We start from the raw sequence: 288,358 nt of genomic DNA, 5'->3' as shown, positions 1-288,358 counted from the left end.
CAAATTTTTATTTACCAATTTGGTTTTCTTTTCCTTTTTCTTTTTTTTAAAAATTGTGTTGGTTTAACAACACTGATTTCTAAGCTGGACTGGCTCTCACAGTCTGGCTTTTAGTTAGTCCTTCTAGAAGCTGATGAACTGGGGTTCGGGGTGTAGCTCAGTGGTGGAACCCTGGCCTAGCACCCACCAGCCCTGGCCTCAGCCTACAGCCCTGCAAAATGAAAGTAACCAAACCAAACAAAACAAAAACCCAGGCAGATAAGAAATAAAGGGCTGATGAACTGCTGTCCATATGTAGCTGGATGGTCCCCTTTTAGAAGAGCCCTGTTTTCTGTGTTTGTATTAAAAATAGTTTACTCTGTAAAGTTTGTAAGTCACTGGTTTTTCTTTACCTTTTTCTTCTAAATATTTTCTCTTTCTTCAGAATTCCACATCATCCTGTCCCCACCTTGCCAAAAGAACCTGATCAAAATAAATTATTGTCTCCTCCCCACCTCCTTTTTCTTATTAAAAAAAAAAAAAAACAAACTTTCCTACAGAGTCAATAATAATTTTACTTATAGCAAACTACTAATCTTATATAGTCAGAACCATTGTCCTGATATCATTGTGGTTTTTCTACATTTGGGACCCCTTACTACATGGCTTTAGGTAAAGCAGTCTTGCTATCAGAGGTGCATTTGATATAAATCAATGCAGCCCCCCTTGTGGAGGGGAAGCCCTGCTGCCTCTTGGTTTTCCATGACAGCAAAGGGGTTGGAGGCTTCTGCATCCTTGAGCTCTGTGGAGGTCTGTGGTGGGTTTCACCAATATCCAGCTGAAAGTTCTCTGGTTTTTATGAGACCCGCTAGTGGAGTATATGTTACGATGGGGTTCACCTTGTATGTGAGTTGCGTCTTTTCACCCAAACTTGTCTGCCTGAGTGTTTACTTCAGTCTGATTGATAATGTTGAATTCAGATCAGCTAACGAGCAGTGTACTTTCATTGATTATCTGACTGGAATCAACTGTGGCGGGCTTCCTCTCCTGCAGAAGTTGACCTGGCCCTATTGAGTTAGTTGTTCGTGTATCTGGCAGAACATCTTCTGGCTGACTGGTCAGGTGTTAGGAGGAAATGAAGAGAACTTGCTCGTTCAAGTTGATCATTGGATTCCAAGATCTGTGGGTTTTAAAGTGATCCTTAACTGTAAGATTAGTGCATTTAAAATAAATCTTCACTGATTTCTTATTAGCAACAACAAAAAATAAATGGTAACCCCTAGTGGGGGATAAACAAGCAATGTTTTTGTTAGTTAGGTATTTGGGTAGAAACAATTTTTTCTTTTCCCTTTTTTTTTTAAAATCTGTTTTAGAAAAATAAATACCCTAGCCAGAAAATGATGTTTTGAACCCAGGATCTCACACATACTAGATAAGTGTTATGTCAGTAAGTTACACCGCAGCTCCAAAAAATAATATAATATAATATAATGTAATATAATATATTATAATATAATATATGCTGATGGATTGACAGCTTCCCATCTTCTCCCCTTGCACACAGAGAAAATTTTCACAGAACACACACACTGTCACATGCATGAGAGAGAATTTTGATCTCCTGCACTGTTGCCCTGTTAAATCTTCCATATCAGGAAGCTGGCCTGAAGAAAAAGCCGATCCCCAAGGCCTTTTTAAATGCTCTTGCAACATAGAATCCTAGGATTTTTAGAGAACGGTTAGAGACCTTCAAGACCATCCAGCCCAAACTCCCTGTTTTACACAAGGAAAATCTGAGGGAGCATAGAACCCACAGAAATAAGTGAGTTTGTGACTAGTCTGGGGTTAGGACCGTTGGGTCTGATGAGATCTGACGCCCAGCACAGTAGAGACTGGGTGTTGAGATTCTGGGTAGGGTGAACAAAGCAAGCAGAGAAGAAAGATGATGTTATTTTCTGACTAGGACTTTCTTCTAAAACAGACTTATCAAGACTAAATATCTGTCCCTCTTGTCTCTGTGCCACCCAGCAGGCTTGATCAGTCTAACTCTTTCTCATTTCTGCTATTGAGTCCCCAAAGGAGACACACTGTAGTGACCTCTTATCTGTAGAAGCTTGGGATTCAAACAGCCCCCTTCTCTTCCTGGACCAACACAGCCAACATGGATGATAGCCACACAGGACAAATCAGATGATGGCTAAGAAAGTACCTGGTACCCACATTAGATGTCCAATAAATGTCCATTCACTTACCACCTATAAGGACAGATTTCAATCGACAGATTTATACAGCCGTTAATTCAAGGCAAAATGAATCAGGTACTAAGTAGAGGTCAATGCAAGTACGGGGGTGCTGGAAGGAAGGAACGATGCTCAATTCTGAAGGCAGCACAGGGGCGGGGCGTCTGTGAGCTCGGCTTTGTCAGATGAGTGGGATTTTGATAGAAAGGTAATGAATAAAGGCATGCCTGGCTGTTGCGACACCACAATAAGGGCATGGAGTGGTGGGTGCACGGTACATACTGGAAATGTTGGGGAGCCTATTGCGCTTGCAGCATTGGGTGCAGGAACCGGTGGGGAAGAAAAGCAGGCCACCAGGCTCCCCGGGTGTCAGATCAGAGAGGACGTACAAGGCTGAGCAGAGGACTTGGTGCTGACTTCTGAGGACTTCAGAGAACCGTGGGAGGTGTTAGACAAGAGATGACTCTGGTGACAATACTAAAGAGTGGTGTGGAAGAGTAAGGAAGTGGGCACGGGGGCTCAGATTAGCCCTGGACATTGAGAAAGACCTCCTGCTTTGTGGGCGTGTGGCTTCAAGGGGAACCTGGAGGGTTGTGACAATGCTCAGTGACACTCAAGTAGGGTGACACAATTCGCGTGGCCAGGAGTGGTCTGAGGAGCCACGTGGCTTTTGGTTAGGCTTTGCCACAGAACTCTGGGTACTGGTCAGTGCTCTCCAAAGTGCAGCCAAGTTCTTGGGCAGTCTGCTGTCGTGTGATCACCAAGTGTCCCTCCTGGGATGGAGAAGGCTCACCGCTTGGGGGAAATGAATGAGCTCCAAATATCCAATGTCTTATCCAGAGTAATGTGTCCCACGCGTCTGGCCCCCTGGGTCACTTATGAACCTTGTGAACTGCTTCCTCAGGTGAAATGGTTCCTCCTTCCCCACCACGGCAAATGCTTTTGTCGGGCCAGCTGGCTCTGCCACGCGTCCACACACTGCCTTGCCTGGGTGGGATAGACATAGGCCTCTTAGGGTCCTTTTTAATCTTGCTTTGACTTGCTTTGACTAGTGAATCAAACTCGATCTCAATGGACTTGATTGTCCTCTATTGACTCCCCATTTCTGTTCAGTCAGGATATGACAGTAGGGAGTTCTCTTTTTGTGGACCTCAGAGTGGAAAGTAGACCCCCTTCTTCTATCTTATACCATCCTGCAGCTTTCTTCTCTTTATACGTAGTGAGTGTGCATGCTCTGCGCCTGCCTGTCTTCCCTTCCTGTCCCTAGGACTCATATCATTGTCCCTAACCTTCTCCCTCTCTCAATCCTCTTGGCTTCAACTGCCCTTCCCTTTGAAATTTTTCTCACACGTGCATCTTGGGTCTTGCTGAGCTATCCCCTCGTCAGAACTTCCATGTCAGAGTAGGGTATGACAAACCAGACAAGGAAAATCCCTTCGATGGGGGCAGATGAGACTCGCTCCTCAGATGACGTAGGCAGGGTCAGCGGACTGGTAGGCTGTGTGTACCTGTGTGCAGGTGGGTGTGCTGTTAATGTATACGTAGACTCAGAGCGCGTGTGTGAGGGGAACACGTGATCTTCGGGATCCAGTTTTACTGCCAACTCTGCAACTGGTTTCTTATGTCACTTTGGGCAATATTAGAGTTGAGGAATTAAATGGAATATTTTTGTTAGCAAATAGTACATGAAATCTCTGTTTTTAAAATACTATTTCTATGTATCTACTTGACTCTCTATCCATCCATCCATTCATCTGTTCATCCACCAATTCTTGCATCCAAATAGAAAGTGTCCGGCATGATGTTCTCCTGAGGGCAATGATGGTTATTTCTAGATGGAAGGGCTGGGTGTAATTTTTAAAAATTTTCTTCTTTATCTTCTTCTGCACTGCTTGAATTCCTAATAGAAAATCAGAATACCTGGAATAGGATGAATGTTGGCTCAGATCACAACAGCTTATGTGACCCTTAGCTTTTAATTCTCTCTCCCTCTCCGTCTTTCTTTTAATCTCTCTTTAGCATATAAAAGAGGAGATTTTAAAAGTCTGGGCTCCCTGACCTATGATTCTTTATTTCTTTATTTATATTAAAATCACTTTATTAATTTTGCTTTTAAAGATGGTTTATGCTTTTAAAAATAACAATGATTTTAATGCATTTCTAGACACATAACGAATAGAAGGGTGGATGGTTGGATGGTTGCCCATATACAGTTATGGGCACTCACGATATTGTCACTCACATCAAATGGGACCATCCTTGACCTGCTATTTTTAAACAAAATTGCTACCCTTAATTTTACTTAAATTGAAAGAAGAAAAAGGATTAAAGGAATCACTAGCTTCGAATAAACACTTCTTTAGAACAGGACTTACCATTTCTTAAAATATCCCCTTACTGTTAGGAAGAGATTAGGAAATACTTTAACAGGTCGTAAACATTTTTTTTTTTACCCTAAATAATTTGCTGTTAGGCAGAATTGATTTATTCCCTATGAAAGTTGAGAACTTTATTTTCCCACTTCCTTCTCCCTCATTTTTTTTTTAATTTTTATAACCCTTACATTATTTTATTATTGACATTTAGTTATATTGTTTTTATTTATATATCATTTTATATCATGTTTGTTTTTTATGTAGCCATAATGAATCACTATTATCTAGTATTCCTTCTTCTTGCCATGTTCTCTTACCAAAGCTTCTCTGTTCTTAAGTTCTTTATTTGAATTTATCGTTTAATTGGCTAGATTTCATTGTAAACACTCTTTCTTTTCTAAAATAGCTCATTGGTACGGTTTCATTGAGTTCTTTTATCTATGTTGCTTTTACATTTCAATAGCAATACTATTCTTGGGTCACACTGTATATCAGAAGAGCAATGTAGTCATTTCTTCTCTGCATTTCTAGCATTTAACCTTATTATGGAAAAGGCTATAGCAGGATTATTTCCCATTGTTAGTGATTTACATTTCTGACTGAATATCTGGAAAGTTTTTTTTTTTTTTTATTTTTTTAAATCCCCGATGTTACATTTTGAAGTTGTGAGCTTTACAATTTAATCTTTCTAGGACCTGGGGTGCCCTTTTCAATAGGTAGATTCAATGCTACAGGGCTTACTAGTATTCACTGTAGGACTTTAGCAAGTTACTTAACTTCTTCATAGCTCAGATTCTTTTTCTGTAAAATGTAAATAATTATTCCACATACCTCATAGAGACGTTGGAATATTTTGAGTTAATATATGTGTAGAACAGTGGCACATAAACACTACTAACAAGATTGCTATCTTTTTAGGGAAAGTTTCTTGCGTTAGTTCTTTTAATACTTTTTTTCACTTTGGTGAGTTTACTGCTCTAAAGAGAACTACTACTATTATTATTATCATTGATCGTCGTATCCTTCATGTCTATTGGCTTCTATTTGATTTACTTTAATATATTTGTCTTTTTCAAATGCATATATTTTGTTTCAATTTGTTAATCTGTGACATTCTTTTAAACTGTGCTTATTCTCTCCCTGGGCATTTTTATTTGTGAATTTTTTAATGATGTTTTGGCATTTGTTTCTTTAGATCTGCCTTTTTTCCCCCATCCTGTCGTCTTATCATCTTATGAACTCATGCTTTCATTAGATTATTTTAGTTAAGTGCATATGTGAAGAATTTTTCTTTTGTTTCTTGGGTTTTATTTTCTAGACTGGTTATTTTTGTGTCTTCTGCTTGCTGGGTGTGTATATCATACATATTTGCATTGGCATTTTCAATTTCTTTTTCTTTTTTTCTTTCTTTTTTTTTTTTTTTTTTTTTTGTACCAGGGATTGAACTCAGAGGCACTCAGCCACTGAGTCACATTCCCAGTCCTATTTTGTATTTTATTTAGAGACAGGGTCTCACTGAGTTGCTTACCACCCGACTTTTGATGAGGCTGGCTTTGACCTCTCTATCCTCCTGCCTCAGCCTCCCGAGTCACTGGGATTACAGGCGTGCGCCATCGTGCCCGGCTATATTTATTTTTATCGTGTTAGTGAGTTAGTGATGTCTTGACTGCCATCTCATAGTAGCATCTGCTTTTTCCTTAAAAAAGAGCAGTTAAAGAGCTGCTTGATTTTTATTTTTTATTTATTTATGTTTAATTATATGAATAGGCTAAGAGCAAGTGGCAGGATAGGACTCACCTGAAATGAGACAATCTTTATTGAATAGTTTGGGCTCTATTCTGCCTTCAGAGGTTTTGTTATTCGTTCATTGTCAGCGTTTACACCTCCTGGTTTCAGGGGAGGGGAGAGTGCCTCTCCTTGTGTGTGTGTGTGTGTGTGTGTGTGTGTGTGTGTGTGTGTGTGTTACTGGAGAATGACCTCTGGGGTCTTCTGCATGATAGGCAAGCACTCTACCACTAAGCTACACCCCCAACCCTTTTTATTTTACTTTGAAACAGGGTCTTTTTAATTTGCTGAGGCTGGCCTTGAACTTGCCATCCTCCTGCCTCAGCCTCCCAAGTAGCAGGATTATAGGCCTTAGCCATGGAGTCCAGCTGTGTATCTTCTTTTGATGACACATAACCTGTGGCTGGAGAACCACAGCCCATTTGGGACATAGCTCTGGGGTTTCCACTTCTGGGTTTCCATTCTAGAGCCAGCCTACTTGAACACTTCCTCTGTTCTCTCAAAACATCTGTTCACAGCTGTTTCTACTACTTCCTGGAGAAGAAAAAAAACACCAGGATGTCCTCACAATTTGCTTTTTGTTGGGTTTGGAATGTTCAGTGAGAATTCCCAAGATTGGCTTGACTCATGACCAGAGTTTGAGGAGTCAGGGAGCACTTGGGAACCTTGCCATTCTGCCACCCAGCGCCACCACAGAATTAATTCTTTTCTCTTGCCACTGTTTGAGCACTAGAGTTCTGACTGTGACCCTTTCCTAGGAGTGAACTTGTTATTTCCTTCCATATTAGGGAAGGACTCTCCATGAGGCAATGCTGTTCTTTCTTCTTGACTCTAGATCTTTCTCTGGGCCTCCTTCACCTCCATCTGTCTCACTTCAATCTCTCGGGAATATTGAGGGGCCAGTAGTATACATTTTTTAAAATTTCGTGAAATTATATTTAGTTACAAAATCAATGCATACTCTTTGTAACCAGTTAAATAATGCAATGATATATAAATATGAAATGCATATTCCACCCCCTTTCAAGTGTCCCATTTCCATTATCTGTGAGATAACACCTTGGTTGTGGGAGGGAATTTTGTTTTTTAAAGGAATGCTTTAGAATCAAGGTGTAGTATAAATCTGTTGTAAAATGTTCACACACAAATTTGGTCCTTTTGCACAATCGGTTAATTTGGTGGACTCTTGCACATGTGGGCTTTGGAGATGAGAATATAGGGAAAATGTAAGCTCTCTGCAAATGGAGTTTTGGGTTCTGCCACTATTCCTCCGGCCACCTTGGGGAGACAGCAACTCTGAGCACACAGCAGCACTCTGTACATTTTTGGTGAATAAATAAGCCAATGAATGAATAACAGGTTTCTGATATTTTTGTTTTGAAAGGCATTTATGCTGCACAAGGGCAATAGGTAAGGCCTGGGAAGTCTGAGTAGCTCTAGGTTAGTTGAGTTAATGTGTGTAGTGCAGCCGTATCATCCTGGTTGTGGTAAGGGTGGGCTCATGTACCAAGACAGGGATGGGAGAAAGCACAGGAGCATGATGGGATGCAGATAGAGATCTGCACCTGGGTATCCCCGGCAGGCACAAGGATTCGTTCCCTCTGGCCCAGCCTTTAGGTTCACTGGGTTCCTACACCAATACAAAAGGTCAGGATAACAGCAGTGACCCTGGATAGGTTGGTTCATTTGGAAGACAAGATTTTCATCATCCAAACTTCCTAAGGTTATTTTACAGGGACAGTGAGGGTGGGTGTGAGATTGTGCATGGCTTTGTACCCAACGTGGCTCCACCACCAGAAAAATAACTCACCGAGACTGACAGAGTAGTAGTTGGTGAATTTAAGGTCACGAAGTCAAAATGGACTCCTCTTGATATATTTTTTGCTGAAACATTATTTTATTTTAAATTTCTCGGTCCAGAAGGACAATAATATCTGAAGTATTCTGTTGCTGTTAATCAGATTCCCTGTTTCTTCTGCAGGAATGAACCCACATCAGTAATGAGTGACGCCAATCTTAGTTGGGTGAACTTTGATATGATTTGGTATGGAAAGTGCTATACGAATGTGCCTTTTATGTCTCTTAACCTTATGATTTAAAACACTTAGGTTGTCATTTTATTTTCTTATGCGTGGTTTCCAATCACCTTGCCCTGTTAGGATGCTGTGAGTTTTGTTCTCTCTCTTTTTGAGATTGAACCCAGGGCCTTGGGCATGCAAGGCAGGCACTCTACCAACTGAGCTATATCCCCAGCCCTGTTCTCTTTTTAAAATTATAAAGGCATTATGTTTGTTTGGGGGAAAAAATTTATTCTGCGTAGAGAAACAGGTGCAGAAGGGGACACGTGTGCTCTGGAATTCATAAGGTGCACACGCGTGTGGACCCACTTGAAGAAAGAGATCGTACCCCATGGGTTATAGGAACTAATTTGGAATAATTATTATTTATATCTTGAAACTCCATGGCTTAATCTTAAAAAATAAAAGCTGATTTTGTTTTAATTTGGGTTCAGGGTTTGGCTGATTATTTTTGTTTTCCGGATCACATGCAATCTGTGCCCCAATTATGCTATATTAAGTTTACATAAAATTTATTTTAATATCTCATTTCTAATAAAAAATCCTCTCAACGAATCAGACCAATATCTTTCCATATTTATTCTTAGCTCAGTGGTAAAGTTATATAAGAATTTAATCCAAATTTGCCTCTTAAAATGTAGACATAATCTGTTAATACAGAGGAATACATATTACCGATGTGCTAACCTGATAATTCTGTGGCCAACATTTAAAAATTGTTATGCTGTTTGAGAAATATTTGAAATAAATGAAATAACATAAAGCTTTTGTGTTTAAAATTCATTATTATGTAACATAGGCTTATTTTGAACTGTAACATTTCAAGTACATGTTTCATTCTCTTTATTAATTCCCAGATATATCTGACCTTATAATATGTATTATGCATGGAAAAAATTAATATGTATTCTTTTAAAATAAACTATAATTCTGAATATTAAATAATTCTTATTTCTCTTCTTTCAAATTATTAAGAATTTATCCTACATAGATTTTTTTTTTACCTAGACTGATAAAATTTTGTGATACTCAAATTTTTCTGGGAAAATAATCTTCAATTAAAAGAGGTATTCTTTATCTTATAAAGGAGGACAATGTTCAAGTAGTTATTTGGTTTACATTAAATATCATCTTATTTAGTTACGATTGTTAGAATTTTATTATTTTGTCAATAGAGTCTATCTGAAAAACGTGTACTTTAGCTTGTTTTGTGGTTTTTAATGTGCTTTTATTTTTCTAAGGGCCCCCAAAGTAATTTAAAGGCAGTTACTGTTGTTAATAAAATACTGGTATCAAAAACTGAAATATGAAATGGGAATAATAGTTAAAACTAAGGTTTCCACCATGATCCACTACTGACACCAAACAGGATTCTGTAATGAGTCAGTCTAATGTCAAGATTTCACAGGCCCCCTGGATCTGGGATGTGAACCAGATCATACTACAGGGGGAATTTCAGCTTCCTGGTTGTGAATATAGTCTTGTGATCTTCCTTCTGCCTCTTAAATTCAATTTTAAAAATTGCTTAAAGTTGAGAACTTTTCTAATGAAAACTTTGTAGTTATGATGATATGATTGTGTATTTTCCATCTATTACAAGTCAAGTTACAACTGTTCTTCAGTAACCATAGCAGGCTGATAATTCTGTAAGTGTTAAAGCAGAGGGGAAACTTGGACTTCCTGGATTTAGGCCATCTGTTTTAAGGTGACATTGCAAAAAGTTTCCAAGATTTGCAGGATATGGTGGCATATATCTGTAATTGCAGCTACTTGGGAGGCTGAGGCAGGAGGATAGCAAATTGGAGGCCAGCCTGCACAACTTAGTGAGACTCTGTCTCAAACTAAATAAAAAGAATGAACTACATTCTTAGTTGAGCACCTCTGCGTTCTATCCCCAATACTTGGGGGAAAAGAAAAGATAACTCCAAGATTTGCCGTTAGGAGCTGCTATGTGTGTAAGACCCTCAGGTAGGGAAAGTGATGCTTGGCCTGGTTTTCTGTGGTCAGAATATGCAGAAGGTCTTGTTATAGGAATACATTTCTAGCTTAGAGACAATTACCTGGGATTTCTGTGGACTGGAAAAATAAATAGCTATGTGAGTAGCAACCCGAAATTCCCTGTCCCTTCTCATCCATTTCTGTCTTAGGTGGTCAATAGAATGGAAGTAAATTTTTTTTTTTTTTTTTTTTTTGTGAATGGCAGAAATTGTACTGGGCCCAGGATTCACCTCAGTTACTAATGGGCTTTGTTGTCTCAGGCAGCTTGCTAAACATCTTTTTCTCTGTTTTGTCTTTTGTAAAATATGGACTATAATAATAATTGCCTATCTATATTTTAATCATTGTTCTGAGGTCTAATAACAGAGTATCCTGGAGGACTTAAAGCACTACATAAACATAAGGTATTTATTATCATAAGTAATAATCACAGACTTTTCTTCAGAAACGAGTGCCATAGTCCCTTTATTCAAAAGTATGTAAAAATAGATATGTGTTCTTTGGAGACTGTGTGTGCTTGAAAATGCACAAAAAACATTAGAAGGTCTTAATGAGTTGTCTTTGGTATCACAAATACAGCTGATCTAATAACCAAGGCATCTAAATGAGGATGATTGGCAACACTGAGAAAAGGATTCTAATGCTGGAACAGCCTAGAAGGACATACGTAGAAAAGACCCTCCGTGTTAGTCAGCTTTCTGTCACTATAACAAAATACCTGAGATAATTAACTTAAAGGTTTACTTAACTTGCAGTTCTGGCGGTTCCAGTCCAATATTGTGTGGACCCATTGCTTTCGGCCTCTGGTGGGCACACTAGATGGCCTTGGTAGTGCAAACTGCTACTCTCATGTCTGGAAAGCAATATAGAAAGAGGAAGAGGCCAGAGTCCCACAGTCACCTTCAAGGTTATAATCCCAGTGATCTAAGGACCTCCTATAATGTTCAGTTCCCAAAGATCCACAGCACCTCACAATAGTGCCACCCTGGGGACCAAACCTTTAGGCACATGGACCTTTAGGAGATACTCAACATCCAAATCATGGCACCCTCCCAGGTCATTGACCTCTGCCTCTGGTAGCGATTCCAGAAACAGTCAAGTACCTAGTCTATTTAAAATATCTCCATGAAGGGAGCCCGTAAGAAAGGGCTAGTATTTATTCACTTCAATCCACTTAGGGAAGTTCTTCCTGATGGCTGACTGCATCCATTATTTCTCCAATTCAAGCACATCCTGTGAACCAGGTTCTTTGAAGATATGAGGGACAATTCAGCTGCATCCTGACGGAGGATGACCCTGGGCACGTCACACCCGAAGCAGCCCAAACTGGTGTTCTCTGAGCTGCAGTCATGGCCAAGGGCAAGGCTGCCATTTTGTGCACGATCACTGTGTGATTATAGCTATGGGTCATCAGGAGGAATATTTCCCCCCAATAAATGATCATCCCACTTCTGGCTATGTGGTTCGTTGGAGTTTCGTAAGACACTTTCACAAACATAAGACACTTTTGGTTCTCACAACAAGTTCAGTGATGGAGATCTTCACTTTGAATATATGGGACAGGATACTTATGAAGTTTAAATGAAATCACTGCATCATCAGCAAGGATCAGGTGACGGGCCTCGAACATAGGAATTATGCCTCTAAGTGCAGAGTACTAGGCAAGGGTCTCAGGAGAAGTTTCCCATATTCCCAGTGATTCCCCAACCAAATCCATATAGCCAATGCTCTCTGTGAAAGGGAAATGAAGTCAAACTGGAGTCACCAGAACCTTCCAAGTTGAGGCCAAGCAAGCAATACTCATTCTTGCCTGTGCTTCTTCTAGGGAATTACACACGTTCATTTTACCATAAAATAACATGCCTTCCAAACATCACCTCTGGAGTAAACAGTCCTGTGTGATGTGGGGTAAGATATTCAGCTTCTCCAGGCCTGACTTCCTATATCTACAAAATGGCAGCTAGAGCGGTCCCCCCTTCCAATGGCTATTGTGGAATGAACACATAGGAAATGCTTAGGTCAGATAGGAGAGAGTATGTCAAAAACATGGCATATATCATGTTGGCTATTCTTGTGCTGACGTTATTCAAAATGTCCCAGGTGGAAGAGAAGAGGAAGGACGATGGGTCTGGTGGCTGGTGTGCTCCTGTGTGCGTGTGTGTGTGCACCATGAAGCCCTGAGAAGCAGGAAGGAAAACAGAAAAGTCTCCAAGAAGAGAAAAGAGATGCCAGAGATCACTTAAGAACTCTCAAGCACTTAACTCATAGGAATGCCCTTCCAGCTCTGATTTAGCACTCATGTGTTTGTTTGTTTGTTTGTTTTGATAGCAGGGATTGAACTCAGAGATACTTAACCACTGAGCCACATCACCAGCCCTTTTTTAAAAATATATAGTTTTTAGTTGTAGATGAACATAATGCCTTTATTTCATTTATTTATTTATTTTTACTTGGTACTGAAAATCAAACCCAGTGCCTCACACATGCTGGGCAAGCCCTCTACTCCTGAGCCACAACCCCAGCCCCAACCCCAGCCCCAGCCTTTTTTTATATATTATTTAGATACAGGGTCTTGTTGAGTTGCTTAGGGCCTCACTAAGTTGCTGAGGCTGGCTCTGAACTCATGATCCTCCTGCCTCAGCCTCCTGAACCACTAAAATTACAGGCGTGAGTCACCGCGCCCGGCTCATGTCCTTTTATTTTCCCCTATATTTTTTTCTTTATCCGACACTCACTATCATGCTAGATACTGGTGTAAGTGCCTTACCAGAAGCAATTGATTTGATCTTCACAAAAGGTAAGGGAAGGTCCTATCAATATCCCCACTTTCCAGTTGAGGAACTGAGTCACAACAAGATACACATAAATGCATACACACATAATTTAAAAAGCATAAAAATGATTGTATTATGTATTCAGATAGTACCACATACTTCCTCCATGACTTTCACATGCATTTCTTTTATAACTGAGTCTAAATTTTGATTATCTCATTTCCCAGCCCATGTCAGATTGGAAGCTGTGGGGCAGGAGTTAGGGTTGACAATGATGCTGACAAGATGGAAAGCTGGTTTCGAGACAGTAGATAAATGCAGTCATGAGAAGAGAGCACGGGGGTGTGAGCCTTATGCAGTGGAAATAAACCCTGGGCAGTGCACCCTGGGGGCAGCACTCCTGTGCGGGCTGCGGCTGATGGGTGGGTCATGGGAAGATGAAGTGATGTTCCTTGGAGGAGGAATTACTGCATTTTATTTTATTTATTTATTATTGTTTTTATTTTTATATTTATTATTATATATTTTTGGTACCAGGGATTAAAACCAGGGGTGCTTTACCACTGAACTACATCCTCATGCTTTTTTTGTATTTTAGAGACAGGGCCTCACTGAGTTGCTTAGGGCCTCTTTAAGTTGCTGAGGCTGACTTTGAACTCACAATCCTCCTGTCTCAGCCTCCCGAGCCACCGGGATTACAGGCATGCACCACGGTGCCCAGTGAATTGATGCATTTTAAAAAGTAAAATTAACACTTTTAAAAAATTTTATTTTGTAATGAGAGAGATCAAACCCAGGGCCTTGGACATGCTGACAAGCACTCTACCACAGTGCTATATCCCTAGCCCCCATAACAACATTTTCTTGATTTAAAAAGCAATGCGCTTCTTTGGAGAAAAATTGGAAAATACACTTAATCAAAGAGAATAAAAAATACTCATAATCCTATCACTCAGAAATAGCATGTAGTGCTTTTGTGTATAGATTTGTTTGTCTTATAAAAACAGGTTCACATACACATTTTTCACAATTTGTCAACAGTCTTTCACAGCAATATCTACAACTGGTTGGTTTTTTTTGTTTTTTTTTTTTTTTTTTTTTTTTTTTTTTTGGAGGGGTTTGGTGTAGTTTTTGTTTTTGTTGTTTTGTTTTGTGCTGGGGATTGAACCCAGGGCCTTGCATATGCTAAACATATACTCTACCACTGAGATACACCCACACCACATAATTTGAATGACTGAGAGCTCCAGTTTATAGCACACATCACACATATTTAACCATTCCTTATTGCTCGAAAAATTTCAACTTAAAATCAGAAGGGGTTTTGGCTATCAGGTAATGCAGTAATGAAGACATTTGTAGCTAAATCTTCGTGACTATCCCTAATTATTTCTTAGACCACATTATAGCCAAATTGTTCTTCAGAAAAGTTGTTCCAAATAGTGAAGCTCTTCGGAAGACGTATCAAAAGCAGCCAAAAGAAGGGGGAGAGTTAAAAGAAGGGGGGAAAGGGAAACTGCTTCAGTTAAGTGGGTCTGCTTCAGTTAACTGAAAAAGTCCTTCGATTGAGGGATATCTCTTTTCTCAATGAAGTCAGGTGTACGATGTCTTGCTTGTTCTTTTTTATTTTTTTAAGAGAGGTACATCTAATTTTATTTATTTATTTTTTAGTTGTAGATGGTACATCTAATTTTATTTATTTATTTTTTAGAGTAGATGTGTAGATGTGTAAAATGCCTTTATTTTATTTAGTTATGTGGTGCTGAGGATCAAACCCAGTGCCTCACACATGCTGGGCAAACACTCTACCACTGAGCCACAACCCCAGGCCTCTAGCTGGTTCTTGAAGGCCTTAATGAACATGTTTTGTGAGCCTGTGCCAAGCTCAGTGAATAGGAATTACAAGGGTAGCGGACTGAACTGAAGTACCTGGATCCGTACTCTATCTCTGCTACAAGCTGAGACATTGGGAAAATCATGACTCCTCTGAGTCTCATTTTCCTCATCAGTAAAATGGGAATGAGTTTAGAATTTCAGAATTGAAATAATGTATATGCATCTTCCTTTGAAAATAGTGGAAACATTTACCTACGTAAGCTAGGATGACTGTATTTCTGTACATATTTAAACTGCAGATCCTGTACCACTGATAAAGAAAGAAGATCCCCAAGTTGGGAAGGAAGTGAGGGTTCTGATCCCAGATTTGCTACTAACTAGTCTTAACAGGTTAAGCAAGTTGCTTTCCTTCTCTGGAATTAGTTTCCCCGTTTGTGAAACCTGTTTGCACCCGGTGACTCCCATCATCAAGATTTTGCTGTAATCAGTAGTGACTCTGAGATAGACTGAGAACAGGAATTATTCATCCCACGAAGAAAACAAGATCCTGGAAGGTTAAGTCTACCTACGATGGTCTAGTTTGTGTTTTCATCTGCTTCTTTCTGCAAGGCTAGTAGCAATGGATAAAACGAGGGTCGTGTCTCCTGATGGTTGCTAGAAAGAAAAATCTAGAAGATGACTTTCCCAGCCCTTTTCCCTAAAGGTGTCCTTTCTCAATGTCCTTCTCCCTTTTCACTGCTTGGATTGCTCTGTTATTGTTTTGCTAGGTTGATTCAGATATAAAGAGATTTGTTTTTTTTAATTTGGTGTCACAGAGACACAGCATAAAACTATGAGTTCCTTACCACATCATGAGACTTTTGAAACCAAGGATATCTTATGCATCAACATATTCCCAGAATCTGACATAATGTTTGGCACATAATTGATGATTAATGATTGTTGTTATTAAAAGAAGAGAGGTGAGCAGACAGGAGTCCAGACAGAATGGCATGTATCTGACTTCCAGTCAATTGTTGGTTTCAGACAACTAGCTCACCCTAGGAGTCTTAGGAACTACCAGAAGTCCCAAGGGTCAAGTCATGAGGAAGAAGCTTGATGGAACCCGAAGATATGGATTCAAATCTGGGTTCTGACACTGCCTACCTGAGTGCTCTGAATCTCAGTTTCCTCGAATGCAAAATGAAGATGATAATGCTTGCTTCTTTTTCCTGTACATTACCTGTCCCATGTAATAGTATATATTTATATATAACAAGATATGTAATATGACATATAATATGTTAACTTATATAAAATAGTATATATTTATCTAAAGTAGCTGATATATATGTATATTTATATATATATAAAATAGTAATATGTAGTAGACGTTCATTCCAGATGAGTTTTGCTTCAGGAAAGAACATATTCTAAGCTACTACAGGGGGAGACCATGAGCAGCAAAGGAGATCTTTGGACAGTTTTGTTCTCAGGATTTTGTTCTCGGGCATATTTAAACTAAGGTCACCAACAAGTGTGTTTGTTTCTCTTGCTGCGTTCATCAGTGGGACGTGTCCGTGGACACAGAGTTTGCGCCCGCTCTTCAGACTCTCGTCTATAAAACATACCTGGGGAACATTTAAGGGCCTCTGGGGGAACGCGGCATTTTTCCTCCTGTGGACACACTTATGGCACCTTAGAGATGGCCACCTGGCAGACAAGGAGTACTTTTTCTTGGAAATTCATTAGGGCGATTCAGAGTTCTAAGAGTCTGAAATCTGGTCTTTCCTAAAACTCAGTGTATGTGCATACTGACTGCCTATTTGATACAGAGTATGTCAGATCATGAATCCGGCCCGTTTTCTTCCTGATACCTAAAGGAACACCAAAAAAAACCCTGAAAAACAAAAAACAAAACAAAACAAAACCCTTTGATATTTTTAATTGATAGATAATCAGGGAATGCAACTTATTTTAATATTTTCTTTAAAAAAAAAAAAAAAAAGATAGTCACTACCAACAACTACAAAGTGCCAGAAAAGTAAGTCTATTTTAAATATATGTAGGTGGGATCCCAAATATTCTGTCATCCTGTGCTTTCGAATTACTCATCCCATAGTGGTAATCTCATTACCCCATAGGCAAAATTTACCCATCCTTCCAGATCCAATTCAAAAGGCTTTATGAAGCCCTCCCTTCTCCCGATTCCAAATTGGCCCATGAATTGTTGCTTAGGGGCTAGTTCTGTGGCAGCGCAGTGGCATTCATTTGTTCAGTAAGTGGATGAAATATACATGTGAATTTACTGTATGAAACTCACATTCGACAGTTACAGTTGTGTTATTTTGTTCTATTTCAATCCTCCAGAACTGGTGGGTCCCAGATCGGGGTAAGCCTCCTTCCTTAGAGCCTAGCAGGGTTATAGGTCTCCCCAGCAACCAAACAGCTCTGGTCAGGAGCAATCCACAGCGGCCTGCAGCCACTACTTGCTGTGGTCACCAACAGACTCCTCTGAAGGATCTGATTTGGGGTAGTTGTTAAAAATAATAGTTAATTTTTTTAAAGCTCCTCTCATATACCCTCTACCCATTATATATTATTTCAAATGTTTACAACCACCAAGGAATTTTTTTTACCATTTTAGAAATGGGAAACTAAGGGTGTAAAAGGTAAGGTTATTCCCCAAAGGGCACCCAGCTGGCATATCATGGTATGTGAACTCTAAGTTAAATGTGTGACTTGGTCCAGTCCTGCGTAGGCTCATAGAAGTTAACAAAGAGTGATTACTATTATTCTCATTGTTATTACTTTCCAAAGTGATGAGTGCAATCTTCTAGAGAATTCCAAACTCCATGTTCTTTCCATTATGTCAGAGTCTTCCTATCTTCTTTCCTTTGGCTCCTTTCTAGCTGGAAATAATGTCAGAAAAATATGGTCACTCCCTTAGTATCAAATGACATCATGCACAGGAAAATATTTTGAAAGTGGTAAAGCATTCATGAAATTTTAATGTATCTGATAATAATTATGTTATTTCTAAAATCATATTAGAATTAATATTATTAATAATAAATATGGTGATCATTGGATAATTAAAATGACTATTTTAATTTTATTTTATTTGTATTACTATTGGTCTATCTTTGTAATGGAAATCCTGCTGGGTAGGAATCTTGTCTTATTTTTTACCTCCACAGAACAGGTACTCACATGATGTTTAATAAATATATTGTGCATAATACAATTGCATTTACTTCCTTAGGAGGTAGAAAAATCCTGCTTTGGTCTGGGCTGACTCAGGCTGGATGGATCAGTGGCAATATACATAGTCTCATAGGATGGAACTCATTTGTTCATATTGAGCATAGAATTTATGCCGGGTACTGCTCCAGACACAGGGAAAACAGCCATGAACAAGAGAGGCAAAATCTAGCAAAGGAGGCTAGATCATGTGAAACAATACAGGTAGCATTGGAGAATGAAGGAAACAAAAATGGCTCACAGGAAAGAGTTAAGAAGTAGGACAGACTCCGTGGTGACCTTAGGCTTCAGATTTCAGCACTTTCTTACTGTATACTGGACGGTGTGGATTCTACGTTGCATTTGTCTTGCTCTGGAGAGCATTGATTAATTCACACACAGGTTAGGTTGATCCTTTGGCGGCTTGTTTAAAGTTTTTGACAGAGGGTCAAGAGAGGCTTCTCTGAGCAGGTAGCAGTTGCTCTGAGACTAGATGAAGAGGAGGAGTTGCCATATACTGATCTGGGAGAATGGTGTTCCCGAAAAGATTAAGGCCACAAAGCAGAGTGTGATTGGACAGAAGGCCAGTGTCGAAAAACATTCAAGAGTCACATTGTTTAGGTCCTTTTTAGCCCCGTTAGGAATTTGAGTTTTAATTTCAATATCAATAAGAAGCCATTAGAAGTTTTCAAGGAAAAGAATGATGTGCTTTGACTTATACTTAAAAAGATCTCTGGCTGCTGGTGGATGAGTTGAAGAGATGCAAAAACGTAACCAGGAGACCAGTTAAAGGTTATACCTATTTGATTTTTATTTTTCCCCCATTAGTCTAGAGATTATTTGCATTCTTAATTTATCATAACTTCCCCAAAATTAACAAGATGCTATTTTACTACTATTGTAAGAATTTAACAGTACGATGTTTTCATATATTCTGCTTCTGCATATATTATAAACCATACTTTTGCATAAAAACTTTTCAGAAAATCCACACCTATATGATGCTCTTCACTCCCAGAGGGCTTCCATTAACATTTTTTTAGTGCAAGCCTGGTTGAAATAGATTATCTCAGCTCTGAAAAAAAGTAGATTTTTGCTGGCGGTACAGTTCTTCATTGGCAAGTTTTTCTTTTTTCCTTTTTGCACTTTAATGATGCTATTCCATTGTCTTCTGACTTTCATTGTTTCTGATGAAAAGTCATTGGTTTTTTATTATTTTTTCATATGTGTGCTTACTTTTTTTTTTTTTTTTTTGTGGTACTGGGCTTTGAACCCAGAGGTAGTCTATCACTGAGCTAATACCCCCAGTCCTTTTTACTTTTTATTTTGAGACAGGTCTTGCTAAGTTACTGGTGTTAGCCTCAAACTTGAGAGCCTCCTGCCTTAGTCTCCCAGGCTGATGGGATTATAGGCATGTGCCCCCACACCTGGCCTGTTTATTTTAAGAATTTTTCTATTCATTTTCTATTTTTGTATTCATCTTTGGATTTCAGCCATGTGACTATAATATGCATAGGTGTGATTTTTCACTTGTGGTTTTGCTTCTTGAGGTTTGTTGAATTTCTTAGATATGTATATTGATATCTCTTATTTTATGCTGAGGGGAAATGGTCATTAGCTCTTAAAATATTTTTCTGACTCAATCTGTTTTCTCTCCTGCAACTTCATTTATGACTATATTAGACCATTTTTTTTTTATTGTGCCCCAGTTCCCTGGCATCTGTTTATTATTTTAGTCATTTACATTCTCTACTTCAAGTTATTCATTTCTTCTTATACATATCCACCATTAAGTCCATTCAATTAATTTTTAACTTTACATAGCAAAATTTTACTTATAAAAATTTTAGGGCTTTTTATAGTTTTTATTTCTGTAATGAGATTATTCATCCTTTCACCTACTATGTCTAGTTTTTGCTTTCAATTTTTGACATGTTTTGAAGTCCTTGTAGACTAATTCCAACATTGTATTATCTCTGGGTCTGTTTCCTTTGACTGTTTTTTCTCCTTTCTCATGGGTCATATTTTTCTACCTCTGCACAGCCAGTGATTTTTTTTTTTTATTGTATACTGAACAGTGTGGATTGCACATTGTTGCAAGATGGCATTTTTCTTGCTCTAAAGAATATTGAGTTTTGTTCTGGCAGGTGGTTAATTTACTCACAGATGAGCTTGATCCTTTTGAGGCTTGTTTTTAGAGTCGTTTTTTTCTTGGTTGTTGTTGTTGTTTGTTTTGACGGCACCAGGTATTGAACCCAGGGATGCTTAACCATTGAGCCCCCTCCCCAGTCGGTCTTAATATTTTATTTAGAGACAGAATCTCACTGAGTTGCTTAGGGCCTAGCTAAGTTGCTAAGGCTGTCTGAATTTGCAATCCTCCTGCCTCAGCCTCTCCAGCTGCTGGAATTACAGGCATGCAACACCATGCTCTGTTTTTAAAGTTTTTGAGGGAGGAAATACTGAAACTCTTATTCAGAGCTAGAAGAGCCTTACTTCTAAGATCAATGCCCAGTATGTACACAAAGATCTCTCTATTCTAGCTTCTCACATCTCCAGTGTTTCCTAGCCCTGTGCAATCTCTGGAATTCCTGTTTGGTTTAAAATTTCTCAGTAATTCTCTGCCATGGCTCACAGTATTACCCTGTACATCCTGTTGGGTCACAAGTTAGTGTTCAGCTAAGAATTCAAGATCTTTTTAATTATTTTCCTATGGTGCTGGGACTGTAACCCAGGACCTTACACATGCTGGGTTAAGTGCTCACCATTGAGCTATGTCCCCAGCTCAAAGAGAATTTTATGCATATTTCTGGAGTGCTATCTCTCTCTCTCTCTCTCTCTCTCTCTCTCTCTCTCTCTCTCTCTCTCTCTCACCCATTGCACAATTCCAGTCTCCTCATCAACCCTAAACTCCCTTCTCTACCTCATGTCTCAGTGAGGTCATTGTCCTCTGCTTGAGTTCTCCCTCCTGCACCACAGTCCAGCAGATCTTCAAGGTGGCTGTCAACTGACATCATGTGTTTTCCTTTTCTCAGGGATCACACTTCTTCTGACAATTGCCTAAAGTGTGAAAACTTCTGCATCAGTTTTGTATTTGTTTCCAGCTGGAAGACTAGTTTGGTGTTACTTCATCCTGACTGATAGTAGAAGTCTTTAGTGTAACTGAATGATTTATTTCCAGTTGTTCATCCCCCTCCATCTTAGTTGGCCATGGCTTTATCCTTGAGAAAAGGGATGTTTCTGAAAAGGCATGTGAAGCTATATATATTTAGTTTATAGACCAAGATTATGGCCAAGATAATGTGCATAATTCAAAGTGTTGTTTATAAATTCTGAGTTAATGCTTTTCTTGTAAGTATGGTTTGTGCTTTTGTAAATTTGTATGAGAGAGAAGAAGAGTGAGAGAAAATAAGTACGAGAAGGCAGAAAAAGGATCAAGCAAGTATAAATGTAGGAACAATACACTGGAAGGATCAGAACCTTTATTTCTTAAAATAATATTCAGCATAAAAGTCATTTAAAATTTCAACATTTTAAGAAATACCTCTAGTAATTTTAGTTCAACTTTTTAATTATTATTGTATTCAAGCATTGTTTCAAATGCTTCACTTTTTAATTTAATTTTGTTTTATTTTGCAGTGCTGGAAATTGAACCCAGGGTCTTACATTCATGAGCTCTACCACTGAGTTACATTCCCTGCCCCAACCTTTATTCTACTATTTTTTCTGGGTTGTTTTTGGTTTTTGGTTTTCTTTGCTTTTGCTTTTATTTTGTTGTGTTTTCTTTTGAAGTCCTGGGCATGGAATCCAGAGGTCTGCACATGCTAAACATGCTAAGCAAGAGTTCTGCCACTGAGCTACCCCCCAGGCCTCCCCCAGGTGCTTCATGGATTTCAACTTATTTAATCTTTACCTTTGTGGTCAGTGCCTGTTTTCTCCCCATTTCACAGACTATTAGACTGAGATGTAGATAGTATAACTTGCCCAAGATTGAGGATTAATAGGTACGAGCTGGGATTTGATCCCAGGTGATCTGAATCACAAAATCTTCATTTTTAATGTCTACACTGCCTTCATATTAGAAAATGATTTTGACACTGTCTCCTGTACCACTCCCTTGTACCAAATTAAAAAAATAATCCACGACAAATTTTAGTGGATTATAAAACTATAAAAACCTGGTGAGAGATGCATGACAATTGAAAAGATAGATATTCTGTTGATCACAGTTTTCACATTGGACTCTTTTCTTTTAGCATCTTCCACTTCATCAACTTCAGTTACCACTATTCTCTTGATGGTTGAGTGACATCCAGGTATGGGAAAAAGTTGATGAAAAAGTCAGAGATTTTCAGGGTCTTTCTTCTTCTTAATGCAGGCTGCTTGGCAATTGGGATAATCCATCACTTTTGAGATATCAGAAGTTGTTGGGGAAAAATATCACTTTCCAAGGTAATTTGCACCAGGAGACTTTCGGCCTCATTCTACTTTTGCCTTGGGGGCAGTGAAACTGGAAGGCAGTGACCAGAAACACTGGGTCACTGTGATTTTTGTTTCCCCGTATTTTCCCGAAAGTTGAGTTCCCTGGGATGGATTCTTTCTGCGATGGTTGAGATTTCAGGAAGGAAAGCAGATTGCAGTCTATTATTACAGCAAGATCATTTCTCTTTGGCCACCAAACAGTTGTTCTCTGAGTCATGAACTCCTCGATTCAGGCGCTGTCAAACCAAACTGCCTTTGAAATTCAGAGCGGAGAGTCTATGCATGTGCCAAAACCAAGCTCCTGAGTCGCCCAGCACATAGCAGTGAATAGGGTCTCAAGCAATGTCAGGACCCACCCCTTGCAGGAATGTGCACCTTCAAAGGACCTGCTCTGCAGGGACCATCCCAGGTCACAAAACCTCATGTTCTTGCAGACAGGGGGTGCCATTGTCCACTCCCTTCTCTGTTGGCAATGTTCGTGGTTTGTGAGTCATCTCCCCGAGTATTTTTAACATGGATTGAGCCATGTATTACGGAGATGGTGTTCATTTGTCAAGTCTAAGGAATCTGCATTGAACACTATAGTTCATAAAACAAAACAGGTGGAGTTTGTATTTGGAAAGATAACATCTTATTTACTGGGAAGACCTGGGTTTAAACAGATCTGCGTGGGTCCATTTTAGAACAAGAAAGTTAATCTTTTTTTCTCTTGTCAATCACATTTCTGCAATTATGGTATATAATTGTTATTTTTCTTTTCTTTTCGGAAGGAGTCTCCTGTTGAAGAAAGAATCTAAACAGATGCATAAGTTCCAGGGAACTTTTCTTTAAGACTAATAACTCCAAGAGATTTGATTTTTATTTACTTATGTTCATTTTTTTCCCACATGAAAAATATGTATCTTCTTCAGAAATCCTGGGTTAGAATTTTTTTTTTTTCATTTTTCCTGGTGCTGGTTGAAGAAGAATCTCAAACTCTGATGCTGTTTTTTTTTTTGTTTTTTGTTTTTTTTTTTTTTTTTGGTTTATTTTGTGAAGAATTTCAGGTTCTACTCAACACCTTATGCCTCCTATAAAACCAAGAAAAATTCTTTACACTGTATATATTAGAGATATCTTCCAATAGACATTCCACCAAAGAAATTGGGCCATCTTGCATGATACATTTTTGGTTAAATATTTTGGAGCTAGTATTTTGAGAGTCACCCACACTACTAGTAATCAACTCTAAAAATGTCCCACTGAAGGGTCAGTTAAGTATTGGCTCTCTTTCTCCCTTTTAGTTCTTTCAAAAACAAAGCTGCACTCCCCACACACACCCCAGCAAACTGTTTGCAAAGTTCCATGTGATAAAATGCTGGGCTTGAAATCATGAAAAATCACCATGAGTCTCTGGAGAATTCCAGGACTAGAAGCCAGTCAGAAGTTTCAGGATCAGGACTCGAGGGTCTAGAGGGCAGATGAACTGCAGTGGTATTGCCTTTAAGGTTAAAAATAGAGGACCACAGTTTCATTGCCTTTGATCATGACGCAGCCCACATGAACGTCAGTAGGGCTCAAACGTGCATCCAATGCAGCTAAAGGGTAAATAAATTACACTGAAATGACTCAGAAGGCAGATTAGAAGCAAAGATGGGCAGAGTAAGAGGGGACTTTGCTTTTGAGAATAGCCCCACTTAGAACTCAAGGAGAGAACCTCATTAGAAAATGTGAAGAACCACAGGACCCAGACAAACTTCATGTATAAGCTTTCTCAACAGATGGGAAAAAACATATGTATGATGATTTAAGGAGGCTGCTCTCTATATTTTGGACATTCCTGGGCACTTACCATACATTCAGACCATTGCACTTATTCTTTTAAACCGGACTAAGTACTAAGAATGCCCATTTTAAAAGATAGGTTAGATGTTGGTAGAAAGACCTCCGTTCTTTCCCAAATCCTATAGTAACCACCTGTTTCTTGGAAAGCCTCCTGCAACGACAGTGAACTACTACTGACGCTCATCTTTGTCACAGTAATTCGACTGTGTTTGCCTTTTAACCTTGCTACATTTTCTTGTGGCAGGACATGGCCCAGTTGTCCACTGACTTTCATGACGGCATCTCTGGAAGGTTTTGAAGTCCACTGGTTAAAAGGGAGAATTGCTTTTGTGTTTGATCAGAATGCTGAGTCACACCTTGAAGCAACCACATTGCAAACAAAGTGAAAGGGTTTTATAAACCTTGGCTTTGAAGTCAACAAAACTTGGGCCTGGCCCTTGCTGCATAGAGAACATATCTCTCAATGTCTCTAAGCTGCACTTACCTTTGCTTTAAATAGCTACATCTATTGAGCACTTACTATGCACCAATTACTAGGCTCACAACAATACCATGGAGTAAGCATTATCATCCCCATTTTACAGATAAAGAAACTGAGGCTCAGAAAGTCTGTGAAACCCATTCAAGATTGTACAGCTAGAAAATTAAAGCTGTTCGAATCCTCATTAGTGTCATTTCCAAGTCTGAGCTCTTAACTCTGAAATAGGGTTAATAATGGCATCATCATCGACACTGTGGGATCAAAAGAGAGAATGTTTGTAAAGGCACTAAAGTCATACACACATGTAAGGTATTATAACTGTTAGAATGAAATCTTTTTAGAAAAGGGAAAAGTAAGAAATAGTTACCTATCATGGTCATGGGAAAGTACATTCAAATGCCTATAACCCAGAGGTAACAGGTTCTAGGTTAACCAATTTAGAATATCTTGAATGCATTATTTTTCTTGAGAGTGCCCCTTCAAAATATTCAATATGATCTGTTACATAAATAAGGCAGGATAGATGGTCATTCCATTTTACATTTATACCAGTCTTTAGAAAGCTGGCAACCCAGAAGATGAAGAGAAGCTATTCTGGTCCATTTGTTACCTCTGAGTCAAGATGCATTTAAGTTAAATGTTTAAGTTAAAAAGATCTTTGCACAGAAGTTCAACCCTGACACCCCAGATACCATAATATAGGTTACCAATAAGCAAGAAAGTATCATTTGTTTACTTGTCCACAAAAGAGGATCCCTCTCTGAGACTGAGACACACCTTTTCATAAACCTTTGCCACAATAAACACACCTGATACCAAGTTATTTTTATGTTCAAATGAAAGTTTGAACGGACCCCCACAAACAGTTCAGTTTAGAAACAGTGATCAAAATGCTTTGTAGATTTATAGTTAGAAACAACCCGAACAAACAGAGAAAACAACAACAAGGACTTTCAGATTTATCTCAGGGCCACATGCCCTTTCTCAGAAAAGAGTAAAATCCAGTGTTTGGACCACAAGGCCAAGTCTGCTCGCCCCTTCCGCTCGGTCGGTGGGTTCCGCGGGTGAAGCCAGCCCTCCGCCTCTGCGGTGGCTCCCGGCTTGTCTCCTGCAGACAGAAGTCTTGACGGGTGGTGTGTAAAGTACAGGGAAGGCTGAGGTCTCTCCCTGCCTCCTCCCATTGGCATCAGAGTTCACAAGACGCCCCACCCCAGCCATCGCAGGAAGGCCACGTCCCCACGAGCCACCGCATGGAGGCTCCTTGGTCATTGTGCCTCTTAGCAGAGCCACACATCTGACTTGCCTCTGTTCAGTTCCCACTGTGCTGATACCGTTGATGAAACTCATCAGTTATTTCAGGGTTGTCTGGACAGAAATGCAAATAAATAACAGCTAGATCCGAGTAAAGGAGTGCCTTGACTCTTGTCTCCATGTGAACATGTAAAACTCATCCCTAGTTTTCAGCTATATATACCCTTTTGGGAACCTGGGTCTGAAAACTTTGAATTCATGCTTGTATCTCTTACAAAGAAATACTTTCCAAATTCTTCAATTTCATGGTGACAATAATGCCCTAATTAGAAATGGGGATATGAATCTATTTAAAATTTAATATCAACCCACCCCCAAGATCAGGAGTCTGTTGATTAAAAAAAAAAAACAAAAAAAAAACCTTTGAGTTATAAACTTGCATCACGTTTGGTACATATTTAATAATTTGTTTTTATTGAAAGGAATGACATCTTCTAATATTGGGACTGCCTCATAAAATCCCCTGAATGGTCCTCATACTTGTAGATTATCTTAACTGATCTCCATCTGCTTAGCTGCAAAGACTTCTCTCCTGAAAAACCAAAGCTGCCTCCTGCTAAAGGTTTTGCTGAATCACAGAACCAGTTATGTATCTGACATTCCAGCCTCTCCCTTTTTGTCCAAAAATAGGAAGGGGTTTGCACTCTGACCATTTTGAAGTGGTTCTGTTCCATTGCATGGGCTCTGTCCTTGGAGAGGGTATTACAGGGATGGATTATCCTGAGGAGGGAGAGACCGGCTGAGGGAACCGAACATGCTGCACATCATTTGGGGGATAAGAAGTTTTCCTATTGACATTCCTATTGATCCCTGTTGATTTCTCAGAGCCCCATAGCCCCCAAATTCTCCAGGAATATTTTACTACCTGAAGTTAAAGAGTCACTTTCACTGTATCAGGAAGAGGATTGAGAATCATTTTTAGGATAAGTAGAAGAGGTATAAATAAGAGAGGTGGTAAACAATGCAGGCTGATTTTATAAAGAACAGAACAGCAACTAATTGATAATATTTGAAATTATTTTTGAAAAGTGATATTGTGGGTTTACTAGTCCAGTCTTCTTTTCCCTAGATTTTACTAGATTATGCACTTAGAGAAGAAAAGAACATGAACAAGGCATTGAAGAAATTAATCCCCTTAGGAAATTTATTTTTTATTTTTCAGTGGGAAGTTGAACCCCAACTGAACCCCAACCACTGGTCTAAGAAAAGGCCATTTTCAAAAGGCAATCAGGAATTTTAACTGTGGCATGGAGTCGCCAGTTCTACAATGCTAATGATCAAAATCTTTTGTGCCTTGATTTTTTTCCCCCCTTTTGGTTAGCACAGCCTGATTCCTGGTTTGCAGGACATTCGTGATACCAAAGAGTGTATTTTCCAGTAGTCATGTTGTGGGCCTCGATAATACCAACAACAACAGGGAAGAAAAATAACATTGCTCCAGTAACGTTTTAAATCCAATCGAGTAATAAAATTCAAGCGGGTGTATGTTTTTTAGATTGTACAGCTAATACTTTATTTTCCAGATCTTAATCTGGAGGAAGAGAAAGTTAATTTATTTGAAATGACTAAAAATGAAGGATTCCACGCAAGTCTTTCTTTATCAGGACAGCAATAGTAACTGTTAGAGGAATAAGCTGCCAGGTGTTAAAATTTGATTCAATTGTATTTTTAACTCTTTCTAGTCTATTAGCCATTTGGGAGAATGATGACACTTTAGTTTTTTGGTGGCTTTTTTTTTTTTCCTATCTCTCAACTTTTTTTTAAAGGTAAAATATACATGTATATTGCTTTGTGAAATGATCATTACATTTTTTTAAAGTTCAGCAAAATTTAATTGAACTACTCATGTTTAACAAATTAAACTATTCCTTCTTCCAGTTTTCTTCTCTAAAAAGAATTACCTTTAAGTAGCAATTTGGCAATTTATTTAACAAAACACAAAGATCTTTTTAATTCTTACTTTTTATTTTTGTAAAATGGGGGTAAAATGCTTTCATTTGTTCATGAAAACTGGGATAAGAAGGAGGTACTAATTCACATTTTCCTGTACAAGTGCCTAATTAAGATCTGTGATGGGCTTTCGAAAGACGAAAAGAAAAGCCCTGCTTTTAAGTTTTTAAAAATGTGTACATATATCTGGATCATGACTATTGAAAATGACACAAGATTTCTGGAAGACCTCAGGTACATCAGTGAGGTTACATGGAGAAAACTGTACAAATTATAATTTAAAATACAGTTGCAAAAAAATGCAATTTCAAAAATTACAGTCCCCCCAAGTCTTGTTCAGTCTAGTTACCTGTCTAGACATGTAAATTGAACTGAAGGGTTGAAGCAATTATTCAGATAATTCAAAGGAAAAGAAATCTCCTCGGTGGGAAAAAAAAAAAAGGAACAAGAACAAGAAGAAGATTTGGGGAGGCTGAGCTATCTGGATTGTTTGTCTTCACTGATCAATTCACTAGATAATTGCACTTCATCCTGAGAGTCTGAAGAGGGTCACAAGATTTAAGTCGGAGAAATTTCATGAACATTTTTTTTTCTTTTTTTTCTCTTCCTCTTTTCTTTTTTTTTTTTTCTGTGCACCCAACTTCAGTGAAATGTGTATACTTCGAAGGAAAAGAAAATAAGAGTCTTGAAAAATCCTCTTTTAAGAATATATAAAGTTATTTTTGTAAGGATAAACAAAGATTACTTTAGTAATGGTACCCCTCTCTCCAAAAAAGTTTCAGAATACTAACCTTCTAGGTACCTTTCTTTTTCAGATGAGATGATCAGACTTAACAGAAGAGAAAAGAAACCTCGTTAAGCTGTCTATAAACTGCATGTGATAGCTCTTAGTTCAGATGACATGGTATTTGCATATTCTTGTGAATTACACAATTTAAATAAAAATTATTTAAACTGAAATTATTACCTGTACATCTGGCGCATGCTATGGTAGTTATTGATAGGTGCTAAAATATTAGTCAAGCTTTAAAATTCTAAAGGTTCAGAGAGTCAGAAGTAGTTACATCGATCCAGCCAGCTCAAGATAATCGGTCTTTTGAAAATATTTTGAAAATCCATTATGAATATATTTTTTAAAAATTTTAAAATATTCATATAAAACTGAACTGGATTACAAATTTCAAGGTAAAAATCAGGTAGATTAATAGTCCAGGAAATATATTAGATATTTAAATTAAAATTAAAAATCCATTCATGCCAGAAATTAGTACTGCCAAGACCTGTCAGATGTCCTTTGAGAAAATTAGAAGCATAATATTTGGACCAAGAATGGTTAAATGAGTATAAAAAAGAAGCTTAATATTTGTCTCATTTCTTCTTCAAATATAGACTTGTGGAATGCATTCCACAGAGTCATGTTAATTTTAAAAGTGCTTTAAAGATAAGTTCGGGCACACACAAAATTTAAAGGGCAGTTCTTTTACAAACAAAAATATAAAAATAGCATTTTTCAAATATCAGATATGAAATGACCATTATCTGTTTACAAAAAGTTTAAACTTCCTGAAATTAGATTGACAAAATAGAAATAGAAAACAAAACCAAAAATCAAATTTTCTCCAAATTTAACTTTTCAGAATATTTATTACGATTTTATAAATTTGAAAACTTTTTCAAGATGGTATATTTAAATGTTTTAAGCTCTTAACCTAAGGCTTTTTAAATTCCGTGACAATATCATGGCAAAAAAATCACTAAATATAAGAGTAATGGTATTGTTAAAAAAAATTATTGAACAATTAAATGCCCCAGAATTATTAATTATTTTTAAACTTTTAAGTATTTTCAAAATAAAAATAAAAATAGATAATTATAGAGTAACTGAAAAATTAAACTTTGATTATTAACAAATACATTTAGGCAATTGTTAATAGTTCACAAAAAAGCAGATAAGTCTAAATGTTTTTAAAGAATCATATGTAATACATTATCAGCATACAATACATTTTATCACATTTATGAGGACCTTCTTTTAAAAGAAACAACCAAATTTTATAGAGTATTCTATCTCTGCAAATTACCTTGCTTAAATTTTTATCAGCTATAAATATTTTGTTGAAGGAAAATTGATCCCTATAGAAATTCACTGTTAACTCAGTCCCTTTATCTGAGACTATAATTCATAAAAAATGTTAAGAAGACCAAATCAGACAATTTTGACTTAACAGTTAACAGGGGATATTGTTAAAAACAGATATGATTATTTATTTTCTCTCACAAGAAATTATTGGCAATTTCTCAGTTTTAATATGAAATATTTCTAATCCACAAGCATTTTTACTTAGGAATAAAATGGTAAACATTTAAAACTCTTCCTATACTTTAAAAAATAGTTTAAATTCTTGATATTTGCTCAAATACGAGAATTTGAATTATTAAAAAGATAAACATATTACATTAGTTAAAAGTTTTATTTTCATGAAAATCAGAGAGTTGCTATGATGGTATGGATTGCTTAAGATCTTCTTTTCTGTTTAAAACCTGTTTTAAATTTTGAATTTTTTAAATTCTGCATTGTATCTATTTGTAAAACAATAGGAAAGTATGCATTCTGAATAAAAATACTATTTAAAAGCATTTCCTAAAAACTAAAAGCAATCTTATCTAAATATAAAAATAAAAATTATTTTAGTTAGGCTGTTTCTAGATTTGTAAAGTAGAATAACAAAATTTTACTTTCAATTCCAACCATTTAAGTAATTTTGTATTTTATTGCTCAGTTTTTTTTTTCACTCTTTAGTTGGAAATACAAACCTTCCGATTATTTCAATTTGTTTTAAAATTCTAACATAGAGTATAGATTCTAGAGTATGTCACATACTCATTTGTTAGTTTTTAAAAATGCATAAAATAATGCATTTTTTGTTTTACATACAAATATATGAACTAGTAGCAAGAAACAAAGACTATATGGCATATTAAACTTTTGTTGTGCTTTTTTTTTTTTTTTTAAAGTGGCTAAAACAATGATTTTATGAAAAGGAATGATTTTATTTGATCTGAAATCCATAGTATCTTAAGTTGTGTTTTGGAAGGAAAATGACAATTTTTTTTTTTTTACCAATTTTCTATTTTACCAACTCTTAGACTTAATAAAGTAGTTGCAGCCAGTTACAATTTTCATGCAAATTTTAACTCAAAAGATAGTATATAATCATATCTTTGTAGACTAAATATTTGCGTTCACACAGAAATAAATGTTATACATCCTATGGAGTTAAAAAAAAAAAAGGAGGACTATTACACAGAAAAATAGAAACTATTATCGAAAGAATCAATGCAAAGGGAGTTTTAATATAGCTTTAGAACCTTCAAACTCATAGCTAAATACTGTACTTATTTTACTTAGTTAACTTACAATTTTGAAAGTTAAAGAGGGACTGTATGGTTTTAGAAGGTGATAAAGGTTATATGACTCAGCTCTAACTACCTAATGTTTACAAATATCCAATTTTCAGGCACCACCCAGGCAGCATAACCCTATGCATTTTTAAAATTTTCATCCAGACGTCTTGTTATTGTGAAAGCAAAATAATTCATTTTAGTCATAATATAAAGCTTTTTTGACATGATTGGTTATCTAAATACTGAAATGTTCACCCTTGATTTTTTAAAAAAAATATTTGACTTAATTACTTAATTACAATGAACTATATTTAAGGAAAAAATAGTTTTATGAGTTAGAATAAAGTGACATTATTTGACAAAAAATTTACAGTGATATCTTATTAAATAGGAACAATAGATGAGAACTAAAATGGCATTTTGCTGATTAATTATTCTTTACCATTATGCATTCACTAGATATTAAAAGACACATTTTTTAAAAATAGTAATGTTAGATCAGTTAGCATATAATTTTTAGTTAACTTTTTAAAACTTCATAATATTAAGAAATCTGTATTTTGGTATCTTAAAGTAGTTGCCAATATTGATGAGAACCTAACAATTAAATTGGGTTGATTTCTCAAGTATATTTTCAGGTATCTTAAATAATATTCTTTTCTTTAGATTTTTGACTGAAGAATTCTGATATAATGCTAATCTTCAAAATCTTGATGATGATAAATAAATCTTTAAAAACTTTTGACTTTGCCTAATGTTTTAAAATTATTTTTTCTGTGTTAAAATAATATTACTAGAATTCAAATGCACTGACAAAATTTTCTTTTCACTACTTTTAATGCAAATAATAATTTAAAACTCTTCATAATGGTTCATAAGTTTTGGTATTTATGAAATTATTATTTTTTACAGAATACCTTTAAGAAGCATAAAGTTATAGCTTAAAATGTTTCACAACATGCCAAATAAAATAAATATTACAAAGTAATGTTTTTTTTTAATTACTAGAGAAATTGGAACTTCTCTCAATGAAACTTTCTTTCCTCTTACAAGCAAAAATTTTTCTTCATTTTCTTCCTTTCTTTCTTTCTTTTTCTTTCTTTCTTTTTATTTATTTTGCTGTTGTTGTTGGCTTCTTGTGTCTTGTTTTTACAGCAATATTCCATTTTACTGAAGAACTTTCTATTTGTAACCTACCCCAAATAAAAGATTTATTTTAAGCATTTTCAATGAGATCATTATTGTTTCCTGCTTGGAAACTATCAACTATATCTCTTTTGCTGTTCAAACATTACGAGAAAAAACAAACAAACAAAAAACCCTTTGATCTTGATTACTTCCCACTGTCATTTATTGACTATAATTTTAAAAAAGCATTTTTAATTTTCAAGATTTGTCAGGCATCAGATGAGCACATAAATGCAACTTACAGGTAGAAAATAAATCACCTACTCCAAAAGATGCTGAGCAAATATAAATGTTATAGATGGACAGTGAGACCACTACAGCCCCTACCAATTTTTCAGACTATTTAAAAGCATTGTGTCCTAATACCGATTTGACTGGATTAGAGCTAGTCTGCAGAGTTGTGTTAACTTTCTAAATCTTTTTTAAAACCTGCATCTGGGTGGCAGGCAAAATCAGAAATGAATGAATGAATGGAAACATACCCTCATATACTTTAGATTTGATATGTTTATTCTATTCATGGCTCTAACTAAACTGTGATATTGCATTATATCATTGGTACAGTTATCCTCTTTTTTTAAACCTCTCTTTAAAAATGCAGAGATATTAAAACGTCATGCTGTATCCTATAAGTATGTATAATTTTATTTGCCAATTATACATTAATTTAAAAACAATTTTTTTAAAAGCTCAGAGGTTCATTTAATTTTCAAACAAGCATTGTTGACTTTTGCAACATTGTCTGACTGCTTAATCAAAAGTGTTATTGGCTACATAATATGAATGTCACTCATTCTGACTGATAATCTATACCATTAATCTCATAATCATGTCTTACCCAGTTTCTGGGTCTATGTTTGTAATTGATACACAATCCCATCCCTACTTTTTCCATGTTGATGGATTTAAAAGTTTACTTACCCCCGGGTCTACCTTTGAAAAAAACATCTTTCTTCCTCTCCGTGTGTACAACCTGGAAAGGTGTATTTAACTGCCAATTTGGACAAAACCTCTTTGGAACAGCTGGATCCCTTTGTGTTGAACAGATTAGACAGATTTCTTAACAAGATATAATAACTTTTATAATTTACAATTTCTCAAGTGATCAGCATCAAATGACTCTAATGGGATCCTGTAAGGACTTGGTATTCAAGTTGTGGCCACTCGAGGTATTCATATTCGTGACAGGCGTAAGACTCGTTCGTTATCTCTGAATGTACCTTCAGAAAGCTATTATATTTTTTATCCTTGGTATTTTTTGAATTTTCTCTGCTTCTAAGCCTTAAATATATTGAGTGATTCTAGCCAGCATAGGTGATGGTGGTTCTAATTTAAAATTATCTGACGGCAGGTATATCCATTCATATAGCTGATTGACCTTCCTCAGGTATAGCGTTGTTATTATTATTGTTTTCAGACAACAGTTGGGAGATATCTGATTCCATGTCAGGAGACTTGACTTTGCTTCTGGGTCTGGCAATATCTCTTAGAGTAAACGTCTATGCTAATCTTTCTGGAAAATGGAGCTAATACTTTATGTGCTCCAGAGGATTTGTTGTAGTATCAGATGAGGTGATACATGGGTGAACGTATTGGGAAGGAAAATCCCAATACATAGGAGAGCGAATTGGATGAGGAGGCATAAGTTCTGGATCTTGAGGTTGTTGGTTGTATGGCTTTGGACAAATCACTTCCTTTCTTCCTTATCCACAAAATATAAAAGTTGGACTAGATAGAATGCTTATTCCTTCCTAGTACCTTTGACGACGTGTTTTGGGATGATGATGGCTGTTAGAGCAGGTATCTGTCTTTGGCAAGGCAGCAAGGTGCTGAGCTATACTCACATTGGGGATTTGTAGGGTGCCCTTTTATTTTTTCTGTGCTCAGATAATGCCCTGCATTTCAGTTTGGTTCTTATGCCTCTGACCTCTTAAGGGATATTGCCCTAGAAATTATTCCAAAACATGACAATCCCCAGTGCTTCCAGATAACTGGGAGCCACTTTAATTGTAGTGCTCAACAGTGAGGTATCTTGCCATAGATAATCCTAAGGGGAAGGCTAGATATTCAGCCACCTCGATTTCTGTGTTTCTATGAAGTTTATCTCCCTTTAAGAACCTACCTGGAGACAGGCGCAGTGGTGCATGCTTGTAACCCAAGCAACTCGGGAGACTGAGGCAGGAGGATCCCAAGTTTGAGGCCAGCCTAAGCAACTTTAGCAGATTCTGTGTCAAAATAAAAAGTTTGCCACTTAGCAAGACCCTGTCTCAAAATAAAAAAATAAGAAAGACTGGGGATGTAGCTTGGTGGTAAACATCCTGAGTTCAATCCCCAGTACCAAAAATAAATAAATAACCTAACTGGATGGCTTTTTCATGAAAGGATAAGGTGATTGAGCTGTTACTGCCTTAATTAATATGTCACCTGTATTGAAACACTTACCTGAAAATGGAATCTTAATAGTCTCATTAGATTTCTCTCTCTCTCTCTCTCTGTCTCTCTCTGTCTCTCTCTCTTTTTCTTTTTAAGTGGTACCGGGGATTGAACCCAGGACCTCATACATGCTAGACAAGTGCTCAGCCCTGAACTACATCCTCCACATCCCCAGCTCTTTTTATTTTTTATTTTGAGACAGGGTCTAGCTAAATTGCCCCAGGTGGTCTTTAACTTGTGATCCTCCTGACTTAGGCTCACAAGTACCTGGGATCACACAGATGCCTGGTTAGATTTCTTTCCTTAAAAAAAAAAAAAAAAAAAAAAAGGTAATTCTGTCTTTCAAAAGTTGGAATTGTTTTTTGCTTGGATATGTGACTTTGATTTACAAAGGAGATTAGAGTTTGGTGCTATCAGAAAACTAATGATGAATGGCATGGCCAGAAAAAAATATCTATCCATGGGGTTTCTTAAGCAAATATAGATTGGGTAGAAAGTAAGGAATTTCAAGTACCTCCTTATAAGTATTTAATAAGTTCCAGGTTAGTGAAAGTCTAGACATTTTCCCTCAAAATTCCTAAAGACATCCTCTAATTTGTCCAGAGCTCAGTTGATCCTAACAGGCTCCCATGGGGATCCTTTTGACCCATCTGGTAAAGGAGACTGTCAGAGTTAAAGCTGGGAGATGCTAAGGTCTCATATCAGGAGGCAAATGAACAGGGTTAAAGTGGGGAGGCTGTTCGCTCCCCGACTCTCTCTTCCTTTCCTTTCTTCCATTGTAAGAACTGTTCTCTGTTCAAAGTTCAGCTGTGTTGTGCGCTTCCGAGAGCAAATAACCACCCTGTTGGTCTTTGATGGAGGATTGGCATTAAGGACCAGATCCTTTGTTTCCGAATTGTTGTTTGGACTCTGTCCAGGGCAGCTCCCTTTCCTATGACCAGCGCTCTGCTTGTTTCCACATCCCTCCTCTCAGGACAGCACCAGGGCTGGAGAGGACTCTGGGAGGCAGTGGGGGATTGGTTACTGGTCACTAGTGGGGGTCCGGGAACCAGGGGGTCTCCTTGCCAGATTTGTTTCCTTCTTCTGAAAAGTTGTCAGAAAGCACAGTCCTTCAGCTTTTGTTTTCTGCAGTTATCCTCTGTCCTGACCCTGGTCTACCATTTGGCAGTCCTTTTTTGGGGGCCGTTGTCATCTGTTCAGGAAGATAAGAGTTCAGCAGTCAGTGTGGCCTTGGCAAGTCATTTACCTCTGCTGTCTTCATCTGTAGACTCAATGAACTGAGTTAGCTGACCATTGAGGGCCCTTCCAACCTTAAGACCAATGTTTCTAGTGCCAGGTGGGTACAGGTAATCAATATTCAATAACCGAGAAAGTGATGCTCCTGACATCCTGTTTCTGGGGTGGTAGGACATCTGTAAAGGATAACATAGTACAGAACTGTTTATACTCTCAATTTCATTTTTAAAGGCATGTTTTAAGATTCCATTTCCTGTGAGGCATTTAAAGTTTTCTAGAGTGCGTGAGTGTTTACTTGCGGGGTGTTTCCCATACCATCCCATTGAGTGTTGGCAGGAAGGCAGGAGAAGGCACGATCACCCTCCAGGATGCATGCACAGCCTGTCTGTCCATGTGCTCTTAGGCTGGGTGGCTCTGTTGCCAATGCCATTGATCAGGAGTGAATTTCCTAGTTTTTAGATCACTGTAGATCCTTTATATTTCTTCTTTACTCCTTACTTGTTGGTTTTCTTGCTTTAAGGCTTTATTCAGGACAGTGGTAAGGGTTAACAATTAAGTTATTTATTGATTTTTCTGGAAAGTCCTTGGTGACCAAACGAAAATATTGAGGACTGTCTTCGGATTCTAGTTGCTAGCTGCCTTTGCTGTTTCGTTGCTGTCGGTGGTGTTGGGATTTTTGTTTTTGTTTTGCTGGTTTTGGGCATTTTTGTTTTGTTTTGTTTTGTTTTATACTGGGGATTTAACCCAGAGATGTTTTGCCACCGAGCTACATCCTCTAGACCTTTTTACTTTTTATTTTGAGATAGGATCTTGCTAAATTGCTGAGGCTGGCTTTGAATTTTCGATCCTCCTACCTCAGCCTCCCGAGCTGCTGGGATTATAGGTGTGCACCACCGAACCTGGTGCTTTTGCTGTCTTTTGTTCCTATTTTGAGGGCAATTCCCTTTGAATCTGCATACTGTTTTTTAGATAAATTATTGTATGTAGAAATGTGAGTATATCTACACAGACATTTTTGTCCATGCACATCTGGGCATGTTGAGCATGTCTTTTGGAGTGAGGTTTGTCGGAAGCAGTAGATACATGTGAGCTGATGGACATCCTTGCTCAATTCTGATACTATCAGTAAATATTTCCTACTTGATCCTGTTATTATAGTTCCCTTATTTAAAAGGAAAAAAAAGCATCATATGGTATGCTTTGGTTATAATGGAAAAAGGAGGTATCTCTTTATTTTCCCCCATACACCCTCAACACTCCAAAGACTTTGACTGGCTCCCCCCATGTGCATCAGTATCTGAGAGACTCATACACAGGAAGTCCTAGCATTTCTTAAAAGGAAAAACAACAACAACAGATTGCAGATGGAATTGAAGAGGAAAAGAATCTTAGATTATCTCTTTCTCTATTATTCCATCTATTTCCTACAAAAGGACAAGTAAGACCTTTTCCTCTGGTCTCTATGACTGAGCATGATTTAAAATGTGTGTCAGGTCACTCTCTAGCCCTCCACGGCTCAAAATCCAAATAATCCTGCTATTTTACCAGAACAAACTACCAAAATCCCACTTTTTTTTGGAACTAAGTAAGTATTTTAAAAAGAAGTGATTTTTTTTCTCTCACCCTCAATGAATATGACTCTGTAGTGTATTACCACCTTCACATCATGTGTGGTTTGGGTTGTATGGACCTGTACTGAACTATTAGGCAAAACAACCCCATTTTAAACTATGTAATCCACTTACATTTTGTGATCCCCTTTTATTGCTCTTTTTGCTCCCCAAACATAGTGAATACTCAGGGAAAACATCTGTTTAAAATCCAAGAGCATCTATTATCCAGTTAATAATATTTAATTTAAAGGGACATCCCAGGACTGGAGATGTGGCTCAGTGGTAAAGCACTTGCCTGTCATGTGTGAGACTCTGGATTCCATCCCCAGCACAGCAAATAAACAAATAAATGACAAAATGACATTCCCAACAGGTTTAAGGATAAGAACAGACATATATGGCGGTCCAGTAGGAAATTGGCCCATAGCAGATTGGAGATGGGAATGATTGCTTAGCAGAATTGACTGGAATCAGTCGCTCTAGGGGTGACTTCTATTTAAGAACACATGTGAACTATCACTGAGGCAGAATAGAGACTTAAGAATGATATCAAACAAATTAAATTTCAAGTGGAAAAATTAGACTGTGGCTTGGGTATTAGAAAATTGTTAACCTTGTAAATGTGGTGATGGTATTGTGGTTACGCAGGAAAATGTCCTTATTTTTTAGCTGTGTAAAGTGAAGTATTTAGGAGAAAGATGTCATGATATCTGTAATTTCTTCTAGAGTACTTCAGCAAAGAAAAACAGGAATGAAGTAAATATGACATGATATTAATAATTATTAAATAGCAACATGGTGCCTATTATATTCTATGTGCTTTTCTTTGTTTGAAAATTTCTGTAATAAATAGAAAAAAACAAAAACCCTTGAGACCCAAGATTTTAATGTTAAAAATACCTCACATATTAATAAAATCTTATTGAATGTATATGTTGCGAGGGGAGCTTGAATTTAAAAATTTTCTTGACTTATATGCAGAGCCTTAGTCCTTAGGGCATGGTCAGTAATACATAAATCAGTACGAAAGTAAAACCCCCCCCCCCAAAAAAAACTATTCATTTTATTTTTTAAGAATGCATTTTAAAATTATAGAATCGAATCTGCAAGAAAAGTACAGTAGACGTTTAAAAAATGAAAACATAAAAAAAGTGTTTGAGGACCTCAGATTTGCAGGTAAAATCTTGAGAGGGAAATTAAGAACAGTTGGTATCATGGTACAAACTAACTGAAAGTCTAAAGGTAATGACAGAAATTATGAAAACTATACTGAAACGATGTGATTTGAATCATCTTTGGAATTACCACTAATTCTGAAGATTAACGTGCTTCTTTAAAATGTTTATTTTGTCTTTTGAATAGTTATTGCTACAGGGCTGTGTTCCACCTAAGTAATGTCATAATTTGTGATATGTTAATATAGTACTTGTTTATTGCAAAATATGTGTTCATTACCACAAGGACATACCTCCAGTAGTGGAGGGGTTATTTCTGGGAAATATTACCACATGAGAGCCCAGCTTCAGTGGTGTTTATGTTAGACCCTTTCATTCCTTGCTGTATTCAGGTGCATGTCCAAATCTACTATATTAAAAATATTGGGGCTGGGGTGTAGCTCAGTGGAAGAGTATGTGCTTAGTATGCACACATTCTGAGTTCTGATACCCAGCATTGTGGGGGGAAAAACCCACTTAATAAATGTAAAATGGTCTTATTTTGAAGCAGCAGTCCTCTGATGAGAAATAGGTTTCACCAAATCAAAATCACCATTTGAAAAAAGCTTTAAACCTATTCTCTACACAGAACATGATTTTAATATATCTGAGGACTTTGGCGAGCTTGCTTTTCCAGAACTGTTGATCAATTGGTGGCAAAACTGAGGGTAGGAGGGATAAGGGGGGTTAGAAGCAAGAATAGCAGAGGAATCCAGAGACCCTCAGTCCTTGAATTGACATTTTAGCAAGTAAAAAAGGGGCATAGTTCAAGAAATTCCTGGACTAAGTACAAAAGTGGGATATTTTAGTCTTAAAATTTAAGCATGCCTCTGAAGTTACCACTACATTAATAAATGGGTTTTGTTGTTGTTGATTTGTTGTTGTTGTTGTTGTTTTAGTTTTGTTTTTTTCGTACTAGGGATTGAACCCAGGGGCACTTACCCACTGAGCTACATCCCCAGGCCTTTTTTTATATTTTATTAGATACAGGGTCTTGCTGAGTTGCTTAGGGTCTTACTATGTTGCTGAAGCTGGGTTTGAACTGGCAATTCTCCTGCCTCAGCCTCCCAGGTTGCTGGGATTACAGGTATGAGCTACCGAGTCTGGCTAAATGTTTTTTTTTTTTTTTTTTTTTTTTTTTTTTTTTTTTTTTTTAAAGAGAGGTGTATTACTACTGGGTTCCATTTCTAGTTTATTTTATTTTTTTATTTTTTTGCTAATTCACGGTATCAGTATCTTTATGTGCAAATTGAGACACCTCTACTAAGTAATAATTCTGGACATTTCCCAAAAATTTTTACTGTTATAAGTGCTTTACATTAAATTTATTTATTCTTCACAGAAACTTAGTAGATATTGCTATTATACATAATTTTTTACTGTTATAAGTGCTTTAGATTAAATTTATTTATTCTTCACAGCAACTTAGTAGATATTGCTATTATACATAATTTATCAATTAGGATACCAGACAGTCTGAAGTAATCAGAAATTTTAGAGGTGGGCAGGCCCATGAAAATCATTTAATCTGGGTGTCAGTGCATCACAGTGATTAAGGGTACAAACTCTTAATATTTTTGAATTTGAATGTGATATTTCAAACTTGAATCCTTTGGTAAATAGGAACCTGCCTCGGACAAACGACTTCGCCTCTGTTTGCCTTAGTTTCCTCATCTGCACAATGGGGATGATAAAAGAATCTGCATTGCAAGGTCGTTAAGATTAAATGTGCAGTAAAAGTTCCAGCAAATAAGAATGAAGATGAGAGTAGTAACTAGATAAGTAGTCATGGTTGTTTTTCTTAAAAGAATGTGTGCAAAGGAATTAAATGATCTGCAGCAGGTGCTGGGGGTAATGATGGCCTTGATGGAAAGAATGAAATTTTCATTTTTAATGAAACAGAATGGCTTTGTGGAGAAAGAAATGAATTAGATTGCAGGAGCAGAGCAAAGAGGGGACCCTTAGTCCAGAAAAATATATGCCAAATTATATTCAGCAAAATGTTTATAGAAACACAGTGTCCTTGAACTGCATTGGCACCTGTATTCCTCAGTTGTCTTTAAAGTTATGAACTTTAAATAATAACATGTAAGAGAAAAAGTAAAATGTAAATGCCATCATGGGTGCAAGCCATGAGGAGTAATTAGCAAAACAGATCCATGGCTCTCTCTCTGTGCCCTTGAGGGCTCACTGGTGGAGCAATGGGTAGACCTGGGCTCTGTGGCATTAGTCAGAATGCACATTTTCCGTGAAGGCTGTGCCAAATCATCAGTGTTTGGGAGGGGGTGGGAAGACAGACCTAGAGAGACAGAAGTAACACATAGAAATGAAGTCCAAATGTGGGTGCTGATGTGGAAATACTCTAGTTTTTTTGGAACATCATGGACGCATATAGAATGTTGGAGCTAAATGGGACCTTGGAGGTTGTCCGGTACAACCCCCTCATTTCACATTGTGCATTTCTATGAGGATAGAGTTGGGTGAAATTGGCCAGGATTGCAATACAGTGAAAGCAGGAAGTTTGTGGTGTGTTTAAAGAGGATTTTGAGTAAGGATGAAGGGAGAGTGGAGACTCCTTCAGTTTGAATGACGCTTGGGGAGGGAAGTGGAGAAGAGAAGGCAGTGAATTTCCTTAAATCAATTTAGAAAGAGATGGAGAGGGGAGGGAGGAAAAAAGAATCTAATTTTATGCTATGCAGTCTTAGATTGGATATGTAGCTTATGCTTAAAAGTTGATGATAAGGAAACCCCTCATTATTTCTAGGAACTCGGTTTCCTTAAATGGAAAGGAAGTTGGGGGAGAATTTGGCAGCATTGACAATTCCAACACATGAAGAATCCATTTGCAGCTGGTGTTGAACCTGGTAAGCAGTTTATGTTAATCTGTTACTGTTTAGGATGGATCAGTCTTGGCTTTTTAAATAATCACATTTAACTAAGTTTATGCTTAGTACTTTCTTTTAAATAACGGAGTGTCTCAATAGCAACTAATGAGTCAGATTAATTTGGCATGGAATTCTGAGCAGGGGAAGGGGCAGGAATCCTCTTTCAGAACACTAAAAATGCTTTGCTGAATTTCCTTTACAATTCCCCCAGCCAGGGTTGGGGTGGAGGGAATCTTTCTGAAGGATTTAAAGGCTCCCCACTGTGCTTGCTCCCCGGTTACAATAGCATTGGGTTCCTGAATGACTACCAGCGTGGAAGTCTGCATCCCTTGTTTGTCCGTTTACATGGAGGCAAAGAAGCCAACTGCACTGAGGATGAAGCAAGATGAAGTTTTCAGGGTTCTGTACCCACGTGGATCATTTTTTACAAAAAGCATTTACCTACCGTGTCTATGAGTATTTCAGAAAGAGGGTTTTATTTTAGTTTGGCATTTTTTTTTTTTAATTAAAAAAAATTGCACTTACTTCTCTCCATATTATTTCCATATTAATGTCTGCTGGGGACATTGGAAGCTCCCCATGTTGTACCCCTCAAGTTTGCGTAAGAGCACAGCCCACCTCCATTCCTGGAAGAAAGGCTTTGGGGAAATGCATAGAGTTGAAAAATAAATGCCATCTTAGTTTAAGTCTTTCTCTCCTTTTCTTCTTCTGATTCTGCCTCTCCTGTCTGCTGGTTGTGCTGGGTGATGGAATCATATTAGAGAAACTGAGGGACAGTGTGGTCATGGGCTTATCTTCAGTCTCTCGGGAGCACGTGACAAGGCCAGAAGAGAATCAGACTCAAGCTTTTGGTTTGGGTGGAAACCTGGTGGGTCATACTGCTTCTGCCTGTGGTTGGGCCTGTGAGCTGCTCACTCTCCTACCCCTAAAAGAAATCTCCCTTTGCACCTCTAAAATTGTTTGCATCATCAAAGTCACATCCTTGGGAGAAAAAGACTTAGATAATTACAGGTGACATAAAGTGACATAAAAGAAAGGAATTTTTTAGAGTTTGTGCATATGGCTTGACAAGTTCTAAGTTGTTCTACGGCATAAAAGTTGGTTCTGAGCAGGACCTCTTCCCTGATTTGAGGAGTGTGTCTGTGGTTTGTGTTCTTTCTTGTGATCCTGACACCTGTGCACACCAACTTTATTCATTCATTCGTAGGAGAACCCCAAATGGGCTGCCTTGGTAAAGAAGGTAAACAAGAAATTGCTAGAGTCTGGTGAATCCAAGCCCACAAGTCCCAAGTTGGAAGTGAAAATTGGTTATGTTTGGAGTGTAGAAAGATAATCTTAGCCAGACGGTATGTACACATCAAAACACAAAAACAAAATCAGAATATGTCCTCAAGTGTTGGGAAGAAGATTAGGCAAATCCTGTCTTTTAAAAAATAGTGAAGTGCAGTACAGTAGAATCATACAGAAAGAAGAACTAGAAGACAGGTCTAGGAAAAGGAATTTGGGGAACAAAACAGTATAAAACTCATCCCCCTTCTCTAGAATTTGAAACCGTAGGTCCTTATAGGAAATCAAGCGAACATGTAAGGATTCTGAAAGTTTCATAAGTAGAAAATTTTTCCTTGGAGAGAAGGCAGGTGAGTTAATGAATACAAATCTGCATTAAAAACAGAGAAAATTATGCGTAGAAAGAAGGAGAGGGAGAAGCAGGATAATTGTAAATTGTAAATTGTACTCTGTCCTAGAATATTTAGTATTTCCATCTCAGATTATGTAGTGTTTTATATATGTCTTTTGGGGAAAATTGATTTGAAGTTAGAAAGGCCTTTTGAAAGGTAGAGATTTTAGGGTTTGGATTTTTTTCTTTCATGTGTTTATTTGAAGTTTAATATATACAAGTTATGTATTAGAGAGGCATTATTACATATCAGGAAACATCTTACAACCAATAAGGATAGTTAATAACTTCAATGTAGTGAGAGAATATTAAAACTATATTGACTCATATAAGGCTCCCAAATATATCAATAGCAGAATAAAGTACAGAACAATTAAGGATATAAGAAAACACTAACTTATAATATTTCTGTGATAACATTTAAAAACAGATTTTTAAATTGGCAGAATTAATTTAACTTAATCATCTTTAAGCCTTGATATCTAAAATTAAGACTTAAAATTTTCAAATTTCCATCATCCTATTATGATTTTTTTTTCATACAAATGATCATAATCATTTTTTTTCCTATAGGAGAATATCAAAAGTTTCATCTCCTCAAGAACCTTGGAGATTTCTTTTCTTTCTCTCTCTCTCTTTTTTGAAGATATTTTTTTAAAAGTTGAAACCTCCCTTCTTTAGGTGAGTAAACGTTTTCTATTATTTTTCATCAGCTGAAAAGAGGGCCTTACAGTTAGAAAAAGGTAGTCACGTACTTAAACTTTGTTTATCCTGATATAAAACATTGTGAAAATGACAGAAAGCAGGACTTTTAAGTTAAAAAAAAGAAATTAGATAGGAATTCTTCATCTATAAAGATCAATTTGTTGATTATAAAAAGAGAGAGAGACCCCATTTGTTGCACTTTTTCATAGGCTGACATAATAGGATTAGCATGATTCATCTTTTTTTTAAAGTATTTAAGACATAAAATTAAAACGAAAGTTATATTTCTGGTGCAAAGTTTAAAAATTTTTTAGCAAAATCAGAAAAAAAGGATTCTTTAGACACCTAAAATATTCCTAAACATAAATGTAAACTAATGTGATAATTAAAAATAGACTATTTTGATAAATTTCAAAGTCTGGTCAATGCTTTAAAAGCAGGCCAGTGAATTAAAGCTAATTTAGGATTTGGGCAGTAATAGAGAAATGTAAACTTTGGTATTTACATATATGCTGGGAAATTATTGTTTTGTAGAACCAGAATGTAAATATAAACAATTGATGAATCAGGCAGCAACCTACTCTTTGTGTGTGACCTCTTTTCAGTGTTTGGTAGTAATGTTATACTGGTAACGTATGAAAAGGCAGATTAATTTTTTGAGCAATTTTATTATTAGCAACTCGTTCTATTTTGGTAATAATTCTATTAGTGCAGTTTACTTGCATGAATAGTATAAATTACATATGTGAAAGTCAGATGTTTTAAAGCAGATAAACTAAACATATAATTTAAATGCCTAAGCAAACATTTTAGGATGCTTTGATGTCTTATATGAAATTTAAAAAATAAAATAAGTACTTATAGAAATTTTACATAGGATCTGTTATAAATAGGAGAATATCTTCATTCTAGCTTTGTCACCAATGCAACATTTAGAAAAAGAAATAGACTGTAATGTTTGTCTTCTCTTAGCATGTACATATTTTCAAGAGTACACATACTTTCTCTTAGTTTTAAATATATTAATTCAGTTACATATGCATATTAAAAAAATCTTAGTATAGAGTTTAGGTTGTAAAAAAATACACATTAAAAATTCATGTGGTAAAAAGAATATTAAAATTTGGGAGAAAAATACTAATTTTTTGATATGAATTTGAAGAATGCATTTCTAAAATATATTTGTTTTCTTATAAAGATATTTATAGTAATATGTAAGTATAGAGGTAAAGACTTACTTAAATTACTTAATTAGGATAAACTAAACTTTCCAAGTTATTTTTAAAAGGATGATTTTGGTAATCTGAAAAATTATAAAGTTATTTCTAATATAATCTTTACATAAAGTTCTTTTATGTATCATTTTTTAAATCTAATATTTTGACGGTTAAGATAAAAGAAAAACATGACTAACCTTCTAATGGTAAACAGAATCTCTTAGCACTGAGAAAAGAATTGTAAGCATATTATAAATATATGAGATCAGTTTCATTTCTGCCACGATCTTGATCCTTTCTTATGAATCATATATTTTAACATCAGAAGATTAATATATAAAATATGCATAAAATTTCTATGTTCTGACAGCTATGAAAAATAGAAGGGGAAAATGCAACTTTGCCTACAGATACTAACTAAATTGTTAAATGAAAGTTAGAAAAATGCAGAAGCTAAATAATGTAATGAATTACAATTCCAAATAGGTATATATTATTTTTTATGTCTTGTAGCATTTGTCTTAATTGTTTATGAAACTACATATTGTATATGAGTGAAAAAACAAATGATGGAGAAGTATTTTATTATCATAGTTTACTGGAACAAAAATTTACTAATAAGCTAGCCGGAATATTAAGGGACAGGATTAAAATAGAATTTTGCAGAATTTCATTGAAGATATACTTTTCCTGATAAGGCTTTAGTGTTTTGCGTGCGTATAAGGATTTCTGAGTACTGTAATTTGAAGTTCATGATATATTTTGAATGCCCTTTCAAATGACAAAATGTTTTTGTGTAAAAATAAAACTTTGTGTACATTTTGTTTTACATTTGGGTGTGGGAAAAATAGCAGATGCTTTGAGAGAGTTCTAGTTGTCATTTTAGTGCATGCATCAAATACCAAACAATTTTTTTTTTCTTAGTCAGTTACACGTCTGGACATGTTACAATTTGTGTATGTACATCTCAGGCATATTTAACTTACATTGATGATACAGGATCTCTAAAAATTATTGGTATCTTTACTGAAATTATGGGCAAAATATTTAAAAGAAATGAATTTTAAAACTCATTTTTTAATTAATATGAGAAAGACTGAAAGAGTTCATGAATAAAATAGGGGATTTTGCTCTTTCTTGAAAGAGTCGACTTTATTTTTTTTTAATTTCATAAAACTGTTTCTTTCCTTGTTGTTTGTTGACATTTTAAAGTAAGAAAGAAGTAAAACAGGATAATATGCTATTTCTGATTATCTTTCTATCCAGAGAGAGAAAGGGAAAGTAAACATGTTGTTGGCTCAACAGTTTTCCCCTAAAATTTTAAATTTTAAATTGAAAAGATATATTGCCCATAATTATTTTTTTAATTAGAACTTAATTGGAATTGCATGAATTTTTCTGGGTCGATGTATTTGAAGCAATTTGTCTTTTAAAACTGAGAGATGTAGAATATTGTGGACAGTTGTAGGATAGTCTTTCTCTCGTTGGTTCTCAGAAGTTAGAAAACATTTTAAATTAATAGTGTTGAGTACAAGAATCTCTGTGCTTTAATAATTTTTTTAAATGCCAGGAAAGTATAAAGGCGAGGGGGAAGATGAAATGAACCTGTGTCCCCCTTAAATGGTAAAGATTTGACACTGTGAGGAGTTCTCTGGAGATTAACAAACAGTACTCTGTCGGGGATCATTTTCTGGGCAGCTGAGGTTATTTGTGTGATAAGGGTAGGGGGCGAGAGGGCATAATTGCAACTGTTGGACAAAACTGCTGAAGTTAGTTTCGGACGGAGAGGGTGAAAGCAGGTGCAACAGTTAGGTCCGGGGAGGAGGAGGGGCGCCAGGCTCGCCAGCCGCGGCGCCACGACAGGGTTAACGGCGGCGCGCCCGGTGCACTCTGGGAGTTGTAGGCCGCGCGCGGCATTGTGGGAGTTGTCGTAAAAAGCCTGCTTTCTCGCCGTCATGGCCGCTTCCTAGGCGCGGAGCACGCGGTTTCTGCATTTTGGGGGGCTTTGGGGGCTCTCTGTCACGTCAGAGGCCACCAACATATCCCCAGGTTGCCGAGGGCCTGCTAACTGTGTTCCTGGGAGGTGGGAGAACGGCATGAGGGGTTAACGTTGGGATCTGCAGTGGTTTCCCGGCCGAGAGGCCTCTGGCTACTACGGGCTCGGTGAGGGGAGGGTCCAGCCTGCCAGATCCTGGCCGTCTGGCCGTTTACCTCTGAAATATTGGGGTGGCCAGCACCTAGGAGTTTAGCAATGTGCTTTTTGGTGTTGTAGTTTGTGTCCTGCACCTTTCTCTTTCCGTATAGCGTTTGACTCTGTTTGTGTAGTTCTTGATGCCCACGACCCTCTGGGGTTAAGTTGGGATCCTTTTCTTTGGGTTTAGTGGGACTCGTGCAAGAACTGCAGTCTTACAAGGTATGTACAGCAGTGTCCTGGGTGTTGATTGTCTGGGTTGTAAGGAATTGCATGAATTTGAGCAGTTTCATGAATCTCTGAATGTGTGGCTAGCTTTCCGTAGCGTATGGTAGACTTTTACCCTTGTTTGCTAATGCTGAGAGGCAGTGCCAGGCAGTTCCTACTTGTGAAATGCTTTTCTGTTAACTTGGGTGTGTTCTTAAATCTTTGGGAGCTTCAAATGAGGGTTTTGCAGTTGTGGAAAAATGTGTGTCCAAAATTAATTTTCAAAAACTGTCAGGATCACAAGTACCTTTGATTCTAGGGAGCAAACCCCTTTGGCTTTCCTGGTACTGTGAAGTGGTTGGGGGTTCTTTTATGGAAATCAGGTTTGCTTTCAGGTGGGTTACCTTACTCTTGGCTCACAGGGTCCCTCTGCATGTTGGGACTCAGCTCTTTGGATTCAGGTACTCTTTCAACACTTGAGACAAAATGGAGCACTGTGTTTTGACATGTAACTACATGTATCAGAATCTCAGGATAATATCAGATTGCTGTGCACATTAGTGCCTGTTTTACCTGTCCATGCAAACTTGGATCTCACTGTGTATATCACTGTGTACTAGTAGTTCCATAAATTATGCCTTGTTTCCATAGTCGGGTGTTGACTACATACCTTGAGGCCTTATTGGTCACAAAAAGCCATTTCTCAGACAATATTATTTTAAAAGTTTTTTCCCACAAGGAGAACTGGGGTCAAGGGTTTTTTCACTGAAGTTCAATGAAGTAAGGGTTTTGAAATAAGATACAACAAAGATTTTGGAACTCAGCTATCAATTTTTAGTTTTAGGGGCAGCCACATGACTTTTTCTAGAAAAAGTTAAAAACCTGTTGCATTTTTTGTTGGTATGTTAGAGCACATAAAAACTCATTATGTTAGACCACTTTCATGCATTATTTAAAAAACAACCTTTAATGTGTGTGATGAGTGGGATTTTCATAACTCCCTTCTTTGGGTTTGCTTACTATTTCACAACTTCAGAATGTAGTTATGGTAGAGAAAGGAACAAAGCTGGCTAGGTTTGTATGTGATTCTGTTGAAAATGATGTCAGCTTCAGATCGGTAGATCAAGAAGGTATTTCCTTCCCTCTGACCTAACCCCAGGGTGTCTTAGAATATTAACTCACTCATCTGGGGCATGGGGTCTATGTTCCCAGCTACTTGGGAGGTGGAGGCAGTAGGATGAAAAGTTCAAGGCCAGCCTTAGCTTCCTGAGCTCCTATCTCAAAATAAAAAATGAAAAGGACTGGGGATGTACCTCAGTGGTAAAGCACTCCTGGTTCACTTCCCAAATAAATACGCACATACATAAGTAAATATGTATTAAGTTGAAAAAAGATTGAGAAATTTATTTTTAAATGGTTCATACGGTTTTTACTTGTGATATTGATATTCATCAATTCTGGTGAATTAGTTTTGTATCTTAGAAAGTCTGAAGGTCTAGAGTTTAGATTTGTAGAACCATTGAAAACTAACCACAACCGAAGTGTTAATTTGCTTCAGATGAAGTTGCAAACATTTTTATTGCCAAGTTATCTCTGACTTGAGTAGAACAAATGATTCATTAGAAGGTGTCTGAAGGTGCTTTGTGAATGAAAGAGTGTTTACTAGGTTAGGTTTAGAGATAGACTCATCTGTGCGTTTATACAGAACCCTTTTAGATGTTCCTATAAATACCTACCTCTCCATGAAATAGTGAGGTTTTACTGTATTTGGTACTCAGCTTTCTACTCGTATCACTCCCATTCTGCTACTGGTGTAAAATGTCTTGTAATATAAAAGACAACAGGAGGTGTTTTGAAAGAAAGCATGGTAAGATCCAGTTATGTTTTCTGGAGAAAATGATTCTTCAGATTGATAGATATTGTCAAAAGCTGTCTTCTTTTTGAAACTTAGATTTTACATGGTTTCACCAAAACTACTTTCAATAAGACATAACACCACGTTATGGGGCACAACTTAAGAACAGACCGATCACCACTGAGAAGTCCAAATTTGAGAGTCTTCATTAAGCCGGCCAGCTGTCTCACACAATGCCCCAAAAAAATGGCTATTGGGAGAAAAGCCCCGACCCCAGGGTTGTAGGGGTTCTTATACCAAAAGTTACATTAATCATAAGTGTCTGTTGCTATGATTAGAAATTACACATTAACATCATGAGATCATTGACAGAGGGGGAAGTGGGTCAGAATGACCCTTACCTAGGTACAAACTGAAGAATGGTTACTAACATCCACACAATCACTGTTCACATGGTACATTGTTTAGGAGCAATAGGAATCAAAAGAGAGCAATTCTTTACTACATAGGAGTTGCCATTGTATATTATTAAACATATCACGCCAAGTAACTGATGATGGGCACAGAGGCAGGGTGTTCCCATGGGAGAAGCTTATTTCCTACTTAACATGTAACAGTCTCAGAGCAAAATGGAGTCTGTTTAGTCATTTCCCTTAGAGTCTGGCCTATAACATTCTCATGGAGTCAGATCTGTCAGCCCATCACAACCAAAGAATAATTTTCTTGACCAAGGTGTTAAAATGAAAGCTTTTCGTTGTAGTGCTCATTTAAAAATGAAATGCATACTTCCAAATTATAGAATTTGATAGATGACAAAAAAAAAATCCCAAGTTTTCATTTTAGACTGTAACTCTTATGGAGACACAAGGAAGGGATTTGGGTGGGATTATCTGTCTGGGGCTTTTACTCGGATCCTTTCTAATCTCATTTTCCTGTATATAACTATTTCCATTGCTGAGAGTAAGCAATTCTTACTGGTGCATTTCTGCATCTGTGAACATTTGTGAGTAGTTAAGATTGCATAAGAAGACTACAAGTCACCCATTTAGAACTTGATCTTTATTTTTCATTTTTATTATTTAAGAGGAAGATGTTTATTATAGTTCGTGGACTTGTGTGTGGTCTTCTGAACCCATTTTGTTTGGTTTTAGATTGTAATTCTTTTACATGTGGAATGTATCTTTATCTTCCCCACTTCAAGAGGTTACTAAGTTCACAGGGAGAAACTGGGAGAAATGGATAAGGTATTTTAAAAATTTTCTATGCCTGTCAATGATTAATTTATTTCTTGATTCTTCCTACATGCATTTCCAGGACAGAACACATTATCTTTGCCCTGCTAGGTCCAATATTTTAAAGTCACAATATTTAGCACATGATTTTTATGGGCAGGACAGAGCAAATTAACAGTAATTTCAAAATGCATAATATAGATTAAAAGATACTCGTTGATTCCCAATGAGTGAAATCATCACACGCTTACGTCCTGCCACTTCATTCTGTGTTGTAAAGCTTTATCCTCTGCCTTCCATGTTTTTCTTTTCATTCACTTTCTCCCTCAGTATACCTGTGTGGTTCCAGAATTTAAATGACATTTTTATTTATTTTGGAAAAAAATTTTTTCAAATCATTTGCTTTAACTTTTAAAACCCTGAGGCCAGTGACTTTCTTAAACCTCACCACAGAGTGCCAGAATTTGGCCTGCAAAAACCCCCAGGATGCAACTATTCTGTTAGATTTGAACCTGTAGTAGATTATAATGAGAATTTTTAAACATTGTGAAGAGGCTTATTCCCAGAAAAGAACCTATATATTTTGTGTTCATTTTTCGATGTATATAGGGCTACATAGTTTTTTCATTCTAACCAAACATTTTAAAAAGGAAACCAAAACTAAATTAAAATGAAGCTGACTCCCATTTTATTATTCTATTTGAGGAAGAAGTATTCTAAAATTAAATTTGCAGTGCTGGGGATTGAACCCAGGACCTTGTGCCTGCAAAATGACAGTAAATAATGTGGCAGATCGTGTTTTCCAAATATGGCAACAGTACATTCTTCTAGCTCAGTATGTTATTCCGCATTGTGACATTGTCACTCTTTCATCAAAAATGTAGTCATGGGCTCAGTGGTAGAGTGTTTGCTTAGCATGCTTGAGGCCCTGGATTTATCAATCCACAGTGTTCTCTCTCTCTCTCTCTCTCTCTCACACACACACACACACACACACACACACACACATCTTTCTTCCTTAATTCTGGGTGGGTCTTTAGACTGTTTCAAAGTGATAATGTGCCAGTTCTATTTCTTAGTTACCTGGTCTGACAACATCTGCTTCCTGCCTCTTGGAAGCCACCCACTATGTAAGAAATGCTGGTGACCTGAAATCACTATTGTGAGTAACCCAAACTCTTGTGAAGAAGCCCTGAAAGATGACAGTGGAGAGATAAAGGAACACCTAGGAAGCAAACATAAGAAGTCATTTGGGAAGTGAATCCTCCAGCCCCAGCTTCCCTAGTTATCGCTGTGTAAGTCACACAAGCCACCCAGTGTCTCCCTTCCCAATATCTGATCCATAAAAAATAAAACGGTTTCTTGTAAGCTTCTAAGGTTTTGGTGCTTTGTTATGCAGCTATAGAGAAATACAACAAATGCTGGGGCAGTATTAATTTTATGATAGATAACAGTATGGGGATATATATTTGCATGTCTAAATTTGACAAGTAATTATTATTTGCAAAAGACAAAAAATGCCTAGATTATCAAACAAAAAACAAGAGCCTGGGGCTGTAGCTCAGTTGCAGAGCACTTCCCTAGCATGTGTGAGACACTGGGTTCCATCCTTAGCACTGCATTCAAAAAAATAAGTAAATAGGGGCTGGGCTTGTAACTCAGTAGTAGAGCACTTGCCTAGCATGTGTGAGGTTTGATTCTCAGCACCACATATAAATAAACAAAGGTCCATCAACTAAAATATATATATATATATGTATTTTTTTTAATTTTATTGTAAACAAATGGGATACATGTTGTTTCTCTGTTTGTACATGGCATAAAGGCATACCATTTGTGTAATCATAAGTTTACATAGGGTAATGCTGTTTGATTCATTCTGTTATTTTCCCTTCCCCCCACCCCTCCCACCCCTCTTTTCCCTCTATACAGTCCTTCCTTCCTCCATTCTTGCCCCCCTCCCTAATAAAATATATTTTTTAAAAAATATAATATATATATGAGAGAGAGAGAGAGAGAGCATGCCCCTAATAGAAAAACTTACTAAGGTTATCAACAGGCAGTTTTGGGGTTAAATCCAGCAAGCTAACAATATTAAAAGGTACTCAAACTCACTAGTAATCAGAGGGAATTTAAACTAAAACAATAAGAAATCTCTTCACATGAAGTATTGTAAAAAAATTAGAAAGATAGCTGATGTCAAGTATTGGGGATGGGGGGAATAGAAACCATCATGCACTACTGATGAGAGTGGAAAGTGATGGAGCCATTCTGTAGAGCAGCCTGGCAGAGTTAAATTAAATGGATGTAGACATTAAATTGTTTCTGGGTATATGGCCCACCAAAATCTTAAGTCTAAAGGAGAAAAAACAAACAAAAGGCAAGATATTCACAATTTCGGTGCTGGGAATTGCACAGGTAGTATCTGATAGGTGTAGATGTAGTACCATGCATCAGATAAAAGGAAAGACTACAAATATCCACAAATCATTTTAAAAGATGAGTTTAGTAAAAATGATAATGGAACCTATAGCAATATGATTTGTATAAATTTGAAATGTACACAAAAGTGTTTTGCAATAAAAAATGTTCAAGCAGATGTGTCAGACACATTGAAGTGGTTACTTAGGGGACAGAAAATGAGTGAAGAATGAGGTAAAAGATAAAATTATGGCAGTAGTGATGGGTTTAGAGTGAGTCAGCGCAGAAAATCGATCAAATTTTCTATGTTGCAGGTCCAACAGTGCTCTCTACAAGAAGAAAAGGTCATAATTCTTAAGTAATCTAAGACTAACTACTTAAAAAATCTTCCACACTTGAGAAAAAGTTTTAAATGAGATCAGTACTCATGAGAATGTGTTCAAGAAGGCAATCTCATATTCTGTTGGTTATGTAAATTGGTATGACCTTTATAGAAGACAGTATTTCAAGTTCCTTAAAAGTGTTTATATCCTAGTGACAAGCAACTGTAAATTGAAATTAAGCAAAAACCACTTAAATAGCACCAGCAAATAAAATACTTAGGGATACATATAAGAAATTATGTGAGACCTATACACTGAAGAAATTATGTGAGACCTGAATACCTGGTGGAAGAAGTTAAAGAACACCTAAATAGAGAGAAATATACCATGTTTATGGATTGGAGGATTCTACATTATTAAGATTTCAATTTCAAATTGATCTACAGACTCAAAGCAATCCCAATCAAAATGCCACAAGGCTTTTTTTTTTATTATTATTATTTTAAATGCAAAGATTCAAAAGTGGAAAGACAAGAAGGATTTATTAACTGGTTTTAAGACTTTAAACTGAAGTGGTCAAGACAGTTCACAGATGCCCAAATCAAAGGGACATAACAAGATGGAGATGCACACATATCATCCAAGGATTTTCAACAAAATTGCCAAGGTAAGTCAGTAGGAAAGAGAGAATCTTTTCAACAAATAGTGCTGGAACAGTTGGAGAGCCATATGTAAAGAGATGAGCCTTATCCCTTGCCTCATACTATATTCAAAGATGAACTTGAAGTAGCCAAAAACTTAAACATAAGAACTAAAACTGGGGGACTGCAGCATGATGGAGCCTACGGAAACTGAAACCCAGATTTGTGAGGTACTGGAAACCTTCAGGGGTACTATAAGTCTACAGGGTAGAAACTGTACTGCCTCAGATCCCCAAAGCTAGATGGGAAGACACACAAACAAAATGGAAAAAAAAAAAAAAAAGGGAATAAAGCACTCCAAACAAACCAGGATGTTCCAATTATAGACTCCATTGACAAAACACTAGAAGAAATGTCAGAGAAGGAGTTCAAAATTAGTAAAACTGCTTCACGACTTTAAGGAGAATATAAAGAGTGAAATCAGAGCTATGTTTCAGGAGAAGGAAGATAGCTTAAAGAAAGAGATAAAGATCCTGAGAAGAAATCTAGAAAAAACCTTTGAAATGAAGGAATCAATAAACCAAAATAAAGATTTAATGGAAAGTAGCACCAACAGAGGAGACCACTTGGAAGACAGAACTTCAGGCAATGAAGACAAAATATGTAATTTTGAAAATAAAGGTGACCACCCAGAGATGATAAATTGCATATGTTCCCTCACCCAGACAAAATGCCTGAACTGCAGCTGCTGAAGCCAAGTGAGTGGAGCTACTGTGACTACTTCTGGCCTGCTAAGAAAGACCCTCAAGGCAATAGCACCGTGGCGGGTTCCAACTGCTGCTCCAAAAGCAACTGAAGGGCAAACACATGCAGAAAGAAATGTCTGAATTCGTCCAAGAGGGGATAAGGATTGAAGAAGAATATGCAAAGAACTTGGCTAAGCTCTCTTAGAACTCGTTGGCTGCACAGGAGGAAGGCTCCCTGGGAGAAGCATGGGCTCAGGTGAAGAAGAGCCTGGCAGATGAAGCAGAAGTTCATCTCAAGTTCTCCGCCAAGCTTCACAGCGAGGTAGAGAAGCCCCTAATGAACTTTCGTGAGAACTTCAAGAAAGACATGAAAAAGTGTGACCACCATATCGCTGACCTCCGCAAGCAACCCGCCAGCCGCTATACATCGGTGGAGAAGGCCCGGAAAGCCCTCACAGAGCGGCAGAGAGACCTGGAGATGAAGACCCAGCAGCTGGAGATCGAGCTGAGCAACAAGACGGAGGAGGACATCAAGAAGGCCCAGAGGAAGTCCACACAGGCTGGTGATGACCTCATGCGCTGTGTGGACCTCTACAGCCAGGCCTAGTCCAAGTGGTATGAAGAGATGGTGACTGCCATTTTGGAGCTGGAGCGACTGGAAGTGGAGAGGGTGGAGATGATCCAGCAACATTCGTGCCAGTACACACAGCTGCGGCACGAGACAGACGTGTTCAACCAAAGCACAGTTGAGCCTGTGGACCAACTGCTTCAAAAAGTGAACCTGGCCAAAGACAGAGCTGTGGGTCAGAGAGCACAAAACGGGCAACATTTGTCCTGTGGACTTGGAGATCTAGACACGCCCGTGTGGCCAGGAGAGGGGCTGGGTGTCCAATGGAGAGAAGATAGTGTCTCCTGCTGGGTGAAGCTGCCCTCCCACCTGCTGTCCTGTCCACTGAGGAAAGAGGAGAGAGCTGGCGATTCCAGAAGGGTGATCTGGATGGCCCAGCTTGGGGATCCCAAATATTCCCAGGCCAAGAAGACAGACTTGCAACCCTGCCCTGTCTCCAAGACTGAAGCCCCCAAACCCCATGCCATGCTTGTCCTGAGAACAAACTGAGGCTGGAACTTTGTGGTCCCTGCTGAGTTCCATAGGGGTGGCCATCATACACTTGTGCCCTTGAATGGCCCAAGGCCCATCCTCCAAATGTTTCCTTTATCTCCTTAGGGGCTTTGGAAGATCAGAGGAGGGCCGCCTCTTCCTCCAAACCAATGTCAGGATCAGAATCATGGATAGAAGGTGCCATCAGCTCAGCCTGCACCTAGAATCCTTTACAGCCCTCTCTCTATTTTTCTTATTGTATTCTGGGAGCCCAATCTAGCTTTTCTTGGCCACTTTTCATCCCCATGAGTCTTGAGAGGGCCTCTTTTCTGTCTTCCCAGACCAACCCTGCCTAGAGAGGTCAGTATGGAACTACCTCATTTGGCAAATTAGCCCCAAGTCGAAGCATTGAATCCTGGTTCCTATCAGACCAGGCATCATCTCTGAAGTCTCTGGAAATCCCATCCATCCATTCCTCAGCTGCTTTCTCAAGGCAGTCCCCACCCTGCCACCCCTGCCCAGTCTCACTAGAGGGAGCTTTCCAAAGTTCTCAGCCAGCAAGACCTTCAGCTTTGTGCATGTCCAAAGGCTTTGAGGGATGGATACCACCTCACCTCAGAAACCAGATGGGGTCTGTCTGCCATGGTATCCTGTCCATCACTGGGCTACCCTGACCACCACTCTCCCAGGCTGCCCACCATGGGCTTAATGGGGCTGGGTCAGTCCCACATGGGAGACAGGTTAAGGCAAGTCCCTTTGTCATTTCCCATATGGCTCCATCTACTTACGTATGATGGTGTTTGGACTGATGTCCTTTGTATGGGCATTGCAGACATGGCCATAGGAGTCCATGGCTATCCAGGCATGTTCAGCCACCTGGGCCTCCAGCTCCTCTGAACTTTCCAGAGCCCTATGCCAAGCCCTCACTTGGTGCCAGCACCTCCTTTCCCTCTGTCCATCTTCCCTGGAGAAGCCTGGACCACGTGTGATTTGGGAAGCTTTTCAACACTGCCACTGGGTTCAGCCCATCACTTCCTTTCTCTACCACAGCAAACATGAGAATCAGCCTGAGGGGACTGGGAGAAAAAATTGACATAGTGAGCAAGGAACAGATTCTAGCCAGAAACCCACGCTCTGAGGGTCCATCTTTCTTCATCTTTCCATCAGTGACTTTGGATTGACCCTTACACCTCCCATGGGGGCAGAATCTATGAGCACAATTCACTGATCTTTCCCTCAGTTTTACATGCTAATAGTGGATAACATTAATCTTGAATCTCTCCTCATCTCTCATTAAATTGGAATTGCTTTCTCATAGTTTATATTAGAAAGATGTCCAATATACTAAAGCACACACAAAAAAAAAAAGAACTAAAACTGTAAGAAAAAAAATCCTTGAAAACAGGAGAAAAATCTTTGTGATCATAGGTGATGCAAACATTCTTTGGATAAGACAAAAAGTGGAACCATTAAAAAAATAAATAAATTGGACTTCATCAAAAGTAAAAACTTACTTTTGAAGTAACACTTTTAAGGAAATGAAAAAGCAACCCATACTGGGAAAAATTTTGCAAGATATCTGATGGAGGATTCCGCTCCACAGTCTAAATGAATAAGCAAAAGCTTTGTTATATAAATGAGCCAAAGATCACCTTTCTCCCCGATAAGGTCCCAAATCTTCCTATATATGATTTGAACAGATATTTCAAATAAGCACTTGAAAATATGTTTAATATTTTTAAAGATAATGCTAATTAATTAGCAATAATTAAAACCATATTGAGATACCATTGTATATCAACTAGACAAAAAAGACAATACCAAAGGGCGTCAATGTGGAGCAACTGGAACAAAATGGAAAGGACTCTGTGTAAAACAATTTGGCAGTTTCTCATAAAATTAAGCACTTCTATGACATTATTTTGTTCTTCAGTGTTTTATCTCCATAGGAAATAAAAGCTTTTGTTCACACAAAGCCTGATGTCAGAAGTTGGAAAGTACGCAATATTGATCAATTGAACAATGGATAATCAAATGGAATACTACTCAGTAATAAAAAAAAAAAAAGGAACAGACTACCAATATTCACAACCACCAGTTAATCTCAAGAACATTGTCCTGTCAGACAATGATTTTCCATGGGGTTCCATTTATATGCATTTATAGAAAGCAGCATCAGTGGTTCTGATGGGTGGAGACAGGAAGGCAATAAGAAACTCTTGGAGTTGATGAACTGTTGCATGTCTTAACGGTGGTGGCTACACAAGTGCACACACACGTATCAAAAGTCAATGAACAGGGGCTGGGGTTGTGGCTCAGTGTTAGAGCACTTGCCTAGCATGTGTGAGGCCCTGGGTTTGAGTCTCAGTACCACATATAAATAAATCAATAAAATAAAGGTCCAACAACAACTAAAAAATACATTAAAAAAAAAAAAGTCAATGAACAGTGGGTGTTGTAGCTCAGGAGCATCTGCAAGGCCTGGGCTTCAATCCACAATGCTGGCAGTTGGGAGGTGGGAATCATTGACAAAGCAAGGTGAGGTAGCATGTGATTATAGGCCTGGCTGCCCAGGAGGCTGAGGCAAGGGGGTCACTGGGGCACACGAGTTCAAAGAAAGAGTTATTAAAATAATTGGATATATTTTTTGAATATCGATTGATTTTTTTTTAAATAGAGAAATTTTGTTAGTGTTAGTCCTTGAATATTTTAGTCCATGTTTTCTATAAACTTGGAAACCTGTAATGAAAATTATAATTCTGTCCAGTTGTTTTTTTAATAAATCTATAATTAATAAGATTTCAACAAACGGTCTTCTTTTCTGTTAAGCTCAGTTTATTAAAAATCTTGAATGAATAAGAAATATTCTTAGTTTATGGAAAGCAAGTCTTTTTAACATTCTGATTTAAATATTCAAAATATTCATGGAGCTGGGGATGTAGCTAAGTGGTAGAGCTCATGTCTAGCATGTGCAAGGCCCTGAGTTTGATCCCCAGCAACACGCACAGACACAAATAGGAAAAAAAGGGCCTGGGGATATAGCTCAGTTGGTAGAGTGCCTGCCTCGCAAGCACAAGGCCTTGGGTTCGATCCCCAGTACCACAAAAAAAAAAAAAAAAAAAAAAAAACCCTCACAAAATGAACGAGCAACTTATTTATTAGGAGATTGTGAAAATATTAAAATTGGGCTTTTTGGTCTTTCTGCAAATCAGATCAAAAGGAGATTCATGTTAAGGAATCTACCAAAAGAGCATTCATTCATGTCCTCATTAAACACATATCAACATATGATAAAATACAGAAAAACTAAAAGCATTTCCTTTGAAATCTGGGACAGTATAAAGATGCCTCCTGCCACCACTTCTGTGTAGTAGAGTGCTAGAAAATCTAGCCAGAGCAATTGGACAAGAGAAGGAAATAAAAGGGATAAAAATAAGAAAGGAAAAAGTCAAATTATCACTGTTTGCAGATGATATGATTCTATTCCTAGAAGATCCAAAAAGCTTCACCAAAAGACTGCTAGAGCTAAGAAACAAATTTGGCAAAGTAACAGGTTACAAAATCAACATACAAAAATCAATAGCTTTCCTATTCACCAACAATGAATCTGCTGAGAAAGAAATCAGGAAAACAATTCCATTCAATTAAAAAAAAAAAAAAACCCTTAGGAATACATCTATCCAAGGAGGTGAAAGACCTCTACCATGACAACTATAAAACAATGAAGAAAGTGAAGAAGACCTCAGAAGATGGAAAGATCTCCCATGTTCATGAATAAGCCGAATTGATTTTGTTAAAATGGCCATGCCACCATAGCAATATACAGATTAAATGCAATCCCCATCAAAGTACCAATGACATTCTTCACAGAACTAGAAAAAAGCAGTCCTAAAATTCATTTGGAAGAATACAAGACCCAGAATAGCCAAAGCAATTTTAAGTCAAAAAAGCAATGCTGGAGGGTTGGGGTTGTAGCTCGGTGGTAGAGTACTTGCCTAGCACGTGTGAGGCACTAGCTTTATCCTCAGCACCACATAAAAATAACTAAAGGTATTGTGTCCATCTACAACCATATATATATTTTAAAAATAGCAAAGTTGGAGGCATCAAAATACCTGACTTCAAATTATACTATAGACTATTATTTTAGTCAGCATTTTTGGTGCTGTGACTAAAAGACCCAACAAGAACAATTTTATAGGAGGAAAAGTTTATTTGGGGCCCACGGTTTCAGAGGTCTGAGTCCATAGACAGTTGGCTCCATTCCTCAGGGCTTGAGGTGAGGCAGAACATTGTGGTGGAAGAGTGGCAGAGGGTAATGGCTTACATGATGATCAGAAAGCAGAGACAGAGGCTCCACTTGCCAGATACAAAATACATACCCCGAAGGTGTGCCTCCAATGCCCCACCTCCTTCAGCCACACCCTACCCACCTTCCATTACTACATCAGGGGATTAATTCACTGATTGGGTCAGGGCTCTCATAACCCAATCATTTCGCCTCTGAATGTTCTTTCATCATCTTACTCATGAGCTTTTGGGGGACACCTAACATCTAAACCATAACAGCTACAGTAACAAAAACTACTTGGTACCATCATAAAAACAGGCACCTAGACCAGTGGTACAGAATAGAAGACACGGTGATACAGTCATCTGTGTCCACACAGATACAGTCATCTGATCCTTGATAAAGGTACCGAAAGCATAGGTTGGAGAAAAGACATTCTCTTATAAATGATGCTAGGACAAGTGGTTACCAATATGTAGAAGAATGAAACTAGACCCTTATCTCTCACCTGCTCAAAAATCAATTCAAAAGGGATCAAAGACCTTGGAATTACACCAGAAACTATGCAACTTCTAGAAAATATAGGATCAATACTCCAGCCTATAGGCGAAGGCAGTGATTTTCTCAACAGGAACCCTAGAGCTCAGGAAATCTCAAGAGTTAGTAAATAGGACAGCATCAAATTAAAAAGCTTCTGCACAGCAATGGAAACATTTAGGAATGTGAAGAGGAACCCCACAGAATGGTAGAAAATCTTTACTAGTTACTCTTCTATCAGGATTAATATCTAGAATAAGCAAAGAGTTCAAAAAACTTCAAAAAATCAAATAACCCAATTAATAAATGGGCAAATGGGTTAAACAGACACTTCTCAAAAGAAAAAAATACAAATGGCCAACAAATACTTGAAAAAATATTCAACATCATTAGCAATTAGGGAAATGCAAATCAAAACTACAGAGATTTCATCTCTCGCTGGTCAGAATGGCAAATGCAAATAATAAATAATAAGGATAGTAATAAATAATAACAATACAATAATAAATGCTGGGAGGATGTGGAGAAAAAGGAACACTTTTGCACTACTGGTGGGGGGTTGTAAATTAGTACAACCACTGTAGAAATCAGCACAGAGTTCCTCAAAAGCCTTGACTTGGAACCACCATATGACGGACCTAGCCATCCCATTCTTTGGTATTTATCCTGAAGAATTAAAATCGTCTTAGTACAATGATACATGCATACCCATGTTTATAGCAGCACAATTTATAATAGCCAAGGGAAACTGTAGTTAATTTTTAATGGGATAATGGTATTCTAGTTTTGTTTTTTTAAAAAAGAGCCCTTATACTTACTGAAATATTTACCCATAAAATGATATGTTTTCTGGGATTTACTTCAAAATAATTCAGGAAAAGCAAAGTGGATACATGAAACAAAACTGGACATGAGCTGTAATTATGCAAGTTCATTATACGTGGAAGTTCATTATATTATTCTACCTTTTATAGGGTTAAAATCATCCATAATAAAAAGATATTTTTCAATGCAGTAACATTATGTGAATACTCTTATAATAACCTTTTACAAATCATTAGGAAAGCCAGGCTTGGTGGCATACACCTGTAATCTCAGTGATTTGGGAGGCTGAGGCAGGATTGTAAATTCAAGGCCAGCCTGAGCAACTTAGTGAGACCATGTCTCAAAATTAAAAAAATAAAATAAAATAAAAGGGCTGCAGGTGTGGCTTAGTGCCAAAACATCCTGTGTTTGATTCCCAGTACAAAGAAGAAAAAATAAATCATTAGAAAAAGAAAAATATTCCAGCAAGCAAAACACATGAATAGGCAAAGTAGAAAAGAAAAATAAGTGGAGTTGGACGCTGTGGGGCACACGTGTAAGACCAGATGCTTGGGTGGGAAAAGGAGGTGGGAGGACCACGGGAGCCCAGGGGTTCCAGATGAGGCTGGCAACATGGACAGAAAAGACCCTATCTAAAAAAAAAATCCGATTTCTACTGCTGGAAGCATAAATATACCAGAACTGAAACCCCTAAGTGCCAGGCACAGTGGCCACACCTGTAATCTCAGCAGCTCAGGACGCCGAGGCAGGAGGATTGCCAAGTTCAAAGCCAGCCTCAGCAAAAGCGAGGTGCTAAGCAACTCAGTGAGACCCTGTCTCTAAATAAAATACAAAATAGGGCTGGGATATGGCTCAGTGGTCAAGTGACCCTGAGTTCAATTCCTGGTACCAAAAAAAATAAATAAATAAAGTAGGCATTATTTGCATCTGCATTTTACATTTCAGCCAACTAAATACCAGAATGTCCAAGGTCACACAACTGAGGGCTTGTTCTTTTTCTCAAATTACTGAAAAGATGCTCTTGATATATTTTGCATAATAAACACATACTTTTGTATATAAATATATACATACATATATAATTATATACACATACTTATGTATGTGTATATATGTATACTTATATCATGAGCTATCTAGAGTTATTTTCTCACTTGAGTGATCCCAGATGATTGACATAAAACCAGCCCTGCTAACACGGAGGTGGTGCTTTTAAGGACTGTAGAGAGGGACCTCATAGCTTGAGGGTAAGCAGGGGAGGAGGGGCCACAGTTACAGCATGGTCCACTTCCTTATGAGACACACACATATACACACATCGTCCATTTTCTGTTATCTCTGTTACAAATAACCGCAAATATAAGACTTGAACAATACATACTATCTTATAGTTCTATAGGTTAGAACTCCAACCTGGGTTTCACTGAGCTACAAATCAAGGTGTCAGGGCTGGGTTCCTTTCTGGAGTTTCCGGAGAAGTTCATTTCCTTGCTTTTTCCAACTTCTCAGGGATGCCTCCATTCCTTGGCTCATGGCCCCTTCCTTCATCTTCAAAGCCAGCAATATTACCATGTCTGTGATCATTCTGGCCACATCTCCCTTTCTGACCCAAACTGGGAAAAGGTATCCAATTTAAGGATCTATATGATTAAGTTAGGCTCGCTTGTATTATCTCCCCATCTCAAGGTCTTTAACTGAATCCTGTTATTACAATATGTTTCCTTACAAGGTAGCATTCACAAGCTCTAGATGTTAGGACATGATACCTTTGGGGATCATTATTCTGCCTAACATATACATGTGCAAATACTGATATGTAATGAACTTTTAAATTTATACAAGAATTTTTATCAATGTGTTTGAAATAAAATAAAGGAACATAAACAATAAGACAGTATATCCCCAAAACAGAAGCATAATCATTTTAGAAGGAATAAAGTTTTTTTCAAGTATATGTTGTTTATACATCTCCCATGAGACATTGCCATTGACATTGAAGAAAAAAGAAATGGAGAACCACTATCACCTTAGTCCATTATGTGTTCCTGTCACAAAACACGTGAGGCTTGATGCCTGGGAAAAGAGGTTATTTTGGCTCACGGTTCTGGAAGCTGGACCTGATGCCCACATTCGATGGGGATTTCACACCTCATGATGTAGCAGATGGCATCCCAGTTTCAGGAGCATGGGTGGAAAAGATCATGAGGTGAGAGAGGTAGCAAGAGAGGAGGCCGGGGCTGGGGCCGTGGCTCAGTGGTGGAGCACTTGCCTGGCATGTGTGAGGCCCTGGGTTCGATTCTCAGCACCACATATAAATAAATAAATAAAATAAAGGTCCACTGACAAGCAAAAAAATTATTAAAAAAACAAAACAAAACCTACTCCCTTGAGACAGGTGATTGATGGATCTCCTTGAAGGGTGGGGCCCCATCACCTCCACTATGTTAGGTAGCTAGGCAGCCATGAGCGGCGGGAGGCCAATGAAGGGTGGTAACTTACAGAAGGGATATCAGGCATATATATCAAAGAGAGCGCATGGGTCGCTGGAATGGAAGTCACAGGGAACTTTATCAAAGCAGACACACAACTGGAAAATGGGAGCTGGTATGCCAAGCCTCCCCCAGCCACAGTTAATAACAAACCCTTAAGGGAACTATTATTTCAAGACCATGGTGTACCCAGCCCTGGGCTCAGGCCGTCACTGAAACCATGCCACACTCACCCCTTGTAACCAGGTCATCGGGAACCTCAGAGAAAATTTGGTAAGGGCTACACAAAGGGTAATAAATGACCTAAGAGAAAATGAGAAACTCAGGCAAGAACAAAGGAACCCAAATCACTTAAAAACCCAGACTCTAAGAGCTACGTTGTTCTCCCCAGAAGCAGTACGCTGGGGTCCAGTACTGAACCTCTCTACTCTCACTTTTGCTAATAAACTCTTGTCTGTACTCTGTGCAACTTGTTTAAAATCCCTCCTAAGACCCGGTCACTGGGAACCCCTGCAGTCACTTTGGCTCCTTGGCAGGTCTCCTCTATGACAACTAGGCTCCACCCTTTAAAGGTTCCACCACTTCTCAACACCATTCAATAACCAAGAACCTGTGGGGGACAAACAGTTATCCAAACCATAGCAATAACCATAGTCAACAACTGAATAACAGTCAACATGAATAATTCTTAGATACAGGATGTTGAGTTTAAAAAGCAAGTACTAAAAGACTTACCCAAGGATGCACTAGATCCATGAATGAGTTCTTAGGGTTCTTATAACAAATCGCTACATGCTAGGTGACTTTAAAGAATAGAAATTTATTCTCTCATAGTTCTGGAGGCTGGGAGTTCAAAATCAAGGTGCAGGCAGGACCTTGTTCTCTCTGAAACTCCGAAGAATCCTTCTGTGTGTCTTCCTAGCTTCTGGTAGTTGTCAGCAATCCTTAGCATTCTTGGCTTGCAGCTGTATTACTATAATCTCTGTCTCCACTGTTAGAGGCCAGCCCTTTCCCTTCTCCCTCTCTCTGTCACTCCAAATGACTCTCTCTTTACAAGGACAGAACTACTAGATTAGGGTTCACCTTCATCCAGGATGACCTCATCTTAACTTGATTACATTTGCAAAGACCCTATTTTCAAACAGGCTTTATCTCACAGGCAGGGGATTAGGACTTCAACATATTTTTTGGGGGAAACACATTGTAACCCATAATGGTGGTACTTTTCAGGAAGGAGCCTCTAAGATTGAGATTTGCTTGTAGGGGATTTGTTATAGAGGACTCTGGGGAACATCTATCAGAAGAGGGAGAGGGAAGCAGAATTAAGCTGAAGGAGACATTGAACAGCTTAGTATTTACGATGGAGGATTCTAGCAATCCCACAGGGAGCTCTGAAGCTGGTAAGGTCTTTCAGAGACATGTGGAATTGAAGTAAGTGGTCCAGGCTTTTGTATCCTTGTGTCAGCTAGTGAATGGGTGCAGGCTCCCCCTGAGGGGAAGACAAAACCACTCCCCTTGGTCAACTGCTGTGGTCAATAGAGGGGCACAGCTCTGAACCCTCAACAACCAGCACGCTTGGAAAATAAAGGAAGTAATGTCTTGGTCCTGAGTTGCATTCCCCAGTATCTACTACATTATGTTCCTCCTCCTCCTCCTCCCCCCTTCTCTTCCTCCTCCTCCTCCTTTTCCTCCTCCCTTTCCTCCTTCTCCTCCTCCCCCTCCCCTTTTTAATCCCCCCCCCTTCTTCTTTTGTACTGGGGACTAAACCTAGGCCCTTGCACACTGAGCTACATCCTCAGCCCTCTTGTAAAGCTTTATTTTGGAAAAAAAAAGAAATTCTGTTGTGCTATTGCACAGTAGGGTGACCATAGATAACTAGAATGTGCTGTATGTTTCAAAAAGCTAGAAGAAAGGATTTTGAAAATTTCATCATAAAAATGATAAATTGTTGAGGATGCATATGTATAGGCTACCTATAGCTATATATTCAACATGTGGATATAATGTGCAATTTAACATATAGGTGGATAGAGTATCTATGTGTGTAGATGTGTGCAACCAAATGATACATACAAATTAAGAAAGTGGTTGCCTTGGGGCTGGGGTTGTGGCTCAGTCATAGAACGCTTGCCTAGCATGTGTGAGGCACTGGTTTCCATTCTCAGCACTGCTTATAAATAAATGAGTAAAATAAAGGTCTATCAACATCTTAAAAATTTTTTTAAAAAGTGACTGCCTTAAGATGGGGAGACATTTTCACTGGGCAGTTAGTGGAGATTTCTGGGGCAATGACTTTATCTATCTGTCTGAGAGTTTCATTGTGTTGACTTTTTAATTATACATTTGATTATCTTTGCATTCTTTTTTTGGGGGGGGGTACTGGGTATTGAACTCAGGGGTACTTGACCACTGAGCCCCATCCCCAGCCCTATTTTGCATTTTTATTTAGAGACAAGTTCTCACTGAGTTGCTTAGCACCTTACCATGGCTGAGGTTAGTTTTGAACTCTCCATCCTCCTGTCTCAGCCTCCTGACTTACTAGGATTATAGGCGTGCATCACCACGTAGTTTAATATTGTGTTTTATATCATAATAAAGCCTCTTCAAATACAAAAATTAAAAACATAAAACAAAAACAAAGACAGGGTCTCACTAAGTTGTGGAGGCTGCCCTTGAACTTGTGATCCTCCTGCCTCAGCTTCTTGAATAGTTGGGATTAAATCCTTTTTTCTCAGAAATAAGCAAAACTAGCCAGGTGTGGTAGTGCACACCTGTAATCCCAGGGCTCAGGAGACTGAGGCAGGAAGATTGATTGCAAGTTTAAAGCCAGCCTCATTAACTTAGCAAGATCCTGTTTCAAATAAAAAGGGCTGGGGATGTGGCTCAGTGGTTAAGCACCCCTGGGTTCAATCCATGGTACAAAACAAAACAAACAAACAAACAATCAAAAAACAAACCCAAGAAAAACAAACAAAAAACACACAAAAGGAAACAATCTATTATTTCTAATGTCTATTTGTGATAAAAGTACATTTGGTGTAGGTTGTTATGTTGGGTGGTGAGTTTACAGTTTTTCATTACATTTTGCCTTATAACTAAAATGTATTTCATGAAATATTTGATATGCATCAAATATATTTACAAAGATAATAAAGGCAAGGTAGGAAGGAACTAGGCACAAGTAAAAGACAGCAAAGTAGTAGGACCGGGAGTGTTGTCCAGTGGTAGAGAGCTTGCCCAGCATGTGTGAGGCCCTGGATTTGATCCCCAGCACTGCCTAAATAAATAAAATAGGTAGAATTTTTAGGAAAAAAACATGGGTAAGGATAGCAAATTCTGAATCCATTGCTAAAATAAGCTCTCAGATGAAGAAAGACTCCTGAAATTCCCCTTTATTATTTACTTTATCTTTGTTTCCATAACCATCCTAAAGTTTTCATTTTTGTTTGGCAGTCTGATGTTGCTAAAGTATCACAGTTTACACCCCCTTCCACCTATTTTTAAACTGGTTTGTTTAACTATAGTGTTATTCCTTTTTTTTTTTTTTTTTTAAGAAAAGTGTTCTGGTAAGTTTGCTGGAATGATCATTAGATCTTCTGATGCTATACAGAAAACCAGTTAATGTGTCAAGATTCATATTTCAAGATTTGATATGTCAGGATATGTCAACTGATATGACAAGATTTCACTGTGGTATCTTTTTTTAGGGGAGGGGTTACCAGGAGTTGAACTAAGGGGCACTGGACCACTGAACGGCATCCCCAGTCCTATTTTTTAGAGATAGGGTCTCACTGAGTTGCTTAGTGCCTCACTTTTGCAGAGGCTGGCTTTGAACTTGTGATCCTCCTGCCTCAGCCTCCTGAGCCACAGATTACAGGCATGTGGCACTATGTGTGGCTCACTGTGGTATTTTTAATGATATATTTTTGAGTGGAGAAAAAAGTTGTGGATCATGATTGCAGTTTTTGCTTTAAAAAGGGATGTGTGTACATATGTTGTATATATCATATGGATTTATACCTACACAGGAAAGGAAATGGAAGAATACAATCCAAATTGCCAGACATGATGAGTAGGACTAGGAAATGAGATGGCATACTTTTCCATTTTATGTGGTTTTTCTGAGTCTTTGAAACTAAAAACTAAGGAAAATATTAAACTTGTCTTTTCAAATTCATTTTTCCCCAAAATTACTGATTTCAGTTTAATTTGAGAAATATATTTACAGAAAACTCCAAGAAATGTGAACCTAAGTTTTATTATTAAAAAAGGTGGTAGAATAGAAAGATGCTGGTATTTTTTTGCATGAGATGGCTCCACGCTAGAACCAGGCCTGCTGCCCTAAAGAGATCCTTATAAAGAAAGCTTAACTTAAGGAGCTGGTGTTCTAGTTGGAAAAATGGGGTTGTTCTTGCGACACCTGAATGGAATAATGTATGTGAGATCACTCCGAAAGTCATAATGCAACACTGAAGCACGATACATCCTAAGGTTGCTTTCGTATGCTAATATTTGTTAAAGAAGCTAAGTATTAACGTTTTTGAAAACTTGTAATTTCTAATGCTAAAGTTTCTGTTTCTTTTAAATTGATTCGTTCATCACAAACTTTTAATTTTTTTTCAACCCAGGTTTGGACGACTGAATTTAAAGGCGAGTTAAACTCAATATTTTGAACTACGTTTAATCGAAGATGAGGTAGAAGACAGAACTGTTAAAATATGTAAATTTCATTATACTGCCACACGAAGAATTCAACATGTCCCAAAGGATTAACCAAGATGGCATTCTTAAAAATTCGTAGCTTCTATGAAATTCCCTAATTACAGAATTTTCTTTCATTATATTGAACTATTCCTAATTTCATCTTGAAAATCTGGTCTGAAACTCAATTTACAGAAATACTGAAAATGAATTTCAAATTAAATGGGAATATCTGTCTACTAATATGATACAATATGGTTGTTTCACATTTTTCCATATTAAAGACTATTTTGAACTCTAAATCTTTTAAATAAATAATACTGAAATCCACTATGGTTGGGTCTGAGTATGTTATTTGTATAATGACTGAATATTTCTAGAGGTGATTCTATTCTCCCTTAGTCTTTTTCTTTTCTTTTCTTTTTTTTTTTTTTTTTTAATGTTGCCTTCTCTTAACTACTTCTGGAGACATGATTTCACAGCCACATGTCTTTGGTTCAAATCCCAGTTCTGCCACTTAATCTCTTATATTTCCGTAGGAAAGTTATTTAAGTGCTTTGAGTCCCTGTTCATTCACCTGTGAAATAGGGATCAGACTAGTACCCACCTCATTGAATACAATGTCTATCTGCCAATCACTGTTATATGCTTATGTAATATTTTCACTATTTCACAGATGCAGAAGTTGAATGTTTAGTAATTAAAATCTACACAGGATTATATAGCTAGGAAGAGGTGGAATCAGGATCTGATATATTCGACACTAAAGCCCAGAATTTAAAAATATTGCTTTCTCTTTGGAGAGTTAATAATGGTTCCTTAGGTTTGGTTAATTCTTGTCTGCATGTTTAATTTTAGGACAGAATACTTCTGAAAAGTAGTGGGCTATCATTATAGGGTCTTATATACATTAAAATTTTCAGTGACTCAAAATTGACTCAGAAACAAAGGATTGTTGTTCATTTCCCAAAGTGTATGAACTCCTGAACTCCAAAGGACTTCTCTGGCACATACTGCTTCACTTTGTAGAAGTCATTATTTTTTTCTTTTAGTAGATAAAACAATTAGTATTCTGAAAAGGAGTCTGAGGTGATCAGAATAAATGTGAACATTTTAAAGAAACATTATTCCTGTTAATTGCATGGGCAGTGTCTAGACTTGATTGAGAAAGAATGGATATCAAAAGAGATTGTTTCAATATTCAATATTCATTTTTGATAAAATAATATACTTAAAATGAATTTTAGAATCAATGGAAAGTCTTTCCACAATACACTCACTTCTTTCCTCTCCCCTTTCCCCCCCTACCCTTCCCTCTCCTCCTTTCCTCTTCAATTCTCTTTGCAGTACTGGGGATTAAATCCAGGGGAGCTCTACCACCAAGCTACCTTCCCAGTCTTTTTTATTTTGAGGCAGGGTCTTGCTAAATTGCCTAGGCTGAACTCATGATCATCCAACTTCCTGGGTTGATGGAGTTACAGGCATACCCTACCATGTCTGGCTGTTCTTATTTAAAAAAAAGTCCTACATCAACAATGTTTGTCTGCCAAGACAGGTTCAGAAAGACCAGTTAGGAGGCTACTGCCATATTCCAGGATAGGAATGCTTGTGATTTGGATTAGCAGTCAATGGCAGAGATAAGAAGTGATCATTCAAGGTATATTTTGAAGGTAGAGTGAATAAGATTTGCTGAAGAATTGAATATGGAAATCTAACAAGAAAATCAAGGTTGACCCCTAGATTTGGGAGTCTTTGAATGCAGATAATGACCTGCATTCAAATACATCTTTGAAAGGTGGTACCATTAAACAGAGATAGAAAGAACAGAACAGGCGAGTGTGTGTGTGTGTGTGTGTGTGTGTGCGCGCGCGCGCATGTGTGCATGCACATGTGCTTCAGTGATAAACATATTTTGAACATGTTAAGATGTTTGTTTACTATTTTAAAAATAAATTCTCTCTCTCTCTCTCACACACACACACACACACACACACACACACACACACATATATATATATATATTTTTTTTTTTTTTTCAGTGCTGGGGATCAAACCCAGATCCTCACACATGCTAGGTAAGTGCTCTACTACTAAGCTCTACCCGCATCACTGAGATGTTTATCTTACATCTGAGTAGAGATGCCAAGTAGGCATCTGGACCTCTAAGCAGACGAGTGTGGATAGAGACATTTGGAAGTCTTCAGTCATCTTACAACTGATATTGAGACCCCCAAGTAGGAGAATTGTCCAGAGAAGTAAAGAGAGCTGGAGTCTGAGCACAAGGGCACTGAATCATTTAGAGGCTAGATGAGGAAGGGCCAGCAAAGGACTCTGGGAAGGAGCAGCTAGTGAGGAAAAATGGGTCACCCACTGCTGAATGGTAGAATAGGAGAAGAACTAAATGATCATTGGCTCCCTATTGTATGCCCAGTACCTAACTCAGCGACTGGCACATGATTAAAGTACAATTAATACACGCTGAATGAATCCTTACTTCTACTTCTTTCTTCTTTACTTCTACTTTCTTTCTCAGACATTTGTTGGATTCCTTTAAGGTTTCAGGCACTGTTCTAGGTCCTATCGATTCATAGCACACAGCCTCTGAAACACAGATTCTGTGTGGACCACATACATGCATACATGAGACAAAACTATGTATTACTAGTTTGTAAAGCCTCTTTTTCCTTTCTTCTATCTTATCCTGGGGAAAATGGGACTGAATATCTTAAGGTACTGAGCTTAAGTATAGCTGGAATACATAAATTGGAGCTCTACTGCAGGCAAAGATCCGGAAGAGAGAGAAGCTGAGAGAGAGCGTGGTGGGACTTTAAAATGAAGAAGTAACCTCAACCAAAGGTATCAAACTCAAAAAATATATGTCAGTTTTATTCACATAACTGAATTCTAGTAGACAACCAACAGCTTGTGAAGAACACGTCAGCTTTATTATTGTACCTAATGAATCTGGTAAGTGTGGAGAAAGAGTCGGGGGAGTGGACAGGGAAGGATATGGCTCAGAGTTAATATTATAAAACTATCAAGTTAGCCTCAGGATAAATTGAATTGTTACCCTTAGAATTACTACCATTGAGTTCCTGCTTGCCAAAAACAAAACAACAACAAAAAATAAATTTGCATCAGCAGTCCTTACTGGTTAAGAATAAATTTTAGGTACCTTATGTGAGTCCAAATTCATGCCATAAAAGGGTACAGAAAGTCTTGAAGAGAGGAAGGGAGAATTATGGGTAAAGCACTTACACAACAGTCTTACACAATTTCTGAAACTCTGAGGTTTTTCTCTCTGGAACTTGGCTGAGGTAGGTCCACGTCTCTACTTGGACTGCACACTTTTGTGATCCTGTTAACTTACATTGTTTAACCTATGCTAGAAGAAAGGCATGAATGACTCTGGGCCGGCGGCAGCCAATAAATCTGTTTCCTGCTAATTCCTTGGGTGTCTAGATTCATCTGTCCTAGTCATTCCCCGAAACCCCATTCCCTGACCTGGCCCGGTGGCGGTACACCTGTAATCCCAGCGACTTGTGAGGCTGAGGCAGGAGGATCGCAAGTTCAAAGACAACTTCAGCAATTTAGCGAGGCCCTAAGCAACTTAGAGAGGACCTGTCTCAAAATTAAAAATAAAAAGGGTTGGGGATGTGGCGACCCTATACTAAAAAAAGAAAGAAAGAAACTGCACTCCCTCACCCCACAAAAACGGAAGTGGGGGGGTAAAGAAAATTCTCTCGCCTTGCAAGTACAAGGCCCTGGGTTCGATCCCCAGAACCGCGGGGGGGGGGGGGGGGGAAGAAAGAAAGAAAATTCTCTATAAGACCCAGTTAGAAGGTAGATTTCCTTTCCAAAATTAATTGCTCTGCAAGCTGTATTCCTACGGTCATTTTTTCATTTATCTTACGGCTCTTCAGTCGTTGTGAATTAGAGTTACTTGACTGCAGCAAGTCAAACTCAAGTCATTGAACTCAAGTCGTTGGGAACTGCCAGTTGTTTAATACACAGAGAGGGTGGGAGGCCAAGCATTTAGAAGAACCAGAAGACGTGAGTATAACCAGAGCTAATGGTGCGGTGGGGAAAGGCACAGAAACAGGCGCCGCAAGTCTTTATCCGGAAAGATTATGGAAACAGTGACCACACACTAACAAAGATACAGAAGTGTTTAATACACAGGTGAAAATAAAACCATGGCTCCCCGCCCACTTCCTACTACAAACTTCCCATTCGCTGGTCGCTTCTGTGATCCGAAGTTCATCTTCAAGCCAGAGCTAAAACAGGCTGGATCTGACTGGCCAATCAGAGCTCCAGGACCATCGCAGCCAATGAGAGACCAGGGCGCTTTGGTGGGGTGAGACACGCGGCTTGGGAGCCGAATCCTGTACGTCTTGATGAGGCGTTTGGGCGGGACTGATATTTGATTGCCAGGTGAACGATCCACAGTCTTAGAACGGCAACGCCGCACGGTACGTGTAGGCGGGGGTATGGGCGGGGCAACAAACCTGTAATTAGCCAATAGGTGACTCACTACTAGCAGAAGGAAAGGTAAGTCACCAATGGCAGCACGAATATGGCGCCGTGGGCGGGGTTTAGGCTCAAAGGGTTCTACGAACGGCGCGTGAGTGTCGTCCTTAGAGGCACTGCAGGCACCTCCTTCTGACTTCATTCATTCATTTTTTTTTTTTTTAATTCCATTCACGGAGGTAGAGAGGCCTGCTCGAAAGCCATGGAGAGCGCTCTCCCCGCTGCCTGCTTCCTGTATTGGGTGGGCGTAGGCACCGTGGCCTACCTGTCCCTGCGCATCTCGTACTCGCTCTATACCGCCCTTCGGGTCTGGGGTGTGGGGAACGAGGCGGGGGTCGGCCCGGCGCTCGGTGAATGGGCAGGTGAGTCGGATGCAGCGCCGCGCCCTCCCTCCTGCCCCGGCTCGCGGCTCGGCGGGGCCCGCACTGGCCGGGACCGGTGCTCGGCCTTCCCCTCCCCAGCTTCCTCGCCCTCCTCCGGCCCCTGGGTCCCGCGCACCCGCCCTACCTGCCTTAGCCATCTTGTGGCTTGCTCGGACTTCGTGTAGACTTTAAAAATACTCAGTACGTTGCAGGCTGAACTCAGGGAATCCGAAGTGCTGCTCGGTGGGTGCAGAAATCTGCCGTAACGCTGGGCTGGTGTCTTTGAAGCCGTTCCGGGTGCGTGGCGGCCGACGCTCGGCTTCCTACCCGCCTTGATCCGCTCCTGCTGAGGGTTTGAAAAGAAGTTTTTGAAAACAGACCCTGTGCTTGGGTTGAAAAGCATTCAGGTGGCTTGTGAGGGGTGAGGATGGGGCAGGGGGTGTAGGAACCCTGAATTTCAGCAGTCTTTCGGATCTGTGGAACCTTGCTTCCAGTTACTTGAGATTTCGTGTAATTTACGAAGCCCCCTTCCAAAAAGAAAAAGAAAAAAGAAATCCTGGCTACACTTTTCAGGCGCCCCAATGAGTAGCAGAAACTTAATTGCGTTCACAAAACAATCGCTCTTCGTGTTGCAATCAGAAATACTGCAGAAGGTCGTTTGTGGGGAAAAGCACCCCCACGAAGTGAGCTACACCCTCTTTAACAGCAGTTGGAACAAATGGAGGACAAAGGTCAGATTGGAGATTCGGGAAAATTTCTTGATGTTTTGTCCTCGCTATCTCCCACCACCCCTTTTCCCGCCCTCCTTTTTTTTTTTTTTTTCTTTGTTTTCCCTCTGTTTTGGCTTTCTAAAAACAACAAAAAACCCAAGCGTTTGCTTATGACATTTGTGGTTATTCTTTGATGTGATTATTTGTTTTGATGTTTTACAACAGTATTCACTTCTAATTTGATTGAACTTTGATGTGGTTAGGGATTGCTTGCAGACTGAGCTTAAATAAGATACACGAATAATGTTACTCCATGTTATTTACTTTGTTCATTCAAAAACATTTAAATAATTTATTGGGAAAGACATAGTAAATTAACCTTTTGGGACAACAGGGTAAACATTAGGAGAAAACATACTCAAGTAGAAATGGTTGTGTGAGATCTTTCCCTGATGTAAGCAGCTGTTGACATTGTAATCTTTTGATAGTCTAAAATAAGATTCTCAACTGTATTGTAATCAAATTATAATTTCACAATTGACTCACCCAATTTCTTAGTTGTCAGTTTGGAAAAACTTGTTTGTGGACTTTGTCAGCAGTTACACAAGACACTAGTGTAATGGGAAATCAATTATCAAGATAAAAATTTGTAATTTGCAATCAAAGACTAGTGTTAATAACTTTTAAACTATTTAAAATTGACCATAGTAATAACTCAAATGGTAGGTCCAAGTCATATATATGTAATACCTTAGTAAAAGTCAAGTAATGAAACATTGTCATTTTGTTGAAAACATTTGACTCCAGGGGAAGGATAGTTGATAAATTAGGAAAGGGTTTATATAGGATTTAGAACTAGAACATGGGGCAGCAGAGAAAATCATGGTATCATTATCAAAATGAAATGTTTGAGTTCAGTTTATCCCAGATTATTGGAGAATCTTAAATTTTAAGTTTTTAAACAGAAGACATGATCAAATCGGGCATTTACAGCATTATTTATATGTGACCTGGATCTACAAATAAAATAAAACCAAAAAAACCCTACTTCTTAGTCTCTTCAAACTTGGGGAATCTTTCAAAAACAAAGGAAATTAAGGTCAGCAGTATTTTAAACAGGTTCTTTGTATCAGTTGGAGGGATGAACTGAAATGATTTAAAAAACTAGCAGAGGTGACACTTGAGTAATTAGCATCTAATTACCTAAAAATAGGTAATTTGTCTAACCAAAATTATGATTTTACAATTTTTATATGTAAATAGTACTAATAAGTTGTTTCCTTTACAAAACTGAGAGTTTGTTTATTCCTGTGCAATCTATGCATAAATACTGGTGGGAGATAGTATTAGGGAGGCATTGCTTAATTGTTCTACTGATACTCATTTAGTATTTTCCTCTCTATAACTGATTGAATATTTCAGATATTCAATAGTAATGTGTGTTGAATTGATAGTATATTTTTATTCTTGTTATTCTTAAGTCTCTTCATGTGAGTAAATTTGATTTTTCCTCAGATTTTAGGATCTGAGGGTCAGGAACTATGGGTTCTCAATTTTTCTTGTTTCCCATAGTAGCTGGCACATTGTTTAGATATGATCTCTTCTAAACTTAAACTTGGAAAACCCCTGAATTATGAGTATGCTTTGCAATCAGTGAAAATATTCCAAGCACAGATTCTTTTTTTTTTTTAATTTTTTTTTTATTTGTTAATGAACACAATACCTTTATTTTATTTATTTTTATGTGGTGCTGAGGATTGAGCCCAGTGCCTCACATGTGCAAGGCAAGCGCTCTACCACTGACCTACAACTCCCGTCCAAGGCCAAGATTCTTTAGTTAACTTTTTAAGATCATACACTCTTTACTCTTCAGCCCCCACTCCCCTCCCTCAGCTCCTCATCAAGAGTTCAGTCGTCATCTCTTTCCTAGTTCTCTTCAGTCATGTTCCAAGTGAATCACCTTGCTCCCACTGGGCTTCTAGTAGGTAGGTTTAGCCAATTTAGGACTCTTGCCTGGCCTTGTTGTACAGGTACTGTATTTCTTGGGAGAACAAAGAGAGCCCATGAGAGTGGAGCTTCAGTAGTTTGAAGGTCAGTGTAACAAGTAAACAAAAGATTGCCAATGAAGGTGGTCAGTTTGTACTAAGTAAAGGAGAGAACTGTCATTACTGTAGAGCAGCAAAGAATGTAATCTGTAGAATTTGATCTGAGCATAGATAAAACTTGGCATTTTGTACAGTTTCTATCACTGGAGTTCATTTAAAATGAATACTGTTGAAATAGAGATGATAGACGCTAAGGCAAGGTAAACATACTTCCAAAGTCAAGATATTTGATAACTAAACATGAGATAGCACTCTGAATGCCTGCTTTTAGTTTTGAATGGAGAGGGTATTGCTCCAGGTAGCAAAGAAAAAAGGATCCACTCATTTATTAGTGAGTTAGATTTTTTTAAAAATAGCTTTATTGAGATACTATTCATGTACTATACATTTTAACCATCTAAAGTGTACAATTCAAGGTTTTATGTTCACAGGGTTGTACAACCAAATCCAGTTTCAGAACATTTTCATCCTCCTATGTATTATGCTCGTTAACTCTCACTGACTAACCCTTACCCACTCTAACCCTAGGCAGCCACCAGTCCACTTTGTTTATGATTTGCGTTTTCTGGACATTACATACGAATGGAATAATTCAATATGCATTTTTTTGTGTGACTTGCTTTTTTCATTTTGCATAATATTTTAAAGGTGCATCCATGTTAGAGCATGGAATCATTTTTATTGCTCAGTAATATTCTGTTCTGTGGAATGAGGTTAGATTTCACATAGGACCTTCACCTCTGCATTTTGCCCTCTGTATATCTACATTAGCAAATCCTCAAGGTGTTGCAACTTTGGATGCTGTTGGAACTCATCTGGATCTATAATATTCCAAGGGGGCTTCTAATTCAGTGGCTACTGAGCACTTATAAAGGGCATGTTGTGCTGGGATTCTCTGAAAAGCCATTCACAACTGCTTAATTGAGCTCCAAGCAACGAAGGATTGCCAAGATCACTAGTATGATCACACATTCTGTTTGCACATTGGATATGTACATAGGATTTCCCTTAAATGGTTGAAGACTGCTGAAGAAATCAGAATTTATTGTCAGGGCCTTTCTTTGGGAAATGTATCACATAATTTGAAGAACTAGATATGAAATGTTAATTTTTAAAATTGGCAAACCCAGAGGAATATTAATAACCATCATTTGTTGAATACTTGAAGTGTGCCAGGCACTTGACAGAGAGGTATTGTCTTGATTCTCTCTTCAAGCTTTACTCTATTTCCCCATTGGATAAGTAGGAAATGAATGCTTCTTTAAATCATTTCCCTGGTCTATGGTTTCATAGCTGGAGAATTGCAGATAGGAGTTTTTAGTTATCCATTCTGCAAGATCCCCATGCTGTGTTGGTAGTAATTGGCCTACAGACTGGATGAGTACTTTGTAGTAGATTTATTTCCTAAGAACTTTATTACAAACTTATTGATTAAAGGCATATTTTAAAATTTGCAAATGCTTGTTATTTCTGGAAGTGTTGTAAAATAGTTGGTTCATTTTAGAATCATGTAGCTGGTGATTTTCTTCAGATTTGTAATCATGAATCTTGTGGTGTGAGAAATCACTGAGGGGCTTAGTAAAGCAAATAGTCATCAGAATGACTGGACTTTGAATGTTGTTTTCTGTTTATGATGCCAGTGTTCTCCAGTGAATTCAGTGATTCCCTGGAGGTCCAGCTTGGTAAATATAGCATGCTCCCTGTTGACATTCAGAAAGTCCTAGTATCAGGGAGTAGATATCTGTTCTTAATGGTGAGCTGATGTTGATCCTAGTACCTATTATAGGGACCATGCTTTTCAAAAGATCAGGGCAGGTGAAATCATAAAAGTTCTTGAGTACTTGTTCATTCTGCATTTCAGCTCTCAAAAGGGAAGGGAGTCTGTGTGCCTAAATAGGTCAAGTTCTCCAGATTGGAGTTAGCAGGTCAACCTTAAAGTGCTCGTGCCAGAGGCTATGAAAGAGGAGTGGACCAGCTGGCAAGCAGACCTCAAGCACACTTGGATGCTCTTTGGAGGAAAAAGTTGAGGGACATTTCCCTGAATTAGGTTCAGTCCTGTACTGTGTGATTTAGAATCTCTTCTCCCCTCACTCTCACAGGCCCCTGCCCTGCCTTTTCTGTTTTCCTTCCTTTTTGTACAATACTAACTTTTCTATTTAGAAATCAAAACTTGAACCTTGGAGACCCAAAGCTAGACTTGAATGTCAGTTCTTGCATTATTAGCAGGTTTTATAGGATTGTTGTAAAGGGTAAATGAAAACACTTATTCTGTGTAAATAATGTGACTGTGCCTGGCACAAATTGTGTAATATTAATATTATTTGCCTTGGTAGCCTCATGAGCTGATTGCTAGGATGAAGCTTTATAAGAAAAAGGAAGGTGACTGGTCTTCAGAAAATTGAGATTACTGTTGCCACTGCATCTGAGAGTGTTGGGTTTCAGAACTGATTTTTGTTTTGAATGATTGAGTTTAATTTATTTATTTCAGTTTCAGAAAACAAATTGTCCAGATTTTAGATAATGAAATTTATAAGTTCAGAATACATGGTAAATGGATTTGAATAGATCAACTGTGATATCATTAGATGCTATTTATAGATAAGGGTAAATTAAAAGATTTTTAAAAAATAGTGGATCTTTTATTTCATTTCTATCCTTGTGATCCTTAGCAAAAAATCAAAATACATGCAGTTCATGCAGTTCATATGCATTGAGATTAAGGATGAGGAAGCAGGGCAAGCAAACCTTCACTGGGTTTTGGGGAAACTGATATTGCACTTTTCATTTACCCATCTCTCAACTAAAAATACTGTGGAGTAGGAAGGTCTGAAGAAATGACAAACAGTAATCAGATACACACGTTGTGGAAAGAAGATGCACTTGGTTTTGCGAGAGTCTATAAAGGGAGGACTTAGAGCTGCCCTTGGGAAACAGTTACTAAGCTGATACCTAAAGGGAACATTCTTTTTTTTGCGGGGGTGGGGGGTGGGGTATTGAACTCAGGGACACTTGACCACTGAGCCACATCCCCAGCACTCTTGTTTTTTATTTAGAGACAGGGTCTCACTGAGTTGCTTAGTACCTCACTTTTGCTGAGTCTGGCTTTGAACTTGAGATCCTCTGGCCTCAGCCTCCCAAGCTGTTGGGATTACAGGTGTGTGCCACCGCACCCTGCAAAGGGAACGTCAGGAAATAGTATGGCCCTCGTGAAAGATGCCTGAGTGGAGTCTGGAAAGGGGGGCATGATGTGATGCTCCATGGGACTGGAGAGGAAGCAAGGAGTCAACAAGCAGGGCCCTTTCTTCTCCATCCTAAGAATAAAGGGAAGCTGTAGAGGGATTTAAGCCAAAGAATAACGTTGTTGAGTTTGTAATTGTGAATAGAATTTTACCATTTCTCAAAGGGAAGAATCGAATCACCGTGGAATGGGAAGTTCTTTTGCCAGGGAATGAGTGATGGGGTTGTTGAATGCTGGAACTGAGTTACAGCTTTCCCAAGGTAACTAAGCCTGCCTCAAATCCCTGTCAGAGGAATGTTTTGTTTGATTTGTTGATTTTTGTCTAGCAAGGCAAGGCATTTGCCCTAACTCTGTCAATTCCAGGGAGACTGTCTACTTTCTAAAAGTTTACTTTACCACCTTCAGGTGAAACTATTTCGTTTTAAATAACCTCGTCAGGGCTGGAACTGTAGCTCAGCGGTAGAGTGCTTGCCTTTACTTGTGAGGCACTGGGTTTGATTCTCAGCACCACATAAAAATAAATAAATAAAATCAAGTTATGTCCATCTACAACTAAAAATTTTTTTTTAAGAATTTAAAGCATTAAAAAAGATAAATAACCTAGTTATAGGAGGAAGGGAGGCAAGGCTAGACTGTTTAAGAATTTGAACTGTTAGTATTTCACAAGGGTTTTCCGTTAGCAATTGGTATAGCTGACAACATGAGCTTTGGGAGTGGGTAGGCCCAGGCAAGCTTTGCTGCTCACTAAGCTCTTTGGCCTTGGGCAAAGATGGTTAACCTCTGAGCTTAACTTCCTTCATCTTTTAAATGGCAGTGATATTTTTCAGGATTATTGGGATTTTTATGAAATGAGATGCAGATGAGGTTCTAATGTAGTCCTTTGCACATTTTTATGGATACCAACATGTTTAAGAACATCTTTTATTTGTACAGCGTACTCTTATTTGACAAAAAGGAATTGTTGCAACCAAGCAATGATTGTAGTTCATTCAACTTACTATGGAAAAGCTAAAGTTAGGAACAGATCAATTAGGGGATAATTAATGTGCCTACAGAAGAATTATTTGGTGACAAGATTTACTATCAGTTCATTTATATGTGACTCCCCCTTAGTAAATCTTAGATAGGGTAGACTTAGAATAATTTGGTTAGGTCCAGTTTTCAGTTACATTTGAGAAAACCTTTTAGTCGTGTTTGAGTCTTTTCCATGTGTAGTCTGTTAGGAAATCCCCTTGAGTCCACTTTCAGAATAACCAGAGTCCAGTCATTTCTAAGCCATCAAGAGCTCTTGCCCTAATAACAACAATAGCCTCCTGTCTCTCTGCATCCACCTTTGCTCCCCTATGGATGATTCTCATACAGTAGCCAGAGTGATCTTTATAAAAACTCTGGTTAGATCATGTGATCCTCTGCCCAGATCTCTCCAGTGGCTTCTCATCCTGCTTGGATTAAAAACTGAAATCCATCCTGTGATATTAAGCAAGGCTTTAAACCTTTACCTCCTTTTACCTCTGACTTCATCTCCACCCCCTTTGATGCTCTTACTCCTGCCCTTCTAGCCACACTGACCTCTGACCTCTCATTGTTTGTTTCTTTTTTTTTTTTTTTTGGTACCAGGGATTGGACCCAGAGGCGCTTAACCTCTGAGCCACATCCCTAGCCCCTTTTTACATTTTATTTAGAGACAGAGTCTTGCTGAGTTGCTTAGGGCCTCACTAGGTTGCTGAGGCTGGCTTTGAACTTGGCAGTCCTCCTACCTCAGCCTCCCGAGCCTCTGGGATTACAGTTGTGTGCCACCACATCCGTCTTCATTGTTTTTTGAACAGACTTGGTATTGCCATCTTGTGTCTTTTGCCCCCCATTCTGCAGATAGCCACACAGCTGACTCCTACCTCATTCAAGTCTTAGCTCAAATATTACCTTACCAAATGGAACCTACCCTTTTACCTTTAAAGTGACAGTCCTCCCACACCATCACCCTGATCTCTTATCCTGCTCTACTTTTCCTTTTTGTCAGCACCTGTCCTGATCTCCCGTCCTATATATTTTGCTCATTTATGATGTTTCTCGTTTTGAGAAGTAAGCACCTGAAGGCAAGGGTTGTCTGTTTTGTTCATTTTTGAATCTCATGCACATAGGACAGTGCCTGCACACAGTTTGACACATATTTGTTGAATAAATGAAAATATCAAATTATTCAGTACTTTTTTTTTTTTTTTTTGTATCGGGGACTGAACTCAGGTGCACTCAACCACTGAGCCACATCCCCAGTCCTATTTTGTATTTTATTCAGGGACAGGGTCTCACTGAGTTACTTAGCACCTTGCTTTTGCTGAGGCTGGCTTTGAACTCCTGATCCTCCTGCCTCAATCTCCTGCCCCTCTGGGAGTTACTCAGTATTTTTGAGATTAAGAGCTAACGTATTTTTGTGGGTTATCTTCTCTTTCTACATTCCCTTAAGTTATTAAATAGTGACAGATCTAAGAATGTTGGTATTTTTAAAATGAAATTATTTAGTCTGAAAACAAAATACAGACTATAACCTCAGGTAAAAGTTGTCCTAGTATAGACTCTGGAGCTGAACTACCTGCTTTTGAATCCTGACTTTGACAGTTACATGCTCTGTCACCTTCACTTCTGTGTGTCTCAGTTTCCTCATCTGTAAAATCAGGATAATATTAGGTTGACAGTGCTGATTTAATGGGTGTAAAATACTTAGAACAACATCCGATATAATAAATGCTGTAGAAATGTTGGCTGATATTGTTATATGTTATCACTTTTGTCTGCAGATGATTCTTATATTTGTCTATGTCTTCTCTTTTTTAGATTTTTTTCTTGAATTTTTAATGACTTGCTGTGTTTTCCCCTTTGGATAGTGATGAAAGACTTAATCCTAGCATATTTAAAGTTCAACCTCTGTCCAACTTGTTGGAGACTTTCTTATTTTTGCTAATTATATCACCACTTTGCTAATCACCCAGGTCTTTATCAGAGATGTCTAATTCAGGCACCTGAGGCAGGTAAAGGAAATGAGAGAAGTGGCCAGAGGAAGTGCATGTGGGGACATGTCTGGCTGATCAGGGGTGGGCTACTCTGTGCAACCACTACTCAGTGTGCCCCTCAGCACTGTTGGCAGAGGCCTTGACGGTTTCCCACAAGAAACCCAGATCTAGATTTCCATGTGGAGAGTTTCTTAATTTCTTAATTTTTTAAGGTTCATGCAGACTTCTCACATTTTTTATGTGTGTCAAACATATTATGTCAGAGGGCCAAATTCAGCAAGTGGCCAGTTTGCTTCTTGAATTCCTAGAATCATGCTTTCTTTCCGACATCTGGACAGGAAATTACCAAGTCATGCTGAATCCACCGTCGCAGACTCTTGGATCTACGCGCCCTAATACAGCGCCTACTTACCAATCTTGTATGCCCTCTGTATAACTTTAATCTTGCAAAAATATCTCCAGTAGATTGATTACCTGTTAAACTTTACACCAGCAACTTTGGAAGTTTCATGATGTCTTTGCAAACATCAAGCTCCTTGGTGCATTTTGAACCTGCTCTTGTGTCGTCTTCTGTTGAATTCTCTGTGTGTATTCTTCCTTGGGTGAGTAGCTATGACCCAGACTCTCCCACCACCTCCTGAAAAGGAAACCGTAGTAGGTTTCCCTGGCTATTGGAGTCCATTATACTACCTGAAGTGCCTTTCTCCTATTCTACTTTCTTCCTCACTGTTTCATTCTCTGAGATTTTATCTTTATAGAGTGCAGAGTATGAATCTTTTCCTTGGGGACTACCAGATAGAAGTCGTTATGCACTTTTGGAGCTCTGATAGTGACTGTTCTTTTTGTGTTTTTTCTTATTGTTTCTTTTTTTTTTTTTCCCTCCTCTCATTTGTCACCTTGGTTGTGAGGTACATGGTACATGAGAGCACACATTTGTTTTAAACTGTAAGTCCCTTGATAATGTAGTACTGGCATGTTTTCATTGTAAGTGGGTGTTTTTCTTTGTTATTTTGAAAAATAATTTATACACCTATTTTCTTTTCTTTTTTCTTTTTTCCCCTGTGGTACTGGGCCTTGAACCCAGGGGCATTGTACGACTGACCTACATTACTAGCACTTTTTATTTTGAGACAGGATCTCACTCAGTTGCCTCAGTTTCCCAAGTAGCTGGGATGACAAGGGTGTTCTACTGAGCCCAGCTTCCCCTTTGTTTTAAATTTCCCACCTGAAAAGAGACTGAAACAAAACTAAGACTGAGTAGTCAAAGATTGGTTACAGAGTTATGGTAGCAGGCTATGATAATAGTTTTGAAAGTGTGAAATGCAGTAAGATCAAAAATTTTTCTTGAGTGACGTTGAGGTAACAAACTAACCTTTCTTCATCTGTGGTTTTAGGAAACTGTTATAGAGAACTGAATACTCTGCTGACTTAACAAAACTTAAATATTAATACATTTTGGTTATATATTATTTGTCTCTAGATCTTCTTTACAAAATTGTTGCAAATAGATTTTTTAGTAAGAAAAATTTTCCAATTAAAATTCCTATAAAACCTTGCTAAATGGGAAGGCTGAGATAAATTAGTGAAAAATTCAGTTCTAAGTAATGTAGGTCAAAATGTAGCTTTTTATTTTGAAGACCTGATGAAATAAACCCAAACCTTCAGACTTTTAAAAATTATTGGAGACATATAGGCACATTCCCTGGAGAATCTTTTGATTGTAACATGAAATGGTGAGTATATAGAGCCAATAAATGCATAACAGTTAAACATAGAACACTGAATATATAGTTTATTGGCTTCATGGAAAGAAACGAATGATACAGTTAGTTTGACAGTCTTTACAGAAGTGCAGTCAGCCATGTTGGGAGCAACTTGAGAGAATGGAAGAGTCGTCAGGAGGCAGGAGAGAACAATGATAGAATAATTGAACTGGAAGAATTATTAACAACATCATTAGTTGAACTACAAGGAAAACATGAGCAGAAAGAAGTGACAGCTTGCTCACAGTCATGCTTTTTAGACAATGACCTGCCCGGTAAGACACTTTAGTGGTGAAGGGCAGGAAATGGTGGCTACATCTATGGTAGATTGAACATTGGGAGTAATGAGCAGCGGGCTCAGGCAGCAGGGTAGTGAAGAGAGTAGTCAGGGAGGAAGTAGAGGTGATTTATGGTACCTGTTGAACTTTCTCAGTCTGAGATGCTCCAAAATCCAAAAGTCTTTGAACCTATGGTACATGGTACTCAAAAGGTTCAGATTTTGGAGCATTTCAGATTTCAGGTTTGAGGTTTAAGGATGCTCAGCTGGTAAAGCCTATGCAAATATTCTGAAATCTAAAAAAACTCCAAAATCTGAAACCCTTCTGATCTGAAGTATTTGGGATGCCCAACCTGTACCAATGAGAATGCTGGCCAAACTATACTTCATCACAATACCTGCAACTGGTATGAGGAAATATACGGCCAGTGGTGTATAAGAGCCTGAAACTGTAAAGAAATGCGTACATCTGAAGTCCTGAGGCCACCATTATGCCACAAGCTCTTGGTACACCCTATCTAGACATTAGGAAAGGGGAACTTGTTTATTTTATGAAGCAATCTGAGCTAAGTTGTTTGCTCCAATATCTCTTACCCACAATCTCAATCCAAATCACTGATGACGTTGACACTGGTTTGCCAAAGAAATATATTGTTTTAGTGTATGCTTCTCAAGTTGGTCAGGAAAGAGTTCAGTATCTTTTAGAAATTTAAATAACCAGTTTTAAAGTTCCACTAATATTTCTACTATGTATAAAACTCATTCTCCAGATTGATTTTTCTCTAATAACTGACATTAACTGCACACAGTCAAGCTAGCTTCCAGTAGAAATATTACCAGACTTGTTTAATGACAGCCGAAACTCCAGTCCTGTCACATAAACAGTGCTAATGCCATAAACAACCTTCCCTAATCTTGCACTTTCAGCCGATATATTGCTTATCTGTTGTTCCAATTCCTATCATTGCTGTCATGTGAAAGGAGGTGATAATGTGTAGATAATGTGAAGAAAAAACAAAACAATACCACATCAGGCTGGACAACATTCACACATTCTGAATTAAAGGAGGCTGAATCTATGAAATGTTGACATCTTAAATGATGACATCTTAATTTACAAAGTCCTTTCCAAGTGTCTTTAAAGGATGTCCACAGCAACCCTGTGAGGCAACTTGAGGTGGTTTTGTTATTTCCATGTAATATACCAGGATGGGGGCAGATACGGTGGTGGGTTGAAGGGTTACACAGCTAGTAAATGGCAGAAGAAATCGAATCTAGGTTTTCTGACTTCAGGCTCCATGTTATTTGCAATTTGCTGCCAGAGTTCATGAGTAAGGGTGATTTTAAGGCAATTTGGAATACCTGCACAAGAGCTCACAAGTTACAGTGTTCTCAAATGTTGCTTGAATGTGAAAGTCTGTTTATGTCATGGCAATAGCCAAAGTCATGCTGTTGGTAAAGAGTCAGTCAGGTGTACCTGTTAAAAATAGATTGTAGGACTTCACTACAGACCTACTGAAACAAAATCTCCAAGAAAAGAATGTGGGAAAATGTATTTTTAACAAGATAATTCTTAAGATACCGTGCAATTTGGGAAACACTGTACTGTGGTCAAGCTAACTCTAGAAGAAGGAGGGAGATTATCCATGCAGACTTTTTAGCCAAATATCTGTTTTTTAAAAAAAAATATTTTTAGTTGTCGATGGACACAATACCTTTATTTATTTATTTATTTATTTTTTATGTGGTGCTGAGGCTTGAACCCAGTGCCTCACACATTCGAGGAAAGTGCTCCACCACTGGGCTACAACCCCAGCCCCTAAATATCTATTCTTGATACCAGGTTGGGTTAATAATATTGTTAAAACTTATAGTGATTTCTGTACTTACCATTTTCTCATAATTATTATAGTTAAATAGGGATATAATTTTAGACTAATTCTGCATTCACGTGTTTGAAATAGATTTAAAAAGAAAAACCTGGAACTTCAGTATGTTTCTATGCAATGAGAGCCACAGGCAGCACATCCAGTATTTCCTGGTTTTTATCAGTTGAGGGCCTAGGACTCAATAAAACTGGTTTTGGGTAAATGCAAAATGACAAAAGTTTTTGTCTATTTGCTCTTTTGGGGTGCCAGGGATTGAACCCAGGGGCGCTTAACCTGAGCCATATCCCCAGCCCTATTTTTTGTTTTGAGGCAGGGTCTCACCAAGTTGCTTAGGGCTTCCCTAAGTTGCTTTGAACTTGAAATTCTCTTGCCTCTGCCTCCTTAGCTGCTGGGATTTCAGGCATGTGCCACTGTGCCTGGCTAGAAGTGTTATTTGCTTTTGGTTTAAGTAGGTTCATAGAAGCATAGCCGAAGGCTTTGGAAACTTAACCATAAAGAGTTGTGATTTTTTTTTTTGGGGGGGGTGTGCTATTTCTTAGTTTATTTTTATTACATTGAGAGAAAAGAAAGTTTTAAGTCTGTTTTCTTTCCTTATCAGTGCAGTTTCAAAAATTATCTTTATTGTGATTATCATAATGATTTTTTGATAACAATTCTTTTGGTAATGATCCTTAAGGAGACAATAGACTGGAGAGAATAATTAGTTCTTTTTTTCTTTTTTTTGAGTCGTACAAATGGTGAGTTAAGAAGGAAAATGGGCTTAAATTCAGCCAAAAGAAATTTAGACTTTAGTTGGCCATCTGGATGACTTTTGTAGTGATTAAGCAGAGGAATTGGGTCATTCATTCAGCACATAAATATCCATTGTGTGCTGATTATGTGCCAGACCCAATGAATATAATGTGAGCAAGAAATCCAGGGCCTCCATTGGTCTAGCAGAGAACACAGAATTATTACATAAGAAACTCCAAGAAATGTAAAAGGAGCCAGTTCTGTGGCTGCTAACCTACTTGAGGAGCTTCCAGATTTTTTGGAAGATGGGGGTGGGATGGGGTGAGGTGGGGGGGATTAACATTTAATCCGAGGTATTGAAGAAGAGAGGAGTAGAAAGAAGGAGATGATGTTCACAGAGGTAATAAGATGATGTTTATTAAAAAATGTAACATGGATCACATCTTTTCTAAGTATCTGAATTAACTCATTTAACCAATAAGGTAGGTCCTGCTAATATTCCTGTTTTACTGAAAGAAAATGAAAATATCAACAGGTTGAACAATTCGCCCAAAGCCACATGGCTCCTAAGTGGAGAAACATTTGAGATTTAAACAAATCTGTTTCTTGAATGTCCTTTCTTAGCCACTAAACTAAACTGCATCGACAAATTAGACATGGGCAGGTGAAGAGGGTTGGGCACAGGGGAGTATTTTAGACAGAAAGAACACCTTGGGTGAAAACTCTGAAACAGGAGAAACTGGACACTGCTGGATCTGAAAGTTCTAGGACAGAGGCAAGAGATAAGATAAGGGAAATACAGACAGGACCTTATAGGACCTGGAGGTCATACGAGGGGTTTGTTTGTCCTAAGGACAGTGAAGTCTTGGATAGACTTTAAACTGCAGAATATTGTGATCAAATTTTTATTTTGGATGATTTAGTTTGGTATTTTGGAGAACCCATGTGGAGGGAGCATCCTTGGGGGTGAGGAAATCACCAGGAAACTGGTGGAGGTAAACCAGGTATGGTGGGGGTCCGGGGGTGGCTTAGGTAAAGAGAACCAGGGCAAGGACTGAAAGAGGGAACCAGCTGAGAGGTAGGAGGCGGAGGTCATGGGCTCTTATAAATTTTTGGTTTTGGGGATAAGAAAGACAGCAAAGTCAGAAGGACTGTGAAGTGTTGGGGCTCTAAGCACTGACAAAATACAAAGGAAAGGAGCAGGCTTTGGGAAGAAAATAATGAGGTTGATTTCTGGCAGTTTCTGTGTGGATATCATGCAATTTTATAATGGACGAGCACCAAACTGAGCCAAGTGTGTTAAGTTCCATACCTCAGTCCTTTGGTTCAACCATCATTTATAATTGACCTAAATTATATGCTGTAGTTTATAGTCTTTTTAGTGAAGTTTGGCGCCTCAACATGTAATATTTTAGGAAAGAGCATTATTTTTAAACACTTTGGGTGTATCCCATGTAGCACTCTGTGCTATTATTTGGTAAATCAATTTACTGTTTCTTTTTAGACAGGAAATATAGTGCAATGTGCACTAGATTATCACAAGACTGGAGTCCTTGTCCCACTTATTAAAGCTGTGGAATCTTTGATCAACCATTCTATTCTTTTCATCTGTCAGATTTGTCTAAAAATCCTCACCTTGTCTGTCTTAAGAGAAATCTTTGGAAGCAGTGTAGAAAGTACAAAACATCATGCACATACAAGGTTTTGGCCTTTCCCCCACTTCCATTTTTAATTAGAAACCTAGAAATAGAATTACCCCATGATATGATCAAATTGTGTGAGGTTCAGATTGCTTCAAATTTATTTTGGGATCATCTGCAACTTTGTTGTGATCAACACCTGATTCTCGCTTTTTTTTTTCTTTTTCTTTTAATGAACACAATACCTTTATTTTATTTATTTTTATGTGCTGCTAAGGATTGAACCCAGTGCTTCACACGTGCTAGGTAAGTACTCCACCACTGAGCCACAACCCCAGGCCACTGATTCTCTTTTTGACGTGATTATCTAATACATATCAATTTTAGAATATAACTAAAACAGATTTTTTCTTATAACTGGCAACAGATTTTTCCCTACAACTGTGTTTCTGAACCAGAAGTTAAACTAATTTAACCACAGTGTTAAAGAAGTATCTTAAACTTCAACTTACAAATTAAAAATTAATTTTTAAATTAATAAATTTTAATTTTAATTTTATTTTCTTATGGTACTGGGGATTGAACCTTAGAACCTCATACATACTAGGCAAGCACTGTACCACTGAGCTATACTCAAGCCCTCAACTTTATTTTTAGCATATGTAAAAGGTATGGTAATGGGTTAAGTATATAGTTAAATTATTGCTAGTGCAGTGTCATTTTAACTATGATATAATTGGAAGATTTTCATAGCTTGACACAACTGTCCCATTATTATATTAGAAGCATTAGAAGAGATGATTATAAGTTCCCGTCATTTCTCACTCAATACCCCACTGTTCCCATGGCAGGCTAAATGAGCGTTCATGTTCTCTAAAGGTTTTTATTCTCATCTTTACTTAAGGTAGATTCTTACAAATTATGACATGGTGACATAATAGGACCTTTCTGGTACCTAAAGCAAAAGTATCTTGTTTGACCTGAGGAAGTATCTTCCAGTATGTACTTTGTAGGGTTTTTTTTTTTAATATAGCAAATATTAGGACTCTATAGTAACATTTTTATCCCCTAATGACATTTGCTTCAAAATAGATTCTTTGAAAATTGTGAATTGGGCCGGGGCTGTGGCTCAGTGGTAGAGCACTTGCCTAGCATGCGTGAGGCACTGGGTTGGATTCTCAGCACCACATAGAAATAAATGAAAAAAATAAAGGTCTATCAACATCTTAAAAAAAATCGTGAATTACTTATTTTATTTTACAAATTATATGTTAATATTTCTGCAGATGGAAACATTTGCTTTTCTCCTTTTGTGCTCCTTTTTTAGTTTGGGTTTTCCCAGAAACATGATGAGATAGGAATTAAAGTGCTCACAGTTCATTTGGAAGAGGATCCCAAGAAGCACCTGCAGGGAGTGACGCATAGAGGGGGATTTGGCCAGCAAAGGGGGCACTGTCAAGCGTTGTGATCAGCTCATAGCAGAACTCTGGAACTAGCGAAGACCCACATTTCAGATTGACCTCACTGGAGGGGCCAGGAAGCTTGAGTGTACACCAGTGGCCACTAGTCACTAGCAGGGCTGTTGGTAGGGGGGAGCATTCATTAGCATGTCTAGTCTGCCTGCACTTGGGAGTTGCTGGCTTTAGCCAACTAAGAAAATCTTTTAGGCAAAGAGATGCCTTTGCAATGTGCTCCTAATGGTATGGTCAGGGGAGCTGGGCAGGACATCACCAGCTTAACTCTAATAACCAATACCTACATTTGGTGTCTTTTTTTTTTTTTTTTTTTTTTTTTTTTTTAATAAAGCAGCAAAATTGGGCTGGGTTGTGGCTCAGTGGTAGAGCACTTAGCATGTGTGAGGCACTGGGTTCCATCTTTAGCACCACATAAAAATTAAATAAAGACATTGTGTCCATCTACAACTAAAACTATTAAAATAAAGCAACAAAATAGACTTGAGGAAAGGGTAGAGAAGGAGTTCATTCCTGGAGATAATAAAAGAAATACAGTACATTTGAGGCATATGCGATGTAAGTTATATTCTTTTGTTGTGAGTGGAAGTTTTGCCACCTCTGAGGATGGTTGATAACTTGGTTGGTTCAGTATTTTAACATTTTCTGTAAATACAGATTACTGCTAACTAAATACTGAATGGACTTCATAGGTATGTGTTTATGTTAAAGTATGGAATAATCTCTTTTATGTAATATAATTCTGATCTGAGTGGAAGATGATTTCTACTTGGTCAGTACAGGATGAGTGCAAGACTTGGGGAAGTAATGGCAGATACAGTTGGGATGCTTGTTAACAGAATCTCAAATTTGTACGGGTTATGGATACTGGATAACTGTGTACTTCAGGGAAGATTGGCTCCTTTATCCCAGGGCCCCAAATCTTCTTCATCTGTGATCCCTTTGTTCACGCTCATCTTAGTGACCCCTTTCCCTTTGGTCATGGTTGATTTAGGGATGGGCATATTAAGGTTTTGGTCAATGAGATGTGAGAGGGGACCTTGGAAGAGAGGGCTTTTGAATCTAAAAGGGAAGAAGAGGAAGGATGGTGTTATGTGAGGATGTGATGCCAGCAGACATCCTGGGGACCAAAGGGAACACACTTGGGGAAGAACTAATACTGCAGATTGCAGAGCGGAAAGGTGGAAAACACCTGGGACCATGGTGCCAACACTGAGCTGCTGAGTTCGCCCACTCTGGAGGTGCCTTACACTTCCTGTTACTTTGAGATGACAAAGTCTGTTTTCTTAAAATTATTTCTGTTGCATCTTAAGATTTAGTAGAAGAGGAGGAAACTTTTCTTGTTTTGAGTGAAATTTATAACTGATTTAAAGTTATTTTAGATTTGGTTGAACTTTGTTGTTCATTTGAAAACTGGATGAAGACTTTGGCACAGAATATGAATGCAAGCCTCACTAAATAATGAAATCTCATTCCTCATTATGCTGGTTGTTGAATTCTTGTCCACCTCAGACTATTAAATTATTGTCGTGCCTCAATTTATAAAGTTTAGAAAGCTAAAGAATATAGGTGTGTGGGAATAGTCTTAGTGCTATTATTCTTTGAGGACTATTACCAAACAAATCTAGAATCTTGTTTTTAACTTAAAGTAAGTTTCTTAGGATGGTCTACTGTAAGTTACTTTAAATATCTAATGTTTAGCAAATACTTGATAGTCTGGGGACCCGTGACCCAAGATTGGTTCCAACTATTAGAAAAAGATCAGGACTAGAAGTGACCACATGAACCACATGACCACATGGGTATGTGGATGTATGGGTAGGTTACTGACCTTCATGTATATTTGTCTAATTATGTTCAAAAGCCATCCGTGGTCCTCGGGGTATACTCTCATCCCACTGTTTACTCCTGTTCATGTATTAAGTGTAACAGTTATAGACCCCATTTTTAAATATTCCGAGTTTGGAAAATCATCAATTATATGGTTAAAGATTCAGAGGTACTTAAATTTATTTATTTAAAAAAATTGAAATGGTGAAGAAATGTGCCATTTGAGTCATGGAAAAGCTAGAGCAAAGATACATGGAACTCTGAGACCTGGCCTCCACTTTGTATCCCTGATGGGTATATGGCTTTACGGATGTTGAATTTCAAAAGCAAGGAGAGCTGGAGTATGCATATAAATGTTGCTTTAAATAGAAAATAAAGTTTATCTTGAGCAGCAGTAATATAAAGCCTAAGTGTAAAATGATTGTAGGGCAATAAGAAGTTCATCCTCTCAGTCTCTGAAGACTCTGGTCACACACTGTGGCTGAGGGTTCAAGGAAACCTAGCTTCTGTGCATAGGCGTATCCCTTCTGATAAGAGATTCAGTCACTTATTCAAACTTTGCCTTAGGAATGCCTGCCTTATTGTTATAGATGAAATATTGATAGATGAAATATTCTTTGGAGTTAAAGACAACCGGTCCTGTGTTTAAGATACAATATTATCGCTGACTAGTGTAGGAATCTAATTCTTTTGATGACAGGCTCAAGACAAGTATGAGAATAGGTAGCTGTTATTACCAGTTTTAATCCTGAAGTTCTTGTGCTTTTTTTTTCTTTAAATTTTGTTACATTTATTATTATCACTTCTGTTCCTTATTTGATACTGGTGTCTCACATCAGGGATATGACATCAGGGACGTTACATCAAGTATTCTTGAGTTCTCTTCATATTGCTATAATTATTTTATTTAGTCCATTCAACAGGTATTTGACCACCTGGTATGTTAGATTCTTTATAGTGTTTTAGGGTAGAGCAGTGAACAAGATGGACAAAGTCTTTGCTCTCATGGATCTTGCATTTCATGGGAAAAGACAGACAATAAGCAAACAAATATTTGGTGAGTCCAGTGACGTGTACTAAGAACAGAAGCAAAGCAAGGTAAGTGATAGAGAATAACAGAGGAGGATGGATATATCTCTGCTGTTTTACATAGGGTGGTTAGGGCAGGTTTTCTTATTACAGGGACATTTGAGCTGAGATCTGAAAGAAATCTCTTTTGTCTTCTCCAATCACACTGACCTCTTTGTTATTCCTTGTGTGTCAGGAGAACAGAGGAACTTTGTGCTAACTTTTCTCTTTGCCTTTTTAGACTACAACTATTCTTAGTAGTTAAGTAAATGAAGGAAAGGTTTGAGAGCAATCAGTTGTGTTATCAGGTAAATGGAAGCCTTTCTTCTAGAACTGCAGAGGATGGATCTGGCTGAATTATGCAGAATATCTAAGCTGGGATTTTTGGGTTTCTTTGGTGAATCACTTTTAAAACAAAATGAATAATTTGTGTGACCTTAGCATGTCCAAGGCTCTGCACCTGTCCTCGGCACTTAAAAAATACACACATACACATGCACTGCTTAGATGGCCTTTTTGAAGACTTACTACCACTGAAAGTTATTTTGCTCTACTCTATAAAAGTTACTTTATAAAAATTGAATTGAACTATCTGTAACAAAAAAAAAAAAAAAACTAAATTATCTTAGATCAGGCTACTATAACAGAATACCTCAGACTGGATGGCTATAACAACAAATTTATTTCTCACAGTTCTGAAGGCTGGGAAGTCCAAGATCAAGGCTCCTGATATCTGGTGAAGCTTTCCTGGTGTGCAGTTGGCTGTCTTCTCATTGTGTCCTCACATGTTTTCACCTCTTCTAATAAGGGCACTACTCCTATTCATGAGGGCTCCTGCCTAACTTCCTTCCCAAAACTTCACACTTAAATACCATCGCATTGAAAGTTTAGGCTTCAACATAGCAAATTCAGGGAGATGCATTCAGTTCATAATGTAAATTGTAATATTTTGTCAACTGACATAATAAAACATGATAACCTGGGTCAGATCCATGGAGAATTGTCCTATCACATCATTACTTTTAATACAAACAAAAGCTCTTAGAAAGCTTACTACCGGTAAGTTGAAACCTAATGGCAATTTTATTCTAAAGCAACTTAAAATATAACAAAAGGCTATTGTTTATAAGCTTCTTTGAAAACTACATTTATTGACATTATTTAGAAGTGTGGTATTTATGTGTCTCTTTACTAGTGATTTTTTTTTACTTATTGAAAATATTTTACACTGTGTTCTTAGGATTGATTGGGTTTGTAAAGAAGAGGCAGCTCTGAATGAATTCTTGAATAGTGTCCTTTATTGGCATAACTCTAAAATGATTATTTTAAACAATAAAACTAAACCTTATTTTTGCTGAGTATATCATTTATGCCATTGCTGTAGACCTGGGTGGTTGAGCACCACATTCTTCTAGAGATTCCTTAGCAGGACAGAGGTACTGGTGTACTATTGTTGAAAAAAGGGATTTTTCTATTCGCATGTACTTTTTTATTTTACTTATTTTTTGTGGTACCAGGGATGGAACCCAGGACCTTGCATATATCAAGCAAGTGCTCTACCACTGAGCTACGCTGCCAGCTTTATTTGCATGTACTCTTATAGGTCACTCTGTGCCTGAAGTGGGTCATTTCCATCATTGGATTTTATCTTTCTTTGCCTTCCACCTCATCTTTTATTTATACTTTGTAAATAGTGCTGTTTGGAGCATAATTGTCTTAACCAATTAATGATTGTCTTTATTAATGACTTTCAAGGAGAGCAGAGATAAATGTAATTCCTAAACATGACTGAAGTGTCTTTCCCAGTAGCAGCCTTAACCTTCTTTTTCACCCATACTTTTTCTAGAACCGCAGAGCAGAACAAATTAGATTTCATCAAATTTTCTTTTTAGCTAACTGTGCCCTCCAGTGGAGAAAACAAAGGGCGGTGAAGTAGCTCAGGTAATAAGCAGCAGACAGGACAGGCTGTAAGCACAGCCACGTAAGATCCAAGCTGCATAACTGTTTTCTACGTAAAAGAAAGAGGGTCTTTTTACCCCTCATAAACAAGGATATTATGCATAAATTCTCCTCTGAGTTTGTTGATGATTCAAAGGTGGATTTATTAGCATTGCTTTGACTCAATGCCTTTGATGCAGTGTTTGTGACCTTTTGTCCTCTCCCTTGTGACATATTCAATTTATGAAGCATTTGGCAACTCTAATAGAAGTTGAAAGTGGGGAGATATTGAAATTGCCCTCTATGCCTAACTCACATGATAACTTTATAATTGTTAAAATTTTTGGAAGAGACCAAAGAAAACCCCAAGTTAATTCAGCACATGAACAAGAAACATTTTGCCACTACTCTGTATATATTAAGCATTCAGGAAGTAGGGAATTAACTACCACTCCCCACTTTATTAAATAGAAAGGGCTGCTGTTTTGTGCTGTGGGGTGGCCTACACATTGTCTCTTGGGTGAACACTGGGCTTCTTCGTGTTAATGGTGACCTGCAGATGGGCCACGTGCAGCTCTGACTGGAGACTGGAGCCTTTGTTGGGGGACACCGAGTTCTACAGTGGAATGCTGTGCATGTGAGTTAGCAGGCACAGCCTGTTTCCGCCCCTTTGTGGGGAAAACTGACTCACTCAGTGGAGGCTGAAAGTGTTCGAGGAGGATTGTATGATGTCATAGATTTCAGTTACATAAAAATTCTTTACCTAAGTTTTTATTTTAAATAATAAGTTTCTGTGTTTTAAAATCTGGTTCATTCTGAACTGTAGTAACTGACTCTAGAGGGTGCTGACGAGCACCAAAGACTTGCTAAAAATTTTTAATAAAGATGATTTTTATTCAAGTGAATTTTCCTTTGGCTTTTATGCAGTATATGGAAATAAACATTATAAATTTATATATATATAATATATGTAAAAATACATATATATGTAAATAAAATATATATAGTATATGGAAATAAACATATTTTGCTCTTTTAAGAGGACCCAGGGGAAACATACTTAGTTTTGTTTTTTGTTTGTTTTTAAATCTAGTAAGTAGTTTTGCCCACTGTACTTTGAAATTCTTTAAAAATTCCATTGAATTTGTGGAATTCCTGCAAACTAACCTGAGTTTTGCTTTTGAAAACTTAATATTTCAAAAGAAAAGAACCTATTTTATGGGTATAATATATAAACTTTAGTACCTAATCAGTTTGTCATCTTTTAAATTTAAATTTGCAGAAATATCTTCTTTAGAAAAAGCCATTCAGGAACTTTACTCTTAAATTAGGTTTTATAAAATTAACATTTATCTACTGGAGTCCCAGTAACATAATGTTTCATATATTTTAGCAGATAGAATACTCCAAAACTATAGTGTAATATATTAATTTGAAGAAAATATTCAGACTTTTAAATTGGGAAGGCTTTTAGAAAATTGCTTCCTTAAATACCAAAGGTGATAATATTGAAGATGTACATTACGAAAAAGGTCTTTGGAGGTTGTGGGAGCAAGCTCTCCTGTCAAGGGAGGTGGGTTATCTATGTTATAGTGAGAAAAGTTTGCTAAACAAAATGAACTGTCCTTAATTGAAATGTTAGTCATTTCAAAGAATGAATTTTAACGTAAGCTTGCATTCTATCAGCCTATGAAAAAATGATATATTTCCATAGAATATCTGTTTATTTCTTCTGAAATATCACACTGTTTTCATTACTGCAGGCAGAGAGCCATTTTAGACTTTTCAGTAATTTGATATGAAAACTGTGTTTTATTCATTTAAGCAGTGCTGTCCAATAGAACTTTCTGTGATGATGGAAACATTCTGTGCCTGTGTTTTACAGGTTGGTCATCAACTATTGCCACTTGAAGTGTGACTGGTGTGACTGAGGAACTGAATGCTTAGTTTTATTCTATTTGAATTTAACATCAAACTAATAGCCACATGTGTCTAGTGGATACTGTGTTGAACAGTATAGATTTAAGTCCCTCTGCTTGTTAGTAGATGTTTCAAGGACAGGATGACAACTCCAATGGTCCTTATACATATTCCTCAAGTTCTTTGACTTGTATAATCCTGCCTGTGTAATAGAACATGCGAACACTTCATTTCCAAATAATCACATTTATGTGGAAAACAGAGGAATCATGTCTTACAAACTAAGTTGGTAAGTCTGTTTAGGTCTAGAAGCCTGGAACTTTTTAAAAACCCACAAATTTAATTGTGTTTGCCCTTTGGATGTGTTTCAAAACCTGATGGTTTTCTTTTGTGCTTCTGAGTTAAAATATAGATAGTCAGGATCAGACAAGTGACTGCAAAATGAATGTCTAATGAAAGCAAAACAAAAGTAACAAGAAATCAGAGCTTACATGTACCTGCATGGGAATTTGATTTAAACAGTACATTCAATTTTCCTGGCAAGTTGCAATTCTGTCTTCTCCTTGGATGATCAGTCCCATTTTACTGATGAGGGAACCATGCTTTAATCAAGGTTTTAAGGCTTTTATTCCACAAACATTTGCTAATCACTTAAAATTACATGTAAGTTTGTGTTAGGAATGAAAGAATGGTTCCTTGCCTAGTGGAGCTAACTATCTAGTAGAGACAATTAAGCAAGAAAACAAGAACTTAGACTTTGGAATACTCAGTCGTGTGCTGTATGTATGCATAGGATGTAGTGGAAAAACACCTGGCATGGCTGTGAGACCTGAGAGAGGGAGGAGTTCCCCAGGTGAAGGCAGGGCAAGGACACTCCAGAAGAGAAACAAAGGTGTGAAAGTGTTAATGTTCTAGATCAGAGAATAAATTTAGTATGTAGAAGATATCTGAACATTCAGTTGCACCAAATTTACTAGTGGTCTTATATCATCTTGACCTTGTTTTTCTTTTAGCTCAGTCTGAAGAAAGGCCAAGCTAAAAATAACTCCTGGTACAGTGATAAAACATCCAAGTAACAATTTCAAGGAGAAAGGTAAAACCAGATTTAGTTAGTTAGTTGGCAAACACTAGCTCACAATATTGGTGTGTAATTAGATATCATCCTATTTATTAAAGCAGATCAGTAGAGGCCTATCCTTGTTCCCCTCATGAGAATATAAACTCCATGAGGTCTTTAATCCACTGGTGTTTTCCTAGAGCCCAGAACTGTACCTGGCATACATTAAGAGCTCTATTTGATAAATGAGGGATTCAGTCCTAGGTTATTATCCTAAAAGTCACTGTGAAAGATTAAAAGTTATTAAAAATGTACTTTTTAAATTCAAGAATTCAGACATTTCCATTATTCAGATTGACCTTTCCCCAGCATCTCAGTTGCCTATTGCGATATAACAAGTGATCCTGAAACACAGTGCTTAAAAGAGCAACCAGCCACAGTATTGTTCATGACTTTGTGGATCAGGAATTTGCACAGATATCAGTGGAGATAACTTTACTCTATCCTGTGTAGAATTGGCTAGGGTAGCTCCACTGGAGCTATCAGATTGAAGATTGCTTCATATCCAAGTCTGGGACCTGGACGCATTAATTGGTGCGCCTCCATTCTTCTCCATGTGACCTCATTCACTAGATTAGACTGAGCTTCCTTACCTGGCACTGAGTTTGTTTCAGGAAGGTGAAAACAAAAGTTGTGAGGTATTTTAAGGCTCTGATTCTGGAAGCTATATTTTCTCCCTCCCTCCACCCCACTGTGTGTTTGTGTTATATTCTGATGGTCAGAGCAGATCACAAGACCAACCCAGATTTAAGTGGAAGGGAAAAGATCCCACCTTTTGACAGGAGAAGGACAAATTGCAGAGCACGGTGGTAGAAGATAGAAGGTAGGGGCTGGGGATATAGCTCAGTTGGTAGAGTGCTTGCCTCACAAGTACAAGGCCCTGGGTTCAATCCCCAGCACTTAAAAAAAAAAAAAGAAGAAGAAGAAGAAGAAAGAAGGTAGTATAGTAGCCATCTTTGAAAATGGTCTACTATAGTCTGCCCTCTGAGCATAAGAGTTCCCATCTCCACATGCAAAATATACTTAATGCTTCCCTATAAGTCTTATCTGATTATGGCATCAACTTGGAGTCCACTATCTTCTGTGTGTGCGTGTGTGTGTGTGTGTGGTACTAGGGATTGAACCTAGGTCTTCATGCATTTTAAGAAAACAGTCTACCACTGAGCTACATTCCAGACTTTTTTAAAATTTTGAGGCAGGGTCTTACTAAGTTTCCCAAGCTGACTTTGAACTTGTGATCCTCCTGCCTCTTAGCCTCCTGAGTCACTGGGATTACAGGCATGTATGGAGTCCAGAATCTTATCATTTAACTCAAGTACAGATACACTTGAGATTTATAAGGCACAGCTGCCCTGATACTGCTTCTTAGGATCTAGAGACTTGTGAACTACAAGTTGCCTACTCCTACCTCTCCATTCTCCCCATCCAGCATACAGTGATAAGACAGGGACAAGAAAACTGCAATAGACATTCCCACTCAAAAAAATCCCAGGAGGAACAGTCCTCACTGGTCCATAGCAGTTTTGAATTCCATTGGGTATGTATCACTAGTTCTCCTACTCCATATATCAAGAATGTACTTTGATTAGTGCCCAGTTCTGCTCCTTGGGAATTCTCTTTTTATATTGTTTTCAGAAACTCTTAGCTCTATCTTTTGGGCTCTTGGTTTTCTCCTTTTCTTTTTCACAGGAATGATTTCTGTTTGCAGCTGAGTAGCCTTTTTAACCTGCTTCCTACCTTTAAAGTTAAGTACCCACAAAGACTTTCCTATTTTTAAAAATTACTTTGAATTTATTTAAAATTATTTAATCCAAGCTAGTGGTTCTTTTCTTTTTATTTATTTACTTTTTTTTTTTTTTTTTTTGCAAAATGAAACCTTTATTAAAGCAGTTTCAATTATATAAGTATATATTCAAGAAATTCTTTAAATTTTAATAGTTTATTTCTTATACTCAATAAAGTTCTAAAATTTTCTACATTAAATAGTGACACATATCAAGTTTCAGAGATTTATTCATCAGTGTAATAAACTCTAATAAATCAATATGATTTCATGCATTTAAAGGAGAAGTATTTCCTGGTTAAGTGGAAAATTGTGCGGATGACTTTTTAAAGATCTTCATTCTAAGCAGCTTTATAGTGAAACAGTTCACTTAGAAGTCTGGACCTTCTTTCTTCAGTTTGCTGTAATCCACATTTACTGAGTAGAACTTGTATTGATCATTGGGACCCAGTTTGTTCCAGGGTTCTGGGTTATTCTTCCTGTCCCAGCTGACATCTGGATTGAACAATGCCAGACGCATCACATACAGTGCTGCTCCAGTACCTCCTGCTCCAATAAATACGAAGAGGGGAATTAAGCTTGGATGCTTCTTGGCCTGACCGATGATGTGGCAGAGTATGTTTGCAACTGAGGGCTCCGACCCTAAAAGCGATAAAAACAGCTCTGTGGGACCCAAGACCAAGCAGCTTCTGCACCCAACCTGTGCGGACGCTCAAAGTCACCCAGAACCTCCTCTAGTGGTTCTTTTAGTACTACATTTTCTTTAAAACTTTTGAGTTTTCTATAAATTTTATTGGGGATTAATTCCATGTCCCTAAAGCCACATCCATTTTTTTTTTCCCAGTATAGAACTCTCTTTGCTTTGGTTCTGTTAGACTATTGAAAGGCAGATCTTTAAGATTCTTAGAAGTTCCTTTGTATAGTTGAGAAGGTTCTACTAGGCAATACATTAAATCCTTTCACTGTTTCAGCAAAAGACCAATGAACAAACTCTTACTTAGATATTTACTCAGAGGCAATTTCCTATCTTGAGAATCTTTTTGCCAGTTGGAGAGACTGTCTCAGCCCTCTGTACTTCCTCTGAATTCTTCTATGAAGTTAAGTCAGTCCTTCATTAATTTCTCTCTAATTTTATGCGTTAAAAGAAACCAGTTGGCACTTTAGATCTTCTACTTGGAGATGTCTTTAGTCAATTCCACAAGTTAGGCAAATATTCTCTTATGTAATTATTAAATTAGGTAGTAGTAGGTAAATATTATTGCAATAAAAGTCTTTCTAAACATTCTGCCCTTATATACCATATGACTTGTCCTCTCTCCTGCTCTAATAGCAGTGTTCTCTTCTGGCCTTTACAGACATAGTACTTGCCACTTTCCAGCTTCTGCTGGGCACCAGGTCCCAAAATCCAATTCTGCATGTTTTAGGTGGTAGTTTTCAACACCTCACTGTTAGATATTGGTTTCTGTCTCAATTCTCTGTTGCTGAGAAATAAGCCACTCCAAAATGTAGTTGCTTAAAATAACAGTCATTTCATTATATTTCTGTATGTCAAAAATTTGGGCTAGGCTCAAGAATGTCTTACCTCTGTACCTGCAGGATCAGCTAAGATGACTTTCTGGGGCAGGAGGATTCAAGATATGACCTTACTTGTCTGGAGTCTGTGGTTGCTCATGGAAGTTTGACAAGGACCAGAGTATCTAAGATGACCTTCCTCATGAGTGTCAAATCTCTTCCACCTGTCTCCCTCTCATTCAGTAGGCTTGGCTGGAATTCCTTACATGACTGCAAGCCCTCCTAAGACCTAGACCAGAAGACTAAAAAGCAAGTTGGTCAAAGCAGGTCACATATTCAAGGGAAAGAGAGTAGATTCTATCTTCTGGTGGGAGGAGTGGCAAATTCACATTCCAAAAGGCATGTAGAATGAGATGGGTTGTTATGGTCATCTTAGGAATAATCTTTTCCACTAAATAAGTATACGTTTAGGAAATTTACTGTAGGCAAGAAGTTAATAAATGGGGGCTCTCGTGTATATCAGGCTTACAGATATGGTTTATTTGACTTGTACAGATTTTTTGGTTTTTGTTTTTTTAAAACAATGTTTTCAACATTAAATAATGGGAAGATTACATCTATAAGGTTGTTTATGAGTCCTTTTTTGAAATTTAGTAAGCTATTGTTGTATTGGGCCTGCATTAGTATATTAGCTGGAAATTTCTTTTATTCACTTTCATTACCTGTCTTCTACAGATATTTAAGTTTGTATTCTTTGTTGCTGTAGATGATTAGTTTATGCTTTAACTTTTTAAGTGGATATAGTGATGAGTAAGACAGCTTACGTTCAAGTAGGAAAAGATGGACAGTAATCAACTCGATTAATAACAATCAGGTGGCGATGGAATAAAGCAAGAATCTGAGATTTTTTAAGACAGGGTGGTCAGGGAGGCCTCTGGGAAGACATGACATTGAATGATGAGAAGCAGTGAGTCACGTGAAGCTCTAGGATAAAAAGTGTTGAGGTGAAGGGAAAAGCAAATTAAAAAGACCCACAGATGGAACATGACTAGGTGTGTTTTAGGAAAGGCAAGACTTTCAACTGGAATATGAATAGGTAAAGAAGGTGAGGGGGTTACTATAGTAGAAGATAAAAGGTGGGCCTGGTTAAGTTGTGAAAGATCCTGTAGAAAATGGAAAGAATTTTGGATTTTATCCTGAATAATGGGAAGTCAAGAGGGTAGTGATGGGATGTTATCTACTTTATACCAAGATAACTGTCTGCTGTGTTATGAATAGACTAGTGCCCAAGCATGGGCACAGGATGGGTGTTATGGAGCCTTGCAGTCATCAAGGGGAGATATGAATGATGGTGCTTTGAATTAGGCAGAGCGCTTTATGGGGTGACAAGTAGTCATATAAGGTATGTGTTTGGGAGCTAGAGTAGACCAGTCTTGTTGGATGGATTAAATATGGGATAGAGAGGAATCAAAGCCATCTTGGATGCTTTTGGCAAGAGCAACTAAATAGGTTTTCCCATAGGGAGTTTAGATAGAGGAACAAGGTTAATATGGGAAGTAAGAATTTTATCTTGATCATTAAATTTGTGAAACCCACTACAAAAATAAGATTGATGATATAAAAACTTCTAACAAGGAAATTGTTTTTATCTTATGACTTTTGATATTTCCCCATTAATATTGCCATTTTGATTGAGGCACTAGCTGCAGTGGTGGAAGTATGTGGATGTATGTTGGAGGATATGTTTATATTGTAATGTATAGCTGTCTACTGTGAAATGAGTAGCCCAAGTGAATGTTGTCAGAACTTAGGAGGGGTCTGTTGAACTGTTGTGACAACTTTGTTGGACCCTGAAATGGTCTGTTTCTTTTTTTCTATTTATTCAAGTGGGTATGGCCATAAAGGATCAAGTGTAATTTATTATTCATGTTTTTATTGTTTCAGAGAGTTAATTTATTTTTACTGTTAAAAATGGTGATGTGTGGGCATGGTCCCAGATACTTGGGAGACTGAGCCCAAGGTTTACTTGAGCACATGAGTTCAAGACCATCCTGGGCAACATAGCAAGTCCCTGTCTTGAATAGCAATCACAGTGTTCAATGATAGCATTCCACAGGTTTGTAACTCTTTGAGTTGCAAATCACCAGTTAGCTCAGGCCAGAATTGTAACTACAAGATTGAGTAAGGTGAATAGATTTGATGAGTTAAAAAGCTGCTTGTGAAGGACAGTTAATTCACATTTACATTTTATTTTATTTTTTTTAAGTATTGTATTTTTTAAAAAATATTTTTCAGTTGATGCACCTTTATTTATTTTTATGTGGTGCTGAGCATCCAATCCAGTGCCTCACACATGTTAGGCAAGTGCTCTACCACTGAGCCACAACCCCAGCCACATTTGCATTTTAGCTGGCAGTTTTTTATTGTAAGTTTGGGTGCAAAATGAGATAGGGGTTTTTTTTTTTGGTCCTATCTCCAGAGTTATTTTGGAGATAGCATTTGACTAGATCTGCCATTCAAGTCAGCATGGCTTAGAAAGAACTTATAATTTTATTTTTAAATTCCTATTTTAGGATATTATCTCATTGGTGATAATACCACTCCATTTTATTATAAGGTTTTTGGGAGGCAGTAATCTTTTATAAAAGGTAAATTAATGGTTTATTGCTATTACCATTTACTTTACCTTTTTTAAGAAAATGAAATATTTTTTAAGAAAATGAAACATATTGAATTCAATATATGTTACATAGGTAACATAACTGTTTTAAAACCAGGTAAAATATCTTCTCTTGCTAACAAAATGTTCAGGTTTTCCTTCTTTGTGAACCCTTGAGTTGAAATGCACTGGTGAGGGAGGGTGTTTGTATTCTAGTGGTGCAGCTGAACCAGACAGGTCTGCAGCACAGTGGTTTATTTTTAGACCTGGGTTGCCATTTTTATCCTGCAAAAATATTCATCAGTATCTTGCTGACAGACCGTCAGTTTTATAAATGTATCACATAGACCAGATTTTGTTCTTTGTCTCATTTTCCCTCCAACACCTCTTTTTCCTTTGATTTGTTTGAACAACTGTTTGGTGGAAAAGAATTTTTTTTTTTTTTTTTTTTTATTTCAATTCATGCATTAGATTCTTCAATTCACAGATTTGCAGCACCACACAGTTCATTCATCTCTGTGCAGCTGCTTACGGCATCTCTGGCTTATTGTCTAATATGGGAAGCTGCTGTAGATCACTGAGCTGAAGGCTGGGAAAGGAGAATACATACCTGGGAGGCACTCTTCATGGGTCCATTTGGATTCTGACTGCCTTCTCTTAATGTGTTGTTTTATGCGTGTATATGTATTTGTGTTCATTTATTTGTCTCATACAACAAGGGATTGACCTTATTTTACGGAAAATAGCTGCCTAAAGGGCCTAGGGGTTACCATATATGGCAGAAAGCCTACTGGCTTGGGTTGAAAATAAATCCATTGTTACAGTTAGTCAGCTTTTCATCACTGTGACCAAAATACCTGACAGAAACAACTTTGGGAGGAAAAGTTTATTTTGGGCTCATGGTTTCGGAGGTCTCAATCCATAGATGGCTAACTCCATTGCTCTGGGCCTAAGATGAGGCAGCAAATCATGGGGGAAGGGTGTGGTGGAGGAGCACTGCTCCACTCTTCACAGCCAGGAAGCAGAGAGAGAAGAGGGGGGCACAGGGTGAGTGCCCTTATAGGGTGTGCTCCCAGTGACCCACCTCCTCAGCCACGCCCACTTGCCTATATTTACCACTGTCAGTTCATTTAAATAGGATGGACTAACTAGGTTACAGTGTTCATAATCTAATCATTTCACCCCAGAACAGGCGCCTTTTGGGACACCTCATATCTAAACTGTATAGTGTTAGCTCTGAATACATAGAACATAGTTTACCACGTAATTGGTTAGGAAACTGTTTTATCCTACTTGGGCTGCTGTATAACAAAATACTATAGATTGGGTGGCTTATTAATACAGAATTTTATTTCTCACAGTTCTGAAGACCGTAAAATCCAGGACCAAGGTGCTGGCAGATTCTGTATGTGGCAATGACCTGTCTCCTTGTTTACAGGTGGTACCTTGCTCACATGGGGGAAGAGGCAAATGAGCCCCCTCTGGTCTCTGAAAGAGTACTAATTCCATTCATGAAAGCTCTGTCCTCACAAATTGAATACTTACCAAAGACCCCACCTCCTCGTACCATCCCCTTGTGGGTGAGAATTTTAACATGCATTTTTGATTCCAGGTGCTTGTGACATCCTGCAATCAAGAAAAAGAAAGGGCACATACTTTTAAATATGATAAATGAATTTTTTAACAATGTGTATTCATGTCTCATTTTTATGAAAGCTCAGAATTTCCAAAGCAGGATTGATGTTTACTTGTCTATTTGTGTAGCAAATATTAACAGAGTAACTGCTTAAGGGCCTAATAACATTAATTGCTTTGGTGGATATTGTGGCTTGGGAAATAGGATTTTTGATGTGTAGAGGTAATTGTTATTTTACAGAGAAGAGACTTACTTATGGATATTTCACATACATGGCAGGTTAGCGTTCCAGGTCAGGGTGTAGGCACTGGAGCCAGAACATTGCATTTACCACTTGTGTTAGTCGATTCCTCGCAGTGTTGTGTACGATGGCAAGTTGTTTAGCTTTTCTGAGTTCCAGCTTCTTCATCTATAAAATTGGTATGTACCTCTGAAGTTATCATAAGGGTTAAGAAGATGACATTCACTTAGCAATGTACTAAAAACTCCAAGCATCATGCTTAGAACATAGTAAGCACATGATAAATTCTAGTTAATTTATAATAACTAGTATTTATGGCAGGGATAATAACAAACATTCTGTGAGTATACTGCTTGGTCCCTACCATAGAAATGTTTTTAGTTGTAAGTACAGAACACCTGACTATGGGGCTTGAACAGATGAGGATTTATTTATTCAATAAAGAAGTCTGGGGTAGGCCAGGATGAATATTATCATCCAGCAATTTTAATTGATAATGTGCCAGGTGCTTTTTTAGGCACAAGTGATTCATCCATTAATAAAATATAACTATGCCTATCCTCATGAGCCTTATATTCTAACTAAAAAAAAAAGAAAGGGGAAGAAGCAACAACATAAAAACGTAAGTCATTACTGTTAGAAGGTGGGCCTCCTGGAAAGCTTTGTGCAGGAGGGCCCATTGAAGTTAGGCTGTAAGGAAATGAGAGTTTAAGTACACGAAGGCCAGGCAAGAGAAAACCCAATGGAGGATAGGATGTAAGAAAGAATAGAAGAGCCATTTCCAAATGGGCTTTTGTCGACTGTGCCACATTAGTCATCTAGTAGTCAGGAGCCATGAATAAAATATTTTTGTAAGGTTTCTAAATTTAAAAATGTCTGCATGTTGTTATTTTCACTTTATATAATAAACAATTAAAAACTGAACAATGATTCTAATAAATGGTGCTTATTTATCAAACCTTGTTGATAGCATAGCAGCCGACACACACGTGGTATTTACTGTCAGGAGTGGTTCTAAGGATCTGATATCTGTACCTAATCTTTAAGTACTACCACCATTCCTATATTACGGGTGAGTGGTTAGGCAGTTAAATACATTGGGCCACTGTTGTCCTGAGGCCAATAAGAAGCAACTGGAGAGAGGGCATCCCACCCATTCCGTGTTCCAGAGGGACTAGGAGAGTGAAAGTGACGCTAAAAGAGTGTACTAGGTAGACTCTCTAAAGCCTGAGCAAAAGCAAGAAAGGAGACTTGGAGGGCATGAGTCGGGCCTGAGATGGCTCATATCAGCACAGTTGCCCCTGATTGCCATAACTGATTGAGTTTTGCTGTTAGATGTGACTGGGTCCACAGTTCTGCTATATTTCAGCGATTGTTTCCTAAGCTGATCAGCAAGCATGTTCCTACTCAACAGGTACAATTAGAATCCACTCGTGCAGGTCTTGTTGTGTGTTTCTTTACTTGGTCATCTCATGAGTGAGGAATTTCCCATTTCCAACACTGGCCCTCAGATGGACCGTATTCCCCAGTTGAAGCATGTTCACGTGGTGTCTGGGTAGCTCCTATAGAACAAGTGTTATGACACATCCTGTCTAGTAAAATTTCTGTCTGGGTTCTTGTGCACATTCTGTCCCAAATTAGAAACTGCCAGTCTGTCAGAGTACAGGTGGTGTCTACCTCCTAAAACCTAGTGTAGGAAAATACAAATCTATAAAAATAGCTGAAGTGTGTGTGGGGATATTTGCATTCCAAAAAGATTCATAAGGCTTCCATTAAGTTAATGGAGGAAGTTGGCTTTGCATACTGATTCAAAGAACAGATTTTATTTACACAGTATATAAATGTGAGACTGTAGTTGTTACATAAAGGGTAAACTTACTTAAATGTGCGTTATATTAAGGATCAGTTATGAAAAATGTCATACTCGTTCTCAGTGAAGGGGGCAATTGTATAGTCAGATACACGATAGAAAGGCCTGAGACCTGTTATAATAGACCAAGAGGCCTGCCGAAGCTGAGTGGGCCTCGTTGCCTTGTTAGACTGAGTAGCCCTTGTCAGGAGTAAGTGGAGTCCATCAGAAAACATTTAATGCAAAATATCACAGCATTTCTATTCTCAGTAGAAGATATTCTTATATATGGTAGCAGGTAACTCGCTGAAAGTGGCTTTGTTATACTTCCATAAAACCTGAGTTTAGAAGGCTCCAGGGAAGACCTAATTTACAGGAATTTTATACAAACTTTGAATCTACTGGAATCTTTAGCATGCTAGAGGAATAAATCATGAGTATAAGGCATTTTGTTGATAAAAATTCCCCTCATAGAACAAACTGCTACTTTTTAATGCTGAGTTTTACAACTCTGTTTCTCCAAGGACTTGGTGTTATGGTAAAGCAGCAGAAAACCCACAATAACTTGCCCTCTCTCGATCCTTTCATCCATTTTGCTCTTTGATCAGTCCTTTTTCTTGTCCTTTGCCCAGTATACCTCTTGGTCTCAGATTGAGAGAGAGGGACTGTGGCCCCCGTTTCTCCACAGGGCAGGGTTGTTCCTTTTTCTTTTGTTTCATTTCTGGAAAGCTTGAGTTGAAGTGCTTTTTCTATTCCAGGCTTTCAATGCTAATTGAACTAAACAAACACCTCATTGTGGCAGTGTCCCCCAGGGCTCGAGGAGTGAAATTCTGTTTAAGTCAGAATTTACAGAATATGGGCTGGAGATATAGCTCAGTTGGTAGAGTGCTTGCCTCACAAGCACAAGGCCCTGGGTTCAATCCCCAGCACCGCAAAAAAAAAAAAAAAAAAAAAAAAGAATTTACAGGATGTAATTTTTTTTGAACTTCAAATTTGAAGACGTTTACATTTTTAAATTTAAAAACATTATACAAGAAGTACATTTGCTTATTATACAAAAATTAGAAAATACAGCTAAGTAAAAAGAAGAAAATAAAAATTACTTAACATTGTTCTACCTAGAGGTACCTCCCACTAAATTTTTAGTTTTTGTGTGACCTTTTAGACTCTAGGTTTTTCCCAACAAAATGCACATGTATACAAAAAATACAGAACACTCTTTACTGTACTTGTCGGTCCTACTACTGCCTTTGAGAATTGAGGTAGATTATTGGTAAACTTCTTTTGGCTCATCATTAGGTAATTGTTATTAGAAATTCCAAAGTTCTGTAAAAATAAATATTGTCTAAGCAAAAATAGTCAATTTCACTTCACACAATTATGCTCCAATTTGTTTTCACTTAGCAATTTATTACAGACAGTTTTTATTGCTAATATGTGGTCTATGAGGCTTTAATTTTTTGAAAAATTTTTTTTAGTTGTAGGTGGACACAGTGCCCTCATTTTTAAAAAATTTTTTATATGGTGCTGAGGATCGAACCCAGGGCCATGTGCTAGGTGAACACTCTACCACTGAGCCACAACCCCAACCCTAGGCTATATATATTTCTTTTTTTTTTTTTTAATTTTTTTTAGTTGCTAATGGACATTTATTTATTTATATGTGGTACTGAGAACGAACCCAGTGCCTCATGCATGCTAGGCAAGCACTCTAGTGCTAAGCCACAACTAAGCCGGCTGGGCTATAATTTTCGATAGCTGCATTTGTGTTCCATTGTATTGATAGTCTGTGCTATGTAATATATAATATAGATTGCCATATATTATTGACATAGATATGGATATATTACAGATTAGCATTTATGTAGTAATTATATACTATGTATGTATATGTGTGCATATAGCTATATATTCACACAATATATGTTCTACAACTACCTATTATTTAATTCTATATTTGTATATATGTGTGTGTGTATAATACATGCACACTATATGCATTTTACAACTAGATGTTTTAATTTAGTTGTTCCTTATTGTTGAATGGTTTCAGTTTTTGCTGTTGTAAGCAATGCTGCCATATACCAGCATCTTTAAAGGTCATGTTCATTCTGAATAACTGAAAAGGAAAGGCAATAAGGTATTAAGTTAGTAAGGGCCAGCAGATGGCATTGAAAGGCATGGCATTTAATGAATTATTTCAGGTGCCCTTGCATCTTAAGGATTAACGGCCAAACAAGAAAAACAAGGACAACTATACATCTAATAGAATCTAATACTGGATTTATAAGTTTTAGCAGCGTCTAATCCTGGGAAGAATTGAAGGTGTTTTCAAAACATTAAATAGCAGATAGTTTTAGTTGCTTCAGGACACCTGCAAGGGAGGTGAGTAGGTTGGGGACCAATACAACTATAACTATGTATCAGAGAACTTGTTCTTTCTTTGAGCTCTAGTCAGATAGTGAAACTTCGTTAAATAATTTACATTTGAAATTTTTACTAGAGACTATTAAGTTTCTACAATGCCTTTGTAGAATAGAGAGATGTGAGCAAATAAACGATATCATTGAGAAGTATACAGGATTGCTTTTTGGGGTTTTTTGTTTATTTTGTGGTGTTGGCGATTAAACCCAGGGCCTCGCGCATGCTAAGCAAGTGCTGTACCACAGAGTTATGCCCTCAGCCCAAGGTTACATTTTAGATCAGCCTTTTTCAGAGGTTCTGTTGATAAGAGGTAGTTTCTTCAAGGGAGAAAAAGTATGCTTCCTTTGATTCCGTAGTGCTCCTCCATAGAGGTTCTTGCCACCCACCTCTGCATCAGGGAGATAGTTTATCTAGGAAGTTGAATAAGACAAACTTCAAATCACGAGCAGAGAATTATTTTACTGGTCTTCAGCATTTCAACCAAAGACTCCCAGGAGAAACAGAAGAAACTAGTCTCGAGCTTTCTACCTTTCTTATTAGAGGTCCATGGGAAAGAAGTTGAAAATAAATAAAAGTGGTTTTTTGGTTCAGTTACTTATGTTCTTTCTGTTTTGGATTTTAGAAGGTGAGATAGCTGTAGGTTTATTATCATTTTAAATCAGCTCTGACTCCACTGATACTGTTTGTAAAACATGGATGTATGGGGTTTTTTTTTTTTGTTTGTTTAGAAATTAAAAATGAGAGAGAAGTCATTGCTGTGACTTATATTCATCACGGTTATGTATTCCTAAGGTCTTGGTTGTTCCTTTCATCTGTGACTACATTTTGGGAAAATGCTGAAACTGAGGCTCAGAAATGTTAATTATTGGTCTAGATCCATTTGGCTAGTGGGAGCCAGAACTAGAAACATGGGTTTCCTGACTGCTAGTCAGCCCACCACTATTTTCTGTAGAATATAGTGTCTGTAACTGAGAAAAAGGGTGTTGAATTACATTAAGCTCCCTTAAAAAGATTCAGTTGGAAGTGAATTTGAGTGTTCATTCTGAAAAGTGTGATAGTTGTTAGGTTGCTTAGCATGATTTCATTGGCAGTCTTGATTTTCCTAAAAAGTAGGAAGAGGATCCAGCCAGATGTTCTATAGCAAGAAGGAACTCTGTTGAGCATCCAGGGTTTTGCCTCTTCAGGGATGCAGGGGAAGAATTAGGTGAGAATCGATGAACATTTTTCCTTTCCTTCCTCAAATTTGTTGTTGATCCTACCATAATTTATTTTGATTTCCAAGATCTGTATGTATACTGAATAATTACCAAATGATCTCTTGGGGTTGCTGTTTTGAAGTTCTTTTTCTTTAATTTTTAGATGTAGATGGACACAATACTTTTATTTGTTTTTATGTGGTGCTGAGGATCGAACCCAGTGCCTCACACATGCTAGGCAAGTGTTCGACCACTGAGCTACAACAGAGCCCCTGTTTTAAAGTCCTTGACCAGGCCTAAGACATGACACAGGACAAGATGATTCCTCCTAGATGTAAAGTACCTAGGAGTGTGGGAAGACCTCTTTGGTCATAGCATCAAAATACATGCCTTCCGGGCAGTATTTAATCCTCAGAGAAGTGAGGAAGTCTTTCCTAGGAAGACTGACTCAAACAGGACTTCATTGTAATGTGTCCCTGAGAAGTCTAGTGTCTTAGGAGAAATAGCTTGTTAGCAGGGAGGTACGGAGTGAATAGAATCCCTTGTCTCTTTGTTTTTGGATAGCTTACCCACTTACCTGAGGAATATTGTTAAATTTTAAACTGGATGAATTAGGTTAAAACAAGTTAAAAAAAAAAAATCTGCACTAGACCCTCCCTATATTCTTATCTACCTTGGTGTTTATAAATTTGGGTCATTGCAAAGAAATTAATTATAGGAATTTTTGGGTAAAGTTCAGTACAACTCATTTTCAGGCCAGAGTTATATATTTTAAGGGCAGTCATGTAGAGAGCACTATTTTTCTACTGATATGTCTGCCTACTGTTTATAAGTTAAGGAACTGTTTAGTTATCACTTTACTAGTTAAATATGTACAATCATGAGATATAATCATGAGATAGCCAAATAAAGTTGGATTCTGCATTATCAGATTAATGAGTAAGAGACTGGAGTATTTGTATGCACAGTACATTTTTTGCTAAATGTGACTGTTATTGGTAGTTCTGAGTTTATAAGGCAGTTTTCTATTGTGTAGTAGATTCATGTTCTGGTGATTGATTAGATTTAGGATGACGTGACTATTGGCAAGTCATTTAACCTCTCAAGATTGTTTCTTCATCTGAAAAATTAGATACTATAATAAGACCTTGTTATTTACAACCCTCATAGAGTTGTCTGGGCAGCTACTGATTGTACTTCATAGAGTGTGGGCAGTTAAAAAAGATAGTGTCTGTAAAGCGTCCGCTGTTGTGTTTGGCACATGTTAGGTACTCAGTTTATACATACGTAAATGGGCCCATCTACCCCTGGGAGCAATCCAGACTTAGGGTCCACCATATGCAGAAGAGTAAATTGGATGATATGTTGATTGAAGTTTTACTTCCAATTTACAGGTCCAAGCAGCAAGAGAAATAGCAATTGCCTTTTGTACTATGGTCCATAGTAAAAAGCTAATCTTTAGTAACTATTTAAAATGGGTTTAAAAAATTTTTTTGAGGTAAAATTTTCATCACATAAAATTAACTATCCAATATTTTAAGTTGGATAATTCCATGGGTTGTCTTTTTTTTTTTTTTTTTTTTTTTGCAGTGCTGGGGATTGAACCCAGGGCCTTGAGCATGCAAGGCAAGCACTCTACCAACTGAGCTATATCCCCAGCCCAGGATAATTCCATTGGATTTGGTATATTAACAATGTTATACAATCGTCACCTCTGTCTAGTTCTGATACATTTCCATCATCCCAAAGGAAACACCATCTTCCTTAAAGCTGTTCACCCCACATCCTCTCTCCCTTAGACTATGGAAATCTCTGTCTGCCTTCTTCTCTATGAATTTACCTCTTCCAGATGTTTAATGTAGATAGAATCTTAATGTCTATAACTCACCTTTTGTGTCTGGCTTGTTTTACTTAGCATGATGTTCAGATGAGAGACTAATCACATTATAGCATGTATCAATACTTTATTCCTTTTTAATGGCCGAATAATATTTCATTATATGGATATACCACATTTTGTTTATTTGTTCTTCAGTCTATAGATATCTGAGTTGTTCCCACCTTTTGACTTTTGTCAGGGGAGTTGCTTTGAACATGCATGTACCAGTTTCTGTTTGATACCTGTTTTCAGTTCTTTTGGGTATATCTAGTCGTGGAATTACTGAATGATATGGTGTTTACCTTTTTCTGAGGAAGTGCCAAATTGCATTCATCAGCAGCTATTTTATTTTACATCTGTCTTTACCATCACTTGTTATTTTCCATTTTTGAAAATGATGGCCACCTGGTTTGTCACTGCAGTTTTGATTTGCATTTCTATGTTTGTAATGATATTGAGCATGTTTTCATGTGTTTGTTGACTTTTGTGTATCATCTTTGGACAAATGTCTATTCAAGTCCTTTGCTCAGTTTTGAACTTTAAACCCAGTGAATTGAGTTAGTTGTTGAGTTGTAGAAGTTCTTTATGTATTCTGGGTACTAGACCTTTAGATACATGATTTGCAAATATTTTTTCCATTCTTTGGATTGTCTTTTCACTCTCTTGGTAGTGTCCTTTGATGCTCAATTTTATTTATATATTTATTTTAATTTTTTTTTAAGTCGTAGATGAACACAATATCTTTCTTTATTCATCAGATTTTTCATGTGATGCTGAATATCGAACCCAGTACCCCACATGTGCAAGGCAAGCACTCTACCACTGAGCTGTAGCCCCAGCCCTCAAAAATTTATTTTATTTTATTTTATTTACTTATTTTTTTTTTGTGGTCCTGGGGATTAAACCCAGGGCCTTGTACATGCTAGGCAAGTGCTCTACCATTGAGTTACTCCCCCACCCTTAAAATTTTAGTTTAGATAAAGTCCAAGTTTTCCATTTTTTCTTTTGTTGCTTGTGTTTTTAGTGTGATATCAAACCTTAGTAGTTTTTTATTTTCCTTTTTATATCCCTTCTACTTCCTACTTCTACTTTAATTGTTAACATTTGTTGAGAATTACTGTGTTCAGTTCCCTTGGTAAATATATTATATGCATTGTCTTGTTTAATATTCTCAGTCCTGTGGGATGGGTGCATTAATGTTATTTGTCAAATCTTTACAATGACTCTTTGGGACAGATAGTTTTACATTCACTCTACAACTAAAGAAACTGAGATAATAGAGAGTAACTAACCTCTAAGAGGTCAATGAGATGGTATTGGAACCATCTTCAGCCTCACTGGTTTGATTTTAGCATCTATGTTCTTACCACTTATACTGTGTTTGTACTAAAATAGCAAACGCCTAATAAGCCTTTCCACTTTGGTGTCTCTATGGCTCTGTGACTCAAAGGTGGTAACTCCTTTGTTGCCACTTAGAATTCCTGCTCTCACGAGGCCTCTTCCAGTTTACCCTCACATTTCGGGTTCTCTCGGAGAAAGCTACTAAGCGGTTTGGCTCTACTTAATCACGCTGAGGCATGAGGATTGATAGCCTTTTAATTCTTGCACAAGGGTTTGCATTTTTAAAGAGGATGTGGCATTAACTGAAATGAATCATTATTTGGAAAAGTCTTCAGTTAACCAAGTAAAGTGAAAAAATCAGACAGCAGATATTTTTGGGTTGTGGTGCCAGAAGGAACCACGTGACTTTGCCTGGACGTCAGCCCAGGGGATTTGCTGCCCCAAGTGGATCCTGCTTTTCACAGTTTCTTCCTTCTTGTCCTGAACTCACAGATGCTTTGGATGTTTATTTGTTTGGGTTTGTTTTTTATTTGTTAGTTTAAGTGGCAAGTGGTAACTGTCTGTAGTGTCTGGTTGGGTTAAGAGAAGAGTGAAAGATAGCAGAGGGCTGCTCAGCAGGAGCCTCAAGGACTGAATGGGAGGAAGGGGACTCTGTTGGGCTAGGACTTTCGCAAACTGCGCCTTTTCTTTCTATAATAATCCATGATGCTTGGAAAAAAGATGTATATTTCTCTAAATCATGGGATTGTAGGAAATGCCCACATATCTGGGTTTATGTACAGACTTACATTTTTCTGTAAAATTAGTTTTTATTAAAATATGATTAGAAGAATAAGTTATAGTTGACCTTTCTAATTTTGCATCACTTTCACTGTTTCTCTTGAATACAAATGTAGGAAGTTGCTGCTGTTTTATTAACTTGCACCCTGCATGCTTCTCTTCTTTGTTCTCTGTTAAATATGAGCTGGCATGTGTTAGACTACGTTAGCATTTGCTCTTGGGGACTTCAGTGGTTTCTAAATTCAGCACTGCTAAGCCTGTAGACTGTTTGCTTGAATCAATTGAGACTGCTATTTTTAGCAACAAAAGGGAATTGAAATAGCAATTTTCTTTCCATGTAATAGATCCCCAAGAGGAATACTGATGCAAGCTCTCTGTCATTTTCTATCCCCCTCCATCCAAGCACTCAGAGGAAAGGCAGCTGTCATGGTTTGTGCAGTATTAATCTTTAATCAATCCATTGTTTTCTGCATTCAGGTGTTTGGGGTTGGGGGTGGGAGGGTGGGGAAAGATCACGAGAAGGAACCTGCTTGGAATAACTGAACTCTCCTGCATGGGCTTTGCAGTCAGAATTTGGTGGTTAGTGGCAGGGAATAGACAGAGGAGCTAAAAATAGTGTGTTTGCTTCCAGTGTTCCTCTAGTCTATTTTTGATGTTTGATTTTGATAAGGTTGATTGGGTTCTTACTAAAAATATCTGTTCCTAGCAAGTTGAGGACAAAAAGAGTAGAATATTTTTAACCTACACAAACTAAAGTATTTTTGTTGACTGTATAAAATCTGGAAGTGGAACCCTGGTCAGTTGCCAGTATTTTATGTAATCTGTAACAAGCTAGACACTTCTGGATGCCAAGTTGGGATAGTCTTTATACTTGTCAGTTTTCATCTTCTCAAAGGCTTGCAAATTTGGTCCTGGTGTTATATTTATCTATAAAGACATAAGCCTTTTAAAAGTCTCCTCCCCCACCCCCGCAACCCCATTTTCTCTTCATTTCTACCCATGGCTATCCTATTTATTCCCCAAGCCCACAGGCCCATAGCTTTTTTCTGTACCTGTTGAAAGCTACCTTAAATTTTCCACTTACTCTATAACAGAATGGGATCTGAGGATATCCAGTGTTAATTGAAGATGCAACTCATAGTGCTAAGAATAGTGAACTGTCACCCCTTTGGTGATTTAGCATCCTTCACTAAGCCAAAGTGGTTAATCTCCCCTTTGCCTAATTATATTTTGAACTAGTGCACTTCATACCCACCCTGGCATGTTGTATCCCTCTAGCATTGAACATCAGCTCATTTCAAGGACAACCACAGAATCCATTGAAAGTGTACTTCTGTAGACCCATCATGAACAAGTTAAACTTCTACTAAATTTCTTGAAAACCTCATTTTAGATTGATTCTCACTTGATGTTGAGAGGGGCTGAGGAGTGAATGCGATTGTGTACCCTTTCTACATAAGGAGTGGGTGAAGCAGTGGGTAGTGTTACGAGAGGCTAGTTTTCCATTCATAATCTTCTTGGAATCATTCACTCATCCATGTATCCACAAAACCTCATTAATCTTCTGCTCTTGCTAGGCAATGTCTTAGCAGTTAGACTGTGGTGAATCAGACAAACTCTGCCCTTATGGAAACTTGTGTGATAATTGCCATGAAGGAAAGTACAGTGTATGATGGACACAGAGAACTATGGGGTCCTAATTAATCTAGCAGTCAAAGAAGGGGTAATGGGAGAGGAGAGATGTTCAAGTGAAAAATATCAAGAATGGAAGGGAAACACTAGTAGAAGTGTGTCTCAGCCTGTATATGCTACTATAACAAAATACCCTGAGATGATGGTGTGCAAGAAATAGTTTATTGAAATGGGAAGGCTAGTGGTGGCCAGCTTGATGCACTCCACACCCTGCACTAAGGAGGGAGGGTTTGGTAGCTTAAGCTACACAACCATTGTTGTTAGTTTGCTTTGTTCCTTTATGTGACCAGCATTCCAAGGAACAGCTGCCTTTGCTGTACCTGCAGAAAAGAACACTTCTCACAGATAATACTTGTTTGCTCAGTTCCCTGTGTACATTGAGGGAGCCAGTGCTCCTTCAGGTAATACTTATCTGGACATTTGGGTCCAGACTTACTTTTGTTGTCCCCTAGACTTGGCTAGAGTCTTGGAATAAAAAGGGGCATCTCAGTGACATTGTGTTCGATCTCTCCTCCTTTTTCAAGGATCACGCAATTGAGTAATTTATAAAGACTGGCAAGTCCAAATTCAAGGTGCCAACAGATTCACTTATCATGTGAGGGCTACTCTCTGCTTCCAAGCTGGTGACTTGTTGATGCATTGCTGGAATGTAGTGTCCTCTCATGGCAGATGACAAAATAGCAAGAAGACCAAATGAATGCTGCATGCTGTGTTAATTGAGTGCCTTAGTTAACCCCACACATGGAGGAGGAGCTGGAAGCCTTATCACCTCTTCAAGGTCCCACCTCTTCTTGCTATTGCATTGGCCACTGAGTTTCAACACCTACAATTTGGAAAGGAGATGTTCAAAGCATAACGGTACATATTGGGAGTAGAGGGAACAACATTTGCAAAGAGAGAGCATGTTACCTTGGAAACATTTCAGCATGACTGTGGGGCAGAAGTGGAAGGGGAAAGTGGTGGCAGGTAAGGTTAGTTCCTAGAAGACCTTGTCAAGGGTGAGGGCAGTGGGAAGCTACTGACAGGCTTTAGGCAGGGACATGCTGCTCACATTTGCACGTGGAGTGATCTCTTTGGCTACGGCGTGGAGAATGAATTGCAGAGGAGTAAGGATGGGGCCAAGCAAATGTCTTAGAAGGCGGTTGCAATAGTTCTTATGGGAGATGAATGGTGGGACCTCCAGGTGACGCCATTGGGAAGGAGTGATGGCTTTGTTTCAGGTTTTGTGTAACTGACAATAGGAAAACACCGTCATTTCTTGGCAAGGGAAGGAGATTATAAAAGCGGTTTTTGAGAAAGATAATTCTTAGCTTGTATGTAACGTGGAGTGAGTGGGAGGGGACTGAGACCTTCACTGCATAAGTCCTTGTGTGTAGGTGTGATAGCTTAGAACAGGGGGTGGTTGTGAGAATTAACTAGATAATGTCCATAAGCAAATTTTCTTCTAACGTGAATATTAAATATTTTGTTTTCATAATTGACTGATGTTACTCTTGTGTTTCTGAGCCTACTATAGTGATTTTAATAGAAGTTTATTTTTCAACCACTTTAAAGATTTGAACTTTCATATATGCTTGATTCTCTATTATAATCAATCATATAAAAGAAATGATTTATTTTAGTCAGATATTTCTTTGCTGTGACTAAAAGATCTGACCAGAACAATTGTAGAGGAGGAAAAGTTTATTTGAAGGCTCACAGTTTCAGAGGTCTTAGTCCATAGGAGACCGGCTCCATTCTTCGGGGTTCAAGGTGGGCTAAACATCACGGTGGAAGAGTGTGGCAGAGGGAAACAGCTTACACTGGGATCAGGAAGCAGAGAGAGACTCCGCTCTCCAGATACAAAATATATACCCCCAAACCACACCCCAATTCCAGTCTCCTCCAGCTACACCCCACTGTTAATCCCTATCAGGGGATTAAATAACTGATTAAGACTCTTAAAATTCAGTCACTTCTCCTGAACCTTCTTGCATTATCTCACATGTGAGCTTCTGGGGACATCTTACATCCAAACCATAAGATGATTGGTTTGAAAATGTCATGGTAGTTCAGTGGTACGATCAGGTAGCTTAATTCCTCTGAGTCTTCTACCCTCAAAGGTACTTCATGGGTCAAGAGGCTGCCGGAGTTTTGGCCATCACTTTTGAATTGACTACATGAAGGGCGAAAGGGCCTTCTCTGCTGCGTCAGCTTTCTTCAAGCTGTCTTTTTCAAAGTCCTCCACATCTGTGCTTACATCTTTTCCCCAGAATCTAATCACATAGCCACACCTAGCTGCTTTGGAGGTTGGGAAATAGAGATTCCAGGAAATAAAGATTCCAGGTTACAGTATGCTGGGCTAAAAGTCAGTGTTCTCTTGCAAAGAAGGAGGAAATATAGTTATTAAGGAAAGCATGTAGCAGGCTCTGGCCCATACGTGCATTTAACACATGAAGAATGGGCCCCACATAGGGAAGATTTTGCACATTACATCTTATTTCATTATAGCTGTGAGTGCTTAGTTCTTTCATTTTAAGAAACAACAAAAAACTAATTTGAATGACTTCTAAGCTAGTCTTTTTTTCATTTGATTTTCATTGAAAATTAGTATATTAGGGTGGGAATGCTTAGGTCAGTGTTTCCCAGAAATAAACTAAGAGATGATCACACGTTGATGAGTACTTTTAAATATATGTATTTTAAATATCTATAAATATATAGACTAATACATACATGATACTGATATATATAGTCTCTATAAATATAATATATAAAATATATGTGCAGTATATGTTACACTGATAGTCTGTTTCTATTCATTGAAGCTGACAGCATTTATAGGAATGAATTAAGTAAGCAGTAATTAAATAATGTAAAAAACATTTTATTTGAGAAAGAATGATCAGTTTTAAGAAAATATTAAATGACGTTGGGAAATACTCATCTAAGTAATATTACCTTGACTTTGGGGAAATTGGAGTAGACAAAGATCTTTTGGCTTAGTTTACACTATCTTTCTATTCATAGTGATGAGAAAGGACTTTCTTTTTTAAAAAGGCAATATATGACATGATAAAATGTACATGACAATGTAAAAAAATGCAAATAGTAAAAGGAATTTAAAAAGTAATCTCTTTCTTTTCTTTCTCTGATCTCCCAAAAGCAACCAGCAGTCTTGATTTAAGATGGTGTGCTGGATTAGCATGACGTAGTCACTCCCCTGACAATGTAGTATCATCTTCATAGTTAGAATCACACTATTATTTTATTTTTAAAAAATTGAATGTGATTGAGGGATTTTCTGTCCAACTACAATGGCTATCTCTGCAACTACTGATCAAAAATATGTAGCCTTAAAGAATATATCTTAGCAAAAGTGGGCTAGTCTTTGTTGTCCTACCTCACCTCACCTCCCCATCTTAAATAAATTTAATTTTTTCCACATTAATTGAGTAAAACTTTGTTTTTGTGGTTGATTGAGGTTTGATAGATGACTTGGTTATGTTTGTACATTGCTGCGGATACTTTACCTGCCATGTGGCTTGGAGAACTAAAGGGTCTGCCATTGCTTTTGGCGAAATGATAGCTCCATCCCCTCTTGCCTGGTCATTGTGTAGAACGCTGTGGCACTGTAGCTATGACTATGAGAGACTCTGGGTTTCCTGTTTTATTTCTTTATGCCCTTAAATAATTTTTGTACTTCTCTGTTTTCTCAGGAAAAAAATTTCTTTGAGGCAGTGTGATACGCAACTATGTAGTATTGGATTTGGTTTTGAAAAGTATTAAAAGTGGAAGAATGGTATTTTTAATCTACTAAAAACATCAGAGAGCAAACTATAATATTTGTACAACTTAAAGTCATATTGTTTTTACTAAGTATTTAAAGGCCTAACAATGAAATGGGTGATTCTTTAGGATCTTTAATACCCAGAGTGGATCTTACATGTCTTTGAATTCTCTGTAGTTATGCACAGAATGGTTTCTAAAGAAAGGCTAGTTTCATTTTTTCCCCCCTGGTGCTGGGAATCAAACCCAGGCCCTTGTGCATGTTAGGCAAGCCCCTTACCACTGAGCCATGCCCTCAGCCCAGTTTGATTTAAATTTAGTAATCATTAGTAGCTGATGATTGGAAAAAGCATTTTTGCAGGGAGCAGAAAGCGAAATCTTTCTAGGAAGTGTGTTCAGTACCTCATCCTGAATTAAAGTTAGTTTACTTAAGTGTAATGTGCTTAAGAGGAATGTTGGGTGCTTCCATTTTTTTAAAATTCTTTTTTAGTTATCAATGGACCTTTATTTTATTTATTTATATGTGGTGCTGAGAATTGAACTCAGTGCCTCACGTGTGCTAGGCAAGTGGTAGGGTGCTTGCCTGGCATGTGTGAGGCACTTGGGTTCAATCCTTAGCACCACATAAAAGTGAATAAATAAAATAAAGGTGTTACAAAACAAAAAATAAATAAAATGGTCAAGTAATAGTACTTCTGGCTTTTCATCTCTTGGATCTCCTCCCCCAAAACTAGAAGAATGGGAAACAGTTCCATTTTGATGCAACATGGGAACTTCTGTCATCCCTAATCCCCAGTCCAGGCAAATGAAGGTAGAAGAGTGGTAACTCACTTCACAGAGCAGTCACCTGAGAGCTCATAGAGCGACCACAACTGGGAAACAAGCAAGTCATCCCTTGGACCCCAGAAGAACACATGAATTGAACGTATACTTCAGTACTTCAGAAGACAGTGGGGCTGGGCTCCCAGCCAGATGTGCTTGAGACTTGGGGAAACTGGGCAGAAGAATGCAGTGATCAGGTGCAGAATAAAAAGTTCACAAACTAATGACTGCCCAGCCAGAAGACTGGAAGATGGGAATGCTTCTTAAGAGACACTGAGGATTCCCAGAGAAAACTGATACTGATTTGTGGCTTCCCCAGTGAAAAAGCTGGTTCGACTACTGATTGTCCTGTAGTGAAGGCCACAGTATAATTGCCGCATCTGTGCACTTTTACCAACACTTTAATGCTTCCAAGATGAGACAGAGCAAAACAATCAAGAAGGAACTTAGAGGAGACAAAATATAAGGAGTAGAAGAAAATGTAAATATGTAAACAAACTATGATTAATGTCCTCAGAGAAAAGAAGAAAGGATGCCAAGAGAGGCTGGGGAAGTACAAGCAAGCAATCAGAAAAGGGAAGAGTTCTTTAAGATTAAAAACTGAAAATGTAAACTTAAAAAGCCAGTAGAGAATCTGGAAGATAAAGTTGGAGAAATTTACAGGAAAGTAGAAAATAACTTTTAAGATAATGGAGGCGGTCCTCGCGAGGCTTCCTGCACTACGGGGCTGCGGCAGCCTTTTCCTCCTGAGTACCGAACCTCACGGTGCACAGTATCCCCGGCGGGTGATGGGCACAGAGTTTGCCTCGCCACTTGCTGCCACCATCACTGCCTGCCCCTCTGTCTGGACCCTTCCCTGCCTAGGGCTGGGAACGATGCATCCAGCGGCAGTAGTTACCCAGCATTCTGTGGGCCTGGCAAGCCTTCCTGCCTCAGAAGGCGCCACGAGAGCTGCTGATCAGTTTGACATACATTCCTCCCAACAAAGCAGACACAGCCACACTGTCAGCCTCAAACCAATGGTTCCTCAGAGGCAAGACCCATTAAATGAAACACACTTGCAGCCACCAAGTGGCAGAAGCATAGAGATAAAAGATGAACTAAAGAAAAAGAAAAATCTCAACCAATCTGGAAAAAAGCAGCAAGTCTTCAGGTGTTCCAGTGATGCCTGACACCATGAGCAGGACTTCATGCTCCTCTTTACAGTAAGAGGTGTTGCATTTTATATGGGGACTTTGTGCACTGGCGACTAAGACAGTGACCTCAACAATATTAGCTTTGCACAAACCATAGCAAACAATGTTGGATGACTACATAATCAGTTGTAACATTCTGGCAGCTAAATTGCTACAAAAGTTTCCTCTTGCAGAAGCTTAGAATATAAAACTTTTGATAATTTACTCAGACCAGTAGAACTTCTGATTATTCATGCATTCATGTATCCAGTCCTCTTCCCTCAGCTGTTTCTCAAGATGATGTTCAGCAGTGGCTTCTTAGAAATCCTTTCAAGCTTGTTCCTGACGACAGTTGTTTAATGTACACCATTGTCAAGGATCGGGTTGCATGTTGTGCTCAGTCCATTAGACACTGCCCTTTCAGTTTTTCATTCCTGATTTTGTTAAACTTGCCCTTCCTTTCATCCCCTGCCCCATTCCTGCATTCATTCCCTCTCACCCCAGCACATCTACTCAGAGCTGCTGTGTCAGAAGATAAAGCAGGTGTATTACTATATAATGAATTTTGTAGACATGTTTATGAAATGGTGAAAACAGCTAAGGGAGATATGTTTGTAATAGTCTTTATTATCAGGAGCTGTGTCCCAGGAAAAAGGGGGGACAAACAGCCACAGTTGTGAAAGGATAACATTGTTTAGAAAGCCAAATTTACTGTTCGTGTGAGCAGTTACCTGGAATATTAATCTCTATGCTGGGGAACATCTCCTGATTCCACTTACTTATCTCCTTGTGGACAGTTTACTGGTGCCATGTTGAAGAGAAAGACAGAAGAGATAACATGAAGTCAAAATATAAAATATTTTTACTTCTATATAATCTAAAGACTACATTGTGCATGTTTTGTAGCACTGTCTCCTCATGATAAACACTGAAATAGCATGTTAAACAGTTGCCTATACTTTTAACGTAATCAGTTGAGGAAAACTGGTGCCCGCCCCCCCCACTGTATGATTGCACCTTTGGTAAATTGCTAATTTTATACTTGTAATTCTATTCTACACAAAATAGGTTTCACTATTCTATATTAAAACCGTTGATCAGAAAATGAAAAAAGATTAGTGGAGAAACTCTTAAGTTCAAATTCAGATTATTAGGGATTCTAATAAGAGAAAAATATGGGGAAGATATATCAAGGTAAATATAGAAAATTCTCAGAATTAAAAGTCACAAATTTCAAGACCCATTAGTGCCTAGCACCCATGAATGGAAAAACATCCACTGCAAGGTATTATATCAGGGAGTCTTAAAGAGTAAATAAGAATACTAAAAACCCCAGTGACAGAAAAGCAGGTTACTTACCAATGGTCTGAAATATGATGGTGAAACACTTTAAACAATATTTGTCCTTGAAGATAATGGAGAGTTGTCTAAGATGCTTTGTTAAAAATGATTTTCTGCTTAGAATTCTTCACCTAGTCAAACTATAATTTTGAGGTTTGAATATAGAGTTTTTAAAAAAATATGCAAAAGAAACTTGTCTCACACCATCAAATAAGGAGACATGATGACTAAATGTAATATAATTATCCTGGATGGGATCCTAGAACAGAAAAAAGACATTCAGTAAGGACTAAGGAAATCTGAATAAAATATGGACTTTAGTTAGTCGTTCCAGTATTGGTTCATGCATTGTGACAAACATACCATAGTAATGTAGGATGTTAGTACTGTCTCTTTTTTTGAAGTCTGAAACTATTCTAAAATAAAGTTTATTAAAAGAATGTTTGCAAACACATCTCCATGTATTTATTCTTGGGAAGCTACTGGCAGATATGCTCTCTCATACTGAGAGAATAGAACAAGATCTAGAAAAAAGGGCTTCCACACAGGAGAGAGGCCAAGGGAATTCCCAAGACCATGCTCGCAGACAACAGCTGTACCGTACGGCAGAGGAACCCTTCCAAGTTGGAGCAGGGTAACAGGCCCTGGGAAGGTGATCTCCAAGAAGGAAACAAGTAATCAAAGGAATGGGCCTGCTAATGTGGACAGTTGTGTTGAGGTCAGAGCATGGGGTGTTTATAAAGGAAAGTATGCAGATGAGGAGCCATGCAGTTCTGTTTTAGGAAAGACAGAAGGTTGACTAGAAAATGAAATGTAAGTATTTTGTACCGTTTGGATCAGTATTGAGAAATACATTTATTGAACCATAATAATTGTTGTATAACAAAAAATTTGACTAGACTTTATCCTTGATCTGAGGAGGAGAGTCCAAATTCTTTGGATAAACTTCTTATAGGAGTGCCTTTGTTATTCAGGGTGACTGTGACAGTTTATGCTAATGAGATGACTCATGGTGGAACCCTAGATAGCTTCAAGAGTTGGCCTGGACATGCCAGAAAGTTATGTGATTAGAACTTGAGATTTTGAGCCACTTGATATTATCAGTCCAGCCTCCTGACCTCTGGGAAGGGCCAGAGGAAATCCAGAGATTGACTTCCATCATTGACCAGTGATCCAATCAGTCATGCCTTTATAACGGAGCCTGATAAAAACTCTGGACACTGAAGCTGGGAGGAGCTTCCTGGTTGGTAAAGACATTCATGTGCTGGGAAGGCAGCGTCCCTCTCCTGATTCTATGCCCTGGGGAGAGGACACAGAAGCTCTGCATTTGGGACCTTCTCAGACCTTCTCAGATCCTATGTGTCTCTTCATTTGGTTGGTCCTGATTTGTATCCTCTATAACTGGAAGTTATTGTGAGTTCTGTAAATTATTCCAGTAGATTATCAAATCCCAGGGGCTGGTGGAAACCCCCAAATTTTTAGCCAGTTTGTAGTCAGAAATGTGGGTAGCCTGGGGACCTCTGAACTTGATGTCTGACATCAGAAGGGCAGTCTTGTTGGGTACCATGCCCTTACTTAAGGGATCTGTGCTAAATCTTGATGGAGAATGTCAGAATTACTTTGCAATAATATAAACACCATTGACAGAACGTTCTTGTATAACTTTATCAGAAGGATGGGGAAAACAAAAGGGGTGTGTAGAAGTTTTTCTCAATTGTAATAAGCCAATAGGGAGACCCTGTCTCAAAAAATAAAAAGGGCTGTGAATGTGCTCAGTGATTAAGGGCCCCTGGGATCAGCCCCTGGTACAAAAAAAGAAGAAAGAAAAAATATCTCCATATTTGTAACAACTAAGTAAGTAACTCATGAAGTGAGTACCACTATAAATCCCCAAACCTGGAGAATTTGGAAAAGGAAGACTCGATATCCATTAGGCAAATTTTGGAATCTCCAGACCTGGCAGATTCTAGCTGCCTATGACTGTCCTTGGTTATAAAGTGTGCTGTGCTGAGATCAGCTGGGGTTGGCAACTTCCAAAACAGACGCACACAGCAGAGTTATTCATATTCTTTTGAAATGTATTCCAGCCAATAATTTTAGTTGTAGAATACCAAATGACTTTACTGTCATTTAATTCTTAGTCATGTTCTTGTTGAGAGATTTTATTTTATTGTGGTGCTGAGGTTGTTACCAGATTTTAAACCTGTAATCTAAGAAATCTGATGTTGCTACTAGTTCATTGCTATAACTGCAGATGTGGCTTGCTTACTTCACAGTTACAGGCTTAAACAGAATAATCTACATACAAAAGGCTTTGTAAATAAGATAGGTCAGTGACTGATAGGTGTTTAGTGTAGAAGAGTGTAAGATATTGAATTTGTAAAGTGAAGACCTTTGAGATACCAGGTTCTCAGGCAAGCAGTCTTGTGTTTTACAATTTTAAAGATTAAAACTGCTGAGCATCATTCATATAGTCAGCAAATGTCTGAGTACCATGTTGAGCATATCATGTAGAAAGGAGCCTAGAATCTGATTGAAGAATAAAGACATGTAGATGCAAGGAATTATAATTCAAAATAAGGAGTAGTGAAGTGTCATAAGGTTGTGTAAAGTGCTTGTAGGAATTTAGAAAAGGAAGTGATTACTTTTGCTCAGAATGATCTGGAACAGTGGAATTGGTGGAGCTTGAATTTGACTTTGAAAGAAGAGGGCAGGAGGGAGGTTCTGGGAAGTTGGAAAGATCAGGGAAGTTTATCAAAGAGAAAGAAAAGGAGAGAACTGAACACTGTTAGCATGCGTTTGTCCTTTACTTGTGTAACATTACTGCTTCAGTAACAGGAATACAGTACAAAGTTTAGATCCTCATACTTCCAGAAATATTCAGGAGATGAAAAGTTAAAGGAAAGCACAATTATGTATTGATAAGGGGTTGGAGGAACTTTTCATGTGGTGCTCTATTTCATTTAGCTAGGTTCTATGACAAATGTTTAAATCTGTGTCTTAATAATGCTTCTTACAAACAAAACTGTAATGGTAAAAATATGAGTTACCTGTGGAAAATGCCAAGGAAACAATTTATTTTAAAAACTGATAAAGGTGGGGCTGGGTTGTAGCTCAGTGGTAGAGTGCTTGCTTAGCATGTGTGAGGTACTGGGTTCAATTCTCAGCACTGCATATAAATAAATTTAAAAAGGTTCATTGGCAACTAAAATATATATATTACATATATATGTAAAAAGTGAAAATATTCAAATACTTACCTTGTGTTCCTGTACAAACTATCCATCCATTGGGGTAACTCTTTAATGAGGAATAAGTTCTCTGGAAATATTCTACTTAATAGATGAAGATAAATGAGTGAATGCAAATGCTATCATTTTGCAACCCCTAATAAAATAATGGGTCTCAGCAGAGATCATCAATTACCACGAATATAACAAAAAGAAAGATAACCAGACCTGTGCCTTCTGATGTCAATATGCAGTATTGCTTATGAAGTATTCTTAGGGAAAAAAATTCAAACCTGAACTTGATCATGTATCTCTATATCCAACTACTAAAGGATAGAGGAACATGTTAAATCATATCAGGGAAATGCAGTCAGCAAGTGCCATGCTGAGAAAGCATAAGCTTGTGCTCAGTATGTTCAACAAATAGAGAGAGAAAATGAGAGAGTGTGTCTCTAAGAGTGAATGAGAGAGAGAGGTGGATGGATAGAACCTATAAATTTATAGAGATTTAACAGACATATTAACCAGTATGGAATATGGAATTTATTGAATCCTTATTAAAACAAATTATTGTTTTTTTTAAACATTTGGGGAAATTTATATTGATTAGATACTTGATTCAAGCAATTATTACAGTTTTAGTAGTATAATAATGATTTTGTTATTTTTAATAGCAGATACATAACTGAAATCAAGGGATGAAGTCATATGATGTTTGAGATTCATTTCAGAATAATCCTAGGTGGGGGAAACATGGAATATAGATGAAACAAGATTAACCTCAAGTTGATCATAGGTAAAGCTGGACCATGGGTATGTGGAGGTTTGTTTATACTGCTCCGGATATTTATTTACTTTTTTATTCCAAAAAGTTTTTTTTTTTTTTAATGCTAGAAATATGATGACTAAGAAGTTGATGAAAGTGTATGAGATTATGAAAGATATAGCCAGGAAGAATATGAATGTTTCCCATATTTCTGAATAGTAAAATTGGAAGCCATCTTATGTAATTTGAAAGAAGTAGCTTTAGGACAAGTATAAGAAAATCCTACAAGTTGTACCATAAGTTGTTTTCCATAATCTAATTGATTTAGAAAAGCTCATTTAGAGAAGTTTGGGGATATCCTTAATCTTTTGAAGCAGATGCTCATGCTTTGAACTCTTTGGGTGGAGGGAGGTTACTGGGAATTGAACACAGGAGCACTTTCCACTGAGCTAATGTCTAATCTCCAGTCCTTTTTATTTTTTTCAATTTTGAGACAGGGAGACTTTTGCTAAGTTACTAAAGCTGGTGTTGAACTTGCTGTCCTCTTGGCTCAGCCTCCTGAGTCAGTTGCTGGGATGACAGGCATTTGCCACCATGCCTGGTCTGTGCTCTGAACTTGAGAGAAACATGATTCCAGTATTTCAGGGTTAAGATACATGGTGTAGCTTGACCCGTCTTTTGTGTGTGTGTGTGTGTGTGTGTGTGTGTTCGTGGGAACCAGTGCCTAGAACCCAAGACCTCATACATACCAGGCAAATGCTCTACCACTGAGCCAAATCCCCAGTCCCACATTATAATTTTCAAATGTTTCTGCTACAAAAAACTTTAAAGGTTGTAATAGAAATATACTTTCACATAGAAGAATTCAATTTCTTGGTACTACCTTTAAAAATTAGTTTATTAAGATATGAATATAAATAATTGTGTACTTAGGAGCACATAGAGCTCAATGAATGCATACACACAGAAGTAATGCTGTCTTAATCAAGATGTAGAATATTTCCTACATCCCAGGAGTTTATACCCCTGCCCTGTAATCACCCCACAACCCCGAGGTAAGCAATATTCTGACTCCTGACACCAACAATTAGTTTTGCCTTTTCTTGAACTTAATAAATGGAAATACTTCATATTTTTGTGTCATACTTCTTTTACTCCATTATGTCTCAGGTTTGTCCATACATCAGTAGTTTGTTCTCTTATATTGCTGTTTAGTATTCATGGTATAATTATTCCTCGACTTTCCTCTGCATTACACTTGAGCATGCTTACCTACTCTGCATAAGTGAAGCTACTATGAACATTCTTTTGGTAGCTATATGTGTCTGTATCTTTTGAAATTGTTGGGATCATAGGGTAGGCATGGCTTTAGTTCTAGATATATTGCCAAATAGTTTTTCTGAAATAGTACCACTAGCATTATGTGAGAATTTTAGTTGCTGTACATCTTTACTTTATCCCTGATACTTTAGTGTTGCAGTGCATTTAATTTCAATGGTTGTGATGGGTATTCAACCTTAAATTTGAACCACTGGTGTTGCTATTTTGTTTTATCGGTGCTGGGATTGAACACAGGGCCTTGTGCAAGCTCAGCATTCACTCTACCACTGAGCACCTTCAGCCCCAGGTGTTGCTTTTTCACATCAAAACATTACACAGGCTGGGGATATAGCTCAGTTGGTAGTGTTTTCCTCGCAAGCACAAGACCCTGGGTTCAATCCCCAGTACCGCAAAAAAAAAAAAAAAAAAAAAAAAAAAAAAAAAAAAAAAAAGATGATGAAATATTTATTGGGCTGGGGAGATAGCTCAGCTGGTAGAGTACTTGCCTCACAAGCACAAGGCCCTGAGTTCGATCCCCAGCACCGCAAAAAAGAAAAAAGAAAAAAAAAAAAAATTACACAGGTTTTCTTGTGTGTGATTATTGGGTTTTAAATATGACCAGTCCCTCATTGTTGTTCTTAAACTAAAGTATTGTTTTTTTCCTTTCTCAGTTGTCACAGGTAGTACTGATGGAATTGGAAAATCATATGCAGAAGAGGTAGGTGATTTTCAAGACTTTTTTTTTTATTATTAAAAAATGAACAAATGTAGAATACTTTCATAATAGTTTCGATTTTTGAAAATAACGAATATCATACTGCGTAGTACAATAGGTTTTGTTTTTATCTTGTCAGAAATGCCATGGTTTTGTACATAAACAAAGAAAATTAAAGCAAATATCTGAGCAAAATAAGAATAAAACTTTCCATGATGTTTAATTGTAAGAAATTTAGTGTAGTTTTATTTTGTATCATTTAAGTGTGTAAAGGTCTCAGTTTTTAAAGTCAGTTATTTTCAACTGACTTTAGAAGTCAAATTTTTACAAGAAGGACTGTGGTTAACAGAAAGATATTGACAGACTCAGGCAGAGCATTGAAGTCCTGTGTACTGCAGGGAACGGCTAAGGAAGAAGAGGTGTTGAAGACCCATTTGTGAAGCAGAAACCTCAGCAATGCTCTTGAGGCAAGTGTCCTTGCCCTCCAGTCCCACAGAGGTCCCTGCAGCCACTGTTGTTACCCAGTTCTGGTGAAGATCCTGTTAAAGGCATTGAATCCCTCCCATCATTCCCCAGCTTTTAAAAATCATCTTTTTTCCCCCCATTTTTATATTGAAGAATGTCAAAACTGTAGAATTGTTTCAAGAAGAATACAGTGAACACCCATATACCCTTTACCTGGATTCACCAATGTTGGTGTTTGTCACTGTTAACTTACTTTATTGTTACTATTTTCATTATTATTGTTATTTGACTGGACCATTTGTAAGTACGTATAGATATCATAATAGTTTACCCCAAAATATTTTGGGATTAGTCTTGTAAGAACTAAGCACTCACCCTTCTAGCTCCATTACGATGCTCACACAGAATTTCACTTGACACAGTACTGTTATCCATGGGTAAGTTTTCCATTGTCCAAGTACTGTCCTTTATAGCTTTTTTCTTCTAATTGAAGATTAAGGATTGTATTTAGTGCCATATCTCTTAGTCTCCATTAATCTAGAAAAGTTCCTTAGCCTTTTTACTTTTTCTTTTATAACGTGTACACTTGATTTGCCTTTTTTTTTTTTTTTTTTTTTTTTGCCATGCCTGAGATGAAACCCAGGGCCTTGCACATGCTAGGCAGGCTCTCTACCACTGAGCTATATCCCAACCCTTTTTATTTATTTTGAGACAGGGTCTCCCGACATTGCTGATGCTATTGAACTTGCTATTCTCCTGATTTTACCTCCCAGGTAGCTGGGATTACAAGTGTGTCGGCAGGAGAAACAGTTCTAGCAGGATTGTTATGCAAGTGATATTTATCCTTGTGAGTTCATACTACCAAGAGGTATAAGAAATCCAAGTGTTTCATTATTGATTGTTAAGATAAACAGTTTGTTAAGATGCTGTCTACCTTGTATGTTAGTTAGCCTATTTCTATGTTGGTCAGCTTTCTGTTGCAGTGGCCAGTGTACCTGAAAAGAACACTTTAGAGGAGGAGAGGTTTATTATGGCTCACAGTTTCAGAGATTTAGTCCATGGTGGGGGGACTCCATTGCTCTGGGCCCAAGGTAAGGCAGGACATCATGGCAGAAGGGCATGGTGGAGGGACATTGCTCACCTTTTGGTGGTCACGAAGCAGGGATTGAAAGGGGCCATAAGGAAGATGAACTCTTTCCTGGCACATCCCCAGTGACCACCTCCTCCAGCCATGCCCCACCTGCCTACAGTTACTACCCAGTCCATTCACACTAGGATGGATTTATTAGGCTAGAGTTTTCATATTTTAATGACTTCTCCTCCAAACCTTTCAGCATTAACTAGCTTTTGGGGGACACCTCATATCCACATCATAACACCATGACTCTCCATTATAAATATAATTAATAAAAAGTATGTGGCATGGTACTTTGAGACTATAAATATTGCGTTTGCCAGCAATCTTTCATCCAGTGTTTTTAAGATCCATTGACAATTTTTGACTAAATTATTATTATCATAGTGCTTAAAAAATGTTGATTTTCTAATGGTCTTTGTCCTACGTTTATTAGATTTTTTTTCTAGAAATAAAAGCTTTTCCTTGTCTCCCCTCTTCTGTTAATTTTTTTTTTTAATATCAGTATAGCTAATGGATTCTTCAGTGGTTTTATAGCAGATTAATTTAAAAATTACCAGCCTTTGTTATTATAAAAAATATTCTTCTATAACTTCATTTGCAATACTACTCATTACTTAATAAAAGCTGCCTTTAGGATTTAAGACTAGAATATTAATTTACGAAATCACTTACAGTTCATAGAACCTAACTGATTGCTCATTTATAAACTGGAATAGTGCACTAAGAAGTTATGTGCATATTAGTTTTTTCCTTTCCCCCGTATTTGTATGTCCCTAGGGCAGTAACTGTATTCACGTAAATCTTTTTCATTCTATGCAGCACTTACCAGCATTGCGTACATACATAGAAGGTGCTCTTCAGGAAATTTGTTATTAATTTATTAATTTAACTATCTTAGTTTACCTTGGTTGTCTATAAATTATAATGCCCAAGTAAAAATTTAAGTATTTATCCTATATTTTAGGAGTTCCTAGCATTAGAGAAAACTCTAGTTTTCTTTGCTAGTCTTCTAATCTTTGTTTTATATCTTCAGTCCATGACAAAACCCTTTTTTTATGGGTGCATTGTGATTATACATGGTAATGGGATTCATTGTGACATATTTGTACTTGTACTTAACAAAATTTGATCAATTTATTAATCAGTACTTTCCTTTCCCTCTCCTTTGCAATGAAAACTTTCTTTTTAAAGCTGTTTTAAATTATTGAAGTAGTGGACATGTAACAATTTAAAAGACCCAAACAATGTACAGATTCAAAAGAAAAAGGAAAAAGTCACTTGCCTTCTAAAACACTTTGAGATTTGAGTACTTAGTTTAGAAAGACAGCCGTTTGAGAAATTCTGTGAAGACTTCATTATGGATTGCCTGTTTGTTACACTTGGGTTTATATTTTGAATTATCATCTGGTCGGGTTTTCCTTAAATGGGTATACATCTATATATATGGGTATATATTTATGTTTTAAAATGAAATGCAAAAGTGTAATTTGCATTCTCTTTTATTGTTTCAGTTAGCAAATCGTGGAATGAAGGTTGTCCTAATCAGCAGATCACAAGATAAACTGAACCAGGTTTCCAGTGAGATAAGTAAGTTCTTGCATTAAACACTCCACAATTGCAAAAGGATATAACTAATATGAGTTTAATGTTTTCAGGCAGATACCTAACACTGACATTTATTTAGAGTTCAGGAAACTTCTTTTTTATTCCACTAATGGCATGTTTTAAAGATGGACCATCTTTTAAATAACTTTTTATTTAAAAGTTTTTATTAATATTTCAAAATAATTTTATAAAATTATTTTAGGCCTATTGTAATTTGCTTGAAATGCCCTTTACCAACCCACCTATTTTTGTTGTTTAGAGTCAGATTTTCTGATTATTTTATCATGTTTCAGTGAAACACTGAATCCTTTTCTATTGCTTCATTTTAATAGTGAACATCTTTTGATTTCAGTGTCTCTAAATGCATAACACATATGTTTGAGAGCAAATATAAAAGGTGGCAGGTGCACCTGTGGCAGAGGTACTGTTTTTGAACTTACTTTCTAGTCAGACATATCTGAGACCTGAATTGTTACATGGCAAAGATTCTCTTAACTAACTTCTACTTAACCAACCTGGTGAATAAATCAGTGCCACACATTTTTTGGTAAAACAAACTGACCAATGTACCTAGTGTGCTGACCACCTGTGACTGGCAAACTTCTGGGTATGACACTTGTACCTACCCAAGTCAAATTGTTTCCTTGTTAAGAGTTAATTGTGCTAGGCACATGGCACACACCTGTAATCCCAGTGGCTCGGGAGGATTTTGAGTTCAAAGCCAACCTCAGCAAAAATGAAGCACTAAGCAACTCAGTAAGACTCTGTCTCTAAATAAAATACAAAATATTGCTGGGGATGGGCTCAGTGGTCGAGTGCCCCTGAGTTCAATCCCTGGTCTCCCCCAAAAAAGAGTTATTGTATTTGTTTCCAGACTTCTGCCAGATACATTTGTTATACATATTCTGTACAATGAAACATTAGTGTAAAAAGGGAAATTATTAGGCTGGGAGATAGCTCAGTCGGTAGAGTGCTTGCCTTGTAAGCATAAGGCCCTGGGTTTGATCCCCAGCACCCCCCCCCCAAAAAAAAAAAGGGAAATTATTTCTATAAAAACTACATCTGAATGTTCTGAGAAAGTGAGCAAAATGCATTCTTTCAGAAATTTGTTGTCAAATTTGATGTGACCAAGACGAATATAAAATATTTGAAAACTTATAAAAATCAAGAAATCTCTGGTTATTTCATATGTGAAACTTTTGCTGCACTTTAAAAGAATTGAACCTATAGTCATAAATAATACCTGGGTGTAGTACATGCAGAAGAGTCTATGGAATTCTGGTCTGCAGATCCAGTCTCAAAGATAAGGTCTTGACCCTGTGTACAGTATTGTGAATAAATTACATTTATCCATAGTTTAAATCAAAATAAAAATGATTACAGTGTGTATTCATCTCTGTGATTCCTTGATTTAACTTCTGAGAAGCCAACCAACAAATTGTACCAAATCTTCCAGATGAAAGAGGATTTCTTCTGTATTTTTTTTATTTTTAACATTGCCACTCACTTCTAATACTTATATAGTGCTTTATTTTTACACATTCTTTCATATGTGTCCTGTCCTTTCCTTCATCCCTCCAATTTCCTTGAGATAAATGTTTTGTTATTTCTTTCCAGACCATAGCTAGTCCTGTTGGACAGATTACATATTATAGTGTACTTCATCTTTATGCAAAACACAGATTTATTTTTTTCCTTTGGGTTCTGGGGATTGAATGTAGGACCTCACGCATCGTTAAGCATGTCTCTATCACTGAGCTACACCCCCTGTCCAAAAAACAGATTTTTGTTGAAGATTCCTAATATTAAATATGCTAAAATTAATTTTCAAAAAGTTTTTAAACCTGGCTAAGAGCACAGATCTTTACTAAACTAAACATGTGGTATATAGATATTTAATAGGTCTTTTGGCATTTAAGGATTTTAATATTCAAGATTTCAGCTATGTAAATGCAACACTGAAGGGCCAAGATATACAGCATTTTGCAATTTTGCTGAAATGTGAATTTGAATTAAGCCCGGTACTAATGAGCCTGAGGTTGTTACTGAAACAGTAGGTGAACTTATCATACTTCCTGGATCTTAGTACTGTTTCATTCTTAGCTACTGTGGTCAAGTGTATAAGAACTCTTAAAGTTATAGAAATACTGTGTTTGTGTTTATAGAAATGTTCTGTTAATGAAAGCAACTGTTAGTTGCTAGAAGTAATGGTTCAAAGGCAGAAAGTGGAAGCTTTTTCTTAAATGGAATGTTGAATTTTAAGTTCTGTGATGGGAATGAGCACACCATCTACTTGATATAGAAATAGGAAAAGCTCCCTCTTGACACTCTTTTTAGTAAGTACTCCAGCCTGCACAAAGTTTGCTCAGTGAGTCAGAAAATATACTTTAATGATATTTGAGAATTTGGTTAACTTTTGATATCAGGTGACTTGTGACTGTTGGCAGAAGCATGATCTGGAAGAAGACAGGATCCTGTTCAAACATGAAAAAAGAGATGGTAAAGGCACTGAATTGACATTTATTAAAAGGAATGTTTTTTTTTTCCTTGTTGAAAATTCTGAAAAAAATTTTTTCTGAGCATGATATAAATGTATTAAGATATGTGATATCAGCAGACCACATCATCATTTGAAAAAACACACAGAAGACTTACAAGTAAGGACATGTTTTAAATTGAGATGTTAATCTCTTTGAGAGGATAATGTTTTCATGAACCTGTCTGTTCCAGGAAAAGAGAAGAACCAGAATTCAGTGTTGACAAATACAAACTATCTCTACATCCCTTTAGTTTTGCCTTTAACACATCCTTGCTGACTGCCTGTACACCAGGCTCTGTGCTAGGCAGTTGAGACACGATGATGAATAAGTTGGATGCAGTCCTTGCTCTCCAGTGCTTATATTCTAGTGGAGGAGACAGTGAAAGCAAATGAGGAAAAATCCAAAACTCAAAACTAAGTCAAAACAAACACCCGGACAAATTAAGTAATTGCACTTTGTACCAGGTTCCACAAAGAAAATGAACAAAGGGCAAGAGAGGAAACAATGGAGAGGTTTTTATTTTGTAGCAATGTGTTGGGTCCTGTGCCTGCAGGATGGTAAAGGAGCCAGAATAACCCAAAGTTGCCTGTAATAGCGTTCCAGTCATGGACGTAGAGCACAAGGGAGGGAAGTTTCCTCTGGGCCTTCCTGCGGGTGTAATGACGGAGGGATTGTGTGTGTGTAAATTGCACATGGTAACTCTCCTCTTACATTCCAATTTCCTTAAGCTGTTGGAGCCCTGCCTTTACCTTAGGCCAAGGAAGTTGTGACCTCCTTGTCTTATTAAATCTAGGCTATCATGAAGCCCAAGTGTCAGTCAGCCAACCCAGCTAACTGTTTGAGCCCCTCCTAATTCTCTGGTACGTGAATCAGATAAAAAAAAAAATTTGGCCCATTCTGGTGTTACATCTTTTTCCTTGGTCTAATACTCAAAGAATGAATTCTCGTATGTATTTTTCAGCTTTCTACCAATACAAAACTCTTCTACCAATACAAAGTACCAAGTTTTGCAGTTATTTTTATGTATAAGTTTAAGGATCAGACTTTGTACATGTTCCCCAGCTGCAATCTAACCCTGTTGGTGGCAGTAAGGGATGGCCGGGTTGAGTCTTGAGGACAAGAGTAATCCTCTTGAAAGAAAACGGCCCTTGCTGTCGTGATGTTGTGTTCCAGGATCTTCAAGCCCGAAAGACTAATCTTGACTCAAGAGGGAGAGCAGGCTATTTCTGTTTGCACTGGCAAGGGAGGCTCAGAGAGCTCTCCTGTCATCATGCAAACTTGGATATTTGATGCCTTTATAAGCAATCTCTTGTGAATGTGAAGGGCAGCCTACTCATCAAAGCCAAAGTTCTTCAGAAAAATTTTAAAAGGACTATATATAGTTTGGTAGGGAACTAAACGTTTCACCAACAATGAATAAATGCCTCATCTGGATTGACTGATTTGATGAAATTACAGCTCTTTGTAAGGATACCTGTCACCCGTTGAATTAAGACAAGCTGAAAGTCATCACACATATAATAAGCTTATTTTATTATCGTTGTCAGCCAGGATTATTTATATATTAAGTATTTTTGCCAATTTTGATTTGTCAAAGAGAAGCACTCCTAGCTAATTTTTGAATGCTGAGCCAGGTTTTTATTTACAGTGAAGCACAATACAAAGGGCACTAGCTTCCTGAATAACCTGTGGCTCGCAGGATATAGAGATGGTGACATTTACCAGTCACGTTATTGTGTGGCAGTCTGTAATTCTGATTGGATGCACTTTAATCAGCTTTGATTAAAAACAAACTGTGGTGATTTTTTTGTTTTGTTTTTGTTTTTGTAATTCATCTCAGGCTGTAAAGCTGTAGGATGGCCCTTTAATTCCATTTTGCTGGTCTGTACTTGACAAGAGGAATAGGATAGGTAGAAAAAGGTCCATTCCACTTCTTTCCAGTCCTTATTTGTGATTCACATCTGTGTAGCTAAGATGTATATTTGACCAGATAAATTTGTTTTGCAATTTTGTGATGCAGAAACAGTTTTATTAACCCACTGTGTGTTATCATCCTATGTATAGGAAACATATAAAAAACTTAAACTGAGCAAGAAATATACTGGTTATGATCATTTTGAAACAAATACTATGCTTTTAGAATTCTTTTCTTTGGAGAAAATAGGGTGAATGATTAGCGCATTTGAAAATATATATTTCCAGGTGTGTATATGAAAATCTATATAAAGGATATATAAGCTCTAGATTGTGATTTCTAACCTATTTTAATATGCCTGTCAATTTGGTTTTAATATTCTCAAGAATGAAAACTTGGAACTTTATGGTTTAAGACCCTCTTGTTATATTTAGCCTATTTCATTTATGTAAGGTCAAGATACAGTAGTTAACACATAAAGACCTTTTTGTTTAAGCTCAGTGAAGCCAGAATGACATGATATCAGGATTAGAGAGTTAATCTCAACATAACTCTTAGAGTCACATTTTAAAAATCACTTCTATAATTGCAGAAATATCTTAATTGCCCTTAGAGTTCATGTATTTCAAGACCAAAAACCCAAATCCATCCAACTTGCCTCTGTTGGTTTTGCCTGTAGTACTTGAAACTGTGCAGGTATTCTCTTGTTCTAAGATCTCCAAATTTGTCAATGTTCCTGGCCCTTCAGAAAGTGATATCCTGTTCTACATGTAAAACTGAGACTTCTCAAGCTATAGGAAAGGTCCCAGGTTAGTTTCTTTTTTCTTTTTTTGTAGTTGTAGATGCACAGCATACCTTTATTTTATTTGTTTATTTTTTTGTGTGGTTCTAAGGATTGAACCCAGTGACTCACACGTGCTAGGCAAGTGCTCTGCCACTTAACTACTGCCCCAGCCCCCAAGGTTAGTTTCTTGGAAGGTCTTTGAAGCATTGCTTCTACATATGGGAGTATAATCCTTTCTTCTTACCCGTGTTATTGTCATGCCTAATTAAATGAGATTTACCATTAAATGAAACATCTCTGGCATGGTCATGGTTACAAATTTGTTTTGTCTAATTATATTGTGGTAAGAAGAAAGATGGATTTTTATTAGGCCAATGCAAATAATTACTTTGCCATGTAAAGTAAAAGAATTCAATAAGACATAATATTTGCCTGTTATTCTTATTAGTTTTGTAGACAGGGTCAATCAATATGTGTTACATTTTCTACAAAATTGTCATCTTTAAATTTATCTAATAAATTGCTAGTTTATGTTCCAGTTACTATTGCTATGCCACAAACTACCTCAAGCTTATTGAGGTAAAGCAAAATTCATTTCAGATACTCTCAAGTTCTGCCAGGACTTTTGTTCCTCATGGCATTACTGAGATAACTCAGTGATATTCCACTGGAAGATGTTCTAGAAGGAAGATCCAAGATGGCTTCTCTCACAGGTGTTTGCCATGGCCAGGGATGGCTCCTAGGCTGGACTCAGCTGGGACTATTGAAGAGAGTACCTGTCTCTAGCATGGCCATCAGGGTAAATGAACTTCTTATCTGGTAACTCTTTGCCCCCAGAGTGAACGTTTCAGGAGAACCAGGAAGAAACTGGTGTCTTTTGTGACCTGGTCTCAGAATTCGTGTAGTATTGCCACTACATTGTCAAAGCAGTCATGAGTCTGTCCAGATTTAAGGGGAGGGGAATAAACTCTACCTTTTTGGTTTTTTACCCCAGTACTACAGAACAAACCCAGGACCTTATGCATGCTAGACAAGTACTGTACCACTGAGCCACCCCCTACCCCTAGACTCCACCTTTTGATGAGAGAGTAACATGGTAAAATTGGCAGAGAACATGTAGGATGGAAGATGTTATTGGAAAGTACAATCTTTATTTGGAAAATATAACCTGCTACTTTGTAAGCTGTATTAAGGTTTCCCATGGAATATTTTTTGCTAAGTTATGAGAGCTGAGTAGGGACAGCGTACCATTTAAAAATGTATTAATTTCAGTTTGCCCAAGTGTAACCAACCATAATGAGGGTTAGTGCAAATTGAGAAAGAAAAGATATTTTCTCAAAATTACTATTAATTTTTTTCTCATTGGTTCAATTCAGTGTTGTGAAATTATTCTTATTATTTTTTTTAGTTGTCGATGGACAACAATACCTCCAGTTTATTTTTATGTGGTGCTGAGGCTCAAACCCAGTGCTTCACACATGCTAGGCAAGTGCTCAGCCACTGAGCTACAACCCCAAGTGCCATGAAATTAATTATTGTTCTACTGTCAACAGCATGCTTTTACAAAAAGTATCTGATTTTGGAGTGTAGAACCCTGTGAATACTGAGTTTCCTGGTGCTGACAATCTGTTCTTGGTGGCAGTGTTGTGTACATGGGAGGAAAACCTGGCCCATGAGTAGATTCTCTGCAGCATCAGCAATAGTTAAGAGTACTGATTCAGGCTTTGCTGAGTTCCGTTGTTCTTTTGATGTTTCTTCTAAGGTTTTGAGGTTCTACCCTCTAGTTTATTGCCAGGGCTTTTATTTAAGCTTGGAGGAAGAGTAGGACCCACATGTGAAAAGACCAATGATTAATTTATTAGAGTAATTAGCAGTGTCAGAGTGGAATCCCCTATTGGGATATAACATAGAATAATTAAAATAATTTAATCAAGGATTATCCTGAGACCATGAGCCTTATTATGAACTCTAAAGGCATGGATAACTCTCCAGGGACTTCCATAAAGTGTGATTTTAAATTGCCACCATTTAACAAGAGTGTTTTATACTTAGAAACATAATCTCAGGCATTGTTTTTTTGTTTTTTGCACAGGATCATGAATATATTTCTCTCCATCTTGAGAAGTATTACAAGTGTTGAGTCATATTCATTATTAGTTACACTTTGCCTATGCATAATTGAACAGGATGTTGAATTTCTCTTATTGATTTAATAGTTCTTCCCATATTATGGGCTTGATAACAGAGCAGCTCTTATAAGAGAACAGAACTAATTAAAGATATGGAGAAGACATTCTCCAGTTAATTCTAAGAATCCTCCTTGCTCAATAGTGCTACCTAGTGACTGCCTAGGCAACACCAAAGATTGTTTGGCTCTCAAATATATCTTAACAGACAATTGTATTATTCTTAGTTTGAGGCCCAAGTTTGTAAAGACAGCAACATAAAATGTTGCCAGAACATTAGTCGTTATACCAAAATATAAGCAGAAGTCATAGGTGCCCAAGACGATAAGTGATTACAGTCTTGGTTTAGAGTGACAGAAATTAAAATAAAGGATAGCTACAAGAAACAATAATAATTAGGGAATATTTCTTTAGAAATGGGAAACTGTAGTAAAAAAAAAGTTCAACAGAATGACCAGAGTCAACACAAAAGCTCAAAAAGTTAACAGACACTTAGGAAGGGAGAGTGTTCTGGGAGATACAGAATCTTTATTCATCAGACTGGATACTGAAGGAACAGAATAAATTTTTATATTCTCAAAAATGAATTTTCTCCTTAACTGGTTCCGGACTACTTAAGATATTAGTCGTCTTTGTTGATTTCAATATATTTTATGTACCCAGTGAAATATAAATTTAGATGACAAGTTATCACTTTTATGTTAGATTAAAATATAATAATATTTCTGTTACTGTATTAATAAGATAATGCACATACTACTTTGAGTTTGCCATCCTAATTGTAGTTTTCTTTATGAATTTTAATCTTTAGAATTTGTCTAGGTAATCAAAGGTTCCTCATTATTGAACTCACTGTGAATGTTTATAAAGGATCTTAAGGTCAATTAAGAATCATATTTAGGTTGATATTGCAGGGCAACAGAATCATTATTGATACCATGTTTGTCAAAGAGATGACATTTGAAGTTCTCTGCAGAGGGTGGGGGAGTTAAGTTCATATGATTTGTGGCATTGTCAGGTTTCAGAAAATTCAAGCCTCTGATAAAGACATCAGTTTTCATAACTTTAGTTTGTAGAAGCAGTGTTACTGTAACTGGTAAAGCCTATGTAGAAAATTTAAAAGTTCAAGAAATGGAATGTTACACTGGCATTATATTTCATACTGTGATAAGATCAGGAAAAAAGGCATATGGCTATTTTTAAAATTAAAATTATCAAACCAGTTCTAATTTGGCCAAGGATTCACTTTAATTAGGAGAGTTATGTGAAATTTGAATTCTTGTAATTCTGCATTTATCAATTATTAAAAATGTTTAAAAAGCTATATTAATACATTTAAAAATAATAGTTTGTAGCCAAATGGCTGTTTGAATTTTTTAAACTATTATTACTTGATCTGGGTTGACCATTTCTGTAAGGAATGATTTTTCTGAAATTGCCAGCATACTTCAAAGCATCCGAATTTTTGTTCTTATCTGATAATTCTCAAGTTTTCTCTTTTTAGTTTTAATTAAGTACCTGTTAGTCTGTAAGCTATTCAGAATAGTGACCCTTTTAAATTTTAAAAGAAAGAGTTTGATGATCATATGGTTCAAATCTTCTTTGTCCTTGCCCTCCTTTGTCCTCTTTCTACTATTTCTTTGAATTATTGTGAGAGGGAGTTAAAATCTCCATCTGCCTGTTTCTCTGTGATTAACGTGTAGCTATGGCCTCCTGATGAAATACTCCTTTATTATTGTGGAAATGGCCCTGTCTAGTCTTTGTAGTAATCTCTGTGCTAAAGTCTATTTTGTCTGAAATTTACCTTGTTCAACTCTCTCTTGATTATTGTTAGCATGGTATATCTTTTTTCTATCTTTTTACTTTTCACCTTTATTGCTTTATATTTAAATTGGATTTCTTGTAGGCAGCATGGAGTTGGTTTTGCTTTTTTATTCAATTCAGTTTGATTTTTGCCCATTATTTGGGGTCTTCAGACAACTTACATTCTATGCCATTATTTATGATTGGGTTAAAATCTGCCAGTTTAACTTTGTTTTCTATTTATCCCCCCCTCCTTTTTGATTGTTGTTCCCTTTTTCATTTTACCTTACCTGCTTTTGGATTAATTGCAAGCTTTTTTATAATTCCATTTTATTTAATTTCTTAGTTTATTGGCCATACATATTTTTTCTTTCTTTTAAGCCTTTTATAAGCCAGGTGTGATGGGGCACATCTGTAATCCCAGCAGCTCAGGAGGATGAGGCAGGAGGATTGTTTGAAGCCAGCCTCAGCAACTTAGTCAGACTCTAAGCAACTTAGACCCCGTCTCAAAATAAAATGTAAAAAGGGCTGGGCATGTGGCCAAGTGCTTAGGTGCCCCTGCAGAGCTATTGTAAGGTTTCCTCCTATTCTTAATCTTGCACAGAAAGATTCTTTTGATATTTAGTTTATGTTCTAATTTTGGCACACATGTTCTGATTTTTTAAACTAATATGGGACCCTGTTGTAAAGCTGTTCAACTAAACAATTTCACCAAGTGTAGCTTATTTTCAACTTCATTACTGTTTGTTACCAATCATTTATGCAGATGGAGAACAACATCTGTAATATGGGTGGATATTTTGTTTGAAATGTGCATACCTACCAATTAGTTGGCCCAGCCAAATTAGCATGTGTTGGTCTGCATCTCCAATTAAGGCAGCTGCTGGAAAGATGCTGTTCTCCAGCGGGCGTGAGGCATGTGGGAGTGCACTGCTCCACGGCCAGACTCTGGCTCTACCTCTTAATTAAAATATTTCCCTATGTTTGTATGATTTCTTTAAAACAGTAAGTGGTCTTTCCAATTGGATTATTGATGGTTCAGTGACTTTTGTGTTTAAGAAAAAAAAAAAAAAACTTTTTAGGTTGGGAAATATGGGACCGAAGTGTTATAAAATGAGCACTACTATTTAAGTAGATGATTGGTGTTTCTCCTCCCACTTTTAAATTGTTGATTGTTATTCTAAGTGGATAATTGTAATTTGGGGTACAGCCATCGGCCTTAAAAGATTTTGTAGAAAGGCATAGTCTTTGAAACATTTCTAATTTTTGGTAGTTTTGTGTAGAGATTGCTTCCTTTTTCATCATAAGAGAAAGTACTCTGAAACTTTTAATGAAAAGGATCATTTTAACTTGATTTCTCCATCAAATAAAGTTATATATTTTCTTGTTAATTATCAATTGTTTTGGTAATCTTATTTTACCATCACTAACCAAAGACAGTTTTTTATTACATGCTAGTCTTAAAATAACTACAAATCAATTATTTAGGTAATTTATATCATCTAGTGTTGTATCATCAAGGAGCTAATGAATCTATTAAAAACACAAGGAATTTTCAAATTTTTAATTATTTTATCCCTTTGTTACTTGTTTTAGTCAACTTTTTCACTGCTATGACTAAAAGAACCCAACTAGCACAATTATAGGGGAGGAAGAGTTTATTTGAGGACTCACGGTTTCAGAGGTCTTAGTTCATAGAAGGCTGGCTCCATTCCTCCGGGATCGAGGTGAGGCTGAACATCATGGCAGAAGAGTGTGGCAGAGGGAAGCAGAGAGTGTCTCCACTCTTCAGATACAAAATATATATCCCAAAGCCAGGCCTCAATTCCAGTCTCCTCCAGCCACACCCTACCACTTCAGTTACCACTCAGTTAATCCCTATCAGGGGATTAAATCACTGTTTGGGTTAAGACTTTTACAACCCAATCATTTCTTCTCTGAACCTTCTTGTATTGTCTTACACGTGAGCTTTTGGGAGACATCTCATATCCAAACCATAACATAACTTAAAAAAAAAAAAAAGGATAGAATTAATATAACACCAGGCCACTAATACAAATAAATTGATAAGTAATTAGCTTTAATTTTCTTTCATTCTGTTTAATGCTGTAGAAATGTACAAAATCTAAGATGAAATCGCTGCAATGCCTGATGAAGTATTAAGCCATAAGTGTAAATACATTTCTTTTTGTGGAACCCTTAATATTTAGGCATGTGTAGTTTAGAAACATACTCCTCACATGATTTTAAATAGATTTACCTCTATTTAGAAACTACTGATAGGTTAAAACCCTTACTTTATACATATGGAAGCTAAGTCCAAGAGACCAAGTCATATCTATTCATGGAAGACATAGACAAAGTTTGGGTCTTTGGCTTCTTATATTACGTTTTCTATTGCATCATGCTGTTAATTATTCTTAAAATATGGTGGTTGGATAACCGAATGGTACATTTAGAAGGTGCATCCCCAAAACAGTATCAGAATAATATTGAGAGAATAAAAAACTAAATTTGTAGCATGTCTGTGTGAAGGTAGTTGCTTTTTTACGATCATTATCATTGGATCATTTGGAAGACGTGAGTATTTTGGTTAAAATGGATTATTTTTTGCTTTTTATTAATTAAGATACAACCATATACTTTTGGTCAACTTTGAATTGGTAAAACTAATAGCTAAATGAAATTAAATTAAATAAAACTATCAATACTTATTAAACAAGCTTTGACTAAAGACAATCTTACAATAATATGAGACATTTTGTGAATAAACATACATAGTTGATCCTTGGAACTATTATGAAAACACTGAAACCTGGCCAGGTTATTTAGGATCACCCAGTGGGCAGTAAAGCTGAGCTTCAGTTGCAGGCCACCTAACTGCAGGTCTAGTTCTCTTTACACTCGTGGGTGATTTTTCTTATATTTCCAAGTATTCATTCTACCCCTGCCTGTCCCCAGTTACGCTTTATGGTATTAATCTAGGAATGTAAGGCCCCATGAGTGTGCCCTGCAGCACTGCCACATTGTACCAGTTAATCTGTCCGTCCATGCTCAGTGCCCTGGTGCCTCCTTTGACTCACTCTTCTTGCTCTTTAGGGTCGTTTTAAGTAAATTAAGGTTTGCTTAAACACAGGTACTATAAGACCACAGCTGCTGGTCTGATAACCAAACCTAATGGCCAACGGGGAGGTAGTGCCTACATTGTGGATTCTCTGGACAAAGGGATAGATCATATCCCAGGCAGCATAGAACCAGACAGCATGAGGTTTCATCATGGTACTCAGAATTTAATGTACGATTTAAACTTGCCCGTTGCTTATTTCTGGAATTTTCCTTTAATTTTTTCAGACCACAGTTGACAGTGGGTACATGAAACCTCAGAAAACGAAACTGAGGATAAACAAGAACTGCTCTATTGAATTTCATATCTTTTTGCTAAAAAGGCCTGTTGCATTGAAGTTTGAAAACCATTGCTTAGAGTGCACCCCACCCTGCCTCTTCTCTGCCAGCCCATATTGCTTCCTTTAGGCAGGGTTCTGATTTAATCCACACACCTTTCATCTTCCTCAGAGCAATGCGTGTTTACTCTCTAAAACCCAATCATCTGCTGGTCTCTCGATTGCCATTTTCTTCCCTGGTTCCATTGGGACTTGTTTCCAAAGCAATCTTCTCCTGATACTGTCTCAAACAGGTACCATATAAACAAGTTTTGTTTTTGATCCACTAAAATGTTCAACCCAGAACATTTTACTTTATCACACGAATCTTAATTTACATTTTCTTTTGAAAATTCAAAGAATCTGCTAACCCTGGGCCCAGAGAACTATCAGCTGGAAGCATGACCCAGTTGTCCTTTAGATGGGATGTGTCCTGTCCTATTTGCCACAGACCCTCTCCACTTGCACAGTGCCGGCCTGTATACTTTTATTATCACTCACTTAGTTAACCAGCTTGGCCTGAGAACACTGGAGTTTGCAACCTCTATTACCCTTTGAGGTCTCTTGGCTTCGCAGCACATGTCGAGAGAAGTTTGACTTTGTTTGCAATAGCCTTGTGGGATGTTTGTGAGACTTGTAGACCGTGTTTTCTCTTGGGTTTGCTTATTTTCAGTGAAATATATTTCTCTTAGTAGGATATGTTATAATTTATATTCTCCATTAATTTTGCTTTTGTCTCATAATAGAACCATACCTACAAATGTGAATACTAAAAACAGTATAAACTTAGAACACAGGAAAAACAGAAATATACATATGTAGGTTAGTGAGTGATCAGAGTGAAATAATCTTTCTCCCCAGAGGTAACCACTATCGTAATATTATCTTTTAATTTCGACTTTTTTGAACTTTATATAAATTACATGCTATGATATTATGTGTGTGTGTGTGTGTGTGTGTTTTAGTTTTGGCTTCTTCAACTCTAATTGTGAAATTCATCCGTATTTTTACATGTAAGTATAGTTCATTTATTTTATTTACTCTGTGAATATACCACAATTTAGTTACCTATTGTTGGTGGACATTTGAGTTGTCCCTAGTTTGGGACCATGATCAGTAACACTACTTCGAATAATCTTGTACACATTTTTTGGATTCTTGAAAAATAGCAATAGTCTTTTTCTCATGCACATGACATTGCTGTTTCTTTTAGGTTCTTTGGTAAAAAGGTATCAAATACAGTGATTATGATTAAGATAATTCTGCAAATACTGTAATAGACTGTGGATTGGCATCTAGACCTTCATTTATTATGTCTGCTGTCATCTTAAAAACAAAACAAGACAATAAACATCTAACAAAACTGCAAGTGATGGATGTAGCTCAGTAATAGAGTGCTTGCCTGACATGCTAGAGCCCAGATTTCAATCCCCAGTACCAAAACAAACAAACAAAAATAACAACAAAACAAAACCCCCAAACCAGATTTTTTTTATTTTCAAGTCTTAACTTTTGGTATTTTTTATGAATTTTGAACACATTTGCATTCCTATTTCAATACTGAACACCTAACCTTTTTTACTTAACTGCTTTTAAAAATTGTCAACAGAACAACTAAAAAGAAAAAATAAAAATTTAAAAGAAAAAATTATCAACCTACATAGTTTTTTTAAGTTTGTTCACCTGGAAATTGCCCTCCTTTTGACATGGTCCCAAGTGGTGGCATGGTTCCTTATTAGTAGTGAGCAGACTCAAAGTGCATTTTAAAGATTCTTAATGATGATGGAGACTAAATATGTTGCAAGTTACTTCATCAATTGGAAAATAAGCTATCTTTAAATTACCCTTCTCCCCACCCTGTTTTATCCTGAAAGTTCATTCTTGAAAATGTCAAAGAACAAGTGTGTGTTCATATAAGTTGGCTTGTACTATCTTAAAGAAATCATGAATTAAAATGTTTTTGTATTTTTAGCATTGCCTTCTTTCCATCACCCATTCACACACAGTGCTGAAATTAATTGAATTTTCTCTTGGCACAGTTACAAGATGACTTCTGCTAGAAGGGTTTAATGTTACTTAAACCATCATTTTAACATAGCAACATTGCCTCTGGTACTTTTATGCAATGCAGCTGCTTATGGTAGGGGAAGGAAATTAAGTACGGATATACAGAATTTTAGGAATATTAATATATTTTAAAAGCAAGTAAAACATCCATGTGCTATCTTGTGGTCCTGTGTGAATAGAGAATAAATCCTGTGGGAACAGTTAATTTTTCTTGAATAGAACAGAGCATCATGGGAATGTGGTCTGATCCTAGTCTTTTTGTGAAAGGGTTTCTTTCTTGAAGTTGACAGGTTATTATGAATGATTTGGGGGGGGGGGAAGAGAAAGCTTTTTGAAGATGTCCAGAAATTTCTTGAACAGTAGTTTATGGAGAAGATTTTTCTTACTAAATTTTAAAAATATTTCACAGTCTGTTTTTCAGATAGACTTGTTAAAAGAGCAGTTGGAGTTCACAGCAAAATCAAACAAAAGGTACAGAGAGTCCCCATATACCGGGTGTTCCTAGATAGACAAATAGCCTCAAAATCTGGCATCAGAATGGTACATTGGTTGTGGTTAATGAACCTATATTGACATATCATTGTCACCTAAGGTGCAATGTAAGTTTTTCATGGTCTTGGAAAGAATAAATTTAGATCTCTAATTTTTGTCGTATATACTGCCTATAAAAGGTTTCTCTTAGATGTCTACACTTAGATTTCTTAGCATATCCTCCTTTGACTTTTTAAAAGCGCAAAGAAAGTATATATTTTTTACCTTTTTATTCATTTTTAAAATTCAACATTATGTCTTCAAAAATTATTATTATTTTTTTATATATGTATTTCTTTTCTGTTTCTCTTTGTATCCTGGCCATAGACTGAAACGGGTCCATTTAGATCCTATTTTCCATATTTTCACAGAAACTAGGCAGTAGATAGAAATGAACCAAGTTGCCTGGGGTGAGGCAAGAATGAGTGTTGAGGCATGGAGAACCAAGGAACTTGTGCCACAAGTAGAGGGTCACATTGTTCAGGGCTCATTAATCCATGGCCCAATGTTTTCATTTATGTTTTTATCAAGTCATTATTTCTGTGATGATTAAATTTGCTAGGGATTATTATAAACACAGTAGATATCAACTCATTGAATCCTTAATCCTTTGAGACTGGTTAAATGTGTTGTTCCCATTTGAGAGATGATATAAGGACTTATGAGTATAATAGATACCATTCCTGTGATTAGGTCACATGCAGTGAATTTTAAGGTGCAATTAAGTTCTCTAATCAGCTGACTTTGGATAATTCAGAAGGAAGATTAATTAATGGTGGTCCTGACCTAATCAGGTGAGCCTTTTGATCCTTGACCTTTATGCCTAAGTCAGAAAGCTTACTGTGCACAGTTAGGTTCAAAAGAGAACTGTTAAATTATTGGCAAGGATTTAGGAACTATCATACAAATTTGTGGACCTTGAAACCTGATTTTATCAGGATACTCAGAGGGACTGTATCTTTCAGGGTGAACTTGCATGAAACCAAGTTTAATTTGCTGATAAAATTGAATGCCAACCAGAAGAATGGGATCCTAATTAGAATAAGTTATACTCCATGTATGTATAATATGTCAAAATACACTCTACTGTCAGGTATGTCTAAAAAGAACAAATTTAAAAAATTGAATGCCAAACTTTTGTTTCTGTTTAAAAAAACGTTTTGTTGTATTCAACTATGGTGCAGATCCCTGTTGGCCACAATAGAAGCCAAAATAAAACCAGAAGCTTCCTTCATGAGCATGCCATCTCTACCAGAGCTTCTGGTTCGTGGACATGACATGAAGAGAGCTGGCTCCTACCTGTTGCCACGGTGGGAGCCCTCTGTCTCCTGAGCGGCACTTTCCTGCATGTGTTTTACTGTCTGCAGCATGACCCTCTTCATAGTCCTCGGAGGCCTGAAGTCAAGGGGGTATTTTTTTTTTTTAATTGCAAAATACTAATTGCTTTCTGAGGCTAATCAGTTTATTAATTCAAACTGTACAGAACTATAAAAAGTGAAAGTCGATCGCCTTTGCTATGCCCAAACCACAAACACATAAATACCTTTTAAACTGTTCTACTTCTAGAAATTTTTCCTAGAGAAGAACTTGCTTAATTGCACAAAGATTTATGAACAGGTTGTTCAAGACAATATTGTTTACAGTAGAGAACAAGTAGGAACCTAAGTGTCTGTCCTTGACTCCCTTTTCTGTTCCCTTCTTGAGCAGACAGGGATTTAGTAAGAACGCCTAGATTGCTCTGTGTCACTAGACCATCTTATACATAGGGTAGGGGTCAGAGAGTAACTTCTAGATCTTGATATGGATGATTAGAACTGCAGCCCACGTGGTTTATCACCTGTCTTGACCATAGTCACAGGGATAAAATTGGTGACCAGCGTCCACACATATTCTTGAAAGCTTTGGCTAAGTATGGATCTTTAGTAAGTTGCTCAAATTCTCTCCTGTATACCTTCATGCGTTTGTTGCTTGTGGTACACTTTTCCTGAATTTGTTGTCAGGCCTTTCTCTAAAGTTGGCCTTAATTTGACTACGTGTGGCCTTCCTTGGCTTATGATTTATTTTGCGTACTTCATTTGTGTGCGTGTAGTTTCTCTTTGCTGACTTGGCCACCGGAAGCCTAAATAGTACCTGTAACTCCTCCTGGTTAAACAGCATTTGACTTTGGTAGTAGCAAATATAAACATTCTGCAGTTTCCCCAACCTTATTTTGTCTCCCTCCCCTCCATAAGATGTTGGAGACTAATAAATATTCCTCTGAATTCACCATCTTCATACTTTGTTTCTCCTAACTTGCCCTAATATATTCTCCTCCTCCAGTACAATGAATTCTACTTTCCTTCTGATTAAATAAATTATTTGTGCATTTGTTATCTAAGAAGATTTACAATGTTTCCAAACTCTGGAAGGACCCCAAGTATACTCACTGCTCACTGCCTCTCTCAAAGGCTTGTAGGTAGGATCTCTAGTCAGCAACTGATGACTCTTTGGGACTCTTTGGGATGCTGCTCAATGTACTGAGTCTGTGATGCTTCAAAAGGTGGGTGCTAACTAAAGCTTAGAGTCTTTTGGGATAAGTGATACTACAGTCACAGTGAGCAAACTTGACACCCAGCTCCTGAATTCCAGAAACTGTTTTCCAGTGAAGGAACCAGGATTTCCTGCAGAACAGAGAGGATAGAAGATGAACCTAGAATGTCTCATTATGTCAGAAAGCAGGCAAATATTCAAAGAATGGTCAGATTAAAGCACTTGAAAGAGAAATAAAAGAAGTGGAGACAGACCTAAGTGGATCAGTGATATTGATATTTATTACAGTGGAGGGGTACATTTTCAAGAGACAAAATGCAAGGGGTCTGAATTTTATAGGGTTCAGTGAGACTTAATCATTGCAGAATGTGTCGGCCGGGCAGTTGGGAAATTATGGAAGTTCAGAGCCTGTTGTAGCTGGGAAACGTGAAAGTCCAGAGCCCATTGTTTTCCTTCTCTCCCTGGGACCAGTTGTCCTCCTTTCTCCCTGGGGGATTTCCCCTTTTTCCTTGGGGGTTGTTGTTTTCCATATCGTTCAGGGAAAATGTCAAAAAGACACAAATGCCAACTTGAAAGGACTTTCACTCACCAAATCTGGACAAGTTGAGCACTAAAATTAAAATGATGGGAATAAGTTACAATGCACTGAACAAGATAGGAAATCAGGAGCCCATACTGATGATGGCAAATAAATGAATGAATTAAAATTTTGATGAGGAATGAGGTTTTTATATAGTTTCAATAATTTCTCACAAAATGCCAAATTATTATTATTTAAATTTTGTAGTTGTAGATGAACAGAATGCCTTCATTTTAAACATTTATTTTTATGTGGTGCTAAGGGTTGAACCCAGTGCCTCACACGTGCTAGACAGATGCTCAGCCACTGAGCTACAGAACCAACCTGCCATATTATTTTTTAATTAAAAAAGGAAAAATAGGGGCTGGGGTTGTGGCTCAGTGATAGAGCACTTGCCTGGCATGTGTGAGGCACTGGGCTCGATTCTTAGCACCACATAAAAATAGATGGATAAAATAAAGGTCTATCAACATCTAAAAAGGGAAAAATTGTGAGTTTACAGTGAAGGAGCCCAGCAAACACTACCTTAATAAGGGATCAAAGTTAACATCATCGTTAATGGGACAAATTGAAATTCTGTGCCACCCAAAAGGATACGAAGAGAACCATAGCCTAACTTCTGTGGTATTCCTGCCAAAGAAGCACCACTTAACTCTAATTATGAGGAAGCAGACACACCTGCATTGAGGGACGTTGCAAAGTAATTGGCCTGTCATCTTCAAAGTGTCAAGGACGTGAAGGTCAAAAAGAGATGGCAAGTCTGCTCCAGATGGAAAGAGGCTAAACAGAAAGTCAGCTTCATGTGTTGCATTATTCCATTTTGGATGCTTTTGCTGTAGAGGATGTTGTTGGGCCAATTGGTGAATAGAATAGACTCTGAAGATTAGAAGATTATATTGTATCAATGTTAATCTCTTGATTTTGATGGTTATATTATTTCGAAGACTTTTTTGTCATAAATACATATGAAAGCAGCTTCTCAGCCTTTTTGATCTCAGGATCTCTTTATAGTAACTCTGGTAACTTTTTTTTTTTTTTTTTTTGTACTGGGGATTAAACCCAGGGGCACTTTTACCACTGAGCTACATCCTTAGCCCTTTTTTACTTTTTTATTTAGAGACAGGGTCTTACTAAGTTGCTTAGAGCTTCACTACACTGTTTAGGCTGGCCTTGAACTTGTGATCCTCCTGCCCCAGCCTCCCCTGCTGCTGGGATTACAGATGTGTACTACCACACTGGGCAACTCTTACTTTTTTATATAATTTCGTAACATACATTTATATGAATATCTGAAATAGGTAAATCTAGAGAGAAAGAATACAAATTGGTGGTTACTAGGAGTCTAGGTAGGGAGGATAAGGGACAACTGCTTAGTGAATATTGAATCTCTTTTTATGGCAATGGAAATGATTTGGAGCTAGAGGTGGTGGTTGCTCAATGTTGTGAATGTCCAAAATGCCACTGAATTGTTTACCTTAAAATGGTTAATTTTGGACTGGGGATGAGGCTCAGTAGTAGAGTGCTTGCCTAGCATGCACAAGGCCCCAGGTTCCATATGGTAACTCTTAAAAATTATGGGGGACTCCAGAGAGCTTTGGTTTATGTCAAATACAGATATCTTTAAATCTGAAGCTGAATTTTGCTGCATTTAAAATTGTTGGTTGGCATGCATTTTCTTTGTCAGATACAGATATCAATGTTTATTTTCTCAAATTCAAGTGGAGAAATTTTTAAATAATTATTTAAAAATAACAATACACCTATTACATGCTAGCAACACTGTTTTTTGAGGAAAATAACTATTGTGAAACAATTTAGTAAGAATAATGGCATTACTATACGTTTTTGGAAATCTCTTTAATATCTGACATAAACAAGAGTTGGGTTTGCATATCTATTTTTGCAATATGTTTATTTAGTTGAAGAATAAGAAGAAAATCGATACCAAGATATATATGTTTTTGGATGCATACATATATCGTAATTGGAAAAGAGAAAATTATTTTATAGCCTCTTTAGATAATTGTGGATATTCTTTTGATACATCAAAACTCTGTAAGTGGAGTTTCTTAAAGGTTAGTTGCAATATGGAATCTAAAATCATATCAAAGAGTTTTTCATACTCAGGTATATTAGAATTCATTGGCCTACCTCACACTTTGAGTAGGACTTACATCCATCAGGATTTTATATCTTTATGCATTGGAAAATATTGGTTCCTTAGTTTTATTGATATTTCCAAATCACTACTCTGACACATTATAGAGCATTGATTCTTTAAAAAAAATTTTTACTTATTCTTTTTAGTTGTACATGACAGTAGAGTGTATTTTGACATGTTGTATGTTCATGGCATATAACTTCCCATTCTTGTGGTTATACATGATGTGGAGTTACACTGGTCATGTGTTCATAGATGAACACAGGAAAGCTATCTCTGATCATTTCGCTGTCTTTCCTATTCCCATCCCCCTCCCTTCCCTTCCTTCCCCTTACTTCTGTTCTTCCCCACCCCCTCCTTTATTGTGTTTTAGCATCCACATATCAGAACACAGAATCATGTTTGTTATTATTTCTCCCAATCTCATCAAAAGTCTTTTCTTTCAAATTCAGGGTGGTGATGAAAGTTTTCCAGGACTCCAATTTTCATTTAAAACTCAACATTTATCACAGACAACAAAATACTGTTGTTTATTTTTATCAAAGTGACAGGTGCCACTTCATTCATTTTTGAGATGATGTCTGCCAAATCTGAATAGGCATAGTTTTTCTGTCAGTTACTATTTCAAGTAAAATGATGTTGCTTGGAGAAAGGGGACCCCCGATGCCATTATAAAAATGTTTCTCCCGAGGACAGCCACTATATTAGGTATCTAGAAAAATGTGCATGCTCCTCCTTTTGTCATGTGGAACTTTAAAACGTTGTGCTCTCAAGGGTTGAGATTTAATGAAATTAATGATTTTTATTACTTCATTAAGGGACACTCTTAAATGAAACTGACTTGTTTTCTTTTTTACTGCAGTGCGAAGAATACAGTGACTTCCAATACCTCTAGGTGACACACTTTGATTCCTGTTAAGGTTCTAGCAGTTTTACCCACTATTGCTTTTGCCAATGCAGGAAAGAAGGCAAAAAATGTCTTCTAATGTTTTTGACTTTCAGGGACTCTTGATAGGCATGAAGTATTTTTGAGTGTTGGGTATCAGATCAGCAGTTTTAATCCATAGTGATTTCAGGGGGAAGAGCTACTTTTGTACAGTGTTTGTAACTTCGAGACTGTTTAAAAAATTTAAAATACTTAAATGATAACCTTTTAAATGTGGAAACGAACATTTATGAGAATAATTCAAATATCAAATTTTATCAATGTACAGGTAAGTCTCATGCAGCTTAAATAACATAATGTCATTTAGAGAGTTCTTGGCAAGTTGGTGCTAAGTAATTAGTAATTGTTATTCCTATTTTGTTAGTAGAATATTATTTGCAACCCTACCTGTGTTATGTGGTGCCTGCTGTGTCTTAGGATCAGGATGACTTGTGTTAGATTCTTATTCTTTGTTCTTGGAGTATTGAAGTACAAGGTTGTACTTCATCAGAAGTGTACACCTTTGCTTTTATTTTGGTTTAGTATGTAAAAACTATGCTCTTTCAACAGTTTAAATGAAGAGGGCTGTGTTCTGTGTTGAAGAGAATGATGGCTCTGGTTTTGGCATGTTAACTACATTAACCTTAAAATGTCAATTGCAATAAAGTAAATACTCATTTAAATAGCTGATATTGAGCTTCCCAGTAGGAAACAGGAAGTAGATTTCCATATCTGAGAGTCAGTGTTGTGTTAAGGCAGAGGTGACTTGAGGGATGCATTACATTGTCTCAGTTTCCTAAGTTCTGGGAAAGTTCTTACTTCAAAGCCACTTTTGTTTCTCCTCTACCTGTTTCTGTTCCGGTCTAAGCCTTGTGTCCTGAGCTAGATCCCACCTGTTTGTATAGCAGAACCATGGCCAAATACTCCTCTGTCAAGTCCATCAAGCTCATGCTCAAGGAAAGGAGGGCTAAGAATAAGAAGAGAAAGAGCAAAGATAAGAAGAGAAAGGAAAGGATAAAAAAACCCAACTCGATGTTGGAATCTGGTGGATAGTATCCAACTCTGGCAAAATTTCAGGAACTATTGCCATTGAAATGGATAAAGGAACCTATATTCATGCACTTGACAATGGGGGCAGCACCTGAAGAAGTTGCTGAGGGTTCTTCCAGAGCAGTTCACTGCTGTCAAATTGTCTGACTCAGGATTGCCTTGATATAAACTCAGATGGGCTTGTTGTGGTTTGTTCAGATGCAATTGAACCAACAGAACAATGGGAACCAGTCTTTCAAGATGGGAAAATGGCTTTATTGGCTAGAGAGAGGTGCTTTATTAGATGCATTGAAGCAGGAGATGGAGAAGCAAAAATTAAAATAGCAGGAGAAGAAGAAATGATAAAGATTAGGCCCTGTGCTAAAAGGGAAGCCAAGAAAAACGATGACATCCCAGAAGAAGACAAAAGGAAATATAAAATAGTATGAAATCGACTATGTAAAGAAATTTCAGGCCACATCCTGTAGTCCCAAGCGCTCGGGAGGCTGAGGTAAGAGAACTGCAAGTTTAAAGTCAGCCTCAGCAATTTAGAGAGGCCCTAAGCAACTTAGCAAGACTCTGTCTCAAAATAAGAAATAAAAAGGACTGGGGATGTGACTCAGTGGTTAAGCACCCCTGGGTTCCATCCCTGGTACCAAAAACAAAACAAAACAAAATTCAGTGCTTCCAAGACCACAAAATAAATATAATGAAGACAACAGAATTTTTAAAAAGTCTCTGAAAGATGGATTTTTGTGTGAGGTACTTCTGGACTGAAGAGGCAATTGAAAGATGATTAGATACTGCAAATGACCAGGAGTTTTTTTCTCTTTTTCTTTTTTTTCTGAATAAAATATTCATTGGTACTGGGCACAGTGGCACAGTCCTGTAATCCCAGAGGCTTGGGAGGATGAGGGTGGTGAGTTCAAAACCCTCCTCAGCAAAAGTGAGTGCCTCAGTGGTCGAGTGACCCTGCGTTCAATCTCCATATCATCCCACTCCCCCCAAAAAAATCACTGGCAATAAGTAAGTAAATAACTGACATTTAAAATTTTATGGTTTTGATTAATTTTTTCAAAAGTTTTATTAATGTAAAAGCAACTGTTAAGCATCCCTTTAAAAAAATATTGACATAAGAATAGGGTTGTAGCTCAGTGGTAGAATACTGGCCTAGTATGCTTGAGGCCCTGGATTTGATTCCCTGTACTGAAAACACAACAGTAAAAACCAATACACACACACAAATAAAATAAAAAACCAAAATGACAAATATAGATTTTGAAAAAAATGCGTTTTTTCCTTGTGGTGTGATTTCACAAAACCGGAATAGGGTATTTGAATAGGTTAAAATAAAGAGGTTTCTTTAAAAAAAAGAAAAAGTAGCTCATTCCACATTTGTGGAAGAAAGGTATAGTGTGATATTTGACTTCTAATTTTAGCTCTTGTTATGTTTGAAAGAGGAGGGGAGGAATATTATGGTGGGTTACACAAAGATCTCTTTTTCTTCTAACTTGATTTTGAGCTCACGACTATCCTGCATGGAAAATTGGTCAGCTCTGGCCCAAATCTCATTGGTAATCATTTTATTTTTCAAGTCAACAAAGAGAGAGGATAAGATGCCTCCAGAAGAGACTCACTCTACTAAAAAAATAACAGGAAAACATTTTATTATATCATAAAAAATGCTGAGACACACAAGAACATTGAGAATGTTGCTTAATATGCAAAGCCAGGAAGACTGTTTTCCCCCTAAGATGTGATAGTGTGTTAACCAGATTTCTAAAGCAAGTGGATGAAACCATTGTGTCCTGTCTCCCTGAAGCTGTGTATCTAATCAGCGTAAAATCCTGCAGTCCTGACTCTGCGGTCTGCCCAGGCTGGCCTGCCTCCCTGTTCCCTCTGCTGTTCTCCTTCGAGCCTTCCTCTCTCAGGGAACTCATGAAGCAGCTGCTTTGTCCTTTTTCTGCCACCTGTTGCTTTTCATAACAGGCTGTGGATCCTCTACGCTGTCACATCATTTCCGTCCTAAATAAAAATCCCACGAGTGATCTCGTCACTTCCCGGCTTAATAGCCTCTGCTAAGTGCTTACAGCACACAGGATGAAGTATACACTTGTTGCAGAGCTGACTCCTAGGCCTGTGACCAGGGCATTTGTACAGGGCCTTGCACTTAGAAGGGTCCACACTTGGTTTAATGCTCTGCTGTCCCTGTCCTGAAATTCTTAATCACTTTTGAACAAGGAGCCCTGCATTTTTATTTTTCAGTGCGTTCCACTAATTATGTAGCCAGGCATGCTTATCTTGGCACGTACAGCCTCTGCCAACTTCCTTCCACAATGCCTTTTTCCCACTTCCCCCCTGGGCACCACGTAGCCATCCACGGGGGTTCTTACAACATGCTGTTCCTTTTCTCCAGTTTCTGCCCTTGCCTACTTCTCTGCACGGCTGATTCCTGCTTTTCCTCAAAAATTCCACACTAACAGTACATCCTATTTAGAATATCCCCCTCTGCAAGCAAGAGGAAGTTCCTTTCTCTTTAATGCTTGTTGTTCATGTTTATTAGAGCAGCAGTTGGATTTACACATATCTCCTTCACCAAAATATGACCTATTATTGTCCACAGGGTGAAGCCTGGCATGTGGGTACTGCTTAGTATGTGTTTCTTGAGTTTATTCAATCAAAATATTTATTGAGTTCCTATAATGTACCAGGTATTATTGGGCTATAAGTGTGTAGCAATAAATAAGAAAAACAAACAAACAAAAACCAGACTCAGACCCTTGTAACACTTACAGGTTAGGGAGTGAGATACTTTGCCTAGTTCCAGATGCCTGTGCACTTGAGTAAATGAATGAGCACATACTAAAGATTTCAGGTCATAGTAGGATGGGTAGTTTTCTTGACTAGTTGTTTTGGTGGTAGAATGTTACAAGCTCTGGAATCTAGGAATCTTGCAATTGGAAGCTGTCCTAGGTTATTTTGTGACATTAAAGAAAAGGATGGATGTCAGGATATATAAAGAACACAAGAAACTTAACACCAAAAAAATAAATAACCCAGTCATGAAATGGGCTAAGGAACTGAACAGACACTTCACAGAAGAAGAAATACAATCAATCAACAAACATATGAAAAAATGTTCATCATCTCTTGCAGTTAGAGAAATGCAAATCAAAACTACTCTTAAGATTTCATCTCACTCCAGTCAGAATGGCAGTTATCAAGAATACAAGCAATAATAAGTGTTGGTGAGGATGTGGGGAGAAAGGCATACTCATACATTCTGGTGGGAATGCAGACTGGTGCAACCAATACGTAAAGCAGTATGGAGATTCCTCAGAAAACTTGGAATGGAACCACCATTTGACACAGCTATCTCACTCCTTGGTTTATACCCAAAAGACTTAAAATCAGCATACTATAGTGATGCAGTCACATCAATGCTTATAGCAGCTCAATTTACGATAGCTAAAACTATGGAACCTAGATGCCCTTCAACAGATGAATGGATAAAGAAAATGTGGTACAGCTATACAATGAAATATTACTCAGCCTTAAAGAAGAATGAAGTTGTGGCATTTGCAGGTAAATGGATAGAACTAGAGATTATCATGCTAAGTGTAATAAGCCAATCCCAAAAACACAAAGGCCGAATGTTTGATAAGCGGATGCTGATCCACAGTGGGGAGTAGGTAGGGAAGAATGAAGGAACTTTGGATTGTGCAGAAGGGAGTGAGGGGAGGGGTGGGGTGGTGGGGATGGGAAGGATGGTAGAATGAGACAGTCATTATTACCCTAAACACATGTACGATTATACTATTGGTGTGACTCAGCACCATATACAGCCAGAGGAATGAGAAGTTATGCTCTATTTGTGCACAGTGTGTCAAAATGCATTCTCCTGTCATGTCTAACTAATTAGAACAAATTAAAAACATTAATAAAAACAAAAAGAGAAAAGGGTGGATGTCAGCAGGGTCCTGGGCTTCCTTCATCAAATCTAAGACACTATTGATCTTGGAATAATGATGTGGCTTATAACCAGTAGTAAAGAAAACTTGTCAGTTAAACTGACATGCCATCCGTTGTAACACCTGATCGCAAAGATGAAAAGTGAATAAAAATGTAACTCAGAAATTCAAATCACAAGCAAGTTGAGTTAAAAAAAATACTTGGGGGCTGGGGTTGTGGCTCAGTGGTAGAGCACTTGCCTAGCATGTGTGAGGCACTGGGTTCGATCCTCAGCACCGCATAAAATAAATAAAGGTATTGTGTCCATCTACAACTTAAAAAAAAATACTTGGACACTAAGAGCAAGGATAAAAATAGTGCATCATGACACCGAGTCCATGGATGATACTGTAATAAATAAATAATTTTCTAAAATAGAGTTGGATATTCATGGCCAGCTTGGGGGGAAAAAAAAGCAGCTGATACAAAGAGATAAGCATTAACAGGATGGTTAATACCTAGAGAAGCCCATGCTGTCAAGGAGAACCAACCATGGCAAGCAGCCTGCCATCACGTGTCATCCTTATAAGAACTATGTAGGGCGGACGTTATCTCTTGTGGTTTATAGACTAAGAAATGGAATTCCTGTAAGATCAAAGGCTGAGTGAAGGGCTCTCCACCAGGGCTTCTAGCTGCATCCCATCTCTTCCCAAGAAACTCTGCTTCCATATTACCAGCAACACCATCTTGGGATCAAGTGTAGATTCTGAGTTTTAGAAAGTTTTTTTTTTTTTCTCTTTTTCTCCTTTCAAAAAACTAAAAATCAAGTGCTCTATTGGCAGATCTTTTGTTTTCCAAGTACCAAAAATAAACACCTGAAAATTTCAAGGGTGACTTATCTAAGAGTCCACCATTCCTGAATCAAGTGTAGAACCCAGAGCTTTCAAAAGAATGGAACCTATTCATGTCCCATGAATAGAACAAATTCAAATGGTAGAAGGTTTTTATTTATTGTAGGTAGTTGTTCTAGTTAAAGAGACTGTGATGTTAAAATATAATAACCTTGGCTTAAAATAAAGAAGTACTTGGTTTGGGATGGAGTCCTGATGAGCTATGATTAATTTTTTGGTTTGACCAAAAGTAGGTCTCTTCATATGAGATTAAAATTATCATGAACATTTTTCAAGGGCAGTGTAAAGAAATGGATCATTATTTGAATAGCATCTCTGGTAATTATAATTAAGTGAACCTTTAAAAATGGAGTCAGATGAATTATTCCCTTCCAAGGCACAATTATCTTTCCTCCAGAACCACAGAAGGCGGGCATTCTCTTGGGAGTGTCTCACCCCAAGAAATCGGGATGAAAGAATATGGCAAGGCCTGGAGATGGAGAGACTGGGAAGAGAAAATGACAGGAGAAGGAAAGAAGTGGTGAGAATTTGTTTAGGGGACTTCTGTTCATTGTTTCTCCCTCAGAGTACAAAAGCTTCATTGTGTTTATTTAACATCTTCAAAGCAACATAAGCCATGATAATTTTATGCAAAAATGGAGAGTTGTTTTTAAACATGAAAAATATGTGTATAGTGATAAATCGAACTTAATGAATTGATGTGCAGGGAGCTGAAATTGTGAGCACTGACTCCAGCTCTGTTTCCCTACAGCCTTTTCCTTCCCCTCCCTTTGGCAGAACTGGGGATGGGGAGAATGGCCTGTCCCTGGCTCAGCCTCCACCTGCAGGACCACACCTCCAAGTTAAGCTCCTGCAGTACTTCATTCATGAGGCTAGATGGTTTACGAAGTTTTTACAACTCAAAAATGTTTGCATTTCTGTGAGAATGATAGACAAAAGAATTGAGTTTCTCTCAGTTTATCTTATGCTTTAAAATGACTAATATATCCTATGTTATATCCTATATAGACATTTCTTACCAGCATGTGGTTTTATTTCTAAGTTCAGCAAGTACCATGAAGGTGATTTTAATAAATCAGCTGTATTGGCCTAGATGTATTGACTCATTCCTTAGCAGAGAGACCTCTGGTTTATGCCAAGCATAAAGGTGCTGGAAATAGAAGAATGACAAAGAATGATCCCTGTTTGTTAGGAAATAGAGACTCTGCTTCACACATGATGGTAAACTCCTGATGGGGTTACGTTAAAGGTCTCCAGGAGTATCCCTGGAGAGTAAGTAGCTTTCCCTTGGAGGAAATGGATCATTAAAAATTTGTCCACACAGGCAGTGGCCCCACTAGAATCTTAGACAATATTACATTAGAGGAAAGGTGGGGAAGGGTGAAAGTAATCGGAATTTTTTAAGGGTGAAATCTGAAACTTGGGAAAACGGGCTATTTATTTGGAGCAGAGGAGGGTAGAGGAGAATCAATATATTCTTTTTGGTTTTTATTGCTAGAAAATTTAAATAACACACAAATTTATGTAGATTAGACTCATTTTCTGACATTCTCACAATATCCCCAGTCACATAGGGGAGATATTTGAGGAAAGCTTTTCCAAAGTCTACGAAAAGTCTTAGAGGAAGACTGTTGAATTTTGCTCCAATTTGGGGAGCAAAATGAAAGAAAAAAAAGGATGGGCAGAACTAGAAGCATGTTGAATGGGAGGCTGTTCTGAATATGTTTATGACCTCAGTTGGTTTGAACCTAAACTTCCATTAGTATTAATGTTTAGGGGTGTTTCAGCAGCATCTTGAGACCTCTGGTGGGTACAGTTCCTTCCCTATGAATTGCAGACTCGCCCTTGAACTAACTCAGAATACGCTGAGTCCAAAATCGCAGGGTGGCTGTAGAAGTAGAATACCCATGATTATGGGTGATGGAGTGGCTCGAGGCTGCACCACGGAGCTACATCCCCAGCCCAATGGAATTCTTTAATTCTTTAAGAAGTTGTAACTACAGATTTTATCGTCAGATGTTTAGTCAGCATGTGAATATATAGAGAGCCTAGAGGGAATGCCACATTATCATTCTAAACAAACTTAATTGAAGTGCTTAATGCAGACCCAATAAAAACAGACTAAATAGGTGAGAAAAAGCAGTAAATTTTTGTAAAAGAAGAGTAATGAGGGAGACTTACACTACTAGAAATATTAAACACTATCTTTAAACTCATACCTAACATTAGGGCATTATAAAAGAACAGAAAACTAAGATAATAAACAGACTCTAATTCTGGAATCAGGACCTGAAAGGTACAAGCTGTCCAGTGACTTTGTATCCTCATGGCAATACTTCATTGACTGTGGACCCCCACTGGAAGGAGAGGCTCCTGGGTGCAGCAATTCCCAGAGGACTGACGGACACCCCAAAACTGCTTGCTGATGATCTTCCACAGTTGGGGCAATGAGAGTTACCTTGTCAGCATTTGAGTGGCTCATTTTGTCTTTGCAGTCTCCAAATTCTGTTTGCGTATCTTTATCCTGCACACCTGCATGGTATCGATCGTATCTTGTTGCAGCTCCTACTCTGGGAAAAAGACTTGCAGAGGCTGTCGTTCCGCGGGCCTCTGTTGTGGGCAAGGATCTGAGCGCCCAGATGCACACGCTCCAGAGGCTTTGATGCAGTTCTCATTCTTCCCCAGCAGGGGTTGTTGCTGGGTTGTGGACTGGTGGGTCTTATGAAAATCCTTGTCTTGGGGAGGTTGTGAAGGTGGCAATACAGCTTGCTCTGTAGCGTGTGCTGATGTTCAAAGTGAGCAGATTGTTGTCCAGTAGTCTGACCTTCTGTTCGGACAAGATGCAGAGTGGTGGGCTGTGGGAAGGGAAAAGATGCGTAGCCTTGAATTACTTCCCTAATTCCCAAGGAAGCCAGCCACTTTATCCTGAAAGCCAGCCTTTTAGGATACCTGTCATTCTTGTCTGATAGCCGGGGTCAGAGAGAACTGTTCCTCTCCTCTTCGTACACGCATACACATGTGCTGCGATTTTTGCCCCTCACAACTTTATGGCGGATGTGGGGTCAGTTCATGAAAACCTCACAGCCCATCGGAGGGCCTGGTCCAGAGCATATGTAGATCATGATCCCCAGGAAACGAGGGGAGTTTGTAGGATTCTTCTAAGTAGGTTTTCCTCAGTCTGTGAAAGGGACACATCACAGAGACATCCCTGTTTGCTCTGAACCTTGTTGTCAGCAGGTTATGGCAGCAGCCCACTTGGAATCAGGAGGGAGCCAACCTGAGGAATGAGAGGAGGGCGGAAAGACCCTCCATCATTTGTGTCATTGTTGAATAACTGAGCAAAACAGTCAAGTCCTTGTCTTTGTGTAGCTTATTTGGTGGGGGCCGGTAGACAAGCACTTAGGTCACTAAAACACAGTGCATTCGAAGGTGGTCAGTGCAAGAGAATCGGTAAAGCAGGGAGGGGCATTTTGAAAAAGGTGTTCAAGCAATGCTTCTCTGAGAAGGCAGCATTGGCTCAAGGACCCAACAGAGACACGGGGTGCAGAAGAGCACTCCAGACCGGGAATAGTAAGGTGCCAGCACCCCAAGGGCATTTGGAGCATATTCTGAGTTTGGGGAATTTGAGCGGCCACTGGCTAGCACTGGAGGGCCACTGGAGAGCGGTTGGGGATGAGATCAGAGAAGTGTTAGGCTGTGGCCAAAGACTGTGACTCTTACTCTGAGTGAGACAGTTTGTGAGGAGGGGAGTAATATTACCTGACTTACGTTAAAAAAAAGAAAAGGCCCATAGTCAGAGGCACTGAAGAAAAAGTAAAGAGGAAAAAAGCAGTATTGACTGGGCTAGGACAGGATTCTGGGGAATCAGGGTATAAGTTCAAAGTTTTAAATTTTCCTGAAAAATTTACACAGAAGTCATTTGCTTATCCTAATGTGAATACAAAGAAAGCTTCCGCGGGCATTCATTATGAAATAGCATTCTTTCCAAAAGTGACTGAATTGTTTTTAGCAGCATATCTGCACAAGACTACAGTAGTGCAAGGACATTCACCAAATCCTGTAAGCTATAAAACAGTGAATCAGATGCAGGGATTGTGGGGTGACTTTTATTACTAGAGAGAGATTTTCCTGAATCAACACTAGTATAGAAAAATACCTTTATTTCAGAATAAATCGGTAAAATTATCTTATTTTATACTTGAATAAAATTTTACATACAGCAAAAAGTATCCTTCAGCTTTTTGCCCCCATGTGAATCTTGGGTTATAATACAGTCGGTGTTCTTTAGCTACTGGTGGTAAGTTCTCTGAGCCATTTCTAATAAGATGTGTTACCCAGCTCTAGTGAAATAACAGCTCTGTGCCTAACTCTCCACTACCTGAACACACATCTACCTCATACATATTGCAACAGTAAGAATACCTTTAACACCAAATAAGGTATTTTCTTGGTCGATTTTTCTTCTCTTCAATTTATGCTTGAATTTGTACCTAGGGTCAATACTTTTCATTGAGTCTAACCAAGAATCAAGTCTCTAATGAACCGGCTCTTTAGTTTTAGACATAAATCCATTTAGGTCAAGAATGGATACCTCCTATGAGGATTAATCCTACAAACTCTTGTGATGAGCTGACATTGACTTTGACTGAAGAAAGATTTATTTTTGGAAGGAGGATTTTAAAATTAATTCTTTTGAATTTTCAGCAGGTTTCAAAGAATAACATTTGTAGGGAGGGAGGCTGGGGATTGATGGGGAAAGGGAACCTGTGTTTATGGGGTACCTCCCGTTTGCCCACAGGTATCACTTGAGCCCCACATTCTAAGTTGGGCATGTTACCTTTGTTTTCACAAGAGGATGCTGAGGCTCAAGGAGGACATGTGACTTGCTTAAAGTCGTTTTGCAAATAAGTGTGGAAATGAAATTGGAGCCGAAGTCTGGGTGACCTCAAAGCCCACTCTCTCTCTTCAAAGGGACTGACTCGTGAAGGCAGAAGTAAACATTATACCTTGCCTCAGATGAGTTTTTGTTTCTCCAGGGTCCCATTTCTGAAGCTGTTATTTCCTTCAGCTCTGTTTGGACTTTAATAGTCCTGTGCAAAGGAGAACACTGAGGTCTTTCTCATGTCATTTTAGAGATTTATTACTGTGTATTTTGTGTGGATTTTAAAATGTAGTGGCTATTAACCAAGATCCAAAATTACAATAAGATCATACTCATTTTATTTCCATTTTAATAAGATGGACTTTTTGTTTTAATATATCACACTTTAAGATATTTTACAACATAAAGACTTCCTTTTGAAATTATGAAGCATCGATTTGCAATTAAAATCACAAAGCCAGTGATATTTAAAGAGTATATAACATTATGATATGAATCATGTTTTATTATTTGTACCTAAGGGTCTAAAAAGTAGTCCCCATTATTGATTTGTAAAAGGAGAACTGTTGAAGGAACATCAGCCGGCCCTATGACGACACTGGAATTTTTAATTGCTGAACTATTGTGTTGACTGTATAGCATCTCTTAGATGGTCTCATGATTGCTTAAAATTATCCTGGTCTAAATGTCATATCAAATTGGGAGGAAAAAAGAATTTGAAAGGATAATGTTATCAAATGCTTTAATCCTAATTGCTATGTATTAATTTTCCTTGTCTTTTCTCATTCGTGTATGTGGTTTGTTTTTTTTCTAGAAGAAAAATTCAAAGTGGAGACAAGGACCATTGCTGTTGACTTTACATCAGAAGATATTTATGATAAAATTAAAACAGGCCTGGCGGGTCTTGAAATTGGCGTTTTAGGTTTGTATTTTTACTGCATTTATACTCTTTTTTAAATTTATTTTTTGACTTTTACTATCCCTTTATTTTCTCTTGGGATGTTAGGTATTCAGAGGTAAAATGACTAGTGAGAAGAAAATTGTCGTATTAGTACAGTTGATCATCAAATGACAATAGTCTGTATGTGTTTCACTCCTTGTGTTAATTACAAATTCCTGACAGTTGCACAGTTTGGGTTATTTTCCCTGCTTGCTTTATTCCCAGTCTCATTCTTTATAGATAGCGACATAGCTATATCTTAATAATCCGTTCAGATGGGTGATGAAGACCCATTTGTAGTTGGGAAAGGAAGGCTTAGAAAAGTATTCTTAGCCTTTTACTCATCATTCCTCACCTGTAAACCTTTTTTGATGTTCTTCCTCCCTCTCTACCCCACATGAAGTTTTAATATCACAGATATATTGAATAGCTGTTGTTTTTTTCCAAAAATGAATGATTTCCTCACACACATACCAAATGGAATATGGTTTACGGAGATTGGTGATTTACCTAGTCTCTCATAAAGATCAAGTGGCACAACTGGGAGTCCATCTTTGGTTTGTTTTTTTCTAACTCTACTACTGTCTTCCATACACTCTCATTAATAGAAACTGATGTGTTGCTCAGATAGTGGGAATATTGAACTTTGTTATAGAGAAGATTCACCACAAGATTTTAAGGGGGGAAATGACCTTTGATAAATTCGCCACCGTTCTTCAAGAGTCATTTCTAGAAACAGTATCTCTGGTCTAGGAAAACCACTTTATTACTAAATCTCTTTATTCCACTGCCTAAAGTGGTGGGAACCTGGTAGTTATTCTTCTTTTCTTTCTTGGGCTACTAAAGGAAGATAACTGAAGAGAAAACCGTTTTTATGCTTGTTTTTTTATTTTTATTTTTTATTTTGAGACAGAGTCTCACCAAGTTGCTGAGGCTGGTCTTGAACTTCTGATCCTCCTGCTTACCCTCCAAAGTAGAATTTTTATGTTTCCTGATATTCTTCAGTCATAGACCTAATCTCCCTTCCTCATCCTACAAAAAGAATTATGTTTTATATAATTTATAGATAAGATAGTTTTAAAACATCAGTTACACAAGTGTAGCCTTACATGGTACCCTTGGACTTGTGGTAATCCATGGCTTTGACATATTATCCTTTCTTGGCCCTTGCCTTGTCCACTGCACTTCATCATGCCCCATCCTCCCATATACTCTTTCCTCTCTTACAGGAGAACCAGTAGGTGAAAGATGAATAAAAACACAGATCTAGTTTTTGCTTTTGTGCCTACATGTTCTTTTGTAAATACATGTTTCTGGAAAGTCTTTCACTTAAAAGGGGTACTTTGTAGTTGGGAAAGGAAGGCTTAGAAAAGTATTCTTAGCCTTTTACTCATCATTCCTCACCTATAAACCTTTTATAGGGAAAACTTTGTACCCCTTTTCATTCATTCATATTCATTAGTTCATTGGTCGATGAACTGGAGTTACAACAACGAACCAGGAAAACTATACTACATTATTTTTATAATATAATATAAATATAAGTGTTTCTGGAAAGTTCTTCCATAGCTTAGATCTGGAATACATTAAACAACACTAAGATATGTAAAAATCTTAATTGTTTTTAAACTTCCAAATTAGCAACTATAACTTACTAATTAGGATAGATGCTGCCACAGTTTATCCCAACCTCCTTTCAAACTGGTGAGGGACAAGGAAATGAAGAAGGATGACTTAGGCAGGAAAGGGACCAAGAATCTATAACGAAAGGAGACCACGGGTAGGTCTTATTACTTGCTTTGACCTTGTCTTTTTGGAGAATGACTTACAGAAGAAGAACATTTCATCATAATTGTTCTTTGTATACATTTTAGCTGCTTTTCACTGTGTGATTGTGAAACTATAGATACTCTGCAATGAGGACATTGGAGACAGAAATTGTTGGGCATCAGGTTGGTGCAGAACTGGAGTCTTGGATAAGGCATCTTCAGCAGCTCTTTCCTGATCCAGAACTATTAATGGAAAGGCTTTGATTTGAATTTCAGTTTGATAGTTAGATCTGTTAAGGATGGGAGTGCAGGGCACGTGATCCCCAAGCATTTTCCCCCCCATTTCTAGACTCCTAAGACTTGGGTCAACATACAAGGATGGGCATTTAGCCATAAGGACTGATGTTCTCCCAGGGCTCATATGCTAATGGAGCCATTATTCATGTAGTCCAGCCCCTTAGCAAGTTGCAACCTGTATGTTACTTTGTACCCCTTTTCATTCATTCATATTCATTCATTCATGAGTCAGTGAACTGGAGTTACAACAACGAACCAGGAAAACTATACTACATTATTTTTATAGTATAATATTCTAGAAGGAAAGGCAAGTGATAAGAGTATAAAGGGGAAGGGGCACTTGATTCAGGGAGAGATCATAGTGACCCGGCCTAAGCAGTGGGATTCCAGAAATATTCAGGAAGTAGAAGAGGACTTTGTGAGAAATTGCAGGTTAGATGAAGAAGAGGGAACTCATGGATGACCTTCAGGTTTCTGGCTTCATCATTCACATCAGTAACACCACTTAATAAAATGAAGAATCCTGGGAGAGGAGTTATTTTGGGAGTGGGGATCATTTCAGTTTGGGCTCTTCTAGGAGAGCCAAGTGGGGTTGTCAGCATGATAGTTGGATATTTAGGTCTGGAGGTTCAGTTTGGAGAGCTAAGAGTAGTAGTTTCATAGAAGCAGTGAGACTAGATATGATCCAAAGAGAATGTAGAGAGTGTAAAGAGATTTCTTCTGAGTTTGCTTTTCTTTCAATCAAAGGCTGCCAGGAATGGATAGCATGAAGGAGGAAGCATCTTTTTTTTTTTTTTTTTTTTTTGCATGATTTAAACACTGTTCAATAGAACAATTACACGAGCCACATATGTAATTATAGCTTTTCTAGTAGCCACATTTTTAAAAGATAAAAAAAAGATGAAGTTAATTTTTAATAATGTATTTGATTTGAATCTACTATTTCTAAAATGTTATCATTTTGGCCAGTAATCACTATGAAAAACTTTTGAAATAGATTGCATTCTTTTTCATAACTAAGTCTTTGAAATCAAGTGTGTAGCTTCCCCTAACAGCACATTGCAGTTTTGACTAGCCACATTTTAAGTACTCAGTAGGCATATGTGGCAGTTGGCTGCTACGATGGACATCTTAGCTCTTGTTCATCTTTACTGTCTCTCATCCTCAGTTTTGTGGGAGAGCCATAAATATAAATTCTAGATTTTTTTCCCCAGTGCTTTCAAGCAGTGGTTCTGAGCCAAGGGCAGTTTGGCAGGAATCAACAGCATTTCTCATTTGTCACTACTTGGGTAGTTCTACTGGCCCCTATTGGGTAAATGTTAAGGATGCCGCTTAGACTCCCACAGCAGATTATTATTGGCCTGAAATATCAGTAGAGCTGAGACTGAGAAATACTGCTTTAAAGTTACTGTCATTCAACAGTTTGATTGAGGGACCGTGGGTAAAGCTCAGTGGTAGAGTACTTACCTCGTATTTGCAAGGCCCTGAGTATAATCCCCAGCACCACAAAGACAAAAAACAAACAAACAAACCAACCCCAAACAAACCTATGGTTCTGATTGAATAATTATTGAGATATATGCAACTTTAGTTTTGATTTATAGTTGGTTACAGATCAGTAATATAAATAATTATAGCTAATGTTTACATAATTCTTGAAAGTGTACAGTGGTACTTTGAAAAATTATCTTATGAACTGGGCTGTATGTTTAGTTTTCTTTCTACTCTACCACAACTGTCCCTTCAGTCATCCACATTTATTAACTAATATAGTATACTTAGATTACATTATAATTTTGAAAATCACACCTGTGAGCAGAATTTTATCTTATTACTTGGTCATATTCCAACTCTAATCTTACAGTACCTTCTCTAGTGGGATCTAACCTTCTAGAATTTGTGAGGGGAGTCTGATTTTTTTTTTAAATTTTTTATTTACCCTCCATCCCCCATTACCTGGGTTTCTAGCCCCTTCAACTTATTTCCCTCTCTCATCTCCATTCAGATCCTATGTATCCTCTGTTTCCTAAGGCTAAAATCATTTATTCTCCTTCCTCCTTTGCTTCTTAAAAATCTCACCTTTTATAGATTTCTCTATGATATTCTATGTATAGCTTGATTTCTAGTAAGACCTAGCAGACCATACTATACTGTTACAAGAATTTTTTTCTGCTGAGTATTAATGAAACTAGTAATGATAAAAAGAAAAATAAATGACCAAGATATACTCTATTTGTTTGAATAGCATTAAGCTCCAAACTATAGTCAATGCTTAATAAAGAAAATTAATATTTTCAGAATTACAAAGGAAAATGCTAAAGACCTTTGTCATGAAAGAAACATTAGGTTTTCAATGAGATAAGTGGAAAGAAAACAGCCATGTATTGTATGAATTTATCCTGAAAGGTCACCATAACTTGATGAGATTCTAAATGCTTAAGAATGAAAAGTTGAATTCTTAATTCTGTTATGTTAAAAAAAAAAAAAAAAAAAAAGTAAGCATCTGCTGTCTTCTTTCAGGCAAATACTAAGAAACACAGATTTCAGAAGCTTATGAAACTTCAACATTTGGAGAAAATGACATCCTTACATCTTTGAATAAGCAAACAATTGGTTAACAAAATGTGATTGCTATAATACTTACTTGATCCTCTGGAGAGACTCTCCTCTGTGTTCCAAATTGATTTGGAGGGCTTTGCACAATACATTGCAGGGAGGCGTATATTACCAAGGCCAAAGGAGTAGCCTTGGATTTGAAATATGCCACAGACAATACTTTTTTCACATTTCACTACTATGGCTTTTTTAACTTTGTAAAGGTGAGAGTCTTTATTCTGGAAAGAGAAAGAAAGATCCTCTTGGAAAAATATAGTTACTTAGTTTTTTAAAAGCCACCGTAACTTTATTCAAGCTTTTAATGCACACTAGATGAGAATTTCCCCATGCCAAATATTCTCAAGGTCCTCTCCACCCAGAGTGTCATGGTTTATGTCAGTTGAAAAATCCAGAGGATCCATTGGTACCTGATCTGTGTTGTCATCCTGGTTTACTGTACTCAGAACTATATGTCAACCACTGACTTTTGATTCTACCCATACACGTTGCCCATAATTTTAAGAGGCCTCATTTTAATAACAATAATATGTACAGATAGTAAAGCTGAGCTAGACATTATTGTTCTCTTTTCTTTCCGTGCTCTTTGTAAGTGAATAATTGCTCTACTCATCTACTTAGTGAATTAGTTTTTAATTGCTGTCCTTCCTACCTCTTTGTCATCCTGGCCCATGCCACCACTTTCCCCCTTACCCTTAAGGATTTGGGGAAGCTCCTGTACTCTACTTTTCTCCCCTAAAACCTGTATTTCCCAGAATGTTCTGGAAAAGAGAAGTGTTGAATATAGATACTATGTTTACTAATCTAAAAGATAGTTTGAGAGGTATTCATCAGAGTTAAGATGAGTCAGTTCTCTGTGTATATTTAGGTTTTCCAAGTTAGTTAACAAAAGACCCAAGAGTATTATTAGCTACTTAGGGTAAAAGAGTAGTTAGCTTCCAAATGGCAAATTCCCAGATAATTAGATTGGGATCCAGAGAGGGCTTCCTTGTGTTTGAGTCCTCAGAGGATCAAAGGAAGAGGAATAGACATTGAACTAGAAGGACCCAAGGGGCCACAGAAGTGTGCTGAGAAAAGCTTGTGTAGGATTGCTTGGAAGGAAGAGAGAGTAGGCATACTAGGAAATTATGCAGCTTCCCAGTTCCAGTTGATTAAGGAAGTTATAAATAGAAGAGTGATCCTCACTTCTGTAGGGGGTCTAGAAATACATAAAACTGTAGATGGTCTTCTTGCTGTTTGGGAGTTTTACAAATTAGAAGTTGGTTTTAAATTGTCTTCTTTTGAATTAAACATACCTCTGAAAAGTCTGATTACAACTGTCATTTACATCTTACTGGGATTGGTTCTTCTTTTTATCATCTGTCTACTTCTTGCTGGATTAGTCGCCCTGAGGAAATGCTATTTTAGTTAATGAAAGATTTGGAAAATCATTTTGAAATGGAGGATAGACTTAAGAAGAAAACCGTATTGGCAGATTGATGGTCAGTGGGGTGCTGAGAGGGGGGAAGAGAAGGGCAAAATGAAGTTGGTTTAGAGGCACCAATGGTAAACTTCAAGTGCTTGAAGATACCACTGCCCTCTTTGTCTGAAGCCCCAAGTGAAAGTGGCTCAGGTTTAAGAGAGCGAGGAGGCTGATAGAACAGGAATGTAGAAAGAATTGTAGGACTATGTTAGGATGACAGTTTAGGGAGGGAATGGAGCTGCTCTGCCAATGCCAGGATATGATTTTTGTGCTTTTTGAAATTTTAAGATACTTCTAAATCTTCCCTTTTGTAGTACTACCATCACATTCTGTCACTAACACCCAGAGTTTGCATAGACACCACAGGTTCAAAGGCAGTTTCCAACAAGATTGTCCTCACCTCAGATGCCAGCTGTTTAGGGGTTCCTGTGGTTTCTTCTTGTTTGACAATTAGCTGGGGCCTTTTACAGAGCTCAGGCAAGTGCTGTATTCTTGATTATGAAGGATACTAATCAGGCTCAGCCGAATGAGGAGACACAGAGCAGTCTGGAAGGGTCCCAAACACAAAGCTGCTTCTGTGCCCTCGCCTTATGAGTCAGGACACCCTCCTGCACCTCCATGCTTTCACCAACCAGGAATCTTCCCCAGGCTTTAGTATCCAGAGTTTGTAACGGGGTTTCATTATGTAGGCATGATTGATTAAGTCACTGACAGTGTGATTGAACTCAATCCCCAGAGCCCTTCTCCCATATCTGAAGGCTGAACTGGCTCAAAACCCCAACCCTCCAGTGACCAACCCCTATCTCCAGTCATCTTATTAGCATAAACCCAGGTGTGATCCAAGGGTCTGCCACTAATAACAAAGACACTGCTGTCACTAAGGGTATTCCAAGGTCTAGAACCTCCATCCCATTAACAGGGGTCAAATAAATTCTTTATTACACAGCACCTTTCCTTTGCTATTAAAAAACACTTGGGGGTTCAGTGTGATATTTCAGTGTATAATATATAATGTGTAATGATAAGATCAGGGTAACTGGTATATCTGTCACCTCAAACATTTATTATTTTTTGTTTTAGGAACACTGAAATCCCCTCTGCTAGTTACTTTGAAGTATACAATTACTTGTTGCCAGCCATACTGTGCTATACAATATTAGAAGTTATTTTTCCTCTCCAACTGTTCCCCTGTGCCCACTCGCTCTCCTCTCCCTATTCTTCTTCTCTTCTGCCCCAGCCTTTGGTAACCACTATTCTATTCTCTGCCTCCTATTTGTTAAATGATTCTTTCAATCAATCATATACTAATTTACTAACCAAGTAAAATTTCAGAAACATAGTAGTATGCAACAGACATTGTTTCTGCTCTCATGGAAGGTAGCCATGGCACAAGTAGTTGGGAATGTGTTACATGTAATGAAAGATTATGTTATTGAGAAAGTTAAAACTATCACAGATGGGCTCCCCAAGAAAGTAATATTCAAGTTGAAACCTGAAAGCTAAAACTGAGAGGAGTGTTGTCAGAAGTTCCTGGTTGGAAAAACAGCATGCACAAACACCCTGAAGTCTGTGTGTGCTCAGCATGTTGAAGGAACTGACACAAGACTGCTAACCTGGAGCAAGGATTTCCAAGAGGGCAGTAGCAAGAGAGGTATCTGAAAATTAAGCAGAACCAGATCATCAAAGTCTTAGAAAACCAGGTTAATAAATTGGGACTTGTTAAAAGAAAAACTCAGTAGACCAAATTTAATAGAGTTTTTGGTTTTTTTTTTTGTTTTTTTTTTTAAAGCAGAAAACTGTTTGCATGTGAGGCTCAAAGAACTCTGCTCTGCTAAGTGGGCAGGCAGCACTTATGGACAGAAAATGGAAGTCAGGTACAGAGACAACTTTACTGGTGCTGCTTCGTGTTCACCTCATGTGAACATGGTCTGATCAGTTGGCTGTCTGTGGTTAACCGAGACTCAGCTATTTGTTGTAAAAGCATACCCTTAAGTTAGGTTCACTTTCCAAGTTGCAAGTTGTTATGTAGAGACTCAGTATGGAGGACATCCTCAGGCCAGATTTAGTTTAATAGACTTTATTAAAAGTAGAGTAGGAAGCCACTGTGGAACTTTAAGAATGAATTGATAACATGTTAGAATTTTAGAGGAATCCCTTTTGACTTCCAAGCAGGAGTAGGCAAAAATTGATACAAGGAGACCATTAAGGTTATTTAGGCCAAGAAACATAGGTGATGATGGTTTATGTTAGGAAGGTGGCAGTGGAAATGGATAGAAATAGACAACGACAAATACACACCAGGATTGTTTTCTGATGTGTCCTTATTAGAGGTCTTGAGTCAAGAATTACAATAATAGCTTCATTTTAAATCATTATTATCAACATTCATTGAGCATTCTTTTCATGTCAGGCACCATGCTGATGAATCTCACTTACTCTTCAACATCTTTATAAGGTAGATGTATTTGTGTACCCATTTTGAAGACGTAAAGAGATTACATTCATTGTCCAAAATTAAACACCTAGTAATGAGCAACTTCCAGGTTCTGACTTGGAACAACTAGATGGCATTTCTCTAAAATAGGAAACTGGATCTGGAGTAAATTCTGTGGAGCAAAATAAGGAGTGCTCTTTGGAATATGTTAAGCTTGAGAGAATGTAAGAAATCCAGGTGGAGACTCAAATAGACAGTTGGATCACTGGTACAAACATCCTTCCTTGCTAGAAGGAAGGTTTCTTTGTACTGAATGAGACAGAAGCCTGGTATAGCCAATCACAGTAAGCAGAATAGGTAAATCGATTCACACACACACACACACACACACACACACACACATGCACACATACTAGGAGACTCATCAGGAATATTACAGACTATGTATAATACCTTATAATTCCATTAGATGTGTTGACTGAGATTGGATTTCTAAAGTGAACATAAGACTTTCAGAATTCAAATTTATTTCCTTTTACTCAAAACCCACTAATGATATTAATTAAAGCAGAACCTTTAACTTAAAACTGGGTAATTAGCTCTGTGATTCAGAAATGTAAATAGAACTGTAAGTCACGAAATAGATAAATGTGTTCCTGTTAGCTAACATTTAGCTACCAACCTCATGTCATTCTTCTTTCCTTGTCCCCTCTTCCAGTTTTATGTACGGAAACTATTACCTACTTTTGTAACAAGGATCACAGCAATTTATAATTAAACAGCGGAAAGAAAATGTTCTGTTGTGTTGCTTCTGACTCAATCTTAATTTTTCAATTTCTGATTAAAGGCACTGCAATTTAAAGCCTTGTAAACTCTCTTTTATTTGGAAATTGCTCCTCACAAGTGTATGAAAACTGTAAAGTTTGCAAAATGTTTTACATGGTGTTCCAAATATCATCTGTCAGTGTATGAACATGTGCTAGCTACAGCAATATGTTAAATAAGGCAGAGAAGGGATTTTCTTTGCATCACTTTCCACACTCCGTATAGACTGTAAGCCTAGATCCACTTGAATGCATTAAAGAGAGTAGAGGAGGAATTGGGATAAATTTGATCAGTATAAACAGCTCTTCTAGTTACATACTACCCAGAGCTCTGTCTTGCAGAAGAACTTCTCTATTTTGATGCTGGTCATATAAAATAGAAGCAGGGTACTTTGTTTAGGGCACAGAGTAGGAGTTCAATAAATTTTTGTTGAATTAATATCTACATGATAACAGCTCTTCCTCCTCAATTTATTTAATACGTTAATATGTTCCAGACATTGGGTTAAAGATCTTATGCCTATTAGCTCATTTGATTCTTAAATTCTTATCTCTATTTCATATATAAAGATAATAAGGAAACTGAGGCTTATTAGGGTGAAATCATTTGCTTCTTGTTAGAAACTGGTGCTAATGGAGCCAGAACTGAACCCTGGGATCTGCTGGACTCTCACGTTTGTATCCTTGGAGAATATCATGCTAAGTGAAATAAGCCAAGCCCAAAAAACTAAAGGCCAAATGTTTTCCCTGATAAGTGGAGGATGATATATAATGGGGGTGGGGGTGGGGAATGAGAGAATAATGGGGGAACTTTAGAATATGTAGAAGAAAATGAGAGGGAGGTGGGTATGAAGAATGATGGGATGAGACAGACGTCATTACCCTATGTACATGTATGATTCCATGAATTGTATGAATCTGCATTGTCTATAACCATAGAAATGAAATTATGTACCCCATTTGTGTACAATGAATCAAAATGCAGCCTGTAAAAAATTGAAAGCTAAATAAAAATAATAATTAAAAAAATTTTTTTTTCAGTTCTGGGAATTGAACCCAGGGCCTCAGGTGTGCTAGGCAAGTGCTCTACCACTAAACTATACCTCCAACCCATTTACAAAAATTTAAGCTAAAAAATTAAGCGCAGAAGGGGTTCCCTCACTCGCTTTTGATGTATTCACTATTACTGGTACATTTAAATTTTTTATTATATTTATTCAAAATATAGTGAAGTGACAGCAGTTTTTTGAAGCATTTTTTATTAATGAACTCTAAGTGCTAAAACCAGATTAGGATATAGAACTACAAACGTAACTAAAATGTAAACTTGCTTTCTGCTTTAATATCATGAGAAGGAAATAGTGGAGAAAACTTTGCATTATTTGAATTATATTTGGAAGTTCAACTATTTAATTTCTTAGGTTTCTGATTAATCTAGAAAAAGAAGCAGGTTGACAGTAGTCTATGTGGGTTACTCGTATGAGTGGTTTTTCCTTTAGTAAGTTATTGTTTGCTGCTCCTTCATGCCCAACCCAGATACCAAAAATCTAATTTTCTAATGACATTATATCTCTGGCAGCTGGTTTTGATAGAGAATTCTAGGCCCAGAAAGATCAGCAGCAAATGACCTTAGAAGAAACAAGAATTTGTTGTATTTTTTTTTTTTCTAAGTAAGAGATGTGGAAGTGATTTTCTAAAGTAGGAGGACAGAAGTTAGAACCACATTCAGAATCACTCTGGATTTTCTGCGTCGTTCCACTGCGGCACTTACATTGACATCGGTGTTTTCTGCGATTCTGGAGCGGGTCTGCAGCGCACAGCTGAGCACAGCTCACTGCCAGTTCTCCTCCAGGGTCAACTCAAGGAGGATCGCTTTCCTGTCCAACTTCTCTTTCCACTTCCCTTGGGCCTTGTTCTTGGTGTTTCTTCCCCTCTCTTCTCTGTCTGCCTCATCTCTTCTCTTGGGTTCTGCCCAGTCTAAGAACCCAGTGAGAAATGGATGGGAAAGATTAGTGTTCCAAGTTCTGTTCTGATTACTGGGCTAAAAGGTGAGGATTTTGAGATTACACAAATATTCTTTGTTTTCTGAAAGACAAAGAATACACGAGTGAAAGGGTTTTTTCAGGGCACTGAAAAAAATTAAATCCATTTCTGGTGCCTCATCTGAAAAATTCAAGAAAACACTAATAATCTAATATTTAATGTGGATTTTTAAGATACTACCATTTAGAAGGGCTTTTCAACTTTCTGAATAATGTTAGAACAACTTGTAACATTGCTTGGTTTTGTAAATCCTATAAAGAATCTTGTAAAATATAGAGATGGCATTGCCTGCACTCATTCTTAATGAGATTAAATTATAATGGAACTATTTCCATCTTTTCACTCCTACCCAAAGCCTGTTTTCTTCCTTATGCCATTCCCTGAAAGCTTTCTGCCTGCTGTTTGGTTATTGCTGCCATCTAACGTCTCAAAGTAAAATTGCAGTGGTTTTGCCTTTTCCAAAAGATTCTCACTCTTCTGCAGTTTATGGAAATTACTGTTTGAGAGTGTAGAGAAGTTCAAGCTTTCCCTCTGAAGGTCTGATAATTGAGTCTGCTGAAATAAAAGGACAATAATAGATTAGCAGGAGAAAAGACACAAATTCATTAATATGCACACGTACATGGGAGCCACATAAAATATGAAATTCAGAAGAGCCAGATGGTTGAAGCTTAAATGCCCTCTTGGTAGGAGAGGGGAAGAGGGGAATGTAGGCAACTTTAGAGGGGTAGGAAATGATTTTTAAGGGAGATGAAAAGGACCAAAGAGCAGACACTTCTTGGGACAAAGTTACTCTAGCCTCTAGGTGTGACGTTTGATTTTCAGTCTCTTCCTCTGTAATATGAGTTTAATCTTCCTTGGTTAATGAAATTTCAGTAAGAAGATTGAAGGCAATTGTGTTCTTCTTTGGTGTATCTGGTCTTTAAGTAGATAAGGGAACTTCAGAGAAAAGCCTCATCCAGAATCTGCTGATCCCCAAATGACTTTGATTTAAAATTATCAGCACACCAACGCACCATATTTTGGGGTGTCATTTTCTGAACACCAATAAGGAGCAATTGTTGTTTCTCTCTAAACTCTTGAATAATAGCACTCTAAAGTGATGACTTATTGTGGAAAGATGAAGGGTAGCATGCATCTCACAAGCAAAAGATGCAACCAGTAAAGCAAGAAGGAATTTAGATGTTCTAATGCCTAGTATAGGATAAATTGCCATTGTGACCGTGGCATACATTTCCCCTCATAAAATTGAACTTGATGCTCTAAAAGACCTATTCTAACTTTAACTTTTTAAAAAAATGTGTGTACTTGCATTAATAAAAGAATAGTCCTTGTACACATTATTTCTTCAGGCTAAAGTTCTCAGTATTGAGCATGTTTTCTTATAAAGAGAGCTATGTTAAATAGATGTTCCCATTTTCATTGTATGAATAGATAGGGTTGATAGCTTTCCTCTGCTCAATTAGCAGAGGCAGATCTGAAGACTCTCTATTGTTAGCCTAGCCTTAACCACAGTAGTACTTACTTATTGCTTGCCTACCTATTCACAAACCTCCTGAAGTCATCTGTACCACTTACAAAGCTCCCAGATTTAAAAAACAAAAACAAAAATCCCAAGTCTAATAAATCTTTTAGATTTATTATTATACTGTTCAACTTTATTTAGCATTTTAAAATATAGCATTAATACTTCCATAGGCTAGAAAGAAATCTGAGGATAGAAGTCTTTCTAGATATGGGAGAGTGAAGGGAAATGGAATTTTCTCTACATGATAGATTTAAAAAATAAAATACTGCAGAATATTACCATCTGGCAAAACCATTCCTTAAGGATTCTATTATCTTAAACTGACTTTGTAAAGAATATTTTGTTTATGTGTAACATTTTAATAGGTATTTTGGTTTCTCTTGGTCACATTTTGAATAAATTATTCATCTTTGATATTTCCATAGTGGTTAGGGCAAAGTCAAGTGAACATAAAACCTTACCTCTAACTAGTTTTGACTTAAAATTGTTAACAGATCTTTTATAGATTTGATCCCTGGAACTCCCAGTGGAGGGAAAACCTATTGAATAAACTGAAAATTAATTTGGACCTCTGTTATGTTTAGATACTGTCCCTATTCAGATGGCCATGAATTCTAATTAAATACAGGGTTTTTTGCCGTTGTCCTTTACTTACGTATGTCAGACAGGTTTCACTGGTCTTGTTCAAATTTTGCAAGTCAGATCTGGAAACTCACAGCTGCCTCAAGTGACTGACTTAGCTTTAAGCACCAAACCTTAACTGAGTTCCTTTGACTACTAATTTTGTTAGTCTATTGAAGAAGTTACTATCAGGTTTCTTTTCTTTTTTCTTTCTCTCTCTCTCTCTCTCTCTCTTTCCTTCCTTTCTTTCTTCCTTCCTTCCTCCTTTCCTTTCCTTTCTCCTTTTTCCTTTTTCCCTTTTCCTTTTTTTTTTCCTTTTTCCTTTTTCCTTTCCTATCCTTTTCTTTCTTTTGGCAGGGTGGTAGCAGGGATTGAACCCAGGATATTTAACCCCTGAGCCACATCTCTAGTTCTTCTTATTTTTTATTTTGAGACAGGGTCTCACTGAGTTGCTTAGGACCTCGGAAAGTTGCTGAGACTGGCTTTGAACTTGCCATCCTCCTGCATCAGCCTCCCTAGCCAGTGGATTACAGGCATGTGTCACTGTGCCCAGAAGTTTATTTACTATTTAATTCCTGTAAATGTTCCTTATTTGGGAGTTGTCTTAGCCTTTCTAGAGTTAGAGAAAACCACAGGATATGTGAGCATTCAAATCATGGACCTAATTATATATGTTTGTTCAGATCACATCAATAGTCTTAGAGCCCCAACCTTAAGCTGGGTAACTGGGGCGTCAGGAAGCAAGGAAGATGGAGACAAGACTTCAGCTTTTTTTTTTTTTTTTTTTTTTTTTTTTTTTTGCGGTGCTGGGGATTGAACCCAGGGCTCTGTGCTTGCAAGGCAAGCACTTTACCAACTGAGCCATATCCCCAGCCCATGACTTCAGCTTTTGATGGGTGATTTATCAGAGGTATTTAATCTCACCCATTTTCCTGTCTCCACAAAGAATCCTCCCGCAGTTCCCAGATGAAGTCAGGCTCTGCTGGGACAGGCTCCCCATAGCACTCTGTGCTTTGTCATGAAAGAATGGTTTGATTGTTTGGTTGAGCACTGTTTCAGTCAGCTTTTTCGCTGCCCTGCCTAAGTGACCTGACCAGCACAACTGTAAAGGAGGAAGGGGTTTATTTGAGAGCTCAGTTTCAGAGGTCCTAGTCCAGAGAAGGCCGGCTCCATTCATGAGGTCTCCAGGTGAGGCAGAACATCATGGCGGAGGACTGTGGCAGAGGGAAGCAGCTCGCAGCACCATCGGGAAGCAGAGAGACTCCACTCTCCAGATACAAAATGTATCCCCCAAAGCCACACCCCAATTCCAGTCTCCTCCAGCCACACCCCACATACAAAATATATCCCCCAAAGCCACGCCCCAATTCCAGTCTCCTCCAGCCACACCCCACATACAAAATATATCCCCCAAAGCCACGCCCCAATTCCAGTCTCCTCCAGCCACACCCCACCGCTTCAGTCAGTCCCATCAGGGATTAATTCACTGATTGGGTTAAGACTTGTATAATCCAGTCATTTCTCCTCTGATCCTTCCTGCATTGTCTCACTCGTGAGCTTTTGGGGGACACCTCACATCCAAACCATAACAAGCCCCTTTCTCTTCCTACTTGATTGTGTACTCCATGATGTGAGAAGCGGTTTCTTTATACTTTTCCCAGTGCCTAGCACGTCTTCCCCAAAGTATATGGCAAATATTTGTTGCATGACTACGTAAGCTCTCAGAGATGAACAAACAGATGCATGTCATAGGTGACTTATACTACACTATGAAAATTGAAGATGTAGAGAAGAGTTTAGCAATATCTACAAGTAATGTTACAGAGGGAGAGTACACATATCTCAAGGGGCAATGGAACATAAGAGGTGAGTAGCAGTCCTTTTGACAAGGGTTGGATGCTAAGTCCACCAGAAAGGAAGGAAGAGACATTTGAACTGGACTTTTAAAGGTATATAGAATTTGAATAGAAAAGTGTGGGAAAGGTTACTCCAAACATAAGCAATATTTTATGTAATTGTATCATTTTAGTCTTGATAACTTTAATCTCATTGTTTTCAAAAAATCTGTAAAATGTGTATTAGCTAATGATTTTGTCTTATTTCAGTGAACAATGTGGGAATGTCATATGAGTATCCTGAATACTTTTTGGAAATTCCTGACTTGGACAATGTGAGTCTTTCTTTGTCTTATGGTAACAAAAAGAATGCCTGCAGGTATTAGTGAGACAGTATTGTGTAATGATTCAGTCTGTGAGCACCAGTGTCCAGCTGCCTGAGTTTCATACTTAACTCTTCTGCTTATTCCATGAGTTCTCTGGAGAAGAACCTTAATTTCCTCACCAATAAAATAGGCAGCTTCATAGGAATGTTAGAAAGATTGAATGAGAACATATTTATAAACTCATTTATATAGTGTCATTATCAGTAATAGTTTGTTTTGTTCTTATTTTTATTATATCAAGACAACTCTTGTAAGTATTAGGATTCTAAACATCAATTTTAAAATCATAAATATGTTAATATCTGTCAGCATCATTGATTCAGGTAAACCAGTTCTACTAGAAGGAAAACTGTGTCCTTGATATGCACATAATCCTTTAATGAAAACAAGGAATACATGTCATTGAAGGACTATGTAAATCGTTTTAAACTGTTGAAAATCAGACTCAATAATTTCTACTCTCCATATTAGGAGAGAGGAAATTGTGAAGTGTTCAATTTCTACTCTCCATATTAGGAGAGAGGAAATTGCAAAGTGTTCTATTTATATTGAATTTAATGTGTCTTTTCACTTCCAAATTTTACTTGCACATTTACCTTGTCTTTTGCATATTAGCATGAATTGCTGCTTTTGTTAGAAAAATACTGTATCACTGAGAGTAAGATAAAATCTGCCTCTCCATCCCAACTCCTATAATTTTTTTCAAGGTCTTTGCAATATCTCATGAAACTTGCAATATATCACAAAGTACTTGAGTATATATGTATCTAATATGGTCACTTCCATGATCAAATCTACATAAAAATTATCTATGTTTTTTGCAGGTCATTAAGAAACTGATAAATATTAATATTATTTCTGTTTGTAAGGTAAGTAGCTTTATTATAAATATTAACTTTTTTGATTCTTTCAATTAAAAATAGTGATTTGTGGTCAGTTGATTCACTTCAGTCAGCTCTTGCTTAGAGAAAACATGTATTCCATTTGAAAGGTGTGTATTTACTTATATTCTCAGGAAGTAGAAAGAACTGACCACCAAACAAGTATCTGTATTGTTCACTTTCTAATAACCTAGCAGTTACTAAGTATCTTCTACATGCAAATACTATAGTATGTCCTGAGACTACAAAAACAAACTCAGGCTGAAGATTGGCTTCATCCATCTGCTAGTCATCACTACATTACTTTCATTTTGTCTCCCCTGCGATCCATTTAAATTGATAATTTAAAAGTCATGGCACAACGTTGTTTGGAGCATATGGTACTATGAAGTAATGAAAGTGATGTTTAGTAGCCACACCTAATAGCCAGCCTAGCTGCTAAGTGCTAAGCATGTGTTGTAGCCATGTCCCTCGGATATGCCAACAAAAGACAGCACAGCTAATACCTGCTACAAGGAACAATAGCTAGCAAATGGAAGTAACTCAACACTATTTTTGTTTAGTTGTTAACAGTAACTACAAAAAATTACCATACTTTGATTCAGGCCATACTTTTTCAGGCCAGTGAAAAATTCTGCCTGAGGCAAAATTCCCATGGGTGCAATATCAGATACTTAAATTTGAGCATTCTTATGGAAAGCCAAATACATTTTCAATAACCATACATATTATATATATGTATGTAAGATATATATATATATATATATACACACTCATACACACAACACACACTAGCCTATATATGAACACTTTAGTTTGTATATACACTATACATGCAGAATATGTATGTATATATATATATATACTTTCATATATATAGTATATAAAGCACAGTTATAACATGCTTACATAAACAAGCGTATACTATATATATATAATACACACACTCATACTAGTTTAAGGAAATAAAGGTTTCACTCAGAACTCTCTGAATTGATCAGATAAATATAAATAAGAACTGGTTGTTAATTTTTACTTTATGGCATGGTATTGGTATTTATCGTGAATGTTTAAAAGAAAAATTCTCCTGTGTCTTCAGGTCCTTAGAGAAAGTATAACTTTTACATGTTTGATGTCAAGTCCAAGAACTCAGGAATGTTCTGCGTTGCCCAGTTTTTCATGTATGGTTATCCTTCTCCCTATATACGGTGTTGTTTCAAAGTGTTAATTCAATTTTTTTGTTTTGTTTTGTTTTTTGTTTGTTTGTTTGGTGGTGCTGGGGATTGAACCCAGGGCCTTGTGCATGCTAGGCAAGCTCTCTACCAACCAACTGAGCTATATCCCCAGCCCCAATTCAGTCTTTTAAAATAACATTTGGTAACTTGCTACTTAAAGGCACTTCAGATGAATTATATTGCAAAATGACAAATTTCACAAAACAAATAATCACCCCCATTGTATCTTCTTTATTGTTATTAGCCAGGCTTTTTTCTCAGATGAGATTTGGTTTAATGAGGTAAATCAGTAACAAGTGGATCTGAGTAGATGTGAAGCAATACCCACATGCATAAAACTGGTACTTTTAACATGCAGTTCACATGAAGATATCTATTGGTTTTAAAGACATTTCCCTTATATAAGTGTAATCATTCTTTAATAGTCTGCATGTGGTTTCAAGATAATTAAATAACTACTATTTACTAGTATATCTGACCTTGGACAGCTTAACTTCTGTACTTCAGTTTTTGTCTGTAAATTGAGGATGATAATTCTCTTTACCTCATAGAGTTGTGATAATTAAATAAGGTAATATGTATAAAGCTGTTAGAACAGTGCCCAGAATATATAATAAGTGCTCTAAAAACGTTATTGTTGTTGTTGTTGTGAAACTCAGAACTGATAAAGGCATTTTAGTAAATATGTGTAATTATGATTTTATATTTTTAAGAAAGCAAAGTTTTTGATCAAAATTAATATCACTTCTAGTCTGTAATTCTGTATTCTGTTATTTTGCCTTTTGAAATGACTGATGTGTCCTGTTACTTTCATATATCTTTTCTGGTACATTTGGCCAAGTGTTTGAAAATAATGAGTGTTAAAAACAATGCACACATGTTTCATAATATATTGTACTGAGTTAATGAGAAAATGTGTTCAAGTGTTTAAATTTTATTTGACAGAATTGTTAATACTAGCTGCAAATTTGTTTTCTGATAATTTTAACTCCTCGTCAGATAAACTATGTAAGATTTTTAACTCTAGATGCAGTAGTAGTTTCTCTTATAAGCCCCCTGCTTGTCTGCACTTAGGTGCTTGCACGATCTTATACTGTAAAACCCTGGCCTCCTCTGTCTCCTAGAACATGGATTTTTGGCTGGCAGTCTACAGAATACTAATGATAAAAGGCCAAGGTCCTGCCCTTAATCTGGGAGGACTAGTGAGCTTGCCATGCGCCACAGCCACAGCCTGTGCCCCTCACACAGCCTCTGAACCCAGATTAGCACGTGCAGCAGTGATCACATTACACCTTGCTTGAAGACCACACCGTGCTGCAGGGGGACGGGGGTGACATTGTGGATAAAACAGCACAAACTCAACAGCATTGTAAAGTAGCTTGCACCTTAAAAAAAAAAGTAGTAAGGCACCATTCCTAACATCTCCATAAAATGCAAAATCTTCTTCCCGCTCTTCATTCTTCCTCTTCCCCTTCTCTTTTTTCACATTGTCATATACACTTGTTCTCGTGAAATGAGTTAGTGGAGACAAATGCTAGTTTCTTAATCGCTTGTGAGTCATATTGATGGGAAGCAACAATAGCAGATGAATTGGATATATGCTTAAAATATTGCATGTAGGCCTTTTTCAAAAACCAAATCCCATTTAAAAAGCACTAAGGGAGTTTGCTGTTTAAGATATTTCTTCACTAAGCCAAATAATCAGCCCTTAATTGATTTTTAGTTTGAATTTGAATTTTCCTGTACCGTTGTGATGTGCATGTTTAATGGGGGAAAATCAAGCTCTTGGTTCATGAAGTCAGTGACTCCTGGAATTAAAACAGTATGAAGGACAGTCAGTATGTTTTTGTGGTGTGGTGGGTGGGGTCGATGTGGTGTCACCTCTGCCGCACAGCTGACTAGTGCTCTTTCAGACATGAAGATGGTTTGACTGGAACAGTGTCGTGGCAAAGCAGGAGGCGAGAAGACCAAGGGTGGGGTTGTGCAGGAACTCAAGTGTTGTGCTGCACAGAACGGGGAGAGCCGTAGAGGCGAGGGGGACGGGAGCCAGCAGCCAGCCTGTGGTTCAGAGTTCACACTAGCTTGGAGTGACTTGGCAGTGGGTATTTTGTGGCATTTGAGGCATTCGCCTTGGTGAAGTTGTGTGTGGCAGTCCCAGGTTTAGGGCTTTCATACCACTGCCATTTGCCCTATGAGATGCTGGGTGAACAGCTCCTGTCATTCTTCAGTCAACTAGATTATATTGCCCAGGGCAGGGCCTAATTTTTCATAGCATGACTCTTTGGAGCCCTGGAATAACTTAAAGGGCAGTGAAAACTGGTCTGGCTACAGAATCTTAGAAGGTTTTATGGTGGCTGCACATCAGGGGGTCTAAGGCATGGGTGTCTGCAGCCTAAAGCTACAATAAATTTATCAACAAACCTTATATAAAAATAAGAACAGCCTCTTCTTACCAGCAAGATTGTTCCAAGTTTTATTTCCTCACCAAACCACATGGTAGGGGTGACTGACTGAGGAGTATACTAGGAGAGGCTGGTGAAATCAGCTTGTCCTGTGACTTTGGGTTTGTGCCCCTAATTTGGAGGGTTTTCCTGGGTAGGGCTCCAGCAATTTATAGCAAGGCCTATGCCATGCCATGGGCCCTGAACAAATTGTCTCTGCATTTCCTTTGGGTCCGCATTCTCCTGTCCTGTGTGCATAGGTCAGGTGATTACAAATACCTCATAGGTCCCACATTCCAATAGAGGAATAATAAAATTAAACTGTCCTGAGAGCAAATGAATTGCAGGTTATCATTAGATAAGGTGATGGTGATGTGGCCCAGGGGAATATTGCAGAAGAAATACTAACCAGAATAGTTTTGGCTGCAGACCACTAACGTTTAATTGTAAACTGCCCTCTGGGTCCGTCTGATGGTCCCACTTTTCAGTCTTACCCAATAATTTCAATTGATTCCTTTTGTCCCTCTCAGTGGCTTACTTAACTGGGCTTCCCCTTCCCTCAGACTCCTAGAAGGCTTGTGGTCTCCTTTTCTAGTTTTGCTCTTAAATCCTTTAGGGATAAGTTCAGCCTTATTTTTCTTCCTTAAGTGATATAGAAGCTCTGTGTAGGTGACCAGTATGGCAGGTAGGTCTTCTCAAACTGGAAGAAAAGTCCTCCAGGTAGGGCTTTTTTCTTAGGATTTCAGTTGCTCCGTGACTAAAATCTAAGACAAATCTGATTTCTCATCAAGAACAATGATATTCACTCCAGAAACGGTGGAGTATAGAGACAGCTAAACCTCAGGATATTGAACCACACTCTTCTAAAATCTTTCAGTTTTATCCCTGGAGGGGTTTCCATCCCATGATATTGAGGGAATTTGCAAATGAAATTGTTTACCTGCTATTGATTACTATTGGATCAATCATAAAAAATGAGAGAAGCGCCATAGTTCCAGGGGCAGGCAAATACAGGTCTAAGTTCAAACACGTTCACTGAGCTCCATCACTCCAGAGACAAAACAGGTTTTGTTGGTACCATTTGTTTCTGACTTGAGATTGCTTGTTTTAACGTCTGCCAAATTTGGGCCTTCCTACTCCCAGCTATACTGTTGTTTGATTGCTTTAGTCACAGTTTCAGGACCTCGGGACCATCAACACTTCACTCCTTTTCGAGTGAGCAATGTCCAAACAATATTACCTGAACTGCCTGCAGCCCCACTGTTATAGTCAGCTCTTTTGCTGCTGTAACGAAAAGACCTGATCAGAACAGTTGCAGAGGAGGAAAAGTTTATTTGAAGGCTCACAGTTTCAGAGGTCTTAGTTCATAGAAGTCTGGCTGTGCTCCTCAGGGCTCGAGGTGAGGCAGAACATCATGGTGGAAGAGTGCGGCAGAGGGAAGCAGGTCACATGGTGATCAGGAAGCAAAGACTGCACTCTCTATATACAAAACATATACCCCATAGCCACGCCCCCACTGAACCACTTCCTCGGCCACACTCCACCTGCCTCCAGTTACCACTCAGTTAATCCCATCAGGGATTAATTCACTGATAAGGTTAAGGCTGTAACCCAAACGTTTCTCCTCCGAACCTTCTTGCCTTGTCTCACACATGAGCTTTTGGGGGACACCGCATCTAAACCATAACACCCACTGAAGGATGGGGTGGGGACCATTCCTTATGATGATCCTTGAGCTGGAAGCTGCTGCTGGGCTTGGTCAATAAGGTGGAGGCTAGGGCAAGGCCTTCCTGTAGCTGCACTCCTTAGGAGATTTCCAGGCTACCATTCTGACAAATAGAGAGGCATGTCCAACCTTCTTTATTACTTTTCTTAGAGCAGACAAGGAAATGAGTGCAAGTATAACCCCAAATAAAGTTTATGAATGACCTCTTATAGGGAGATACTATTGAGTTTTGGTGTTTGCTTTATTGGGGAATGGCGATGAGGAATCTCAAACAGCACAGTAATTGTTTTTTTGTTGATGCCGGGGCTGGAACCCAGGGCTTTGTGCATGCTGAGTGCTCTGGCACTGAGCTGCATCCTCAAACCTTCAAGCAGAGCATAATTCTTTCTAGTTCTTCCTTTATCATATGGTCAACCAAAGTAGGGACTTGAAAGCACATCTGACTAGGGGTGGAGGTGGACGGGGAGCCTTCCTTGCCACCATTGTCTAGATTAGGTCTCTGGGTCAGTGCAGTACCATTCAGCACACTGGAGGGCTTCCCTTCGCTCACTCAGCATTTCTTTTTTAGTGTTGATCCTCTCTATCAATCGTAAGCACAGTGAGGATCAATAGCATGTCCCACTTGTTCCCTGCCATATCCTAGCCCTTACGTATAGTAGATGTAACAGATTGTTTTGTTTTGTTTTGTTTTGTTTGTGTACTGGGGACTGAATTCAGGACCTGCGTATGCTAGGCAAGTGCTCTATCACTTTTTTGAGTAAATGAATGAATGAATTTTAAAAACTGAAAATTCTAGGTCGAGTTCTTCAGGAATATAGATCACACTGATTGTATGTAGCCTAGAGAGTTGAGCTTGGATCAGTTGTTGATATTTCTGCTGAAGTCAACAGTAAGAATTTCCTAATCTTTGATCCTGCCACAGTTGAATTGGCAGAAGGTAAGTTTCCTTTCTGATTCAGGGTTAGAGGTTACAAACCAATGGTCTATGGACTAGATATGAACTACCCGTATATTTTGGTTGGGTCAATTTCAAACTGAATATTATTAAATGGAGTAGATGGATTAGAGTGACTTTAACTAATCAACCCTTTCTGTCTCTGTCTACTGGGGCTGCTGTAACAATAAATAAATAAATATCTTAGAGAAGGTTGCTTATAAAGAACCCAAGATTTGGGGCTGGGGTTGTGGCTCAGTGGTAGAGCACTAGCCTGGTATGTGTGAGGCACTGGGTATGAACCTCAGCACTGCATACAAATAAATGAATAAAATAAAGATCTAGCAACATCTAAAAATTATTTTTAAAAAAAGTACCAAGATTTATTTCTTATAGTTCTGGAGACTAGGAAGTGCAAGTTCAGAGCGCCAGCAGATTCAGAGTCTGGTGAGGACCCTTTGGTGCTTTTTTGCTGTGCCTTCACATGGTGGAAGTGGCAAACAAGCTCCCTCAGGCCTCCTTCTGAATTCACTGATCCCAGTCATGAGAGTGGAGCCTTCATGGTGTAACCATCTCCCAAAGTCCCCACCTCTTAATACGTATTAGCACCACATTAGAACTTCGAGTTACACATATGAATTTTAGGGGGATGTAAACATTCAGATTATCTTTTGTTTGTTCTTATGATTCTCTGAAAATGAAGTATTCAGAGTGTGACGGCCTTTGCATCTTTTTGAAAAGCCAGTTTTCTTCATCTGTACCACTATGTATGTCACTTCCCCAGAAGTGCCTGATGCACTGCCCTGCCGGTGGAGAAGATGGTGACATTTGTGTGAATGGACAGATGGATGAAAAGCACAGAAGCATTTTTTTCTTACCTGGATTTGCCTCGGACATGGGACCCAGTACCAGTAGGGGGAGCCCTGTGTTAATTTGGAAATTCATGAGAATCTATCTGTTCAGCAGTCTAATTGTATTTAATGTAGGGATTTTGCTAAGAATGTATCCCATCACCTGCCCCAAGAATTTAAATTAACATTAGGAAACTAATCACGAAAAGAAGAGTTGGACCCTCAGCACTGATCCCCACCCAGGGGAATATCTAGAATAACTTGATGAAGATATTCCAAGTTTATTTCCTGAGTCTTCATTCATCTTGGAATCAGCTACCTTTAGGCTCCTAAAATTTTTGAAATTATGGGTACATTTAGTCCTTTGGGTCTCATAGATATGGGCTACTTCAGACATAACTACAAAATGATGGATTTACCAAACTACATGACAAACTACATTTTCTTCTTTCAAAAATGAAAAGTAATTGTAGATTGATTCTAAGGTTCTTTTGAGCTCAAAGCAAAGCTAGTTCAGGAGAGAAAATGCCTTATATACAGATGACAATGTAGAGATCTCTTTGAGAACTTAAGGGATCCTTCTCATGAAGTCTGTACTTTTGAGAAGTTAGCTTACTTGGGAAAAATTTAAGCAGTGGAAGCACTTAGCATATACTAGTATACTAAACTTGCAAAGGATAAAGTATGATAGTACATGTATTCTTTTTTAAGGTTTTGTTTAGGGATTTTAAATTGTGGCTTTAGATTCGTTATTAATTGTATGCAGCCCTCTGTTCTGAAAAGTTCATTTTATTTTGTTAAATTATTATAATGTAGATCAACTGGAATTTATTACAAAAGGAAAAACGTATTTTATATGGCATGGGATAGAATTTCAGGTAAAGTAAAATGGCAAAAAGAACTCTTGCCTTCCACAAAGACTTAAACATCAGTGAAAAGGAAAACCAAATAATACATGGAGATCTCAAAGCATTTCAAAACTTTATCTAATCCAACTTTCCACCTCCTGTGCAGTAAATATTCTGTTAGCCATATAGGTGAGGTTCTGAGAATTTCTAATTAAGTTGTGTTCTTGGTACCACAGAGCTCAAATTACACAGTTTGACAAAGGAAATGTGTGCTGTGTCATTCTAGTGTGGCTTCCAGTGGAGTTGCCACCTAATTTCCCCAAACCAGGCATTGTGTAATGTTGTTGTTAATTCTTTTCACAATTAAACTATGATTTATAAAAATTATTAACTATTTCAGTTGAAAACTTATGTAAGGTATTTGCATCTAAGAAATTTTCTTCTCATTTGTGTGGGTTCATTTTTCAGTTGCTTGAATTCAGATCCTGTTCAGTTGAAGCAGATTTCTCTGGGATAGACAGGGCCGAGGTGGACAGAGTGTGGTGCCCCAGTTTTGTGTATGATTAGCCAATATCGTGGGCAAACTATTATACTTTATTCTCTGCTCGCACACAGTGGTGACACAGGTGACAACGTTTGTTCTCTTATTTTATGAAAGCATCTTGAACTTTAATCTTTTCATTATTTGAATCTTTGGTTGTCTCTAGCATTATGTGATAGCATTTCCAAAAAATGACCAAATACCAGAAGTTACATGATACAGAAGTAATTTATTTGTATTGTATCCGTTTTTATACTAGAGTATAAAAACTTTCTAGTATTTCATACTAAAAAGTGGAAAAATCTAGATTGGCGCCTACCTATTTAATTCCTTGTACAAATTATTGATTACCGTTGCTACAGAAGTGAAAGAGGAGAAAAAAAAACCTTTATTTATGAGAGAAGGCTTTTGGGTTTTTTTTTTGAAGATTGTGGGTACTTTTCTAATTATAAAAGCAATGCAGAATTGTTGCCAAACTATGAGGAAGATACACGAACAGCAAGAAGAAAATAAATCATGTATGATCCCATCCACAGATGGTTAACATTTCAAGGATTTTCTTGGCCAGCCAGAATATTTTTGAGTTATGTGTCTTAACTAAATGATCTAATAATGCCAATTTTGATTTTGTATGAGCTCATGAAAACTTCTTTATTTCTTGACCAGAATATACATAGCTGTACTAGTAAATATCAGTCATCGAGACATTCATTTATCTTTGTACATATGTGTACTTTATGACCCACTAGCATGTAAAGTGATTTGATATCTAAATGTGATATAACATATAATGACTTCTCCTCTTTTAGATTTTAGGTTTTTATCTTTTTTTGTGGTGAGGATTAATGAAATTTAAAAAGTATGTATATAAATCGTAAACATTAGTTTTTCCTTCAGGAAGTTGAAGTTCTAGATTTATTTGCCTCGCAAGCACAAGGCTGTGGGTTCAAATCCCCAGCATCACACACATACACAAAAAAAGAAGTTGAAGTTCTTATTGTTATAGAGGTACTATTGCAGCATTTTATCTACTTTGGAAAGCATTGAATTAAAATTGCTTGCTGTACACTTTTGGAAACAGTGTCAGTATGGAAGAAAACAAGTATAGAACTCATGTTTACTACTATTTGTCTAATATTCTTAACCACTGAACTTGCAAGTCGTAATAACCTTATTTTAGAAATTGTTAAGAGAAACAAAAATTTCCTGGTACAGCAATTATCACCTGCAGATGGTCTAAAATTAGCATATTGAGTTAACTCCAGAAACAGCTTATGATCTGTGAATTGGAGTTCAGGCTATCACAGAAATGCTTGATATATTGATATAAATAGCCAGATATTAAGATCCCAATCAGTGTATACAAAGTAAGTGAAACTACTAACATCTTAGTTAAAATATCTTATGTAAAAAACTTAATGTTAAAGAGAATTTTTATTTGATGGAACTTGAAGTCTCCACTTATGCATAGACTATTAAGAAAAACTTGTGTACAAGTACCCAAACAAAGAAGGCTTGACACTGAATGTATTAAGCAATCTGATTAGAAAGATAGTTTTAGAATAGATGAAGGCATTAGTTTTATGAAAACATGCAGATTTCAAGTTAACTTTTTTCAGTCTTTTCAATGTTACTATTATTTGACAGGAAATAGTGTTCCATTTTTCTGCAAGGAGAAATAATTTAGAGTCAGAATTTATAAAGGGAAGCTAATGAGTTTTAAGGAAGAATTTAACTTTTACATAAGAGAATGGGTGTCTTTGATGATGAATCATTTGGTCAGTGAGCATTCAACAGGTATTTCTGGCTCTTTAATAGCCAAGCATCAAAACTGCTATTTCTTCCTAACTTATGTTATTAAAACTTTTGAGTTCTAATTCATATGTATAAAATATATATTTTGATCATGTGCATACACATAAACCATCAAGAAAGCATTTAATGCATTTAATGTTTAGCATGTTACTTGTATAATTTTATAAGCATGATTTTTTTTTTATACTGGGAATTGAACATAGGGTGCTTTACCACTGAGCTACATCCCTCACCCTTTTATTTTTTATTTTTATTTTGAGACAAAATACTAAGTTGCTTAGGGCCTTGCTAAGTTACTGAGCTGGCCTTCAACTTGCAATCCTCCTTTCTCAGCCTCCTGAGTCACTGGTATTACAGGCATGTGCCACCATGCCCAGCATGATTATATCTTACATGGATTTATTTTGTCTCTGGACAATTTTTCCATTCATTTAATGTGGCATGCCTGCACATGGTATAAGGGAAAAATAGTTCCTGATGTATGCATTTATATTTCTCCAATATTCCAACTAAAGGTTTTATTGTTCTTGGACTATACTTAAATGTATAAATTTGTGTCTAGGAAGAAAACTGAGTTGAACTTTAAAACTCTGTGACCATTTAGTAGTATTCATATAGTACTAGGATCCCTAGTCAGCATCTGTTCATTAGCAGATCTGTGGACTCTCCTGGTAGTTCTCCAGATTGAGTGCTGGCCTACAAATCTCATTCCTTCTCCTTTTGTATGGGAAAGCTAAATAGGCACTATCTACCCCTTCAAGACTTTACTTAGCAGTTTACAAGTCTCATTTCCTTAACACAAATGGGCATGTACACATACACACAGAGGTAAGGTTATTTTTATAACCAGTCCTCTTCTTCATTCCGTCTCTGGTGATCTCAGGACAAAATACTTGGGGGACCTCTTTATACATTAGTTAAGCATTATGGTCCCCTGGTGAAATATGCTAAATGTAAAAAAATTGTTTAGATACTGTTAGGAATGCAAATAATTTGTTCTTTACCAAAAAAAAAAAAGAAAATCCACAGCTGTTGACATATCTCATGTACATTGTTTTATTAGCATGTGAAGCTGACCATGATATTTTATGTAAATATAAATTGCATGACATGTTTAACAAGCTGCACATACTTGATTTCTTTATCTGTTTAATTTGTTCATCCAATGGATAATTTTTTAAAATTCATCAATTCTATAACGTATTTTATTTTCTCACAAGTTGTTTGCCTTTTTACACTCTATTCTTTCTGCTGGGATTTCTTTTCTGTCTAGTGAACTCTATTCTTAGAACTTAATGGAAACATAGTCTGTGAAGCTCTACCTGATTCCCAGGCAGAACTGGTCCTTCTAAGCGTCAGTGCCCTGTCCACTTACAGCATGGTAATGATTTATTTATCTGTGTCTTCTCCTGTTAGATCCTGAGCCCTCAACATCTAGTTTGGTTTTGGCTGTTAATATGACCTCAGCTGAACACAGAATGACAATAACAGGACTAGGGATGTGGCTTGGTGGTAAAGCACTTGACTGGCATGTGTGAGGCCCTGGGTTCAATCCCCAGCACTGTGAAAGAGACAGAGAGAGGCTGCACCACCATGTTGTTTCATTGTTCCAGACTATAAGTTGATATGCATAGCGCATTTTGAGTGACTTCTTACATCATGGGTTTGATAAAGTAACATCAAATTTTTGATGTTGGTGGTGGTGGTGGTTTTTTGGTTTTTGGTACTGGTGTTTGAACCCAGAGGCAATTAACCACTGAGCTACATCCCCAGCCCTTTTTCTTGTCAGTGTTGAGACAGGGTCTTGCTAAGTTGCTTAGGACAGCTTGCTATGTTGCTGAGGCTGGCTTTGAACTTGTGATCCTTCTGAGTCAGCCTTCCAAGAGTTGCTGGGATTATAGGCATGTACCACTGCACCCAGCAAGTAACATCAAATGTAATTTCAGTTCTTATCCATATGATCATTAAGGTATTTCTTAAGCAGTTAAATTGAGGAATAATTTATATACCATAAAAATCTGTCTAAGTGTGTAGTTCAGTGGTTTTTAGTACATTTAGAGTTGTGCAGTCATAATGAGCTAATCTTAGAATAATTCCACTACCTCCAAGAAAATCCCAACTAATTTATTTTAAAATATTAATAAAATTGTCCCCCAAAAGACTTAAAATCAGCATACTATAATGACACAGCCACATCAATGTTTATAGCAGCTCAATTCACAATAGCTAAACCATGGAACCAACCTAAGTGCCCTTCAACAGATGAATGGATAAATAAAATATGGTATATATACACAACTGAATATTACTCAGCCTTAGAGAATAATATTATGGCATTTGCCGGTAAATGGATGGAACTGGAGAATATTGTGCCAAGCGAAATAAGCCAATCCCAAAGAACCAAAGTTGGAATGTTTTCTCTGACATGCAGATGCTAATTCACATCAAGGGGGGCATGGCTAGGGAAGAATAGAGGTACTTTGAATTAGACAGAGGCGAGTGAAAGGAGGGGCGGGGTTGTGGGATAAGAAGGATAGTGGAATGAATCGGACATTATTGCCGTATGTGCATATATGATTACATGACGGGTGTAACTGTACATCATGTACAACCAGAAGAATGAGAAGTCATACCCATTTATGTATGATTGTCAAAATGCATTCCACTGTCATGTACAACTAATTAGAACAAATTAAAAAAATAAATTGTCCAGCAACTTCTATGTGAATAGCTGAACTGAATGACCTCAAAATATGCCATTGTTTCTGGCTCTGGGCTGTCTGGGGCGTGCCACGCGTGAAGGCAGGACAGGTGGTTGATGGTGCTGCTTCCTAAAAGGGTAGCGCAGGCTGACAATGAAGGGCACGATTTCCCTCCAGGTGCCCTTCCTGACGTGCTCTGTGCTCAGTCCATTATACCCATTCCCTCTCCTGAGATTCAGAATCTGCTCAGCTGTAACGTAGGTACTTCCTTCATCGACTGATTGGACCCCGCCAAGAAGAGGAGCGGCTATCAGGCCAGTAGGAGGTAGAAGGCTGGGGTTAGAACCGTGGCCTGACCACAGACCACACTTGAATTTAGTAGCAATTCAGAAGCTGCGCTAAGCAGTTACTATGTGCTTCTAGGAAAGCACAACTCTTAGGAAATACGTAAACAATTTGAAGAGCTCTTAGTCCAAGAGAAAAGGCGGCTCTGCTGACAGGGTAAGCTGTGGATCAGCCTTTTCTCCGACTTGGTTCCATAAAGTTTGGTTTGAAGCCCAGTAGGCACATTTTTAGTTTTTGATCAAGCAAACCTAGAAAAGAGAAGAGGTAGAACTGTGTTTTTAAAACTATGAAATATTGAAACTGGGCTGCCAGCATAGCCAGTTTGGAAACTGGTTTTTTTGTTTGTTCTGTTTTTGTATTATCTTAAAATGTTCACACTGGTCAGTTGTTATCAAAACAAATGGTCAATTGTATTAATTAGAATATTGGTTTAGATACAGTGGTGGCTTAAACAAAATAGAAATTTCCGTCTCTGATGGAAAGCTGGGTAGGTAATCGGGGTTTGTCACAGTAGCTCCGAAGTCACCAGGAAACCTGCTTCTTTTTATCTCATTGCTCTGCCACTGTTAGCACATGGCTCTCACCTTGAGGTCGAAGATAGCTGGCCTACCTCCTTTTATCATGTCCACATTTTAGCCACTTTAATATAAAAAAAAGTAGACTTGTATGGAAGAAGGGCAATAAGGGAAGGTTCCCTTATGCTTTGAAGACGTGCCTTTTTTTGAAATTGGCAATATACGAGTTCATCTTTTGTGACACAGTGCCAGCTTGAACTTGCATTTTCACTGGGAATTATGTGACACCTCTAGGGTTGACATCTGGGTTGGACGTCCACGAAGCAGAGTTTACCAGGGCAAAGTCTGGGTGGTGCTTTCTTTCTTCAGGGTGCTTCTAGGCAAAAAGAATCCCTTCTTATCCAAATACTATGCATTTTAATTAACATAGTATTCAAGTTAGAATGCTTAAAACTTTGGCATGCATGCAGGCTTTATTATTACAGAACAGAATTTGTCTCTTAAAGAGCTGATGATTTACAGGAGTCAGGAATTTGTAGTTCAGCCTTGGTACTCACGGCGTAGTCATGTTGCCTAACCCGTTGGATTTCAGAACTCTTCTTGTTAAGACTCTCTCAAAACAGAGTTTGAAAGTAGCCTCTCATGATTAGATGCATTTAGCCACAATTATGAAGTCTTGAAAGAATGCAGACGTTACCTTTTCATTGTTGGTCACTGGAGACCACAGATGACCTTGACTTTCTGGAAGGATGAATTTTACATCTAGCTGGAACAACAAAAGAAATGAATATTAAGTGAAAGATACACTTAATATTTTCCAACTTGTCACTTTACAGAATTCTTCTAAGTTATTTTGGTTTGTTTTGTTTTGGGGGGGTTGTTTGGTTTTTTTTCATATATCAGAAAAGATTGAGCTCTTGAGATTAGAAAGTTCTAGGAATCTTGGGAGGCAGGATCTTCCTTGTGATAACATATGTCCTTTTCTAATAATACATTTTGGGAACCACTGATTTCACCGTAAGTCCTTTATTATTTGAAGATGTCTGGACCAGTATTGTGTTTCAGGCAGGTAATTTTAGCCAAGTTCACTGAAAAGTATTCTCAGGGTCATCTCCAGTAATTTCATCTGTTTCCCTTTTTATGCACTCGTGACACAGCCAAATTATACAGAGTATATAAAATAAACTGCTGTCTGGCTGAGTGGCAAGTGGCTTTGTGATTCCCTTCTCTTGTGTGGGTGGGTGTCCTTCACTCCATTGCCTGTGTTCTCAGTCACCATGTTTTGTTTTCCCTTTTGCAGATGACACGCTTGGTGCTGCCTGGCATGGTAGAAAGGTGAGTCACGAGCTCACACACAAACACTGTGGATGTGGAGCTCATTATTATTTATAGGGAGAATCCTTTGAAAATTTCATTAAAGTGACTAATGAGCCCAACCTCCATGTCTTAGTGCCAGGCAAGTTACATGGTGGAGTGTGAGTCACCAGAGGAGGCCTTTTCCACTCGATTTTTTATTTCCCTCTCCAGGGTTGTGGTGGTTCCTTTAGATCAGGATTAAAAAGCCAGCCTGAGTCACCATCACTAACTCAATTGCCTGCTATTCTGAGGGGGTGGAGAGAGTTCCTGGGATATTCCTGGGATTGCCTTCTTAAAGCTGCATCCTCTGAGAGCCCAGGTCAGTAGAGTTTCATGAGCAAGATGCCATCCTCTGGTTCTCCACTTCTTACTAGGAGAATGGATGCATGGAGGAACTTAGGCATGTTAGGAAGTGGTCACAAGATCAACAACCCTTGGAGGAATGGCAGTGTCCATTGGTCTCATCTGTGTTCCAGTATAAATTGGATACCACTAGGGTATGCTGAGTGGCTTCATTTTTATTGAGGAAAATGTGGTAGTTTTCGTATTTGAAGTAACATGAAGTGTAAAATTATAATTAAGCTCTATTCCTCCCTTGGAAAACCTGAATGATGGCGAGACCTCCAGAGAAAACCTGTTGGGAAGAGCCATGCTTGCATCTTGAGCCAGCATGATCATTTCTGCATTTAGGACCTCGGAGTTCTCCTTCTTCTGCAAAGTTGCACTGAGTTTGGAAAAGAGTCAAAGAAATCACAGCTTTGAAAAAGGAGGACCTGAGGACCCAACTTCTGTTTAGAAGCCTCCATGACCAGTTCCTGGCAGGGATTATACCTTAGGTTTATTGGGTACCTCTGTGTGCCAGGTGTTACATTGGCTATTTAATATATGTGTTAACTCATTTAATCATTAGAGATGGGGATCTACAGAGACTGATGAAGAAACTGTTCCTCATCAAGGTTCTTTGTAATTCCATTTTACATATACTGCTTTGCGTATTGTAGTAGTTTCTTTATTTTAGTAAATTTCCCTTTGAAACCTTCAAGATACTTATTGCTGGCTGGCAGTGGGAGTGTTCTCCTGATGGTCAGACATGGAAATGGTAATGGTCATACCAGAGCAGAACCTAGAAGAGCAGAGTTGGGGAAGACAGAACAGAACTCAGTAAGGATGAAATTTTGGCTATCATCTTAATTAAGGTTTAACGTCCGCAAATGACATAGTAGTAATTGAGGACAATAAATCCATCCATTTAAAAAATAGTTGGGTGGGGAGTGTTGTTCAATGGAAGAATACTTGCCTAGCATATGTGAGGCCCTGGGTTCAATCCCCAGCATCTAAGGAAAAAAAAGGAAAAAAAACTTATAAACCACAGAAGTATTGTAAAAGAAATTTTTGAGTATGTTGATGAAAACCTTATTAAAAGGGATAGTGCTTGTGAAATCATTTTGCAAAGTATCAAATATTAGATGCAGAGTTGTAGAAATCTAGTCCTTTATGTTAATTGAAAGCAACCCTCCAATATGAGAGGTGAAAAAAACTTAGGTCCAGACAAATAGAGTGCTATAAAGTTGCATAAGTGAGTAAAGATTACAAATGTAAAGAGCTACAAACGTTACTGCTCTCTGTAGACCTAGCAGCCATCACCAGTTATAATTAAAGCACCAGATTAAGAAAGAAAAAAAAAAGTATGAAGAAAAGAATTAATCCATTCAACAGGATGGATACATTGAGTAAAATTTACTATGGAGCATTCAGAAGATGAGTTGAATCTTTGCCCTGAAGAAGTCAAGTTGATGTTAAACCAAAGTTGAGAAATGACCTGGTGGAAAGCTATCAGAAGCTGTGGACTGAAACTGACATCATGGGGATGATTGTGGTACTTGCTAAGGACTAGTGAGAAATGTGTACAGATTCTATGAATCAGTGCTTCTGATTAGGGGAAGCAATATCTACATCCGCTGGAATTTAGGAAGTCACTTAGTGTCTATTCGTCGAGATAGGCTAACTGCAATAGCAGACAAACCTCCTAGGCTTCACGTAGTACAGATTTATTTCTCCTGCACATCTCTACCTAGTCCTTCAGGGATCTGAAGCTCCTTCCAGCTAAAGGCTCTATCATTCTTTAGGTTCTCCTCTGCATGCAGATGAGGGAAGGAGAATCAGCATGAGTTTGGGGGGGTTTCATGGGCTAGCCTGAAAGTTCTGCCCATTTTCCATTGTCCAAGACTCATTCTGTCACAGGCTCAGCTAACTGAAAGGGAAGCCAGAAATGTTGTCCCAAAGGAAAGAAAACTCCAAGTGAACAGGTCACCTGAAAGCAGTCTGTCCCACACATTATATAAGTTGTTTCTTTATATTCTACTCTTTACACCACCCCAAAATGGCCTGTTTCCTATAGCTGGTTTCCATAGATTGGTGTCTCCATTGAGTAACAGCAGTGTCCTTTAGAAAAAGCCTTTGTTGGTTCCCCTCCTTTTCCTTTCACTGATTCTGCCTCTGATGTATGAGATTTTCCAAACCCTCCAGAACTATAGCCTAGGGCCAACTGACTATCACTAAACAAGTATCTATAATCAAACTAAGGTATTATTACCATAGAAGTAGAAAGTACATAATTACATTATAGAGGAAACTCGCTCTTTCTACTTCCCTGGAATTATAAACATTGTGTACAGCTGGAGCCAGGAGGTGGTTGCCATAACAACCATGGAAAGGCTAAAAATAGCCTCTTTCATATTGTATTGCTTAAGGTGGAATTATGACATGTTATGGTGTTTTAGAGCAGGTAATTCTCTTTCATGTGTTAAATGTTTGCAAACTTTCTTCAACAAAGCAATATTTGTATAATGTAAGTATTTGGATTGCTGGTTCTAATTATATACCTGACCCCTATGTTCCAGGATTCTTTGCTGACATAGAACTCTATTTCAATATGTTTCTCTGTCTTCTGAGAGTCTCTCTGAGAGCTGTCTACACCAATTTCAGCTTTATGTTTAAGCTTAAGATATCTATAATATATGTAATGACTGCAAGAGCACTCGTGTGTCCTCTGATAGGAAGTGGGAATGTGAAGAACTGTGATGGAGTCTTTTCGCATATTTCCGCTTGCCTGTCATCAAACCCTATAAAAGGTAGCTGTCCCCACTGTGATTGACCCTGTGTCCAGTTCTTCACAGTAGCATTTCTACCTCTCCACTTCCTTCTCTTCACCTGCAGTGTGGGGCAGTGCTGAGGTTTCCTGAGGAAGGCAGAAATCAGTGTCTTATTTCAAAGGAGACCTATTGCTTCCTGTATGATAATAGTATTTTTATAGAGGTGAAAACAAGGATACTACAAAAGTCTGGTATAATGGTGGGACATTTATAGAACAGAGGTTTGGCAATTTTTTTTTATCCAGGTGACTACTAAAGAGAGTCTTATGGGAAACTGCACAGGTCTGAGGGAATTCTAGACCGCATAGCTATAGGAAGCTATAAAGGCAAGGTCCTAAATTTTATAGGATTGGGTGAGTTTGCTTGGCATGTGGGGGGACTAATAATGGAAGAGAGGTACTTCTTTATTAGCGGCTGATATTTTCTGCTTTGTTTTTGCAATATTTTAATTCTAGTAGATCCTCAGTAATTCATACCACTGCCATACCATTGTGGATTGTTAGCGAGTAAGCAGTATGATGAATTAATGTTGCATTACAGAAAATATTTTTTAACTCATTTATTTGGATGTTTGTCATAACAAACTAGAAAATGTGCTGAAGTATGAGCAACATGAGTCTTCATTATAGAACTTAGGCAAAAATTCTTAATGTTCCTTCCAATCTTAGAATTATTCCCAAGTCCCTGGAAAATGAGAGATTAACCAGGGTTTGGTTTTATGTTTGTTTCTGTGTACAATTAAGCGCAGCCCATTTCGTCCTTCTGCTTGATATAACAGAGTTGTCATGAGTCTGGCTCTGCCATGGAAACTGGTTTGACGTCACTAATTCTGCTTAGATGGAGGATTAGAGCTAGACAAAGTCGTTGATTTTAAAGACGAGTTCTTTGTGCCTTCCAGTCTCAAATGTTCACCCCCGTTTCTACATAAAGGATAGTGTATACAGTAGAGGATTGAGACAAGCCGTACCAGTGTGTTATTTGTGATTCAGACAAAACTAAGTTGAATAGTGTCATCCTTGGAGAGAGAGTGAGACAGAGACAGAATTGTGTGCTGTTGTGGGTGTGGGAAGGTTTTTGCTTGACAAATATGTGTTCTTGATGGTAGGACAGATTTGTAAAGGGGGTACTTTCTCTGCTGTCATTGGGTATAATCATAAATGCTAACTTCTTATTTCTTAGGTGTAATACATTGTCACTTTATGCAGCACTTGAATAGTCTTAAATTATTTTTAATGTATTTTAAAATGCAAATACTGTGTTTTGTAGAAAGTACCCTAAAATTCTGACTTTTTGCTGAAAGTAGCTTTACACCCTAGAATTTTAAATCAGGGTAGAATATTTGGGAAACAAAGATCTTAGCTGCCTCAGGGAGTAATAAACAAGTGAAGGAGCATGGTTGTATGATTGTGACTTGTTGGATTACTGATAATATTTCTTGAAAATGGGAAAGAAGCTTTTATTATCTGTAATATTGGAATCATGACTTCAGTGAGTAAAGTTTTAAGAACCTGTTTAATGAGTTCAAGATTTAATGTTTAAGAAGTATTTGATAATATTAAGCATACCTTTAAAGACTTTTAAATTGCATTTCATTTGTGAGAAATGAAATAAGAAATGTAAGATTTCTGATCCAGGGCAAACACAACCACCCCTTCTAGTGTGAGTGGAAGAGAGTACAGAATCCAGCTGACAAAACCAGCAATGGTAGACTGGCTTCAGTGGAAAACGTCATCTGCATCTTCTTCCAACTGGCTTCTCTTTACTTGCTCTGTATGAGTGAGGAGATAACAATTCTTAGTTATGAGAAAAAAGTTAAAATAAAAACTCACACATAAAAAGATTCTTGGCATACAGGACAGGGGTTATAGCTCATCAGGATTGGGGGTCACTTCTCAGAAAGCATATACCATGTCACAGACTACACAGTCACTGTTGGCTTTCACTTGATTGGGTTCTGACCCTGCTGAAAGGTGATGCACTCCAGTATATTGTAAATATGTATTTTCTCTTTTTGTTTGGACTTATTGAGATATATTTTACATACCTTAAAATCTGACCATTTTAAGTGCATAGTTCAATGGTTTTTAGCATATTCACAGAGCTGTGCAATCATCACCACCATCTAATTGTAGCACCCTAAAAGGAGGAAGATAATTTAAACAGAGATTAATATTGTATTAAAAGTCTTCTGTAACAAAAGTGATTTTTATTCCGTTTTTATCAAAGGAATTTCTTACAGATATAGATAAAATGAAATGACTAGGTATTCATTGTTAATTAGGGTTTTTTTTTTTTAATCTAAAAGGATTGGGTTCTAACTCCTGATATAAACTCTTACTTTAAAATTAAAAAAGAAGACTATTCTGTTTCTGAGAGAGACACAAGCAAAAAACCAAAAAAACAAGAATGATGTGATTCATGCATCAATGGCTTTTTTCAAAACCCTTAATAGCATTTTTAAACTTGAAGTCTTATTTCTGTCACAAAAATGTTAATGGATTTTACTGCTTAGAGACGTATGTATTACTAATAAGGACTTCTGTTAAACACACACACACACACACACACACACACACACACACACACACAGAAATAGAAAGACAAAGCACCACCAACTTGTTTCCGGTGACACACATGAAACTGAGGATCCAGACTTCCCTTTGATGGTTGGAGTGGCATCTTGCCTAGAGGCTGGCAGATGGAGCCGGTGACCTTTGGGGATTATTTCTTTTCAGATTTACGTTTGAAATAACTTAGATGCCATTTAATCATGTTTCCTCTGTTATTTTGCCCAAAAAGGGTCTAGGTAGTCCCCCTTTTTTTTAATACTTAAAGAAAATGGGCTTTGTGGAAATTAATGAACACAAAGAGCAACGAGAAACTGGGTCAAAGGAAAGGAACCTGCTGTGGAGGATGGGAGGTGGGTGGGGTGGGATTTCAGTAGCAGAAGAAAAGGATCTGGCTAGGGGTATAGCTCAGAGGTAGACTGCTTGCCTAGTGGATGTGGGGCCCTGAGCTCAATCCCCAGCACAGGGAGAGAACCCTCAGAAGAATAGAATGAGGGGGAGAGTTGGTAGTTCTGACGTTCTTAAAATCATAATTGCACTTTTCTTACCTACATGTGCTTGTTAACAACTGGTATGATTAAAAGTTATAAAAGAAATCAAGCTTTGCCTTTTGGCAAAAGAATACATAAGTGAACTAGATACGGAGAGTTTTGGAGTAAACTCTTTGGTGCCCAGATATCTGCAAACCAAAGAAAGTATGAGGGCAGAATGTAGCTATTCACTCACTGCCAGAGGTTTTCTTAAGTACCTGTTTGTTAGCATTTGCAGAGTGCTTGAATAAAAGTGGGGTACAATTCCCAGAAGTTTATGATTTTGTTGAGGGGGAACGTATTTATGCAAACAGAATGATTAAATACTAGAGCAAGCTAGTGTGAGATGATATTCCACAATAAAGGTGCGTGTAGGGAAGCACCTGTAAGTGAGGATTTGTGTGTGTGTGTGTGTGTGTGTGTGTGTAACTGGAAATCAGACCCAGGGCCCCATGCATGCTAAGCACTTACTTTATCACTGAGCTGCCCTTAGCCCTGTAAGTGAGCATTCTTGATGCTTTGGACAGAGAAGACCTGAGAGATAGAGATCAGCACGAGAATAGATCTGATCCCATCATGCTCTGGATTACTAAGACTGGGAAGTGAACTCATCGTAAAGAGGAGCTATTTTTAGTTGATTAAATTACGACTCATTCACTAACCAAGCATATCACTCACTGATGAAAGGCAGGGAGAGATGTGTGTTAGGAAAGCAGCTATGTTGTTCTGTTTCAAATAATTATACATCTCAATCTGTAATTCACACACAATTGTGTATGTGATTTCACTCCATTGACTTGGCACATTTTCCTTTTTAGATCGAAAGGGGCAATTCTGAACATCTCTTCTGCCAGTGGCATGTTTCCAGTTCCACTATTGACCATCTACTCTGCGACCAAGGTGAATTTATTTTAGTCAATTTTGTCATTATAAGACCGAGGAATGATTTTTAGTTCAAGTAATTAACATAGACTTAACTTTCTTGAATTTCTATTCTTGGCAGTTTTCCAATGGACTAGGAGAAGAAAAGAATACCCCCTGTGAGTTTTAGGGAAGCCACAGCTGGAGACGTACTGTTAGGTGTAAATTTACAAATGGGACTCCAACACATCAGAACTGCTGATGCTTTCTCCCCCCCATTTATTTACTGATTTTAAAGGGATGCTTGTGCTTTCTATGGACAGCTGGCCTAGGCCAGTTACTTTCTTAATTAGAACATGATGCTAATGAGTCAGAGATTAGAGATTTGATATGTGAATGAATCAGTTTCACATAACATAGAAGAACGGCATCCAGTCAGCACATAAATGTACACAGTATGCCAAGATAGACTGGTGAGAGTGTAATGTTCTGTCACATTATGCAGAATTCACAGAAATACATTGTCACTTCTGGGGTGTGACAAGAATTTTCCAGACTTTGTGTAATTTGTCATAATTTCATACAACATCTCTATTCACCTCCTCACATTACTGCTAGGATAATAATGTAGAATGCCTTCTGCCTGCAGGTCAGTAGCGTCATGTTCAGATACATTATTGAGGCATAGAATACATTTCCGGAGGGAGAAATGACTATTTAGATGTTGAAGTTAAACAAGCTTTTAGAGAAAAATAAGCAAAATTATACTACATAGTAAGAACTTGCTATACGCCATTGAAGGAAAAGAGCAAACCACCTGCTTCCTTTTTCACCTGAAAAATCTCAGTCACTACTTTCTTCTGAAAAACCTCAACACCACCCCACAACCCCAACATACCATAGATATGTTTAAAATGCAGGCATGTGTTGGAAGTGCTTGCTGAACTTCAATTTCCTGCCTGTTCTCCATGGGTGCAGACTGTTGCTACTTCAGACCTTCGTGGAGTCATTATTGGTACTTTGCATTTCAAACCCCAGGTTGAGTTCACCTTTGAGAAAGGGTTCATTATAGGCAATGGATAGATTTCAGGTTGCATTATCCAAAGATGGGCTCTCATTCATCTGTATGCTTCTTGGGTTTTGCCACCCTGAAGCATCCAGAAGATGCTTGCTCGTCTCCTTTTCACAACAGAATACCAATAGGACAGAATTCGTATTGCATTTCTGCTTACATTGCAAGTAGAGAGTAGAAATATATCCTTTGTTATAATAAAAATATTTTTGTTAGAAAATAATTTTTTGAAAAAAAAAAAGAATGAGCTTTTTCCAGTTAAATAAAAATTTTAGTCTGGATATTATATTTGGTAAGGTTAGACTTCATTTAGTGGCAAATAGAAATCACTTGGGGCTTTGAGGGTTTTTTAAAACATTTTTCCTGCCTTTGAAATGAAAGAATGATTAGAAACGATAGAGTTAAGTAGTTTATTACTTTTTGTTTCCATGGCTACAGATCAGGCAGATTGATGTAACGAGCGTGTTTTCTTCTCACTCCCACCGCCCTCCTAGGCTTTTGTGGATTTCTTCTCCCAGTGCCTCCATGAGGAGTATAGAAGCAAGGGCATCTTTGTGCAGGTGAGTGGAGTTTGTTTCAGTGAAGTATCCCTGTTTTTGTGTGGTTTCCACAGCAACAGTTGCTGTCTTGGCAACGAAAGAAAATCACATTCCTCAGTAAGTGGATGTGACGTTAGCACACCATTAAAGACATGCTTGCTTTTTCCCTTATGCACCTAAGTCTAGCTTTTTCAAAATCATCACCTAGAATTAAGTAGGCATACCTAAAGTAGAATGACAAACAGTTGAAGCATGATTATTGTACATTCTTAACGGTTTAATTTTGAGAGAATCAGATCATTGATAGCTCTTTTAAGTGGTAGTAAAATATGCATAGCACAAAACTTACCATGGTCATCATTTTAAGCATGCAGTTCGGGCCATTGATATATGCGCTTGCTGTGCACCCATCGCCACCGTCATCTCCAGAACTGGTTCACCTTCCCAGACTGAAACTCTGCCCACTGAATACTAGTTCCCCAATCTCTCTGGCAACCACCACCTTCTGCTTTCTGTCCTTCTGAAATTTGTCTATTCTTTTTTTTTAGTTGTAGATGGACACAGTATCTTTATTTGATTGACTGATTTTTATGTGGTGCTGAGGATCGAGAACGCACTGCCTCACATGCTCGACAAGTTCTCTGCCACTGAGCTACAATCCCAGCCCATGAATCTGTCTATTCTTGATGACTCCTATGTGTAGAATCATAGAGAGGTTGATCTTTCATGATCAATCACTTAGCAGAATGCCTTAGTCTCCCTTTTGCTTAGCAGAATGTTTCGTGGATTCATCCATGTTGAAGAACATGTTAAATTTCCTTCAAAGGCTCAGTAATATTCTTTCATACATATAGCACCACATTTGGTTTGGTCACTCATGCACTGAAGGACATTTGGGTTGCTTCCACCTGTTAGCCATTCTGAATAATGCAGATATGAACCTGGGTGCATAGTATGTCTTTGAGACCACGTTTTCAGTTCTTTTGGATGTGCATGTAGAAGTGATATTGATGGATCACATGGGAAATCTATTTTAAATTTTTAACTATGATACTGTTTTCCATATTGGCTACACCATTTTACCTTCCACCAGCAGTGTACAAGAGTCCCCAGTTCTCTTGGTGTAGTGTCTTCTGTGCAGAGCATTGATAGTGTTCTTTCAGTTTTGGTACAGTGCAGGTTATCTACTTTCTCTTTTATTTCTGGTGTCCTTGGCATTATATCTAAGAAATATCCACTAAATCCAATGTCATGAAGATTTTCCCCTGTTTTTTTTCTAAGAGTTTTATAGTTTTAGCTTATCTTGATCCACTTTGAGTTGATTTTCATATTGACCTTTGAGTTTATTATGTAGTTAGTAGATATAGTACTGTGAAGTATAATACAGAATGTGAGACAGCACAGAGAGTGGGTTTTATGAGTACCTATCTCAAATTAGCTATTGTTTAACCCAGAGAAATAATGCTCCCAGTGTTTCCATGCTTAGACACATTTTAAAAATATTATTATTATTTTTTTTTGTAGTTGTAGATGGACAGCATGCCTTTATTTTATTAGCTTATTTTTGTATGCAGTCTTAAGGATCCAACCCAGTGCCTCACACATGCTAGGCAAGTGCCACTGAGCCCTAGCCCCTTAGGCACTTTTTAAAAAATGTCTTGGGAGAAGTTGCAATCCCTGCCTTTTTGCTGGTTCTGCCTATCACCTACCTGTACACACACCTGGTTCTTACTATGGCTTTCATTACTTTCAGCCTTACATTTTGCTTTTTTGCACCTTTAAACTTCAAGTGATCAATCAAAATAATTGTGAGTATTTGAGTGGATACTTTCCAGGGGCAGTGCTAAACATTTTATTTGCCTCTCTTCACTCCATTTCATAGGGATCTCATAAGATAGTGTGATTATCATCATTTTTTTTTTTTTAAAGTTGTGGAAATTGAGACTTTAAAAGATTAAGCTATTTGCCCACATTGAACCAGAACTTAAATCTGGTCTGTTTGGCACCAAAGTCCTTGTTCTTACCCACCAAGCTACTTGCTCCTGACCTGTAAGACTGTATTGAACAGTTACTGGTTCATCTGTGTTTGAGAAGTGATAGAACCAGAAGGTACTTGGCTGCTTGGTTCCATTTCATCCTTCATATCTGCAGATAATCAGGATAGACCTAAGTGCTGTCTAGCTCTTGCTGCTAATAACCCTTTTCATTCTGGTAGATATTGGAGCCAAGTCACCTATCATGAGAGAGAGTGGTAATGAAAGACAGGAAATGATGACTGTTTCCTCATTCACCAGGGCCCATGGAGAGCCTGCTTATTGTAAATTCCCACCTTTGCTTTCATCCAAGGGATGCTTGGATGTCAGAGCCACTTGGTAATACTTGGAGTTGCAGCTTCTCATATGTATAAGATACATTGGGGAGGACAGGGTTTGCTAGAATGAGGTTTATTTGAGGGCTCACAGTTTCAGAGGTCTTAGTCCATGACAGCAGACTCCATTCCGTGGGGCTCAAGGTGAGGTAGAACGTCATGGCAAAGAGTGTGACAGAGGGAAGCAGCTCACAGGATGAGCAGGAAGTAGAGAGACTCAACTTGCCAGGTACAAATATATATCCCAAAGCCATGCCCCCAGTGCCCCACCTCCTCCAACCACACCCCGCCTGCCTTCAGTCACATTCAGTTGGGGGATTAATTCACTGATTGCGTTAAGGCTCTGGGAACCCAATCATTTCCCCATCAAGCCTCTCGCATTGTTTCACATGTGAGCTTTTGGGGGACACCTCACGTCCAGACCTTAACAACCACTAAGCTACATCCCCAGTCATTTTTATTTTGAGACAGGGTCTCACTGAATTACAGTCCTCCTGCCTCAGGTACCCCAGCCCCAGGCACTTGAATACAGGCTAGCTTGTAATTGCCATGCCTGGCTTCTCATTTTCATAGCCTGTTACCCTCAAAGATATTTTTCTCCAGATTCTCTTCCTATTAATCTGGTATGACTAGAAACTACTATAACATTACAGTATTTGTCTTCTGAAGTATATTTACTTTGATAAACTTATTTTTCCCTAATAATTCTAAATTACATAATTTCACCAATCATTGTCTTTCTTCACATGAATTTGTTTGAGATTTAAACTTAGAATGAATTTGGTGAAAAAATACTCAAATTGTGAAGAAAAGCACAGTTGTCATGTTGTGTGAACATATCAGAATGCTGAAGGAGAATAAAAAGAATCTCATTAATTCTGATGAAAGGGGCAAAAAATCTGGTCTAAATAAAACTCCGAGTTTAAAATTATTGGGGTTTTTTCGGTGGTGTTTTATGTCTCCGAATTTGGGGACTAGACATATTTGTCAGCTGATTCCACTGTCCACTCCATCTCACATGTTTCTCTTATTAAAATAGAAATCAGATAATGTTGCTTTCCTTCGTAGTTCTCCAGTGGCTGTCCATGAGGTTTAGGATTAAATCTATTCTCCATGGGGCCACTGTCTTTCTTGACTCCCTGTCATGGTCCTTCCCTGTGTTCAGGCCAGAATGGACACTGATGTCCAGCACGTGCGCTGCCCTGTGAGCTACCATGACTGGCTTCTTCACGGGCATCTGTTTCCCCAGCTCCTCTCCAAGTCCATGCCACATGTCCTCCCAGTGCTCTTCACACCTGAGCGCTGTGATCCCTGGCCTTTCAAGGCTCTGGTCACAGTTCGCCTACTGGAAATCCTTGTCTCTGTCCCACGACACATTTGCTCACACCTCTCCTGCCTTTATCTTACCTACTTCTGCCTGCTGTTCTCTGGCTTTTTCCTCTCTCCCCCACTTCAGTGTATTCTTGAGAACAAGGTTTGTTTTTGGTTTTGGTTTTGGTTTTGGTTTGTTTTGTTTTTAATTCAGAAAGAGTTTTATCTTGTTTGTCTTTGTATAGCTAGTGGCACGTGTAAGTTCTGTTACACTAGAGACCTGCCTTTTGCCTGGTGCTACAGAGGACTCTGGTTTAAGTGTGGTCATGCTTTGTGACACAGTCATTTCTTTCGAGGGCCTTCTGAGCTGCTTACGTTGCTCTCATGAACTTCAGATCTTCAGTTGTGGGTGGTTCCTGGACTAATGCTGTGTTGCAGAGTTTCAGGTTTTCACTAATCTTTGGAAAAACAACCATCTTTTTAGGCCTGCCTCCATGTGAATGTGTGCCAGATTGCTCTTTCATAGAAGAAAGTATATTCTTCAAATTCTAGATTATTTTATTTTACTTCCTTATTAATATTTTCCCCTTGCTTTCCCTCAACTTGTTTCCTATAATTTGTAAGAGTATTTAAAATGCCTGTTGAGAATTCAGATTTGCCAGCTGGGTGTAGTGGCACATGCCTGTAATCCCAACAACTGGGAGGCTGAGGCAGGAGGATCACTAGGTTGCAGCCAACCTGGGCAACCTAGTGAAATGCTGTCTCAAAAAAAAAAACAGACTGGCATGTTGCTCAGTGGTAGAGCGCCCCTGGGTTCAATCCCCAGCACCTGAGAGAGAGAGAGAGAAGAAGCGAATTCAGATTTGCCATTCTGTAATCATTTTCGGGAAATACAAATAAACAGTAGCAGTACCTGGTGCAGCGGCACAAATCTATAGATGCAGCTACTTGAGAGGCTGAGTCAGGATACCCACTTGAGCCCAGGAATTCAGGAGCAGCCTGGGCAACATAGCAAGACCCCAGCCTTTTACAAAAAAAAAAAAAAAAAAAAAAAAAAGGAAGGAGAAGAAGAAGAAGAGAAGAAGCAGCAGCAGCAACAAGTTATGTGAATGCCCTGGAGCTGAATTATGAGCTGGATAGACTATTGATTTTGAACAGAAAATGAGAATAGGAAGCACCTTGGGTAAAACTTATCAAAAGTATGTTCGGTTGGTGAGGACTACTTGTCTCTTTATTACCTTATAATTAATAAGTCAAAAAAAGTTATACTTAAATCTTTAAAAAAACCAAATCAGGTTTGTCCGACTTCATTGACCAGTTATTGAGATTCCTTTAATCTGGAATATATCTGCCACCTTTCTTTGTCTTTTATGACATTGACATTTTTGAAACACACAGCATGCCTCCCCATTTTTTTTTAACTGAATCTTTCTCACTTGGGGCTTGTCTGATGCTTCCGCAAAGTTAGGCTCCAGTTATGCTTTCCCGTCCAGAATACCGCATCTGTGATGTGTCCTCTCAGGGCATCACGTAGACATAGGATCCTCAATTTTGAACCTTCAGTCATGTGTCACCCATTTTTTTCCTACCATGCAGTTACTTTAATTTCCCTTTGACTAACAAGCAGTCTGAGGAAAGACAGTTTAAAACATGCATGCATCCCGCCGCCTATTGTAATTTCCCTTAGATTTAGCATCCGGTGGTGTTTCTTTACAGCCTTGTAAATACAAATCAGAATGTGCTGCCTGGATATTCAGTTGTTTCAAAGCAAGGTCACAGCGAAAGCACACCCACATCTGTGCTCCCTCAGTCCAGTCCGTGCTTTGGTGCAGACTGCATTTGTCACCACGTGCTTAGGGGCAGGGAGAAAAGGACACAGCGCAGTCAGCAGAGCAAGGTTTGAGTTCTGCTTTTACTGCTGAGTGATGTCTGACCCACAGAAAGTTGCTTCATTACTTTGAGACTTAATCTTCTTTCTGGCAAGTGGGATAAATAATGTGACATATGGAGAAACACGACAAACTCAGAAATGGCATGGAAGTGTGAAGAAAAGAGGGGAGAAACCTACCTGCACTAAGCATGTGCAGTATGCCCCACGTTCACCCACTGACCTCCCTTGAGCTGGATGTTGACCGAGTCCATCTTACACTTAGTAAACGAGGGGTCCATAGGAGGCGCGTGACCTGCCCGAGGTCACTTCTGTTTATCGGACAGAAAGTGCTATTTAAGGGATCCTTAGCCAGGCAGTGGGGAAAGAGGTAAATAGGACATTGTCCTGTCCTCCAGGGAGAGAGAGAGAAGACAGACATTTAAGCATATTACACTTCAGTGAGCCCCAGACTGGAGGTATATATGTCGTGTTCCAAATGAAGACAGGAATTCCATGGCTTGGCGCCGTGATGGTGCTGTGAGGAACTAAAGGTAGGTGATGCGTTCAAGCATGCAGGAAGTGCGACCTGGGTCTGCGGTGCCTCCCTGGCTCTCAGGGAGGTGCTGCTTTGCGCCAGTGTTCCTCCTGGGACCTAGGAAGCTAGGTCTCTGAGAAGTCTATCAACCAGGAGACCATTTGCCAATTGAAACCATCCCTAAAGTTCCTTTGCCTACCTCTTTGGCAGAGGAACAGAGAGGAAGCAGGTAGAGACTGCCTGAACCCAGAGGGGGTGGCTGTAGGTTTCAGCTCCCTGCAAATGAGGTGGGTTTTCTTATTCTTGGCAATAGATTACAAAAAACCACACCATTAAATCTGAACTTAACCAATGCAAAGAAATCCTTTAGGCCCCATCCCTTTAAGTTGTCACCTTACAGTTCTTTTGTCCTCTTCATTTATGAGAGTTGGTAGTTTGGTTAGTTGGGTTAAAAAAGTGATTTTTTTAAAAAATCAGAATAAACTCAATTTGGTTTCATCTATGAAATTTAGAAAACAAACAGAACAAATTAAAGGAGAAAACAAAATTCAAGGATTTCTTAAAAAATGTAATAGAGATCTGTTAGGTCTCAAAGAGTTAGAAAGCTGAATATTATGAAAGGGTACTGGAAAACATAAGTATCCACTCATTTTTCTTGCTAATTGCCAGTAACAATAAAAGGAGGTAACAGAGTGTGTCTTTAGTGCAAATGGAGTCTAAACAGAGCTATGAAGCAACATAAAGATCCTCTCTGGAAATATTCAGATCTGGTCAACTGCACCAGCTTTGAGAAATGGCTTCAGAATGGCAAGATTAGATTGGCTGGAATAATTGAACTCCAACGAGGTGAATCTCCACACGTGTCAGTGCTGGTGTACATTTTCCTTGGCCTTGTACAACAGTGTTGTGCCACAAGATCTATGAACCTGCTGGGTCCCTCCAACCACCAACTCTGTGTCCAGAGGGAAGATAACCAAATAGTTACCTCAGTAGTCAGATATTCTCTGTGGAAATGGTGTTCTTGCACCTCTTACAGGATTAGCCACATTCTTTCCAAGGTGATTCTGAAAACATGAATGTTAGAACACTTAGAAAATAATTGCTGCTATACAGTAGAGCTCAAATCTCACACTCTAACGGACGGTGTTTAACTCACTCCTCGTCTTAGTACATTAAGAACGGTGCTCTCTCTCCCACCCCTGTTGCTTAAGATCACCCAGCTAGTGAGTGGGCATGGTGGAATTCAAATCCAGGTCAGTCTGCTTTCACCTGCTGCTGACCCCTGCCCCTCTCCCTGTACGCCACTGCCTCTCTCTCACATCCAAATTCAGTCCATAAGAAAACCCTACTGACTTTATTTTATCCTTGAAACGTACCCCCTCTCTGACCACTTCTCAGGACCTCCACTGCTACCACTCTGATCTGAGCCACCGTGCCACCTTACCCTGGTCCCTGTGCAGCATCTCCCAACCTGGCCTCCTTGTTCCCATGCGTGTCTAAAGACCCTGCAATCTGCTCACAGCAGCCAGAATAATCTCCTTAAAGCAAAATTCTTCCATGGCTTCTTAATTCTTTTGGAGTAAAACCATGAGTTTTTATCACCTACAATGTTCTGATTTCAGACTTCCACATTGTCTTGCATCCTACCCTCCTACTACTTCTGTGTTCTCCTTGCAGTTCCTAAAATGCCCTGAGCATACTCTGACCTCAGGGCCTTTGCACTAGCTGTTCCCCTCAGTCTAAAAGGCTCTTCCAGGTATCCTTTTGGCTGGCGTCCCTCCCTTCTTTCAGATCTTTGCTTTTGGGTCACCACATTGGAGAGGCCTTTCTTCATCTATCCAACTGCAGAAACAACTTCCACTACCAGTGTCCTCTACCAGTGTCCCCTTACTGCATGTAAGCTCTGTAAGATTAAGGACTTTTTTGTGCTCAGTTGTGTTCCTAGTGTCTAAACATGGTTTTATTATGTGCTCAGGAAATCATTTATTGTTAAATAAATGTTTTTTGTGCAATTACACCATTTTTCCTTTCATTCTTTGAATGTTGACATATAAATTCCACATATTCAGAGACAGGTCACTTGTAGAACTATTAGCCAGCATTGGTCAAGGATTTTCTTTGTGCAAAGTATATGTTGAACTCCTTTATTCTGAGCTTAAGTGACAAAATGTATACCTATTTTTTATTGCCACACAACATCAGTTTTCATTGTCTGCACTGTCAGAACATTTTCTTCTCTCTAACATTTCCTAGGATGTCTGAGGTTTTCTACCAATTACGTAATCAAGGACCCTTTTGGGGGAAAACTGATTTTGTTGTCTGTAAGTAGAGTATACAAACTCTCAAACTATAGTGTGTGTGTATGATTATCAGGTTTTCTGAGGACTTCAGATCCTGAAATAGCAGATGAATACACAAATTCAAGGAAGCAAAGTGCTCCTGTTATATCTCATAGGAGTGCCTTAGGAATATGTGCTGGCCACACTGGTAGATTTAATTCACAGAAAAGGCAAATTAGACACCAGGTCTAGAATCCCATACTGTGCAAATGGACGGGAGCCTGGTGTCCTCTGGATCCACATTATCCCAAACCCTGTTAAGAACTGTTCTGTGGTCTTGTTTAAATCTGAGAAGGTGTACTTAGTACACAGTTGACTGCACACGAAAGATGCTCCACATGAAGCCCCAAGATTCTTGAGTATTTTCCCACTGTGGCCTTAAGGTATAGTAGCTTTCCTGTTCTGAACCAAGGCCCCTCACCTGTTTTGTGAGGACCAGGTACCTAGCATTCTACTTGAGTGAGAAAAAAAATATACATGTATGTGTGTGTGTGTGTGTGTGTGTGTGTGTGTGTGTAAAAATAAAAAACTAAGTTACTCCATGGATTTAAAAACAAAGAAAAACCATTAATAGTCGTTTCCTAATGACCTAACCAGTTATTTTCAGTTTGGGATTCTGAATCTTGAAACAAGGATATTTGCCCACATCTATAGCTGTCAAGGTCAGTTTGTTTCTGAGCTGACAAAGTTTGTATAGAACTTGTTGAGGTTAAACAACTTTAAAATTCTGCCCAGAACACTTAACCATAAAAGTATGTATATCTTCTGGACCTATTTCCCATGATGTTTTAGGGAGAAAAATGGAGCTGGGCACAGTGGTGCACTGATCCCAGTGGAGGCAGGGGGATCTCGAGTTCAAAGCAGCCTCAGCAACTTACCGAGGCCCTAAGCAACTCAGTGAGACCCTGTCTCTAAATAAAATATAAAAAGAACTGGGAATGCAGCTCAGTGGTTGAGTGCCCCTGAGTTCAATCCCTGGTACCAAAAAAAGGGAAAACAGAAAAATGGATTAATTATTTATTGGGATTTTGTTTAATAGTTTAAGTATGTACCTAGATGGCCTTTTGGTAGAAAAGATAATTCTTTGTGTTCACATACACTTAAAATATTCCTTTTACAATTCTTGGCAAGTAACTGGATCTCTGCCTTTGTTTAGATATCTGACTTAAGCTTCATGGTATCTAAAATTTTGGTTTAAACTTTCATTATCAACTTCCTGGTATGATTAATTTTATGGACCATAGCAGCAGAAAGGGCCCTAAATACTGCTCTTCAGTGCTGTCCCTATGAAGTGGGGTTTTTGGCAAGTTCATTCAGTAGGTATTGATTGTGCCTCTACTGTATACTGAGGGCTGTTCTAAGCATTGGAGCATAGTGGTGAATATGTAACTTGTGTTCTAGACCTTGATACCATCCAGGGATTGGATGCAGTTTGTTTTGTTTTTTCTCTGCTGTTTTGCCTCCTTCCCACATTGCCAGTGTTTGAACTGTGTTGAACTACTTACAGTTCCCTGAGAAAGTCATGCTCTTTTGTCTCCTTTTATTTGCTTCTGTTTTTCTCCTTATTTGTTTACCTGGTGGGTGCCTCCACTGTTTAGGATTAGCTCAAAAGCTAGTTCATCTCTGAATCCTTCCCATCATGTCAACCACCTTGATTTTAAACCATGGTAGAAGTAAATAAATACCCTTTACAGAACAGAATTTGCATTTCTTAGTTGGAAAAACAACTCGACTTGGAATTCCTGTGTGCATCTCTTGTCCCCTCCCCCCCAGAGCCAGGGTCTTTTCTAGACTCTTGCCACAGTTTAGCTAAGCGATGAGTTAACTTTTGGCACCATCAAGTGGTTCACTCAGGCAGTGCAGTGTAATTTTCCTACAAGATCAAGAATTCAGTTTGTCACATGCATATTAAAGGGGAGAGGAAGGAAGGATGGATGGAAGAAAGGAACCAGAAATTATAATGCAATTGAAAAGTATTAATTATCAGAGCATCTGCATCTTGAGAGGCTCAAAACTTTACAGAATCTTAGCAGGCTTTGATCTATATGTGGGAAAGTCTTTTAAATTCTCACTTTTTTATAACCAGTAAACCAGAGGCACAGAGATGAGAAAAGGTTTGCTTCTGTTCCTTCACTATTTGAGATCAGAGTGTAAGCATATGTTCTGTTTTGTTTGTGACTCAGCTTTGCTGGGAGAACAAACTTGACTTACCTATTGAACTCCACATTTTATACTTAGTGCCAGTGACACAGGTCTGTGCTCAGATCCTCGCAACAAAACTTTGGTTTTAAAATTAAAGTCTTTTTTGTACTCCCCCCCCCCAAAAAAAAAAAAAAACCTCGCTTATTAAGTGAGGGATGAATGGATAGTGATAATGCCAAAAAACAAATTCTCGAAAATCTAAAGTTATATAATTAAAATTGGCCCAGGTCTGAAGTGCTTCAGTGAAGTTAGTTTATTTAGTGTAGATTTGAGGCTGCAGGGATGAGAAGGGGAAAGATGGAGAGTGACAGTGGCCAGTCCTGGGGTTCTAGACTGAACTGTTGGGCTGAAGTTTCAGGTTACATATTAAGAATGTTGAGTTGAAGCTCCGGTGGTGCGATCGGTTAGTGCGCAGTACTTATAAGAATGGAGGGTCGTATTCTTTGTTTGACTCATAACTGGGAGCGGGAAGAACCCAAAATTACAAAAACCTGCATACGTACAAAACGCCAAAGGGGCATGGACCCATTGCTTCCAGATCTCAGCAGAAAGGAAACCCAATTTTATTGAATAGACCTCAATTTTATTTCTGATATGGAAGTGTTAATTTTGACTACCACCTGTTGGGACAGATCCTCCTCTTTAACAGAAGTGTCATTATGATTTATACCCTTTCCTTTCACACATGTGAGTCGAAGAGAATACGTTCACCTTTGGTGAACTATAATGCCCTAGTTATTTCAAATCACAGAAGAAACCTCTTTTGTCATGACGCAGGACTCATTGTAATAGGGTTTCCTGTTAGGGAATTCTGTGTTGAATCACATTCAGAATGTACCAAGCATCAGCAATAAATGACAATAGTAAAAATCCTCTGAAAGATCTCATTCAGATTTGTCATCCCATATCTGTCCTGTCAGGTGTCTTTTGTTACTCAAGCAGTTTACATATTGTTATACAGTCTTTCCACCCAACTCACCAGCCCCCACCCAAAAAAAAAAAGAGGTAGTCCTATCTGATCACTAGCAAAGGTTATAAAACTCAGAATCAGAATGCTAAGAAGTTAGGAAAGAAAAGTGGTAGTGTAAGGCTAAGAAAATGAAATGTCCGTTGTAGGTCTAAAGTTTATAGTGCATGCTTAATTCACAATCAATTATAGGGGAAAGGAGTATTATCTCTTTAGAAGGATGCAGTGTCAAAAACTCAAACTTACTGGTTCTGCAACAGTGTTCCCTTTAGTCAGGGCATGGTCACCTGAGTCTCGGCTCTCTGGATTGCTATCAATGCCTTCCTTTCAAAGGTTCAGAAAGGTAGGTTTCTATTTTTTAATCCTTTCACCAGTCTCATTCTGTTTTATTCATAGATTGACTTGCTACCATTTGTTGTGTGCTTCATGTGTTCTGTCAAACTATGTTTAGACACTTGCCTCTCTTTTCTCCTTTCTTTACAGCTGTCAGTTAAGCATCACTGTCTGTTCTGAGTTTGTGACCTTCCTAATGGATGACATGTTTTTTTTTTTTGGGGGGGGGGTTGTCTTTCTAGAGTGTCCTGCCATACTTCGTAGCCACAAAACTGGCTAAAATCCGAAAGCCAACCTGGGACAAGCCCTCTTCAGAGACATTTGTGAAGTCTGCAATTAAGACTGTAGGCTTGCAGTCCCGAACCAATGGATACCTGATCCACTCTCTTATGGTATGTTGATTTTTAAGTCTCACATCGGTACTTTCTGGTTTGGGGTTTTTCCTTCTCCCTGAGTCACAAAATAGTGATACAAAATAGTGTATGTACACTCTAAATGTCTAATGAGGCATCTGTGCATTATTTTAAACTGTACACCCATGAACTTTAAAATCTACCTGTCAGTAAAACAACAATTTAGTAGCATCAGGTCATAGGCTTCAGTTGGCCCAGGTTCTGTGCTGTAATTACATATCTCCCCCATTGCTTTCCCTAGGGCTCAATAAATTCCATCCTGCCTCCTTGGATTCATTTTAAAATATCCATGGGTTTCAACAAGTCCCTGAGGGCTCGATATCTGAAGAAAGCCAAGAAGAACTGAGCGTGGAGTAGCGTGGTCAGAGGCTTCAGCCTGTGCGTATTAGCTGCACAGCACCCACCAAGCCCCAGAAGCCGCTCTTACCGTTTCAGCAGTCGGGAACCTGGCTAAATGTTGTCTTGATTGGGAGGAAAACAGAAGTTGCTTTTTGAAGTTCCTGACACATGTTCTGGATCCCACCAGAACTAATTTTGAAGTGTAATATCAAATGGATATAGAACTGATATTACCAAGAACAATTTAATAGGAAGGAACATGATTACAGCAAATCACAGAATGACAGTCAAACATAAAAGCCATCCGTTTCATCTGGCCCAAAGTATCAGTGATCATTATTAGATTTTCTCTGGAAATACACCATAAAATATAATCACTAGCAATTCCTTTTTTCCTTTTTTAAAAATTTTATTCACTTTGAGGGAATGGGGATTAATTAATTAATTTACTTATTGGTGACAATAATGACTTTGAAGAAATGGGGAATTAATTGGCTTATTGGTGGCCAAACTGCAATTTACATAGATCTCTATAAGGTTTTGTAGACAAATGTACCAGTTTATATGTTTATATGGAACTATTCTTTCTAAAAAGTAGCTAATAACATAAAATGATTATGAAAGGGGGAGTTATTTATGACACATAAAGCTCACTAAAATAAACTTTCTTGTAACATGTTATTTCCTCTCAGTTTACACATGTAAATACTGAAAGCTATGTGATATGATTGAATTATAAAGATAAATGGACCAAAATGTGCATCGAGGCAGACCACTCTCTGTGGTGCCACTGAGACCCTGACTCAGGATCTGCACAGACCCCCAACCTTCTGTTTTGCTCTGCACCAATATCGCTCACATGTATGAAAACAGACTACTTAAATAGTAATGGTTATTATGGAAATGGCATTGTACTTTTAAAATTGGTACCCTGTAGTACTGATATAATTAGCTTTAATAAAAGGTGATATAACCATGGGTTGAATGAAAGTATATTTTTTTTGTCCTGGAAACTTAAGATCATATTTATACTGGTTTAACATAGGACTGACTTTTATCCTGTTTCAAATCTGTATAGGGATGCCACTGAGGAATAATTCAGTACTGTGAAATATGTAGCACAAGATAGGCCTTTACCTCGGTTGTGATTCCTGGTGTTAAGCACCTGTAAATTTGTAAAAAAAAAAAAAAGAAGAAGAAGAAGAAGAAGAAGAAGAAAGAAAAAAATTTAAATGGGTTTTTAAAGTATTTCTAGCTGTTAATCTTGCCAGTTCAAGGTTTAAAAAGAAGGAAAAAAAAAAACCACAAATTACCATCATCCATCAGAATCATTATGGAAAAGAAAAGGTATTTTAGTACCCAAAAAGTAGGAAGAGCATAATCTGAGAATAATCCTTTGCCTTTTTCCCCCCTCTCTCCACTTGTTATAGAGATGGTGACACCACAATGACCTGGACACAGTATTTTATATGCTTTCCACATTGGTTGATTGTCCTGGTTGTTTTTGCAGAAAGGTAGAAGATAGAACCTATGGGTAGATGGGGGAGGAATTGGTCTGCAAGACCAATACACTAAAAGATACAAAATACTTTTTCTGTTATCCCAGTTAGAAAATAGTTTGCATGGACATGCAAAATATTCCCCCTTGTGTATTAGAGGAAGTGTCTTAAAACAATGGTTTGCACTATTCTGATTTGCCCTAATTCCAGTCCCACAAGCACTTGGAATAAATAAATAACTGTTCAGTGATGTTGTTAGTCTTCCATTTCCTTAAATGGTCCAGCCCTAAAGAGATGAATTCTAAGTTCTCATTCACTACTTATTTCATTGAAATGTAATAGAACTGAACTTTATATCAGTGAATGTTAATCCTAATATGATTCAGTGTGTAAGAGATTTATTGTGATAATATAGGAATGAAATGAGCTTATTACTATAACTTCTTAACTCCATTGACACCAGAAGTGAGCTGAGATTTCAGTGGTCCTGCATTCTCTTTCTCTGTTCTGTAGTTTACCAGGGCAAAAGCAAATGATGGAAGTTTTTTAAGTATGTTGAAAATAATTTAGTTTAAAATTTTTTACTTTGTGATATTCTAATATCTTTAGCATAATTGTACCATTCATTTCATCATGCAAAACATGTAAGTATGGACAATTTAAATTCCCTTGTGAAAGTTGTTATGGTTTGGATATGAAGTGTCCCTCAAAGATTCCTGTGTTAAAGGCTTGGTCCCTAATGCAGCCATGTTCAGAGGTGGGGCTTTTGGAAAATGATTGGATCATGATGACTCTGACCTCATCAATGGATTGGCCCATTGAAGGATTCACAGCTGAAAAGACTGTGGAAAGTGGTGGAACTTCAGGAGAGGAAACCTCGTTGAAGGGAGTGAATCCCTGAAGGCATGCTCTTGGAGACTGTCTTGTCCTGGGCCCTTTCCTCTTTCTCTGCCCAGCTGCCTTGAGGTAAGCAGCTTTCCTCCACCAGGCCCCTTGCCTAGAGGTCCTGCCTCACTTCAGCCCCAAAGCAACGGAACTAGCCAACTATGGACTGTAACCTCTGAAACCATGAGCCAAAACAAATTCTTCCTCTTTCGTTTGTCTTAAGCATTTTGTCATTGGGATGAAAAGCTTACTAACATAGAAATATAATTATTTTTCCTATTGAGATATATTTGGAGACATCTGGGAATATAATGTATCTTGCATGGACACAAAGAATAGATTTCTAAAAATTTTAATGTGAATGGCATATTAAAACTTTGTCCATTGTCCTTTTACATATCATTGAAAAGTAAGCAAAATGGATAATACAAATGGTCATCCTGAAAGATATAAGCAAGCTTACTTCCACGTTACCAAAGTTAGAAGTACTGTTTGTTACCTTTTTTTTAGTACTATGTGCTGTGAGGGAAATGAAGCAGGGTGGGGAAGAGGGGAAGCAGTGCGGATGAGATAGGGGTAGGAGCCTTGTTTGTGGTAGGCCATGAACGAGTGATTTCTTCCGGCCTTTGAAAATCTTGAGTGAGCCTCTCAGCCATCTGGGGAAGCCTTTCAGTCAAACTAACTAGTGCAGATGTCCAAGGAGAGAGCATATCTGTGTGTTTACAGCCCGGCTAGGAGTACCCACACTGACGTACACACTAAGTGATGTGTTCCCTGACCACTTTGTTTCATAGACTTGCTTTAGTATATTTTAGTTATAGCCATTTAATAATAAAGCACCTTTACATTCTTGATCATATTCCATTATCTTTATGCATGGTTGAATTCAGTTTGCTAGTATTTTACTTGGGTTTGTGCATATAAATTTATGAAATCTTTCTCATATTTTTGGTCTGGTTTTATTATAAAGATTATAATTACTTCATTACATAATTTGGGAAGTGCTGCCTATTTTACTGCTCTCTGGAAGAATTTATAAAAGATTGGAATGATCTATTCTTTGAAAGTTTGTAAAACCATTTAGTCCTAGTATTAGTGAGGAGACTTTTAACTGCTGATAGTTTCTTTAATGATAATTAGACTATTCAGGATTTCTAATTTTTCTCGAATCAATTTTGAAAAATATTCTAAGTAGTCACTTATTACACATGCATATAAATGTATTAGCATAAAGTAGCTCAGGGAAATGTTTTATATTTAAACCTCTATTGAATATGGACTTAATATTCCCTTTTCCGATATTGTTTGTGTCTTTTTCTTGACTATGTTTTATTAATTTTTTTAAATATTCATTTATCTATATGTGGTGCTGAGAATCGAACCCAGTGCCTCACACATACTAGGCAAGCACTCTACTACTAAGCCACAACCCCAGCCCCTAATTTTTTTAAGAATGAAATTTTGACTGTTAATTCTCTCTGCCCTTCTCTTTCATGTACTGCTTGCTGATGGTTTATTCTGTTTACTTATTTCATTAGTTAGATATTTAACTCATTGATGTCCAATGTTTTTTTCTTGGATAAGCATCTAAATTTATCTGAATTATCTCCTTACTGCATCCCACAATTGTGTGAACACAAACATATCTATACATACATTTTTATTGTTCTTCAGTTACTAATATTTTTACATGATGATTCCTTTGACCTGCAAATTATTTTAAAATGTGTTTTAAGTACACAAAACTTAAGGGTTTTTATTAATTTATTTTTTAGAAAACCAAATATCACCGTTAGTAAGACATTTTTGTATTTGTGTATCCTGATGCCCTAGAGACACATATCACTGATGTGCTATTCCTACCCAAATGCATAACTGAACCTAGTTGATAGCTCAGTCGGTAGAGTGCCTGCCTTGCAAGTACAAGGCCCTGGGTTCAATCCCCTGCGCCACCAAAAAAAAAAGAAAAAAGAAAAAAAGAAATATCAGAGAAACCTAAATTGAGGAATGTTCTACAAGTTATTAAAAGTTTCAAGTTAAATGAGACTAAACAGATGTGACAACTAAAGGGAACATATTATCCTGGAGTGAATTCTGATCCAGATGAAATTTTTTCAATGGAGTATTTGTGAGGCAATTGGTAAAATTTGAGTAAGACCTGTAAATTAAATAGCCAGATATCAATATTGATTTTCAGATTTTGATAATTGTATTTTGGTATATTTGTTTTAAGAAAAAGTCCTCCTTTAGGAAATACACACTGGAGTATTCAGGGATTATGGAACATTATATATGCACCTGAATCTCAAGAGAAAAAGAAATCAGTGCATTAGACATAAAGGAAATGGTACAGCAAATGTAAAATGTTAACATTTGGAGAATTTAGGTGAAGGTATGTGAATTCTTCATACTGTTTGCAAACTTACTGTAAATCTGAATTTATTTCAAAATGGAAAGTTAAAATTTTGTTATTGGTTCTAATTAATTGCTTTGTGGGCAAAAACTTGAGTATAATATAGATTAGGCAAATTACTGTAATTTTTCTCTGCCTTGGCTTTGCCATCTGAAAAATGAAAATAATAATAGCACCTATTTCATAGATTGTTGTAAGCATAAGTTAATACACTTAAAATACTTAGAATCCAACCAGGCACAAAGTGTGTGTGTGTGTGTGTGTGTGTTTTAGTAGACAATAATTTCTCCCCAAACCAACCCTGACTTTGTGTTACCTAAAGCGGAAAAGAGGTCTTTGCAGATGTGATTAAGTTAAGAACCTGAAGATGGAGAGACTTTCTTGGACTATCTGGATGGGTCCTAAATGCAATCCCAAGTGTCTTATTTAATAAGAGAGTCGGGAAGAGATTACGAACAGGAGAGAAGTCACTGTGATCACAGAGGCAGAGATCAGAGTGATGTGGACACAAGCCAAACAATGTTACTAGCCACAAGAAACTGGAAGAGCCTAAATAGACCAATAGGCAGCTGGCCAAACATTATTATAATATTACTATATAGTGGTTTACTATGGAATCATTAAAATTATATAGTGTAAGAATACTTCATATAAAAAAAAAACATTGTTAAAAGGGAAAAGCAAGTCACAAAATATCATAATAGTGTGATCCTATGTATGTAAAAGAGAAAAATTGTATGTGTGCGTTTGTAAGCATTTCTGTGTGTAACTTGTAAATTGAATAAAGGTGACACATTTTGACCAAAAAAAAAAAAAAAAAAAGCACTGGAAGAGGCAGGGGACATGTTCTCCCCCTAGATATCTGGAAGATAAGGACCCTGCCAACAATTTAATTTTGGAATAGTGATACTGAATTTGATTTTCGACCTCTAGTGAACTTTGTTTCAAACCACTGTGTTTATGATAACTTGTTGGCCCTAAGAAAACAATAACAAATGTAAACTTTTAAAATTAACTATTAGAAATATTTTGAAACTTGTTTTATGTTCACATATGGCCAATTTTTAAATGTTCTACATGTGCTTAAGAAGGTTTTTATTATAGTTTAATATGTCTTTAAATCCAGTTGAATTATGGTGTTCAAATCATTCATATCTTTGCTAACTTTTGTCTACCTGACCTATCAATAACTGAAAGATATTTCAAATTCTATCTTTGTAATGGTAGATTTGTCAGTTTCTTCTGTTTTATTAATTTTTAGCTGATGCTTTTTTTTTTTTTTTTTTTTTTTTTTTTTTGCGGTGCTGGGGATTGAACCCAAGGCCTTGTGCTTGCGAGGCAAGCACCCTACCAACTGAGCTATCTGAATAAAGTGGAATTCTTATTTCATCCTGGCAGTGACTTCCTTAATGCCAATGCTTTTTGACTTAACACCTGTTCTCTGTGATATCAGTAACTAACTTTGCTTTGTTCGGGATACTATTTATTGTGTATTTTTCAGTCCTTTTACTTCCTGTCTTACCATGTTTTTATGTTTTAGCTTTGATTCTTGTTAAGCCAAATAAACCTTTGGCAATTTCTGCCTTTTATGGTCAAGTTCATTCCGTTTATGTTTATTAGTATTTCTAAAGCATAATTAACTTTTCTGTCACATTATTTCTGATATTTATTTTATTTTTTCTCACTTCTTGATAAGATGCTTGTTTCTGTGTTATTGTTATTGTCTTCAATACTGTTTCTCTGTGCTTGTTTGGAAGTTTTACATTGTGTTTTTTCTGTATTCCTTAAGTTTTTTCACAGCATACTCAATACGACTAAAATTATGTGATATCATGACACCATCTTTAACAGTAGGTAATTTGAAATATTATTGTGATTAACCCTTTCCAGATTTACATGCTATTGTGGACCAGTATTCTAATCTGTTTTTTAAAACCCTATTTTTTAAAATGGTGGGCTGGAGTTGTGGCTCAGTGGACGAGCACTTGACTAGCATGTGTGAGGCACTGGGTTTGATCCTCAGCACCATGAATAAATAAATAAATAAAAGGTATTATGCCCATCTACAACTAAGAAAAAAGAATTTTAAACCCTACAAATTAGACATTTTCATTACTTGATGCACACACCTGTGTATAAAATAAACTGCTACCTGTTTGTTCCTTATCCACATTAAGCCTCAGAAAACTTTGAGCATGTCATAGTTTAACTGACACCATTTCTTTAATAGTGCTGTTTACAATAGTGGCATGGTTTAGAATGGGTGGCATCTTGAAGCTAATGAAATACTTGATCTTTCTACTGACTGCTGACTTCCACTGTTGGTGTTCAGAAGTCAATATTGATATGGTATTCTTCTGTAACTGATATATTTCTGGGCTTTTTTTATCATACCTTATGACTTAGTATTCCTGAGTTTCATGCCATTGTCTCTAAGTGTGGTGTATGGTGTGCTTTCTTTATCTGTGAATCCATGTCTTCATCAGACATGATCTCAGTGGGCAGGAGATAGCAGACATGAGCTCATTGCCTGCAGCTGGGACTTCGGTTCCAAGTGCCACGTCTTCATCCTTCTCTTCATTCCTCTTTCATGCTTTCCATCCTTGTGAGCTACATGCTGCATATTTCTTTTGCATCTCTGTTCCAGTTGTCTAGGTCTTGCCATATGTCTTAATCTGCTATTAAATCTATGCACTGCCATTTTTATTTGTTATGTTTTTCATTTTTAAAAGTTCTTTTTGAACCAGGTGTGGTGGCACATGCTTGTAGTTCCAGTGACTCTAGAGGCCGAAGCAGGAGGATCACATGTTCAAGGCCATCTTCAGTGTGTAAGTGAATCCCTAAATAACTTAGCAAGACCCTGTCCCAAAATTTTTAAAAATTTTTTAAAAAGTGCTGGAGATGTGACTCAGTGACAGGGTGCCCTTGGTTTTAATCCCACTGCCAAAAAAAGAAAAAATTCATTTTGATTTTCATTTAAACCTATTTGGTCAATTCCTAATAGTTTCTTTACTTCTTGCTCATTTTTACAATTCAGTGTTCAAAGTTTTTATGACTTTAATTCATGGGTATTTTATGGTCCAAATCTGGTGATTCCAATCTTAAGTTCTTAAGAATCTAAATCTGTTTTTATTTCTCACAGCTTTCACTCAAAGTGGTTCATTTTCCTTGTTATCTGGAAGCCCTCTTTGGTTTGTTTTAATCTGGGGAATACTCTGAGGGCTCGTTGGCATGTTCTTTTTGCTTCCTTCCTGCGCCTGGGGCCTCTACCAGCCCAGTACCACTCCGACCCCATTTGAGGCATCTGAAAGCAGGAATCTCGGGCTTAGTTCTTGTGCTTTCTAGTGATTTCAGCAACTAGTCTTGTTCTGGGTCTTGGCATCATCCTCAAGAAGAACCCGCTGGCTTCCTGTTGTCTTGCTGCTACTGCCTCCAGTTCTATATTTTTCCCTTTTGGTTTAGTGTGTTTTCTTGCCCTTAGAGATTTTGCTTATTTCTTTTGAAATCTAACCTTGCATTAAAATGCTTAGAGTGGTAACAGATTGATTTTGGAGGAGTCTGGGTCCTGGGCTAAGTACTGGTTTTATATTTTCTTAGATAGGGATCCAGTGTTGATGCAAGCAAACAAATACAGAGTAGAACAACATAGAGCAAACGTAAGTCTCTGTAGAGGACAAAGGAATAGAGACAACTACCGAGCACCCATAGGGACACAGAGTTCCCTCTCTATTTTTGTTCGGATTCTGCCCAAATCCAGTCGTGTTTGGCTGTACTCGCCAGAAGCCTCCACTGAGGTTTCCTCTCCTCTCCCCTTCTTTTTCTCCCTCTCTCCCTCCCTCTTTTTTCCCTCCCTCTATTCCAGTGTGGATATCATGTTAGTCAGCTTTCTGTTATTTTAACAAAATACCTGAAATCATCAACTTAAAAGGAGGAAAGATTTGCCCATTTATTTTTATTTTATTTTGTGCTACTGTGAACTAAACCTGACACACACTACCACTAAGCTACCTATTTTTTGTATGTTGAGACAGGGTCTCACTGATTTGTCCAGGCTGGCCTTGAACCTGTGATCCTCCTGCCTCAGCCTCCCAATCAGCTAGGATTCAAGACATGCACCAACACATCCTGCAGGAAAGCTTTGGCTCACAGTTTGGAGGTCAGCCCCTGGCTGGTTGGCACCATTGCTTTTAGCCCTGTAGCAACAAGGCACATCATGGCAGCAGCTGGTGGCACAGGAAGCTGCTCACCTCACGGTAGCCACGAAGCAAAAGGAGAGGAGGACCAGGGTCCCAGTATCACCTTCAAGAACTTGAGGACTTCCAACTAGTCCATCTCTAAAAGGTTCCACTACCTCCCAATAATGCCACGGGCTGGGGGACACATACCCAAACCATAGCAGATATTTTCTATTGGCTTTTTTCTCCAAAATAACATATTTTAGATTTACAGAATTGAGTGGAAAGTACAGAGTTCTCATATCCCTCTTTACCCCCACCTCCCAGAGTTCTCCCTGTTAAGAACATCTTGCCCCAGAGCAATTAGACAGACCAAAGAAATTAAAGGGATACGAATAGGAAAAGAAGAACTCAAACTATCCCTATTTGCTGATGATATGATTATATACTTAGAGGAACCAGGAAATTCCACCAGAAAACTTTTAGAACTCATAAGTGAATTCAGTAAAGTAGCGGGATATAAGATCAATGCACATAAATCTAATGCATTTTTATACATAAGTGATGAATCTTCAGAAAGAGAAGTTAGGAAAACTACCCCATTCACAATAGCATCGAAAAAAATAAAATACTTGGGAATCAATCTCACAAAAGAGGTGAAAGACCTCTACAATGAGAACTACAGAACACTAAAGAAAGAAATTAAAGAAAACCTTAGAAGATGGAAAGATCTCCCATGTTCTTGGATAGGAAGAATTAATATTGTCAAAATGGCCATACTACCAAAAGTGCTATACAGATTCAATGCAATTCCAATTAAAATCCCAATGATGTACCTTACAGAAATAGAGCAAGCAATTATGAAATTCATCTGGAAGAATAAAAAACCCAGAATAGCTAAAGCAATCCTCAGTAGAAAGAGTGAAGCAGGGGGTATCGCAATACCAGATCTTCAACTCTACTACAAAGCAATAGTAACAAACGGCATGGTATTGGTACCAAAATAGAAAGGTGGATCAATGGTACAGAATAGAGGACATGGACATAAACCCAAATAAATACAATTTTCTCATACTAGACAAAGGGGCCAAAAACATGCAATGGAGAAAAGATAGCCTCTTCAACAAATGGTGCTGGGAGAATTGGAAATCCATATGCAATAGAATGAAATTAAACCCATATCTCTCACCATGCACGAAACTGAACTCAAAATGGATTAAGGACCTTGGAATCAGACCCGAGACCTTGCATCTTATAGAAGAAAAAGTAGGTCCAGAGCTTCAACATGTCGGCTTAGTTCCTCAACAGAACTCCCATAGCACAAGAAATAAAAGCAAGAATCAATAACTGGGATAGATTCAAACTAAAAAGTTTTCTCTCAGCAAAGGAAACTATCAGTAATGTGAAGAAAGAGCCTACAGAGTGGGAGAAAATCTTTGCCAATCATACTTCAGATAGAGCACTAATCTCCAGAATCTATAAAGAACTCAAAAAACTACACCAAGAATGCAAATAATCCAATTGACAAATGGGCTAAGGAAATGAATAGACACTTCACAGAAGAAGATCTACAAGCAATCAACAAACATATGGAAAAATGTTCAACATCTCTAGTAATAAGAGAAATGCAAATCAAAACTACCCTAAGATTCCATCTCACCCCAATTAGAATGGCGATTATCAAGAATACAAGCAACAACAGGTGTTGGCGAGGATGTGGGGAGAAAGGTACACTCATACATTGCTGGTGGGGCTGCAAATTAGTGCAGCCACTCTGGAAAGCAGTGTGGAGACTCCTTAGAAAACTTGGAATGGAGCCACCATTTGACCCAGCTATCCCACTCCTTGGCCTATACCCAAAGGACTTAAAATCAGCATACTACAGAGATACAGCCACATCAATGTTCATAGCTGCTCAGTTCACAATAGCCAGATGGTGGAACCAACCTAGATGTCCTTCAATTGATGAATGGATAAAGAAACGGTGGTATATATATACAAGGGAATATTACTGAGCCATAAAGAATGATAAAATTATGGCATTTGTAGGCAAATGGATGAAATTGGAGAATATCATGCTAAGTGAGATAAGACAATCTCAAAAAACCAAAGGACGAATGATAATGCTAATAAGTGGATGATGACATAATGGGGGGTGGGAGGGGTTAGTGTTAGGGTTAGAGTTAGGTTTAGGGAGGGGGGCAAGAATGGAGGAAGGAAGGACTGTATAGAGGGAAAAGAGGGGTGGGAGGGGTGGGGGGAAGGGAAAAAATAACAGAATGAATCAAACAACATTACCCTATGTAAATTTTATGATTACACAAATGGTAATGCCTTTACGCCATGTACAAACAGAAACAACATGTATCCCATTTGTTTACAATAAAAAATAAATAAAAAAAAACATCTTGCATTGTATCACTCATTTTAGATGATGAAGTAATATAGGTTATGTTATTATTATTAGCTAAATCACTTAGTTATCTTAAGGGTCTATGGATTTTATGGATTTTAACAAATGCATGTGATATATGTTCATTGTAGTATTGTACACAGTAGTTTCACTGCTCTAAAGATCCCCTATGCTCTGCTTGTTGATCCTTCCCTTCCTCAGGCTTCTGGCAACCTCTGATCCTTTTAATGTCACTGTAGGTGAAATCATGGTATGTAGCATTTTCAAACTGGCTCCATTTACTATAGCAGTGGGCATTTAAGGTTTGTTCACATCTTGTTTTCAAGCTTTGTAGTACATTCTTTGTGTCCATGGTATGGATGTACCCTTCTGCCCATTCACCCATTGAAGGACATCTTGGCTACTTTCAATTCAACACTGCTATAAACTGTTGTGTGCAAGGTTTTTTTGTTTTTGTTTTTGTTTTCAACTCATTTGTGTAAATACCATGGAGCTTAATTACTGGATCATAAGGTGAGACTTCTCGGCTTAGCTTTATTTAGCTCATTTTCTATTGACTGCTTTTTAAGTTCACTATGTTGAGTTCAGGGTATAGTCTGCTGTTACAACCTCCTAATGACCTCTTAATTTCAAGTATTATCTGAAATGCTCACTTGATTCTTTTATATATGTCCCAATTACCTATTAAACTCCCTCGTCACATTTTCCATCTATTTTTACAAGTATTTGTAGTCATTTTAAAGTCCTTGTCTGTTCGTCCCTCCACTTGCATCGTCTGTGGATCTGCTGCTGTGTTTCCTCTTACATGTCTCATGATTTCTAAAAATTTTGTGACAGAGGATGCATTTTTAAATAGACATAAAGAACTGAAGTCAATGTCACTCCCCTCGAGAGAGAGGGTTTGCCCTTTCCCTGTTGGATAGGGTCAGGGCTGATCACTTTCAGTCCAGTTAGAAATTGAGCTGAGCCAGGGATGCCTTGGGATTAGATTCAGCGCCCCTGGAATATCAGACGTCAACAGAATGAGACCTTTAGTGTGTTTATTGTGGGCTCTTCTTTGTTCTTTAAACCCATCGAGACTACAGGAAGTTGCGCCTCGTCTTTCCCCCCAGCCCTCCACCCCTGTGTCCTGCCGCAGCACTTGCCAAACTGGCCATGCCCTGGGGTTTCCTCTAGCTTCCGGTCCATCCTGCCATCCAGCGACTGTCAAGGGGCTCCAGCTCTCGTTCCCTGGTAGAGGTGCCAGTGCCTGTGTCAAGTTCAGTCCTCGGCTCTGCATGAGGAACGTGGCCGGCTCACCAAAAAGGTTCTTTCCTCTAGAATTTTAGTTCAACTGGTTCCTGTTGCTTCCACAGTCTCCAGTGTCTTCAAAGAAGATAAATTTATAACTAGTTTGCATCCTAAGTTACAATGGAGGACGGATTTGTTGCTGCCACATCTCAAAAGCAAAACCTCCACTACAATTTCAATTTTAATTACTATATCTGATTCTTTTTCAAAATTACCTGGTCTTTTTTTTTTTTTTTTTATGGTTTTGAACCATTTTTTTCCCCCTGTTGAAACCAGAGAACCCAGGGTTGCTCTACCTCTGAGCTATATCTCTAGCCCTAATCATTTATTATTTATTTTACTAACTTATTTTGAGACAGGCTCTTACTTAGTTGCCCCGGCCGGCATCAAACTTGTGATCTCCCACCTCAGCCTCCCGAGTAGCTGGGATTACAGGCATGTGCCACCATGCCAGCCATTCTTTTATTTATTTAAACATATTAGACACCCTTATATTATGGTCTGTATCTGATAGTTCCAACCACAATTTTGGAAGCTCTCTCCCCATTGTTTCTGCTATTTGTGCTAATGGTGCTTTATTTATTTATGTTTTTCATGACTTGTTGGAGTGAGTTTTGTTCATTACAATTACATATGCTCCTTGATTTACAATGGGGTTCCGTCCTCATACAGCATAAATGGAAAGTTGAAAATGCATTTAATACACTCACCTACTGAAATCATATCTTGGCAACTCAGCCCACTATATTCACTGTCCACCCTCTTGATGACATGGCCCTGGGAGTGGTGGCTTGCTCCAGTGCATCATGGGAAAGTACCGCGGCACATATCCCTAGCCCTGGGAAAGATCGGAATTCAAAATCCCAAGTGCGATTCGTACTCAATGCATATTACTTTCACACCATTGTAAGTTTGGAAAACTGTAACTTCAAGGCCTTATTAAGTGCAGATTCTTTATGGGAAGATTGTGTTTGTTTGAATCAGACATGGGGCACTACCCATTTTGATCTACTTTAAATCGAAATTCTCAGCTCGTACAGTTGTTGGGGTTTGGTTGGTGGCGGGGTTTGGAGTGGGGGCCATGAGAAGGAGGGATTATGTAGGTTTTATTCAACCCCTAAACCTTTGTAAATTTAGGCTAATGGCCATAAATCCTCAGGGTAGACTCCCCCTGGACCCTGAGTTAAGGTCAAGAGAGAAGAGGTTTCTTGCTGTTTGCCTCCCTGGTTATTTCCTTCCCTTCTTACCTTGCCCTGGTCCATCCTTTCTCGAGCATGTGGCTCTTCTTGGGTTTCAGCTCTGTCCCTATCCTGTCCCAACCCACCTACCCCTCCTCCAGGGATGTCCAATTAGGCCACCAGGAGCACTACACATCCCAGTTTACTCATCTCTCTGGGTTCACGGTTCCAGCTTGCTCCTGGTCTCAGAGGAATTCTTTTGCACAGGTTTTCTTGCTTATTTAACAGGGTGTTTTTTCTCCATGTGTGGGTGCTTTGCAGCAGACAACCTTCAGGTCCTCCGGCCCGTCTTGTGTTAGGAGGGGAAGCTCTACATTCTTCAGCACATCAGGTCACGTTTTCCTGTCTGACCTGAGGAACTTACTGATGACAAGTTCGTCACCACAAAACCACTCTTCTGTCTCTGGAAGTCTAAAGATGCAAAACCTGGTGGGATCCCTCCAGATTCATGCCTTATAAATGTGATCTCTGTCTAGTAAGTGAAACTAGAAATCTTTTGAGAGATATAAAGGCCACTTTTAAAAATTCCCTGTTTATACAGAGTATTACTCAGCATAGGGATATTTTGGGCTCATTATGTCTCTTATTCAAGCACTCACCCTGATGCAGGCATCGGAAATAGCCAGCCTTGGACAGACCAATGGCTGTGACTGCCAGGCACCACCCAGCTATGGGAGAGCTGTAAATGGAACCTCAGATGAATGTGCACACTATTTAACAGCCATGTTCTCTAAGGGCAAAAGACAGTGTGGGCACATCAATTTAGTTTTCTTGCTTCTTCACATAATGCACTTACTTCCAGAAAGTGGATAATTTACCCCTAGGGCACAGGGGGAAATGGTCCACCAGTCATTAACTTAATCATTTCAGGTACTTTATTATTTATTCAGTAATAAGCTTTTATTGATTATTTGCTGACAAGCATCCTAACCACTCCAAAAAACCAAAAACTCTGTGCCTTAGGTACACACCTAAAACAAATGGACTTGGCAACGACTTCAAAGGAACATCCTTCCGTGAGACGGGAAATAGGGTGAAGATGGAGAGTGAGTGCTTAATGTCCATCATATGCCTCGTACCATATGCAAATTAGCACTTAATGTTTACTGTGTCTCCCAAGGCCTGCGTGGTCCGGCTCCTTTCTCCTCATCTCGCGATGCTTTCCCTCCCCCTCTATTCCCACAGGAACCTTCTCTCAGCTTCTCACTTAGTGGGGTAGATGCCAGTGCCCTCGGCTGCCCAGCATTCACTTTGTCATGTGACTGCAGCAACTCCAGTCGAGAGACGAAGCCTATTTCCCTGCTCCCAGAAACTAGGCTGGCTTGCTCAGGCAGCGTGGGCAGTGGAAGTGATTCTGTGCCACTTCCCTGCCTGGACCTTAGGAGTTCTTGTGTCTGCACAAACAGCCCCTTCTCCCACCTCCTCCTTCTACCTCCCCTGTTAGAACATGGAACCAAGGGGAGTCTAGACCAGCAAGCCCCCAACTGCTGACCTCCCAGCTGAAACTGAATGAGATCAGCAGAACCCCTGCCAGCCTGGGACTGCAACACTACCCCACGGGGTTAGGTCCCCAGGACAGAGTCTTCAGCACACATGACAAACGCCCACCTCCTCTGCTATGCTGCAACTCTGTGGGAGCCGGAATCGAGTCTGCCGGGATCGCTGCTTTGTCCCCAGCATCTAACAGCGCTGGCTTCTATCAGTACCAGTACTTGTTGACTTAATGAGTAAGTCAGCGCATATACGAGTCAGTCTTCACACAGTCCAGCAAACAAGGAGAGCGAAGGCTCAAAGGGCTTGAGTAACTTACCTGAAGTTACCCACATGGAAGTAGAGAGAGCAAGGTTTGAACCAAGGCTTACCTGAGCGCACAGTTCCTATGTACTCTTCAAATGCGCCTCTCGTGGTTTTTTGAGAACTCAGTGTCTCCAAAGAAGAATCTGCTAAGCATCTAGATAAAGCCATCAGGAAAGATTTATGAGCTGGAGGTGTGACTCCCTGAGAGTGTGCTTGCCTAGCATGCGCAAGCCACGGGTTCCACGCTGAGCACTCTGAAAAACAAAACCACAAAGATGAATTGTAACCCAGGGTCTGCTGGGTTACAAGGCTACCAGCTCTTCACTTTTGAAGTCACTGAAAGATACCAGCTGAGGTCTCAGGAAATGGCCCCATATGCCACTTCAGGAATTGTCCTCTCTCACTAATTTGATTTTCATTGAACCATATATTTTCAGAGAAGTAGCACAGTGACATCGTGTGGCATTATGGTTCATTCTCTGTAAAATGGTACTTATAATGCCTGTGACATCAGATTGTTTAGAAAATTATATGCACACATGTACATAATCAGAGCAACACCTGGTCCTCAAAAATGTCACCGGCCATTATTGTTTACTATTATTTAGAAATAAGAATGTGTAAATGCAGCCTACTCTTTTTTAGGAACGATGTGACTATTTGAATATCCTTGAGCTATCTGAATACTGCATATTTTAAAACCTATTTTATAAAGGCTTCACCAGCCACTATCACGTCTTGTAATCTCTCCTGTTCTTTTATATATATATTTTATTTATTTTTTATGTGGTGCTGAGGATCAAACCTAGTGCTTCACAGGTGCTAGGCAAGCGCTCTACCACTGAGCCACAACCCCAGTCCCTGTTCCCTGTTTTTTGTCTGTGACTCACAATTTCACATCCAACAATGTTGTTCATTAATTGCTACTCACAGTTTACCCTGTGGCTCCTTGGAAGGAGGTTTCTCTCCCGCAGCATCTACAATCGCCCTGAGCATTGCCTGTGGGGAGTTCTTGTCAAGCCTGGGGAAGCACCCTCAATCCCTCAAGGTTGTCTAGAGTTGGCAAAGACTGGAAACCTCATGGCAAACATGCCACAGACTTGGCAGTTTCCCTTCCCACCCACGTCCCTCAAGCTGGAAATCCCTAAGCCTGGCAGTGAGACATGGGCTGAGGATTTCTCTATGCAGCGTCTTCACTGAGCGCTATTAGCATGATGTGCCATTATTTTCTTTGGATTGGACTTTCTCAGGAACACAGCAGCAGGTGCTCCACAAGCTACCTATGATCGAAACGGAGTGTTTGGCAAGACTGGTGTGAAAATCAGCAAGTGAAAATATGCTGCAGTGTGCAGCTAACGCAGGATCCTTGCTGAGAGCTACCAGCCCGTAAAGCACACCGTTGGCATCCAGACACTGAGATAACGGTTGAGTGGAGCGGGATCACCTGCAGAAAGCAGGCAGCTGGGAAAGGCAGGAGCACCCTCAGGACTCGGGGAGTGAAACAGGACATTGTTAAAATGCAGATCGCTGAACTCTGCCCCAGACCTACCAGCTAGAATGCAGATGGGGCCTGGAATATGCATTTTAACCACAACTCCTAGCGATCTTAATGCCGATGGTTCTCCAACCACATGCTGAGAAATGGTTTCAGTGTATGGGCAAGGCAGCCAGCAAAACCTCCTTTAAGAGGGTTGGTCTCAGCAGAAACCTGAGGAAGCAACACAAGAGAGAAGAGCCAGCGAGCGTGTAGGCCCAGAGCAGATGCAAACCAACTACTTAGAGAGGCCACCCATGGGCTGCCATGCTCCTGACCTCTGATGCCATGGTCACACTGTCACAGTCAGGACTCAAATAGGAGACAAAAACTACACAGTAGTTTGGACAGGAAAAAAGCAGTTAAAGAATTACCCATAATATGAGATCATAAACCTACAAGGGAAAAAGAGAACTTTCCGAAAACAGGCATAGGAGATGCAAGGAGCAGCCAGTACTCATCTCTAGGTTGAGGCAGGGCCTGGAGGAAGAAGCAAATCCAGAACAGCTCCCACCGCCAGGGTTAAGGCCCAAGCCTCACTGGCAACAACATGGCCGTGGCTGCCTGGGCGGTGAAGTTTGCTGAGGTCTGTGCCGAGGGAGCTTACCGCGGTGCTTGGGGAGGTGCCGTGCACTGTCGGTCGCTGTGTACTGCAGAGTCATCTGGGAGGGTGTGTCATTGTCCTAAGGAAGCTGTGACAAACTGATAGGAATGGGGTGGCCTAGAAGAACAGAAACGTGTTCTCTGGGTGCCAGAAGCTCCAAATCAAGGTGTCAGCAGGTATGTGCTTTCTCTAAAAGATCTAGGGAAGACTGCCCTTTCCAGCTACCGGGGGGCCCCAGGTGTGGCCGGGCTGCGGCAGCATTGCTCCAGCCTCTGCCTCCACCTTCGTGTGACTTCTTCTCCAGTGTCTTTGTTCCTCTGTCATCAGATTAGGACTCACCCTAACTCAGTATGACCTCCTTAACTTGAGTATATCTGCAAAGTCCCTATTTCAAGATGAGTTCACATTCACAGGTTCTGAGCGGACGTGGATTTTGCACACTATTCAACCCAGTACAGGAAAGCCGGGGAACCAGGAAGAAGATCCCCTTCCTCCTCAACTAATGAAGCTCAATAGAGGTGAGGTGGCAAGGGAGGACTGCTTCCCAAACAGGGCAGGGAAGGGTGGGTTTGAAGAAGAGTCAAGGCGTTGAGGAGTCCACAGCCCACTCCTTCAGCTCTCAGTTGCCATATGCACCTTTCTGCACACATTTGAACTTCTGCAGAACAAGACAACTCCTTTTCCACCTAAAAAAATATGATATAGCCTTCAGGTAAGTGATGAAGTTCTCATCATTTTCCAAAAATGAAATTTCAAAACTCTACCTGCTGCTATGTTTGCTATTCCTCATATCCAGTCATGATCCTACTGAATATCTGTTAGCCTAAAAATCAAATTGTAAATGTCATTTCCAGTAGCATGTGTGTGTATAAATTTGGGGATGGAGAGAAGAGAGTGATGATCAATCATATATAAAAAATAAGCACATACATAACAAGGAAGGAGAAAAATACATGAAGCTCATCAGTATGCGTTCCTGTCCTTGGTTATGAAGCCATGGTTGATATCTATGGCTGCTTCTTTCACTACTCCTTCCGTATTTCCCTGGCTTTTAGTTAGAACCTCAGATGATTGGTTCCTTTACCTGGTGGAGTGACCCAAATCCTTATTTCTGAGAATCCAAGTTATTAATCATTCTGTCTTGCAGCTATTGCTGTTTTCTGTTAATATTATGGACATGAAGTACTAAGAGGCAATCAAGAAAAATCCCTTGGCTTGAAACACAGTCCTTGGGCCCTTTTTGTAGCAGCAACACAACATTTGCTGGTGATTTGGAATCAATCACTCCAGCTGACAGAGCAATGCCTTTTGGTTCATTCAGTGACATAAGGAACCCAAAATGGCCAGGTGTCGGTTTCATATCCCAATTTAGAGGAATCATTGTTTTATCCCCACTAGAAGCAGTCCCATGCTGAGAATTCAGCCCCTCAAAATGGTAGTGCTCAAATTTACTAGGTCAGAAAACAAGTGGGTTACTATATATTAAAGAGAGAAGTCACTCTCATTTCCACCTCCAGATTCTCAGAATCATGTGTTCTGAGATTGCACATCATGTTCTGTGATTCAAGGTATAAATCGGATCCAGTAATTCAGAACTCTGCCCTTTCAGGGTGTTGTCTCCCAACAGGGGCCATAACTGACTTTTCAGTCAGCCATTCTATCTTTCAAGAAGCCCAGCTGTTTCCAGGGAGCTAATTCCATGGGCATAAACCCACTGATGTACTTCTTTTGCTGAAAAAATGAGTTCCTTTGTCATGACCAGTAGGCAAACTCTGGGGTCTGGTGAGGGGTGAAGGGGGATTGGAAAATAAAGTTTCACAGACACAGATCTTGAAAATGAAGCTGGGATCAGGTGGAGTCTACGCTCTGATGGAGATGCAGGTTTAAATAATTAAGCCAGTAATCTTTATTTATATATGTCTCATTATCAAGTTGAAGACCATGCAAACATTATTCTTTGTATTCAGGAAAGTTACAGAAACTAGGACATCCTACGTAGTTTTTCCGTAATTGCAATCCACAGTTGCAAAGTGCAATGTTAGGAGCTTTGTGTAGCTCTCGAGAAAGTCCATTGCTTAAAGATACTGTAAGGCGGGCAGGAACTGGAGGAGCGGAGCTGGTTGTCTAGCATAAGAATTCCTTCCTTCCCAGGAGCTGTGTGCCTGGGGTCAAGGTCAGAACTGACAGGGCTCCTCATGCAGGGCATTGCTACAGCGGCTAGGCATCCTGTGCCCTTGCACAGAAACATCCCCAGGAACCGGGCATGCCACAGCCATGAGGGCATCAGAGCCCCTGATCTCAGTAACTGCTCTCCCATCCTCCATCATCGCTCTCAGCATTCCTTGATCAGGAGCAGTGTGGGTTATGCCATTGTGATGAACAAGACATTTAGTTAGGACAGAGATGGTGGTGCTGGCCAAAGCAGTGTAGGAAAGGAAGGGAAAAAAAATCCATATCCAGAATATGCGTGTATTTCAGTGAGAATGAATCTCTACCCTCTCCATGATGAAAAAGGTCCAAGGTAATCCATCTGCCACCAAGTGGTTGGATGGTCACCTGAGGAATAGTGACACATGGAGGGCTCAGTATTGTTCTTAACATTTGCAGATTAGGTTCAGAGTAGTAGCATTACCCAGGTCAGCTTTGGTACAGGGAAGTCCATGATGAGCCCATGCACATCCTCCACTCCTGCCACCATGGCCACTTTGCATGGACCTATTGAGTAAGTCCTGAAAAGAGGCTAAGTGTCACCAATAGAGGGTGTTGATTTATCAACCTTAATATTAAAACAATTCTTGACAGGACATGCTTTTGACAAGCATTCAAATGGGACACTACTGTCTTGCCAGCATGTGTCCACCTACTGTATCTTCCCCAGACTTCCTAGTCACATCTTCTAAATACTGATCCTTTCACATACCTGACCATTCAGCCAACTCAGGACTCCTCATGAATCAGTGTAGGCTATACTTCTGGCCATTTATCACTAAAGACAACGTGGACAACCAAATGTATTGCTTGGTGTTCTACCCACTGGAAAGGTTTTCCTTCATCGCTGTCCTTCAAGGTCACACCTGAGTGGTGCTGTCATGCTGCGGCGGTCCACACTGGGTGGTACCAGCATGCCAAGCAGACTCACCTGTGAAATCAGGCACCTGGAAGCATACCGAGTCAACTTACTGTAAGGAGCACAAGAGGCTACACACTCGGGTTGAGGGAGAGGAGGCAGGGCAGCAGAAGTTGGTGTTGGAGGTCTGAACTACCCGCTCATGCCATTCACTCGTATCTTGCAGACCTGCCTAAGTTCAATCTCTTCTATACCATTTCCATCTGATAGTACTTGCTGCTGCATATGGCTCCCTTTAAAGTCAGGTGAGTCAGACAATCCTCAGCCCAGAACATCAATGGTCACCTAATGTCTCGATGTTAGGCTTTCAGTTTCTACCAAGTTGCACTTGCAAGCTAGAAGCTATTTATCTGAAGGAGAATATCAGTGAAAGAGGTCAATGATTTGCTTTAAAATTCTAGAGTTCTGAGTTGTGATTCTCCTATTAGTGTTTGGCAGAGGCTTCATCCAGTGTCCCCACATACCATAGACACAAGTATATAGTGTAAGTATTACTCACACTAAGTATTAAATATTATTGGATTTCCTGGATCATAAGGTCCAAGTGATAGAGTGGCTTACAGTACGACCTCAACTCACTACAAAGTCTTCTCTTGATCTGGTCCATACTCAATATCAGCAGGCTTGTAGGTGACTCTGTAGAGTTGTGTACTCAAATGTAGTATGCTTAGCCCCCAAAGTCATAAAATTCTAACAAGTGCAGCACATCTTTTGTCTTTCACCTTGGAGTAAATATCTCATCATGCCCCACAAAATTCATTGATGTTGGGGATCCCTGAATTTTTGTGGGGTTTATCTGTCAGCCTCTAGTTCGCATATCTTATTAAAGTGTCTAAAATACTTTCAACCTTCTCATCACATCCAATCTGCAGAACATCATCATTTAGTTGACCTGTGCTATGTTCTTAAGGATGATGTGTACAATGGTATCACATGAATACAGTAGGAGGACTAAGGTACCCCTGAGGCAAGTATAAGAGTATACTGTTGGCCCTACCAAGTAAAGGCAGAACGCTCCTTGCAAGTTGATATGGAGGAAAAGGCATTAGCCAGGTCCATGGCAGCACACCAAAAGCAAAGGGTCATGTTAACGGTTCAGTAAAGGTAGTACAGCTGGGGCAGCTGCTGCTTTGGCATCACCACCTGAATGAATTTACAACAGTTCATAGTTATTCTCCAAAATCCATTTGATTTCTGCATGGGTCAACAATGAATCAGATGGAACTGTGGTAGGTATTATCATCCAGTTTTATAAGTCTTTGGCTATGGTATTAACCTCTGTAATTCCCCTAGGGATGTGGAATTGCTGCTCTTTACCATCTTAGTAGGGAGGGTAAGTTCCAGGGGTATCCACTTAGCTCTTCCTACTAACTTGCCCTCACTTAATGGGTCAGAGAGTCAATATGGGTTTTCTGCACATTGCAAAATATGTCTAATCCAGTTATGTGTTCAGGAACTGTGACTCTAACCACAGAAGCTATGAGCGAACTGAGACAACTGCACGTCAAACTTGAGGTAAGATTCTATTCCTCACCTGAACAGAGTAAGCCCTCGCTTCTGTGGATGCTCCACAGTGGTGATTTAGATTCCCGAAGACTGGTCTCAGTTCAAGCCAAGGTCTAGTGACCCCTAAAAGGTCTGGGTATTTACACTTCCTCAACATGCAGTCATTCTAGTAAATGGCTGTATTTACTTGAATGAAGAGTTGGGGGAAATTTTACACTATATACTTGTGTTAGTGATGCGAAATCCTTCCTTGAGCAGATCTGGCCTCCTCTTCAATCAAGAGATTTCAGCCTGTGCTCTAACTGAGGTCTGGAAACTAGATAGCAGACCATGTCTGTGCACTATGGCAACTCAGGTCTCATTTTTGGCTATTAAACTTAGATGACTTTTTTCTCATTAGATAGATCAAACAATTATCTAATAGGAGGCTCATCCATTTCATCCAGAGAGATGAGGGCGACTTCTAAAGATCCCTATAAGGCCAAGTTTGTTCTAAAAATTACTGATATGCCCCTATGGGGGTCAATGTGCCCATTTTTGCCACTTGGTCTCATCATCTCCACTAAAAATCATGGAGCCCAACACAGTGGTGGCATTCCCATGGCCATACCTAGCCTACAAAGGAGGGAGCACATACAGGTCTTCAAGGATGCTGGTGCCACTATAAAGTATTTCTCAATACTTACAGAAAGGAGTGTCTTCTGGGCCTTCTTGTGGGACACAGCTTTTATGTTCATGTGCAGGTCAGAGTCACATATGATAACTCTAGTCCAACACTTCTCCCCCATCTTTGGGCTTCCTCTTCACATCATGCTTTGGCATCTCAACAGCATTAACTATGGACCATTGCTGAATTAAAGCTGCAGTGAATTCACCAACTAAGTTGTTATGAGTTGCCTCCAGATGCATGAGTTGACACCATAAGTCTGTAAGAACATCTTGTAAGTGTATCCACATGAATTAATTTAGCTTGATCTAATATTATATACTACCTTCCTTAGATTAAAACACTTAGAATCCACTTGTACATTTATTTCCCAGTTTTCTGCTGATACACATTAGCAAAATCTTCTAATTCTTCTGGTGTGCAAATCCTGTATCATAGTGTGTAAAGGTCCAACCAACTACAGTGCTGACATTTGGATCTAGATATGGGTCTAGAGGCAATGGGACAGAAAGAGGGGCAATGGGCTGTGGTGGGTCTAGTGGAGAAGGAGCCTCCCTTTTCCAATTATATGCCCAAGGGGAGGGTTTCATAGCATTTTCAAGCAAAGCATGAATAGTCTCCTCTGACATAGGAAGACAAGCTACTTTCCATTACCAATGAAGAATCAGGGTGAGTGAGTTAGGTGTTCAAGACTGTCAATTATCTGTGTCCATGTAGAGTCCTTAGTTCAAGTGTTGAGGTTCTATTCCTCTTCAACTAATGCCTTAACTTTCACAAAAGAAACTTGTGAGGACTGGGGTTGTGGCTCAGTGGCAGAGCACTTGCCTAGCATGTGTGAGGCACTAGGTTTGATTCTCAGCACCACATATAAATAAATAAATAAATACCCACTGCATCTAAAAAATATTTTAAAAAAAGAAACTTGTGAGACCATAAAGTGAACTAACAGTGTAAATGAGTCCACAGTAGTCACACACTACTGGCCACTGTGCACTGAGGATTCCAGCTAAAAGGAGCACAGTGGAACTAAGACCAAGAGCCTTTCCTATTTCAATGTTCTCCCTGTATCCTCTGTTGGTGAAGTTTACTGCCCAATGGGTCAAATGATAAGGGAGAAATATTCTAGTATTCTGATCCAGGCAATGAGGAGTGGGTCTGAAGCTGAGAATCAATGGATTCATCTGCAGTGCACCTGGTCTTCAGTCCTCTCTGATGGTCTGTACCACCACTCCCTGATGAAAACACAAATACTGCAAATATGAGGAAAACGAGACCCAGTGAGGATTCCAAGACCAGAAAGACCATCTTTCTAATACTATATTCTTACTTGTATTTCTGATGACCAACTGTCTGTTCAGGACTGTCCTGGCTTTAGCACTTAAAAGTCCTGTGTCCTGAGAAACTTGTCAGTCCCAAACAAACTGGACTGATTTCTCATCCTATAGGTGTCCCAGAAGTTTTCTGACTTTATGCACATCAGAACAATCTTGAGCACTGCTAAAAACGAATGCATGTGATTTTTTTTTTATGCAGAGATTTTAGATGCAAAAAGGCCATGGGTTGATTTTTGAAAAATATTCAACTTGGAGGCCGAGTAGGTGTTAATTACTAGTTTTAGGGACTCCTCAATCCAGACTTCTTTGTTCCTGTTCCAAGAGTATAATCATTGAAAGAGACAAAATAACATATTTTGGGAGCTATAGCCAAGGTTCCTGAGCCAGCAGAAATTGACAAATTACTAGTTGATGGAGGGGAAAAGATAAAAATTACTGTCAGGCCTTTCTCTTCTTTCAGTTCTAGGATAAATCATTTTTCCTTCAATGTCATAAAGTATAACAAAGAAAAATGGATGCTATGAAAATTGGACTTGACAGTAGCAATATTGTAGGTACAATGATGGGGTACACTGAGCTTCCTCCATGTAAGCACTATCTATATCAGGTTTAAATATTCCACAACGACCATGTTTTGGTAGGTTACCTGCACAAAATAGTTAATTCAGTGCCACGTTTACTGTTTCCACATCGTAAGTTGCATGGCTTAACACAGTCACTTTTAACAGGCAAGAACTCAGATGGAGTGAAGACGCTCTTCTTTATAACACTTTTTATATTTATTGAATTTCTTTTGTGTTCCAGGCATTGCGCTAAATTCTTTAAAAACATCTTCACATTTAATTCTCCTAACAGAAGCCATGCCCATTTAAAAAGGAAGTGGAGTATCAGCCCTAGATTACACATCTACTAAGTGGTAGCATTTGGACTGGAATTTAGGTCTATTCACGTGGGCAAAATTTGCTTAACACAGTAGAGAAGAGACCAACAAGGTGTGGCCCCAGGTTCTGTCGTAAATGCTATGATGGGGCAAGTCCGGCTGTAATGTGAATACAAAGGAGGCGCATCTTAGGCTTTCCAAGATTTCAGGATAAAATGCAGGTCCTCTCGTTCGGCACGCTACGACCTGGTACTCCAATTCCCTCGTTCTTCCAACAGCTGCGCTGGGACGTGGTCGCTCTTTACGCAATAAACCATAGACGCCAGCGCTGGACATCTCGTTTCGAGGAGCTCGTGTCCTGAGGACCAGGGCTGAGGAGGCGTGTCTTCTCTTTCTCCCTCGCCATACCCCGGCCCCTCACACCAAAGCACCCGCAATCCCTGCCCTCAGCTCCAATTCGGTTCAGCCTCTTCTGCGACTGGGCCCTCCAGGCGCAGGGCATGTGGGGCTACCCGGACTCCAGGCCGGGTACCGGAAACGGCCGCGGTGGCCCGTGACGTCTGGAGGAAGTGCGTGAGGCCGCGTCCTGTGGTTGGTAGATGCCGGAGTCGGTGCTTCACTCTTAAGGTTCCCCGAGCCACAGGCGGCGGAGGGTCGAACACCTTGGGGCTGCTTTTAGGCGGAGCAAATTTGGACCTCTGAGCCCGGCTCCGCCCGCAGGTGCGCTCCTCGAACTTTCCGCTGGGTTCCCCGGGCTGGGGATGTGAGGGCCATTACTGGGCGACCCCTAAGGCCACATCCTGGGCCTCCTTCAGGAGGAGGAGGGTCTAAATGAAGGAAAGGAACTAACCCTTACCCAGGACAAGGCTTTCGCCTGCTAGGCTCGCTTGGTCCGCACCCCATCCGAAAGGGAGGTATCGATTTCTCTGTTTATTGAGGACGAAACGGGCTCAGAAGGGTGCAGTCATCTGCCACAGGTTATGCAACTGGCATTGACAGATGTGGTTTGAAAGCGAGCCTGGCAGGCCCCAGAGTTCTTGTTCTTTTCACTGCAGTAGGATTCTTGAGCTTTATCTGCATAAAGAATCCCGGGGTGGAGGGTGGCCTTGGTTAACAGACAGATTTGGGACTCTACAAATGGAGTGAACCTGGGATTGGGGACCTGGAATGTGGATTTTCAACAGTTGACCCCTGACAAAGAACAGCTTCCGTATGCACGGATGGTGAGCAGGCCATGGCCCCTTTGGGGATGATACCTAGTTGTGGTGTTAAGATTTTAAGACCTTAATTCAGAGAAAATGCCAATCAGGGGCATACATCTTGTGGGACTGGAGAACTGGTTTTAATTATGTCTTGTACTCCTTTGGTCAAATGGCAGCCTCTATCGTCCACCTACCTGTTAAATGATAGTATGTGATTTTTGTCATCTAGGAGAAATTGTTAAACATAAGACTACTGGGCCCAGCTCAGCTCTTTTGAATCAGAAGTTCTGGAGCGTGGGACCTGGGAACCTGTAAGCTAAACAAGCTATAAAATTAACTTGTTACTTTTGAGAACTTGAGATATGAACCTTTTCAAGACCCATAAAGAAGTGGGTCGTAGATTCAGAACATGTGGCCTGGTTGTCTTTGTTTTCATTTTTTATTACTGTGAATGCTTCTGTACAATGGGTTAAATTTTATTGGCAAAAATATCAAGACAGTATTACTAGCTATTATGAGGTAGATTTTTCAATTAGCTAAAGACTGGAACTTAATGAAATTTTAATATTAATCTACCCCCTGTTAATTTCCTGAATAACTTTGGGTAGGTCACTCAGTCATACATACTGGCATATTATTTACACTGTTTTTCATAAAGAAAAATACTTTTATCTATCCTAAATCAGATTTTCTAGAGGCAGGCCATAGCTATTTTAATTTTATTTAACATACTGGAGTTTTTGTTTTTGTTTTGTTTTGTTTGATACCGGGGATTGAACCCCGGGGTGCTTAACCACCGAGCACATCCCCAGCCCTTTTAAAAAATATTTTATTTAGAGACAGGATCTTGCTAAGTTGCTCTGTCTCGCTAAGTTGCAGAGGCTGGCTTTGAACTTGTGATCCTCCTGCCTCACCCTCTCAAACTATTGTGATTACAGGTATGTGCTACCATGCCTGGCCATCCTGGAGATTGAACCTGGTGGTGCTCTACCACTAAATTACATCTCTAGCACCCCCTCCCTGCCTTTATTTTAAAACAGAATCTTGCTGAGTTTCCCAGAACTGGCTTTGAACTTGCTTATCCTCCTGCCTTAGCCTCCTGAGTAATTAGAATTACAGTTGCACACCATTGTGCCCTAATTTTAATTTTATTTTTAATTGACTAATGATAATTGGTACATTGTGATGTTTCAATATATGTTTACATTATAGATCAAGTCAGGCTAATAAACAAATTCATCACCTGACATACTTATCATTTCTATGGTGAGAACATTTAAAATAGACTCTTAGCAATTTTGAAATATACAGTGCATTGGTATTTACTCTAGTGACCATTCCGTGCATTAGATCACTGGCACTCCTTTTGTCTGACTGAAATTTTGTACCCTTTGACCAATATCTTTCATCCCACTTCTATCCCGGTCCCCTAGCCACTAATAATCACCATTCTGCTCTTTATTTCTGTGAGCTTGACTTTTTTAGATTCTACATCAATATTTGTCTTTCTGTGCCTGTCATATTCACATAGCATGAAATCCTCCAGGTTGATCTGCCATGGGTGTTGTGTTGTTTTGTTTTGTTTTCATTTTTGGTACTGCAGATTGAACCCAGGGGCACTAAACCACTGAACCAATCCCCAGTCCATTTTTTATTTTTTATTTTGAGATAGCATCTTTCTAAGTTGCTTAGGGCTCCCACTAAGTTGCTGAGGCTGGCTTTGAACTTGTGATCCTTCTACCTCAGCCTCCCTGGCTGCTAAGATTATGGCATGCTCCACTGCATCTGGCCTGTAGGTGCTTTTAATAAGCTTCCAGGGAAGTTTGATACAGCCACTGATAATGGATATGGAAATGCACTTGGAAACTGAATCTGAGCCTATTTCTCAATGTCCATGTAGGGGTCAATGGGAGTATTACAGCTTCCTTATGTTGTGTAATTTATGATAGCTCCTGGTTTTAGAATTTCTTAGTACGCACTGTGAAAGAAAGAAAAGTACTATGACAGGCTTCCAAAGGATAAGCCAGCAGTCTCAAGTGACTTAGACTCCTCGGTTGAGAGGTTGTGATGACAGAAGTGGATATATGTAGAAGCCCTGATTGTTATTGAGCCATCTCTTTTCCCTGAAAGGATTATAATTACCCCTTAATAGGCCAAGCTTTCACAATCCTAAAAGTGCTTTTTTTTTCCTTCTATTAACAGCTATCATCGTGTGGTTTGTATCAGGAATGAAATCATCTGAGAGCTCAGAGCAGAAACCTTTTTGGTCAACATGGAGGATAAAAGAAGGCGAGCCCGAGTGCAGGGAGCCTGGGCTGCACCGGCCCAGAGCCCAGCGACTGTGCAGCCAGGCAAGAGCCTGTAGGACTCCGGGGAGGTGTTCACGGATGTAGACAACTGTCATCCTCCTTTTTTTTTGTATATCCTTTTGGCTTATAATAAACTCCCATTTCAACTGATATTAAGGAATTATTTAAAATATAGCTGACATTTTGTCTGATTTTATGATGAACTGAAGGTGGGTCTTTAGTGTTCCTCTTATTTAGTCAATACCCTCAAGCCTTTCACAATGTGCTGAGGTCTTCTATTGACTTTACCAGTTGATTTTTGATATCATAGATATCATCTCCAAGTGGGTTTTATTGGTTCTTACCCAGTAGAAGTTTATGAGAACAGACTTTTCCTTGGCTTAAAGCGTTCTCCAATTTCAGCTACCACTGCTAGGAGCCATCTCCATCAGACTTCTGGTCAGACCTGGAGGAACAAGGAGCATCATCTATCTGACAGAGAGTTTGTGTTCAGAGAACCCCAGCAGGTAAATTCTTATTTCTTCAACAGTAACAAACATAGTAGGTACTCAATAGTGACTGAATAAATTTACTATGAATAGCAGAGCAAAAGATCTATAATAATTATGAAATGTGAAATATTTCAGTTCCCTCGTATGTCTGAAGATTCTTTGTATTCTGCCTCAGTTTGTGGTCATATATTATTCCCTTTTTTTGGCAGGGAAACTGTACCATTAGTAGATGGTAGAGCTTATGCCTTGACTCGGGCTTGCTTGGGTGATAGAAGTTCTCAAAATCCTAAACCATGCTGTCTCCAGTGATGTTGCAGTAGATGTCTTTGGAATTGAATTGAAATTTCATTTATTATAGCAAAATGCCTCATTCTCTTCTAAAAAAGGAGTAGGTTCTATTTTTTTTGTTTCTTTTATTTACTTTTTTGCTGTGCTGAGGATTGAATGTAGAACACATGTGAGGCAAGTGTTCTATATCCCCAGTCGTCACTCTTTAATAATATGCGGGAAAATAGTTAAAAAATCAGACATCTTGCTGTAGTAATTATTGCATAAATAGTTATCAAATGTCCTTATTTTAGTGTGTGTGTGTGTGTGTGTGTGTGTGTGTGTGTTTTAAATCTCCTTTATGTAAAGAAGGTTTTTCCAGAGTTGTTGGCCAGGGGGAAAGTTGATTAATTGTTGGCCAGGGGGAAAGTTGATTAATTGTATTTTTCTGTGTGCTAGCAAAGGCTGTTCTTGGAAGAGTGGAATTGAGGGTCTCTGATGGGGTAGTGAGAGGTGGAAATAAAAAAGGGATAGTTGTAAACCTGTTTTTTTTTTTTTTTACCAGAAATGAGAAGATATGGTAAGTGAGTGTTCTTGGGGATTAGGAATCACTCCAGGATTAACATCTGCCTGTTTCCTTGCAGGTAGTGCGTAGAGCTCCAGAACCACGCGTGATTGAGTAAGTAACGTGCTGTCTGCTTGTAATTGTTGCCCACAGTGAAAGGGAGAACCTGGGATCTTTTCCTCTCCCTGAATTTTCCAGCTGGATGAGAATGTCTTGATTTTAGGCTTGATTTTAGGCTGGGATGTTCCTATCTCAGATGTCTTTGAACTTGATCTTTTGGGAAGACTTTCTGAATCTGCTGATGGTATGGAAAATGCAACAAGACCTCAGAACATTAAATTTTGATTCTGGTATAGATTTCCTGGCTGTATTTCACTGATATCTGCAGACAGTAAGCTAAAACAACTCTTGATAAAGATGGGGGAATTTTTCCTGAGTCATCTGAATATGGCTTTTTGAGAAGCCTTGAAGTACCATCTTACTAGTTGTGCTTAAGAGAGCTGCTGGCAGTCTAGATGACCTTACAGCCCATTTATTAAAACCACATGATTGTTTCATAGCAATTTAAATGATACTAAATATTCCTCTTGTATTGATCTGTGTCAAAAATGATTCTTATCCAAAATTGGGGAGAGATACTTTGACTTCTTTCCTGCTTCTCAGTTTCCATCTGATATAAATAAATTGTCAGTAAAACCTCTCCTTTTATTCTAGCAAATTAGCTTTAGATGTATGTTCTTACCCATGAGCCATCTGCTATGCTGTTGGGCTATTTTCAGGTTTGCTTGTATGTCATAGAAGAATTTGAAACCAACACAAATGTCAATGTACTTTCAAGGAAAGTGTCTAGTCCTGGCTTTGCCACTAGTTAACTTTATAGCTAATCCTTAGTTCTTTCCATCTCTCTGGATTTTAGTTTCCTTGTCTGTAAAATTAGGGATTTGGACTGTATGTTACTTAAGGCTTAGTCTGGTTCTAATAGTCTTTGATTTAAAAAAAATTTGTGTGACATTTCCTTCATTGATTATAAAGTGAATAAGCAAAACCATAAAACCCATTACAAATGGGACATTCAGGCTGAAAAAAAAATAGGTCGTTGTCAGTTTGCTAGTCAAGAGAAAGACGGCAGAATCCATTCCTGTTTGCCATAGGGTTTGTTAATTCTGGTTACCTAAAGCTATGCAAAAAAAATTTTTTTTTAATATTCAGACGTGGGTTCCATATTTAGAGTGAGCCAGTTTCTAAATGCAGGCCAAAATATATCACATTAAAACTTGTATTCATGCTCACATACCAGGAAATTATGTAGCTAATTCATAGAAAGGTAGTAATTACTGTATAGATGATAACTATGTCTGTATTTTTGGCTCACAGGGTCTATAAGAGGTCGAGATCATGAACAGTGATATTAAGAGCTGTCCCTTTGTACATTTTCTTTTTTTTTTTTTTTTTAAACTAGGCAAAGAATTTTATTAACCTTTGTTTCAAACTTTATTCCCAGGCTTCTTCAGCTTAATTCGCTGCAAAGAATAAATTGTGTATAAGCAAAAACTGAAAAGAGCTGCAGTGTCCAAGTGGTTTGGGCTTAAAAATATTAGAGATCTATATTTTATCAGATCCATAAACAAAACAATTTTAAAAAGCAGTCAATATAAAATAGCAACTCCGTTTACTTCTTCAAGTTTATCTTCTTCAGACGTTGATCAGTTCACTTTGCCTCATTCTTAGAAGCCTAATCAAAATTCTGCACAAGATCTGGAACTTCATCATCATTATCCTCTCCAGTAGCAAGTGGTGCTTTTCCATCCACAGATTGGGCAGAGCTTCAGCCAGTCTCCTTAAACTAGTCAGACTGTCTGCATCAAGCTGGTTTAAGATGCTGGGTAGCATTTCTGTCAGTTGCTTCGTCTCAGTATGGCCTGTAATGGTGAAAGCATTTGCTGCCAGAGATGCCTGAATTTTAGGGTTGTTAAAGTGAATCACTGTTCCTTGTTTTGTAAACATATTCACCTCTTCGATACCAGAGATGTTTACCCCTAACTTCTTTAAGGAGAACTGAAGTTTTTTGTCATCTGCTGTAGCTGTTCTATGAACCACTTTTTTCTTTCTGTGAGCAGTTCCTTTCCCACCAATGCACATTTGTGCCTGCAGTTTGGCGAGTTTTTCCTGGTTCATGAATGTTTCTTTCATCTTGTCGGAGCTGAAATGGGATCGCGCTAGGGACTAGGGTTGGTGCTTAGGGGTTCTCTGGCAGACCCCTTGAGATTAGGCGCACACACCGCGGGGACGCAAGATGGAAGCTAGAGGGAGGCCATTCTCTGTAAGAAGGATCCGACGCGGTTGCCTTGATCGATGGACTTGTCCAGACTGTGCTGCTTTTCTCACGGACCTCACACCTTGCACATCTGCAATATTTCTGTCCTTTTTCACATTTGATTAAATTCAGTAAATTTTATCACCCGTCTGCTGTGTGCAGGCAGTGGGAAACTATACCAACCCATTCCTTCTCCCTAAGGGGACTGTCATCCCCATTTCAAAATGAAATAGACTTGTAAACAAATTGTAATCTTGTATATGGTAAAACAGTAGACATGTATGTGAGGTCTCTTAGTACACAGGATGAGATGGGTAGCAGTATTTGCCTGGATTTAAGGTCAGGAATTGTTTAGAGACAGTGAGATTTTTGAAGGTAAATTAGAATCCTCCATTGCAACCAAGCTGAAGATGGGTTGGGTTAGGGATGCTGGGTGTCAGGGACGCCTTCCAGCTTGCATGGGCCTGGAAATGTAGTGACGTGTTCATTCAGCATATTCTAACGGTTGATTGTTAGAGGACGATGAGTCTGTGGGAGCTGTCAGAGAAGGAGTTAGATCATAAAGACCTTGAAGCCAATTTTGGGGAGCCATTAAAGGAATTTACTCAGGGGAGAAACCTCATTAATGTGTGTCTTTAAAAGCACAGAAGCACATAACCCTGAGATATGCTAGTTATTTACCAAATGTAAATGCACCCCTATTCCAAATTCTCCAAAGAGGAGATACCCCATGCCTTTGTCTCTATTGACAACCCTGTGTGCAGTGGAATATGAAAGAGGAGAATGAGAATTTATTTTATTCCACTTTTGTCTCCATGGCCTGACCCTGTCAGGGCTCTACTTGTCATGCTGTTATGGATGTTCCACCACCTTGCTGCTTATCTCAGTGGTAGAAGAAGATGGGAGTTACGCCTCCCTCATAGTCATAGTGCTCTCATGGTTACGTGATTTTAGTGAGCCAGACTTTGAGAACTCCAAAGGGCAGTCCTTCCCCTGGGTGGAGTGTATTTTTTGCTTCATACTCACACCTGTTTCTTTTGTTTCTTTAGCAGGGAGGGTGTGTATGAAATCAGCCTGGCACCCTCAGGTGTATCTAGGTAAGTGAATCCTAACTTGAGAGGGCCTATAAATATCACCAAGTTATAATCTGTTAAAACAGCGTACTCCTTATCTGAAATAGATTTGTACTTTCTACACCTTAAATTCTTGGGGAATAAGAATTTGTTAATATCTCCTTTTTATATAATATTCTAGTGTGAAAATATTTTCATAACCTCTCTGTCCTATAGTAACTGTTACTATCCTAGCTTCTCAGATGAGGAAGTGAAGCCTGGAGAGATTAAGTCCTTTTATTGCGGTGTAGTAATTTCATATTAGAGTTGTGTCTAGTCTATCCTTTGCTTCTGGCCTGCGAGTGCTGCATTGTATTATCATTGTACTATTTTTTGTGAATTACTTACAAATACTAATTATATAGTATTACATATCATGTTATATTGCTACATTAGGGTGGATTTCAGTAGTTAAAATGTATATTAGGCATTAGCCATTATTTTAAAAACATTTTGAAAACCTCACCATAATGTGTAAGTATACTAAATGTTACTATTAAATTAATGAGACATTTAAAACAAATATATCAGAGCTTATGCATCCAAGTGAGTTGCTTAGAAAGATCTTTTGCTAGACTTTGAAGTCTCTAAAAAGTTCCTTGGTACTGTCCTCCTTATAACCCTGCTCGGAACCTCCCCTTTTTAAGCAAGGTTAACAGCTACCCAGAACCAGTTGTATTATTTTGGTTACAGCTCATTTTTAACTTGGTAATGGCTTCAGGTGAATTTTAAATAATGGAATGCATCTTCAGAGTGAAGATTTGCTCTTCAAGAGAATGTTCCATGGACTTTCAGAACCATTTCTTTGGAAAGATACACAAAATGTTTTTGAGCTAAATTGGCATTGTTAAGATAAGCATGTATTCAGTGAGATAAAGTGTCCTCATTTGTATCTGTTTATTTCCATGTAGTCGTAATGATCTCTGTCTTACCCTACAGTTGTCATAGTGTCTCAGGAGACCACCAGTTGTTAAACTAACCCAGCTCCAGGCATTTATTATTTTTTCTTTTTACTCTTGACAGTGACTTTATGAGATGCCTGTCATCTTTGATTACAGATGAGAAAAACCAAGGTTCAGGAGAGTTGACTAACTTACCCAAGGTTTCATAGTTAAAAGCCATGCTGATAATTTCTGGCTCTTAAATTCTTGGTATTACTTGGTAGTATTCAAATTCTGAGTTGTATTTGAATGACAGTCTGTAAAAGCTCTTGTGCATCCCTTGTCCTTCATTTGGCATAACATGGAAGGAGTTTATTTAACATCTGGAGCATTGTGACCTGGACGATAATTAGCCTTTACTTACTTTGGAGTGGCAAAATGACTTCATCTGCCCACAGGAGGGAGGGTCTAGGTGAACATTCTGCTCAGGGTTAGACATCCTTCTTTTCCATGTTCTTTAGCTAATAGCAGTTCTTTCTGCATCAAGGGTGTGCTTGTATCCCGGCTTCATTGACTTGAAAGAAGCTGACTGGATGTTGCAACAGCTTTGTCGTGATGTCCTCTGGAAACAGAGGATGGGCATCAGAGAGGGTAAGCAGATTTGCGAGACTGCAGGGACGCTGCCTGGTCTCCCTCAGCATGTTCTCCATGACCACTGCCTCTGCTCACCACAGCCAGTCTTAAACAGAGTTGACCAGACACCCCGAGGAGGAGCTGGAAGTAGCTAGCCACAGGGGACAGGGAAAGAAGAAACTCTGGTGAAGGCCCAGAGATCAGGGAGGACATGGTGAGAGTGGAAGGAGCCAGAGGAGGCTGGGTTGGCTGCACTGTGACTGTCACACTCCCTTGGTGTTTATTTACTACCTCTTACTTCCTGTAATGCCAGCTTCCTTCTTTCTTCTTGGAAGGTTCCAGAGTTTTCTTTTTTCTGATCCTATTTGACATACATTCTTTTCCTTTTTTTTTTTTTTTTTTTGGTAGCTTCAAGCCTTGAACATTTTTTTTTTCTTCCCATTTATTCTTACTGACTTTTTATTCTCATTTGACTTTGACCAGAAGAGTCAGTTTCTTCTAGTTTCAGCATCAGTGCTCACTGAACTTGTGAAGTTGAAGCAGAATTTATTACCTGACCTGGAGCCTGCTTCTTCCTCTGTTGGCATCCACTAGCCAAAGCTGCCTGTTATGCCACAGATGGTCACTGGGGGTCATCTGTGCTCTAGCGTCCTCTGTGCCCTAGCATTGTGTTTCCTTCCTGGCACATTGTGTGAATAAATTTTCTGTAAAGAAAGAGGCAGTGTGTCCCAATTTCATTTTTGTTATTCACACATCAGAATAGGAGTCGACTTTTAGGGGGCAGTCTACTCCCAAATCCCAGGAGTTTCTATAGCAAGGCTTTGGTTACATACTTGATCTGTCATTCAAAGTAATTGTTAATTTTAAGCAAATTTTAGTTAAGTAACTCTCTAATCCTTGGTTTTCATAGCTTTAAAACTGAGCTAATAATAATATCTTATATGGTGGTTGTGTTAATGAAATGAGATAATGCATGATAAATGCTTAACTGAATGCCTGGTACATAGTAAGTTGGCCTTTGCAAAGGTCGACTGCCTCATTTGCTTATTTGGCACTGAGGCTTAAACTCAGGATTTTGCACGTGCTGAGCATACACTTTACTGGTGAGTTGCATCCCCAGTGCTGCTGCTGCTTAGTTTTGTTCTTATTGTGGTTGAAACTGATATTAGTTCTGGGAAAAAGAGCAGATCTATAGATAACTTCCTCTTTAAATAAATTCATACATCAAAAACTTCTGGCTAAAACCAGCTACATGGTATAGTTGGTCAGAACACTTTTCCTTCATTTGGAATCAGAAGGGCTTATGCACTGTTGAACACGGGAGTGAATGCTTTGTCTTGTTTCTCACATGGGCATTGGCGCCCACAAACTCCTGCTTTCAAGGGCCCAGGCTTCATTACTGTCTTTTGAGACTCTTGCTTTTATCATCACCAAAACAAACAAGTCATACGTTCTCATTGCAGAGCCTTTGTTCAGGCTGTTTCTGCCAGCATGTCTTCTCTCGTCTTTTCTTCCTTACTAGCCCTACCTATCCTACTTGCCAAATCCCAATATGTCCATGAAGGAGGAACCTGGGTCAGAGTCCATCCCTCTCTTCCTTTGTGTTTCTCCTGACTGCTTTCACATTGCAAGGCATAGAGTTGCTGCACAGTAGGTACACCTTGAATAGCACTAAACCATCTCAAGAGCCCCTGTATTTTCTCTCTTAGATATAACTTATCCGCAACCAAGACTTACAGCATGGTATGGAGAACTTCCGTACACTTATTCAAGAATCACTATGGAACCAAATCCTCACGTATGTTGAAATATTGGTGTGATTTTATAGACTATATGTTGTAAGTTTTGAGAACTATAGAGTAACAGTAAACTATTTTGCAAAGGTACATGAGGGTTCCTAGTTCATAAAATCCTCTGGGTTTGAACATTGAGACTTTGTGCTTGTCATCCTTGATCTATAAATGAGCTCAGGATGAGCAGAAACTGGAATAGAGTAAACTGGCACTGGAGTGCAGGATTTCAGAACATGGACTATTTCTTCTGATACCTTCCTTCCCCAAGCTTTTTGGCTGTGACCCTTCTGTGTACACCCTGGTACACATTTGTTGTGTGGCTACATCCTTATGACTAGCCGGTGAGGTCAGAATGTCTTTTTCTATTTCTCAGACTCCTTTGCTATTTGTGAAAAAAAAAAAAAAAAAAAAAAATCTGGCTTTTGTTTTTTGTTTTTGTTAACTTTATGCCTATATTTCTCAGACTTCCAACTTATTACCACTTTGGCCTGTTTTTGCTGTTTTTTTTGTTTTTTAAAAATTTCCATGACAGTAGACAAAGATATTTTAGACTATAAATTAAGCTCGTCCAGCAGATAGAATTAAGATCCAAGAAATAGCTTCCTGTTTAGTTCCTGGAATCTTGCCTTTGGCAAATAATGTTATGCTTTATTGAAATAGACTGAAGAAAATGGAGTTTTGCTTGGGGTATTTGGATACACAGGAATGTGACACATTTTGGAACTTCTAGTAATATGTAAACACAAACCACCACTTTACTAAAATGTTCACAGATAAAACATTGCCTGGGATATTTTTTACAAAAGAGGTATGCTTTGGTTCCTAGGGCTGTATTTAGAATGTGACCTAGGGAAGTCTTGAGACCCTTTGTATCTGAGGTTGATTTGGAAAAATGGAGAGACTTGAATTAGTTCAGTTCAGCATAGACCACTGCCCTTGTTTCTGTCAGAATTAATTACCTTCTTGTCCACAGCCACAACAGAAGTTGGGGATTGAACAGGCTGTGAGGAAGAAGGTCTTTCAGTTAATCTTTTAGAACAGGATTTATCAACCTCAGTGCTGCTGACATTTTGGACTGGATAGTTCTTTGGTGCTGGGCTGTACTGAGTACGACCTCCAGTGGTTCCTCTCGCACCATTATGACAACCAAAAATGACTCCAGACGTTGCCGCACATCAGCTGGGGCATAACTGGCCACAGTAAGAGGCACCGTTTTAGAGTTAATGGGTCATATGAGATTTGCTGAATAAAGTTTCTTATTGCCTTTCATTCTGGGAACTTTTTTTTTTAATGTAAGTAATATGTGCTTATTATGCAAAATATAGAAATTGCAAATAACATAAAGGAGAGTACTAAATTTTTTTTTAAAATTTTTTCCCACCTGGTGTTTTAGTTCCAGTCTTTTTTACTTTAGACAAAGATATGTAAAGGAATTTCCTATAAAAATAAGATCAATTATGTTTCATTTAGCTATATATCATTAACATGCTTTAGTGCCATTAAATATTCTTCTTCATCGTATTTAAAAGCCACATAACATTCCATAACATTCAAGCAAGCCCCTTTTGTTGGACATTAAGATTGTCAAATTAGAATTCTTTAATCTGAAATTTCTGTGTTTATTGCTAATAGATTTAGTTTATTTATATACTATCTTGAACAAAATCAAGAGTTGCCTCTTTCTCTGTTTGTTTTTTTTTTTTTTTTTTTTTTTTTAAAGGAGGATTCACAACAAGTGTGCATGTTGGGGTACTTGTTTAATTTTAAAATCATCATTACCTCAAGCTTAATATCCCATAGAGAAGAGGCAGGTTCAGTCATAGGTTTTAAATTTGTTTTATAAGATTTGATCAAAGTGAATCTTACATGGACCCAATAGGTAAGCCAGATCCAAGTATTGCCTGCCCGGGAATGCCACTCAGAACCACCTCTCTGGTACCAAGGATTCTGCAAAACACTGTTGGAAATCTTTTTCTTCTGTGATTTTTGTTTTCTCATACTCTTTTTCTCAAATGTCTTTTAAGGATAGAATGTCTTCACTGAACAGTGCGATGACGCTGAATTTTAATTTAGACATTCAGTTCTGAAGAATCTGTATATAGAGTATTGGTTAAAGAGTCTAAATTCATCCTCTAGTTCATTATCCCCGTTTTTCTTCCTTTTTCTCTACTTCACTACCAAAAATAACCAAGAAAAAAATATATACCCACTTCAAAATGTAATGTAAACTTGATGTTATCACAGTGCTCAGCCCCTAAGTAAATCAGGGAGGTGCTAATTAGATTCACAGTCACATTATAGAAACACTACCTGTCTCTTTTATATTCTTGTTTTTTCTTGTTCTAGTATCTGATCTTTATCTCTATGAAGATGTTTTTTTTGTTTATTTATTTATTTTTAACGTTTACATAGGGTAATGATGTTTATTTTTTTTCCCTTCCCCCCCACCCCTCCCACCCCTCTTTTCCCTCTATACAGTCCTTCTTTCCTTCATTCTTACCGCTCTCCTTAGCCTAACTCTAAACCTAACCCTAAACTTAATGCTAACCCCTCCCAACCCCCATTATATGTCCTCATCCACTTATCAGCGAGATCATTCGTCCTTTAGTTTTTTGAGATTGGCTTATCTCACTTAGCATGATATTCTCCAATTTCGTCCATTTGCCTACAGATGCCATAATTTTATCATTCTTCATTGCGGAGTAATATTCCATTGTATAAATATGCCACAGTTTCTTTATCCATTCATCAACTGAAGGGCATGAAGATAAGTTTAAAGCTGTAAAATAAACAGGAATTACAGATTGCTGACATTATTTTTGGAATTTTACTTTGAAATTTTTCTCTTGAACATTGGTTAGTTTAATAACATTTTTGTTTTATTGATCCAAGTTTTGTTTGTTGTCACTGTTTATTTTTTTTAAAAATGTTGTGCTTAGGATGTAATGCTGATAACCACAACAGGATTCCCAGCTTCAACCATAGTTTCCATGTCAACAAGTGGTGCTCACATATGCTTCCCAGGCGCTTTTACCTGACAGTAGCCATGGGTGATACTCAATAATGTTCGCTTTGCCAAACATCTGTTCTGTCACTACCAAACGTACACAGACATTTGAGGAGTTCTCCAAAGTCACAGTCTTAAAGTAGAAGCCGTGGATCCCTGGAAGGTAGTCTGTGAGACCTTTTAGGGGGTATCCACAATAGTATTATTTTTAAAATAATATAAGACTATTCGATATTTGCACTGTGTTGAATTTGCACTGATGGCACAAAAGTGCTAGTGAATAAAATTGGTGGCACCATAGCATGAATTAAGCATTGTCACCAAGCTGTACTAGCAGTCATTGTGTTCTTTACCACCATGCACTTCCAGTTTAAATTTTAAAAAAATACTGACTTCATTTAAGAATTTTCCTTCATGAAGCAGTAAACATTGTTAGTTTTATTTAATCTTGGCCTTTGAGAACATGTCTTCCTACTAGTTGGAAGAAACCTCTGCTACAAACCAGAGAGCGTTTGTGTGAGCTAAAAGCTGAACTAGCTGCTTTTTTCATGGACTGTTGTTATTTAGAAGAACAAGAAGAAACAGACTGGTTATTCAGACATGAGTGTTTAGTACCCATTTTATCATAAATGAATGAAGTTAGTGTCACTTCAAGGAAAACAACAGGCAGAATTTATTATTATTAATAGAAGTTGAACTTGGAAGCAAAAATTAGAACTTCGAAAAACTAGTATCCATTACTTTAAGCCTGACCTCTGTCCATTACTTAGACTTTTCTGACGAGATCAGTTAGAGTATTAATGGATGTGATTTTTGTTGTTATATAATGAAATGTTTCAATGTATAGAAGATATGTATATAACTCAGTTGAACTAACATTTTTCATATGACCCAGGGGGATGTTACAAAATCATAAGAGTTAAGGTTCCATTCAAAGTACAAGCTAGACCAATGGGTTTGAATGCAAAAGAATACAAAAAATTTGAAATGGTTTCAGATGCCACATGTTAACCTTTAAGAGCTCAGCCCTTGTTGAGTTTTGAGGGAATATTGAAGAACACCTACAATTATTTATTTATTTAGGTACCAGGGATTGAACTCAGGGGCACTCGACCACTGAGCCACATCCCCAGCCCTATTTTGTATTTGATTTAGAAACAGGGTCTCACTGAGTTACTTAGCATCTTGCCATTGCTAAGGCTGGCTTTGAATTTGCAATCCTCCTGCCTCAGCCTCCCCAGCCACTGGGATTACAGGTACACACCACTGCACCCAACTGAATGTCTACAGTTATTTGAAAGGACTATAAACTACAAATTTGTTTGAAGTTAATTTTTTTCATACACTTCAACAAAACCAGTATATTTTAACATATTGAGTGCAGAAACATAAAAGAAGAGTTATCTCTCCTCTATACATTAAAGAGATTTGAAAAACACTTTTTTGCCTTACAAATTATATTTATAACAGAATATTTATATTAACATGCAATGGGTTTGTTATTGCACTTAAAGTTGACCTATAATTTAAATTTTTCCTTCTCTTTCTTTCTTCTTCTGGTGCTAGGAATTGAACCCAGCACCTCACATATCCTAGGCAAACTTTCTACCACTGAGCCGTATTCCCAGCACATCAGTTTTAATATGGTACATAGCAATAGCAATAACCCATGTAAACAAAGGTTTTTTGGGTCCTCAATAATTTTGATAGCATAAAGCTTGAAAAACACTGTCCTAAGGTATCTATAGAGCCCTTGAGATTTTTGGAAGATGCAGAATTCCAGCATATACAAATTGTGCTGACGGTAGTTACCAAGTACAGCTGCACACCGGAGTCAGCTCCCTGTGGAATGCGTAGCCAGACAGTCCAAAATACCACCTACCTCAGTGAACTCAGGGCACAGGAGGCAGGGCTTGGTATCCCATGAAGTCTGCTGGAGTTCACAGCCCTTACAATGTTCAGAGCATGTCATGATTCCTTTTGTATAGAAAAGAATGTTTGTCCCTTTCAGATTCTGTTTTAGGAAGTTTGCCACTCGAGGTATTAAATGTCTTTTTTAAAAAAACAACTCTACCCTTGAGGATCAAATAAGAATAGATTGAACAGAGGGGCACCCGGCAGGAAAGTTCTTTCCCTCCTCAGACTTCTCTCTGGGTCTGTGCTACTTGGCTGCACATCAACTTCACTTGCCACCCTAATAACTTACCACAGGGACTGTTGACATTTGCTTTTTGGTGAGGGCCATGTATTTAACATGAGAAAGATGAGATGGGTAGACAGGCCCTGATCGTCTTGACATTGCTATACCAAATTTAGTACTTTTATAACATTCCACAGGTTAACTTGCTTCAAAATTGAAATGATTGGAGGAATTAGACCAACTTTTCCTGCCTTCTGCTCACTGCATTCCGTGGGGTTTGCTTATTCTATGCCCCTATTTATAACTTGACTGATTTTGCCCTTTTTTTCTGTTTTTCCATGTGGCTGCCAACTTGTGCCTTATGTAACTGTCTCTGCCCTGTCCTTGGCCTGTCGACTACAGTGGCATCCTGTGCTGAGCACCCTGAAGAACCGCATCGAAGGGAACACTGGCCACACCTTCAACTCCTTACTCTGCAATCTGTATCGGAACGAGAAGGACAGCGTGGACTGGCACAGCGATGATGAACCCTCACTAGGGAGGTGCCCTGTCATTGCTTCGCTCAGTTTTGGTGCCACCCGCACTTTTGAGATGAGAAAGAAGCCCCCACCTGTAAGTATTTCTTTTTATTCTCACCCTGCCTCCTATGATTCTATGAAGAAAGCAGAGCTCCTAAAAGCTGTCTGCAGATACAGAGGATCGAAGTATGTGTGTTATTGATGAAACATTTTCGACTGATTGCTTGCCTATGGTAAACTTCTGGTTTCCAAAGTGCCCATTCATTCATTTATGTATCCATCAGGAATGCCCACACTCCCTGTGCATTAGGGGCTCATTTCCACTGAAGGAAAGGACTGGCAGTTCCTGTCCTCGTGGACATCATTAGTGGGGGTAGATGGATACTGCTCATTATTCAAATAATTGCAGTTGTGATAAATGCTGTGATGGAGGGCTTATAGGGTAACTCAAGCCAGTGGGGGCAAGAAGGGGAAGTAAAGAGCTTCAAGAAAGATGTCCCCGAAGAAGCCTTCATTTTACATGCTCTTCACAACAGCACAGGCCTTGTGCTGTGAGAATGTCATGTGCAGCTTCGTTCCTCCTTAGCCTTCTCCTGAAAGATACATGAACCTGGGACTCTCTCAGAGAGGGGAAACTGAAGCCAGATTATCAGAGGTGATGGTCTAAGTTCAGGTAGAAAAGCAGTGACTGAACTGTGTAATGATTTCAGTTTTTCATCCAGCTCTTACCTAACTTACATGATATTTGATTCCAAGGCTATTAATTTTTTTTTTTTTTTTACTTTTTTTTTTTTTTGATCTTAGGGATTGAACCCAGGGCCTTGTGCATGCGAGGCAAGCACTCTACCAACTGAGCTGTATCCCCAGCCCCAGCCCTAATTTTTTAAAATCAAAAGTGTAGAACCTCAAGACAAAGATAGAAAAATAGCTGGAACTCTAAGAAAAGAGTAAACTTCCACCAAATTGTCCTCTTTCCAGGGTTTGTGTCTTTTCTTAACCAAGGTTCCTGATTATTCAGCTTGCAACATTAAACCAGACCCAGTCAACTGTGGAGGCCAATAGGCTGATTTTGAATATGACCTAATCTAGGCCACATCCTCATTAGTCACTCAGTGCTGAGTCTGTTCTTCATCAGATATACTTCTCTAAGAATACAATTAAGGGGCCCTGGGCTGCCTTCCTGGGCTGTATTGGGTTTCCATGCATGGTATTTTGAAGCATATTGAGTTATTCTTCATGTATGCCATTAAGCACCTTTTATTGGTATAATTTCCCTTGATTAGTTTTTCTTTGCTTTTGTTTACATAGAAACTTTGGTCATTGTTGGCAGGGGATTATCTCTTGCCAGTGTCTTGTCAGTTTGTTCCCTTAGCACTTGAATAGCCTATATATTGTCACTGGCAAGCAGCCTCCATGTGCTCGGAGTGCCACTTAAGAATCAGGCTACCCAGCCTTTGCTGGATTCTTGTTAGGTATGGTTTATGTTCACAGGCACTTACTTAGTTAAATCCCAAATTCGTACTTGTAAAGAATTCATCTTGCCCTTAATAAGATTGCTGCTTTATGAATTGCAAAGAAACATTGTGTCTCATTATTTAAGTTAAGACCTTCTCAAGCTAGACACATGGAACACCATCATGATACCAGGCATGGTCCTAGGAGCTGGGCTCACCTTCCTCCTGGAGCTGTCCTGCCAGCCTTCTGACTGGCACACAGGCTTCAGGAATGTCATCTGTAGTATAATCCTTGTCTTTAGTGCTTCACAGTTATTTTCTTTGTTGCTAAGTATTTAAGTACTCAGTCACTATTTCTTTACACACATATAGTCACTACCACCACCCCGTTGGGAAAAAATGTGGGACCTATTTATAGAATGGAGCTTAAAAATTCCTAAAGTATGCCTTCTGGGTAGTTAGTTTTACCTTACAAGCAGTTTCCTACTTGTAAACATTAACAATATTCTGGTGCCCAGAAACACCCCTTTCTTTCGCCTCTCCAGGCAGTAGAAGCTCTTGACTTTCTCATATAAAAACCTAATACATGGCAATCAATAGCTATTTCTTGGTAATATACTTAAGTTATGTGACAGGTTAATGGGTGGACAGAGACCATTAAAACCACATGCAGCATTGTTTCTGTGGACAATCACTTAGAACAAAGAGAAAGACCGCCATTTTGAGGTTCTCTTTTTCTTAGGTTTCTTGGAGTTTATTTTCAGAAACACCAGTGAAAGTGCAGTCCATGAAACACTCAAAAGCCCCTTCATTGTCTCCCTGTAGCGAGGAATCTGCACTGATATAGATGCTGATTTGATCAAAATGTAACTCTAACAAATAAGAAAATTTGTTGAAGTCTTGAAACAATGCTTTGTTGAGGAAAGGGTTTGAGAAGAAATATAAAGATGTCAGTACTGCAGATTGTTGACTGTAGGAAGTTTCAGCTCCTGACCTAGTCCTAATTCTCATCGAATGTGTTGCAATTTTTTTGTATCTTCTCAATTCTCTCTTTCGTTTAAGATGGGGAAATTGATATATTGAAAATTGTAATCACACATCAGTGAATGTGCATTAGAAGCTCATTCTTGGGTAAGCAGGACACAAGTTGAAGTATTTGAAAAGACATGTTCAGGTTTCATGAATAGATTCTCAAAAATCTGGGCTCCACAATGTCATTCAAGTAGTAGGGCAGGAGCCTTTCTTTAATTGGCAGCCATTAGGGTGTACATCTTCAACTTATTCTAATGATCCTTTTGAAGGGAAATGGTTATTGAAAATCTCTGTCTACTCTCTAAACTCAGGTGATAGCTCTGGGAACATAACTCATGATTCATACTACCCAAGGTAAAGCATAAATTCAAAAGTGTAAATTAGTTTAACCTTCTGTGTGGGATTTGTGGGAGTCTGACTTTCTGTAACTCTTAGGAACATATCACAGAATGCTGCCTTACGTTGTAATTGTCATGTCTGTCAACAAGACACTTGAGTACTTTAAAGGTTGTGGGAAGGAACCTTCCAAATTCCTGTTCAAGAAGCTCATACCTCTTTGACTTGAGTCATAGTTTCTCATCTGAAGCAGACAGAGGAGTCACAAGATTCTCTGCACTTCATGCAAATATGCAGTTTTGAGACAAAATAATTTGTTTTGGGCTACTTTCAAAGAAAAGTAGTCTTGAGTTTTTAAAAATTCAAACTCCTCCTCCCTTGCAGCAGCCGTTGGTTTTGCAGTTAGGCGCAGCGAGATCTCTGTAACTACTGATCTTCTGAGAGCTGCCGCAGCTCCGCAGGATTTCTCCGCAGGCTGAGACGGGAAGGTGACCTTCGTTTCCTAGGCACCAGCACCCCCTGATTTGTGCATTTGACTGAGTCTGATTCTCGCACACATCATTCCTGGGGTTAAACATTTCACTCCTTCAAGGTACCCATCCTTTTTTCACTCTTCTGTGTCCAAGTCTGTAAACTCTTGCTCATTTATTTCGATTTTAGAGAAAGTTATCATTTCCTCTAATCATAATTAGATACCTGGGGGCCAGTAGACTTGTTTGATCTTGTTCTGTCATTTACCGCATCCCTTCTCATGTGTAGTCAAGTCAGAGGCTGAGTGAAAGTACCATAGCCATATCCTGCCTATTGCCAGACTGTCCCACCTGAAGACCAAGGTCAGGCTTACCAAATATACTGCAGTTCACCTTTTTTATTTTGTAGAGGTAGGTTTGTGAGAGCTTTTCTACACTTCCTGTTCCAAACCTGTTTGTACTTTTCAAACTGCATCGTGTCCCTGTTTGCAAAGATTAGCCTGGTTCTTTTCCCAACTAGTACTAATTCTACACAGAAGAACAAACTGGAAAAGGAACTACAAAAGCCATTTGGCAGGCTGCTATTTCTCTGTCGGTTACCATGGAAACAGTGATGGCTGAGTGGGGGGGTTATTAGATAATAGCAGGAAGTTTGTGATGCACTGGAGGTTTAGATGCCAAAAGCCTTGTTTTTCTAGTAAATTACCCTGGATGCGCTCTTTCTTTTACCCAAGTCTTGTATGTAAATGTGAGAGGCTTCTCTCCACCCCTAGGTGATTGAGCCAGGGCAGACTGGGCCTTTCTCCAAGTGCTCCTCTCCCTCAAGCCTTCTGAAGGAAGGGTCCCTGTTCATCTCACCAGAGAAGACAGTTGTAAAAGCAGGTCTGACGGTGGAGACCTGCTGCCTCCCTTGCTTTTTCTTTTGTGTTTTGTGTTCTGCACACTGCTGGGAAGAACGGAGTAGGAAAAAACCTCTGATCATAAATATTGACATTTTTTCCTGGACTTTAGAAAAAATTAGAATATTGAAATCCAAAATAATAAGGTACTGAATAGCTTAACTCTGGATACTGAATTAGCCAGACTGGGGCAGCATTTCACAGTTAGGCAGCAGCCTCCCGGCTGCTGCACCCCAGTCTCCCATCCCACCGTCTGATCCCAGCATCTGTTCTGCAGTGTCACAAGAAACACTCGAAAGAAACTTGATAACCATGGTCCTTTTGAAACACCTAGTGAAATTTAGAAAATCAGGTTCTGTTTCCTGTTTCTGTCCATGAGGTTGGTAAAAAGCACTTATCTGCCTCTTTTATATTTATTCCTTGTTGTAAATGGAAATGATAATTGGTTGCCACTTCATGTGAGTGATCAAAAAATTTTCCCATGAAAATTGTTGCAGTAATCAGTGAATTTTTAAGCTGTTGCAAATGGTATATACCATGGTGGCTTAGCAGAAATTGAAAAAAGAAAAGAATAACAGTGAAATGAGCTCCAAGGTTCTCTTGGCCAAGAAGTATAATAGAATCTCAGGAGGGTGAAGTGGTCTATGGGTCAGAAATAGTGATGGAGCTTTGTAGCTGCTATCTCTAGGGCTGTCTCATTAGATGTCATTGGAGCTATCTCATTGGAGGGTATGAGTGGGTAGATAAGTGTGTGTGGGTGTGTCTTGATAGGTCTTAAGTTTCTTCAGACTTGAGATTTTTTGGGAGTTGAAATTACCATTTACTTCCTCAGGGCCTTGTCTCAGCCTAGAATCCATGCCCTGACATCCTCTAGGAATAATTACTTTTTGCAAAGAACCTCCCAGTTTTATATTGCCAACAACAGTTTGGGATTTAGGAGAACAACCTTTTCCCAAGTGATTCATTGTGTTTCTGTATGTGGAATGATTAGGTGTGGAGTCCGCCTTCAAACTTCATTTGTTAAAACTTGTCCTAATAGTAACCTTTTTTCTCTCCTTAGGCATACTCTAAGGACTATTTCTTCCCTTCTGGTGATTTTCTCATCTTTCACAGGTCATATTTTCATAGGATGACTGTCTAGTTTAGATAGTAAAGAGCTTAGAGTGTTCAAGGAAGGAAAGGAGGCTGTGCCTTGGAGTCTAGTGAGCCAGCATGGGGAGCAGAGTGGGTGATGAGATTGGGAAAGTGAAAATGGGTCAAGTCGGGAGAGACTCGTGAACCTCAGAAAGAGTTGGGGTTTTTTGTTTGTTTGTTTGTTTTGGTGCTGGGGATTGAACCCAGGGCCTTGTGCTTTCAAGGCAAGCACTCTACCAACTGAGCTATATCCCCAGCCCCAGAAAGAGAATTTTATTTTAAATTCATCAAGAAGCTGTTAAGGTACACTAAGCAGAAGAGTGATGTGCCCTTTTTGACACTGTTGCTACTGTGCAGAACCTGGACTAGAATTAAAACAGCAGCAGGAGTGGAGACATGGAGACCAGTTAGCTCTTGTTTATCCGGGACAAGGGTGAGGTGAAGAGAGAAAGACAGATTCCATGACATGAGCTGAAAAATGTGTGAGGAGTAAAGAGGAAGGAGAATCCTCCCCAACCTGGCTCTGCCATTCACTGGATCACGAGACATGATGGCCTTCCACTTGAGAGGGCTTCAGGGAATGTAGTTTTGGGGACATAGCCAGGGATCGGGACAAGGAGGAAGAGGGAACTCTGTAGAGCACGCAGGTTGAGGATGTAGGCGAGTTTGCTCTTTTCGGAATGGGAATGCCACGGATCACAGTGGAGGGTGCAGGAGGGAGAGTTAGGGAGCCGGGATTTTGATCAGATCACCTCCAGGAGTGGTTTAGGAAGGGGCATCCTGGTGTCGACTGAAGGCTAGTGGAGCTTGCACCTCTGCTAACCACTGAGGTCAGCTGGGTGTCAGGCTTGGGAATTTGTTTTCTATGCTCTTATAGGACAGGAGCATTTGTTTCTGGTGCTACAGTCTTGGGTGGAAGCTCCTTTAAGGTAGCACTTATTTTAAACTGCATTTCTTGGAAATATTGTATTACAAAGAATGGACTCCTCATCACGTCAACTCTTCTGATTCAGTGTATTAGAGTGACTGTAGCTGCGAGTGGGAATCCAAGATGCAGGAGCTTGTCACCTCCACCCTGTCCTAACACTGTACATATAAACCCCATCAGCAGGTTCTTCCCTCTGGACTTCACTTGTCTTTCAGTGTGTGCGGTTGACAAGGAAAGACAGGAGTCTACCTCTTGCTTTGGGGTGCCATGTGCCATCCATGGCTGCAGAGCTGTACTGCAGCCACGCCGCCCAGCTTGGTGAGGCGAGGGTGAACTGCGCTGTCGAGCTGTGAAGGTCAGTGGGTGCACATGATACAGGATAATCATTTGCACCTCCTTCCTTCTGTCATTCCCTTCATCAGAACCTTGAAGCCCCCAAATCAGTAGTTTGGTAAAAACCCAGATATTCTTGTGTCACATGAGTTGAAAACTGTTTTGAACCAATAACCTCAGTACTTTCAAAGCTATGCTTTTCCAGCTAACCTCTTATTTTAGCAGATCTTATTTCAGCTGCTTCTGTTTTTAAAGTAATGTATTTCGGATCGATGCCGAGGATATCATCATTTAAATGTGGGTTGAATCAGCAGGATAACTCTGCAGGGATGACTTTGTGGGATCCCAGCTTTATTCTCTTCTTAATTTTCATAACTAATATATTTGTTTATGTCATATTTTACAAATATATTACCACTCTGAACATAAAGTTCAGCGGTGTTCTCATGTTGGTGCTGTAGGAGCAACATTGCAGCCCAAATATAGTGGCTAGCTTAGATGACCCATGGCACAGTCTTGGACCCAGCGAGGTTCCCAAGGGCAGGCAGCACCACAGGAAAGAAGCTGAAGATAAATGATATTATTGATGGAAATGTCATTATTGGTATAACTGTAACCTGGGAGATAAGGCAATGAAACGGACATTTGGCCCTCAGCAGGTAAAGTTGTTGCATTTAGTTTTCAGATATCATTTCCTTCTGTAAAAAGCCTTGACTGTACTTGTCCATCAGCTTCACCATTTATCTAATCCTCGAACCAGAGAGCTAGGGAACTCTATGATATCCATTACCATTTTGAGAAAACCTGCTTGACACTATACATATCTTGGTTTTGTTTTTGCTTTTGAGGCACAGATTTGGGATTGAGGGTGCAGCTCAGTGGCAGAGCACAGGCTTAGCATGCCCAAGGCCCTGGGTGCAGTTCCCAGCACTGCCAAAAAAAAAAAAAAAAGACTCTGGAATTAGCTGTGTACACTCCAGTCTCCCCTTCCTCACAACAGCTCCCCCTTGAAATGCTTGTTCTCTAGCTCTTTCCTCTCTTCTGCCCAAGTTATACCGATGCTGTTCATCTAAAACCAAGCCCACCGATCTTCCTCAGTCAGCCTTTCTTTCTCCTCTGGCCATGACACTCAACCATTGATTAGCTGCCTTTTCTTTCTCCTGGCTTCTGAAATACTGTCATAAATCTTGGTTATTCCCCTACTATTCTCATTGCTGTTTTTCTGTCTCCTTTGAGGTTTATTTTCTTTACATTCAACCCCTTAAATATGGATATTCAAGTTTCTCTTTGGTTCTGTTATCTCCTTCTACATTATTTTTAGGAGATTATAAACTTGCAGTAGACTGTCACCATATGGGCGAGGTCTCTGTCTTATCCTTATGTCCCCACAGTGTGTGTACTCTGAGTGAATAAGCAAATAAGTTGGATCTCCTTAGTTCTTATAACTTTAGTCATTTGTTTGATGGGTGTTTTCTGAATCTCTTATTGCCAGCTTTCACTATTATCTCAATTTCCATTCATCACTTTCTACATTTGTAAGATGTTTCTACTTAACAGCAGCACACATGGCTTCAAAATTGAAATTCTAAAATGAGATTCCTTACTGTTCTTTCAGAAAAACTCTACAATTCCAGCTGCTAGTAAGTCCACTTATGTTCATGATATCACAGTCTCTTGGTTAGGTTGATAGTATAAGTTATTTTTAGTTCTTCCTTATTCTCTATAAAATCAGTGTTGTGATTTATCTTAATTTTCCCTTTTTTTTTTTTCCCTAAGATGGGGCTCTTGATATGTTGCCCAGGCTGGTCTCAACCTCCTGATCCTCCTGCCTCAGCCTCTCCAGTAGCTGGGATACCAGGTACCTCCATGCCTGGCTTTTAAATTCTTTCTTGAAATGTCTAAGAACCCATCCTCACGTTGACCACCTTTATCCCAGGATCTTGTTACCACATGCCCAATATACTAAAACTTCTTTTTTCCCTCTGGTATCCTTAGTTCCAGTCTTTACTGCCTCTATTCTGTCCAGTGCCCACATGCCAGACAGTATTTTCAGGAACAGTTCCTTCCTGCCTCTTCCTCCTTCCCTCCCCCACCACATATTGATTCAGGACTGACTGTGTTTCAGGTACTATGCTCAGCTCTGAAGATATGGTAGTGAATGTGACAAGTCTGGTCCTTGTCCTCATGGAGGTCACAGAGCTAAACAATAGTAAAACAAACAAACAAACCCAAAAATACAACACGTGGTTAGATCTGAGTTTGGATTTATTCTGTGTGCAGTGGGAATAAATGGGGTTGTGACGTGATTCGGTCTGCACTTCTGAACGTTCACTCTGACTGTCCCTTGAGGAGTGGCTTGGGGAGAGGGAAGAGTAGAGGTGGACAGACGGTAGAGGCAGTAGCACCATGGGACACTGCTAGCTTGGCTGTAGGTGCAGTTGGGAGGAGGAGAAGGGAGTGGATTTGAGGAATGTTTCTGAGGCTAAACCATCAGAACTTCCAATATGTTAGATGTGGGGATAAGAATCCAGAATAACTGCCACATTTCTGACTTCAGCATTGGGTGGTGGAGGCGCTGTGAACTTGGATGGAGGAGCCAGATTTCTTCATTTGACTTGCTCTTGATGAGGGATTTCCTTCTCTATTCTGGGTTTGAGATGTCTGGGACTTCTTTGTGGAAAGGAAGCCACTGTTTGTATAGGTCTGGGTTTCAGGTGATAGACCTCAGCCAGAGATATGATTTGGGATTATCAAAATAGCAAAAGAAAAATGCTAATAATAAATCACAAGTGTGTAGTACTGACTCTGTGCCTAGCTCTGTTCTAAGTGCTTTACATTGAGTCCTTCAAAAATCTTATGAAATCAATGCTGTCATTTTACAGATGGGTGACAGCGACACAGTGTTAATCTCTTGTGCAAAATGGCTCACACTACTGTCTGTTGAATCAAATTAAAAGTAGTAATATAGATGAAATGTAAACCTATGGAATTGCACATTTTAAAAAATTTTACTTAGAGATGGGGTCTCACTGAGTTGCTTAGGGCCTCACTAAACTGCTGAGGCTGATCTTGAACTTAAGATCCTTCTGCCTCAGCCTCTGACCTCAGCCTCCCTAGCCGCTGGGATTACAGACATGCACCATCATGCCCACTGCGCCCAGCTACACAAAAAAAGGGGAACCTCGAGCTAAGTTTTTTTTATTTAGTTTTCAACTCAAAAGCCTTCACCTGCTCCCATTAGCAAGGGATGCACTGGAAACCCCTGGGCCAGCTTGTGAGTGTTCCTGTAACCTCAGCCCAGCCCACTCTGGTCTCCCGTGGCTGCTCCATCCTCTCTTCGCTTTCCTTTAGGCACGCTGTCTACTTTCTTGAGTCCTTCCACACTTCAGGGGCCACTGTAGCCTCCCATCCTCCCTGATGCCTCTAGTGCTGAGGTGATAACAATTGCTGTGTGGAGTGCATCCTGCTAGCTTGGGGAAGAGAAACGGGTAGCAGGCTCCTGCTTTGTTTTGACCTTTCTGCTCATTTGCATTTGATTTTTGTAAGCATCTTCTTGGTTTAAAGATGGGAGTTTTCTTAGGTAAATAGCTTATCTCAGGATCAAAGATGACCTAAAAAACCAAAAGCCTAGGGGTTAACTGAAGCATATTTTACTCTCAAGGGCCTTTTCTTTTTTTTAATTAATTTATTTAGGTACTGAGAATTGAACCCAGGGTCACTTAACCACTATGCCACTTCCCCATCTTTATTTTATTTTATATTTTAAAATTTGGAGACAGAGTCTCACTAAGTCCTTAGGGCCTCAGCAGTTTGCTGAGGCTGGTCTTGAGCTTGTGATTCTCTTGCCTCAGCCTCCAGAGTTTCATGGATTACAGGTGTGTGCCACCATGCCTGGCTCAGGGGCCTTTTCTGTGAGGTAGAGGGTGAGATTACAAATATGATACTTGAAGGTAGTGTGCCATTCATCCTGGGGCACTGATGGGTAGAGTGGCAAAGGATCAAGAAAATGCTGCATGACAGGCCAGCTTGGGCGGCTGACGTGGGGATGGAGGTAGCACTCAAGGGCACAGCTGGGCAAGCTGGGAGCTGACCCTGGCCTTCAGACTCGTGGATCCTGCCCAGTGTTTTTAAACAAACTGAATTAGTTGCCAAAATCCATAACTCAGATTTCATATGAAAATTCTCATTTACCAGCTTTCCTGGAGAATCCAGAAGATGGAGTGGTACTGGGGAACAGTGAGCATCTGCCCCACAGGCCTGTCTCCCCATAGCCTCTGCCCCTTGTTCAGGCTCCTAGGTATGTTTGTACCCCCAGAGTATAGTGAGGGTGCCATGTCATTAGGACAAGAATGTTACCAGATTTCAGGAGGGATAGAGAGCACTGTGTAGTGACACAGATGTGGACTTTAAAGCCAGATAGTCTGCCTCTTGCCAGATCTTTGCCTGGCTAGCTCTTTCCCTCTGGCTCCTTTTTCTTCTGATAAAATGGACTTATTGCCTCTCTTCCCTGCCTGTTGGTAGTGAGGATTAGCAGTAATATGTATAGTACCCACCATGTCTGATACCTGAGTTACACCATGGTTGATCCTGTGCAAAAGTTTCACAGGAAAATGCAAGAGCAAAAATCTGGGTGCATCCTCTGTAACTCCATTGATTGCTAGGGTTGATTCAGCTGATCTGACTGGCTGGGTGGGTGTCCCCTTCCTCCCCCACTGCTCCTTGTATGTCCCACCTAAAGCTGCACACTTAGTCAAAGAGCACAGCCGTCCCCAATAGGACTTTTTTTGTTCAGGAGTATACCAGCAACCTCATTTCCCTGCTGAACCTCTAAACAAAGCTCAGGAGGTCCAGAGACTTTAGCAGCAGGCCTTGGATTAAGTACCTGGAAATTGTGTTAAAAGAAGCCTAGGGTTGGGGGTGAAGTACAGCAGTAGAGCACTTACATGCCTGATGTGTGTGATGCCCTCGGGCTCCATCCCGCGCGCACACGGGTGCGCACACAGAAAAAGGAAGAAAAGCAGCAGCATGGGGAAAAACCAGCAGAACAACAACCCAAACCAAACCAAAAAAACAAAAACAAGCTCCAGGTAGACTAAAGAGTTAAATCTAAAAAGATGTAAACCCTCCCCCTTTTTTTAAACTAAAAGTTGTATATTTAACTTTCCTCAGGATGGAAAAAGACTTTCCAAGCATAAAAACCATGAAGCAGAGCCAAAGGAAGGTCAGTGGAGCTGACTCTTAAAACTTTTGAGCTGTTCTATGTTAAATAACATAAATACAGTTAAAAGGCAAATATCAAGTAAGAGAAGTAGTTGCCAAGTCTACAACAAAGGGTAACCAGTTTACTCTGTGGTTACAAATCTATAGGAAAAACATTAGCATCTGCATAGAAGAGTGGACAAACTGCTTGAGTAGGATTCACAGCAGAAGAAATACAGACAAAAACTAGATATGTGAATAAAATGTTGAACTGGGCTATACTCACAGAACCCTAAGCTTGAATGAGTTGTCATTTCTTCCCTAACTTTTTTTAATCTTTGTCAACTGATACTATTCAGCCAGAAGATAGGTATTGTATTTTCCTGTTGGAGTTATAAATTATGCAGTCTTCTCAGGAAAGCAATTGGGTAATATAAATCAAATGCTAGGATTTGTAGCCATTGGCCCAGTAATTCCATTTTTAAGAATATATCCTAGTTGGGTGTGGTGGTGCATGTCTATAATCTCAGTGACCTGGGAGGCTGAGGCAGGAGGATCGTGAGTTCAAAGCCAGCCTCAGTAAAAATGAGGTGCTAAGCAACTCAGTGAGACCCTGTCTCTAAATAAAATACAAAATAGGGCTGGGGATGTGGCTCAGTGGCCAAGTGCCCCTGAGTTCAATCCCTGGTACAAAAAACAAATGAATATATCCTAGAGGGGTTGAAGGTATAGCTCAGTGATAGAGCACTTGCCTAGCATGTGAAGGCACTGAGTCCGAGCTTCAGCACCACATAAAAATAAATAAATAAAGGTATAATGTTTATCTACAACTAAAAAATAAATTCTAAAAAAATATATCCTAGATACATATTTAGAGATGTTTTGCCTTCAGTCTACTTGAAGTAACCTTATATTCTCTCTTTTTAAAAATCCTGGTAAAGTCTCAGGCCCTAACAGTATGTTCTCTACTGCCATATCCTTTGCACTAGCAAAATGCCTTGAATACATAGATGGTCAAAAAGTATTTGTGAGTTCAAAGAAGAAAGGATATGTTTAGACCAAGGAATATTATATAGCCATATTTTAAAAATATTGTATATTTAAAGATGTCAAAAAATGCTCATAATGTGTCAAAAACAGTGCATGATCATGTAATGTAGACTCTTGTCTATGTGTTGTGTGAACTCTGGGTGATAGGACTGAAGGTGATTTTCTCTATTTTCTTGGGCTTTTCCTGTCATTTGGCACCGACATACTGTGATAGGCATTGTGATTTATTTCTTAAAGAGCAAGACCATGCAGCCTTCCTCGAGGGCTTTATAACAGAGTGGGAAGACAGACATTGAACAGTTTCAAGTGTATCATTCATGTTTGTGAAGTTTATGTCACTTCTTAATCTAGAAAGAGAAGCCATGATGTGTGGAGGCTCCAGCATGGCTTAGAAAAGCACAACGAGGACATTGATCAGCATTAATATAACATGTATTTTTCAGTTTTTTCACCTAATGTTTCAAGTGTGTGGAAAACCAGGAACATCAACAAAACCCACCCTGTGGATTTTGACCTTAGCAGCTTCTTTTAACTAGTATCAGGAATGGAAAAATCTTTATCTTAAGCAATGGTGTGTTCCGTATTTTGAAGAAAGTCCTGAGTAAATCAGAAGGGTCACCGAGATGCGTGGTAGTTTCTTAACCACCACGCTTAGTGACATGAATGCACTCCTCCAGACAGCCTAACCAGCTCCTCTGCTGCTCATCCATTTCCCAAATGAACCCTCACGCGCAGCTGCATGAGCGCCCCTGGCCCTTCATCTGGAGGACACCTCCATGTGTCTCTCTTTAGTTAAAGGGTGGTACTGCTGTCTGTGGCATTGGTCACTTCCCTTGTCTTCCCTCCTGTCCTCCTGCAAATTAGGAATGTGCTTTCCATGGGTGTGGGAAGGGATGCATAGCGAGCAGCAGAGGGGTGCACAGCATGCACCCTGTCTCCTTCCGGCACTGACGCGAGTGGCTCCCCTCGTTGGCTTTTGGTGTGACTGGCAGTTGAATTGAACGCAGTGTGTTTAAAACCAACCTGAGGCTTTCTCTCATTTGAAACATTCTGATCTTAGGAATGTTGAATGGAGTGTGACTCTGCTGAGCTTCATTTTCCGGCAGTGCCGATGGCTCCCTCTTGCATGTGGAATCTCTTTGCCTGCCTGGTGCTTTCCAGGTGGCATGACAGTGCTTGCCTCTTCTCACCCATTGCTCTTAGCATCCCCTCCTCCCCAGGTACATATTTGATGTTCCGAGATCTTCAGCTCAGAATTGTCTCATGCTGTGCTTGTTTCCTCTGTGCTTCATTTCACTTTCCCATCTTAGTAGTCATTTATTGCTTCCGGCTGCGTTGCACTCCATGGTCCCGCAGAGGGTAGTGGGAGTCCTGCTTCTAGCTTGGTTGAACCTTGATCTGGTAACCGCCTGTACAGCCTAAATTAAGGAGCCTTGGTCCCTTCTAACATCTTCCTCCAGTAAGACATTCATCTCCTCTGTCTGGCATATTTTTTTCAGAGGGCCAGCTCTGGCCATCTGAGATGCAGCTGGGCTGCCCAAGGGCAGGGTTACCTTTCCCCTGCTCTCTGGTTGGCTGAGTAGTCAGAGGGACATGTTTTGGTGCTTTATTCTTCCTGGAAGAGAAAAGATGGCAGACAATTAAAATCAATCACTAAAACCAAAAGTTATTTCAAATATTGCTTATGTCTTCTGTCTATAAAAATTATGACTATCCTTGACAAAGTCACTGCCAAGAGTTAGGCCCTGGAACTTAGACTGTTTATGCAAGTTCATTATTGTTTTGATTTTGATTTTCCTGGGGGAAATTACTGTAAACAGTTAAGTTCTCAGAAGCACCCGTACAATAATAAACATAAACACAGTATTGCACTGAAAAGAATCCCACAGTTACCCAAGTGTAACCCCTGCATGGGAAGTGAAGCAGATGCGTGCGTGGGCCCTTCACTTCTGCCTGTGGTGGAGGTGAAGAAACCAAGAAGCTTGGTTTTGTCCCGGCCTTGGCTCTGGACATGCCCTTGATGCTGCAGGCAAGGAGGTTGTTGAATGCACTCCTCTGTCGGCTGTGGAGGAGGGCGCCACCACCTGCTGATGGCTTTGCAGGCTGTGCAGTGAAGACTCACGACTGCGTTGGACGTAAATTGGTTTCGAGCTCTCTAGGAGAAAGGGGCAGTGTACGTTCAAGGCCTTTGTGCCCCAAATATTCAGGATTCGTGATCTGTTCTCAAAGGCTCAAACAGCCAGGCTTCACACGGCAGCATTGTTCTGGTCAAGCCAGAGCTCCCTTCTTGGAGAAAATTTTGCAGTTGTCTGTTCTCGAAAGAGGAATGTATCTCCACACAGCGGAGCACCGTGGTGGGAAGAGTGGAGACTCTTTAACATAGGTACTGAGGAATAGTCAGCGTAAATCAGGAAGAGGTGAAGTAGGACTCGGCCTAGCAAGTCTGGGTTAGGAGGCCATTTCGCCACACAGTGTTGGCACGTAGAGCACCGTGGTGGGCAGACAAGGAATCGTGGTGTAAGGGACGTCAGCTTCCTCCCAAGCCAGAGTGGCCTTTCTGCATCTTGGGTGTGGTGGTCATGGAACTGGCTCTCATGCATACTTACTGGGAGCCCAAGTGTCAGCCGAGACTCACAGCAGCCCTTTGTCTTGGTGTCCTCATCTTACAAATGACTAAATCAAGGTACAGAGAGGTGAAACCACTTGCCCAAGGCCAAAGAGCTGGCCCCACAGTCTGGCTGAGGAGCAGTGGTTTCCATCTCTGACTGCTGTCTGTTGCCTCTTGCTCACTAAGAAAAACATTCAGTGCAGTGCATGCTGTTTTCTAGGAGGAGAATGGAGACTACACATTTGTGGAGAGGGTGAAGATTCCCTTGGATCACGGGACCTTGTTAATCATGGAAGGAGCCACCCAGGCTGACTGGCAGGTGAGAACAGGCACGTACTACAGATTCCCCTTCTGGAGGCACTTTCTTGAGTGGCCGAGTCTCAGTTCCCAAGCAAGCATGTGATGAAAAGCTACTTGCTGTTATAATGACCAATAAGTTGGCCTTGTTTCCAAGGAGTTTTGATACTGCTGACTATCAAAGCGGACCTCTGCAGGCTTAGTGTCCGGGAGTGCTCTCTCTGACCAGGACAGAGATCTGTGTCTGTTGCTGCCCACTGTAGTAGCCACTAGCCACATGTGACTGTTGACCACTTAAGTGACCAGGGTACTAAAACTGAGCTTTTAATTTTAATTAATTTAAATTTAAATAATGTCAGGTAGCTAGTGGCTGCCATGTTGGACTGCACAGCTTTTAGGCCAGAGCATTTTTAAGGTGTGCATATTATTGCTTAGCCGGAGAGTGAAGTCTCATACCTCTCTTTGACGTTGTCCACTTATGGTTTTCTTATGTGATTTGGTCAAATGGCAGCAGTCTGAGAGGAAGAGCCACAGTTAGAAGAGAATCCTGCTGCAAGGTGCTCTCATAGCGCGAGGGGTCAGATACAGATTTGTTTCTGAGAAGACTGTTCTCCACAGTGATTTGGAGAGCTTAACACTATTCATTGAGACAGGGACAAAATGGAATGTGTTTTCATATTCTCATAAACAAGTTGTAAATCCCTTAGAACTAAAATTGTGTGTGTGTCAGAGAGTTATTTACATTTCCATTTAGCATCGAGTGCCCAAGGAATACCACTGCAGAGAACCGAGAGTAAACCTGACCTTTCGGACAGTTTATCCACACCCTTGAGGGGGCTCCTTGGTGATGGAGGTCCTGGCTAGAACAGGACCACGCCAACGCTGAGCAGCCCTTCCGCCGGAAGAAGCTTTGAGAGGCTACTCCAGATGATCTCGTGATGGGGCTGTTTGGAAGATGGTGGCGTTGCTTCCCAGCCTGGAGTCCTATTAAATGAGAGCCACCAGCAGTTCATGTTGGTAATATGTCTACTGTGGGGACGGTTATTCCAAAGCACATCTCAAGATTGCACCTTATCTTTAGGCAAATTAAAACTGCTGTGACTGTGCTCACAGATGATTTGCTCCAGAAGCTGCTTTTCTCCTGCCCTCTCCCTGTAACTTGAAGAAATACAAATGGCCTTGTGCCTCTGGGGAGAATCTGCACGTGTTTATTCCTTAATGACATTTGCGAAGTGGAGATATAAATGTGCGTCAGTGACTCTGGAGCCTTCCGTAGGCAGACAGCTGCCAAAACCCAAACAGAGGTGGCTTCTCGGGGCTGTGTTGAAGTCTGTCTTGGCTCCTTAACATCTCAGCTCGTGTGTTATTGCAGTGGAAAGCTGTGCATTCAGGGGACACTGTGTTTAACTGAGCCTCCTGACCTATCAGTCTTCCTGGACCCGTTGAGACAGGTTACAGGCCTCCGCACAGAGTGAAGGCAGTGCAGCCAGGCCCTGGGCTACCTGTGACACCAGAGAAAACTGTCCCCTTAAAGGAAAGCAGGAATGAGCGTGTCGGGAGAAGTAGCAGGCTGAAATCTGGCTGAAGAGAGCAAATACCGGTTAGTGACAGCTGTTCCACATAGATTAGTTTCCTCTAGAGAATTACTTGAGTCATTTAAACCCAAGCCAGATGGAAGCAGGAGCAGTCCTGCAGGGAATAGACTCGATTACCTCATGGTTCTCTTCACCTTAGATTTCAGTAGTCCCATGACTAAGGCTCTCTTCTGACTCAGTGTTCCCTTACACACAAGCTCCCCAGGTTCAAGGGTTAGCCTGTGATGTCACCAGGGTTCCCAAAACAGAACAGAGTGGCTGCCCCCTATTGCATCATAAAAGCATGTGTCTCCTTGACCTCTTGTCTCCAGAGCAGTGTGCCAGGTTAATTCCAAATAAGATTTGGAACTGAGAAAAAAACAGTTGATTTAAATGGATGAAAGTAGGGCAGGGGAGTTAGTGTTTCTCTCTCTGCCTGTGGGGAAAATTTACAGCATTTTCTTGCTTCTTATCCTGTTTCCATTCCATGCTGTAAGATCAGCGATCCCGTGATCACGGTGAGGTGCCAGAATGCGCAGGCTCACTCAGCTCAGGTGTGACTCCATGCCTGGCTGGGCTCTGCTCTCCCACACGCTTTCTAGCTCCCTGCCCTGGAGTCTGGTTTTTGTGAGTTGGGGTTTTTTTCTTTTTTTTTAATGTATATAGTTCCTTTTTTGTAAGAAATACTAAATGCTTCATACAATTATGAACATCATACTGTGCCTTCCTAGTAAAGGTACAAATCACTGTGAACATAAAATAAATCCTTTATTTAATTCCTAGCTGTTCTCCTACTGAAGCCAACAAAACTGGCTTCGGTGGTACAGCCAGTTTTGGTTGAGTTTGGTGCATGACACTGGGAAATTCCTCTTCCATTCTTTACAAATGAAAGAACTGGCGGATGGTTCCAAAATTCCGTCACCTCGCCCTCCTATCGTAGGGTTGCCCTGTCTGCTGGCATCAGTTGTGCGTTTGATCTCTTCACTCACCCCTGTCTGTCAGGGAGACAGATTCCCCCTCTCTGGAAGATGTTCTGGGTTACCACCTGGTTCTCTCCATCAGCAGCAAATCTTACCTTTGGTTTCTTGCTGTCACTGTAGACTACATATGCCATGACTGTCATTTATTTCCACCTCTGAGATAATGTCAAGTTAGTTTTTGCCACACAATAAAACTGCTGAGTTTAGGAATGGATAGGAGTTCCAGACTCTAGCAAAGGACAGCGTACTCAGTGACGCACCAACCTGTTGCAGTATTTCTCTGATAGATCTTACCCAGTGATTGGGATCAAGCTAATTTTGCTAATGATACACATAAAGCAGAGGAAGCAACTATAACAGCTATAGCATAAAGAAAAACAGGTTTCTTTTTTTTTAGCTGCCCCCCACCCCCTGAGCACCATAGCCTGCAGGCATTGCCCTAAGAGCTTTGATATGTAATCCCTGATCCTCCCTCCAGCGCTGCAAAAGCAGGACTGTTCCCCTGGTAGAGATGGGGAAACAGAAATCTCCAAGAAATTGGTTTAACAGAACTTTCTGCAGCAGAGCCAGAAGTCACCTGTGTGCTCTGCCTTACTGAATTGAGGCAGAACAGTCAACGGACGTCCCTGGGAGCCTTGCTCAAGCAGAGCTGGCCACAGCCAGCCACTGGCCACCTGTTTGCCCCCTACTTTCTTTTGCATCAGGACAGGTGTTTGCATCGTATCTCTTCTTAATCAACATTAGCATCTCCAAGTCAGAAACTTTGCCGCCAACTGAACCAGCAATTGGCCATTTAACAGGAGAAGCTCTTTGAGGGGGGATAGAAACCAATTTCTGGATTTTAGATAAATGCTCAACTGATCTTCCTGGCAAGTGTTTATTGACCATATTCAAGCAGATATAGCTTGAAACTTCTCAGGTAAGTTGTTTTCCTCTTTGACTCCTTCTTCCCTCATTCTCTGTGTGTACATTTAGGGACCCTGCATGATGCCTGAACTCAATGTGGGACTTCCTTACACTATTCACCAACATCACCACCCTAGGCGACAGACAGCCCAAAGGAACTGGTCAGGCTTCACACTAGAAATGTCTTCTTGCCTATTGTGACACTTAGCAACAGATTGAGTCCCCAGTACAGAAATCAGGTTCTACTTTGATCCATGTTTACAAACCACTAGCCTAGCTGGTGATTCCTAATAAGTTTAGGTCACACAGCTCATGAACCTGCTGTTTCCTTGGGGCATGAGCTCCCAACTGCCTCCACGGCTGCCCTGCCCCTGTCCTGGTGCACGCAGGCCTGGCTGGACCTGGTCCATAACTGTTATGGCTTCTGGGCATGTCATGGCAACCCCGAAGGAGTTAAGCAGGCCCTGCAGTGAGCAGAATGCTCCCGCTGGAGGGTTCCAGAGAAAGTCCTGACAAATGATGGGTTCCTGCCCTGCTGGGAATATTTCTTCCTTGAGTTCTGGCAGCTTTTTCTTGGCTGCAGAATATCTAAGACCCACTTTGCCTTTTCTGGTCATAAACACTTGTAGTGTTGAATCTGAAGTCTTGATTATTTTTCTTAACAGTGCCTTTGAGAAAGCTGGATGTTTCCATAGTGATGCATTCTGTTTAAATCTTAACTTATACATGATTCTACCCACTCACTCCCCTCCTAGGGACTAGTTTACAACTGCCCCTTCCCTCTGCCTCCCATTTTCTCCTTGAAAGAAACCTCTATATGAGACCCTTGTCAGATTTGTGCTGCTTGAATCCATTCTTAGATATGATTCCTACGTCGGGGGGTCAATAAGGAAATGGCTTTAATGTTCATTTATTGGTGTGGAGCATGGACTAATGGTGCTTCTTCCAGCTGGTTTAGTAGTCATGTGCCTGGGTGTTATACAAGCTGTCCCCAGCCTGTCAGGGGAGGAGAGCCCGTGTTGGAGGAGGCTCTTTGTTAGTGTAAAAGCCGGGGCAGGCCAGTCAGAGAGCAGCAGGGAAACGGGGTGAAGGAGGCAGTCCTTTTGTAGTGGCACTACTGAAGAGAGTTTTGTCAAATGAGCCCACTCAGCTGTCAGAGGTTTGTATTTGTGACATCATTGTGAGGATGATTTCAATGCAGTCACTCCCCCTCAGGGGAACTGTGATGTCACCCAGCACAGGGACAGTCCCTATTCTCACATGGCCTTCAGGAGTATGGATGTGTCATTCTCAGGCAGGACCATGGCTGGGACCTCAAGGACTTGGCTCGGGTCCCAAATTCTGTTGTCTGTAGGGAGTGGAGGTGAAAGGAGGGCTGGAAGAGTAGCTCGGCTGTTGGGACGGCATCCTAATTCAGGTCATCCCCACCACCAATCGCAAGAGCTGTGTGTCTTTTCAAACTCATGAGGAACTAAAGCACCCAGAGGATTTGTTGGATCCTGGGAGCCCTAAGCAGTCTGGCCAGATGCATTAGTGTGCCCTGGGGCCTCCTGATCCTGGGGACAAGGCCAACAGCAGGGCTGTAGAGGTGGCCCTGGCAGAGCAGCCTGGGGCTGCAGGGCTCCGCGTTTTTGGCCCCTCACGGGAGGCAGTCGCAGAGACTCGCTGGCCGGCAGCAGGAGGAAGTGGGGGGCCTTGCGCGTGCCGGCGGCCACGTGACCGAGGTGCAATTAGCCGCCCACTGCAGGAAGGGTGTGGGCGAGCGCGCAGTGACGAGCCCTGCTTCCTGCAGCGAGGCGCTGAGGATACCCAGCCGAAGTCCCTGAAGCCCAAGCGCAGCCCAGTAGCCTGAGGCTGCATCTTGGCCAAATGGTTCCTGCAGCGTAAGTGGAACGGCTGCCTCACTCTTCCGAGAAGCTGCAGCAGGAAGGCGCGTCTGGCCCCTCCCACCGCAGGAGATTGACCCTAAGCTGCGACACTGAGCCGCCTTCCCGGGGACCCCAGCCTCAGCAACTTGTACTGGGATAGTGGGGGTGGACTGTGCAGGAAGGGAATCCGCTCCCTGCAAAAGTGATTCTGGATCCCGGGCTATACCCTCCCTGTCTAAGGAATGTTTGGGGATGGTGGAGGAAGGATGCCCTGGGGCTTGCCAGACTGCCCCAGGGGTATTCAGACTGCAAGGACCACCCAGGCAGGACTCTGGAACAGAACAGAACCTCACAGAAGCCTTATGCCCTTTCGTGGGATGTTTCCTGTGAAAACATCAAGGGATTGGCCCCCAGTTTCTTCCCAGCACTCCCTCTCTCTGACCTTTATCCTTTATCCTTTGTTCACCTGGAGTGAGAGGGGAGTGGGGATAGCGAGCCTAGACGCAGAAACCCTGGTGGGTATGCCTGCACATCTGAACGTAGTTTTCTCTTCATCTTCTGAGTCAGTTCAGCTTTGGTGTAGGATCAGGTGGGCCAGAGGTGAGTCCTGAACACTATGCAGGCATTACCCTTTGACTCCCCAGAGCCAATGAGGGTGCGTGTTAGGAAGTGTATCCCCATTAAACAGATGAGAACACTGAAGAGTTACCTAGTCAGATCCAAAAGCTACCCAGGAAATGAGCACAGGATAAAGGCCTCTGCCCAGTGCTTCTCCATGTTCTCAGTGCCACTCTGAGAGACCTGGTGCAAAGAGGGAACACGGGAGGCAGTACCAGAAGGTCACAGTGCCTATGGGGCAGCCCTCCAAGAGGTCCTGTTGATAGTCTTGGCCACCCTGCTCTCCCGTTCAGACTGCTGGCGACATGCCAGGGATTCCTGCCACAGCTTGAGGTAGCATCCTGCCTTATGTGGTGGGAGCTGCACCGAATGGTAAGGGGGGTCAGGCCAGACTGTCCAGTTCACATGGGCAAGTGGGGACCTGCCTCCCCTCCCAATCACAGTGCTGCCTGCAAATGCAGGATTAGAGGGCAGCTGTGATAGCCCCACCCCTACCCCAGCCTCCATATAGGTCAGAGGCCAGAAAGAGCCTCAGCCTGAGTCAGGCAGACCTGGGCTTGCATCTGAGTTCTGCCCTGCCTAAGTCACCTTGGACCAGCCAGTCAGCCTTCAAGCCTCAGTTTCCTCAGCCAGGAGGTGAGAAGCACCCTCCTCTTGAGGGTCTGGTGAGGATTGCTATCATGAATGTCACATGCCTGACAGTAACATGCTTAGTAATACAATTCTTTTAAGTGCTGCACTGCCCGTGCTCTGCTTACCCCAAGCTCAACCGTCATGCTGGGTGGACAGTCCCTCGTGGCTGATGGGTGGCCCTGCAACCCTGCCTTGCCCTCGGCAGGCTCCCCTGGTGCATGTGCCTCTGTTGCAGTCACCAAGGTTGGGGGTGGGGTAGGGCTCTCAGGAGGATGGCCGAAACAAAAATGGCGCCCAAGTGGGGCTGATCCTATTACGATCCAGCTGCACTTAACCTCTCCTCGGAAGTTCTTTAGATCCCACTGAAGAGAGCTCCCAGATGCCAAAGTGGTCTCACCCCGATGCTCAACTTGCTCTTGGCAGGCTGGCCACATGCTCCCCCCAGGTAATTGGTCTCCTAATGCAACATTCCTGGCTGGATTCCAGAATTCCACTGTCTCCTCCCCTTGAGGTCAATTCTTGATGTCTCCCAGCAGGTCACCAACTGACCAGACTCAGATGCACCCCCACCAGCCAGTCAGTCATTTTCTTTTTCTTTTTTTTTTTTTTTTCACTGCTTGGGCCATTTCTAAACTGTACGGAACGCCTTGGCCCGGAAGATTAAGTAAGATTGCCTGTCTGGAATGCTGTTCAAGACCAGGGCTTTTATGTCCAGAGATTGTGTTAGATGTGGATGGATATATAAAAGGAAGACACAATCCCTTCCACTGCAGATAGCAGGAAACCAATGGGACTTTTATTTTCTTTTGCAAAATTAGTTTTTTCTCCTTACCACAAAAGGTTTGTATGTTCTTTGCAAACAAGTTAAAAAGATAAAAAGAAAACTTGTAATTTCATAAGCCAGAAATTGCAAGTCTTCACAGTTTGCAGTATTTTCCTACACATTTGTGTACTTAAAGTTACATCACACTGAATTTAGAGTCTTGTGACCTTTCTCCTCTTATGTAGGTTAGTATATGACATTATTGTTTCAAACATCACTTTGAGTGACTGCATAGTGTCGTATACACTAGTATATTATTTAACCAGTACTGAGATTGTGATGTTGGTGTGGTTTTTAATGTTAGTGACCGTTTTGATTTGGAAATCATGAGAATGGATGATGAGAGGCAGGTAATAACACAGTCGAAGCCCACGCTCTGGCCTCATTTGGGCCTCAATTCAGACAGAGAACAGGTGACACTTGTACAAAGCTGGAATATGTGCCAGGCACTGGTATGAAGTGCTTTATACATACTAACACTGATTTACTAACCTCAGGCTGAGGACGAGCTCTGCTTTGTCCCCACTTTCTAATTGAGGAAACGGAGGCACAGCCAAGCAGTGCGGCTGGTACAACTGCCCTGTGGCAGAAACTCTGAGTTCACCTGAGACTGCTTCTCAGAACCTGAAAGCAGGCTTGCTGCCCGATCCCACAGGCCGTGCATACCAGGTGCATAACACAAATGGCTTCCCAGAAACAGGAGGCCCTGTGACGGTGTTGGAGCACATCTGAGATGTGCTGTGTCCTGTGACTCCCCCTGAAGGAGAGGCTCCCTGGGCCTGACCCAGAGCAGGGAAGAACTGTTCATCGCAGCCAACATTCCTGTTGTCACCAAAAACAAGACGCAGTTGAAGATGGACAGTAACAAATTCGGAAGTGCGGCAGGAGTCACAGTGGAACGTGAAACCCCTGTGGGTTGGCCAGGGAAGCTTCGTGGAGCAGGAGGCACGTGGAGAATGGGGAGGAGGATCCTGCAGAGTGGTAGCTGCGAAGTCCCATGTGGCCTGTGTCCGGGGCTAGGTGACAAACAATGGTGAGAGGAAGGTGGGCTGGGTCAGGCCAGCAGACCTGCCTGGGCAGAGAGCTTAGGGGTAAATTTTAGAAAAATGGATTTATCAGGATGGAGGAGAGGGAGGAGACTGGAGTTAGGAAGACCTGGGGAGACGGCTGGAGTCATGTGCCTGGTCTGCTTTGTGGCCTGCTGGGCCCTCTGGGAATGGTGAGGAGACAGATGGTGGGTTTTCTGGTGCCAGAAGCACCCCCTCTTCCCATGAGTGCTGGAGCAAGAGAAGAACATGGGACTCGGCTGTGAGGGCGGAATATCAGTACAACTACTGAGACCGCTGGCGGGAGCCGAGGCTTGTGCTGGGACCTGTCGGGCTTCTTGGTCCAACTCACCAAAGTTGCCCCACTGAGCCTGCACGTGGGGGATGGAGGAGCTGGCCCTTCCTAGACGCCTTCCCACATGGGGGACACAGGAGCTGAGCAGCGTACGCACTCTGTGCACGCAGGTCTGGAAGTGGGCAGGAGAGGGCCAGATTTCCCATACCCAGCACAGTTCCTTCTCTCCGGTGCCCCCCACCCCATCAGATAACTCATTCCCTTTCTCTTGGGAAAGAGTAAGGGAGGCTGGGAGGAGGATGGGTGTTGC

General features: G+C 38.9%; 3 protein-coding genes and 2 pseudogenes across 4 annotated transcripts; 3 read left to right on the top strand and 2 right to left on the bottom strand.

Annotated features, from left to right (window-relative positions):
• The first annotated feature begins 74,098 nt into the window (after positions 1–74,098).
• Positions 74,099–221,947, top strand: Hsd17b12 (hydroxysteroid 17-beta dehydrogenase 12). Its single transcript, XM_047516626.1, has 11 exons — positions 74,099–74,356; positions 131,146–131,192; positions 134,304–134,379; positions 167,446–167,553; positions 183,268–183,332; positions 184,208–184,252; positions 199,518–199,552; positions 206,641–206,722; positions 208,250–208,315; positions 220,462–220,611; positions 220,874–221,947. Exons 1-11 carry the CDS (start codon positions 74,197–74,199, stop codon positions 220,976–220,978), a joined length of 939 nt encoding a protein of 312 aa, XP_047372582.1. The 5' UTR covers positions 74,099–74,196; the 3' UTR covers positions 220,979–221,947.
• Positions 101,181–102,260, bottom strand: LOC124958341 (cytochrome c oxidase subunit NDUFA4-like). Its single transcript, XM_047516325.1, has 2 exons — positions 102,197–102,260; positions 101,181–101,485 (listed from the first exon to the last, which is right to left on the bottom strand). The coding sequence occupies exons 1-2, from the start codon at positions 102,258–102,260 to the stop codon at positions 101,214–101,216; spliced, it is 336 nt and encodes a 111-aa protein (XP_047372281.1). The 3' UTR covers positions 101,181–101,213.
• Positions 156,771–157,664, top strand: LOC124958519 (protein FRG1-like; annotated as a pseudogene).
• Positions 221,948–246,922: 24,975 nt separating the features above from the next.
• Positions 246,923–281,632, top strand: Alkbh3 (alkB homolog 3, alpha-ketoglutarate dependent dioxygenase). 2 transcript variants are annotated; one of them, XM_047518670.1, is made up of 10 exons: positions 246,923–247,053; positions 249,738–249,886; positions 250,247–250,350; positions 251,247–251,281; positions 254,534–254,578; positions 256,022–256,125; positions 257,817–257,905; positions 263,450–263,659; positions 279,229–279,327; positions 280,060–281,632. In XM_047518670.1, the coding sequence occupies exons 2-10, from the start codon at positions 249,808–249,810 to the stop codon at positions 280,135–280,137; spliced, it is 843 nt and encodes a 280-aa protein (XP_047374626.1). In that variant the 5' UTR covers positions 246,923–247,053; positions 249,738–249,807; the 3' UTR covers positions 280,138–281,632. The 2 variants fall into 2 exon arrangements, with proteins under 2 accessions (XP_047374626.1, XP_047374625.1); XM_047518669.1 differs by having other exon boundaries at positions 254,531–254,578; positions 280,060–281,631.
• LOC124958340 (transcription factor BTF3-like) lies at positions 252,876–253,357 on the bottom strand (annotated as a pseudogene).
• Positions 281,633–288,358: the final 6,726 nt, after the last annotated feature.

The sequence above is a fragment of the Sciurus carolinensis genome, chromosome 11, assembly GCF_902686445.1.
Source record: "Sciurus carolinensis chromosome 11, mSciCar1.2, whole genome shotgun sequence".
NCBI classification, from domain to species: domain Eukaryota; kingdom Metazoa; phylum Chordata; class Mammalia; order Rodentia; family Sciuridae; genus Sciurus; species Sciurus carolinensis.
This window is presented reverse-complemented; position numbering and strand designations above follow the sequence as displayed.

Coding starts and splice junctions, on each gene's coding strand:
- Alkbh3 (XM_047518669.1), top strand. CDS start 249,808: ATGGAGGATAAAAGAAGGCGAGCCCGAGTGCAGGGAGCCTGGGCTGCA. Junction 256,126..257,816: donor GAGGATGGGCATCAGAGAGG/GTAAGCAGATTT, acceptor TTTCTCTCTTAG/ATATAACTTATCCGCAACCA. Junction 263,660..279,228: donor TGAGAAAGAAGCCCCCACCT/GTAAGTATTTCT, acceptor GCTGTTTTCTAG/GAGGAGAATGGAGACTACAC.
- Hsd17b12 (XM_047516626.1), top strand. CDS start 74,197: ATGGAGAGCGCTCTCCCCGCTGCCTGCTTCCTGTATTGGGTGGGCGTA. Junction 131,193..134,303: donor GAAAATCATATGCAGAAGAG/GTAGGTGATTTT, acceptor TTATTGTTTCAG/TTAGCAAATCGTGGAATGAA. Junction 199,553..206,640: donor CTGCCTGGCATGGTAGAAAG/GTGAGTCACGAG, acceptor TTTCCTTTTTAG/ATCGAAAGGGGCAATTCTGA.
- LOC124958341 (XM_047516325.1), bottom strand. CDS start 102,260: ATGCAGAATTGGATTTTGGGACCTGGTGCCCAGCAGAAGCTGGAAAGT. Junction 101,486..102,196: donor AAGTGGCAAGTACTATGTCT/GTAAAGGCCAGA, acceptor TATCGCTTTTAG/GGTCGGAGCCCTCAGTTGCA.